The sequence below is a fragment of the Rhipicephalus sanguineus genome, chromosome 2 (genome assembly GCF_013339695.2).
Source record: "Rhipicephalus sanguineus isolate Rsan-2018 chromosome 2, BIME_Rsan_1.4, whole genome shotgun sequence".
NCBI classification, from domain to species: Eukaryota; Metazoa; Arthropoda; class Arachnida; order Ixodida; family Ixodidae; genus Rhipicephalus; species Rhipicephalus sanguineus.
Window position 1 is genome coordinate 143207376 of NC_051177.1, and position 288358 is coordinate 143495733.

Consider the following 288358-nt stretch of genomic DNA (forward strand, 5'->3'; position numbering starts at 1 on the left):
ACCCCCCAATGGCGGCGGCGACGTATGGACCCTGATTATATATATATATATATATATATATATATATATATATATATATATATATATATATATATATATATATATATTTTTTTGTCGTCGCACTGGATAAAAGTTGCATTTGATACTTTTTTAGTTTGACATAAGCGCAATCATTGCATAACAATCTCGCGTGTAGACATCTGCACTAATTGTATAACATTAATTCACGACACACGAACGTTTTGTGGCGATTAATAGCATCGTTGTTCATGTGTTCAAAATTTTTTCAAATTTCGCGCGCTTAGATTTCTATTTTTTTTTTCCGAGGTCAAGACATTGTACGCCTCAACTATTTATGTACGTTATATTTACCTAATTTTTTTTTAATATTTGAAAGCGTAAACTCAGGTTTTTAGTTAGAAAGCGCGATGCGCAAATGCGGTATACGTCTGCGGGGCTGATACCACGTGATATCACTTTTTCTTGTTTTGCGGTTGCTGCACGTCGCACGCCGCGTCGCGAAGGGCCGAGCAGGCCGAGTTTGAGTGAATTTTTCCCTTGTTTGAAGTGTGCTTGCGCCTTGTGCTCGTCCTGTGTGTTCTGCCGGTGCTGCTTATTACGAGGATGCGCTATACTCAAGCGAAGACCGGCTGCTTGATATCGTGGAGCACTCACCAGGTATGTATACCACGTTGCTGCTGTCAGCGCTTGGTTAACACCGAGAGTGCGATAATAACGCCGTTAACTAAGTTTTTCTTAACCAGTGGACGATAAATGAGCTTTTATTAACGTAGCGAGCCTGTTTGTGTCTATCATTTCACCAGGATCAAGGCAAGTTTGTGCGATTTTAAGCGCGGGCGAGCTTTTTCTTTTGTTTGAGGCGTAAAGGAGAGTGCGCATGCGCGGCTGTGATTCGGCGGGGGATTTAAACAGAGTTGCGGCGGTGCCCTCCTCTGTGGGCAGTGGTGTTGGAGGGTGGCCCCGCTCGCTGTAAACTACTATTTTGGCTTAATAGATGGGCGAAGACGGCGTTTGTTAGCTGTAAGCGTCGATCGTGCCTAAGGCGCGTATGCTTGGACCTGTTAGTAATTCATGCTCACTTTTTTAGCGCACTGAACTCTTCTACGGCAGTTCCATATGCTGCGCGTACTCTTTTCAATAGCTACAGGATCGTTATAATAGCAATGTTTTGACTACTATCAGAGAGATGTGTTTTCCTCCTTGCGGGTGGTCAAACGTGTGCATGTGTATGCATCCGCGCTGCCACGTATCTTTAAACTGCCGTGATACTCGGGTTGATGCGTGTGCGTGATCTTGAAATAGCATGTTGCTTCGTCTTAGGTACGGCTCGCGAAGCTTGAACTTACGCTTAGGTGTTCATACAGCCTGTTTCGTCAAATTCGGCCGATGTTTTCACCCGCAACATAGGTTGCCTGATGTGGCCGGCACCCGTGCGTGTTAAGCCGTACGTTAAACTTGAACTGTACTCCAGCGAATCCTTCATGTCTATTTGGGGCAGAATTGTCGCACCTAAACAGTGCAAGCGCTAATTCGAGCATCAGTCCATGCGTTCGAGCACAACTTTTTTATTCTGCTTGTTTCTGTCGTGTTTGGCTTTTGTTATTTTCTTCTGGTTATTAAGAATTGTATACACCTCGCCCCACCTTGGCGTTAAAACTTCGCCAAACACTTACTTTTACGGTTACGAACATTATAAACAGCTTGTACCACCACCTCCAGTGACATTTTCTGGTAGATGAAAAGCTTAACGGTCTATCGGATAAAGTAAATTCTCTAGGCATGCGCTACAGATGTTAAAAAGGATCCGTGGTATGTGCAACATATGAACATCTTATTTATTGCTCATAACTCGCAATAATGTTATACATACTTCACGGTATGCATGCATAAGTCATGCATGTGTTGCTGTTCAAATGTAAAATTAGACAATGTATTGTATCTGAGAACACAACAAATCTAGGCTGTGTTTTTTCACGCTGTTGGCATTGAAACAATTGTACAACTTCAGAAATAAGGCTCATCGAATGTTTATTGTGTATTTGCTAAATTGTGGTTAATAGCTTCCAGGATTCTGGTTGCCAGAGATTGTTGCAGAAGCCTGCATGCTTTATTGGGATGGCATGTGGTTCAAGATTGGTGCCTTGTAAGTCTTAGCATTTCCACCTTTTTCTCCACATGGCCATTAGACAGCCTGTGATGCATTAGTGAGGAGTATTGCTTTTTTAGCCAACCAGAATCATTGAACCTAATGACCGCAATTTAGCAGCACACAATAGTAGAGTGAAAGCAATTTCTGACATTATATAATCATCCCAATGTGAGCAGCCTGAAGAAAGCTACGTTAGTTGTGTTTGCAAGCAGACATAATTTAATTTTACATGTTACGTGCAATGGATACATGATGAATGTGCATAATGTCATGTATGTGCAGTGCTATTGTGCTTTTGTGCAATAAATAAAATATTCATATGGTGCATATTGCATTGCATTCCCTTTAAGGAACACAGCGTATAAGTATCATAATAAAGCTACAGGAATACAAATGTGCCGGTGTGAATGCATACTCACACATAGGCTTGGCTAGCTACAAGAACAGAATTTACCGTTAGCAGCCAATGATATTCCTCACGCACAGAACTTTCAATTACACGTGGTTGACACATACAGCAAACAGGGGGCATATTTTCCTAAGAGCTGTAACGTTGCGTTAGTACGTGAGCAAGCTAAAATGGTAAGGTTAGATCCTCGACATCAAAAGCATAAAAAGTTCTTCCACAACACGCATTTTATTGCATTTATTTCGGAGCATTCCCTTTATGTATATCTCACCTGAGTGGAGTCAGGTGCCACTGAATATGGTGGCCGTGCACTGCATCTATACCCACACAGAACTAAGAATACAATTCCAGCATGATGGGAACATACTGTACGTTAAGCTCTTGTGAAACATTTCGTGACTACTCCTTCTGTATTTTAGGCTTCAGGGTACGAATGTACTGTAGAGAAAGCACACCCTAGCGTACCCTGCATTATGCAGGAGCAATATTCAAGCATATTTCTTACACATCTGCGATGAGGAAATTCCATATTCTTTCATAAGGTTGCGACTGTGTTCACCAAGAATGCATCAAACAAGTTTTTCTTGTAACTTCTCTAGTTTCTGTACGTCCTGCTTGTTTTAAACTTATCTAAAACATAATGTTCCAGATCAGTTAAAAAAGAACGTGTGAGGAATTCAGCTTTGCTAACAGACACTAGTGTCACTAAATTGTTATTTTGTTGTTTCCATTGCAGCATATACGTGCTCCTTGTGCAAAGTGAGTGTGAAAGAAATCCGGACAAGCCTGTCATCAATGGTGGCTCATGGACAAGTTCGTTGCTGATGTACAGCAGCTGCGCATGGCTTCTGTTTCCTGTACAAGGGGAACTGCACTGAGAACAGCGGAGTGGGAACTTTAACCACCTGTTTGCTGTATTCAAGTAGCTCACATGTAGAGGGTGTTCAAAATTAAGCTGTTTGTTTTTCTTATAAAAAAGTCCGCACCGTAAGTCACGTCAAAGCCACCTTTGCAGATAAGTTATTATCCAGGGGGACACAAAGTGGGACAATAATTATCGCTGTCAGCCGTGCAATTAACTGAGATTTAATATTGAACTTTTTTAGTGACTGCAGCAAGCGGGCATGTATGTATTAAGAAGTTTGAGCCAGCTGCATTTCTACACGATTCCACTTCAAAGAATTCTTCTAGCATGTCTGAGCTCAGATATCCTGCTGCAAAGTTTAATTCTGGCTTGCATCATTGCACATGCAGGACCTTGAGCACTGGCACAAAGCTCCTCCCTGATGTGCCAGGTTTAATGTTACAGCGGGTCGAAGGCATAGGCAAACATGATAACGGTTACCCTTTTCCTGCGGGCTGGTGATAGCAAGCAGTGACTACTCGTCACACCAGGGAGTAATATTTTGCTGATCCTCACCGCCTTGCATCATGCAAACCACAATTAAACTTTGCAGCGGGATATCTCGCAGCACAGACATGCTAGAAGAATTCTTCCAAGTGGAACTGTGTAGAAACACGACTGCCTCCAACTTTTCAATACAAAGATGCCCGCTTGCTGTAGTCACTAAAAATTTCATTATTTAATCTTAGTTAATTGGGCGGCTGACAGCAGTAATGTCTTACTTTGTGTCCCATGGACACATAACTTACCTGCAAAGTTGGTTTTCATGTTTTTCCCAGGGCTGAATTTTAATGCAACCATAAAGCACAATCCTGAATGTGTCAATGTTGCTTCCTTAGCTTTGTATTTTGTCTTTTCAAAATCTATTGAGTGAGCGGCTCTCTCGACTCGTGTGTCATGTTTTAATTCATATCTTATGTGCAGTTATCATTTTTAAAAGTGAACTTTCAATTTTGTGATAAGGCAGTAGTGCATCAATTCACTATTTTATTTTCACCTTAATATTCACCGTACATTTTGTAATATTTTTTTTTCATCAGGGTTATTTTTTTATTTTATTTATACAAGTACCTGCAGCGCCACGAGGGCATTATTGCAGGGGGAACTGCACAAATGCTTTTCTAATCATACATATTCCATTGTCTTCTGGAAATTCATTTCCTAAGTGCAATTATGTGATGTCCTGCTATGATGCCTAATCATATTTAACTTTGTTAATGATAACTTACAGAAGGCATTCTGAAATATTGAAATGTAAGTCTCGGCATTGGGAGATGAATGGTGGCGACATTTTTTAAACTACACTGTTTTGTCTGCTTGCTTTAGTTGTGTGAAGTATAGTAATAATAAGTGTTTGGATTTAACCACAATATGATTATGAGGGACGTCGTAGCGGAGAGCTCCTGAAATTTCGACCTCCTGGGTTCTATAAGGTGCACCTAAATCTAAGTAGATGGGCCTCAAGCATTTCTTCCTCGATCGAAAATGTGGCCACCGCGGCCGGGATTTATTCACGTGACCTTTGGTTCAGCAGTCAAGGGTGACTTACAGTGTACTACTTTTGTGTGGGCTATAGCTTGCTTTAAATTATGCATGCTAAGTATGGCATTTTGGTGCCAACCACACATCTCTGGTAGTGCACTGATGTTGTGTTTGCCACATTCCTAATTTATTGCAGTATTTAATTTTAGTATGCATTTATTGTGAGCAGCTCTGGGTAGCACACTGACGTTTGTCACATTCCTCATTTATTGCAGTATTTTTTATTTGTGTATTTATTCTGAGTTTGTTTTGAAGTTATGATCGTTCCACTTCTTCCACTCTAGAAGGTTGCATACATTTGTAATTAACCCATGAAGCCCAACAAGTCACTCTGATACACTTAGGTGTGCAAAGCTTATCTAAGAAGCCCATAGTGTTTATAATGCCTTGGAAAGTGCCTCTTGGTCATAAATTGCTGTCATGATGAGTTCCTTAAAACATTTGTTTTTGCGTTTTTCAGAAATGAATGTACTCTTCATTACCAAAAAAGATGCAAAACAAGTTAAACCTTTTAAAATGTTAATGATGTGTTGAGGCATTATGGGGTTAAGCCTGATCTGTTAATCTTATTTTTCTTCCACCGCCGACATATGTACGTTGCCAGTTTGAATATTGTCTATGAAGTGCTCTAAACTGTACAGTGTAAATGATAATAAATGAGTAATATTGCAGAGTTTTGTATGCGTGTACATCCAAATTATAGCAGCCGTAATATGCTGCGTCATACAGGCAATGCAATGGCCTAATTTCTGGTCTGCGTAAAAGGTGGCTACTTATAGGACACATACAGGACGGACACTTTGAGGAGACAGAAAGTCAGCGGCCAAATCGCGACATCTGGGAGACATAAAGGACGGTTACATATCGGATACATACAGGACGGTCACAGATGGGACACATACAGGACGGACACTTGGAGGACACAGAAAGTAAGCGGCCAAATCGCGACATCTGGGAGACATACAGGTTGTGTCCTCATGCTGCCTCGGGGAACCATACAGTGCACTTCCAGGACATCACCATTTTCATAAGGGAACGCACTTCTACAGGTTTCCGGTGCTATTTCATGAGCGAGAGCGACGGCGGTGGTGGATTGCGGCTGTACGACGTAGAAAGTAAGCAATCGCGCTTTGTTTACGGCAGTGTTAGAACGATTACCGTGTTTTTATTTCTCCATTTATGTCGCTAAGTCTTCAGCGAACGCTACTACGTTTACACTTGGTCTCCTCGCCTGCATTGTAGACGCTACAATGCACATGAGGTTGTTATTACTGATAAGACGCGATGCCTAGGCTCTCTTGAAAAACGAATGGCGCGAAGCGCAATGCCAGAGAATGTGGGGCACGTGACGGCTCCTTTACAAAAGCGCCGTGGAATCACACGTGTGCTGCACGAAATCGGCTGCATTCTACCCAGGGGCGTAGCCAGAAATTTTTTTCAGGCGGGGGGGGGGGGGGTGGTTCAACAATACTTTATGTATGTCCGTGCGTGCGTTTGTATGTGTGCGTGTATATATACGCAAGCAAAACTGAAAAATTTCGGGGGCGGGGGTTGAACCCCCCAACCCCCCTGCCCCTCTTGGCTACGCCCCCCATTCTACCTAATGATGGCACTGGAACGCGATCACCGGTGCCTGCGTACGGCTCACAAAGGAGGTGGCTGGAGAGGATCCACTGAGAGGACCTCATGGCACGTCGATAACGTGATAACGCAGACGCTGCGTGGCGGCACAAGCGGCGCTTCTGCAGCCCGACCGCGCTCGCCCGCTCCCTAAAAAAAAGAAAAAAAAAGAAAGAACATAAACAAGAAACAGCTCAATTCGTTTAAGAAAGGTCGAAATAATAAGAGAACGCCTGCTTTCACTTATAGACAACAAAATATATTTTTTTTCAGCGAAATTACAGGGGGGCGACGGACATGCACCGACGTTCTTCTCTGAACACACCCAGCAAATACGTAGCCAAGCTGCTATGACAAGCTAGGTGACCACCAGCTCCGCAGTGACTCAGTCCCGCGCCACTAGCGCAAGCTGCCGAGATATTTTTTCACAAGTTTATCGTGCTGGTTTCAAAGTTTTACCAACGCTGATCCTTCGGGCCGCACCCGTGAAATCCATGCGCCGGTGCGACAGCGCTCCCTCAAAATCTACTATATAAACACATGGCCCGTAAACGAAGCTACTGTGTCGAGAAAAAAACGTTGGTTCATGCGTAAACGCATGCAGGCATTAGTGATCAGGACGTTACAAAGAAGGCGGTGTACTTACGATGAGCTCCACTTCGTAGGGAAGCTTGTTGACGCTTGTCTATGGCAAACACTTGGCGCGTATGGTGACATTGTCGGCCCACACAGCTGTGACATCGGACACATGTCCACTATTACAAAATGCGGCTCCTTTGCGCACACTATCGCCGCAAAAGTAATTAGCTGGGACGCGCACAAGCGGAAAATCGCAGGCGCGCAAATGAGGCGTCTGCTAGGCGAACCACCAGCGGTTCCAACGGCCGCCGCTACGCGGCTTTCAGTGGCGCCCCTATAGGTGCTGCGCATCGCGGATAGTATAAGTTCAGTTGGTGAAGCATAGTAAATGTGAAAGGTTTTGACAACTGAAGCCATGTCCAACATGAAGTCGCATTTTGTAGCCATCAAAACAACGCTCCGTTAGGTTTTCCCAGATGGACCATGCAAAACCGCAGAACACGCACACTCATCCTGCATGTTGTGCATGCCACCCAGTTTAATTCTGAGGTGATCATTTTTCATATTTTAAGTATTAAAACTCCCGATTTGTTTACGCGCAATTCATGTCCCAAATACCATTCGCCCACTCCACGTATACATTTATTAAGCGATATGTCCTTATTTGTACGCCAACAAAGAGACGTTATCCGGGCAAATTAAGACAAAAGAAAAAAAAAACATCCCTCCGTCGTAGGAATTGCTATAACACGAAAGTGAAACGTTTCTTCACAGAAGGAGTGCTTATTGTGTAGTGATATATGAGAGCTTGCACAATGTCTATTCGTGTTTGGGAGCTATAGCACCGTTTGACGTGGATGCTCACATGTTGACGCCTAGTGGCATGTCTCCGTCGCGACGACTAACACCCATGATCATGATTAAACCATTGTGGTAGCTGAAGTTGTGAACATATATTTGGACACAGCGAATCGTGAATCCCGTGCAAAGATGACATCAACAAGCTCATAATCAACACTGGTCCCCGATATGCATTTCTTCAAAACGTCGTCAATTAAGGAGAGAAGTGGCACGGTGTGCGCTTTCTAGTAATGGGTGACCGACGCCTGCGCTCATGCATACACTACCACACTGTGCTTCAGCAACTTTGAACTTTGAACTTTGAACTTTGAACTTTATTTATTTCAACGTTCGGGATGCTGAACATACAGGAGGCAGAGATCCCTAGCTTGAGCCCCAAACGCATGCGTCCCGCTGGCCTCTGTCTCGCTCGGCCAAGGCGCGACATTCGCCCATCGAAACCGTGTCCTTTCTGCAACGCGCATTGCAGCAGTTTTGTTAGTCGGTGCTCTCGCAATCGAAGCAGTCGACGGCGGAGAAATGCCGTCGGTGCATGTGGAAGCTGCACTGCTCCGATGAGCCGGCACACGCTAACACGAGGCAAAGAACGTAACTGCGTCTAGGGTGCCTCCGCAACGCCAGCGCGGCCAGTGTCCCTCGCTGGTATCGAGACGCTTTCAGCATGACCTTCGATATCGCGCGCAATCTCGGAGTAAGCGCTAGTAAGTGTCGATCGTGACGCATTACTTCTTTTCACCTCTCAAAGACGGCGGCACCGCCCCGCTCCGCCCCGCTCCGCCCCGCCCCGCTCCGCCCCGCCTACCTACACCGCCAGCAGAGAGCACCGTGCGAGAGAGAATGCGTGAAAGATATAAAGCGCGTTCGTGAAGTGGGCAGTGTCTGCCAAGGTGCCTTAGTAACAAGATGAAAAAATAAAAATAAAAAAATTAATTACGGGACTGCCTTTCTTTAAAATTCCTTAAGGCATGCCAGAGGTTCAACCCTGGCCATCCAGTCAGGAACAAAGTCTTGTTGTTGGAGCACATCCATGTATCTACGACAAAGCATACGTGCAGGTCACCTGTCAGGGTCGCAGTGAAATCCGGCCATTCTCGCCCGCCATAAGCAGTGGAGGCCAAGAAGCATAACAAGGTCTTGACACATTCTTGTAGCGTTGTGTATTACTGTAAGTGGTGTCTGTTATTGATGTACATGTGACGTTAATAAACCGGCAATAAAGAAAAAAAAAGCCAAGGTGCCTTAGTCAGTTTACCGTCGGGCGCTTGCCGTCGTGCCCGCAAGGTCGTGGGTTCGACTCCCAGTGGCGGTTCTTTTTCTTGTTTTTTTTTTCTTTCTCACAAGTTGGCGTCCAGTTTATCAACGTCATATCCGTAACGGATGTACTTGGTGGACCCAGGCATAAAACACTTTCGTGTTAAAAAAATTGGGGCAGCTGCGCACAGGGGCGCGACGTCTGAGGAAACAACGGAGCCGGTGGCCTTTCCCTCCTCCTTCCCCTCCCCCTCACCTTCACTTCCCTTTCCCACCTTCTTGCTATACCATACTATCCAAGGCTATGCTATACTTTCTTTCAATCTCTTTCTTTGTCTCTCTCTCTTTTTCTTTATTTCGTTATCTACCTTTCTCTGTGTTTCTTTTTCATTCTCTCTTTCTTTCTCACTCTTTCTCTCTATCTTTTCCTCGTTCTTTCGTCCACAGCAACGCAATGATATGGTTCTCTTTATATGCGAAGCGAGGCACAGCTGTGCCAAGTGGGTGCTACGCGAAAGCGCCTCTCTGGTCCACGCTCTACGGAGAAACTAAGCTTAAACAGCTCCGCTGTTAAAGATTGCCGTGGTTGCACTCAGTGAAACCAAGTTTGTCGACCGGTAGCTTGTGAGCCTCGCAGCTCGACCAGGCCGCTGCCCCTTTTAGATGTGAAGCATCGTATAGCGGAGTTTAATCCGTTGGTGGTGTGCGGCGTGACCACCCCTACTGCGCATGCGCAAGCCGTCTCCACACACCACCTCTCCCTCTTCACTCCCCCTCTTCCATCCCCCTCTCCACTTCCCATTTCCCCTCCCCTGTCCCATTTCTCCTTTCACCCTCACCCTCTCCACTTCCCCTCTCCCTCTCCACTTCCCCTCTCCACTTCTCCTCTCCACTTTGCCTCTCTCCCCTTCCCCTCTCCACTCTCCCTCTGAAACGCGAGCTCTACCAGTCTAGAGGGTGTTGGCTCTACATGCCGAAACTCTGCTTCGCATCGCCTCAGGTCCCCTTTAGCGGGAGATGGTGTGATTTTTTTAACACGAAAGTGTTTTATGCCGGGGTTCACCAAGGCTTTCATGACGTATTTCCGTACGGAAGTATGTGATGAACGCCATCACACGGCAAAGAAAAAAAACTATAAGTTCTATTGACAGGAGTCGAACCCACGAACTCTCGGTCCGCGATATGGCTGGCGGGCGTTTAGCCGACTGAGCTACCGCCAAAGACACTACGGAAGCTACATGGACGCGCCTTTTATCTTTCACACTTTCCTCTCACAGTGCTCTTGGATGGATGGATGGATGGATGGATGGATGGATGGATGGATGGATGGATGGATGGATGGATGGATGGATGGATGCTATGAGCTATGCTATGGATGGATGGATGGATGGATGGATGGATGGATGGATGGATGCATGGATGCATGGATGGATGGATGGATGGATGGATGGATGGATGGATGGATGGATGGATGGATGGATGGATGGATGGATGGATGGATGCTATGAGCTATGCTATCGATGGATGGATGGATGGATGGATGGATGGATGCTATGAGCTATGCTATCGATGGATGGATGGATGGATGGATGGATGGATGGATGGATGGATGCTATGAGCGTCCCTTTCATAACGGGGCGGTGACATGTGTGCCACCAGACTCGAAAAAAAAACAAAATTTCGTTGCCTCCGCAATTACCTCTGCCAACGCGCCGTTGCTACGACCGTCCCTTCGGCGGGTTTCCAATAGCAGAAGTGAAATTTCGTCAGCGCTTTAACACATCGCGAGGTGACGGCTTTAGTTCGAGCGAGGAAGCCTCGCTCATAGCATTCATCCACATCGAGAAATAGCTAAATAGCTCTCCGACGCTCGCCTGGCTGTCGCACCGCGTTCCCCGCTCGCCCTGCGAGAAAAAAGGCCAGGCTATATCTGAGAACACACGACGCTCGTCGCGTTTCACGACGCTTTGGAGGAGTGCGTACCGAGTGTGAGTGTTTACTATGTACTTGTTGATGCCCTCTTTGCACAGGATCACCATATGCGGTGTTCAGGTATATCTGGACAACTTCAGCTACCGCAATTGTCAAATCATGATCATGGGCGTTAGTCGTCGGTACGGAGATGTGCCACCAGACGTCAACATTGGTGCGTCCACATCACGCGGTGCTATCTCTGCCAAACAACAATAGACATTGCACAAGCTCTCATATATCAATGCAGTATAAACAACCACCTACTTCTGCGACGACGCGTTTCACTTTCGTGTTACACTGATTCCTACGACGGAGGGATCAGCAATAACTTTTCCTTCTTATGCCGCTTTCCCCTTTCTCTTGAACAAGGTTTCACTCTCTCTCTTCCATACCTCGTTCTGGCGAAGCGGCGATCAGACAGCCGCTTTTGTAGCAGCAACTACCGCACCTATATTTGCACCGCAAGACAACACATAGACGCTGCTCGGTACCGCCAGGGCCCTCGGCGCGTATGCCTATTGAACTGAGAGCTGACTAGTTGGTAGGTACTCACGTTAAAGAGACAGAGCGTGCAAACACGGAGACAAGAGAGGAGTCGGCGTTTGTGGAATATTGGTTTCCATTTTGTGCCCTTGTTTGCACGTCCTCTTAGTTAACATTGCCATTTGAAAGAAGACGCGGTGCTTCCCAATCTCATATATGGGTCACGACTGATAGGCATTGGGCCTCAGGACTCGAGAAACATCGCTACAGGTCTCCAGAATGGCCGAAAACCTGGACGCCGACACTGAAATGTACAGTTTTTGCAGCACGGTTATATTTCAACACATGGTGACTGCATGGGGTACCTCACGAAAAATATGGGACGAAGACAGACATGTGAGGGCCGCGGGCCGCTACGGAAAGGTTCGCGGGCCGCATGCGGCCTGCCAGCCGCGTGTTTGAGACACCTGCGCTAGACAATGCAAAAAAGTCACAGTTTCGCCGCAAGGGCGAAGCAATGAATGCGATAGCAAGAAACTAATGCTATACGAAGTGAGGCTCGCCAATGGATACTCTCAGTTTGAACAGCGCTCCTGTTGCAAAGGCGGCCGAAGCAGCGAACGAAACTAGCGTGCTTCAAGTGTCGAGCTATGACACTTGATAGTTCGCGCTCATCTTTTGTTAGTTTGTTTGTTTAGCGGCGTCCCTTGAGCTCGAGTGACTTTCGTACGCTCCGTAACATGAGCGCGGACATCACGGTGAAAGCGCGAAACATCCCTCTTCCCCTCGCCACGAGAAAACCGCGCGAGCAGATAGCGGAAGGGCAAGGTTCTCCCTGCGCAAATATAAGAAGAAGCGAGCGAGCTCGCCGACGACTTTTAAATGCGCCTGTCGCGCTCTTCGCGCTATCTCGCTGGTAATGAAGAAACGCTGCAAGCGCCTGCCGTCTCCGAGTCCTGCCAGCGGTAAAGGGTAAAGGGTGTGTATATAACGCTCGCCGTTAGCTACCTGAAGGATCTCCGCTTTCTGGCGTAGTGGTTAGCGCCACGCGCTGTGGAACGAGAGGTCGCTGGTTCGATTCCGCGCTTCGGAAGCATTTTTCTTTGGGACTTTGATATATATATATATATATATATATATATATATATATATATATATATATACTTATACATATACGGTGCATGACGGCGGCGACGGCGACGGCAAAATCCAGCCGAGACTGCCCATATAATTGCTATCGCAATAAAAGAAACTAACTTTTACCTGATTGCTTTTGTACAACCCACCCCCGTTCTTACAGGTCTGAGTACATTTAGTTCGTAACCGTCAGTCAGCGAAGGTGACGCCGCAGCGCGCCGCGACTGAAAAATTTAATGACATATTTCGAGGGCATAAAAGCGGGAGGACGCTTTGAAAAATCAAGTACACTTCGTAATAGTACCAGGTGTTCATACGCAATGGAGTCAATATATGCAAATAAGGCTTGCATACCAAAGGAAAAAGTAAACGAAAGCGTGTCCATGCAAAGGAAACCAGCTTGGATAAAATTGTCGCATAGCAGCCAGCAGGCCCGTAGCCAGGTATTTTGTTCGGGGGGGGGGGGGGGCACTTGCTGAAGGCCTTGGCTATTTGAGAAAAACACCTATTTTCATTATTTTCTGCAAAACACCATGTCTCACCAAAATTTCGAGGGGTGGGGCGAGCCCCTAGCCCCCCCCCCCCCCTCCCCGGCTACGGGCCTGGCAGCCAGTCATTTTGCATTTTTTTGTTGCTGCTTTCAACAACTTTTTGCGCCCGCCTTGACGAAATCTTATTACAACTACGTGTTCTGGGCCGTGTTCGAGAAATCGAATGTAGCAGTGCACTGCTAGCAGTGCAGTTATAGGCATTGCCTGTGCACCATCAGGAAGTCGTAACTTTAGCTTCCCTGAAGTATACACTTTTTGTCACATTTGCGTTATCAGCGTAATATTTCGCTGGATATTCACATCTGTTTACCATATCATGTCCTGGTTTTTTTAACCGAACACTTTAGAAATCTCATGTAAATATATGCACAGAACACATTAGCACTCCTATTCACCAGGAAGCTTCTAAACTAGAGCGGTCCCTAAGAGCAACCGCCAGCAGAGGTTCGTGAATGAGAAGTATCACTTACAAAATCTCTCCATTGTGAAACAGTTGCGACTGACAGCTTTTCAGGTTCGGCCACATTCCTGCACACGAGTGGTTCCCATCTGCCTTATCGCATGGATTCGACAGAACACGATAAAAACCGAATTACATAATAAGTTTGGTGTAGTTTTAAATTCTGCACTAAATGCAGCTTCTCTACTGTGAAACCTGAGGAAGTGCGTAGCACGGTCACCCAGCGATTCCCGGTCGTAGAGTTTCCACTGGTCCGATTGCCGAACCGCCAATGACGTGAATAATTGAGGTAAGCATGCACGGTTTTCCCGGCATAAGTAGAGTCTTGTTAGGGAGATTCGCAAACTCGGTAGGCCACATGCGCACTACTTTTTGCTGCACTTTATCGACCTCCTGCTTGACACGGGAGTCGAGATACGGGTCGTCTGCAGCGAGTTCCGTCAGGTTGTTTCCACCTTGAGATGTAGCGACGAAGCACCGGTGGGAGGAACACAAGCGCGCTTGGCGAGGCGGTGGCGCCCTCTCTTGTGCGGTGAAGATGTAAGCCACAGGTTTCCGAACCCTTTTTAGTAATATTAATTTAATTATTGCGATTACTTCTTGATTATTTCTGTTAACTATATTATTTTAGACCTTGTTCGTTTTTTAACCCTCCTTTGAGCATTGCTAGTCTTGTTTTAGTCGTGCATTGAGCACTTGATTGTGAGTGGGATCACGCCACATGAGATCTACGGACGGAAAGTCGAGCCACTGAGGTGCTACTTCCCTCCATGATGTGCTTCGCCAGCTGCAATTTTGTTTCAGTCACAGAAATTCACCATTTTTTTTAGAGGCATAGCTCTACTCCTCCCGCTACAAACTCAGAAAACGCTTTTGTGCATGCTTTTGACCTTAACGTTCGGTAAAAGTCGACCTTCAGCGAACACCATGCAGTGCGGCACGTTCGCGAAAACAGCCAACGGCTCATGGTCAGTCGTGCCACCACTACCAGAGGCGCTGGCTGCATCGAAATTCACTGCGCGTTCGCGCCGAGAAGCGCATGTGTGTTGTGTAGTAGTGCAACACGTTGGTTCCCGTGTCGTGGCGTGTACTCGAAGCGTGTAGACTTCCCGTCGTCCTTGCCAAAACCAAGACAAGCAATAACGGTAAATCTCTGCAAACCAGTGGTCTTGTCCTTTCCCAAAGCAAGCAATACCGAGCTCTCGCTCGACAAATTTGGTTTCACCGCGAAGCTTACACCTAGCCAGGAGTTCTTTTCGTCAACGTAAGCGTGATGACGACGCTGAGCTCGTGGCCTTGCAGGGATTGTGAAGCCGCGTAGGTTTCGCTCTTAAACGGCTGTCGCACGTAAAATGCCTCACACTGAAAATACCGCGCAGGGCTTACGAAGACTTACCGAACAGGCGTCAGTACATCCAGGAACTGCCTATCATAGGAAGAGATGGTACCCGGGGTATCACGTCGAAGGGCTTCGCTTGCAGGGCATGGTTTCCTTTCGAAAGGCCGGAAACTGTGGCGGCTTGTCTGGTGTTCGCTGCGACAGCTCTTACGGAGAATAACGCCGCTTGCATTCTAGATGCGAGCTTCTGGCCAGTGACACTATTAGAGCGTGAAGCCTTTCCGTTCCTCTCTACAGTTGGAGCGTTCGCGGTGAAATGTGAATTGAAAACGTTGCTGGAACGATCGACTTGGACGTACAGTTTATGAACATATCGACGGAGCACCTGTGTCGTCGTGCAGCCGACGTTCAAAGGACAAAGGGCCGCGCGAGAGCAAAGGATTATTGCGAGCCAGTTTATCAACAGCAAAGGTACAGAGGACAACTCAGCTGATAGCCTGGCTCTCCATCATCCTTCGCTCTCGCGCGGCGTAATCAACCCGTTGTGGTTCCGAGGCGATGGTTTATCGCTTTTAATCCTTGGCGGATGCGTATCCGTTCTGCACATGGGCCCCGCTATACTGTGTTTAGATGATGCAGAAACATAGAAAAACATATAGGACTACGGTAAGAGGGGTCCAGTCCAGCCAGCCGTCTCGCAGCCCAGTTAGTGGCCAGCTTGACTCGTGGGTTCAAGCATGTTTGTATATAATCTGTATCGTTCTAAATATCTCAGAAGTCCCAGCCCAGTGGGGAAGGGTTTTGGTACAGATGACGTCATGGGTTGCGTCACATCTGTGGCACTTCCTTCTTCCCGCCGATTTGTCGGAGCTTAGAAAGATATCGTGCGCTATGTTGTAAGGTCACCTACTGAATGCTTATTGGTCAGCGACTGCACAAAATAAAGTAATGCATAGGATGTCCATGAGCTTTTCACCGCAAACCGGCTCTGTATACGCTCCCGTAGTCGGCTTCAGTCCGTTCCCACCCCGTCCGAAACAACAACACCCGGGTGGTTAAAAAAGTTATCCTGTGTCCCACCACACATGCCTCATAAGTAGGTAGTGGTTTCGGCCCGTAAAATAATACAGTTCAATAAAGAAGAAAAGTAAGACAAAAAGAAGCGCATTTTTTATCCTGTTATCGTGTAGGAACGACTCATGTGCAAATATAATGTATTATTATAGATGTGTAAGGTATCACTTCCATTTTGTTGTTTCTTTTGTGTAAACGTTGCGGCGTACAGCACGATTTTTTTACGACATCATGTACTTTGAAGCACCTGCCAAACTTTGTACACTGGTACAAATTCAGCACCAAATGTTGTGTAGCACGCGCCATGCCGCAGTGCCACTATGCGAACGTACGACACCCTTTTCAGTGTCGTTTTTTAAATGCGAAGCATTCCTTAGCGAACCTCTGGCACTTTGAGCGTTTCTATCTACGTATCTATCTATCTATCTATCTATCTATCTATCTATCTATCTATCTATCTATCTATCTAGCCGCCTACGTCTCGGTGCTCTCATGATCGCCTCCTTAACTTGGTGAAGACCAAAATTTGCATGGGAGGGTAAGAGGATTTGACAATTGTGACTGCCTGGTCATGACATGAATAACTTTAAAATCCTGTCTCGTACGTCGTCAAACCCTTTCCACTAGACACGTGTGGCACATACCCGTTTACCACGGGCCGCGGTGTACGGGTATGCGCCACAGGTGATTGACAGTTTATATCTACCCAGGAACGGCGAGAACGGACATTGGTAACTTAAATACAAGAGCGTTAAGGAAAACCAACAATGGCAGCGTTGACTCAACGAATGGAATGAAAGAAAATTAGGATCCCTGCAGGATTCGAACCCAAGCATTCTGCGTGGCAATCAGGTATTCTATCACTGAGCCATGCCAGGTCTATAAACTGGTTTGGAAAACAGCCTACACAGGCGTAATATCGGTGCAACGTCAATTGTGGTTGTGGTGCTTGCTATCTAATTTTACAAGAAAGCAATAAACACTACATGCAGGGTTGCCAATGGTGGCTACTTTTTGCCAGATTGGCGAATTTGAGAGGCCCGTGGCTACCTAAAATTATGAATGGCGACATGGCGAATTTTTGGCGATTTTCGGCTTAGGTCTCCACTGAGTTATGCATCCTAAGCTCAGTGTATTCCCAACGAATGAGCGGCAACATTCTCAATTTTTTCTTGGTTTTAGACCTACGAGTAGAATGTGCACATTACGCGTCATTCGGCATGTCCGTCCTGTAACTCGTGTGTATCTCCTCAATTCATCTAGATGCAGGAGGTACTAGAACGTCCCACAGCGATGTCCTAGCAAAATGTAAGTCAGCGGACTGCCTTGCAAACCGCGAGGGGGCAGTGTTTATAAGTTTATGGCTTTAGGTGCCTTAAGCTTCTCTAAAGTTTCGCTTCTGAAGGGGCTAGACGACGGGTTGGCCGCGTGTTCCGACCATTTGTTCCGCCAAAGCACCAACTGTTCTGAATAGCTTGGCGTCTTATTCATTGTTGCAGTACCCCCAATTCAGCTCGTAAATACTGTTTTGAAATAGCGAAGAGAGGCGGATACGCGGCTATTTGTCCAATAAAAAAATTATTTATTGAGGCATTTTCCACTGCCCTCGGTGAGCGTGTGCAATGAAAACAATTGCTATATAGCATTTTACATTGTCTACCTGTTCATTAATAACGCATCGAATTGGCGCGTGTAGATATAAGTGACTATAAGAAAGGGTCGCGGTGGCATCCGGTGTCATATTAGTTCCCAAAAAGGTGTAAGACTCACTAATGATCGGTTGCTGTAAGAAGTCTGTCGTGTTACCCTCAATAAACCTTTTACTCCTTTCAATTCATATAAGGGTACGTAAAACTGCCTACAAACAACTCTTTCACGGTTTGCACCCAAGCTTTAGCACACTTTTACCTTTGAAACGAGCGAACAGGGATGGAGGGATATCATAAGCGTTTCATTCATTCACCCTTGCGTCACCCCGCGCATCTTGCGGCTAGTCGGAGAAGCAGCACCATGCACTCCCATGGTGAAGCGGGCGGTACGACTGGCATTGAGAAACGTCAATATAATTTAAGGGTCTTGGATGGTACTGTATTGTACGGGACTATACGTGAGTGGAAATTTTTATTACTAGGTATGCCGCACATATCTAGAATGGCGACTTTTTTGGCGAAATTTGTAAAAAAAATGGCGACTTTTGGCGACTTTTTGGTCGTCGTTTGGCGACATTTACTCGAAAGTCAGTGGCAACCCTGACTACATGATACTCCTACGATGTGTAGTCCTACGATACAGGCATCATATGAGATTAACATCTGTAGTTCCAGTGTTGGCGCCGCTTTTATAGCAGTCTAATAAACATTGCGTTTGTATTCATATGATTCGGCAAACTATATTGAAGCATTGCTCGACCCCGGAGGAATACATTAACGAAAGTTACATATGATATCCGCATCACCGCACCGTAAATTGCACTTAGTCCGCAAGAACGACGCAGTGTCCACTTCATTTCTTACGAGGCTGGGCGATGGCCTCTTGCTGACCGAGGATGATGCCAGATTGATTGACAGCCGCTTTGTAGACTAGGCTACGTAGGCCACATACGCCCAGGTAGTCTATGAATACGACAAACACCATCCACTGATGTTGGTCCACGTAGCACTATCCAGGCCTACCAGCCTCGACGGCCTATACCACACCAAAGGGAAGGGTGGCTTCAGGTTCCTACTTGTCGCCGGCTCGGTCGACAGCCGATTTGTCGACGAAATGACTGAGGCATGAGGATGTAGATGCGGTCACTGACCAAGTGGTGAAAAACACAGAGACGTTTCGGGACCCATACGGGTTCCTTGTTCACACTAAGCAGGCAAGAGCCGTGTGTCGCTTTTTTATGCTAAAATGTGACGTAATGAACGGGTGTAGGTGTAGGAACCGAGGCATCCTAGAATTCCAACAGCTCTACTATACCACATACTTCACTACACATGGACCCCTCGTCACCACGATCACGACCGGATCCTATAACAAGTCATGAACAGCTGCTGGTGCTCAGTGATCACGGTGATGATGCCCTTGTCCAAGAACTGTCAAGGACTTCTTCCACACATGCACACGAGTTCGTGAAACGTGCGTGCGTTCTCGGGACACATGTGCGGCTCTTCAACATATATATATGTGTGTGCGTATAAAATTTAAACATATCTTTAGCGTCATTTTGTAACGTGTCGCTCAGTAAAAAAAGTTACGCCACAGTCACCTACCCGCCGCATGCTTCGCATAACATCGATTCCCGCGGTACGTGGGATCTGCCGATTTTTTTTTTTTTCATTTGATATACCTCTGAGCATCATGACCCTTTATGTGGACATGACGTGCGAGACCATTAATTCACTCATGAAGGCGAAGGACGTTCAATTAATACTTGGGCCACGCCACTGAGCGTGCCTTCGATCGAAACAGTTCAAAACGCTCATTTCGACATTGAGGCGTTTGTTTTGCAGACGATTCTTATCAACAGTGCTCCCACGAGAATTTAACATTACCGCTCGTGACCCGGCGGTTGATCGGACCAGCAGTTCATGCAAATAAGGGTATACGGTCACATAATCCCAGACAGGTGTTGAGAAGAAATCCTTACGCAATCCAAGTATACTAACACCTCAGAATTTCCGAAACCATTGTATGCGTGGCGGCATTATTTTGCATAATTTCCTGGATGTATTAAGTGATTCTTTACTATAAACAGTGTAGAATGGATAGGGCGCAAACAGGGGCGCCAGTGAAAGACGAAGACGAGGACGGTTGTTGGTGCTCGTGCTCGCTCCGTTTCGGACTGCTGGTCGCTGAACCTGTGCTATTTATTTATTAAACGCATCCCGGACTCAACGCTAAACGCGTACCATCAAGTGGTGGAGAGTGCTGGTTCTCTTTTGCACCCTGGAACTCCGCAACCGGACTCTACCTCCCCTGTCAACAATGCCTGACGACGTCGCACAGCAGAATGCTGCCACACCCCCAGCTGCTCGCTGTCCCGGTATTCCAAGGGAGCGCGACCCAGTCATCTTCAGTGGTACTGATGAGCAGGACGTCGAAGACTGGCTCTCTTCGTACGAAAGAGTGAGTGTCAACAACAAGTGGGACGATAACGACAAACTCGGCCGCGTCCAGTTCTACCTGAGAGGAGTCGCGGAACTCTGGTTTAACAACCATGAGGCTGAGATTACCACCTGGGCCTCTTTCAAAACGACTTTCGCGGACGTATTCCGCCGACCGACAGTGCGCAAGCTCCGCGCAGAGCAGCGCTTGCGTGATCGCGCCCAACTGTCTGGAGAGTGTTTCACTTCCTATATTGAGGACGTCGTCGGCCTCTGCCGCCGCTTCAATCCTGCCATGTCCGAGGCCGACAAAGTCAAGCATATAATGAAAGGCATCGAGGACGATGCGTTCCACATGCTTGTGGCGAAAAACCCTCAAACAGTCACGGACGTCATTCAGCACTGCCAGAGCTACGACGAGTTGCGAAAGCAGCGCATTTCCACACGCCGTCCTAGCTTCGACACGACCAGTACGTCAGCAATCACCGTTGGCGCCATCTCTCCGGACCCGAAGGTATTGACGCAGCAAATCAAGCAGTTCATCCGAGAAGAAGTTGCACGACAATTGTCTCTTGCACCCTTTCTCCCAGGCAATGCTCATGGGCTCCCCTCGTCGCTGCGACAAACCATTGAAGAGCAAGTATCCGAAGCCCTTCCGCCTACGCACCAGCCGCCGCCTGTATCCGCGCCCTTGACCTACGCTGACGTCGCGAGAAGGCAGTCACATGCGCGGCCACACGGCACGGACTCTGCTCACTCCTCAAGTGCATTCTACTCAACGCAGGCGCCGGCAGGCCCGCCCGTTCCACTTTATCGCCGTCCTGTCACCCCTCCTCATAATCCTTGGCGCACAACGGACAACCGACCAGTCTGTTATTACTGTTGTCTACCCGGCCATGTCGAGCGTTTCTGCCGCCGCCGCGTTGCCCGTACAGGTACCGTTGACGCAAGTTACAGCTACGTCCGTACAGAGCCACCACAGCCGATGCCCTCCCACGCTACTTCGGACACCTCTTCATCCAACCGCCGAACCTTCAACTCCCGTCGGTCGCCGTCCCCGCGCCGACGTTCGCTTTCGCCAATGATTCGTCACCCCTCGCCCGTCCAAACGGAAAACTGACCATCGCAGTTCCGGAGGCAATAACTGCGCCGCTGTCGAAATTTACAAGACCTCGTTCTCAACCTGCTAACGAAATAACTGTCTTCATTGAAGGTGTTGCCCGCCTTAGTCGATACGGGAGCTGCTGTGTCTGTGTTGAGCGAAGCAATGTGCCGCAAGTCAAAAAAAATTACGATTCCGCTTTCTGGTCTTTCTCTCCGTACGGCAACCGCACATCCCATACAACCTTCCGTGACGTGCACGGCTCGGCTAGTCATTCAGGACGTTTTGTATGTCGTCGAATTCGTCGTCTTTCCACACTGCTCGCACGACGTTATATTGGGCTGGGACTTCCTTTCCACGTATCATGCCATTGTTGACTGTGCCCGTGCCGAACTAGAATTATCATCAATCTCCGACATCGATTCTGGCAAATCATCTTTTCCTCGTGTCGTCGTCGCCGCGGACACGGACATCCCACCTATGTATTCTGTTCGGGTACCGATCTCCTGCGACTATGCTTTCTCTAGCGCCATGTTCACACCGTCAGAAGCATTCACTTCTCGTAAGAATTTCATTCTCCCCTTTGCTCTTGTCACGATCGAAGACTCCTGCTCAAGCATTTATGTCACGAACCTGCTTTCGGTCGCAGCCACAGTATTCCGCGGAGAATGTATAGGGAGACTTGAGGAGATTGATTCTGCTTGCGCTAGCCAACTGCTCGATCGCACAACAAGCCTCCAGGTCGCCAGCGTTAATCTCGTTACCACGTCCGACACATCTTCCCTAGACGCTTTCCTTCCATCAATTGATTCGGACCTTCCTATTGCTCAACGCACCCAACTCTTGAAGCTTCTCGACCGCTTTCGGACGTCTTTCGACTACAAGCAAACCAGTTTGGGTCGAACGTCTGCCATCGTCCATCATATAGACACCGGCAGCCATGCACCCCTGCGTCAGCGTCCATACCGGGTCTCTCACGCTGAACGCCGAGTTATTGATGACCAGGTGACTGATATGCTTAGTCGTGGCGTTATACAGCCGTCCCACAGTCCTTGGGCCTCCCCGGTGGTACTTGTGAAAAAGAAGGACGGTAGCATCCGATTCTGTGTTGATTATCGGCGCCTTAACAGGATCACACGCAAAGATGTCTATCCGCTCCCAAGAATCGATGACGCGCTCACTGCTTGCAAGGGGCGGAGTTCTTTTCTTCACTGGACCTTCGATCGGGGTACTGGCAGGTACCTATGGATGAAGCTGCACCGCCCAAAAACTGCGTTCGTAACTCCTGACGGCTTGTACGAGTTCAACGTGATGCCGTTTGGCCTTTGCAACGCCCCCGCCACCTTCGAGCGTCTTATGGACAACACTCTTCGAGGTCTCAAGTGAAACACGTGCCTTTGTTATCTGGACGACGTCGTAGTTTTTTCAAAGGACTTCGACACCCATCTTCTGCGCCTCGCAAGCGTCCTGGAATGCCTCACACAGGCTGGCCTACAACTCAATTTGAAGAAGTGTCACTTCGCCGCCAGGAAGCTCACCATCTTGGGACATGTTGTCAGCAAGGACGGCATTCTACCCGACCTTGCAAAGCTCCGCGCTGTCGCCGAGTTTCCCAAGCCGTCGACCCTGAAAGAACTCCGGAGCTTCATAGGCCTCTGCTCATATTTTCGGCGATTCGTTCGTGATTTCGCATTCATAATTGCCCCTTTAACACGCCTACTTGCTGACAGCCAAGGTGTCATGGCATGGTCTTCCGCTTGCGACGCCGCATTCGCGAAATTACGTCATCTACTGACATCGCCACCGATTCTACGTCACTTTGACCCAGACGCCCCTACCGAAATCCACACGGACGCCAGTGGAGTCGGCCTTGGCGCTATTCTTGCTCAACGCAAGTCTGGCTTCGACGAGTACGTTGTTTCCTACGCAAGTCGCACTCTCACCAGAGCTGAAGAAAATTATTCGGTCACGGAGAAAGAATGTCTAGCCATCGTTTGGGCAATTACAAAATTTAGACCTTACGTATATGGCCGCCCATTTGATGTCGTGACTGATCACCATGCCCTCTGCTGGTTATCTTCACTGAAAGATCCATCTGGTCGTCTAGCGCGATGGGCATTACGTCTCCAAGAATACGACATCCGCGTCGTCTACAGGTCAGGCCGTAGACATTCAGATGCCGACGCTCTTTCTCGCTCTCCCCTTCCCCATGACTGTGGCAATCTGTCTGTTTCCAGCTACGATTCTGCGGCCCTTACACACGCTGACATGCCTTCTGAGCAGCGTCAGGACCCTTGGATAGTCTCTTTAATGGAGTTCCTATCTAAGCCGTCACCACGTACCGCCATTCGCTCGCTGCGGCGCACAGCTCGACATTTCACCATCCGCGATGGGCTCCTATACCGCCGCAACTATCTGTCTGATGGTCGCAAGCGGTTGTTGGTGATTCCTCGCCATCTCCGTGCCGATATCTGTGCCTCCTTTCACGCGGATCCCCAATGCGGACACGCTGGTGTAATCAAAACCTATGCACGCCTCCGGCTGCGGTACTACTGGCGTGGCATGTACCGCTTCGTCCGCGAATACGTGCGTTCATGCTCCAAGTGTCAGCGCCGGAAGAGCCCCCCACGTATAGTCACTGGACCGCTCCAGCCGTTGCCTTGTCCCTCCCGGCCGTTTGATCGCATCGGAATTGATTTGTACGGCCCCCTTCCGTACACACCAGACGGGAACCGCTGGGTGATCGTCGCTATCGATCATCTGACACGCTATGCTGAGACTGCCGCGCTGCCAGAGGCCACATCACGTGAAGTCGGCTTATTCATACTTCACCAACTTGTTCTTCGCCACGGCGCGCCTCGCGAGCTACTCAGCGACCGCGGACGCACGTTCCTCTCTGATGCCGTACAAGCCCTCCTCCGTGAATGCAACGTTGTGCACCGGACAACCAGCGCCTACCATCCACAAACCAACGGAATGACTGAGCGCTTTAACCGCACACTAGGCGACATGCGTCTCCGCTGACCACACCAACTGGGACCGCATACTACCCTTTGTTACGTACGCTTACAATAGCGCCACTCAGTCTACGACAGGATTTTCTCCCTTCTTTCTCCTTTACGGCCGCGAACCTTCCTCATTTATGGACACCATTCATGGACATTCATTTATGGACACCATATATATATATATATATATATTATGACGTTTATTACCGATACCCAGACGCACATGCGAAGAGGAACGAGGAGTGCGTCACGAGTGAAGACAACGCCCATTGTGTCTATTTCCTATGTTCAAAGTGTATCAGACCCTGTTCGGAGGGCACTGCGTCCGCTGGGCGCAAAGCTCTCCTTGGAACATGTGTTCGTGAAAATCTACAAGCATGATGCAGGGATTGTGACGCGACTTAACATCGGCGAAACGGGCGGGGATCGACAAACGGGATATTGCTAAAGCAACTCGTGCAACGCGTTCTAAGACGGAGCTTGTTGAACACTGCTGGACAACTGAACACTGCTGGACATAGCTTTGACCTAAACAGTGCGATGACGCTGGCTCGCGAACGAAGTTGTGGGGCTTGAGAAAACTGCGAGTACAGTCACTTCCAAAGAGGTTTGAAAAAATGATTCGCTAGTTGACGGTATTTCGGGCTCTCAACCGTTTTGCGCTCTGCTGCTTTCTAGCCGCCTGTCAAACAAGAGTAGCTCGGAGCCTCGGACGAAGGAGGCGTCAAACTTGGCGTCCTAATGATTCACCGGTACACCAGGAGCAGAGCTAGCAGCTCAAGCGACCAAAATAACATATATGTCAAAAAAAAAAACACGGATGTGAGCTCAGTCTTACCGACCTCCCCTCCCAAACTGCGAGGGGAGCGGTGTTGTGGCAAGGTGAAAGGTGGAGAGGATATGGGAAAGTAACTGTAACGCTATTTCTCGTTACAGTTACAAGTTACTGACAAAAATAACTAGTTACCGGTAACGCGTTACTAGTAACTAGTTACTGCCCAAGACTGACGATATGTTTATAAGAAACGCCGTAGTGGAGGGCTCCGGAAATTTCGACCACCTGGGGTTCTTTCACGTGCACCTCAATCTAAGTACACGGGCCTTAAGTTATGCGTCTTGGCAAAAGTCAACGTGATGGAAAATGGTTAGGCACGTTGAGCATAAAAGGAAACACGTGATGCCTATCAGTTCGAGGAGCGGAAAACATTAGTTAAACGAAGTGCATTTTCATTACTGTGAACAATATAACAGAGAGCTGAGCTAGTTCGTAAATATTCATGTTGAAGAGACAGGGCGTGCAAACACGGACACAAGAGAGAAGTCAAGACACCACAAACGCCGGATAACAACTGAAAAGGAGCACAACGGTGGAAAAGAAAGAAAGCACGAAAACTTATCTGCGCGAGAGATAACTTCAGACACTTGATTCAGACACATGATTTCTTCGTTATGCAGGTTAATCGATGATTGGCTCACGCATGCGCTTCCACTATAATCGATATGCCAGACCTCAACCATTAAACGCATTTCTTCATTCCTGTGCCGGTACGAAATCGCGCATTCATCGAATTTTTGCGTGCACTTACACTCTCGACATTAGATGGTGAGCCGCCGGTTAGCGAGCCTCCGTATCGTGTATTTGACAGTCAGTCGTTTAACTCGAACCTCTGTGCGCTGAGAGTCATCGTAAAAAATTGGGGGACGCTTAAGCTTCGCCTTTAAGAGTTGAACGCGACAGCGATATCCTGCCCCTAGTGCGTACTTCGAACACTACGAGTGTTTAACAGAATGCGCGCAATAAGGTGTATGCCTTATGTAATGGGTAGGATGCTCTAAACCAGGAGCAATTATGCGCGAGAAACTTTTTCGAAGTTGCGATGCACCCACTACGTGGTCCTAAGGGAATACGCGCAGTAATGTGTGTGCCTTTTGTAATGGGTGGCTGTCTTTAAACCACCAAGTCGTTATGATATTGACGTGGTGTGACGCCCGGTGGCGATGTACGCTTGTACCACGCATTATTACTACGATATTACATCTCGTACTGTGACACCTGTATACAGGACGCATATTTTTGGGATGCATGAAAGTTCCTTTCAGTGCCGCTCCTAGCTGAGGCGTGGCTGTGTCAACCGCACTTGGCAGACCCAGCCACGCCTCTGCTTGGAGCGGCACTGAATTGCATTGCCTGAGTTTGTAGTGTCTTCTGTTAGGTTGAAAGGTCGAACACAAGGTTACTTTAAAGAGATTATAGAGTCATTTCGCTTCCTCAAGGCACGATTTTCTATTGAATATTTAGGCACTGTTTCCCGTAAAAAGTTATATAAAGACTTATGTGATGTTGTTCTCCCCATTCCCTTGTACCGCTCTCAGTACTGTGGTGGAAAATGGAGCGAAGTGCTAAAACGCGTAAAAGGCATGCCTGTGCGTCCGGGGGTTAAAACTTTCTTCTTTAAGCTTCATGCTGGTGTCTTGCCTGTTAAGACGTGGTTGTCTGAAAAGGGGTTGTTCGTTCCGTAGGGTGACCAGTGCTTGTTATATCGCAAACCAGAAACCATTGAGCATGTCTTTCTGGAATGCTGGGACGGGGTGTTCTTCTGGGACGTCCTGCAAAGGACACTAAAGAAAGATTTCCCATTGGACGCACAGGGCATAAGGTATTTGATGATTTAAAATGATGATGGATTTCCTTATGATATCACAATGTTATTGGCGCTTTACAGCATTTGGAGGTCCCGAATGGCTGTACGTAACGCTGATGTTGATGCTCGGCGAGCCATAGATTACTTTGGTGAGACGCTGACTTCGTTTCTTGAATTGCAAAAAATGCAAAAGGATGTACCCGATTGGGTACCTCGCATGGAATTGCTGTTGCAAATGAAACAATTGTAGACAGGATGTACTCTCTTCTCACGGTTGAAAACTGAAGCCCTGCAATAAAGACAAAAAAGAGAGGCGTGGCTGTGTGGTAGAACACCTGCTTGCCACGCAGACGGCCTGGGTTCGATTCTCACGCGGACCCAACATTTTTATTATTTATTTTATTTGCAGCTTTTTCGATTTTTCGGTCACGGAGAAGATGATGATTTTTCGCCCACAACCAACGGCGCCGACGCCGACGGCGGCATTTCTGCGATACGAGCTCTTTAACGCTATCGCGTTAAAACAACCTAGCATCAACTAGCGAAAGCCTAGCATTAATCTCTGGTCAACACAGCGACCCGTTTGCCCGACGGAGAAGCGGCCGCAGCTAAACGGAACCTGATACACTACACACGTACGGCAATCAGTAAATTTGATTTAGAGCAACAATCCGAAAAAATTTAAAATTCGTGTCAGTACTCCTTAAAGATGAAGAAGAAAACTATCGTCATCAAACGGGTATGCGAAAATGCGAAGCCAAATATTGAACTCCACAAGCTGCTGGCCCACTCTATACGAACAACCTAGCTACGACCAAGTTATGCCTAGCTACAACTACAATAAGCAGCCCGTAGATCTATGAGAGGTGCGAACGCTGAATTTCAGCGCGATGTTCTGCCTCTGGAGTTTGAACATCCGTATCGTGTCTGCGACTCTCAGTGGTTTAACTCGAACCTCTGTGAGCTGAGAGCCATCGTAAAAACAACGTAGCATCACCTAACGTATAGAAACAACCTGCATAACCTATAGCTAAGGCCTAGAAAAAACCTAAAAGCAACGATATTCGTCTCAAGATTTCGTCCAGTTTCTATGTTTCAAGCCTTGCGCGGCTTAATCCAAGCTTCGCCAATTTTTTTGTGTTCTGATTAGCAACGAGGCTGGGCAAAAAAAATTATAACAGCTTCTCAGTAGTTGTCCCAAGCCTGAAAGAAGCGCGCAGCTGGGTGGCCTTCCTTGTTTCTCTGTTTTTTTTTTCTTCTCATTCTCTTTGGTATATCTCTTTTTTATGTTTGTATTTTTTTCATTTATCAATTTCTTTCGCTTTCTCGCTCTTTCTATCGCTATTTCTCTTTCTTCCTTTTCTTTCTATCTCGGTCAGCATCTGTGTGTCTTTTTTGTTTATTTCCTTGTTGTTTTAAATCAAATCAAATGAAATCTTGCATAAATGAACCATACTATGCAAATAGTATACTACCATACTATGAACCATATTATGCAATGAAATTTTGCATAGTATGGTTACATCATTAAAGATACACAGAAGAGGGTCCCAAGGTCAGAAAGCCGTGCCGGGACCCTCTGTAAAAGATCATTAGATAAAAATGAGGAATTAAGCACGAAAAGTGCTGTGTAACCGTTCTTCTGTTTTTCTCTCTGTTTATTTCAAATCTTTATTTCTTTCTGTCTCTTTCTCTCTCTGTCTACGAATGAACAAAAGCAAGATAATTTTCGGGGCTTGCTTTTTTATGTTAGAAACAACATTACGGAGAACAAACAGACAATCATGCCATTCAATCAGAACAGAAATCAATCAAGGAAAGTATAGGGGGTGTTATATGTAGTAATTTCAGTGATGTAAATGTGAACAAATTAAAGTGGACGCAACGATAACTTGCCGCCGGTACGGACCGAACCTTCAACCTTCGTATAACGAGTTCGATGCTCTACCCGTCGAGCTACAGTGGCAGTCATCTTCCCGCCCACTTTATCGGATATATCTGTGCATTTAAACCTGGGAGAATTAGTCAGCGCGGCTCGTAGCCACGACGGCGAGTGACATCGATTAAAGCGTCACCTATGAAACCAGCCTGCAAACGCTCCTTTCTGCGCGCAGTAAATTTCATAAATCGCTATTGGTTCTTTCCTAAAAGTATTCGATCGAAGTAAACGTGAAACAATGTCCGCACTTCTGCAAAACGCGCAACGCTTGTTTATCATTGATACTGAGAGTATTGCGACCATTGTATAGCTCTAATTTTAGCGTTTCTGTAAATAGTTGTGATGGCAACAATTACAATGTACCAACACGTCGGTGCTTTGTGGTCTCCGCTCCTTCAACCCAGATTTTTTCTCTATATAGAATCTGTTGTTATCTTAACTATATGAGCTTTAGAGCCGGATAAACCCAATCTGCCCTGTGCTGTAGCAGTATTAGTATTAGTATTAGTAGTAGTATTATTAGTAGTAGTATTATTATTATTATTATTAGTAGTAGTAGTAGTAGTAGTAGTAGTAGTAGTAGTAGTAGCAGCAGCAGCAGCTAGCCAGAGAGGGAAGTGAACAAAGAAATAAATAAAATGGAATGGTGATGATAGATACCTTTCTTCAAATAAATAAAATATGATAATCATGCTCGAAACGATGATGGTGCTGATGACTTTGTGTACCGAAGGTCATTATATCGTCATCATAATTACAGCTTCGCTCTCTGACCTGTTTTCACGGCACGAAACAGGCTCACTGTTTTTTTTTGTTTCTTTATTATCACGCAGAGCACAGTATACAGTAATAGACATCTCGTAGTACACGTATTTTCTCTCTGGCCACTCACACGCATCATGACGATTACAAAAACGCTTAGCTCGGAAAGACACTTACGAACCAGTAAGGAAAATCTTAGCCAGAAAATTACTGCAAATACTTACAAATGCTTCTACACCCTCACAATGAGCTCGTCACTTCCAAGTACATAGAAAAAGTTCCAAAAAGGTATCACTTCACAAACCACTTGTAAGTTGTAACATAACGCGCTTGTAACGACATCACTCTAAAATAGAGAATGAAATTTTCTAACTCTGGGAAACACAGCATTTCTACACGGCTACTGAAAACAGCATACAAAATGCAAAATAACAATATACTGCAGTTTTGCATAGCCTAAAAATAATGTAAATGAACAAAAATATTACAATACTGTATGCCGCACTGGAAGACGTCACACAACTTCGAGCAGGACTTTTGTAAAACATTCCCACAAATAAATACGATATCACATAAGGAGAACATTCAGATATGTCATCAATGCGCTAAATGGTTTATCATCACATTTTACAGCAATCTGAAATGCGTGTGTTTTAGCAAGGATACTGTGACGACAAAATAAACCACAAAGCCACAAGATGCTACAAAACACTACAAACTAGCGAAAATAATCAGCTGAGGCCAATGCTTCCTCAAGACTAAACAACGAAAAACTTCTTCTGGCAATTACAACGAAGTCGTCTTCATCGCTGCAACCTGCACCTGCAACCTGCAGTTCTCGAGACAATGATATGTAATATAGCTAAAGCGCAGCCCCGCCGTTGCGACAGCCAAGCGCACTACGCTGTCATCCGGTGATGGTGACATCGCGGCATGACATACCCTCCTTCAATTTATTCCCATGCACGCAACACGACAACATGCATTACCACGACGGTACAAAGAGTTTCGAAAGGACGCTAACCTTCGTGGAAGCCTAGCAACTGTTTCTGAGAGCAACTGAGAACGTGACGATATGAAGTTTGCATTCACAACCCATGTCGAGAAACTTATACAGCTGCCGCTCTAGTCATCAGAGAGTGTCACATACGGACACAGCAATCTCTGCAATGGTGAGAAAGAAAAAGGCAAGACTCCAGTGCACGTATCACCAAGCCACATTGAAAACACCAACGTTAGAGAAACAAAAATACGCGCCTATATTGAATCTTGGATGTCGCCCAGCTTTATATATTGCCGTATGTGTAACCAGCAGTCACGATTGAGGTCGACCAACTGCTTCTTACCGTCATTCGGCCTGTGGCAGGTCACACTGCACTTGACGACCCCTGCAAGACGCATGAAGTCATCCAACTCCGAGAAGCTCTTCAGGCTGTTCTTGACTCGCAACGCAGCCTCGTTTTCGTCGATCAACGCGAGTTCCTGCACTTTCGCCACCAGTCCGGGGCTGCACTGTAGGAGCTCGGCAGCAACCGCGCAGTACTTGTACCTCGTTCCCATGACGAAGTCGGCCGCGCGCGTCACTAGCGATGAGTTACGGCGCGCGACCTCCTCGACGGCGAACAAGTCGCTGCAGTTCTCCCAGCACCTGTATACTTTGATGTCGAGAAGCGTGTAGTTCCTTGAGATGTTCTGCGACAGCTTCTGGATCAGCTCGGTAGCCGATATGTGGGAACACGGGAACAAGGACAGTTGGCACAGCGTCCGGCTGGAATGTACCATGTCCACCAGCATCTGAGTTTCGGTATGGTCGAAGTAAAGACCCTCGATTGACAACCTTCGTATGGTCTTGTTGTTGGACAGCGCTTTCACCAACGTCCGCTGAGGACATTCGGTTTCCTGGTTAAGGGTGTTCAATGGCCATGGCCAGTGGTCGAATATCAGATCCAGCTCCCTAAGCGTCGTCGTGTTCGCAATGTACTGCGCAATGAAGGAGCTCAAGTTGCTATTCAACACCTCCGCGGCCATCCTGAGATGCAGCAACTTCACGTGGCTGCACGTCGGCAGCAGGTACACTGCGCTGTGCAGCGGTCCGGATTCGAGAGGACTGCAGCAGGCTACGCTGATGGAGGTCAGCTCCTTGCACCCTATGAGCTCCGCAACGGTGTCCAAGTCGTGGGGCTTGACGACGAAGAAGCGCTCCGGCACCCCGGTGTCCTGCAGGGCGTGGCATATCTTGGTCATATCGTCCTTCCTCATGGTCTGGAAGGTGACCTTCTGCAGAGAAGTGTTGCTCGCGAGCGCCTTGAAGAGGGAACTATAATCGGCCGGCTCGATGATTCTCGACACGTTTAAGTCCAGTTCCTTCAGCGCCTTGTTTTCTGTCAGAGCCACCAACCAGAGAGACAACAGGCAGGACTCATTTCCGACTGCACGAACCTCGGGATTCACATCGGAGTGGCGATGAAACGGACACCCAGATCCTAAGCGATCGACCATACGGAAGCTTCTGAGGGTCCTGTTCTGGATAAGCATATCGGCGATGAGCTGATTGTTCTGCATATCTAGCAACAGGCCAATCAGGTTCAGCTCGAAGAGAGTGTTGTTGTAGGACAGCGCCCCGATGATGGGACGAAGATCGGTGAAGCTTTTAAGGGAGCGAGACGTCACGCTCAGTGTGCGCAGCGTCTTGTTCCATCTTATGTATTCAGAGAACATAATGCCACACTGGGACGATTCTAGGCTTAGGAGAGATGTGTTGACCGACAGCGTTGTGATTGTAGCATTCCCTTTGAGTCCCTGAACGACGACGACCGCGTCCGCGCTCTCGATATTAAGGTCAGTAATGATGAGCGTAGTCAGCGACCGGGTGTTTGCCAGGAAATCTGAAAGGGCCTCCAGGGATAGGCGGTCGAAATCCACGTTACTGAGCTCGAGATCTCGCAGCTGGTTCAGATGCGGCAGCGTTGCAGCGAAGCTGTGCGACTCGCTCGTGGCAAAGCGCCGTAGGTGCAACTTCAGCTTTCTAAGGTTCGGGCTCTTGCAAAGCGCGTCGCATATGAGTTCATGGTGGTCCTTCATTAAGTCGATGTCCAGGTCCACCGAAGAGACGCAGCGGTGATGTGTCAACAAGTGGTGCAGGAGCGTGCTCGCGTCCTTCCACACTCTCTTCACCAAAGGATCGTACACGTCACGCACTTTGACGAGAGACAGTCGGCTCGGGGAAAGTTCCTGCAGTTGAAAGCCCACTGGCCAGAAGAATTCGTTCCACAAGTGAATGTCTCCGAAGATGTTGCACAGATGACCTTCACGGCTCGTGCACGGGGTCCGGTAGTTAAGCCTGGAGCCGGAGAAGTGGGTTTTCTCCAAGGCCATTTCTTGCGGAGTGCTCACGCAGTTTTCTTCGGAAAGCGCGACAAGTGGGCAGACTTCAGAATCTGATGAAGAAAAGGGTGCTACTACGCCTGACGCCGCCTAGAAAACACTGGATACTGGAGCACGGTAGCGCCGGCCGGTCTCTGTCAAGGTTTTGCAGCAATGAAAGATGGAAAAAAGAGATTGAGAGAGGGAGCTCTCTTGTGCCTGTGCGCATGCGCCGCTACGCATATGCAGGTGCACATGAAGCGAGGTCTGCATTGTCCCTCCCCCTTGCAGTTTCTTATTGTGGCCGTATCTCTCTTCTTTTTCTCTCTCGCAGGCCAGAAAAGGTGCACATTCTTGCGCGGATTCTTGCACACATTCTTGCGCACATTCTTGCACAGGCTAAGCGACAGGCTAAACGACTGTCGACATCTAAATGGAAGCCCTTTATGTTCATTGTCTCCGTTTCTTGTGTAAAGCTATTCGAGCTCTCCGGGCATGACACACCTGGTAAAGGCCACTGCACCCCTAGAAGCCAAGAAGGGTAGGCGAGGGGGGGGGGGGGGGGCGTGCGGGTGTATCGCACTGTCGCACAGGGAGCTTTTGACGCGACTGGACGACTCCCCCCTCTCCACTTCACACCGCCTTTTAGTTCCCGGTAACTACAATCGCACTGCACGTGTCTTCCCTGGTTTTGTGCCTCGCGAGGCGTCCGCATGACTGAAGACTGCCTTCCCAGCTGCCGTTTGGCGAAAGGCCAGCGTCGGCTCAGCCTTGATGGCCGCGATTTTTCGTCGAACTCGTGCACGTTCCCTACAGGGAAGCCTACTTGCATTTCTTTCCCTTTTTGAAAATTGTCCATTAATTTATGTATCCGATCATTTTTCGCTAATCGAGTGTTGTGCATAATACGATAGTAAGATAAATATCTTATTTAATCACAAAGAGTTTCCTTCGAACCAGCGCGGAAATCAAATCGCTTAGACAGCTCTAATCCGTTGTCCTCTCTCCTTGAATATTTTCTGCCTTGATTTAAAGTGTACATTAACTCCCATGAGTGCTTCTCTTACAAAAACGTTGCACAAATTGCGACCCCAATTACGCCCTACGTGTGATGGTGATCAGTACAAATTCTAGCTAAAGTCCCTAGAGTCCCCAGGGAAAAATCTAGGGACTTTAATTCTAGCGACACGTGTTTAAAAAAAAGAGCTGGTGCACGCTTAATCTTCCCCACAGTAGTAGAACCCTATAGACGAATTCCACCGGACATACGTCACGAAAATGCGGTGGCGCTGTCGTCGGGCGTTTAGTTTCGCGCGGTAGGCAAAAGCCGCCGTGCCTACCGCAGTTGCTGCTGTGTTTTCGCTGGTGCGTGCGCTGTTTGTCGTCGTGTAAAGAAGAAAAAACAGTGTAACGACGAGCAGTGCCACAGTTATTTGCGCAGGAAGGCACGAGAAGGATGGAATAAGCTTTTTTTTTTTCATTAGCTGTTTACGAAGACCGTCGCAAGAAATTAGCGGCAGCTGTAAAACGCGAAAGCTTGTCTCCGACGCCGGCTCATCGGTTATGTTTTCGGGCGGCTTACCCAGCAGAAAGGATTGGCTTAGTGAAGCGTTTGTCATTGTAATGTGCAGCACCTCATTTCTTGGCATAAGCCTTGTGTGGAGGTATAGCGAGCACGTTCACCTCAAAGCACGTTAACGTTGTGGATAGCATTGTCATATGCGGAGAATTCTTCACGGTTGCCATTGTTGATATCTTTTTCCATTGTTGATATAAGTCTTAAACGCGCCAAAAGGATTTCGTTGTACTCGCGTGAACTAAAGTGCGGCTCGGTCATGGCGCATGTTTCTTTCTGCTTGGGCACGGTTCATTCACGCACAGCCGCGACTTCGACTATGCTTTTCCAAATCTTATGCGGCTGCGATGAGACACCTGACAAAATTGTATCGTGCAAGGCTGTTCTGGCAGCAGTGCGCTTCACGATATGTCCATGTCTGTCAGAATTCACAGAAAAACAACACTCGGGAAACTTGCCGAGTCTGTTTACGGGCTGTACGCATTGCGCGGTCTCGACTTGAGCGTACGGACGGAGCCGCGGCCCGCGGTGGGCAGACCTGACAGGTACGTAACCACCTTGTCCACATGGTAAGGTTGATGCATCATCGCAAGCGTGTCACGGATGAAAGTGTCGCCGAGATCGCCGTTGCATTAGTTAACAAATAAAACGTACACGTGTGACCTAGACTGTCGCAACGGCGATGATCATTCGCAAATGAGTCACCTTCCCGCCGTCAAGATACCTCATGTTTCTATGAGGTTCTCAGAGCAAGAGCAGCACGTCAACATGATGTTCATTTCAGAGTCCCTCTTACAGCCATTGCAACTTCCTCTGTCGCGGCCGCCGCTTGTAAGCACGGGAGGCGCCCCGACGCGCGGTGCTCGGAGGCAGCTTTTGCACCTGCTGCGCCAGTTGTCACGTGATCATAGAGGGCGGTAGCGCGCTTCAAGCTGGACCGGCTGGGCGGAGCCTGCGCGCCGTGACGTCGCTACAAGGGCGCCAAATATATCGACGGCGCCTACCGCTGTTTACAAACATGGAGTAGGTCTATACATAGCTTGCATTGACGTCACCGTTGCCGCCATCTTGGGGAACTAGCGGGTTGAGACGCTCCGTGAGCTTTTGTTCGAACGCGCCGAGCAAGAAACGGTGACGGCTGGCCATCAGATTAGTGCCGGTGCACCCAAGCATTCTTCACACCAAAACCCCCGCGTTCCTTTGTGTTGCCCCTTGGCGCGGCTGGCGAACAAAAAAAAAAAGCGGGGAGAGCACAAAAGAGCGCGGGGACCGAACACCTGGGTGTCCTCCTCTGCACTGACACACTCTAATGAGACAAAAAAGTCACGGTGGCCGCCATGTTGGGGCTCCAGCGCAGAGAACCTGTCTGTGACGTCACGTGCTTCGCTTTTCGGTGGACATCTCAACCGTGTCGCAAAAAAACTAAACGAATGTACGCGAATATTATTCATTTCAAACTATCCTACAATGCCTACTGCAAGTGCAGTTGCCAAGTGCCCACTACGCCATAATTCTTCCTTTTGCGAATCACCGATGTACCCAGTGCGCGTCCGTATAAGGCAACACGCGAACCTACGTAGCTGCGCATTGCGTTATGTTTTTCCTGCTGATTATGATTAAATATGTGTGCGCGCTTTGTAATGGTCTGGCATTTAAACCCTTCACTCGTTGTGCAAATCACATGTCTTCACGCCTGGCGCGTTTCTACGCTTATCCTACGCATCATTACATGCGCCAAGGAGACTCGTCCCATTACTTCACTTTCGTACAGGGTTCTCCAAAGCAATGACGGCGCTCTCATACACTGTGAGAATTAATTGCAAAAGTTTTCTTCAGAGTTCGCTGAAGGACGTCCCAGAACAGAATTGCGTCTTGGCAGCTAACGAAACTATGTTCTATTGTCTCTGGCGCATCACATATACGGCATTGTACACAATAAACAAAAATACATTTTCTTTTTAACTATGTCTTTACGGGCAATGTGGCAGTATGGGGTTGATAGAGGAATGTTTTATTGAATTTGGAGAGATTTACACATTGCGCACTCGTTTCAGCACATCATGTCCAGGAAGTACGGATTACAATGAACAGTACAACGGAGGCGGAAAGAGCATACCTTTTGCCAACATCGCCTGATGAAGTGGCGTTAGATATGTTTCTCTTCATGGGTGTGCACAGCTTATGGAGGACACGCATGCAAGACCGTAACCCAGAACGCACCATTTCCTCAAGCACACATCTTAATCGAATGGCTGTTCACCTAAAGAACGAAAGAAGGGAAATTTTAAGGGCTCGCTTTTCTTTACCATAGACACAACATTAATGAGAAATAGCAGTCTTTTTGTCTGTTAGTTCTAATTATGTACGGTCATCTCGACGGGATGAAGTTGCAATCGAATAAATTTGTTGTGCGTGGAAGGTGGTCCAGTGGCATATCAACGTGTTCATGAGTGGGAAGAGGGGAGGGTTGCAAATATATATATATATATATATATATATATATATATAGGGGCACGGCGTTTTGCCTGCGTCTAAATAACCACCAAGCTCAGACGTGCATTCTCCCAAATCTTACCATCTCTAATCATGTGAGTTGGCCAGAACACTCATTCGACAGAATACGTGTCACCCACCTCCAGTCAGGCTTCCGCAGTATTCCTTGACGGCAACAAAGAGAGTCCTATTCCATCCACAAATTTAAAACCGTGACACACAGCATAAACGAAAACATCGGGAATCTCTCGTTTTTTCGGGCGTACAAAAGTTAGCAAACGGAAAATGAATCGCGGCAGTTTTAATTCGTGCATGGATGCTCAAATGGAGTGTCCAGCACTCTCCTGGGGGAGTAGGCCAAAGGAACATCTTTGCATGTTTTGTTCTTATGTGTGTTTTTGTTGATATATTCTTTATATTTTATTTTCATTAATATATTTTCTCAGGTTTTCAGTATTCCATGTACATCTTTCCCACCATGTCACCTTTGCCTATTCGATTATTTTTAGGTAATTATTTGTTTTATTCTTATTTTTGCCCTTTCTTCTTATGTTATTTACTATTTTTAACCGAGAGAGGGTGGCCGGCAGTAGCTGTTTCAACCGCAGGCACCTCAGGGGGCGAACTAATAGGGCATGATTAGTGCACCCACACCGTCACTCTGGTGACACATGTCCGGTCTCGGGTACGTCTGGTCAACGCGTAAGTGACAAAAAAAAAAAAGACTTGCTCTGTTTTTTTTTTGTTTTTTTCCTCGAGTGACCGCAGAAGGCGCCGGATAGGGGCTTGCTATACGGCTAGCAGTGCGGGCGATATGGCAACAAGGAGCATTAAGCGGAAGGTCAGAGAGGCGGAGAGGACTTATTGGATGGCAGCGATGGAAAAGAAGCCGGCTCTGAGTAACTACCGAAAGGGAAAAAACGAAATAAGGAGGGAAAGGTTTTGTGATAATTCAAGGGGAAGCGCTTTACTGTTTGAAGCGAGGTCGGGCTGCCTTAGAACGCGTAGTTATAAAGTGAGATTCAGTAACGAAGAAGAACAATGTACATGCTGCGGGGGAACTAAGGAAACGATGGAACATGTACTGATTGAATGTGGCGACACATGAAGCCTTGGGTTTTAGGGACAACAATGGAAAGCTGAACACGTTCGCGATAAAAATAAGTAAGACACGGTTAGAGTATCGGTGGCAGAAAAGTAGAGATAAAGTACAAAAATAAATAATGGGGAAAAATAAGGTCATTCTGCCTAAAGAGGCAGAGAGATGGACCGTGAATTTATATTTTTTTGGTAAAATGACATAGATTTAGTCAATGTAGACTAGGTATTAGGCCAACATGAAACAAGGAAGTTTTTTTTTTCTTTTTCTTTTTTTCTTCGAGCCTGGTGACAGACATGTCACCGCCCCGTTGTAAAGGGGGACGCTCATAGCATCCATCCATCCGTCCTCTGCCACCGATGCACCCCTCGCTGCCGTCCAAGCAAGCGAGCAATGTCCCCGCGCTACCTTCAAAGGCGCGTCGCCGAAGCCATCATGTCATTTTCATTTTCCTGTTTGTTTTTTTCTCTCGCTTCTGTCTACAGCACCTGCCCACTCCCCCGGAAAAATGGCGCTTGTTTCCCCATTCCCTTCTCTGCCCCCCTTGCGAATGAGTAGAGGAAACCTGTTTGAAAAAAAAAAAAACTTTCTTTACATACATACATACCTTTCTTTTTCTTCTTTTACCATCTCTTTTCACTCTCACTGTCCCTTCAATCCCCAGTACCCCGTGAGTGTATCGGTTGAGGTGTCCTCACTTGAGAGACAGTTATCGTGCACTCTACACCCACTTTTCATTTTCATTTCCTTCTTCCTTTTAAGAATCACCTCCCCCCCTCCCCCCCCCCCCCCCCCTGTTTGACACACTACGTCACAGTGGCGTAAATCACGAGGGAGGCGGGTGCCATGGGTGTCAGACCCCTCCTTGTGTTAAGGCTGGAGGGACACACCTTGCAAGTGTCCGCCCCACGGAGAAAGAAGTATTTGAGGAGGAGAATCTCTCGGCCGCGGCAGCGCGCGAGGGCGGCGCGATAGCGTCACGGCGGAATGCGGTTACGCCGAAGCACGACAGATGACGCTTTCGGCCTGTTGCCATCTTTTACATGCTCTTCTATGGACGCGACGCAAAAAATTCGTGATAGCGCCTCGTAAAATGTAAAATTTCTAGGATTTCTGTCTGTAACATCAATCGGTAGATATGGCAGATATTTTAGCTGCAGTTCCTAATCGATACTGCCAGAATTATAGGCCGTACAGCGCTTGGAACGAACTGCTAGTAGTGGCCCCTGAGCAGACGACGTCTGCCGCCGCATGCACGCGATCCTCGCTCCTCTCTCGCATGTTGTGCGCGCGCATGCGCAGGTGGCCTTGGGACGGAAAGTTCCCTTCGCTTTTGCTGGTTTCTTTCTCTTTAGCGCTCTCAGTGGCTTCCGTGGCTTCCGCGTGTTGCGCCGGCGGCGCCGAGTCCTCGATGTTTGCGCGCGCTTTTCACGCCGCGACAAAGGAGAGTGCTTTGCAGATTTCGACCAGTGCTTCTTCAGGATGGGGCGGAAATGTGTGGGTACGCAGTGGGTACGCGTCCTGCAAGGAGAAGGTAATTACCTTCGAAGTTCCTAGTGACCCAGTGAGGTTGGAAGCGTGGTTTCGCGCCATACCATGGAAAAGACCGACAGCTGACGTTTGCGAGAAGCACTTCTCGGACAGTGACATTAGACAGGCGGCGCTATTATGGCGAACTTTGTGGCGAAGTTCTCCTTGACAAACCGAAACGGCCAGTGTTGTTACGAGACGCCGTGCCTTCAATCTTTCCGCGCGCTGTTCCGGATACTTGTCTGCTGTTCTCAAAAAAAGACAATGTGAAATTTCAACCACCTGGGGTTTTGTAACGTGCACCTAAATGTAAGCACACGGGCCTTTAGCATTTCGCCTCCATCTAAATGCGGCCGCCGCAACAACCTAAATCTGAATTGATGGCATATAGGGTAAGTCCCATCATTCGTTGAAATAAATATACCTAACTATGAGTTCACGTTATCAAAAATTATAGATTTCACGTTGTACAAAAAATATCACGGTGGTAATTTTCCTGCATGTGACGCCATTTTTCTCGTTAATTTACCGAAAAAACTTGGAGTGCACTTGAGCTTTGCTTTAAAGGGCCCCTCACCAGGCCACGTAGCAAATTTTAGTTAGACGCTGGAAGTTGTTGTGTGCCGAATGAAGAGCAGTATGCCGCAAGAATTTTTCATATCGGTTCATTACGAGCTGAGAAAAACAATAATTTGTAGCGGCGCGAAACCATGATGCGAGGAGGCGAGTTTCAAACCCTTGCCACTCGCCCCGTGTAGCCTTAGCAAGCCAAATCCCTTCCCTGCCCTCTTCACTTGACACATACGCATGGACACGTCATGCGCATGCATGGTCACGTGCGCATGACGTGCCCGAGCCAGCCCGAGCACGCGAGCGGCGTTGCACGGCCGCTACCTTTGTTTTTATGTAGCAGCCGTGGGCGTTTTGTCGGCGTTCTCTGTGGTGTACTGCCTGTTTCTGCGGGACGAGCATGAAAGTTGACATTTGTACGGGCACGAGAGTGGCGGTATCATGAGCCAGTACCGCATTAACGTTTACTTGGACGCGGTAGAATAAATGAGCATAATGAGTGCTCGAACGCGCCAGAACATTACTTTCGTTTCCAGGGCTGGCGTCTGCTCGATGCGCTAACCGCGGGGGCACGAACGCACGGGAAAGGGAGGCACATTAGCCCCGCATCTCGCTGCAATTCACGAAAAAAAAAATGAAAAAGACGCACAAATTCCCTTTGTGTGTCTCATTATTTCTCTCAAGTTTTATTAATCTCGGAACAATGCCTCCGATCTACGTGCACGGCCTCCGGAATGTGAGGGAAAGAGAAAGGCGGAGCCAAAAACAAGCTGCGACGAAGCCCCCCTGATCAGCACAGTCACCCCTGAAGAAGAGACCAAGCCGGTCTCGAAACGTCGGGTTTCCTCCAAGAATTTGTGGCTGGAGGTATTTCAACTTCTTAAGAAACTACACATGTCGTGTCAAATAATTATCGCAGTGTCACGTGCTACTCTTGGCGACGTCAGAGCACAGTCGTCTACGTAGAGGAGCGACATCACAGCACTACCATCTACGTAGGGCCATTTTCTCATGTACGTCATCCCCTCATTCTCTAAAGCGCGCGTCCGCGAGAGGAAGGGCAAGCAGCGTTCACCTTGAAATTTGACCCATTTTCGCGGCGCGTAGCGTTGCAAATTTTGGCAGACGTGATCGTGAACGCTCAGTGTATGCATTGCGCTCGTTAGCTCAAAATTGTCAAACCTGGTGAGGGGCCCTTTAAGAGTAAAACGCAATAGCGTAATCGGGCCCCGTGCGCATCGCCTTCTCAGTTGCTAGCCTCACTGACACGGACGCCGACACCGGTATTTCTGCGAAACGGGTGCTTTAACGCTGTCGCGTTGAAATATGGAGCCGGCGAGGACGCACAAAAACACATCCATTCGGGCGTGAAGCGCGAACGGCCAATCGGCGACGAATGCCTTGAACCGACGAGCTTCGTTGGAGAGCGCGGTGAGAGGGACGCGCGCATTTTTCCTTCTCCGCTAGCGGACTCTCACGACAGAGGGCGCGTGAGCGCTGTGCCCGATTTCGTGACTTTATTAGGGCGCCCGAGCGAGCGCAGTTTCGCCTCCTCAAGAATTCTTGCTCCGTGGTCCGCCCTCGAGATTTATCTTTCAAACATCATATCTTTGAATTACTTGGCTGTTAAATATAGCACACTCCCCGCAAAATTAACTGTAGAAGCTGAAGCCCTTCCAAAGAGCAGAAATGAAGTACAAACGTTAAGGCTTCTTTCCGTTTCAAAAAGCACTGTAGAGCACGAGGTTTCTGAGATATTACGGATTACTTCTGATGAGCTGCAAATGTTTATCATGCTTGGATTCAAAATCCCAAGTAAATAAAGAATGCCCGATCATCTATCATTACTTATCTATGTCGACGGTTTGTTGGCACCCATTAACGATGAAGTATGAATTAAATGCTAGACTATGCTTATCGAAAGTAAAAAAAAGAATCACCCGGAAACATAAACATGCTTTACAAGCAAGTTATCGTGGGTGGCTACATCTAACAGGCATACACGATGGGAAACGGAGCTAGAGTAAAGCTGCACCTTTGCACGTTGAAACCAATTAGTGCTAGCATTTTCACTTGGTCGTTCAACCCGAGTGATATATTAGCTGCAAATGTACTACAGCCCATCTACTAGCCACACTTTGAAACTACGGTAACTTCGCCAACGTGCCGTTATGTTAATAACCGGTGTTCAGGCCCATGCTCAGCTCTTTTGTTTCAAAGCATGATTTTTATTTTTAAAGAACAAATATTAAACGCATGTTTGTAAAAATAAAATGGGTGCCATAGCAAGATGTGTGTCCCCCCTTGAGATTATTCTGAATTTACGCCACTGCTGCGTCACCACTGTCAACATGGCTGATTTACTATTTTCTTCCGTTCCTTCCTTCTATTAAAGGGCCCCTAAACCACCCAGCAGTCGAAAGTTAGTTGAGGTGAGGAAGTTGTGCTCGAGTTTACAACGAACACGTAGCCGTGAGAATTTTTCGAAACGGTGCCGTAATAGCGGAGTTACACGCGTTTGATGATCGAAACGCGACGATCGCTTCTTTCCCTCTTTCCTACGTTACTCTCTTCCAAAACCGCTTTGCCCTCCTCGCTGAATGCCCCTCCTCATCTCGCGTGCATACGTCACCGCTGACGCGCTGTTCGAGACAGCGTCTACTTCCGGTTGCCGCGACTCCGGCGACTCCGACGCTCCAGCTCGCCGTCAACGGTGGTATCTGGGTGCACTGTTCGTTGACTAACCGCTGTTGCTGCCGTGCCGGCCCGTTCCCCTACGAATCGTGCCGTTATGGACCCTGTGTTGCGCGCACGCCTTCAAAGGATCGCCAACGTGATGGGACCCGTACGGGGACACGCCGTGCCAGACCACCTCGGCTCGAGATGAGTTCACGGAGCTCATCTCGAGCCGTGGATGTGTAATTACGCTAGCGACTTGGCGGTTGCGTTTTAGTCTGTCCGGCATTAAAGAAAGCGTCGCGTAAAACCAAATAAAGTGTCCCCAAGCTGGCGCCAGGTCAAGTGGCGCCAGCTATGGAGGATTAGAAACAACTAACAAACGCGTAATCTATGTCCTCCGAGCATTCGGAAGCGCCCTTCTCGACTCGCTAAGCCTACAGCATCGATTATTTGAGTATGGCTCTCCAAAACGGGGCTGAATCGGTACGAATACTTTGCTGTCGAAGCTTAAGGACATGAATCTAAAGCAAATTCGGAGCTTACACGCTACAGAGCACACGGCGGCCACTTGATAGACTCGAGGTGGACGACAACCGCTTTTGGCACTGCGGCCATGTTTTTCGGAGGCTTGCCGGCGTAGCTTGCCGTGCAAGTTGGACTGCTGTCGCGCGTGCGGCGACGGCCGACGTTCTGCGGCACCGCGCCGTTGCGGCAGGCTTGCCGCTAGCGTGGGTTACGGGCCGCAGATGTCGATTCGCAAGCGGCAACACGACCAAGAACAGCAAGGTGCGCACGAACAGCTGTTTGCAGAGTAACCGGAAGTCGTCGGTTGTCGTTCGGCCAATCGCAAGCATCGAAACTGATAACGTCATAGTTTCACTGGTGATGTCACACATGTCAGTGGCGGGAATGGCGGGGACCGGAAAGGAGAAGCTATTGTTTTTTCGAAATTGTGGCGCGCCCGCGACCTGTAGCGCTGTGGCGTGTGGCATCGTTGATCGCGACGGCATTCTGCACGCGATGCGCTTGTTTACTTGAAATGTTTAGGAAAATGTCGGAGGGGGTTTAGGGGCCCTTTAAGACCGACCACGACGATTTTTTTATGGTCGCATCGCCCAGCATTTGCTCATAAGCCCTGACGAAGACCGGTCCACCGGTCGAAACCAATGGCCAACAAAATTGAGATAACCGCTTAGTTGTGTCTCTTCTCCTTCCAAGAACGTTTGGCATATCGAGACAGCCACGTTAGAGCATATCCTCAGTGCGCGCCAAGCGATATGGAGTCAAACTTCATCTTCCAGGAGTGGGAGGCGCTTCAACGCAGCCCCGATCCCAAGGATCAGCTCACGGTTGTCCAGCGGGCCCGCGAGGTGTCCGGCAGGCTGGGTTTGACTAGAGCAACTGTATATGCTACCTAGGCTTGCCGGTCCGTACGTGGGACTGAACCGGATGCGCGACCCAGTCGCGTTCCACAGGACCTAATAAAGTTGGTTTCAGTTCAATTCGGTACGCTGAAAAGCTTCTTCAGTATATATATATATATATATATATATATATATATATATATATATATATATATATATATATATATATATATGAGAAAGGTATACGCTTCTAAAAAACTATTTAATAGTCGATGTTTCGATCGGAGACCGATCTTCATCAGGACGAAATTTACCAGGCTTCGATGCGCTTTTATATCATCGTCTTCCGAGCCGAGAGAAAGAGAGAAAAAAAAGTAAACAAATGTTCAGAAAAAAGTAAATACAAAAAATCCGGTACTTCAAATGAATAGCTTCGAGTTTCATAACCAATATTATTTACAAATAAATGGCACTGCTATGGGGACTCGGATGACACCTAACTACGCTATTTTTATGAATGATCTTGAACCTACGTTTTTGTCAACCCAGAAAATTAAGCCCCTTCTTTACAAATGCTTATTAGATGGCATTTTTATCATTTGGACGGATATACAAGAGGATCTAATTAATTTTATAGAATCCTTCAACAAAGCTCATCCAGATGCATAACATTCACTTATACATACTCAACAATTGAAATTAATTTCCTCGACGTCCACGTAAAAGTAAAAGACGGGTCCTTAACTACTAACGTTTTCAAAAAAGCCTACAGACAGGCAGCAGTACCTTCACTTCGATAGTTGTCCCCCTCGTCACTGCAAGACGAGCATCCCGTACTCGCAGGCCCACCGATTCATAAGAATTTGCTCTCGCCCCGAAGACTTTGAGGCCAACGCAAATAACTTGCGCAACGTACTTGCGAAGCAACGCTATCCTCCTTCCATAGCCAACGACGCCATACGTAAAGGGGCAAACCTGAATCGCCAACAGCTACTTTTTACCAGCAGAAAGAAGTAAAACAAGAGGGACGAAAAATGCTGGTGCTAACATTTGGAAGCAATCCCCCTAACGTAAACAAAATTCTAAAGAGACACTATAACATCTTACAACAGAGTAAACGACTATCAAGAATTTTCGCTTCCCCTCCGCGACTCGTTTATAGACGCCCCAAAAACATTAATAATTATCTTGTGCGTTGGAAAACCGATAAGGCGCCTATAACTGGATGCCAGCCATGCGGCAAGGCTCGTTGCAAGGTGTGAAAACACATACAGGCAAACAACGTTGCTGAAAACACACATTCCAATTTCAAATACTCTGTTCATTCAAACCTTAACTGTGACAGCTCTAACGTAGTCTACCTTCTCGAGTGCGGAGTATTCAGTATTCAATACATAGGTCAGACAGACAGCATGGGTAACATAACCGTGGTTCACATATTAACTCGCTTCTGTATCTTCCTCTGTCTCAGCATATGAATTCCGAAAACCACCCATTTGATTGCATCAAGGTTACACTCTCAGTAGTGGGAATGCCTTCCAGCATTTTGGAGCAGCCATTGGAGCAGGCAAAATCTGCTTTTGGAGCAGCTACCCCTGTGTTTGGAGCAGGCACGGACTTTTCATGAAACACACAGAGGAAGAAAATTTTGCCTATAATTTAGCCAAGGTGCCTAGAATTAGCCAATTTAGACTAGAAATTCAGCCAAGCTGCAAAGAAAGCCTGCGAAATACAAAAAAAAAAATTCCACGTGACTAGCGCACTCGCGCGCCGTGATCGTGCTGCTCCCAGCCGTGGTAGCCACCATAGCCGTGGTTTGACCATACGAAATCAGCTGCGGCCGCGACTCGCCGGCTCCGTTGCAGCGGTAGGCCGATAAGTTGGCGGTTGTTGCTTGGCCCGCGCTCGCTAAAACTTGCACCGTCACGCGCGCCAACTGGATGACACGGGCCAAGAAACGACCGCCAACTTATCGGCCTACCGCTGCAACTAGCTGTGACGAAGCCGGCGAGTCGCGGCCGCAGCTAATTTCGTTCGCTCAAACCACGGCTGAGAGCAGTACAATCGCGGCGCGCGAAAGCGTTAGTCACGTGTTTTTTTTTTCGTATTTCTCGGGCTTCTTTGCAGCTCGGAAGAAATGGTACACGTGAGACTTTCTTTCTCGCAAATAATGCAATGGGAGTTTAGGAAGACGCTCTCGAACTTTGCAAATCCCACTTCTTGCCTAAAGTCAATATTTAGCAATTGAGTTAAATAATCCTAATGAACAAATTATTTACAAAACAAAAAAAATATCCGTAATGCGAAAGGTAGCTTTCAGCAATATGTAAATGATTTCACTCAACTGCCTCTAATATTGCATTTTTTAACCCTTGGCACAAGTTAGCTGGGACACCCGACACACAAACCGCTTTTCAAGAGTGACTCTTGAAAAGCGGTTTCTCCGGTACAAGGTAGCGTGAACAGCAGTAATCAAATATGATTTATAAATTTAATACATTGAAGGCTGGACTAAATATCAATCCGGGCATACTGTCTCAATTCGCGCTCTCGAAGATTCAAGTTAATAATAATATTAACCAAAGCTCACTCCCTTTTTTTTCTTTTCTTTCGGATATCGCTGCAGGAGCACGCTGTCGGACATGCAGCGTGCTCACGCGGATTCCAATCTAAAGGTATTCTCCATTTTCTTCGGAAGTATTATCCTGAGCCACAGACCGGAGATTACCGGAGATCGTGGCTGCCTGTTTTTCATTGAATGTGCCTTTCTACACTCTTCCCAGACTTGTACTAAGCTTCTTGAGTTGACGGCTTTTAAGCACTAATCCCTTCTTGTGAAGCTTCATCCCCTCACAGGCTTCACGAGCAACTGTGGAGGGGGGGAGCCGAAGACGGTAGGGGTGACAATGGACTGAAGGAATGTATTCACTTATTGTGTCCAAGCTTCGGGAACAAGTGACGAGGGTGCAGCCAAGGCATTGGAGCTCGGCTATGGACAACAGGAATGTACTTCACCTGGATGATCTGTGTCCAGGTGGCTTTCTTTTTCTTTTTTTTCTTTCTTTTTTACGAAACACGCGTCGTTCGTATGTCCAAGTATGTGCACGTGGCGTGTTCGCGACTCTTTGTCCTTTTTCCTCCGCTTTCTTACTTCTCTTCGTCTTTTTCTTTTTTTGTATTTACCTTTTTCTTAAAGGGAAGCTGAAGCACTTTAAAAAAAATGACTTTGGAATGTGTAATCATAGTTTGATCCTTGCTGAATTCGAAAACCAATGTAAGAGTTCACAGAAGTGAACGCAAATGGCATTTCTTGGCAAAAAAAAAAAAAAGAGCGGCTGCAGCCGCAGGGCTTTTTGAACTGCTGAGCGAAGGCGGTGACGTCAACTTCGGTGTGCCATCGGCGCCATCAGCTCTGTAAAAGCATGGCCTTCGCGATCAGTTCCACCAATGCGCGCAGCCAGAAGTAGTCACGGATAGAGCTGTGCACGGGCCGTATTTCCGAGCCCGAGCCCGGCCCCGGCCCGCAGACTTTGTCGAAGGCCCGCCCGAGCCCGACGGCAAAGGGCTGCGAGCCCGCCCGGCCCGGGGGCCCGGCCCGGCTCGGCTTTTTGAAGGTTCGCTGCGAAAACAAAACATCGTTTTCCGGTAATTTGGCATTTTATTGAGCATGTCAAATATGATCAAGCGACACAGGACGAACAGTCTATTGCACAGATTACAAATTGTCGTGCGAAAACAGCAAGCAGTCCAACGATTCCGGCTTCAACGAAGTGCGGCGCTTTTGACCATGCATGCGTCAGCTTGCACGAAGGCGATCTACGTCGGGTCGCTCGTCGCAGTAGCGTGCATTTTCACTCATATGGGATTTGGCCTTAAATCTAACGCGAACAGTCGCGTGGCGCCGTCACTAGCTCAGGTGGAGTTACTTCTCTGTTTGTCGAAGTGCAACAGAGGCAGTGCTTTACCTGCTCCCCTTTTGTTTAAAGTAGCGAATGGAAAGGAAAAGCGGTAGAGGGCCTTCGCGGAAAAGGCGCTGTATGCGTGCTGGAAAACAATTCCCGCTCATTCTCTATATTTCGGGCTTCAGTCGGGCTTTGCGCCGGGCCCGAGCCCGGCCCGATAAAACTCCAAGTAGCCCGAGCCCGGCCCGGGCCCGAGGTGAATATACGTCGGCCCGCCCGAGCCCGGCCCGCGGGCCGGGTCGGGCTCGGGCTTTCGGGCTACCCGGAGCCCGTGCACACCTCTAGTCACGGAGGCCACAGCTCCGCCAAAACCCCGGTGGTAGAATAAAACAAGTGGCCCATCGAGCGCCGCGAGTGCGTCGCCGTACTGCTCGAGTTGCTCGCGGCCGCCGCTAGGTTCGCGACGAGTTTTTGGGCCGAAAGATGCGCATTGGAAGCTCTCGCTGAGCTGTAAAAACCTGTTTTTCTTGCTAACTTTGTGGCTTTAAACGGTTGTTTGTGCTTTTACTAGCTTGTAGTGGCTGTCTGCCAGCTTCGACCGCAAAAGTAAGAGATGACCGCCAGGCTTCATGAAGCTTAAAATTTTTTAATCGGCGCGGGTAGTCCCGATATGACTGTCACAGGGTGTCGATTGCAAGAGACGCGCGCGTATTTTTTTTTCGAAAGCGTGAAAATTTCTACCGGCGAGTGTACAGAGTAAAAAAAATCACAGCATATCCACGGGGTGAATGATGATGAGTGGGGCGAAGCTACGGAGGGAATCATCTGTAAACCGTGAAACTCTTCCGTGAAATGCGCCCAGTACATAATATAAAGAGTGTGAAACATCGTGTGTATATTAAACATCAAACTTTTATTGTACTGTTGGTTTACGTGGTCCCTTCATTATCACTTGTGATCGGTGAAATGCAAGGAAGAAGTCCGCTCCCGAGCGAAAGAGCGCCAAGAGCGACCGCATTCCCCGCTCGCCCTGTGCGAATTAAAGGCAAGGCTAGAGGGAAGACAGGACGCGCGTTCCACGACGCGAGGTAGGTAGCATGCCCAACGAAAGCCAACGGAACGCGATCGTGCAAGTGCTCCGGCTTCGCATCGCCTCATGGTTCCATTTAGCGTCCCAAAACCAAACATATTGCTCAAGGTGTGCCTTGCGTTTTTCGTAGAAATAATTTCTTTATCATGTACATTAAGACGAAAGTTGAAAGCTCACTAGAGTGTATCGCCCGCAAAGTATGTCTTTTAGTGTGATTTAACTCTCGTACGGCAGGGTCCTCGCGCCGTTGCCGGTCCACCTCGCCCGTTGACGATCGGGCGAGGTGGCTAAATACAACTACTACTACACTTTAAGAAAAACATCTGGCGTTCTTTCGTTCTGCTTTTACAAAACATCTGGCGTCTTTCGTTGGTTTATTTCATCAATCAACGGCGTTTTGAACAAAATTTTTATTGTTTAATCACGCACAGGAGAAATCTCACCAGGCACTACCTTGGAGGTAAACAATGGCTGCTAATGGCAATGAGAGACAGAAGAAGTCGGCTTTTAGCTAACACTTACACTTCTACTTCTACTAACGTTTCCTACTGGAACATGCCAATGGCTGCTAATGGGGAATGAGAGACAGAAGAATTCGGCTTTTAGTTAACGCGCACGCTGCGAATTTTTTATTGTTCAACAACGCACAGGAGAAATCTCCCACCGGCACCACCTTGGAGGTCAAAGCGTAAGACTTGTTACTCACTACTACGATCACGACGACTACGAGGGACGAACGGGTGCCGCCTTAAGGAGCTTCGCCCCTAAAAAGCATTTGCTTTTCACGTTATCGTATGTATGTCCGAGGACTGTAGCTGGCGGTCTTTCCGTAGAATTGCATTTCTCCACAACTGCAGTCGCTTTTCGTCTTTCGGCGCGGAGAAAAGACACAGCTTTTCTTTGCACGTTTTGTAGCCCGATTTGCAATTTGGAGCCAAGCATTTTCGTCCCATGGGACGAGCCACCGTGGTTCAGCCACCGTGGTTTCAGCCATGGTTCCAGCTTCCAAAGTGAGCGGAAACACCGATGCGGTCACGCGCGTTGGTTTGACAGAGCGCAACAAACGCGACGCATCAGAGCGGATCTCAAGCCGTGGCATCACCTAATCACGACCACCTTGATCTGGCCGTGACCATGACTCGAAGGCTGATTGCGACTTTGCGACGCTGGTTGCGTCGCATAGGGACGCTCTTGCTCTTCGGACGCTTGCACCCACGGACGCCTCCGCATTTATCGAAGATGACCAAGCAGAAAGTAAGAGACGCTGTTGCAACGCTGGTTGCGTTGCATGCTTTCATAGTGGCGCGCACGTTCTAAGCGACGGCAACTCTTCAGTGTTGTTCAAGGCCTCTCTGGTGCAATAAATACACCGCGGATCTCTTTCTCATAAGTTAAAGATGGAAATTGCAGTTTAAATGCTCGCGACGCACACTGGCCACATGCTTTCAAATGCGCCGGACCGGAGATATCGGATGGATGGATGGATGGATGGATGGATGGATGGATGGATGGATGGATGGATGGATGGATGGATGCTATGAGCGTCCCCTTTATAACGGGGCGGTGACAAGTGTGCCACCAGGCTCGAAAAAAAAAAACCTTTACTCTTTTTTTTTAGCGTTGGCCTAGTGTCTTGACTTTAATTAAAACTATTTTACTCCAGAAGAAAAAAAAACCTTAAGTTTTCAGCTCCGTTCTGTGCCCTTTACGGCAGAATGTCCTTATTTTTTTCCCATTATTTATTTTTGTCCTTTCTCTCTAGTTTTCTGCCACCAATACTCTAACCGTCTCAGCTTGTTCAGCTTTCCATTGTCACTAAAACCCAAGGCGTCATGTAGGCTCGTGCCCAAACGTACACCTGGGTGGATGTCTCCACATTCAATCAGAACATGCTCCGCCGTTTCCTGATCTTCCCCGCAGCACGTGCATTGTTCTTCTTCTTTACTGAATCTCGCTTTATAACTACCCGTTCTAAGGCAACCCGATCTCGCTTCAAACAGTAAAGCGCTTCCCATTGAATTGTCGTAAAATGCCTCCCTCCTTATTTCATTTTTGCCCTTTCGGTAGTTACTCAAAGCCGGTTTTTTCTCCATAGCTGCCATCCAGTATATCCTCTCCGCCTCTCTGACTTTTCGCTTAACGCTCTTTGTTGACATACTGCTTACACTACCAGCCGTATATTTACTAGTGAGCCTCCTAGTTATTTTTCTCCACTGTGCGTCCACGCTCTCCCTATACAAGTAACGGAACACCTTCTCTGCCCATCTACTCTCCTTCATATTCCTTAGCCTTTCCTCGAACCTTATTTTGCTCTGAGCCTCCCTCGCCTCAAAGCCTGTCCATCCCATATCGCCCTTTACAGCCTCATTTGTCGTCTTCCCGTGAGCACCCAGTGCGAGGCGTCCCACAGTCCTTTGATTTATATCCATTCCCGATTGCACCTCTGCCCTCATGCACACCACTGAGTTCCCAAAAGTAAGCCTCGGAACCATTACACCTTACCACAGACCTCGAAGCACCTCGTACCTATTGTATCCCCACAATGCTCTGTGCTTCATTATTGCAGCATTCCTCTTTCCTTTTGCTGCTGAGGCTTTTTCCTGTACCTCCATGTACCTGTCACCCTCATTTATCCATACTCCGAGGCACTTGTATTCGCTCACCCTCGGTATTTCTTGGCCCTGTATTGACACCGCCTGATCACAAGGGTCATTGAATACCATCAATCCACATTTTGTTACACTAAATCCTAGTCCTACAGCTTCCCCTTCCCTTCCGCATATATCCGTCAGCTGCTGTATATCCTCTCGACTGTCAGCAAATAAGACAATATCGTCACCATAAAATAATCCTGGAAGCTTCTGCTCAATCATCACGCCGCCATGTTTGTGTGACAGATTAAAACCAAAGTTGCTACCTTCTAGCGCTTTTTCCATATTCACCATGTACAGCATGAATAACAGCGGGGACAAAGGACATCCCTGTCTCAGCCCCTTGCTAATCTCAACGTTCTCTTTGCTACTCATTCCTTCCCATTCTATGCAAACTGTATTTTCTCGGTATATCTCCCTCAAAAGCTGTATACAGTCGTCGCCTATGCCCATTCCTTTCAATATATCCCACAAAATTTCCTGATTAACGTTGTCGTAGGCCCCAGTGATGTCTAGAAAAGCCACGTACAAAGGCCTATTTTCTATTTTAGATATTTCTATACACTGAGTGAGAACAAATAGGTTATCGTCTAACCGCCTGTCGACTCGAAATTCATTCTGGAGTTGTCCCAAAATATCGTTGCGTTCTGCCCACTTTTCTATTTTCATTTTTACTGCTTGCATCGCCAACCTGTATAGTACCGATGTAATGGTTAGTGGTCTATACGAGCGAATGTTATCCTTTTCTCCCTTGCCTTTATAGATTATGTTCATTCTACCTTTTCGCCAACTATCCGGTATTTGCCTGTCCTTTAAGCATTTTTCTACAGCTTTCAGCAGCGCTTCTTTAGTGATATTTCCTAGTTCGTTAATGAGGCTAACGGGAATCCCATCTAAACCCGCGGCAGTGCGCTTTGGAATTTTTCCCTCAGCCTTTTTCCAATTGAAATTCTCCAGCACTAGCTCTTCCTCGGTTGCTCTCTCTGCCACACTTTTACTCACCGGGGAAATCCCCTGCACGCTCTTTTTAAACGAATTGGCTGTTACCTTTCGAATGTAACCTAGCACTTCGTACCCTTCCAATTGAATTCCTCCTTCATCGAGAATATGTTGTTGCGTTGTGACAGACTTCCTACCTAGCGGCTTTATGTGGCTCCAAAATATCCTAGGTGCGGCCTCCTTTTTTTCGTGAATCTCTGTCACCCAGCGTTCACTTTCGCCTTTATAATTTTTGCCTCGACCAATTTCTGTACAGTGGATTTTTTCTCTAGATATATTTCCCATATTTCGTTGACTTCGTCCTGCGGTCGCTTGTCCTTTTTTGCCCTTCTATGATTCCGTGATGCTTCACGCCGCTTCTCGAGCCCAGAGTATACCTGCTGCCACCTTGCGGAAAAGCGGCGGCAACTCGAGCACCTCCGTGACACGCGCGGCGCATTGGCTGAGCGGCGCGTTGGGCCACCTGCTATTCTACCACCGTGGCCAAAACTACTGACGATGACGTAGAACCGGTCACGCCCACACTTTCGGCGCGTTCGCGTGGGCGGAGCAAGACGAACTTTCCTTTCGCGTATTTTAAAGCTCCTGCTGCCACAACAGCGAAAAAAATTACGCAATCGTCGACAATAATGTTGGTCCTTGTTAACAACAAAGTTTTACCGAATTGTAAAACCACTTCAGCATCCCTTTAACCTGTCTTTTTTTTTACTTTTTTTCTCTCTCTCGGCTCGGAGGACGATGATATTAAAGCGCATCCAAGCCTGGTAAATTTCGTCCTGAAGAAGATCGGGCTTCGATCGAAACGTCGACCAATAAACAATTTTTTAGAAGCGTATGCCTTTTTCCTATTTATTTTACGGCAGCCGAGGACAGACTCTTCACAATATATATATATATATATATATATATATATATATATATATATATATATATATATATATATAATGCGTGTCTGTGTGCGTATACATTTATGCGTCCTTTCTGAAACATGTTTGCAGTTAACGCACATGCCGTTCACTTGTTCTTGCCTCGTTTAAAAGAAAACTGAGCGATGTCCTCGATCTGTTTTGTTTCATGTGCCTGTGTTCATCTTTCATTTTTTCGCACCCTACCATTCTCGAATCAATATATGTATCAGTTAGTAAAAGCAGCAGTCCTACTACGACAGCCCCGCGACCTCCTCCCCGCTTTGGCGTCCCGCTTCTCGTCTTCGGACATTAAACATGTGCGGGAAAAAGCACTGGAAGCGCCATTCTTATGGCAGGAAGCACGTATTTGGCAACACTGGTTGGCGCTGCGGAACTGAAAAAGAGAGACAAAGAGAGGACAGACAAGGACTTCACTGCACCAACAACTGAAATGCCGCGGGATGCCCCCCAGATATGTTGGCCGCTATTGGTGAGACGATGCTTCACAACCTGAAAAGCGATAACTACAGCAGGACCTCATCTTATCAAGACGATCTAGGAAAGCCTCGTGCCGTGGTCCCGTACGTACTGAGCTTTAAAGGCCAACTCCGGCGATTTTTTGGCCATGTCAAAGTAATGATGCTTTTATGTTCCTGGGACGCTCCTGTATACGGGCCCGATAGCAGAAATACTCGGCAAATTGGAGAATAATTTTAAATAAGCAAAAAAGCGCAATACCTAAACCGAAACCCAACCGAGTGTACTGTCTACGTATGATGTAGACGTTGTTACGAACGAACCGGAAGTCGCGCAAGGCATGCCGGTCACGCCGGCGTGGAGTATGACAACTGTGACAGCCGGGACGACCAGCGAAGCGCCGGCCAAACCAACGCTGTCTGTCGCCTTGTGCACAACAGACGATCGCTGTAGCGGCCGAAGCCCCGAAGTTAGCGGTGCCCTCGGCCTTTAAAGATATACAGAAGAGGGTCCCAAGGTCAGAAAATTGTGCCGGGACCCTCTGTACAAGATCGTTAGATAAAAATTATGGAATAAGCACGAAATCAAATCAAATCTTTATTTCCACCGTGTATTTCGCAGATGGAGGACAACGGAAAATAAGCTGCCTATAGACCGTTTTCGCGGAGAGGAGGAGCGTAGCCTCGAACCGGTGTATTTTCGCCGCTCTCTCTCATCTCCACCGCGTGTCCAACCCTCCAACCGCTGCCGCTGGTGTGTGCGGATTCCCGAGTATTGCCCTCCGTAGTGCGTGAGAGGTCAGCGCGGTTCCATTTGAGGGGCGAAGCTCCTTATAGCGGCACCCGTTCGTCCCTCGTAGCGTAGTATGTAACCAGTCTTACGCTTTGACCTGCAAGGTGGTGCCGGTGGGAGATTTTTCCTGTGCGTTGTTGAACAATAAAAATTCGCAGCGTTAGCTAAAAGCCGACTTCTTCTGTCTCTCATTCCCATTAGCAGCCATTCTTTACCTCCAAGGTAGTGCCTGGTGAGATTTCTCCTGTGCGTGATTAAACAATAAAAATTTTGTTCAAAACGCCGTTGATTGATGAAATAAAGCAACAAAAGACGCCGGATGTTTTGTAAAAGCAAAACGAAAGAACGCCAGATGTTTCTAAAGCAAAACGAAAAGACGCCAGCTGCTTAACGAGAGACGCCAGATGTTTTCTAAGCAATGGTTTTCTAAACAATGAAAATTCACAGCGTACATGTAAAGTTAAAGTGCGCTGCAAGTCGTCATAACTCATCGAACCTTTAGTATAAACGCGCCCGATCTCACGTCGGTGATGATGTACTGGGCAGAATTCACGGAAGATTCACGGTTTACCGATGAACCTCCGCAGCTTCGCCCACTCATCATCATTTACTCCGTGGATATGCTGTGATTTTTTACGACGCGCTGAAGCAATTGTGCTGCCGCAAATCGAAATGTCGGACGAGAACAAGTCGACAAGCTACCACTGTGCTGTGTTTGGCTGTGGCAACAGATACGGAAGCTTAAAAGACTGGCAGCCGAGGCATGCGAAGTGCACAATCCTTTTAAAGGGGTCATGAAGTACCCCTTGGGCTTGTTGAAAAAACACATCCTGCGGAAAGCTGACACGGCTATGAACTGCTCTGCCAAATACTACAGTCGTGCGCGCCGCGTAAAGGCCACAAGCGGAGCGCGAAGTTGCCGTTTCCCCAGGCGCCCTCTTTTCAAACAGAGGCCGGTTCTCACTCTCGTCGGTGGGCGGGGCGTCTGTCAGTTTACGTCGCGGATCTGTCAGTTTACGTCGCAAGAGATATAGCATGCTTATTGGCCGATAGCCGACGTAAATCGAGAGCGGCGTTCGGATCAGATGCGCTTCTAGCCGCGGGGTGCCCCCACTTGCCGGCGCCGCACTCCTACGGTAGCCGCACTCGCGCAAGCGAATCACAGCGGGAGAGTGATCGCGTTTCATGACACGCACTGACGTAACTTCTTTCCCCCGTGTCATCCCTCCCTGTCTAGCTTCGAGTGCGCTCGTCGGCACGAGAAAAGAGAGAAAGCGCTGGGAGCGTGCGCCAAACCTCCCGTAACTCCGCTGATTCGTGGCGGATTCGAGACATTTTTGCGGCAATCGATTCGGGAGGCAGTAAACTCCGATACTAAGGTCATTAGATCATTACTTGGAAAAGTGGTTCATGACCCCTTTAAATGACTTCGCTTCTCTTAAGTGGCACGCCTTCTCCCACAAATAGTATAATATATGTGGTGTCTTCTCTCATGGCCACATTTTCAAGTCACCACACCAGCTTGTGATGATCTGAAGTTGTTAGAACAACCAAAAACAGCACTCCTGTTTATACTCCTGTCGTGTTTATACTCCTCATGTTTATACTCCTGTCGTTCCATGAACAGTGTATTGCGACGTGCTAAGCGGAACCAAATGGTCTGTTAGGGATTAGAGATACGTTTGACTTGCATAATCACGGCACGGAAACCCGAGAGTCATCTTAAACGCTAATGCGCGCACCTAGCGCGCAGTCGGACAATGGCCTACGTGTTCGCTCGTCTCCATTTACAATTTTCTGATTGCTCCGAGAGTCGTCCTAAATGTTAACGCTCTCTTATAGCGCATATTCCAAGAACGACACCGAGGTAAGCTATAACAAAACGCACAAAGCAATTGCCAATTTACAGATGCTGCTTAAGAACTGCATTCTACTCATCGTCGGCGCTGCTGCGGGAACGTCTCGTGGGCCGCCGCTGCTTGCTGTTTCAGCCATTTTGAAGCTGACAGCTAAGCGATTATTTACCAGCGCCTTTACACTCGCGAAGCGTTGCTCTGTTTTGCCCGTGTACCGCGAAGAACAGCAATACCTTGTCAACTGAGCGTATACGCTGCATACACCGCCACAGAACTCCACCCACCGGAAGGGCGGCTAAACATCGCAGACGCTAGACGGCGCTGCGGCGGTGGCGGCGGTGGCGGCGGTGGCGAGGGAAGCGCAGAGCAAAATGAGATTCGAAGAGAGGCTGAGGAAAATGAAGGAGAGTAGATGGGCAGAGAAGGTTTTCAGGTATTTGTATAGAAAAAGCGTTGACACGCAGTGGAGAAAAAGAACTAGGAGGCTCACCAGTAAATATACGGCTGGCAGTGCGGGCGATATGGCAACAAGGAGCATTAAGCGGAAGGTCAGAGAGGCGGAGAGGACTTATTGGATGACAGCGATGGAAAAGAAGCCGGCTCTGAGTAACTACCGAAAAGGAAAAAACGAAATAAGGAGGGAAAGGTTTTATGATAATTCAAGGGGAAGCGCTTTACTGTTTGAAGCAAGGTCGGGCTGCCTTAGAACGCGTAGTTATAAAGCGAGATTTAGTAACGAAGAAGAACAATGTACATGCTGCGGGGGAACTAAGGAAACGATGGAACATGTACTGATTGAATGTGGCGATATTCACCCAGGTATACGTGTGGGCACGAGTCTACATGAAGCCTTGGGTTTTAGGGACAACAATGGAAAGCTGAACACGTCCGCGATAGAAATAAGTAAGAGACGGTTAGAGTATTGGTGGCAGAAAAGTAGAGATAAAGAACAAAAATAAATAATGGGGGAAGAATAAGGTCATTCTGCCTTAAGAGGCAGAGAGAAGGACCGTGAATTTATATTTTTTGGTATAATAACATAGATTTAATCAATGTAGATAAGGTATTAGGCCAACATGAAACAAGGAAGCTTTTTTTTTTTTTTCTTCGAGCCTGGTGGCAGACATGTCACCGCCCCGTTTTAAAGGGGACGCTCATAGCATCCATCCATCCATCCTTTAAATATGGCAGCCTCCTTGTGAAATTGGTGTATAGGCGGCTTGACTAGTCCGTAGCCCGTAATGTATGGCGTGTGGCCAACAGCAAAGAAAAACAGTCAATTAACAAGTCAAAACATATCAAAACAAGTCAAAACACACAACAGCCTGAAAAAAAATGCAAAGAAAAAAATACGATACAATACAACGCCAGGATAAACGAAATTAGCTTTCTTCTACAGACCTAAGTTTTGCTAAGGAACAACCAAACAAGTCATAATAATTAACTAAAAATGGTTTAGCAACAATGGTAAAGAATAACACAAGAGCTCTGTGCCAGTATTCAAACGGGGTGTGACAACATTCCAATGCTCTCTGTGTCTTGTTTTATAGCAATGTTCATTTGTTTCCAAATGTGCTAGGGTATCTAAATTACGTATATTATTTCTCACTTCATATTTAAATCTAGAACTCAGCCGATAATAGTATAGTTTATGGGCTGTTATAATACGGGTTTTATGGAAGAAGCCTGTGGTTGTTGCATTATACTCAGCATTGTAAACATTACGTATATATCGTTTCTGCATAATGTAATTTTTTTTTGTAAATTAGAAAATGTAGTTGTACTCCAGAGAAGTTGGCAATAGTTAATGTGTGAATAGAAAAGAGAATTGTAAACTAATGTTTTAAGTTTTGGAGAGAGAATGTATCTCATAATCTTCAAAATTGGCTAGCGCGAAAATCGACACGGACTAAGAAGGAACACTGATGTACAGGACAGGCGCTACTCGCAACTAAGCTTTATTCAGAAACGTCTTCCTACATATATACACAGCCGAGTGGCGCGCGCAGGCGCAATGCACATGACGGTCGACATGGTAATCAGGACCGGGATGCCAAAACATATTCGCATTATAACCAAGTGTCTAAGAACAGTCTTTCCTTACTGCGCAGAACAACAGAAGTGTCACTGATACATTCACGGTCTTTCTTTTTAATGTGATAAACCTCCATTAGTTCTCTCGCTAGCGCATTCCCACTTCTGCCCAGAATTCGAATGCTAGACAGCACTGGCTCACAGGCACAGGTCCTACAATGCGTAGGCAGATGAAAAGTCAAATTATTCTTAACAGAGCGCTCGTGTTCCCGTGCTCGATCGTTGACGCAACGACCAGTTTGTCCGATATAAGCCTTGCCACAAGTGAGTGGGATTTCGTACACGACGCCTACGGCGCATGTGACGTAGGGCCGGACGTGCTTTTTTCCGCACGTCGGTTTTTTAAGTGGTCCCGAAATGCGTGGGCATAGCCCAGCCAGTTTATGCGGCGCTGAAAAAACTATAGGTACGTTGTACCTATTTGCCACATTTTTTTTAAATTGTGTGCCACTTTGTGCACATACGGCACCACTTCCGGCCTTTTTTCTGCACGAGCAGAGCCAGGCCTCTTCTTCCCCTTCAGTTTCTGAAGGAGGGTTTCGGACACAGCAGTCAAGTTCGAGCAGGGGAACCCAGCCGCCTGTAGGCGCTCAATCTGGCTATTAAAACTATCCTGAGCCAAGTGAACGCAGGACTTTGCCAGCACCGATTCAAGGCATTGTGAGGCAATAGCTCGTTTTACAACCTTACTATGAGCAGAATCAAAGGGTAAAAGCTCTTTTTGGGCTCGCGGAGAGTACTTCCAGCAAATATGCTGCCCCCTTAAAAGCATATTAAGATCTAAAAATTGCAAGGTGTCATTGTTAGGAAGTTCATGGGTGAAGGTTAAACCCTTTCTATGTCGTCTAAACAGGTTTAAAATATCATCAACAGCACTAGTATTCGTCTGGAAAGGATTAGTGCTTAATATCACGAGAAAGTCGTCTACATATCTAAAAATTCGTAGAACTTTCTCGCTGTCCAATAGGTTATTCAAGACGCGGTCAATAGCAGCTATTTTCGTTAGCAGCTAGTTTCGTTCGAGCTAGTTTTGTTAGTACCAAATTTACGTGAGATTCCCAAGACATGTGCGCACTAAATGCAACGCCAAGGCACTTAAAGTGGTGAACAATATCAACTGGAAGGGAATTGAGAATTATATCTGCATGAGGAGGGATAGGCTTATTTTTGGCTCGAAATATAACGGCCTTTGTTTTATTTTCATTAGTCTTCATTGGGTTGAACGATGACCACTGTTGGAGTTGAACTAATGTGTTACTACAATCAGAGAAAGATAGTCAATGTTACTGCCAGAGAAAAATATGGTTGTGTCGTCTGCATATATGATACACACGGCATTATTATTAATGTTAACGATGTCATTTCTGTAAATTTTAAACAGCAAAGGCCCCAAAATGCTGCCCTGTGGAATACCGCAATGCAGTGGCAGAACTTGTGATCTCGAGTTATTTATTTGAACTTGTCGCCGGTGGGACAAGTATGACCGCAGTAAATTTAACCCACAACCACGTATACCATAAATATGTAACTTGCCTAACAAGACTTCATGATTTACCAAGTCAAAAGCCTTGGAAAAATCAACAAATAAACCAATTACTATTTTCTTGCTTTCAAAATTCCGTTAAAATATACTCTTTCTTCCGGAATCCAAACTGATGTGGTGTTAATATATTGGAGGTCTCGACAAAATTCGAGATCCTACAATGAATTATTTTTTCAAGAGGTTTTTGAAAAGTTGGGTAATATGAATACAGGGCGGTAATTGCCTAATTAATTTCGATTCCCCTTTTTAAAAAGTACTGCTACCTTGGCTATTTGCATTTTTATTGGAAATGTTGGTGTAGTTAAAAGGGGGTGCCATCAAATTTCGAGGCTATAACAAGCCTGTTGTGGGTTTCCTCTGTATGGAAGGACATTCCACGCAAAGGGTCGGACACAGCAAACGTTTAGAATATATTTTAATTCACTTCCAAAGTGTACCTCAATGCCCATTCTCCCGATCGAAACCCATCGCTAGCGCGCCAACACTGACGTAGATCTGTAGGATGGGCAACGAAAGTTGTAGTGACGTCACACCAAATCTGCTGTAGTAACGTGAGTCACCTCCGGATCTCCGCCACTTCCGCAACGTACGTATCGGCTGGAGTGAACTAGAATATATTCTAATTCACTATAGTACCGGCAAAGCATCGGTTGCTACATCACTCGCCGAGTTTCGATCGCTTCCTGGCTAAGTGCGTCACAGCCTTGTGTGGTCACGTGACGACGCCTCCTACACCTCTACGTCACTGCCTAACCTCGACGCCCAGAAACCGAAACCGAAAGTTGTCCACATGAAAACGCGATATTAAATTATTTAGCAAGAATACATGAATCTTGATGCGTGCATCATGCTTCCTGGAGCTATAGGAAACGCTTACAGCAAAGAACGCGCAAGCCACAAATTTGGTGGCACCACCCCTTTAAACAAGTATTAGTAAATATGTTTGCAAGAACTGGTGCGATTATGTCTGCTACAAATTTCACGGGTTTTATTTGGATTTCGTCGATATCTCTACTGCTGCTGTTTTTCGAATCTGTGATTGTCGAAATCACTTCCTGCACTGTAACTGGCTGCAGAAATAAAGTTTTGTTATTCCTCATGTTCATATATAGACATGCATCTGGTGGAGTATACCTAAAGTACTCATATTTGTAAAAAAAAAATTATTGAAAGCATCAGCCAATTCCACCCCACTCAAGTCTCTTCCTTCGATTGTAAGCTTGTTCATGCTATTACGATTATTACCACGATGCAGTAGCGCGCTTAATTTGTCCCAAAGTAGCTCGCTTGACGCGTTTTTCGCATCCATGAAAGACGATAAGAACTCTTTTCGTGCGATGCGAAGGTTCTTCGTTAGTTCATTGCGATATTTTTTGAAATTGTTCAGGTCATCAAGATTGCGAGTTTTAAGAAATTGTCTATATAGTCTGTCCTTTGTTCTCATTGGTTCGTAGAGCTCGTGCGTCACGAAGGTGCTGTGCAACCGTTTTTCTGTCCTGTTTATTTCATCTCTTTCTCGTGTCTATTTCTTTCTGTCTCTGTCTACGAATGAACAAAAGAAAGAGAATCTTCGGGGCTCCCTTTTTTGTGTTAGACACAACATTAATGAGAACAAACAGACAAGCAAGCCAAATAAAGTATAGGGGAAGTTATTTGTAGTAATTGTGGTGATGTAAATGTGAACAAATTAAAGTGGACGAAATGATAACTTGCCACCGGCAGGAACCGAACCTTCAACCTTCGCATAACGCGTCCGATGCTCTACCAATCGAGCTACGGTGGCAGTCATCTTCCCGCCCACCTTATCGTATATCTCTGTGCATTTAACCCTGGGAGTGTTAGCGCTGCTCGTAGCCACGACGCCGAGTGTCATCTATTAAAGCGTAATCTATGAAACCAGCCTGCAAACGCTTCTTTCTGCGCACAGTAAACTTCGTAAATCCCCATCAGTTCTTTCCTAAAAGTATTAGGTCGAAATAAACGTGAAACAATGTCCGCGCTTCTGCAAAACGCGCAAAGCTTGTTTATCATTGATACTGAGAGTATTGCGACCATTGTATAGCTCTAATTTTAGCGTTTCTGTAAATAGTTGTGATGGCAACAATTACAATGTACCAACACGTCGGTGCTTTGTGGTCTCCACTCTTTCGACGCAGATTTTTTCTCTAATAGAATCTGTTGTTATATTAACTCTATGAGCTTTAGAGCCGGATAAACCCAATCTGCCATGTCCCGTAGTAGTAGTGGTAGTAGTAGTAGTAGTAGTAATAGTAGTAGTAGTAGTAGCAGCAGCAGCAGCAGCTAGGCGCCACGCAAGTCACGTGACCAGAGGGTGAGGTGAATAAATAAATAAATACAGTGGAATGATGATGATAGATACTTTTCTTCAAATCAATTATATATGATAATCATGCTCGAAACGATGTTGAAACTGATGACTTTTTGTACCGAAGGTCATTATATCATCATCATAATTAGAGTTTCGCTCTCTGAACTGTTTTCACGGCACGGAACACTCACTTTTTTTTTGTTTATTTATTATCACGCACAGCACAGTATGCAGTAACAGACATCTCGTAGTGCACGTATTTTCTCTCTGGCCACTCACACGCATCATGACGATTACAAAAGCGCTTAGCTCGGAAAGACACTTACGAACCTGTAAGGAAAATCTTAGCCAGAAAATTACTGCAAATACTTACAAATGCCTCTACACGCTCACAATGAGCACGTCACTTCAAAGTACATAGAAAAAGTTCCCAAAGTTATCACTTCACAAATCACTTGTAAGATGTAACATAACGCGCTTGTAACGATATCACTCTAAAATAGGGAATGAAATTTTTTAACTATGGGAAACACAGCATTTCTACACGGCTACTGAAAACAACATACAAAATGCAAAATAACAAGATACTGCAGTTTTGCATAGCCTAAAAAATAATGTAAATGAACAAAAATATTACAATACTGTATGCCGCACTGTAAGACATAACACAACTTCGAGCAGGACTTTTGTAAAACATTCCCACAAATAAATACGATATAATATATGGAGAACATTCAGATATGCCATCAATGCGCTAAATGGTTTATCAGACACAGTGTACAGCAATCTGAAATGCGTGTTTTAGCAAGGATACTGTAACGACAAAATAAACCACAAAGCCTCAAGATGCTACAAAACACTACAAACTAGAGAAAATAATCAGCTGAGGCCAATGCTTCCTCAAGACTAAACAACGAAAAACTTCTGGCAATTACAACGAAGTCGTCTTCATCGCTGCAACCTGCACAGTTCTCGAGACAATATGTAATATAGACTAAAAGCGCAGTCCCGCCGTTGCGACAGCCAAGCGCACTACGCTGTCATCCGGTGATGGTAACATCGCGGCATGACATACCCTCCTTCAATTTATTGCGCATGCACGCAACACGACAACATGCAATACCACGGCGTTGAAAAGAGTTTCGAAAGGACGCTAACCTTCGTGAAAGCCTAGCCACTGTTTTTAAGAGCAACTGAGAACGTGACGATATGACGTTTGCATTCACAACCCATGTCGAGAAACTTATACAGCTGCCGCTCTAGTCATCAGAGAGTGTTGCATACGGACACAGCAATCTCTGCAACGGTCGAGAAAGAAAAAGGCAAAACTCCAGTGCACGTATCACCAAGCCACATTGAATACACCAACGACATAGAAACAAAAATACGCGCCTATATTCAATCTTGGATGTCGCCCAGCTTTATATATTGCCGTATGTGTAACCAGCAGTCACGATTGAGGTTGACCAACTGCTTCTTACCGTCATCCAGCCTGTGGCAAGTCACACTGCACTTGACGACCCCTGCAAGACGCATGAAGTCATCCAACTCCGAGAAGCTCTTCAGGCTCTTCTTGACTCGCAACGCAGCCTCGTTTTCGTCGATCAACGCGAGTTCCTGCACTTTCGCCACCAGTCCGGGGCTGCACTGTAGGAGCTCGGCAGCGACCGCGCAGTACTTGTACCTCGTTCCCATGACGAAGTCGGCCGCGCGCGTCACTAGCGATGAGTTACGGCGCGCGACCTCCTCGACGGCGAATAAGTCGCTGCAGTTCTCCCAGCACCTGTACACGTTGATGTCGAGAAGCGTGTAGTTGCTTGAGATGTTCTGCGACAGCTTCTGTAAAAGCTCGGTAGCCGATATGTGGGAACACGGGAACAAGGACAGTTGGCACAGCGTCCGACTGGAATGTACCATGCCCACCAGCATCTGAGTTTCGGTCTCGTCGAAGTAATGACCCTCGATTGACAATCTTCGTATGGTCTTGTTGTTGGACAGCGCTTTCACCAACGTCCGCTGAGGACATTCGGTTTCCTGGTTAAGGGTGTGCAATGGCCATGGCCAATTGTGGTCGAATATCAGATCCAGCTCTCTAAGCGTCGTGGTGTTCGCAATGTACTGCGCAATGAAGGAGCTCAAGTTGCTATTCAACGCCTCCGCGGCCATCCTGAGACGCAGCAACTTCACGTGACTGCACGTCGGCGGCAGGTACACAGCGCTATGCAGCGGTCCGGATTCGAGAGGACTGCAGCAGGCTACGCTGGTGGAGATCAGCTCATTGCACCCTGGGAGCTCCGCAACGGTGTCCAATTCGTGGGGCTTGATGACGAAGAAACGCTCCGGCACTCCGGTGTCTTGCAGGGCGCGGCATATCTGGGTCATATCGTCCTTCCGCATGGTCTGCAAGGTGACCTTCTGCAGAGAAGTGTTACGCGCGAGCGCCTTGAAGAGGGAACTATAATCGGCCGGCTTGATGATCCTGGACAGGTTCAAGTGCAGCTCCTTCAACGTCTTGTTTTCTGTCAGAGCCACCAACCAGAGAGACAACAGGCAGGACTCATTTCCGACTGCACGAACCTCGGGTTTCACATTGGAGTGGCGATGAAACGGACACCCAGCTCCTAAGCTATCGACCATACGGAAGCTTCTAAGGGTCCTGTTCTGGATAAGCATATCGGTGATGAGCTGTTTGTTCTGGATATCTAGCAACAGGCCAATCAGGTTCAGCTCGAAGAGAGTGTTGTTGTAGGACAGCGCCCCGATGATGGGACGAAGATCGGTGAAGCTTTTAAGGGAGCGAGACGTCACGCTCAGTGTGCGCAGCGTCTTGTTCCATCTTATGTAGTCAGAGAACGTCATGCCACACTGGGACGATTCTGGGCTTACTAGAGATCTGTTGACCGACAGCGTCGTGATTGTAGCATTCCTTTTGAGTCCCTGAACGACGACGACTGCGTCCTCGCTCTCGATATTCAGGTCGTTCATGATGAGCGTAGTCAGCGACCGGGTGTTTGCCAGGAAATTTGAAAGGGCCTCCAGGGATAGGCGGTCGAAATCCACGCGACTGAGCTCGAGATCTCGCAGCTGGTTCAGATGCGACAGCGTTGCAGCGAAGCTGTGCGCCTCGCTCGTGGGATAGCGCCGTAGGCGCAACTTCAGCTTTCTAAGGTTCGGGCTCTTGCAAAGCGCGTCGCATATGAGTTCGTGGTGGTCCTCCATTAAGTCGATGTCCAGGTCCACCGAAGAGACGCAGCGGTGATGTGTCAACAAGTGGTGCAGGAGCGTGCTCGCGTCCTTCCACACTCTCTTCACCAAAGGATCGTACACGTCACGCACTTTGACGAGAGACAGCCGGCCCGGGGAAAGTTCCTTCAGTTGAAAGCCCGCTGGCCAGAAGAATTCGTTCCACAAGTGAATGTCTCCGAAGATGTTGCACAGATGACCTTCACGGCTCGTGCACGGGGTCCGGTAGTTAAGCCTGGAGCCGGAGAAGTGGGTTTTCTCCAAGGCCATTTCTTGCGGAGTGCTCACGCAGTTTTCTTCGGAAAGCGCGACAAGTAGGCAGACTTCAGAATCTGATGAAGAAAAGGGTGCTACTACGCCTGACGCCGCCTAGAAAACACTGGATACTGGAGCACGGTAGCGCCGGCCGGTCTCTGTCAAGGTTTTGCAGCAATGAAAGATGGAAAAAAGAGATTGAGAGAGGGAGCTCTCTTGTGCCTGTGCGCATGCGCCGCTACGCATATGCAGGTGCACATGAAGCGAGGTCTGCATTGTCCCTCCCCCGTGCAGTTTCCTATTGTGGCCGTATCTCTCTTCTTTTTCTCTCTCGCAGGCCAGAATAGGTGCACATTCTTGCGCGGATGCCGGCTACAGGCATGAGCGACAGGCTAAGCGACTGTCGACATCTAAATGGAAGCCCTTTATGTTCATTGTCTCCGTTTCTTGTGTAAAGCTATCCGAGCTCTCCGGGCACGACACACCTGGTAAATGCCACTGCACCCCTAGTGGCCAGGATGGATAGGCGAGGGGGGGGAGGGGTGCATCGCACTGGCGCACAGCGAAACGAACTGCGGCTGTAGGTGGGGAAAAAGCTTTTGACGCCACTGTACGACTCTACTCTCTCCACTTCACACCGCCTTGAGTTCTCGGTAAACTGCACCGCACTGCACGTGTTTTCCCTGGTTTGGTGGCGCGCGAGGCGTCCGCATGACTGAAGACTACTTTCCCAGCTGCCGTTTGGCGAAAGGCCAGCGTCGGCTCAGCCTTGTTGCCGCGACCTTCCCTACAGGGAAGCCTACTTGCATTTCTTTTTCTGTTTGAAAATTGTCCATTAATCTATGTATTTGATAATTTCTCGCTGCTCGAGTGTTCTGCATGATACGATAATAGGATAAATATCATATTTAATCGCAAAGAGTTTACTGGGATCCAGCGCGGAAATCAGACCGCTTAGACAGCGCTATTCCGTTGTCCTCTCTCCTTGAATATTTTCTGCCTTGATTCAAAGACTTCATTAACTGCGATGAGCGCTTCTCTTACAAAACTTTGCACAAATTCCGACCCCAACTAAGCTTTACGCTTTATGGTGGCGAATAAAAATTCTAGTGACGCGTGTTTAAAAAGTGTTTGCGCACGCTTCAGCTTGACCTTCACCCGTTCGCATCGCCTTCCCAATCGGTAGCGGGCCCGCTTCGCTTTTCGGTAGACATCTCAACCGTGTCACAAAGAAAGGAACGACTGTACACGAAAATCAGTAATTTCAAACTATCCTACAATGCCTACTGCAAATACAGTTGCCAAGTACCCACTACGCCATAATTATTGCATTTGCGAATCATCGATGTTCCCACTGCGCGTCCGTAAGACAACACGCGAACCTACGCAGCAGCTCATTGTGTTATGCTTTTGCTGCTGATGATGATTAAATATGTATGAGCGCTTTGTAATGGGTGGGCATTTAAACCCCTCACTCGTTGTGCAAATGACATGTCTTGATGCCTGGCGCGTTTCTACGCTTTTGCCATGCATCATTACTTTCGTCAATGTAACTCGTCCCATTACGTGACTTTCGTACAGGGTTTTAGAAAGCAGTGACGTCGCTCTGATATAGTGTGAGAATTAATTGCAAGCCTTTTCTTCAGAGTTCGCTGAAGGACGTCCCAGAACAGAATTGCGTCTTGGCAGCTAACGAAAGAATGTTCTATTGTCTTCGGCGAATCACATAGACGGCGTTTAACAGAAGAAACAAAAATACCTCTTCTTTTTAACTATGTCTTTACGGGCAGTGTTTCAGTGTGGCATTCATAGAGGAATGTTTTTGAATTTGGAGAGATATACATTTTGCGCACTCGTTTCAGCACATCATGTCCTGGAAGATCGAAGTACAATGAACGGTAGAAAGGAGGCGGAAAGAGCATACCTTTTGCCAACATCACCTGATGAAGTGGCGTTAGATATGTTTCTCCTCATGGGTGTGCACAGCTTATGGAGGACACGCATGCAAGACCGTAACGCAGAACCTACCATTTCTTCAAGCACACATTTTAATCGAATGGCTATTTGCCTAAGGAACGAAAGAAGGGGAATTTTAAAGGAGCACTGACACAAAATTTCGAAGGCGAGATAACCCGTGTGACGGATTTCTGTGGACACACACACATCATCTACGAAATATCAACGGATAATATAGCCTAGAAGTAGAACATATAGTGGCGGTCCCACTCCAGTGGCAAGAGCTCGACATTTTAGTCGTTGTTTACTGGCTCACTGTCCTTGCTCTGCTCACTGGAAGAATATGAGTTCTATTGCATTAGAAAGTTTACGATCTCCTCTTTCTAATGAAAGCTGGTATTTTTGCCTAGTCTGGAGTGTTATTTCATGGCAATTAAAACAGTGTGAGCAAAAAACAGCGTTCTTGCCGTTGTACTGCCAGTGCAGCGAAACTGTCCAAAATAACGAAATGAAATTTGCTGAGCCTTTTAACGAAGCGTTATGGAAGGTTTCTATGAAGAGATATTGCCAGTAAAGCAATTAGAAATTTATGCACGCTCTAATAAAAATGGGCAAAACAATGAAAGTCTATGAGTAGGAGGAGGAGGAGGAATAAACTTTTATTGAGACCAGCAATTTGTTTGGCTGGGCCTAGGCCTCCCACGTGGGGACGTCGAGGTCTTGCCTCTCCGCCGCCTCGCGGGCCTGCTGGGTCGCCCAAAGTCTATGAGTAAATAACTTTTTTTTTCTGTTTTGTGCAGAACAACAATATTGAATGGGTTTTCAGGCCACAATGTACTTTATGTATACGCGAAGTTGTTTTGTGTTCTGATGAACAGTTCTTTAATTATTACTCCTTCAATTCAGCAATTTACGGCGCTACTTGGTCAGGCATTACCGACGAAAGGACAAAACTATCCAAGCTGAAACTCTGAAATCTTCAGCATTAAAGCAGCAAGCCTTTCCCTAGGTTTCTATGAAGAGAAAATTGTCGTAAGTTAATTAGAAAATTTCAAGGACAGCACTGAATTTAGCTCATTTTTCTGCTTGCCAGGTTCGTGCAAATTTCCTTTTTTTGTCTTTTGTAGGCTTATTCACAACAAGTATTGCACATTAGCAGGACCATGTGGTGTCTTGTAATCACCAGTACTCACTAACTTTACGAAGCGGTGCTTGAAACAAAAGATTTTTAAAAAATAATAAAGCTCGCAAACAGTTTTTGACGGTGGCGCCATCTGTAAAAAAACATCAAGTTGTTTCACGTCAATTCTGACGTTCGTCAAAAGTGGCGCTTCTAAACATTACTAAGCCGCTAAAAAACGGATGGGTTATTTCTTCAGACTTCAGTGGCTAAATCCAGTGGCTAAATCCTGCTGAAAAAGAAAGAAAGAGAAGGAGAGAGAGAAAGGAAGAAGGGAAGAAAGCGTGTTGCACTGTATGTACATCATGAATGCACAGCCAGCAGGTGAGGATATTGTGCCGAGCATTCCAGGAATTTCTTTGTTGCTCTCTTTTGTGTACTCAGGTGGCTGTAGAAGCCTTTTTGAAGGACACAAAGAACTTGACCTTGCCTCCTCATACTTTTGAGGCCTGTAGGACATTACCTAGAAGCGCGCTTTCCCCTCGCAGGGAGGTGACGAGTGTTTGGCAGTGTACGTGTGTTTGAATATTTCACGTGACGCCGGTTGAACTAGGATAACGATGGACTTTTTTTCGGGAGACTAGCCTGCGCATGCGAAGTGGTGCAAGTGGGGGTGACTTGACGCGCGCCATGTTTTTGGCGGGTAACAGAGCCAAACGACACGTGCGAACTGAAGGGCACCTGGCGTCGTTTGCAAATTATCTCGAAAAATACCAGGCCCACGAGATTTTTCTACCGGTCCGTGGCGGATAATTTCGGAGGCCACGGACTCCCGGTTTCGACTTCAGTGATCTCCACTGGAGGCGCTGTTCGGACCTCAAAAATAGAGCATATACAGTAACTCTACTGAAAAAGGCCCATTGACTCTGATGATTGGAGGCTGATCCCTTTGTATCGGGTGGGCGTCCCCATTATAATGGGGTGGTGACAAGTGTGCCACCTGGCTCGACAAAAAAAATCTTTCTTTTTTTTTCATTTGTTTTACGTTGGCTTTGCAAAATAGTGAGCGACCCCCGGCCAACACCCTCTAGACTAGCTGAGGTCTCTTGACGTCATCACACTACGACGGGAGAGGAGGACACATTCTCAGAAATGCCCATTGCTACGCTCTCGTTGTGTACTCAACGGCGCGCTGCGAATCCATTCGTTCATGCTGTCTCTCGTTTCCCTAAAGCGCCGACAAGGCAACTCTGTCGCAGAGGGTGTTGCACCTGGCGCCCACTTTGCAAACATCTGTAAAACTTCTCCTTCCCTGACTGCTTTTCTCGCTCTAAACGTGTTCACCCCTCCGTATTCATACGAAGGTGCAGGATCAGCACCTTCGTATGAATGCGGCTTCTCAAAACGTACCTCAGGAATGTCACGCCTCATTGTAAGTTTCCTCTTCCACTCAGAGAAAGGGGAAAACGAAAGAAAGGAAAGACAGGGATTAGTGGTAAATGGGAAAAAATTATTCGTCTGCTAGTCTGTGGTTGAGGCTTTCGTGTGGAAAACAAGCTTAGCCGTCGGTTAGCGAGCCATATTTCCCCGACTGCAGCGAAAAGTGCGGATGGCTGCGTGAGCTCTAGCGTTCCCAGCCGCGCGCAGCAAAACAAACGTGACGCGTCCCGACGCCTACTGAAGTTTGGAAACACAGGAATAAAGCTTGGACTGCGCGAAATAGACAACAGGCGCACAATTTATAACAACCTCTAGCAAAACTAAATTTAGCAGATTATCCTTTTTCTCATGTAGATCAAGTGATGTCTTATTTTCTAGGCACCCAGAGTTGCCAGTGGTGGCTACTTTTCGACAAATTGGCGGATTTGAGGGGCCCGTGGTGACCTAAAGCTATGAATGGCGACATGGCGAATTTTTGGCGATTTTAGGCTTTGATCTCCACTGAGTTATACATCCCAAGCTCAGTGTCTTCGCAACGAATGAGCGGCAACATTCACTGTATTTTTCTTGGTTTTAGACCTAAGAGTAGAGTGTGCACATTACGCGTCATTCTGTATGTCCGTCCTGCAACTCGTGTGTATCTCCTCAATTCATCTAGAGGCAGGAGGCACGGGAACGTCCCCCAGAGACATTCTAGCAGAATGTAAACCGCGAGGGGGCAGTGTTTGACTATAAGTTTATAGCTTTCGGCGCTTTAATCTTATCTAAAGTCGCGCTTCTGATGGGGCGAGGCGACGGGTTGGCCACGTGTTCCGACCATTTGTTCCGCCAAAGCTCCAACTGTTCATGAATAGCTTGGCGACTTATTCACTGTTGCAGTACCCCCAATACAGGTGGTAAAGACTGTTTTAGAATAGCGAAGAGAGGAGGATACGCGGCTATTTGTGCAATAAAAAAATATTTATTGAGGCATTGTCCACTGTTCTCGGTGAGCGTGTGCAATGACAATTGCTATACAACATTTTACATTGCCAACCTGTTCAATAATAACGCATCGGATTGACGCGTGTAGATATAAGTGACTGTAAGAAAGGGTTGGTAGCGTCCGGTATCATATTAGTTCACACTGAAAAGGTGTAAGACTCACTAATGATCGGTTCCTCTAAGACTTCTGTCGTGTTACCTTCAATAAACCTTTTATAACCCTTTTAATTCATATAAGGGTACGTAAAGCTGTCTACAAACAACGCTTTCAAGGTTTTCGCCCAAGGTTTACGACACTTTCACCTTTGAAACGAACGGACAGGGATGGAAGGATATCATGAGCGTTTCATTCATTCACCCTTGCGCCACCACGCACATCTATCTTGCGGCTAGTCGGAGAAGCAGCACCACTCCCATGATGAAGCGGGCGATACGACGGGCATTGAGAAACGTCTATATAATTCAAGGGTCTTGGATGGTACTGTATCTATGGGGCTATACGTGAGAGGAAATTTTTATTACTAGGTATGACGCACATATCTAGAATGGCGACTTTTTTGGCGAGGTTTGTAAAAAAAATGGCGACTTTTTGCTCGTCATTTGGCGACATTTACTCGAAAGTGAGTGGCAACCCTGTAGGCACCCTTCACTGATCAGAGCGCGCGACGTAGCTCATTTACCGTCTCAGTATCGCTGTCATCGGCCGCCATAAACACCTAGTAAAGGAGGCGTTCGCACAAAACATTATTCAATACTCCCAAAAGGACGCAATTAGCATCTGTGTTACGACTTGCGCTCTTCGCTGCGGTGGTAGGAGGACTCGTTTTATAGCTGAAAAAATTGCCTCTCATATGTTTCGCTAAAGCTGAGCAGCGCATTCGTGTATATGTTTGTGAGTGCGCCCTCCAAGTATGTATGTCGTGTTGCTTGACCTCATCTTCCCCTGTCTGTCTGTTCCCCACACTTGCACCACAACATGTCACCTTGATCGCCATTCATGTTCTTGAAGTTTCCAAATAGCTATGTAACAAAGAAAGAGAAAGCTGCGCCCCATACATCTGTTTTGGGATGCATGAGGCTCATAGTGTTCTAGCTGGCAAAAAGGCAAAGCCCTTCTGTCGTTCATGCATACAAAATCACAATTTTTGGCTCACTGCAAGGCACGGAAATGGGGCTTTGTGTAATGATAGCCAGGGAATAGTGGAAAGGAGCTTTCTGGATAGCTTCGGAATGTAGCAACATGAGTATACAAGCGGACCACGCGCGACGCCCACACTACATTTACAGTCGAACCAAAGCTAGTGACAGTGGAGAAATCTCTAATTCGCCTTTTCCAAGGGGGTCCTCTACGCATGCGCGGCGAGCGCCGCGCGGAGTACGACGGGAAATATGCGGGCGCCATGTTTTTTTGAGGCTCTCCTGCTCGCTTGCACTAGCTTTTGTGCGTCGCCCCACTGGCAAGCGTTCGTGTCCGGGTTTAGTTATGCCGCAGAGGTACGCCGTTGTAGGTTGCACAAATGCCAGCAATAAGCTCCCCAAGGTTAGGTTTTTTTGCTTCCCTGCAGCATCTTTACACGCAGCAAAAAGGAAAAAGTGGATTCAGGCGATGCGCCGAATGAACGTCGACGGGTCTACGTGGACGCCTACAGCCAACTCGCGCGTTTGCAGCGAGCATTTCATATCAGGTAAGATTCTCTGCTTGATGGCATTCACGTTGAGGAAACGGTGCGCAGTGTTGACCATCGCCGCGTTTTGCAGCGATGCTTTTCCTATGCTGTTCCATTTCGAGCTTCGTCACATCAGTGGGATCGGATGCCTGATAAGAGTGGCGTACAGCCGCTAAGACGACAGCACGGTGTTAACGATAATGCGGGCGGGGTGCGATCACAGCGAATGCGAATGACGAAGCGCGAGCGGCGAGATATGTAGTGAAATCGTTTACATCATTGCAGTGGCTACGTTTGCATGAACGACCCGCTCACGTCGTGAGCGAGTCGAGTCAGAAATCTGGCTGACCGATCCCGATGTGACCGCGTTTACATGAACTCGCTTCTGACGACTCTAGAAAAAACGACACGCAGTGTCCAGCAGAGACATCAGCACATTCGAACTGGGCTTCCGGTCCCCGCTGCCGTTTCCAAAAGCCTCGGCGCTGGCGGGCCCGACCGATCCGCATTTACACGCATGCTGTAAACGGGTCGGCTGGGTCGTTTGTCGGGCAGGAATGTCTGTCGAGTTCATGGAAACGCTAGTCAGTCGTGCTGGATCATCCTAACCCCTGCAATCAGGCTGACCCAGCCCGACCGACTAGCGTTTATATGAACTCGACAGGCATTTCTGCCCGACAAACCCACTCGACCCACTTATTTACGTTTCATGTAAATGCTCTGAATGGTTTTAGTTCAGCATCAACTACTTGGGTTAGCCCGGATATAAAGCTAGGTAATCTCTGTGCATGTGTGATAAGCTGCCGCGATTGTCAACCAAAGGGGGAAAATGTCGAACAATATAAGAACACTTTCTTTTCCCACTACTTGCAGGAGAACCACCGAGGTTTACAGACCACCCCGACAACGTCCCATATGTGTTCAAGCACAAGCCTGCGAGCCGCCGTGATGCTGTTGGGCGTTTTGAAAGGTCAATCAATTAAAATTTCTTCAACTCGTCCGCAGAAAAGCTGCTACTCATGCTTCGCTGCACTTACGACCGAACAGCACACTACAAGTTCACTCCTATTTTTCTTTTACACTTCCCATGCGACACACGGCTAGTCACGCCAGCGCGCAAACACGCATTCACAGCCGGGAAACGCGGACGGAGGAAGGTGAGAGAGCCACAAGTCGTGATTCTGGCAGTCACCGCTAGAGGCGCGCCACCGCTCTGGGCGTTTTGAAAGGTCAATCAATTAAAATTTCTTCAACTCGTCCGCAGAAAAGCTGCTACTCATGCTTCGCTGCACTTACGACCGAACAGCACACTACAAGTTCACTCCTATTTTTCTTTTACACTTCCAATGCGACACACGGCTAGTCACGCCAGCGCGCAAACACGCATTCACAGCCGGGTTGCACAGTGGTGCTGCTAGAGGACGGACGTGTTTTTCGTGGGCTCCGGAATGACAGCGTCAGATAAGTGTTTTTTTTTTTTTTTTTTGCATGATTCGAGCTTGTTTGTTTAGTTAAGCCACTAGATTGCAGCTTAATAGAGCTTACAACTTTGTGCTGTTGGTACAAAGTGGTGTGACAGTCGCTTCGGGGTTTTTTTTTTTTAATATTTGTTTTTTTGGCCACTACGTGGCTGAAAGGTGCACAGGTGCTTTGAAGTGTAACATACTTGCGGAGTTTTGTGATATCGTTTGGCTTTAATCTAATCTGCCGCGTGAATGCTCTATAGCCATGGTCAAAAAGACCGTAAAGTGTTCAGGATGCGGAATGGGGCGGAAAATAGAGGTTTGTGAGGATGAGACGACAGAGAGAGCTGACGCCAAGTGTAAGCAATGCGAGTTAGAGGCGAAGATGGAAATAATGATGGCCGCCCAGAATGAGCTCAAGGTGAGAATATCCGAGCTGGAGAAAGCGGTAGCGACAGAGCGGGAAAAAACGATGGCTATGGCGGAAAGGCTTAAGTCAGCCGAGGAGGGATTGGCAAAGGTAGCCATGCCAGCAAAGGTAGCCATGCCAGCAAATGTAGCCACGGGGAACAGGGAAGCAGGCGACAGCGGGAAAAATGGGGCATCGACCCCCACAGTGGTAGGCGCGAAGGGGGAAACAGGTTTGGAAAAGACAGGTGCAAGGGACACAGGACCCACCTTCCGCGAAGTAGTCTTGGGAACGGGAGGGGACAAAACAACAGCAGTAGCACGCGCTAGTAACAGGTGCAGTGGCCAGGTGCGGGAGAGTCCACCAGAAAAGTCGGATCACGTGATAATCGCCGGGGACTCGAATTTAGCTACATGCGCAGAAGCAGTCAAGGAAAGGGTGAGAGGCGACAAACGAGTTTTAATAGGAAAGTTCCCGGGCCATAGGCTGGGATCAGTGATGAGACAAGCTAACGCAAAACTCGCAGCTAAGTCTAATGGACGTAACCTCGTGATAATCGCGGGAGGTCTAAACGACGTCTTGAGTAACGAATCAGCCGAACTAGCGACCACATTGGCGAAAGGGGTCGATGACATGCGCGCCATTTCCCCTCAGGTGCAGATAGTGGTATGCACAATACCGGAGGTACCGGTGCGTGACGGCAACCTGCAAAGAGCGGTTGTCGACGCAAACAAAGAGATATGGCAGATGAGTAGAGAGAAAGGCATCGAGGTAGTGGAAATAAACAGAGAGGTGCACAGGTGGGGTGGTTTTCGAAGAGACGGAATACACTTCGATAGGAGGCTTGGCCATGAGGTGGGTTGGCGTCTTGCAGGACGCGCAGTAGCTTTTTTGGGGGGCACGCGGGCCCTTCGGTGCCCATGGTAGCTTGTAATGAGGAAAACAACCAGGGGGACTCTTTGACAGGTAGTATAGCGAAAAAACAGAGAAAAGGTAAAAGAAGGGAGAAGGCGCGTGTTGCAATTAGTTACATTAACATGCAGGGTGGCAGAAAAAAGGCAAAATGGTTAGAGATTGAGGGACAGTTAAACAAGGAACAGATAGGTGTTTATGCGGTTACAGAAACACACCTTAGAGACTTGGAAGAGCCACCACATATTGAAAATTATGTTTGGGAAGGATGTAACAGGATCACATCAGAAAGGAGAGGTGGGGGGGTTGGAATGCTAATTCATAGCAGAACAAAATGGGAGAGAGTGAAACAAACGTGTTCAGAGCACATGTGGGTTTCGGGCACAGTAGGTGGAAAGAAAACGTGGCTAGGTGTAGCTTACTTGTGGACAGGCAATAACTGCAGAGAAAAGAATCTGGAGATAGTGAAATGCATAAGCACCGATATTAAAGAATTTGGTCATGATGCCGAGATAATCCTTCTAGGGGACATGAACGCTCACATTCATGACCTTGACGGATATTCAGACACCAATGGCAAGTTATTGCTAGATCTCTGCGAGCAACATAGTCTTGAGATAGTTAACGTGGGGCCTAAGTGTGAGGGGCAGATCACGTGGGAAGTCAGAAACAGGCAATCGAGCATTGATTACTGTCTCATGACAGAAGGAATATATGACAAACTTAGAGAGATGAGAATAGACGAAGAAGGCATTAACAGCTTGGGTAGTGATCATAAACGCATAATATTACAAATGGGATATAAAGCTGAAAATAAGAACATAGAATCAAAGTTTGGCAGCTCGTATCCAAATGACAAACAAATAACAAATATAGCCGCAAGAGTCGAGGAAAAAGTAGACGAACTACCAGGCAAAGACTGGAAGTATAGTGAGCTGCTACATGTAATCACGAAAAAAATGGAAATAGAGAAGAAAACTATTTGTTGGAAAGGAAAGAAAAAGCCAAAAAGTTGGTGGAACAAAGAAATCCGGGAAGCGATCGATATGCGACGTCAGGCATCACGGGAGCACAGACAGGCAAAAAAGGAGAAGCGGCCACAGGACGAAGTCAACCAAATATGGGAAATATATTTAGAGCAAAAATCCATTGTGCAGAAATTAGTCGAGGCAAAAATTAAAGGTGAAAGTGAACGCTGGATGACAGAGATTCGCGAAAAGAAGAAGGCCGCGCCTAGGATATTTTGGAGCCACCTAAAAGCGCTGGGTAGGAAGTCTGTCACAATGCAACAACATATGGTAGATGAAGGAGGAAATAAATTGGAAGGATATGAAGCGCTAGGTTACATCCGAAAGATAACAGCCGATACGTTTAAAAAGGTCCCCCAGGGGATTCCCCCGGTGAGTAAAAGTACGCAAAGGAGTGCAACCGACGAAGATGTAGTACTAGAGAATTTCAATTGGAAGAAGGCCGAAGGAAAAATTCCTAAGCGCACTACTCCGGGCTTAGATGGGGTTCCCGTCAGCCTCATTAACGAACTCGGACATAACACTAAAGAAGCACTGCTGAAAGCCGTAGAAAAGTGCTTACAGGAGAGGGAAATACCAGACAGTTGGAGAAAAAGTAGAATGAACTTAATCTATAAAGGCAAGGGAGAAAAGGATAACATTCGCTCGTATAGACCGCTAACAATTACATCGGTGCTATACAGGTTGGCGATGCAGGCAGTAAAATTAAAAATAGAAGCGTGGGTAGAACAAAATGATATTTTGGGAGAACTTCAGAATGGATTTCGAATCGACAGGCGGTTAGACGATAATCTGTTTGTTCTTACCCAGTGTATAGAAATATCTAAAATAGAAAACAGGCCCTTATACGTAGCTTATCTAGATATCACCGGGGCGTATGACAACGTTAATCAGGAAATTTTGTGGGATATATTGAAGGAAGTGGGCATAGGTGACGACTGTGTACAGCTTTTGAGGGAAATATACCGAGGAAATACAGTTTGTATAGAATGGGAAGGAATAAGTAGCAAGGACAGCGTTGAAATTAGCAAGGGGCTGAGACAGGGATGCCCTTTGTCCCCGCTGTTATTCATGCTGTACATGGCGAGGATGGAAAAAGCGCTAGAAGGTAGCAACATTGGATTTAATTTGTCACACAAACAGGTCGGAGCGATGGTCGAGCAGAAGCTTCCAGGTCTATTTTATGCTGATGATATTGTCTTATTTGCGGACAGTCAAGATGATATACAGCGACTGGCAGATATATGCGGAAGGGAGTGTGAGGCTCTAGGAATAGGATTTAGTGCAACAAAATGTGGATTGATGATATTCAATGATCACGGAGACCATACGGTCTTAATACAGGGCCAAAAAATACCGAGGGTAAGCGAGTACAAGTACCTCGGAGTATGGGTAAATGAGGGGGATAGATATATGGAGGTACAAGAGAAAGCATCGGTAGCAAAGGGAAAGAGGAATGCTGCAATTATGAAGCACAGAGCTTTATGGGGATACAATAGGTACGAGGTGCTTCGAGGGCTGTGGAAGGGTGTGATGGTTCCGGGGCTTACATTTGGGAACTCAGTGGTGTGCATGAAGTCAGAGGTGCAATCAGGAATGGATGTAAATCAAAGGATGGTGGGCCGCCTCGCGTTGGGCGCTCACGGGAAGACGACAAATGAGGCGGTAAAGGGTGATATGGGATGGACAGGCTTTGAAGTGAGGGAAGCGCAGAGCAAAATGAGATTCGAAGAGAGGCTGAGGAAAATGAAGGAGAGTAGATGGGCAGAGAAGGTTTTCAGGTATTTGTATAGAAAAAGCGTTGACACGCAGTGGAGAAAAAGAACTAGGAGGCTCACCAGTAAATATACGGCTGGCAGTGCGGGCGATATGGCAACAAGGAGCATTAAGCGGAAGGTCAGAGAGGCGGAGAGGACTTATTGGATGACAGCGATGGAAAAGAAGCCGGCTCTGAGTAACTACCGAAAAGGAAAAAACGAAATAAGGAGGGAAAGGTTTTATGATAATTCAAGGGGAAGCGCTTTACTGTTTGAAGCAAGGTCGGGCTGCCTTAGAACGCGTAGTTATAAAGCGAGATTTAGTAACGAAGAAGAACAATGTACATGCTGCGGGGGAACTAAGGAAACGATGGAACATGTACTGATTGAATGTGGCGATATTCACCCAGGTATACGTGTGGGCACGAGTCTACATGAAGCCTTGGGTTTTAGGGACAACAATGGAAAGCTGAACACGTCCGCGATAGAAATAAGTAAGAGACGGTTAGAGTATTGGTGGCAGAAAAGTAGAGATAAAGAACAAAAATAAATAATGGGGGAAGAATAAGGTCATTCTGCCTTAAGAGGCAGAGAGAAGGACCGTGAATTTATATTTTTTGGTATAATAACATAGATTTAATCAATGTAGATAAGGTATTAGGCCAACATGAAACAAGGAAGCTTTTTTTTTTTTTTTTTTTTTTTTCTTCGAGCCTGGTGGCAGACATGTCACCGCCCCGTTTTAAAGGGGACGCTCATAGCATCCATCCATCCAAGGTGAATTACTATGCACGTGCACAAGGTCGCGGCTGTTCCACGCGATCCAACACTGCCGGTGTTCAAGGCCACTGACGAACTTTCTGGAGATGTTAGTGCACAAAGGAACGGAACTTGTGCATCTTGGTAGCGCAGTGGAACGAACACAAGAGAAAGGAACACGTTCGTTCCACTGCGCTGTCAAGATGCACGAGTTCCACACCCAGGAACGGTCTGCTACTCTTTTTTAGAGAGGGAGAGAAAGTGTTGGTTCAGAACCCGAACCATTATTTCCAGCAACCTTTGCGGCAGCCTAGCTGAGCGCCTAACCGCTCTATTGTAAATAGTTAGAGGTTTCCAGGGGAGAGAGAGGCACCCCTTTTCTGGACAGTTGCACGGGAGTACAAAGGCTCTCTGTGCCGTGCTTCTTTTTTTTGGGGGGGGGGGAGGAAAGGGGGGGGGGGGGGCGTCACGCACATTTGAAACGTTTCAAAGGAGATAATGGAAGCAGCGGCGCCTCTGAAAAGAATGGATTAGTTGCAGCAGGGACAGGATCTTCGCCGTGGCATGCTACGACGGCGGAGAGCGCATCTGCCGCTCTTTTTTCCAAACGTGACTTAGTGGCGTCTTCTGGTGGCTCAAGAAGAAACTACTCGCAAGATGGCGACGGTAGTACTACACTCTAGTACTACCGTCACCTTAAAGGGATACTGAACAAAAATTTGAAAAAGCTACGAAAACACTTACATTCGACTCGGACGACACGACTGTTCCTGTACGCAGCGTTTATTTCACGTAATTTCGAGCAGTTGGCCGTATTTTTAGTGGATTGTGAGAGCGCGGCGGCTGCATGCCACTGCGCTTGTCGGCGGACGTGACGTCGAGTGCTCCAGCAAGAGGGGGGCACCCGGCACGCTCTCTCCTGCCCTGCCACTTTCCTTTCTCCACCTCTCCTCTCAAGAACCGAGGGTGGCTGGTGTGGCGCTGAGCATAGCTGAGCCTTGTCCTCTTTTCCCCACATAGGAAACAAAATAGCGCTTATTCCTCAAAAACCGCTACAACTACCGAGCGTGTCGCGAGAGCGCAAGGATGCAAGGTGCGAGTGACAGTGGTTCCACGAGCGGTCATTGCGACTCCGAGTTCGACGGGCCTCCAAAACGGATGCGCCAAATACAACCATATGCATGTGACCGTTCTGCTGTGTCAAGCGACAGCAAGGACGACGAGCCAGACGAGCCGCCGTAGCCCAACGTGGGTCGGCAGCCGGGACCAGCAATTTACACAGTAACTCATAGTCACTATCCTCGAAGTGTTCAGAGCACAAAAAGTCACGCTTTGAAGGCACCCACGTTGGCTGCGATGGGCGCGCAGCGCGAATCCATATCCTTCGAAGCTTCGGCTCTGTTGGAAATGTATGACAGGGCACACCCTAGCGCAGAACAGCGTTGAGGCATTCTGCGTTGTGTCAGGTGCTTCACCGTTCACATTACGTAGCAGCACACAACACAGACGGCAAATTCGTAGACGTGGGCGCAAGCTCCGCTTGAGAAAACAGTCTATTCTAGGGACCGTAATACGGCCGAGAGCGCGGCAATGGCGTCGTTGGCTGCCGGTTGAGAACACGCACGGAGAACACCTTCCCGACCGTGAAAACACGTTTTGGGAGAGACGCGCGGCAGCAGGTGGCGGCTTGCGATGTCGATTGGTAAGCGATTTTGCTGCGAGCACGGTTGGCGAGTCACTATCCGCGGAGTTTCGCGTCACTTCCTCTCTAGTTCGCGGCGCAGCCGCTAGACGCGCCAATTCGCGAAAAATGCATTAAATTCATTATTTTCTGCTAGTCTCTGGCTGAAATGAAGGTTGTTTCAACAAATTTCAGCACCCAATCTTTCAATTGAGTCATTTATCTCGGCGGCGAAAATTTTGTTCAGTATCCCTTTAAAGTGCGCGTCGCGGCACTCCACGCGAAACGCGCCTTTGGTGTCCTTGTAAACAACCAACCGCCACCCGCATCACGAGTTTGCGTTGGCTGCCACGATTGTGGCGGCCGCTCTCTCCCACTGTCTCCTAGCAGACCTTTTCAACGGAAAGAAGGGGATACTTGCACGGGAGTACAAAGGCTGATGTCTTCGCCTCGGCAGTGCATCTTTGGGGGGTCACGCACATTTACAACGCCTCAGAGGGCACTGTAGCAGCACCAGGAAGCCTTCGTTGAGAAGAGTTGTCGACGCGGTGTTCATGTGCACGCGCTTTTGTGTGCTCACGTAGCCAGCTATGCTTACACAGCCACCACTCTGGGTCCTGCCTCCCTCGATCGGCGCTCTCTGAAACCGAAACTTCGACTGGGCGCTATAAAACCGTCTCCAAATAATTATCGGTTGCGCGCTCGAGCTTACGAGCTTTCCAGCCGTGATAAGTGGGTCGTTAATGAGTCGTTAGTGAGTGAAAAAACAAGATGCAAAATTTTGGTGCCAGTGCTGCTTTAAGGGCTCGTTTTTCTTTGGTAGACAAATTGTTATTGAGAAATAACAAGTTTCCCGAACGGAAGTTTCCCGAACGGTGAAGCTTCCCGAACGGAAGCTTCAGCGTGAAAATGGTGATGCACGAGAGCAAGGCATTCGTTGTTTTCACCGCGTACAAGACGTTGGTGCTAAAAATTTACGCTACTGGTTCTAACTTCATTACAACTTGGCGTAGACTCCCCGGTTAGAACATGCGTCCCGAAGATCACAAATTAAATTAAGACGTTTTCAATTCACTAACTATATTGTGGCTTATGGTACAAGTTACGCCTGCCTTTGTAGGTTATCGAGGTGATTTGACAGAATCGCACTTTCTGCTACAGGAGACTTTAGATGAATCTGTCTGTCGTAGAGAATCAATTAATACATCCGGAACATTAAACACAACAATACTACCACACACAATGGTTTCGCAAATGCTGAGGTGTTAGTACACTTGGATTATGTAAACATTTCTTCTCAACACCCGTATGGGATTATGTGGCCGTATACCCTGATTTGCATGAACTCGCGGTCCGATCAACCGCCGGGTCACGAGCGGTAATGTTAAATTCTCGTGGGAGCACTGTTGATAACAATCGTGTGCAAAACAAACGCCTGAAAGTCGAAATGAGCGTTTTGAACTGTTTCGATGGCACTCTCAGTGACACTGCCCCCTCGCGGTTTACATTCTGCTAGAATGTCTCTGGGAGACGTTCCCGTACCTCCTGCCTCTAGATGAATTGAGGAGATACACACGAGTTGCAGAACGGACATACAGAATGACGCGTAATGTGCACACTCTACTCTTAGGTCTAAAACCAAGAAAAATACAGTGAATGTTGCCGCTCATTCGTTGCGAAGACACTGAGCTTAGGATGTATAACTAAGTGGAGACCAAAGCTTAAAATCGCCAAAAATTCGCCATATCGCCATTCATAGTTTTAGGTCACCACGGGCCCCTCAAATTCGCCAATTTGGCGAAAAGTAGCCACCATTGGCAACTCTGGGTGCCTAGAAAATAAGACATCACATGATCTACATGAGAAAAAGGATTATCTGCTAAATTTAGTTTTGCTAGAGGTTGTTATAAATTGTGCGCCTGTTGTCTATTTCGCGCAGTCCAAGCTTTATTCCTGTGTTTCCAAACTTCAGTAGGCGTCGGGACGCGTCACGTTTGTTTTGCTGCGCGCGGCTGGGAACGCTAGAGCTCACGCAGCCATCCGCAATTTTCGCTGCAGTCGGGGAAATATGGCTCGCTAACTGACGGCTAAGCTTGTTTTCCACACGAAAGCCTCAACCACAGACTAGCAGACGAATAATTTTTTTCCCATTTACCACTAACCCCTGTCTTTCTTTCGTTTTCCCCTTTCTCTCAGTGGAAGAGGAAACTTACAATGAGGCGTGACATTCCTGAAGTACGTTTTGAGAAGCCTTGGTGCTGATCCTGCACCTTCGTATGAATGCGGAGGGGTGAACACGTTTAGAGCGAGAAAAGCAGTCAGGGAAGGAGAAGTTTTACAGATGTTTGCAAAGTGGGCGCCAGGTGCAACACCCTCTGCGACAGAGTTGCCTTGTCGGCGCTTTAGGGAAACGGGAGACAGCATGAACGAATGGATTCGCAGCGCGCCGTTGAGTACACAACGAGCGCGTAGCAATGGGCATTTCTGAGAACGTGTCCTCCTCTCCCGTCGTAGTGTGATGACGTCAAGAGGCCTCAGCTAGTGTAGAGGGTGTTGGCCGGGGGTCGCTCACTATTTTTGCAAAGGCCAACATAAAACCAAAGAAAAAAAAGAAAGATTTTTTTGTCGAGCCAGGTGAAACACTTGTCACCACCCCATTATAACGGGGACGCTCATATCATCCAGCCATCCAACAAGGCTGTTGCAGTGGTGGCGCGCGACGCCACGGTAGTGATTTACGTGCACAAAAATCGAAGGCGTGCAGACTAACTATACGAACTGGTACGGGGTGTGTACGCCTGTGGAGTTTTTTTGGTTTATTTACTTGATAGGTGTTTTTTTTTTTTTTGGTTCTCTGGTTAGGGCGAATTAATCTTGCCCACCCGACACAAAGGGATCAGCCTCCAATCATCAGAGTCAATGGGCCTTTTTCAGTAGAGTTACTGTATATGCTCTATTTTTCAGGTCCGAACAGCGCCTCCCGTGGAGATCACCGAAATCGAAACTGGGAGTCCGTGGCCTCCGAAATTATCCGCCACGGACCGGTAGAAAAATCTCGTGGGCCTGGTATTTTTCGGGATAATTTGCAAACGACGCCAGGTGCCCTTCAGTTCGCACGTGTCGTTTGGCTCTGTTACCCGCCAAAAACATGGCGCGCGTCAAGTCACCCCCACTTGCACCACTTCGCATGCGCAGGCTAGTCTCCGGAAAAAAAGTCCATTGTTATCCTAGTTCAACCGGCGTCACGTGAAATATTCAAACACACGTGCACTGCCAAACACTCGTCACCTCCCTGCGAGGGGAAAGCGCGCTTCTAGGTAATGTCCTACAGGCCTCAAAAGTATGAGGAGGCAAGGTCAAGTTCTTTGTGTCCTTCAAAAACGCTTCTACAGTCACCTGAGTACACAAAAGAGAGCAACAAAAAAATTCCTGAAATCCTCGGCACAATATCCTCACCTGCTGGCTATGCATTCATGATGTACATACAGTGCAACACGCTTTCTTCCCTTCTTCCTTTCTCTCTCTCCTTCTCTTTCTTTCTTTTTCAGCAGGATTTAGCCACTGGATTTAGCCACTGAAGTCTGAAGAAATAACCCATCCGTTTTTTAGCGGCTTAGTAATGTTTAGAAGCGCCACTTTTGACGAACGTCAGAATTGACTTGAAACAACTTGATGTTTTTTTACAGATGGCGCCACCGTCAAAAACTGTTTGCGAGCTTTATTATTTTTTAGAAATCTTTTGTTTCAAGCACCGCTTCGTAAAGTTAGTGAGTACTGGTGATTACAAGACACTACATGGTCCTGCTAATGTGCAATACTTGTTGTGAATAAGCTTACAAAAGACAAAAAAAGGAAATTTGCACGAACCTGGCAAGCTGAAAAATGAGCTAAATTCACTGCTGTCCTTGAAATTTTCTAATTAACTTACGACAATTTTCTCTTCATAGAAACCTAGGGAAAGGCTTGCTGCTTTAATGCTGAAGATTTCAGAGTTTCAGCTTGGATAGTTTTGTCCTTTCGTCGGTAATGCCTGACCAAGTAGCGCCGTAAATTGCTGAATTGAAGGAGTAATAATTAAAGAACAGTTCATCAGAACACAAAACAACTTCGCGTATACATAAAGTACATTGTGGCCTGAAAACCCATTCAATATTGTTGTTCTGCACAAAATAGAAAAAAAAAGTTATTTACTCATAGACTTTGGGCGACCCAGCAGGTCCGCGAGGCGGCGGAGAGGCAAGACCTCGACGTCCCCACGTGGGAGGCCTAGGCCCAGCCAAACAAATTGCTGGTCTCAATAAAAGTTTATTCCTCCTCCTCCTCCTACTCATAGACTTTCATTGTTTTGCCCATTTTTATTAGAGCGTGCATAAATTTCTAATTGCTTTACTGGCAATATCTCTTCATAGAAACCTTGCATAACACTTCGTTAAAAGGCTCAGCAAATTTCATTTCGTTATGTTGGACAGTTTCGCTGCACTGGCAGTACAATGGCAAGAACGCTGTTTTTTGCTCACACTGTTTTAATTGCCATGAAATAACACTCCAGACTAGGCAAAAATACCAGCTGTCATTAGAAAGAGGAGATCGTAAACTTTCTAATGCAATAGAACTCATATTCTTCCAGTGAGCAGAGCAAGGACAGTGAGCCAGTAAACAACGACTAAAATGTCGAGCTCTTGCCACTGGAGTGGGACCGCCACTATATGTTCTACTTCTAGGCTATATTATCCGTTGATATTTCGTAGATGATGTGTGTGTGTCCACAGAAATCCGTCACACGGGTTATCTCGCCATCGAAATTTTGTGTCAGTGCTCCTTTAAAATTCCCCTTCTTTCGTTCCTTAGGCAAATAGCCATTCGATTAAAATGTGTGCTTGAAGAAATGGTAGGTTCTGCGTTACGGTCTTGCATGCGTGTCCTCCATAAGCTGTGCATACCCATGAGGAGAAACATATCTAACGCCACTTCATCAGGTGATGTTGGCAAAAGGTATGCTCTTTCCGCCTCCTTTCTACCGTTCATTGTACTTCGATCTTCCAGGACATGATGTGCTGAAACGAGTGCGCAAAATGTATATCTCTCCAAATTCAAAAACATTCCTCTATGAATGCCACACTGAAACACTGCCCGTAAAGACATAGTTAAAAAGAAGAGGTATTTTTGTTTCTTCTGTTAAACGCCGTCTATGTGATTCGCCGAAGACAATAGAACATTCTTTCGTTAGCTGCCAAGACGCAATTCTGTTCTGGGACGTCCTTCAGCGAACTCTGAAGAAAAGGCTTGCAATTAATTCTCACACTATATCAGAGCGACGTCACTGCTTTCTAAAACCCTGTACGAAAGTCACGTAATGGGACGAGTTACATTGACGAAAGTAATGATGCTTGGCAAAAGCGTAGAAACGCGCCAGGCATCAAGACATGTCATTTGCACAACGAGTGAGGGGTTTAAATGCCCACCCATTACAAAGCGCTCATACATATTTAATCATCATCAGCAGCAAAAGCATAACACAATGAGCAGCTGCGTAGGTTCGCGTGTTGTCTTACGGACGCGCAGTGGGAACATCGATGATTCGCAAATGCAATAATTATGGCGTAGTGGGTACTTGGCAACTGTATTTGCAGTAGGCATTGTAGGATAGTTTGAAATTACTGATTTTCGTGTACAGTCGTTCCTTTCTTTGTGACACGGTTGAGATGTCTACCGAAAAGCGAAGCGGGCCCGCTACCGATTGGGAAGGCGATGCGAACGGGTGAAGGTCAAGCTGAAGCGTGCGCAAACACTTTTTAAACACGCGTCACTAGAATTTTTATTCGCCACCATAAAGCGTAAAGCTTAGTTGGGGTCGGAATTTGTGCAAAGTTTTGTAAGAGAAGCGCTCATCGCGGTTAATGAAGTCTTTGAATCAAGGCAGAAAATATTCAAGGAGAGAGGACAACGGAATAGCGCTGTCTAAGCGGTCTGATTTCCGCGCTGGATCCCAGTAAACTCTTTGCGATTAAATATGATATTTATCCTATTATCGTATCATGCAGAACACTCGAGCAGCGAGAAATTATCGAATACATAAATTAATGGACAATTTTCAAATAGAAAAAGAAATGCAAGTAGGCTTCCCTGTAGGGAAGGTCGCGGCAACAAGGCTGAGCCGACGCTGGCCTTTCGCCAAACGGCAGCTGGGAAAGTAGTCTTCAGTCATGCGGAATGCGGACGCCTCGCGCGCCACCAAACCAGGGAAAACACGTGCAGTGCGGTGCAGTTTACCGAGAACTCAAGGCGGTGTGAAGTGGAGAGGGTAGAGTCGTACAGTGGCGTCAAAAGCTTTTTCCCCACCTACAGCCGCAGTTCGTTTCGCTGTGCGCCAGTGCGATGCACCCCTCCCCCCCCCCCCCCTCGCCTATCCATCCTGGCCACTAGGGGTGCAGTGGCATTTACCAGGTGTGTCGTGCCCGGAGAGCTCGGAGCTTTACACAAGAAACGGAGACAATGAACATAAAGGGCTTCCATTTAGATGTCGACAGTCGCTTAGCCTGTCGCTCAGCCTGTAGCCGGCATCCGCGCAAGAATGTGCACCTATTCTGGCCTGCGAGAGAGAAAAAGAAGAGAGATACGGCCACAATAGGAAACTGCACGGGGGAGGGACAATGCAGACCTCGCTTCATGTGCACCTGCATATGCGTAGCGGCGCATGCGCACAGGCACAAGAGAGCTCCCTCTCTCAATCTCTTTTTTTCATCTTTCATGGCTGCAAAACCTTGACAGAGACCGGCTGGCGCTACCGTGCTCCAGTATCCAGTGTTTTCTAGGCGGCGTCAGGCGTAGTAGCACCCTTGTCTTCATCAGATTCTAAAGTCTGCCCACTTGTCGCGCTTTGCGAAGAAAACTGCGTGAGCACTCCGCAAGAAATGGCCTTCGAGAAAACCCACTTCTCCGGCTCCAGGCTTAACTACCGGACCCCGTGCACGAGCCGTGAAGGTCATCTGTGCAACATCTTCGGAGACATTCACTTGTGGAACGAATTCTTCTGGCCAGCGGGCTTTCAACTGAAGGAACTTTCCCCGGGCCGGCTGTCTCTCGTCAAAGTGCGTGACGTGTACGATCCTTTGGTGAAGAGAGTGTGGAAGGACGCGAGCACGCTCCTGCACCACTTGTTGACACATCACCGCTGCGTCTCTTCGGTGGACCTGGACATCGACTTAATGGAGGACCACCACGAACTCATATGCGACGCGCTTTGCAAGAGCCCGAACCTTAGAAAGCTGAAGTTGCGCCTACGGCGCTATGCCACGAGCGAGGCGCACAGCTTCGCTGCAACGCTGCCACATCTGAACCAGCTGCGAGATCTCGAGCTCAGTCACGTGGATTTGGACCGCCTATCCCTGGAGACCCTTTCAAATTTCCTGGCAAACACCCGGTCGCTGACTACGCTCATCATGACCGACCTGAATATCGAGAGCGAGGACGCGGTCGTCGTCGTTCAGGGACTCAAAAGGAATGCTACAATCACGACGCTGTCGGTCAACAGATCTCTAGTAAGCCTAGAATCGTCCCAGTGTGGCATGACGTTCTCTAACTATATAAGATGGAACAAGACGCTGCGCACACTGAGCGTGACGTCTCGCTCCCTTAAAAGCTTCACCGATCTTCGTCCCATCATCGGGGCGCTGTCCTACAACAACACTCTCTTCGAGCTGAACCTGATTGGCCTGTTGCTAGATATGCAGAACAAACAGCTCATCACCGATATGCTTATCCAGAACAGGACCCTCAGAAGCTTCCGTATGGTCGATAGCTTAGGAGCTGGGTGTCCGTTTCATCGCCACTCCAATGTGAAACCCGAGGTTCGTGCAGTCGGAAATGAGTCCTGCCTGTTGTCTCTCTGGTTGGTGGCTCTGACAGAAAACAAGACGTTGAAGGAGCTGCACTTGAACCTGTCCAGGATCATCGAGCCGGCCGATTATAGTTCCCTCTTCAAGGCGCTCGCGCGCAACACTTCTCTGCAGAAGGTCACCTTGCAGACCATGCGGAAGGACGATATGACCCAGATATGCCGCGCCCTGCAAGACACCGGAGTGCCGGAGCGTTTCTTCGTCATCGAGCCCCACGAATTGGACACCGTTGCGGAGCTCCCAGGGTGCAATGAGCTGACCTCCACCAGCGTAGCCTGCTGCAGTCCTCTCGAATCCGGACCGCTGCACAGCGCAGTGTACCTGCTGCCGACGTGCAGCCACGTGAAGTTGCTGCGTCTCAGGATGGCCGCGGAGACGTTGAATAGCAACTTGAGCTCCTTCATTGCGCAGTACATTGCGAACACCACGACGCTTAGAGAGCTGGATCTGATATTCGACCACAGGCCATGGCCATTGCACACCCTTAACCAGGAAACCGAATGTCCTCAGCGGACGTTGGTGAAAGCGCTGTCCAACAACAAGACCATACGAAGGTTGTCAATCGAAGGTCTTTACTTCGACCATACCGAAACTCAGATGCTGGTGGGCATGGTACATTCCAGCCGGACGCTGTGCCAACTGTCCTTGTTCCCGTGTTCCCACATATCAGCTACCGAGCTTTTACAGAAGCTGTCGCAGAACATCTCAAGCAACTACACGCTTCTCGACATCAACGTGTACAGGTGCTGGGAGAACTGCAGCGACTTGTTCGCCGTCGAGGAGGTCGCGCGCCGTAACTCATCGCTAGTGACGCGCGCGGCCGACTTCGTCATGGGAACGAAGTTCAAGTACTGCGCGGTCGCTGCCGAGCTCCTACAGTGCAGCCCCGGACTGGTGGCGAAAGTGCAGGAACTCGCGTTGATCGACGAAAACGAGGCTGCGTTGCGAGTCAAGAAGAGCCTGAAGAGCTTCTCGGATTTGGATGACTTCATGCGTCTTGCAGGGGTAGTCAAGTGCAGTGTGACTTGCCACAGGCTGGATGACGGTAAGAAGCAGTTGGTCGACCTCAATCGTGACTGCTGGTTACACATACGGCAATATATAAAGCTGGGCGACATCCAAGATTGTATATAGGCGCGCATTTTTGTTTCTATGTCGTTGGTGTATTCAATGTGGCTTGGTGATACGTGCACTGGAGTTTTGCCTTTTTCTTTCTCGACCGTTGCAGAGATTGCTGTGTCCGTATGCAACACTCTCTGATGACTAGAGCGGCAGCTGTATAAGTTTCTCGACATGGGTTGTGAATGCAAACATCATATCGTCACGTTCTCAGTTGCTCTTAAAAACAGTTGCTAGGCTTTCACGAAGGTTAGCGTCCTTTCGAAACTCTTTTCGACGCCGTGGTATTGCATGTTGTCGTGTTGCGTGCATGCGCAATAAATTGAAGGAGGGTATGTCATGCCGCGATGTTACCATCACCGGATGACAGCGTAGTGCGCTTGGCTGTCGCAACGGCGGGACTGCGCTTTTAGTCTATATTACATATCATTGTCTCGAGAACTGTGAAGGTTGCAGCAATGAAGACGACTTCGTTGTAATTGCCAGAAGTTTTTCGTTGTTTAGTCTTGAGGAAGCATTGGCCTCAGCTGATTATTTTCTCTAGTTTGTAGTGTTTTGTAGCATCTTGAGGCTTTGTGGTTTATTTTGTCGTTACAGTATCCTTGCTAAAACACGCATTTCAGATTGCTGTACACTGTGTCTGATAAACCATTTAGCGCATTGATGGCATACCTGAATGTTCTCCATATATTATATCGTATTTATTTGTGGGAATGTTTTACAAAAGTCCTGCTCGAAGTTGTGTTATGTCTTACAGTGCGGCATACAGTATTGTAATATTTTTGTTCATTTACATTATTTTTAGGCTATGCAAAACTGCATTATCTCGTTATTTTGAATTTTGTATGTTGTTTTCAGTAGCCGTGTAGAAATGCTGTGTTTCCCATAGTTAAAAAATTTCATCCCCTATTTTAGAGTGATGTCGTTACAAGCGCGTTATGTTACATCTTACAAGTGATTTGTGAAGTGATAACTTTGGGAACTTTTTCTATGTACTTTGAAGTGACGTGCTCATTGTGAGCGTGTAGAGGCATTTGTAAGTATTTGCAGTAATTTTCTGGCTAAGATTTTCCTTACAGGTTCGTGTCTTTCCGAGCTAAGCGCTTTTGTAATCGTCATGATGCGTGTGAGTGGCCAGAGAGAAAATACGTGCACTACGAGATGTCTGTTACTGCATACTGTGCTGTGCGTGATAATAAATAAACAAAAAAAGTGAGTGTTCCGTGCCGTGAAAACAGTTCAGAGAGCGAAGCTCTAATTATGATGATGATATAATGACCTTCGGTACAAAAAGTCATCAGCTTCAACATCGTTTCGAGCATGATTATCATATCTAATTGATTTGAAGAAAAGTATCTATCATCATCATTCCACTGTATTTATTTATTTATTTATTCACCCTCTGGTCACGTGACTTGCGTGTCGCCTAGCTGCTGCTGCTGCTGCTGCTACTACTACTACTACTATTACTACTACTACTACTACCACTACTACTACGGGACATGGCAGATTGGGTTTATCCGGCTCTAAACCTCATAGAGTTAATATAACAACAGATTCTATTAGAGAAAAAATCTGCGTCGAAAGAGTGGAGACCACAAAGCACCGACGTGTTGGTACATTGTAATTGTTGCCATCACAACTATTTACAGAAACGCTAAAATTAGAGCTATACAATGGTCGCAATAATCTCAGTATCAATGATAAACAAGCTTTGCGCGTTTTGCAGAAGCGCGGACATTGTTTCACGTTTATTTCGACCTAATACTTTTAGGAAAGAACCGATGGGGATTTACGAAGTTTACTGTGCGCAGAAAGAAGCGTTTGCAGGCTGGTTTCATAGATTACGCTTTAATAGATGACACTCGCCGTCGTGGCTACGAGCAGCGCTGACTAACACTCCCAGGGTTAAATGCACAGAGATATACGATTAGGTGGGCGGGAAGATGACCGCCACCGTAGCTCGATTGGTAGAGCATCGGACGCTTTATGCGAAGGTTGAAGGTTCGGTTCTTGCCGGTGGCAAGTTATCATTTCGTCCACTTTAATTTGTTCACATTTACATCACCACAATTACTACAAATAACTTCCCCTATACTTTATTTGGCTTGATTGTCTGTTTGTTCTCATTAATGTTGTGTCTAACACAAAAAAGGGAGCCCCGAAGATTCTCTTTCTTTTGTTCATTCGTAGACAGAGACAGAAAGAAATAGACACGAGAAAGAGATGAAATAAACAGGACAGAAAAACGGTTGCACAGCACCTTCGTGACGCACGAGCTCTACGAACCAATGAGAACAAAGGACAGACTATATAGACAGTTTCTTAAAACTCGCAATCTTGATGACCTGACCAATTTCAAAAAATATCGCAATAAACTAACGAAGAACCTGCGCATCGCACGAAAAGAGTTCTTATCGTCTTTCCTGGATGCGAAAAACGCGTCAAGCGAGCTGCTTTGGGACAAATTAAGGTGGCGGTCCCACTCCAGTGGCAGCAAAACTGTTCAACATAACGAAATGAAATTTGCAGAGCCTTTTAACGAAGCGTTATGCAAGGTTTCTATGAAGAGATATTGCCAGTAAACCAATTAAAAACTGATGCACGCTCCAATAAAAATGGGGAAAATATTGAAAGTTTATGAGTAAATAACTTTTTTTCTGTTCGGTGTAGAACAACAATATTGAATGGGTTTCCAGGCTACAATGTACTTTATGTCTAGGCGAAGTTGTTTTGTGTTCTGACAAACAGTTATTGAATAATTACTACTTCAATTCAGCAATTTATGCCTCTACTTGGTCAGGCATTACCGACGAAGGGACAAAACTATCCAAGCTAAACTCCGAAATTTTCAATATTCAAGTAGCAAGCCTTTCCCTAGGTTTCTATGAAGAGAAAATTGTCGTAAGTTAATTAGAAAATTTGTAGGACAGGAGTGAATTCAGCTCATTTTTCTGCTTGCCAGGTTCGTGCAAATTTACTTTTTTTCCTTTTGTAGGCTAATTCACAACAACTATTGCACATTAGGACCATGTAGTGTCTTGTAATCACCAGTGCTCACTAACTTTACGAAGCGATGCTTGAAACAAAAGATTTTCAAGAAATAATAAATCTCGCAAACATTTTTTTGGCGGTGGCGCCATCTCTGAAAAAAACATCAAATTGTTTCGCGTCAGTTCGGATGTTCGTCAAAAGTGGCGCGGGTAAATACCGAGGGTAAGCGAGTACAAGTACCTCGGAGTATGGGTAAATGAGGGGCATAGATATATGGAGGTACAAGAGAAAGCATCGGTAGCAAAGGGAAAGAGGAATGCTGCAATTATGAAGCACAGAGCTTTATGGGGATACAATAGGTACGAGGTGCTTCGAGGGCTGTGGAAGGGTGTGATGGTCCCGGGGCTTACATTTGGGAACTCAGTGGTTTGCATGAAGTCAGAGGTACAATCAGGAATGGATGTAAATCAAAGGACGGTGGGCCGCCTCGCGTTGGGCGCTCACGGGAAGACGACAATTGAGGCTGTAAAGGGTGATATGGGATGGACAGGCTTTGAAGTGAGGGAAGCTCAGAGCAAAATGAGATTCGACGAGAGGCTGAGGAAAATGCAGAAGAGTACATGGGCAGAGAAGGTTTTCAGGTATTTGTATAGAAAAAGCGTTGACACGCAGTGGAGAAAGAGAACTAGGAGGCTCACCAGTAAATATACGGCTAGCAGTGCGGGCGATATGGCAACAGGGAGCATTAAGCGGAAGGTCAGGGAGGCGGAGAGGACTTATTTGATGACAGCGATGGAAAAGAAGCCGGCTCTGAGTAACTACCGAAAGGGAAAAAACGAAATAAGGAGGGAAAGGTTTTATGATAATTCAAGGGGAAGCGCTTTACTGTTTGAAGCAAGGTCGGGCTGCCTTAGAACGCGAAGTTATAAAGCGAGATTCAGTAACGAAGACGAACACTGTACATGCTGCGGGGGAACTAAGGAAACGATGGAACATGTACTGATTGAATGTGGTGATATTCACCCAGGTATACTTGTGGGCACGAGTCTACAGGAAGCCTTGGGTTTTAGGGACAACAATGGAAAGCTGAACACGTCCGCGATAGAAATAAGTAAGAGACGGTTAGAGTATTGGTGGCAGAAGAGTAGAGATAAAGTACAAAAATAAATAATGGGGGGGGGGGGGGGGGAATAAGGTTATTCTGCCTTAAGAGGCAGAGAGATAGACCGTGAATTTATAAATTTTTTTGGTAGAATAAGATAGATTTAATCAATGTAGACAAGGTATTAGGCCAGCATGAAACAAGGAAGTTTTTTTTTTCTTTTTTCTTCGAGCATGGTGGCAGACATGTCACCGCCCCGTTATAAAGGGGACGCTCATAGCATCCATCCATCCATCCAAGCCGCCAAAACACGGATGGGTTATTTCTCCATACTTCAGAGGCTAAATCTACTCACCACGTCTTCAATGCACAATGTAACCCCATGAGGCTGCTGAAAAAGAAAGAGAGGGAAAGAGAAAGAAAGAATGGAAGAAAGCGTGTTGCACTGTACATCATGAATGCATAGCCAGCAGGTTAGGCTATTGTGCTGAGGATTCCAGGAATTGCTTGGTTACTCGCCTTTGTACTCAGGTGACTGTAGAAGCGTTTTTGAAGTACACAAAGAACTTGACCTTGCCTCCTCATAATTTTTGAGGGTCGTAGGACATTACCTGGAAGCCTGCTTTCCCCTCGCGGGGAGGTGACGATTGTTTGGCAGTGTATGTGTGTTTGACATCTCACGTGACGCCGGTTGAACGATAGGATAACAATAGACTTTTTCTGGAGACTAGTCTACGCATGCGAAGTGGTGGTAACTTGACGCGCACCATGTGTTTGGGGGGTCACAGGGCCAAATGTTGCACGGGCGGCGACAGGTGTGAACTGAGAGGCAGGTGCGAACTGAGGGGCTCCTGGCGTCGTTTGCAAATTATCCCGAAAAATACCAGACCCATGAGGTTTTTTTTACCGGTGCGCAGAGGCCACGGACCCCCAGTTTCGATTTCGGTGATCTCCGCTGGAGGCGCTGTTCGCACCTGAAAAAGGCCCATTGACACTGCAAAATAGTGAGCGACCCCTGGCCAACACCCTCTAGACTAGATGAGGCCTCAATTGACGTCATCACACTACGACGGGAGTGGAGGACGCGTTCTCAGAAATGCCCCTTGCTATGCGCTCGTGTACTCAACGGCGCGCTGCGAATCCATTCGTTCATGCTGTCTCCCGTTTTCCGAAAGTGCCGACAAAGCAACTCCGTCGTAGAGGGTGTTGCATCTGGCGCCCACTTTGCAAACACCTGTAAAACGTCTTCCCTGACTGCTTTTCTCCTCTAAGCGTGTTGACCCCACCCCCCCACATTCATACGAAGGTGCAGGATCAGCACCAAGGCTTCTTCAGGAATGTCACGCCTCATTGTAAGTTTCCTCTTCCACTGAGAGAAAGGGGAAAGGAAGGAAAGACAGGGGTTAGTGGTAAATGGGAAAAAATATTCGTCTGCTTAGTGTAGGATGATCAGCGCAACCTTGACTCCCGCAAACACTCGCACAAACACTCACTCATCCACCCGAGGAACACACACGACACTCAGCGCTGACTACCAACTGTTTATTGCACCTGAATGACCCTCTTATATAGGTACAGAAAAATGCGCAAAACCAATGAAGAAGAAAGGTGCGCACGTGGAAAGCAACACACAAGCGAAGTATGAGCGCCCCCACCCCACCAGGCAAAAAAATTAAACAAATTGAAAAAGAAATTCGAAAAGCAGATAAACCAGCAGATCACTAAATCCTTGCCTCGACAAAAGATATTTCCTGTTGATGTAACACCAACGACGGCTCGCTAACACAATTGTCCTTATTCTTTCCAACAAAATATGCTTCCAACAGCAGAAGTGCAGATGATTTGCCTGAAGATTTCAGGCAAATCTGCTAGTCTGTGGTTGATGCTTTCGTGTGGAAAACAAGCTTGCTCGCATATGCGCAGTAACTATTTTGCAAGCCGTCAGTTAGCGAGCCATATTTCCCCGACTGCAGCGAAAAGTGCGGATGGCTGCGTGAACTCTAACGTTCCCAGCCGCGCGCAGCAAAACGAACGGGACGCGTCCCGACGCCTACCGAAGTTTCAAAACACGGGAATAACGTTTGGACTGCGTGAAATAGACAACACGCGCACAATTTATGCTATATGAACTAATAACCTCTAGCAAAACTAAATTTAGCAGATAATCATTTTGCTCACCTAGAACATGTGACGTCTTATTTTCGTTCATGCATATAATATCACCATTTTTGGCTCATTGCAAGGCACGAAAAGGGGGCTTTGTGTAATGATAGCCAGGAAGTAGCGGAAGGGAGCTTTCTGGGTAGCTTCTGAATGTAGCGACATAAGTATCAAGCGAACCATGTGCGACACCCACACTACATTTACAGTCGATCCAAAGCTGGTGACATTGGAGAAATCTCTAATTACTATGCACGTGCACAAGGTCGGGGCTGTTCCACGTGACCCAACACTGCCGGTGTTCAGGGTCACTGCAGAACTTCCTCGAGAAGTTACTGCACAAACGAACGGTCTTCCTCTCTTTTTTAGCGAGGGAGAGAAAGAGTCGGTTCAGAACCCAAACCATTATTTCCAGCAACCCTTGCGGCAGCGCGGCTCAGCGCCTAATCGTTCTATTGTGAATAGTTATACGTTACGTTACCAGGAGAGAGAGAGGCACCTCTTTTCTGGACAGTTGCACGGGAGTACAAAGGCTCTCGGGTCCGTGCCTTTTTTTTGTTGCTGTTGTTGTTGTTGGGAAGCGGGGGGGAAGGGGGGAGGGAGGGCGTCACGCACATTTGAAACGTTTCAAAGGAGATAATGGAAGCAGCGGCACCCCGAAAAGAATGGATTAGTTGCAGCAGGAACATGCCCTTCGCCGCCGCATGCTACGACGGCGGAGAGTGCATTTTCCTCCCTTTTTTTTTCCAAACGTGACTTAGTGGCGTCTTCTGGTGGCTCAAGCAGAAACTACTCGCAAGATGGCGACGGTGGTACCGTCACCTTAATGAGTCAATATGGTCTCGCACGTCATGTCCACATAAAGGTTCATGATGCTCAGGGGTATATCAAATGCAAAAAAAAAATAATTTATGAGCTGGCTATCAAAACTAGTACTTATACAAGTGTAACAGCGCCGTTGCGGAATCGCTTTTGTTTGTGGAAATTGTGGGGACCACTTTCTTAAGACGCTCTGATTCCCTGTGTGGAGGGTTGGGCCATCGCCACACAATGCTTGAAGAATGCCGCGTAATTCGCCATGACAAAATGCACGGACATGCTTCTCGTTTAAGTGGATTGTAGCAGGTGGATTGCTGGCACCTGCGCCTTTTCGTGCCCGAAAGACAGGGCTCCCGAAGAGAAACAGCAAGGGCTGGTTTACTCCATACCACGTACCGATCGTGAAACTGCGTACATGGGGAAACAAAAACCTTCACCTGCGGCAACATAAAAACGACGTCCCCAAGTTCGAGTGACAAAGGAGTACACTCAGCAAGCACAGCATGGTGAACGACCACCGCATCGAATTCGACAACTCCCGCGTCGTCGACGCGGCTTCTTGCGGAATCTCGGCCCATCCAGGCAACAGCCTCCTAGCGCCGGCTGGTCTCTGCCAAGGTTTTGCAGCAGCAATGAAAGATGGAAAGAAGAGAGAGAAAGGGAGAGAGCCTTCTTGTGCCTCTGAGTAGGCGATAGCTCTGAGCATGCGCCGCTACGCATATGCAGGCGCACTTGAAGCAGGGCGTGTATTCTCCCTCCCCCATGCAATTTCTCATTGTCGCGGTCTCTCCCTTGTTTTTCTCTCTCGCATGCCGGAAAAGGTGTACATTCTCGCATGGATGATGGCTGACGGCTTCACTGCATCGCTTGCGTGTTGTGCGGGTGTGTGCTACACCTAACTCTGTCCCTTCTTTTTTTCTCTCTCTCTTTTATTGCGATAGCAATTATATGGACAGTCTCGGCTGATTTTTGCCGTTGGTGGCCGCCGTCATTCACCGTATATATATATATATATATATATATATATATATATATATATATATATATATATATATATATATATATATATATAAATGTAAAAGCCACAAAGAAAAATAATTCGGAAAAACTTGCCGACGCGCGGACTCGCACGTGCGACCTCTCGCTTGCCAGCGCGCGGCATTAGACGTTAGGCCACGAACAGCAACGTCTTACACCCTGCTAACGGCGAGGGATTTATAAACACCACCTACTTCAGCATGCTTCCTTAGTGAACACATAGATGGCGCGACGTGCGCGCGTGGCGCGCTTTAAACATCGTCGCCCCGCTCCTGCGAACGCCGTTGCTGTTCGCCCTGCAAGGCGTAGTCGCCTTCGTGCGCTTATCTCTAGAAAAGAAGGGGCGGCCTCTAGGGTGGAGCGGGGGGCACGAAGGTTACTGCGCTCGCTTCAGCGGCCGCGTTTGCGAAAGGAGTGCGCTGTTCAAACAGAAATAAGTAACAACTGTGACAATTAGTTCGCGTTCGTCTTGTGTGTACCTGTTCGTTCGTTTCGTGCGTCCTGCTTTATGTTTGAGCAGTGCGCTTCAAGGGTCGAGCTGTGACGCATTAGTTTGCGCTCGTCTTGTATGCGTTCTTTTCGTGCGTCCTTAGGGCTCGAGCGACGCGCTGGCAATTTCGAGCTGCTTTCCGTTCTTCGCGTCACATTCCAATTTAGTGCTATCACATTTATTTTCTCTTTCTGTTCTTTCCCTCATAACTACCCCCCCCCCCCTATAGGCACTGCGCCGTGCTCCCTAATGGGCTGCAGAAATTAGGTGCCTTTTTCCTTTCCTTTGAACCACAAGAATTAGTGAAGGGCTCCAGCAGGTTTCAACCGCGAGCACAAGAAGAAAGGAACACACTGGACAAGGCTGGACCAGCCTTGTTCTGTGCATGGACGTGTAGGCGGGGGGGAGAGAGGGGGGTGGGGAGAAAAAACTTGTGACGCCACTGTACAACTCTCCACTCTACACTTCACTCCGCCTTGAGTTCTCGGTAAACTGCACTCGCACTGCACGTGTTTTCACAGGTTTCGCGCCTCGCCAGGCGCGTGCTTCGATCCCGATCGGAAATCACACCACTTAGGCAGCGCTCATCCGTTGTCCTCTATCCTTGAATATATATGCGTAGATTCAAAGTGTTCAATTACGCTATCTTGTTCGGCTAGCTTTCTGCTTTACTACTACTACTACTACTACTACTACTACTACTACTACTACTACTACTACTACTACTAAATGAATTGCTACCTTAATTTTGTAATTTCATGTACTACTCTTCAACAGAACCGGCAGCCCCATGAACGCGCGCTGGAAGCTCGCATACATGTCCCATGAGCGTTTCTCATACAAAAACGTTGCAGAAAGTACGACCCCAATAAATGCCCTGAGCTTGATGAGGATCAGTACAAATTCTAGCCACACGTGTTCAAGAAATGTCGGTGGGGTCTTGAGTTTCGCCTCAAGAGTAGAATCCTATGGCGTACTCGGGGCCCCGTTCGCATCGCCATCTAATCGGAAGATTCGCTCCTCGATCGGAGTACACGTCAACCGTGCGGCAAGGAAATGAACGTCTGTAAGCAAACATTAGTAATTTTACACTATCCTACAATGCCTACTGCAAGTACAGTCGCCAAGTGCCCACTGCTCCATAATTCTTCCTTTTGCGAATCATCGATGTACCCACTGCGCGTCGGTAAGGCAACACGCGAACCTACGCAGCTGCTCATTTTTTATGCTTTTGCTGTTGATGATGATCTAATATGTCTGAGCGCTTTGTAATGGATGGGCATGTAAACCTCTCATTCGAGCAAATCACATGTCTTGACGCCTGGTACGTTTCCACGCTTACGCCACACATCGTTACATGAGACTCGTCCCATTACTTGACGTTCGTACAGGGTTTTCGAAAGCATAGGCATCGCAATTACAAAACTTTTCTTTAGAGTTCACTGAAGCACGTCCCAGAACAGAATTGCGTCTTGGCAGCTAACGAAACAATGTTCTATTGTCTTCGGCGAATCACATAGACGGCGTTTAACAGAAGAAACAAAAATGCCTTTTCTTTTTAACTATGTCTTTACCGGCAGTGTTTCAGTGTGGCATTTATAGAGGAATGTTTTTGAATTTGGAGAGATATACATTTTGTGCACTCGTTTCTGCACATCATGTCCTGGAAGATCGGAGTACAATGAAGGGTAACGTTAAAAAACCCCAGATGGTCGAAATTTCCGGAGCCCTCCACTACGGCGTCTCTCATAATCATATCGTGGTTTTGGGACGTTAAACCCCAGATATTATTATTATTATTATTATTATTATTATTACAATGAACGGTAAAACGGAGGCGGAGAAAGCATACCTTCGGCGAGCATCGCCTGATGAAGTGGCGTTATATATGTTTCTCCTCGTGGGTATGCACAGCTTATGGAAGACACGTTTGCAAGACCGTAACGCAGAACCTACCATTCCTTCAAGCCCACATTTTATTAGAATGCTAGTCAGCTAAAGAACGAATTAACGGGAATTTTAAGGGTTCGTTTTTCTCTGCTAGGCACAACATTATTAACAAGTTTTCTTGTCTGTTAGTTCTAACAATGTACGGCCATCTCGATGGGACGAAGTTGCACTCGAATAATTGTGTTGTGCGTGGAAGTGGTCCCGTGGCGTATCAACTTGTTCACGAGCGCGGGGAGGGGGGGGGGGGTGCAAGCCTTTCTCACGCCGTCGGCTGTGAATATATATATATATATATTTTTTTTTTGAGGGACCGCGTTTAGACTGCGTCTAAATAACCACAGAGCTCAGACGCGCATGTCGTTGGACCGTCTGGTCGCACTTGGCCGACGACGACCCCGACGCCTTCAAAGACGGCATGTCGTAGAAGTGTAACATGATGGCAGACCAAAAACACCAGCAAAACGCTTCAGAGACTGGTCGTCGGCAGGTCGTCGGGAGATCTGTGGCCGAGCGAAAATTTGCCCATGTCGTTACTTCGAACGTCAAAAGGGGAGATCCCCCTTGACATCCTTGGGCATTTGACAATGGGCATTCCCCGCAGCCCTCCGACGTCTTTTCTTTGCTTCCCTTTGTCTGTCCGCACCCCCGTTCCCCGACGCCGGGAGGGGTGGCGGGGGCCGCGCCGCTACGCCGAGAGGGACAATGTTAGAGGAGGGAGGACGGCCTAAATGAGCAGCAGGTGGTGCCCCGTTTTCAACTTTTGCGCGCAAGTTTAGTCGGTGTCGCTGTGCGCGCCTTCTGTGTGACAAGAGAATCGGCCGACGAGAGGCTGGGAGCACGATAAGACGCGGACGGCGTCTTTCACAGACGATCTGCCGACTGTTGGCGTCGTTGCAGTGTAAATAGGACGACGACACGACAAAAGACACTCCCGGCGACAGTCGGCAGACCGAAATCGGTGTCGTGTCGCTCTAGTGTAAACGACGGCAACAAAGACAGTCCTATTTGAACCTCAAGTTTGAAACAGTAACACACGGCATAAACGAAAACATCGTTAACCTCTCGTTTCTTCGTGCGTGCAAAAGTCAGTAAACAGGAAGTCAATCCTGACAGTTTTAATCCGTGCTGCATACTTAAATGGAGTGCACAACAATCATCTGGGGGAGTGGACCAACCGGACATTTTTGCATGTTCTGTTCTTATGTGTTTTTGTTGACATATTCTTTTCAAATTTATTTTCATGAATATTTTTTCCCTAGTTTTCAGTATTCCATGTACATCCTTCCCACCATGTCACACTTGCCTATTCCATTATTTTTAGTTAATTATTCATATTTTGTACCCTTTCTTTTTATGTTACTTATTATTTTAAATGGGACAGGCTGGCCAGCACTAGCTGTTTCAACCACAGGCGCCTCAGAGGGCGGCACTAATAGGGCAAGATTAGTGCATCCACATCGTCATTCTGGTGACATATGCCTGGTCTCGGGTATGTCCGCTCAGCGTGTAAGCGACAAAAAAACACTCGCTCTGCTTTTTTTTTTCCTCAAGTGACCGCAGAAGGCGCCGGATCGGGTTTGCTCTGCCACCGATGCACCCCTCGCTGCAAGCGTGCGTCCCAATGTCCCCCCTGCACGCACAAAGGCACGTCGCCAAAGCCACCTTGTGCTTTTCATTTTCCTGTTTTTTTTTATCTCGCCCGTGTCTACGGCACCTGCCCACTCCCCCAAAACAAAGGCGCCCCATTCTCTTCTCTGCTTGCACTCCGCCTTTTGCATGCTTGATGATGATGATGCGGCCAACCCTTTGAATCGGGTGGGCGTGGAAACCACGCCCTAGCCAACAGGTCGCTCTATACTGCCTACCAATTACAGTAAAATAAAAGGTAGGAACAACTAAAAGAATACAAAGGAAAAGTAAATAAGAGAAATGAGAGAACCGCGATGCCGTAACAGTCAGGGATGTCTCGCCACAACCGCCGCTCGCCAGCATTCGAGTCGTCCCTTCGTCGCAGCGACCGCGGCTCCATCCACACCAGACCGACCATCGTCACCTCCAGCCTGTTCGAAGCCCCAGAACAGTTTCTAAAGGGGCCCCACTCGCGACCGCTTGGCTAATGCCCTCGCACCGCAGAACCACGTGCTCGATGGTCTCGTCCTCCTTTCCACACACTCGACACCGCAGATAATACAGCGCATGCGCGGCCCTCTGGCGGCGACTCTGGGAAACGATCTGTGCGTCGCCGTCGCAGATTTCTCGCCGCGGCATTGGCGGTGTGAGTAGTGTTGGCATGTGCAGGCGGCACAACAAATGTATTTATCTGTACATCTGGTTCTGTTAGCGCGATGCCGGCAACGTGTGCCGCTTATGGATGTACTTTCCGAGGCGTTCCCGGCAGCAACATTCATTTCTTCCGCTTCCCATCGGTGAAACGCGATCGTCAGCGCCGTGAAGCGTGGATCAGAGCTTTGAGGCAGCAGAATAAAGACGGCAGTCCGTGGAAGCCTTCAGAACATACAAGACTGTGCGAAAAACACTTCGTTAAAGTCATATGTGCTAATTAAATGTTATAACAGATGTTTTGCGTGAAGAGCATGTCACGTTTCCTTCAAGGCGCAGAACAAGTGTGCCCTTTTGTGTCCGTCTCGTCGCACAGCAGTTAAGTAGCGACGAAGCTCGCGCTACGGCTTTTCTTTCTACGATATGTTTTAGATGCGAAGTATCTTAAGGTCGAGCTCAATCCGGCGGTGGTGTGCGGCGTGACCACCCTTACTGCGCATGCGCATACCCTCTCCACACACCTCCTCTCCAATCACCCTCTCCCCTTCCCATCCCCACTTTCCCTCCCACTTTCCCTCTCCACTTTCCCTCTCCACATTCCCTCTCCTCTTTCCCTCTCCCTTCCCCCTTTCCACTCTTCCTCTGAAACGCGGGACATGCCGAAATTCTCTCCTGCGCAACGCCGCGATGAGCTCGAGCGCATGCGCGTCCTCTCCCCTTCTCTCTCCTCTCCTACGCTGCCCCCCTCTCGCCCGCCTGTCGACCGCGTTCCCCGCTCGCCCTGTGAGAATTAACGGCCAGGCTAGATGGAAGATACGACGCGCGTAGCGTCCCTCTTCGCGTTCCACGACGCGAGGTCGGTAGCATGCCCAACGAACGCCAACGGAACGCGATCGTGCAAGTGCTCCGGCTTCGCATCGCCTCTTGGTCCCCTTTAGCGGGAGATGGTGTAATTTTCTGCGTTTGTTTTGGAATGACGACAACAGAAAAGCATTGCCAAGTGCCCCTTGGTTCGCTTCGGTCTCAACGTAACTGCGCGGTTGCCTACATTGGCGTCTTCAGAAAAGTCGCTGTAAATCCTCCGTTAGAACATAATGAATGCCTAAGGGTGCAGTTTCGTTGCCCGTCGTTCATCGACGTTCAGGGGTTCGTTTCTGTCGTCAAAGCACATTCGCTGTTCAGCGAAAAAGAAAGAAAAAATCTACGTATCTTGACTGTTCATGTCCCTGCCGCGCACCGATTCATAAATCTTGCGGCGTTTTGCTTACGTTAGCGAAGTTTCAACGTGCGTGCGTTTTTCTAGTTAATCGCCATAGTGCGATGTTCACCGATTTTGCAGGTTCGCCGTCCAACTCGCCCAGGCACCCCGATTTCGTGTCATCACTGTTTGTCTACACCGATAGGTTTAAGAAAAAACGCCAGGCCTGCGCTGAAACCGCAGCACAGTCACAGCGAAAGCTGGAAGAGCGGCGTTTCTAGAGCTCATTGTAAGCTCTCTTGGGGCTACAATACAAGTACACTTGCAAGGTACCCACAACGCTATAAATCACAATTTTTGAGAAGTTGGGAAGCACTTACTATGCCATTATTCGTCATTCTGCGGAGAAGCGAGGCACCATCTACACGTCTGCAAGGCATTATGTGCACTTTGTTGACGCGACGACTGATGGCGATGGAGAATTATGGCTCAGCCCTTCGTAATGGGTTGGAAGCTTTAACCGGCCCACCAGTTATGCAATTCGCATTGGGTGACACCCGGTTGCTATTTCCCTCTCCCGCCATGCTGTATAACATACGTTCACGTGGGAGAGAGAGAGGGGGGGGGTCGAAGGACTTTACTGCGACCCCGAAGAAATAGATCATGCGCTTATGGGTTTCCTTGGCAACCAATACAGGTGCACTTGCGAGGAACCCACTACGCTGTAAATCATTGTAATTTTTGAGAAGTAGTAAAGCAGGCATTATGCCATTTTTCGTCATTCTACGGAGAGCCGTGGTACCTGCTAAACGCATGTAAGGCATTATGCGCACTTTGTTGATGCTGTGCCTGATGACGATGAAGAATTATGGCGGAGCTCTTTGTAATGGGTTGGAAGCATTCAACAACCTTCTGGTTGCGCAATTCGCATTGTGTGACGCCTGGTTACAGAATTCGTGTTGTGCGACGTACGCTTGGTGCTTATTTTACTCTTTTACCACGCTATATTGCATATGTTAATGTGGTTCCTTCCAGACATGAAGCCTGTATAAGACCTTTTTGCAAAGCAGTTTCAAGCACCGGCATGGCTCAGAGGTTGAATACTGGGCTCCCACGCAGAGGGCCCAGGTTCGAACCTCGTTCCATCCTGGAATTTTTTCCTTATTTCGAGCGATAGTGGTTACGGACACCGGCGGCGGCGGCGGAGAACTACGGCGCCAAAAACGGCCGCTGAAATGATCTCATAACAGCTTTCGCTGTAAAAGGATGCCTTTCAGCGCTTCTCACGCACGGCATGACAACGCGATAAACACCGACCAGGTACGTTTTGTGGAAGCGAACGCAGCACGACTGTCGAGTGTGCGCTTGCATAAGAAAACACCAGCTTTTGTACACAGTTCACTTATCTTTCACTACCCTTCGTCACTGCATTAGTAGCTGTCAAATATGTCAAAGGAATCTTGTGAAGTGAGGTTATGTGTACTTTTTGGGACAAGAGTTCACACTGCGTGAGGTGAACGCTCCATTTTTTATCGTTATATTGTACTTCTAAGCACTTTCAGGTATAAGTATCTCGTTTAAACTGTACGGTGTTTGAAGTATACTATAGTGCCAGCGTTTATTTCTGTCGCAACTTTCTTGCTTCACTGATTTGCTTCTTTCACAACTTAAGCTGTTTCAGTGACGTCAGTCAAACCAAAACAAGACCCTGGGGCAGCTGACACCTCTTCAGCATGTTAGTCAGCACCTTGAAATACTAGGCTATACCACTTTTATGCAAGTATTCGAGTGCAGTTACACCTACCAAATAGAAGCACGCCGTCATAATTACTGCAAGCTTGTTCAGTGATGTTTTTTTTTTTCGCGGGGAGGGTTGATGGTGACATCGATCGTCTTATATTTAATGCCACATTGATAAAAATGGCCTTTCCATGTGCCACAGAGTTGGAAGCCATCAAATATAACTGTACAGGCAACTTCAGGCCACTATATACAGCATTTCCAAGCAACGGCACATTTGTGCTAATTATTCTCGTTAAATCAGTACGTTGAGCTTTATAAAATTCTTATTGTGGGTTCCTCCAGCGAAGATGCAATGATTAAAATATCTGATTATGGAGTAACGGTAGAAGTAACCTTCGCTACTTTTTTTCGGTAACGGTAACGCGTTAACTTTTTTTATGGGTAACGCAGAGCGGTAACGCGTTCCTATTTTGTTAGCGTAACGAATAACGAATTTAGTTACTTAATTTCGGTAACGCATACGACACTGCCTGTGGCGCATACCCGCATACCGCGGCCCGTGGTATACGGGTATGTGCCACACGTGTCTGGAGGAAAGGGTTTGGCGACGTACGAGATAGGATTTTCATTTTATTATGTAATGACCACACAGTCATATTCGTCAAACCCTCTTACCCTCTTATACCAGTTTTCGTCTACACCAACTTAAGGAGGCGATCACAGGAGCAGCCAGACGAAGGCGGCTAGATAGATAGATATATAAAGAGAGAGAGAGAAAGAGTAGAGGAAGGCAGGGAGGTTAATCAGAAGTTTGTATCCGGTACGCTACCCTGCACTGGGGTTGGGGAATAGGGGGTTGAAAGCGAGAGAGAGAAAATAAATAATAAGGAAAAAAACAATCATAACCACGCACGCACGCACGCACGCACGCACGCACGCACACACACACACACACACACACGAGAGCGTTCCGCTCAGAGTCGCTCTGACAGGCCAGTAGATCGCAGGAAGGAAAGTAGTGCTTGCAACGCCTTCTTCTGCGACGTTATGTCCGGACGATGGCGTAGTAGTCTTTCTTCTGATAGAGGCTGGTCGTCTAACTTGCTGAAAGCATGGCAAAGAGATTGCCACTGTGTGCTATACTCCGGACAGTCACACAGAACATGTCGAATTGTTTCTTCGTCGCCGCAGTGTTCACAGGCGGAGGTGTCGGCCATGCCTGTGCTGAATGCATACGCATGGGCAAACGCGACGCCCAGCCATAATCTACACAGAACGGTAGCTTTCACCTCGGCGAAGTCTTGATGGGAGTCGAAGGCTTAACGTGGGATCAAAGGAGTGTAGTCGTGCATGCATGAAATGCGGCTCATTCCAATTTGACATGGTGCATTGGCGAGCGAGCATGCGGAGCTTCCCAGTATAGCGTCTGTCCCAGAAAGAGGTATCGGCAGGTCGCGGTCCTCTGTATGGGCTGAGCGGGTAGCTTGATCGGCCCGTTCATTCCCGATAATCCCACAGTGACTTGGTAGCCACTGAAATGTAATGCGGTGTCCATTCTCGATTAGGTGGTGGAACATCTCAGCAGTCTCAAATACCAACTGTTAACGCTCAAAGTGCCGTTGATTCGCTAAGAAATGCTTCGCATTTGAATTTCACCGAGGTTGAACTGTCATAAACTAGTTATCACGAGCGAGAGGTATGTTCCGCTTGGCTTTGCAAAGAATATGCACACAAGCGCCGGCTGCGGTAGCTTCGACCATGTCACGCTTCCACGTGCGAAGATCGTACTCGCGAAAATGTTTGTGCTTTTCCCTTTCCGAAACGATAAGCGCTAGGTCTCCCTCTGAGTCGCTGGGAGCCGTGGGCGAAGAAAGTCGCCGCCGACACCGTGATCGTCGTCACTCAAGTAAGACGTGTTAATTATTTGACTTTTTCGTAGGTGCTAATGCTGTGATTTGACCAGTTCAATAAGCGTACCATTTTACACACATGTTTTGCTTCCTTGTTCTTGCCTCGATGCTCCTCTGAGCTTTCTCATTTACGCCAAGTGTAGCGTAATTTTTACGGCACCTTCCCGTAAGCTCTTGGTGAGTAGGGGTTAATGCGGATCTGTCGTAAAGCCGACGCAAGTCAGCGCAGAGAAATAAACATCAGCACCTAAGAAAAAGTCAAATAATTAACACGTCTTACTTGAGTGACGACGATCACGGTGTCGGCGGCGACTTTCTTCGCCCACGGCTCCCAGCCACTCGTAACTGTGGCCCTCGAGGGCCTTTCTCGACTTCAGCTGTTCCCCGGTAATAAAGCTCGTCCTCAAAACGAGAAATTCGTGAATATCGGCGATGTCTACGCGCGGCCACAAGTCCACATCGCTTACACAGTCGTTCGACGGAGCGTGAATGGGTGCAGCCCGTAGAGTCTCGTCTTTTCTTCGTACCGCTCGCGGTCTTTTCGGCACAGCGTTGGGGTGTAGTCTTCCAGTGTAGCTGACATCGTGCACGACGCTTCTTGGAGTTGAATTTGCGTCGCGCTCGCGCTTGATCACACCTGCTAGCTACGCCAACGCTCGCAAACACGACTGCGCCACTGCACTCCGCGGTCGGCTCTGACAAAAAAATGGCTGCCTACCCAGAGTGCATAGCGTCGCCGCCGTTCGTGCAAGCTCCCTATAGACGTATGCACGCTGCCGACGTATGCCACATGAGCAAGTCACCTAGCTTGAAGAATCATCTGTTAGTGATTTAGCTATAAAAAAAAAAACTTCGAGGACGCTGAAGTTTCACCATTGGGAGTTCAGCGCGACAGCGTTATCAGGCTCCGTTCGCATCACCTATTCATTAGCGTGTCATGCTTCGCTTCTCAATAGACACCTCCACCGTGGTATGAGGAAGGAACGTCAGCGCACGTTACATTGGCCGTTGTAAACCCTCGTTGGTTCGCCTACTGCGATTACTTTTGCGAAGTACCCACACGTCTTCAAGGCTACCCTTACAAAAATCCCATATATAAAAATTCCCATATATGGCCACATCAGGAATTAGGCATATCAGGCCCATATATGAATATTCGCCATATATGAATATTCGCCATATATGTGCCATATATGGCCATATATGGCTTGATATGCCCAATTCCTGATATGTGCCATATATGGCCATATATGGCCTGATATGCCCAATTCCTGATATACCCATATATGGATGAGGTCTATATATGAATGCAAGCCATATATGGCTTTATATGGGTACTTTTATATATAGCCATATATAGATGAATGCTACATATGAATTCCGCTTGTGAGCACGGCATAAATTAAAGCTGCAGAAATCATTCTACAGCTAGAATTAATGCTCCATGATTATTGATGCCACCCAACGGTCTGCAGTAGCAGTCGTGTTTTCAACACGAGGGTTGTGAGCTGTTTTACTGCCCTCCCAAGAAAAATTACAGTTATCCTCAAAGCTTTATTGCTAGAACTGTCATTTTGCTGTTCATTACTGTTTGGGGTCAGCACATGACTGTTAGTCAAGTTATTTTAATGTATGGAGACATTCACTGCACAACAACAGTTTGGCAAGGCAGCTAAGATTCAGATCAGTTATATTCTTTTAACATGCACGATCGAAGCATTCTGTGCCCATGTAGCTAAAAAGCATGCAAATAAGTTGCGCTCTAGTTTCTTTTTAGTGATTTCATTCAGGCTATATCAACTTTTCACGAAAAGATACATTGTGTGTAAATTGAGTGCTTATCGACATATTCTATTCAGTTTCAACAGGGTGGCTACTTGGGCTGGTTGGTACTGCATTCTAAAAGGAAAAATACGTTCTTTGTGCGCAAAACGTTTCAGGAAAGACAGATAGAAGTGCGCTCTGTCCTATCTGTCTTTTCTGAAACGTTTTGCGCACAAAGAACGTATTTTTACTATTCAGTTTCATAAACACATATTATTGAGAATATTTTTGCGTGTCAATTGGGATTCTTTTGCGAAACAAATTAAATTATCTACTTGCCACTGACCATGTGGACTGTGTGTGCATTGAATGATTTAGGGGACATGATATTTAAAGGGACACTAAAGGCAAATATTAAGTCGACGTTGATTGTTGAAATAGCGGTCCAGAAACCTCGTAGCGCTGCTTTTGTGCCAAGGAAGTGCTTATTTTGAAATAAAATCACGTTTTTAGTGGTCCGCATCGCGTTAGCGCGCTTCAAATCTCCCGCCTGAAAATACGACTCTCATACGTCACTGCTGCCGTGCCCAACGTTGCCCGCTTTTACTGCGCGGCCGCCGACACTAGTAGCAGCCGAGCGGAAGTAGCGGGACCCACAGTAGCAACAACGGCGCTGCGGCAAAGACTTGCTCGGATGGGCACATTCAAAGCCGTCACCAAGTTGCGGTTGGTCTCGTAATCCTCAGTACGAAAGTGCAGCGAGCACACACGCAGAGGTTTTGACTGTTTAGCACACTGGCGCAATGGCATGACACTAAGCCACTTCGAGCGTAAGTGTTCATTCCGCGGCACCCAGTGAAAAGACACGCCGGTTTCCTTGCTGCAGCACTGGCGTTGTGCACCATTCGGGCATCCGGCAATATCACACGCATGCGGCATTTTGTCGAACTTTCTGTCAGAGGGACTTTCACGAGCGCGCAAAACACGCACGGCAGTACTCAATCCCGAAACTACCACTGAGACGGGCGAGGCACAGTGCGGCGAAAACGGAACCTTTGAACCACGCGCGCCGTTCCCCATGGCAACGCCACGGAGGTTTTGTTTTCCATGAATCAAGCAGAAACGAACAAACAGCATTTTATTACGTCTTTTGATGCTCGGAATGTTCTTTTTTTACTGCTGCTAGTTTGATTACTAGTGATTTATTGTAGGCCGACTTCCCTACGTCATGGGGATCACTTCGAAAATGTCCCACTCGTGGCGCTCATCATGTGATACATTTAGCTTAATTTCTCGGTAAGTAGGGCACTGCTGTTGATAATATTGCCGTTTTAGAAGTTGTCATACATTGGGCTTTCACTCTGACATAAATTGTTATTTGCCTTTAGTGTCCCTTTAACCTTTATGGAGTTCGACCAATAGCGGCTGGTACGCAAGCTTGTGATATGCAAGTATAGTGAAAAAATGGCGGCTATAAGTCTGTGCGAGTAGAAATGGAGTGACATTTGTTGAAAACCAGACGCTAAAAAATTGTGCTTTCAAAACGTTGCCTGCTTTTGATACAGCTACTAAAACATTAATATTTTAATCAGTTGGAAGCCCTAAGCAGATCAGTCGGGTTTAATTTGTCGACTTGTACAAAATTACGTACAGTGCTCACGGATTCAAAGGCGAGATCACATTTTTTAGTATAACGACTGGTATGCGCAACCGCTCGAGATAACCACATCATATCACAACTAATCTGGTCTCTACATATAATGTTGCTCTGGTCTACGCGTTCGAGTCGAAATTACGCCGATATGACCCGAACTGAAGACGGTGGAGACGAAAGTATGTGCGTTAATTGGTCCTACATTGTCCCGTTTGAATCCGTGAGTACTGTACACCGTCTTCTAGAATTGTCCTCGCAAGACGTTTTAGCCGTGTGCACTTATCTTCAAGACAAGCGTAATTCTAAAAACAAGGTAACAGCTGGGCGAGAACAGACAATTTAGGACACGGGCACATAAATGTCATGACACATACTTGGGGATGCGGATTGCCAACCGTTTTTCATTTGTTAATTGCGTAAGTTGCAATTGACTTTTGGTGTTCTCTCAAATGTCAAAGCAATAAAAAAATATCCAGATATATTTATGTTTTTTTATTTTTACGAAAACTACAATAACACGAAAGCCATAATTTAGTTGGTACAGCGCTTGCTTCCGATAAATTGGGGGAGTCATGTCTGGAAGAAATAGAAAAAACAAAACAAAATGGTGTTGTAAAAATAAAATAGCTAGAATACGACGTCTTAATCACGTAACCACAATTATTATGCAGTCATATACTAATCAAAACATGCAATGCACTACGCTTTGTGAGTTTTCATAATTTTTGAGTACAGCGTAAGGAGGCAATGAAAACGATAAACTTACCTTAAAATTTAGCAGAGGCTGTGATGTACAGAGCCAGTAAATCCAGAGGAACTTAATCACAGCTTAAGACGACCACACTTATCCGTACAGCTTTTCAGAAAGGAAGATGCGAGGAAAACTTGCACGCAAGCTTAGGCGTCCATTTTTCCGCACCAAAAGTTAACGACGGTCAAACCAACGGCCTCTCCACAAAAACACACTTGCCTCTGCATCCACAATTGCACCACATGCAGAGAAGTAAATTCCTCAGGTCTGCGTTGAAGTCAGTGCAAAATCAAATCAATCGCTGAACACGAAATAAGAGCAAGAGAGATCACAAGTGACGAACATTAGCCGCGCATGCTGCTTCGGTCAGCAAAGAAGCAACAGCGGCGCGGATGGATACAGCCTCGATCATAATGCAGCGCTAAGGTGTCCGTGAGATCACCAATTTACACAGTTCTCGCTGCAGTAAATTTTGCGAAGCTTATTGGCAAACAAAGTTTCAACTCTTCATAATTATTAACGCGATATTAACACCTTACAAGTTAAACTTTTCGTGTGCTATTTTCTTTATCGCAACCGTAGATGGGCCACGCGCCTTCTGGTCGTCTGTGTTCCTGCGTGCAGTGGAAGTTTCCAGTATGCATTCGCCGAGTTGCTCACCCCTCAGACCGGAATCGCTTGTCCACGCTTGTGTCCGCCGAGTGCAAGCAGCCCCGCGTTTAACTAGTCACGCGGGTTTCGGGACAATATAGGGCTCGCTCTATCCCCGCTGGCTGCCGAGAGGCACAGGTGCATGTCCTTTGAGGGAGGCGTTCGTAGAATCTGCAATTCGCTGCTTCACGTACGCTGGCTGCCACGACGTGTTCGATCCGGATATTTATCTTTCTTCTCACGCTTTAATAATAATAATAATAATAATAATAATAATAATAATAATAATAATAATAATAATAATAATAATAATAATAATAATAATAATAATAATAATAATAATAATAATAAATGTACTGTTCCTACAACCCCTAGATGAACGTTGAATCAACGATATTACTCCCATGGCAAAAATCATATGGCCCAATTGAAACAAACGAGTGTGTCCGCGTACCCATGAGCCGCTGCGCGCGAGCGTGTAATTATGCATGTGCGCGCATATGTATACGTATTCGCGTATAGTTCACAAGCATATGCGCCACACTGTTAGTGTTGAAAGGACATAGCCCCATGTGGTTTTATTTATTACGTGGCTGCTCTACGGAGCGCTGTAAATAGAATGGCCAGTCTGGTTTATGTAAGGCCCTTAATTATTCACAAAAACGTCTCGTGATAAATGCATTTCCAAGGTAACATTTAAGGCAATTGGTGCACGTTATTAGCGATCCCGATCAAGAAATGACACACACAAAATAGAAGTCTGGTGAGTTCGGTGTTATAAAACTGCAGCATTCTGAGCGCTTAATAATTGGTGAATTAAATGTGCATCGTGTGTGCGTCAATTGGACACTTCTTAACGTATACCCCTTAAGTATGTATCGAGTGAGGTTCAACTGACGCTTTGCTTTCAAACCTCGCATCAAATGAATTCTTTGAATGTACTCATTACAAATGGACATTAAGGTGACGATCTGCACATTCAAGAAGTTTATACGCAGCCAAATGAAACGCAAAGCGCATCCTTGCAAGACATGAGCACGACACCAATTTTTAATGTAAGCATAAGGCCTGCGAGTTGTACTGTCTCATTTTTGTTTTTGAAAATACTGCCTCAAATATTGCTCTGCGCATACTATTATGGTAAATGTCAACTGAAAGTGATCCCAGATGTGAGTAAACAACGTTCACAGAAACCTCGTTAAAAGAAGTGTCCAGCATATAGCAATCACAAACTTCGAATTATCAGCAAGTTTTTCCACTGATGTGCGAGATAAAAAGATGCATTAAAACTAGCATTTATTTAACCATGCATTACTGTGAACAATAGAAGTTGCATGCATGGCGTTTTTTATATACCACAACAATACACATCGGCTTGGTTAATGAGAATAGCGAGGTTTGGGAGCTTGCATGTATTATATGTGCGGACAGGATAGCACCCTTGTAAAAACATCTCGTATATATAATAATGACGTCGTAATAATTGCCACTTATTGTTGGAAACCTAAAGTTCATGTAAAACTCAGTACAAGCTATACACGCGTGAATCATGCACTGACACGTATATATACCTTCTTATTTTATCTTTTATGATTGCATTGCAAAAATGTTTATACTTGATACTCTTGTTGGTGTAGATACCAATTAGGCCACTTTCCTGTACGTATTGCCATATATGACAATCCCCATATATGTTAGTAACTCGTGCCGTATATACGTTGTTCATCCCATATATGGTAGCACAACCCCATATATGGATCTACTTGATGTACATATATGGTGTGGCCGTGCCATATATGACAGCATTTCACTCTATATATGGACCAGCCGCGCCATATATGGCTGTATTTGTCTCCATATATGGGCCAATCGCGCCATATATGGCCCTATTTACATCCATATATGGTAAGCGGTAGCCACATATGCAGACATATATACTCATATATGGCCGCATATAATTTATGTAAGTGCCATATATGACATTTCCGTAAGGGATACGCGCACTAACATAACTGCAGACATTGTTGATGCCGTGGCTGATTATGGTGATATTGAATTATATCTCGACCGTTTGTAATGGCTTAGCAGCATTAAACCAACCACTCGCTGCGCAATTAACATGGCGTGGCACCTCGTGCGACTCTACCACGCATTATTAAATTTGTTAACGTGACTATACTTCCTTGACATGACGCCTGTGTATATAGGGTCTTTTTTCCGAAGCGGCTTCAAGCAATGGCCTATCTGTGTGGTAGGATACTTGACTATACACGCAGAATACCTGGGTTTGACTGCGGTTCGAACACCGCTTCTTAACATTTGCATTAACCTGAATTTTTCGCTCACGTCCAACGCCGCCGCGAACTCCGACAGCGCATTTTCTGGGACACGGACTCTCTATAACGCCGTCGCGTTAATATCAACATGGGCCAGCGAGGAATGGCTGTATACTTGCATGGCCTCGCTAAAACACTCGTAGTCCTCATCTAATCATTCTTAACAAGTACTCATCTAGGCACTGGCACTGCACACAATGCTAAGGCGGCCACTACAAAGCTATGTGCTCTCAGCAGTTTCTCATTGTACTGAGAATACGAATACCGGTGGTGTTCCAGAGGTCTTTATTGCGACACTGGCCAGTCATTTCAAAATTTTTCACGAATAGAAGCCAATGAACAACTTCGCTGCGAGCAGAACCGCTCTAACGGTTGAAGCAATGACGTGGAATTCGTTTTGCGGCGGCTTACTCTATCGAAGCATGCTAGCTAAGTGTGCAAGTTAATAGACATTTCTACTGGGCTGGCGGAGCTGACGGAATGAAGCAGTCGCTGCCAAAGCTGTCAAAATGATGACTCGAGGAGTACTCTTCGTTGTCGTAGCAGCCGCTGAACGCCGGGCGCACCGCTCCTGGCCCTGGGCCCGAGAATTCCTGCTGGAAGGTCGCAGTCACGGAAGCCTGGCTGGACGCGTCTCGTGCGTTTTCGGTGCTGGCTACTTGAGAAGTTGAATGGGCGGTTGCCGGTGATGATACAGCCGCCTCGACATGGGACTTCTGTTGCGTCGCGTACGAAATGGTGTACACCCTGCACAAAGAAGCACCCTAACGCCTTAGTTACTCGGTTGAATTCTGCGTTCGCTCTATATGCCGAAGCATATACAGTCGAACCCGTTTATAACGAACTCGAAAGTGTCGCGAAAAGTGGTCGTTATATCAGTAGTTCGTTGTATATGGACTCGCCCTTAAAAACGTGCGCTCAGCGGCCAAGACATTTTTTTTTTCTTTGTGCACTTTTATTAAAGTGCTAACAACCCCTTCGGTGATAAGCTAAGCCTTTTCGCGTCGTGAAGCGACGCCCGCTGCGTGCTCACGAGTGAATTAACCGGCTTTGCAATGAGCCGACACCGTTTCACCGAAGCGCGGTACCGCGACGTGGAGCCGATCATCCCCGGCTAGTTGCGTGCAGCGCGTCGCCTACTCGGGTCGCGGAGTCACTGCCGGGCCGCTTTCTGTATGTATGCGCGCGTTTGTACGTTCTTCGTGCTTCTTCACTCCGGACCGTGCACATACGCTCGCACCGCCGTCACGCCGTCAATCCGCAGTGCACGGCGTACGCCACACGCGCAGCCGAGCAGATATCTACAGATGACTGTGATAAGGTTGTCGGCTATAAGGCACAACGGCACGTTCTTCGACGGCCGCCACCTCGCCTTCGCTCTTTTCTGATGCTTATCCGCGAAAGCATCGCCGCAATCGCGCGGAAGTCGTAATCACCGATCGACCGGTCTCTGCCGTTACCGAAAAGACGGACGACCTTTTGCGGCACATTGTGGCGTCGACGAGTTTAGGGACGCAGTGAACCTTTTTGCGATGGAAAGTTATCGCGGTTATCACTTCTTGCATTTATGCCTTCTTGCGTTCCAAGGCATTGTTTGGTTCATCGCAGGCGGTCGTAGCTGCAGACAACGGCGTGAGGAAAGGTTACCGTGCGAAAGCTTACCGCAAGGCTTCATGCTGCCTACTATTTTTTCCCCCTCACTGCCATTCTACACTGAAGAAAAGGCTGAAAAGTGAGCGACCTCGCTCGCAGCGTCCGAAATCTGCGTGCGGTGCTCGCCGATCTGGGTATCTTAGTCGCGAGTAAACTGCAGCGGGGCACGCGCGAGCGCGCGCTCCTGTCACGCTTTAGAAGGCATGTTTTAACTTTTTTTTTTTCGCTTCGTATGCGCCATATTTTTACCGCGACCGTGTCTGAAGTGTTCGTTGTAAAAGTAGGAGGCTTTGAAAAATGTTCGCTATATCTGGACGCAGCTTCAATGGTTAGCATAGGAAAATCGTAAGTGCACACAAATGTGGTCGTTATAACCGATAGATCGTTATATGTGGGATCGTTATAAGTGGGTTCGACTGTATATAAATGAGAAGCGGATTATTTGGGTACCTAAGAACCGTTCCAGAGAATATTTTGTACACCGGAAAGTTTTCTTGGGCTAGCTTGGGTATATGGTCGGATACAACTTAAAGGGCCCCTAAACCCCCTCCGACATTTTCCCAAACATTTCAAGTAAACAAGCGCATCGCGTGCAGAATGCCGTCGCGATCAACGATGTCACACGCCCAGCGCTACAGGTCGCGGGCGCGCCACAATTTCGAAAAAACAATAGCTTCTCCCTTCCGGTCCCCGCCATTCCCGCCACTGAGATCTGTGACATCACCAATGAAACTCGATGACGTTATCACTTTCGATGCTTGCGATTGGCCGAACGACAACCGACGACTTCCGCTTACTCTGCAAACAGCTGTTCGCGCGCACCTTGCTGTTCTTGGTCGTGTTGCCGCTTGCGAATCGACATCTGCGGCCCGTAATGCAACCGCCAAGTCGCTAGCGTAATTACACATCCACGCCTTGCGGTCTGATGAGCTCCGTGAACTCGAGCTCGGCTACTCATCTCGAGCCGAGGTGGTCTGGCACGGCTTGTCACCGTACGGGTTCATCACGTTGGCTATCCTTTGGAGGCGTGCGCGCAACACAGGGTCCATACCGGCACGATTCGTAGGGGCACGGGCCGGCACGGCAGCAAGAGCGGTTAGTCAACGAACAGTGCACCCAGATACCACACAGAGTTGACGGCGAGCTGGAGCGTCGGAGTCGCCGGAGTCGCGGCAACCGGAAGTAGACGGTGTCTCGAACACCGCGTCAGCGGTGACGCATGCCACGCGAGAGGAGGAGGGGCACTCAGCTGACTCAGCGAGGAGGGCAAAGCGGTTTTGGAAGAGGGTAGCGTAGGAGAGAGGGAAAATCTAGGGACTTTAACGGCACCGTTTCGAAAAATTCTCACGGCTACGTGTTCGTTGTACACTCAAGCACAACTTCCTCACCTCAACTAAATTTCGACCGCTGGGTGGTTTAGGGGCCCTTTAAGTCCGGAGAGGGGCCAGGCGGCCCAAGAGCGGCAGCTGATCGCCTCCGTGATTATAAAGAAATAGTTCCCCCACTCATGCAATTGCAATCTTCAATGTTCTCAAAAGTCGGGGCCACCAGCCGTCGGCCTCATGACGTCAGTCTCGAGTGCGCGCCCATTGGAGCAGGAATGTGTGCATCTGCCTTTGAGGATAAAATGCCGCGGTCTCCTAAAGTTGTGTCTGATAATAGTTCAAAAGAAAACAAAAAGCGATAAGCTCACCGTTTGGATCTCGACGGAGACTGATCAAGCGGCGTGCTTGAACAGCTGAGATGGCCGCTCAAGGAATTACTTTCATCCACAGCCGAGGACCCGGTAACATTGTTCACTGAAAAGGAGCAAAATACATGGCTTGCACGTGACGTCACAGGCAGGTTCTCTGCGCTTGTTCACAAACATGGCGGCCACCGTGACTTTTTTATCTCATTAGGGTGTCATTTCAGCGGAGGACACCCAGGTCGTTCCCTCCCCGCGCGTTCTTATGTGCTCTCCCCGCTTTCTTCCGTTCGCCAGCTGCGCCAACGGGGAACACAAAGGATTTGAGGGGGCACCGGAACTAATCTGATGTCACTGTTTCTTGCTCCGCGCGTTCGAGCAAGAGTTCACCCTGCGTCTCTCAACCTGTTTGTTCACAACGATTGCGGCCACGGTGACGTCAATGCAAGTCATGTATAAAAAAAAGATTTGTGGTTGTCGAAGCCTATGAGAAGAATTGCTCGTTACTCGTCCAAACGCGAACATTTAAAACACTCGGTTTCAGATAATAGGGGCTTTTAGCTTGTACGTACACTTCTTTAAGTGATCGTGTTACCGGATACCGGATGGAACCTGCGCATGTGCGGGCCCTTACGGAACGTAGACTTCCTTTCACGTAACGTACGCTACTCGCCGGATACGGTTTACGTGTGCGGCCATAGCTCGCGAATCCACCTTCGTTCGTGGCTACTCGCGATATATCTGCTTTTCGAAGACTCCAGCCGCCGCGAGTCAAAATAAGCCGACGTGCGAGCAACAATTTCGGCCACGTTAAAGTGAGCTCACTTTAGCCACGTTAGCCACGTTGTTTGATCCGGATTACCGAACCTAGAGGCCTAAAGCACCCTTTGGAAGGCGGACAGGCGGTGCCATCGGACAGGCGGTGCCATCTAGCGGGGCCGAGTTGCACCAGGCAAGCACAAAATTGTTCTTGTAGAAACGTGGTGCATTCTACTTCTGGTGTAAATGCCTTGCAGGGGCTTAATTACGAATGAGCTGCCTTTTTGATTCGTTTGTCCCTCAAAAACCCTAGGAGAAAACAAACGTGTCCATGACTGTGGTTGCACGAAGCGTCACAAGATGTCGGCCCCATCGTTCGGTAACCCGATATTCCTACACCCCTTTGCGTATACCGGGATACCGTAGACGCTAAAAAACCTCTACTGCGATTTTGCCGCAGTGGTGAACCAATTTCATCTAAGTTTGAATGTAGTTATCATCATCGTTTCATGGTTTGCGCAAACGTAAAGGTGTACACTTACGTACGTACGTAAACGTGTACATATGGGAAGCTAAAGCTTTGCTAAAACATGCTTTCCGGTAGCACGGTAAACGCAATCCGGTGTTCCGGTATCACGGTAACGTTAAAAGGTATACGCACAAGCTAAAAGCCCTGTTAGGGTATTCATTAGACGGCACTCAGCGATAATGCGTAATGGCGACAGTCACGGCCAGGCACGAACTCTCAGTGCGAGCGGCGTCCTTTCAGGGGAAACGGCCCACTATAGAAGGCGCTGGAGAGCGCAACCCATTAAAGTCCCTCTATCTTTCAAAAGTAGCGAAAGGTCTTGATCCAGCCGCCGCGCCCAGCGATAGGTCGGTTGGCGACACGACCTTTTCGCCTTCGCGCCCCGCCCAAAGGGTCCAGCGGCGGCAGCGCTGTGCCGTCGATAGGTACGGATCACTGTGTTTTCAAGCGTGGAGCGGGGCGATTTTAGCAAGTAAAGATTACTTCACGCGCCTCTGACTCACTGCTGTTGCAAACTAGAAACGTTTATACCTGAAACTGAGTGGGCGCAGGAATTCCTTGTTTCAATTTAATGTTTTGAGCGTGACGTGCTAGTATGTCGGGTCTCTATGCCTTCGGTTGCCTCCCCTTGCGGAAGACAGAAAAAAACGTTTCTTTTTTTTTTTAGGGGCGAAGCTCCTTAAGGCGGCACCCGTTCGTCCCTCGTAGTCGTAGTCGTAGTAGTCGTAGTCGTAGTGCGTAACCAGTCTTACGCTTTGACCTCCAAGGTGGTGCCGGTGGGAGATTTTTCCTGTGCGTTGTTGAACAATGAAAAATTCGCAGCGTTAGCTAAAAGCAAACTTCTTCTGTCTCTCATTCCCATTAGCAGCCATTCTTTACCTCCAAGGTAGTGCCTGGTGAGATTTCTCCTGTGCGTGATTAAACAATAAACATTTTGTTCAAAACGCCGTTGATTGATGAAATAAACCAACGAAAGACGCCAGATGTTTTGTAAAAGCAAAACGAAAGAACGCCAGATGTTTCTAAAGCAAAACGAAAAGACGCCAGCTGCTTAACGAAAGACGCCAGATGTTTTGTAAAGCAATGGTTTTCTAAAGAATGAAAATTCACAGCGTACATGTAAAATTAAAGTGAGCTGCAAGTCGTCATAACTCATCGAACCTTTAGTATACATAAACGCGCCCGATCTCACGTCGGTGATGATGTACTGGGCAGAATTCACGGAAGATTCACGGTTTACCGATGAACCTCCGCAGCTTCGCCCACTCATCATCATTCACTCCGTGGATATGCTGTGATTTCTTTTTTCGTTCCTCGCGGTGACAGAAATATATGCTGGTTGAAGGCCCAACAAAATCAGTCGCAAGAAATTTGTGCCCACAGAAAACACCCGGCTATGCGAAATAAGTGATTTTGTAATGGTTATAACTTCAAGCAGCCTTTCGCTTTGCCGGCGCGCGCTTTTGTTCGTGCATATGCATGAGCATTATCTCAGCAACGCTATTATTGCTTCGGCATTCCTAATGCCGTAGATTTGTGCGTAGTAGTCAATACAGAAACACACCCCGTATACCTAACATTAAATTGCTCGGAACCCAATACCTTTGCCAATGCCTTTGTCTTTCTCACTGGGGTGGCTTCACCGCTACAAGCTCACGGGGAAATGAGCATTTGGGATTAGTTTTTTGCCACACCTTGCCGTGTTTTCCCGCACTGCTGTGTGCGAGATCGATTAAGGCTTCTTCGTTGAAGCATTCCGCGTAATGTTTTCCCTAGAGGATCACAGTGCTTTTCAGATGTTTGAATAAATACTGCAAGACACTTGCAGGAAAAAACTGAAACCATATATGCCGCACCAAGCATCTTTGCTAATTTTCCAAGGCATAAAATTAGCAGATTACCTGCCTATTTTATTCGAACAAGAAAACAGGCACATTTAAGTCACCCAAACACCACCTGTTCTTCAAGTTACCCTCAATGTCAAAATATGCGAAGGAAGCAAAATATTACACCATCTCCCGCTAAAGGGGACCATGAGGCGATGCGAAGCCGGAGCACTTGCACGATCGCGTTCCGTTGGCGTTCGTTGGGCATGCTACCGACCTCGCGTCGTGGAACGCGAAGAGGGACGCTACGCGCGTCGTATCTTCCATCTAGCCTGGTCTCACAGGGCGAGCGGGGAACGCGGTCGACAGGCGGGCGAGAGGGGGGCAGCGTAGGAGAGGAGGGAGAAGGGGAGGGGACGCGCATGCGCTCGAGCTCATCGCGGCGTTTCGCAGGAGAGAATTTCGGCATGTCTAGCCCGCGCTTCAGAGGAAGAGTGGAAAGGGGGAGGGGAGAGGGGAATGGGTAAAGGGGCGGGGAGAGGGAAAGCGGAGAGGGGAAGGGGAGAGGGAATGTGTAGAGAGAAGGGGCGTTGGGAGAGGGGTATGGGAGAGAGGAAGGGGAGAGGGAAAGTGGAGAATGGAAGGGGAGAGGGAAAGTGGAGAGGGAAAGTGGAGAGGGTGAGTGGAGAGGAGGTGTGTGGAGAGGGTATGCGCATGCGCAGTAAGGGTGGTCACGCCGCACACCACCACCACCACCACCGGATTGAGCTCCGCCTTAAGATACTTCGCATCTAAAAATGCCCTGCATGACAGCTGCTGAGGGGAACCCGCTCGGCACTTGCTTCGGAAATATTGAACGTGCTCCGTGCTCGTTAAATTTATTGTCCCTGCAGTTTGATAACTGATGAGCATCTTAGGCCAAAAATATTAATAATTTAACGGTTAAAGCTCGCACCGAGCTCGGTTTCAGGCGCCCGCAATATGCACGGGAGCGAGCGGCGCGTTGTCTGCTATCGCTGCTCCTTGGACCCCTCGAGAGGGCGCGCGTGTAGTCGTCGCTACCTTTAAAAATATAGGGACCTTACAACCCATTACTGAGTTCGAAGGCTTCGCTACAGCCCCTAAAGGCATCCTAAAATTAAGAAACGAAAGCACGGTTGAGACCGCTACAATACGGTCGCGCGTTAGGTCAGGCTCGTGGTTTTATTTTCGTATTTCGCGGGCTTTCTTTGAACGCCGGGAAAAATCACCACGCAGCCTGTGCGCTGCCACGAAAAATTGGATCGGTCGTTTTGAACTGCCATCTACAACGTAACGTAACACGCTTGGCCATAAAGTTGATACTAAAAATTGTCTACAATTGATGTCAGTAAATATTATGTGGGGTTTAGCGTCCCAAAACCACGATGTGATTATGAGAGACGCCGTAGTGGAGAGCTCCGGAAATTTCGACCACCTGGGGTTCTTTACCGTGCACCTAAATCTAATTGACCTTAGTTAAATAGCTAAGTGCATTATAACGATAACCTAACGATGACTACATGACGGCAAGCTATATGTCGTTGGCCTCATTCAGATGCGTTTAACCGCTTTTTTTTTTAAAATCCATTGTTCTAGTTTCGTGAAAACCCCGTACAGCGCACGCTTTCAACCGTGAATGGTATCTGAATATGTAGAGAGTTGGCATAAGAGTGTTGGCTTAATAGGGAGATGTAGTACACGGCACTCTACTGTGCTTATTCAGGGCCAGGGCATAGAGGGAATGTGCAATAATGAAAAAGAAGTCAACGAGGGCGCCACAAAACGCGCTTGTTCACCTATGCCAGTGCGAAAAAAAGATACATTGTGGTCGGATACTTCATGATACCATAAACCTAAGATATTTATGCTATACCTACTTGGTTGTACCTATATACACCTTTCCACTGAGCGCTCTTGAACGCCGCCATAGGGCCAGATAGTCCACCGCTAGCGACGTCTGGCGGCGGCGCCATCTTGGGCTGTTTGCTCTCCGGTCTTTCCGTCGAGACGCATACGTTCATCGCATCGTGTGTCGTCACTTTTGCTTTAGTGTTGTGTAAGCTTTGCGGAAACGTTAGTTCGGTTCTTTTGTGACTCTCTGAGCTTTCCTCACTGACAAGACGGTCGGCATCGAGTGTTTTGCGATTTATGGTACTTCTGTATGAACGGTGCTCGGTGTACGGCCGTGTTCACATTCCGATGGCCGGTGGTGCGTCTTAAGGCCGTTTCACATGACACAAAAGAGAGCGATTTTCAGGCTGCGAATTCGCTCGCAGCGAAAAAAACGGCCGATCGCTCTCGCCGCAGCGGTCAGCGGCGAGCGACCAACATGTTGGAAATTTTTCGCTCTGTTCGCAGCGGCGGAGTGATTTTTCAGTCGAGACCCGTCGAAATTACGCCGACCTTGCCGAGCCGTCGAAATTGCGCCAAGGAGTTTGTTTTGGTTAAGGCCGTTGTTGCGTATTTTCAAGTAAATTTACAATGGAAAGTGTTTTTAAATGACAAACACCGCGTGCTCTTCGCTACCGGTGATGAAAAGTTAAGAATATCATAACGCACAGATTGTTATATTGCATTCGAAAATTATGCAGTGTATGCCACAAACAACGGCAGCTTTGCGCGACGCGCCAGTCGCAGAGCGAAAATCGCAGAGCATTCGCAGTCCATGTGAAACGAAACCGCCATTAGCGGCGGTTGCGAACAGAGCGAATAGAGCGAACCGAGCGATTTTCTTCGCTGCAATCGCGGCATGTGAAACAGTCTTAAGGAGCCCGTCGACTTACGAGGTAAGATCACTCAACATGTTTCCGATTTATGTCACCGCGTTAATGTTCACTACAGAGAATTGTCACAGTGAGCACGATGAAACTGCACTTATTGCTCGTCAAGTGCTACTACAACGCTGCATACCCGTGCCGTTGCCAGAAAATTGTTCATCTTGAGAAGTTTTTAGCGCAAACTAAGACAGGGACACAGAGGGAGAAACACCAGCGCTTGTTGCTTCTCAAGCTTCTCATGATTAATATGTACCAACTAGCTCGATTTTCGGTCTTACTTCAGGAAATTGTTCACCTAGCTGCAGTAAATGTTGCAGCACAATTACGCTGCACTTGAAGGCGAGCGCTCGCAGTTGCTGCGCGACAACAGTTCGCTGTAGCTGTACTTTATTGACATCGTGCTTGTCCTGTTTTTCAAAGTGGCAAAAGTCAGCGGTATATTGAAGCTAATGGAGAAACCTCGCTATTGACACGCCGCGATATGCTGTCGCATGAGGCCGAGATCCGCGGTCAGATTTTTTGTTGCCATGAAAAATGATTAATTGCGTGTGGCTCCTATACAATTCGGAGCGCAATAGTTGAGCTCAGTGCCTAAGGGAGGCATGCGACTGTCTGCAATCTAGATGGACGGATCGTAAATGTATAGAGGCGTATCGAGCAAAATCGCCGTCCATTGTTTCCGTGCGAGCATTATGCTAGTGTGGACTTATCGTCGCGAGCAGTCGTTGTGTCTTATGAGGTAAGCTGTCACGCTGAGCTCGTAGACACAGGTTCAGTTATCGATCACGCCGATCGCATGTTCGTGAGGGCGAAATGTGAAAATACTCGTGTACCTACAATTACATGGTCACAAATAAAACCTGCAATTACATGAGGTGTCGTTGCTCTACTTGCATTTATTATTTTCCATTTTCTGTGAAAAGTAATATATTCACGCTAATTGTTACCCATCCGAGGAAACCAATAACCCGTCTGTTAACCTTTTTTTCCAGATGGCAGGAGCCATGACCATCCTAACATGGGGAATGAATGGCTGGACGACATGCGGGAGTGGGCTGTGAGAGCCCCTGACATAATTTTTTACCTATTGAATTCCGAGGCGAAGCATCGGCACGGGGTTTAGATCGCTGCGTTTGCCGTCCAATGCGCTGAACGTATACGTGATGACGTCGAGGGCTCAAAACCTTTTCCATTGATTGCGGCGAGCCACTGTCTTTTCAAATCGGCGTCAGCGGGAAACCGATGCAGCAAATACATGTTGCATCCGCACTCCTCTTGCAACACGTTGTGCGTGCCGCAGAGCTGTTTTCTTGCTGCGTTCCTCTTCTTTTGGTTATAACTGCAGCCGTAAACAACGCAACGAGGCCCTGTTTATACACTGTTCTTGAACGACATTTCAATGTTCAGTTAATAACACCAAAATAGCGCACGCATCGAAGAGTCACTACACAACGTGAATGGTGAACTCTCTCCAGCAACAGCCCAGAGGAAGGGGGTGTTGCCCAGAAGCCTGCTACTCTCGTCACCAGGCGGCGAAAATCGGCTTGTGGCTCGCTGGTTTGAGGTTGCCGCTGGAAAAGTCTATAAATCCCCCTGGTCTTAGAAGGTGTAGCGACACTTTTTCTTAACAGCGAAGTTGTTTAAGGCAGCCGTTATTTGTGCGGCCTATCCTGTGTGGCCTATCAGGTATGTGCCACAGATATTGGGTAAATCCCACTCACCACTGGCCCACTAAAAATGAAGAAGACAAAAGTTAGTCCAAGAAACGGGTATGTGTCGCAGAAATTTGTGCGGCCAGTCAGAAAACTGCCGCCATCATGAACGGATATGTGTCAGATAAATTGGGTAAATACCACGGAGGTTAGTTTTTCTTTTAACACGAAAGTGTTTTATGCCGGGGTCCACCAAGTACATCCGTCACGGATATGACGTTGATGAAATGGACGCCAACGGGTGAGAAAGAAAAAAACCAAGAAAAAGATACCCGGCTGGGAATCGAACCCACGACGGTGCGGCCGCGACGGCAAGCGCCCGACGCTCTACCGACTAAGCTAACTCGAGAAGCGATAGCTACAGCGCGAACGCGCCTTATATCTTTCACACATTCTCTTTCGCGGCGGGCGGAGCGGGGCGGTGCCGCCGTCTGTGAGATGTGAAAAGAAGTAATGCTTCACGATCGACACTTACTAGCGCTTACTCCGAGATTGCGGGCGATATCGGAAGTCATGGTTAAAGTGTCTCGATACCAGAGAGGTAGACTGGCCGCGCTGGCGTCGCCGAGGCACCCTTGACGCAGTTACGTTCTTTGCCTTTGGCTTCGTGTTAGCATGCGTCGGCTCATCGGAGTAGGGCAGCTTCCACGTGCACCAACGGGATTTCTCCGCCGCCGACTGCTTCAATTGCGAGAGCACCGACTAACAAAACTGCTGCAATATGCGTTGCAGAAAGGACGCGATTTCGACGGGCGAATGTCGTGCCTTGGTGGAGCGAGAGCAGCGCCTGCGAGACAGAGGCCAGCGGGACGCACGCGTTTGCGGCTCAGGCTACGAACCTCTACCTCCCGTGTTGCTGAAGTACAGTGTGTGTTGTGTATGCATCAGCACAGGCGTCGGCTACCCATTTCTAGAAAGCGCACACCATGCCGTTTCTCTCCTTATATGACGACGCTTTGAAGAAGTGCATACCGGGTACCAGTGTTGATTATGAGCTTGTTGATATCATCCGTACGCGGGATTCACGATTCGCTGTGTCCAAATATATGTTCACACCGTCAGCTACCACAACGGTTTAATCATGATCATGGGCGTTAGTAGTCGCGATAGAGACATGCCGTCAACATGGGTGCATTCACGCCAAACGGTGCTATAGCTACCAAACACGAATAGACATTGTACAAGCTCTCGTATATCACTACACAATAAGCACTACTTCTGTGAAGACGCGTTTCACTTTCGTGTTATACCGATTCCTATGACGGAGGGATCAGCCATGTTTTTTAAGACCTTCCCTATACGCCGCGCGTTTCCTAGTGAAACGGCAATCGTCGTACAGAAAAACTGCAGCAGAACGGGGAGGACGCGCGGCGGCGGCAGAGTACAAGGGGTGGCGGTACTTTCCAAGGCAAAGAGGTTTTAGTTATTTCATGCATAGTATGGAACATTTCTGAGGCGTACTATATGAGACAGACTTGGATGCCTGCTTGCGAGACATCATAATTTCTGGGAATTTAACAAACGAAACAACTGCAGAAATGAACATTCTCACAAAGTTGACTTCGAGCGCCTGTTTCCGCATGCTAATATTTTGTTAGAAAAATATTAGAGGAGGATGAAATTCCACTGCGTCGCTTTTGTGTTTAGAACAAGATTGCCACTGGCAATGAGCCACACTCTTAGAAAAAAAGGTCGGCATACTAACTAAGTAAATACTAACAGTTTACTTGTCACAAAAAGCACTAGCCTCTTAGTAAGTGAAGGTAGTAAAATGCAGGTTAGTGAAATTTGCTACCTAGTTAGTTAGTGAATAGTGCTGACTCCAATGGTTAGTCCATTACTAAGTTAGTAACTGCGCTAGCAACTTCGTAACCGTATTAAGACTACAATAAGCCAATTAAAGGATTACTCCTATTTTGTTTATATGTGTGTGTGCATTGTCATATCAAGATTATTCTGCTACAAAAGTATCTATAGGATACAAAAAACGAAGTGGCATCGTCCTCGTACATTAACTAATGACCGCTAATGACTTCATGTAACTACCATGGTAAGTACGCATCACAGCAACATATATATAGCGGCATGAATGGATTACAAATCACTAATGAGAACACACACGCTAACACACACTCACAGAATAACAAGACTTCTACGTAGTCGATATCTGCTATATCAGCAGCTTGAAGGCTATTTATGCTCCTACTTTGGGATAGCACACCGTGTAGTGGTTAGCAACCATAGAATTTAAAAGAATAAATGATGTTTTCTACAAATCATCGTGTGCACTTGTATTTGCTTGTATGTGTGCCATGACGTAGCACGACACTTTTATTCCAAGGAAGTGAATGATATTAAAGTTTGTCTAAATTTTCTAAAGACTGTCACGATATATACTGCGGCATCTACGAAAGATCTGGCAACGTGGGTGGCTTAGTAGTTACTTAGTTAAAAACACCAAGAAAGCTTGCCTGCTTAGTAACGGCAAAAGTTACTAGCATTACTAGCTGCTGGCTAGTAAAGGAATGCCATGAAGGTAGTAAAATACGTTCGAAACCAGTAAAAGCGTGCGTTTACTAACTGTTTGCTATCTTTTTTCTTAAGAGTGCATGGGTGCAGGTCTATCATGCTAATAAAATTGGCGACGGCAGGTGCCAACAATACCAGGTGTCTCACCACTTCCCGCAAGTTACAGCGAAACCACATGGGACCTTGTTTCTGAAGCTCGGCCTAGATTTTACCCAATTGAATTATGGTCGGGTACATTAAAAACCCTGTATGCGTAAACGAAAAATGATATAATGATGACGTATAAAATTTTTAAACATACAAAGGTTTCAGTTCAGTGCGTGTGTAGTAAAACAAGGTATCCCTGTTCGCTGCACAACTAGCTGCACACCGTACATCATTGCTGATGAGCGGGCGCAAAGGGTTTTCGACAAGATTCCGTAACTGTCAGTAAAAACGGAGGCACCAAACATGCATTGAGTTTCATGCGAGTTCAATTTTAGGAGAGATTTGCCACATCGTCGTGACGACTTGCGAGGCTATATAGTGCAAGAAGAGAGGCTTTTTCATGGCACCAAAACTGTCTCATGATCAAGCCATAACAATGCTTGTACGGACAATGCTGCAAATCACGAGGCAGTACCGCGAACTGCACAATAACATAAATATGGAAATGGTATGAACCACGTGGGAGGTTGCGCCGTGTGTTAAAGCGAGGACAGCTGCCTCTAGCTGAAGATGAACGGGAATGGAGCGTTATCAAAGCGGTTACTTCCAAACGTGAAAATTCGGGCTGATTGGTGATGCTTGGTGAACTACGGCGCGACTACCGAGACAAGAACGAAAACAAGAAAGACGAACAGGCGTACAAGGCGCCTTCAATATATGTATATAGCACGGCCGTCACCAAATACGCTTTGCATATAAAGTTACGGCGCCAGTAGTGCTCAGTGCACTTGAGACCAGTGTACTTGAGATTGTGGTCGACACAATTTGAGAGAGCGCCAACTGATAACCGATCTACCAGCATTTTGTTGCATTTTCATAAAAACTATCAGACTTGTTCTGTTCATTCCAACACAAGTCTGCGCTGTTTATAGATAAATATAGCTGTTAACAACATATCGATAAAAAAAAGGAGTGGACGCATGGGTTTGGGTATTTAACAAATCAGTAACAGGAATTGAGAAAACTAAGCACGCTTTTTCGTCAGACATAAGCGGGAGGAACGAAGATTCGCCATCACAGATAGATTTAGCGCGTCATGTATTGCTGAAACTTTCGTTAAAACCACGTACTTGAGATCATTTCTTCCTTCTGAAGATTGCTGCTTCCTCCATGACTGGTATACATTTGGCCTTGCGACTGTTCTAGACGGTTAATCAGGATGGTGACGGTCTGCGACAAAAGAAGGACATACGCAGCTATTAGAGGTAAACAACGAACACCCATACCGGTGTCTTGATTCGTGAAAATGCATTTTATCAAAGGGGTAGGTGTGTTAGACATCATAAAATACGCTTAACGGGGTGAAGTGGTTCACTGCGTGTGCGTGTGTGTGTGTACTTAAGCGAGTGGCTGCATGTCCACGCAAAGCGGCAGGGAAGCCCGCCGCATGATGACTGCCGTTTTCAGTGCGAATGCTGTATTGTTCGCGATTGGCAAGAGTTCCCGATTTCACGCAGGATAAAGTCCGACACTGATTTTTCGCGGCAGCCCAAGGTGAAATCACAATACCGATTATTATCGGTTTGGTGCTTCAGCGTTCACTGGCTTAAACGCCAGGCCTGCGCGGCACATGCAGCACAGTGACAGAGAAAGATGGATGAGCGGTCCTTCTAGAGCCCGTTGTACGCTCTCTTGAGGCGACTACTACGGGGATACAGCGCAAGGCACCGACTACGCCATAAATCGTCATAATTTTACGAAATAAGGAAGTACCCACTATGCCATTATTTATGATTCCGTGGAGAGTTAAGCTGAGATACCCACCACGGGTCTGTAAGGCGTTATGTTTACTTTGTTGATGCTGTCGCTGACGATGAATTACGGCTGAGCCCTTTGAATTGGGTGCGAAGCTTTAAACCACCCACTCGTTACGAAATCCGCATTGCGGGACGCCTGATGTTATTTATTACATCTACCATGATATTTCACACCCGATAATTAACGTGATTCCTTGCCCGACATGAGGTCTGCATAAGGTCTTTTTGCGGAGGATCGAGTTTCAAGCATCGGTGTGGATCTGTGGTAGAAAATTCGACTGCCAAGCAGTGTGCCTGGGTTAAAATGCCGCTCTAAACCTGTTTTTAAATGCGACGCATTTCTTAGCGAAACCAAGGCACTTTGAGCGTATCCGTCCGTCCGTCCGTCCGTCCGTCCGTCCGTCCGTCCGTCCGTCCGTCCGTCCGTCCGTCCGTCCATCCATCCATCCATCCATCCATCCATCCATCCATCCATCCATCCATCCATCCATCCATCCATCCATCCATCCATCCATCCATCCATCCATCCATCCATCCATCCATCCATCCATCCATCTATCTATCTATCTATCTATCTATCTATCTATCTATCTATCTATCTATCTATCTATCTATCTATCTATCTATCTATCTATCTATCTATCTATCTATCTATCTATCTATCTATCTATCTATCTATCTATCTGGCCGCCTACGTCTGGGTGCTCTCGTGATCGACCTTAACTTAGGGTAAGAAGGTTTGGCGAATATGACAGTATGGTCCTGACATGAATAACGTGAACATTCTGTCGCGTACGTCGTCAAATTTTACCTCCACACACGTGTAGCATATACCCGTACACCACGGGCCGTGGTAGGCGGGTACGCGCCACAGGTGATTGACAGGTTATATTTACCCAGGAACGGCGAGAACAGATATTGTAATTTAAATGCGAGAGTGTTAAGAAAAACCGACACCGGCAGCATTGACCCGACGAATGCAAATAATACAAATTACATGAGCACGATTTGGGTACACATGCATGTAGCGCCATCTCTGGTCGATGGCAGCGGTGGCCTGCCGCAACTGAATGGGCAATAGGCAAAGAAAATCATATCTGACGAAAGAAGGTACTTGTCAAAATACGACTCTCGGTTCTATACAGCAAAGACTTTTTTGAATATTCTGGTAAAATCGCAGAATCGCATTACAAACCGCGTGGCTTCCCAGAGTGTTTAGTATGTAACAATGGGGCCCCATGTGTTTCTAAAGGGCGGTGTTCCATTGTCGTGGGAAGCCACACGCTTTGTAGTGCAATACTGCAATTTTGCCAAAATGTTCCAGTAGGTCTCTGCTGTATAGAACCCGGAGTAGTTTTTGATAACTAGCTTTTTTCAAGAGATACGAATTTTTTTCGCATATTTCCCATTCAGTTATGGCAGGACGGCGTTGCTGCCGCCGAGAGATTGCGCTACGTAGAGATGTCCCCAAATCCTCGTAATGGGATCCCAGCAGCAATCGGACCCAAGCAACTATGTGGCAGTCAGGCATTCTACCCCAGAGCCACGCCAGACCTAGAAACTGCTTCGGAAAAAGGTGATATGCAGGCGTAATGTCGGTGCAACGCCTATCGTCGTTGTAGTGCTGGCTATCTAATTTTACAAAAAAGCAGTAAGCACTACATATGTACTCCTATCATACAGGCGTCATGTCGGGTTAATGTCAATTGGGCTTCCAGTGCCGACTCCGCTTTTATAGCAGTCTAATAAACGTTACATTTGCATTCCTATGAGTCAGCGAACTATATTCAAGCGTTGCTCCATCCCGGAGGAATGCGCTACCAAAGGTTAAGTGTGATATTCGCATCATCGCGCCGTAGTGTGCACTTCGTTTCGATAACACAGACGTCTGTGCTCTAACGTGAGTGCTGATACTACGTCAGACCAAAGTAACATCTAAACGTCAGTGTAGTCGGCGTGTGCCTGGTAAACTCACGATGTGCACGCAACTCCTCGATTTACAAAAAAAAGTCACAGTTTCGCCGCAACGGCGAAGCAATGATTGCGATAGCAATAAATTGTAATGTAACGCGAAGAACGGAAAGCAGCTCGAAATTGCCAGCGCATCGCTCGAGACCAAAGGACGCACGAAAAGAACGCACACAGGACGAGCGCGAACTAATGCGTCACAGCTTGAAGCGCACTGCTCAAACATAAAGCAGGACGCACGAAACAAACGAACAGGTACACACAAGACGAGCGCGAACTAATTGTCACAGTTGATACTTATTTCTGTTTGAACAGCGCGCTCCTTTCGCAAACGCGGCCGCTGCGGCGAGCGAAGCGAAGCACCCCACCGGTCGCCCCTTCTTTCCTTGAGATAAGCGCACGAAAGCGACGACGCCCTGTAGAGCGAACAGCAACGGCGTTCGCAGGGGCGGGGCGACGATCTTTAAAGCGCGCAATACGCGCGCACGTCGCACCATCTATGTGGCCACTAAGAAAGCATGCTGAATTACATGGTGTATATAAATAGCTCGCCGTTAGCAGGCTGAGAGACGGTGCTGTCGTGGCCTAATGTCTAACGCGGCGGGCTGCAAAGCGAGAGGTCTCCCGTTCGATTCCGCGCGTCGGAAACAATTCCTTAATTATTTTTCTTTGTGGCCTTTCTATATATATACATACTTATACATATACGGAGAATGACGGCGACGGGGACGGACATTTTCCAGCCGAGACTGTCCATATAATTGCTATCGCAATAAAACACGTCAATCCGCCTCGTAACGCTTAGCTCAAAGCCAAAAAATGCGCCATAGAACTACTGGCTCACTGCTTCGCATGAAACCGATTCCCACAAGGCGTGGGATCTGCCGAATGTTTTATTGTTATTGTGCATTCATTGGGCATGATAGCCGTTACACACCGGCGGAGGCAGACAACTATATGCCTGTGGGACAACTATATGCCCGGGGGAGGAGGGGGTGGGAAGGAGGTGCTTCCCACCCCATCCTCTCCGGAAAAAATTTATACGCCACTAAAATTGGCTGTTGATCAAGGTTGCCTGATTTGGCTACTTTGTGCCAATTTGGCTACTTTTTTAGGTCGCGGACGGCAGAAAAAAAGTCTTGGCTACTTGGCTACTTTTTGATTAGTTCTTGTTTCCTCGATTTGAACCAAATTATCAAAAACTTGGGACGTCGTGGCCGCAAGCATTCGTGTATGCAGTGTACAAACATGGCGACCAAGGCGCGCTTCCAGCTCCCTAAATTGAATTCGGCGCTTGCCTTACACAAAAGAAAAGACTTTTGGATACGTGGACTCGGGGGAAAGCTGTTGCATGGGGCCTCGTTATGCAGACCGCTGTAATTGGAAGTGAAAAGGGCAATCGTAAGCGCCCCACGAAACAAAGACGATGTGCACTCATCGACATCAGAAATCGGACAACCGACGAACCGTCTGTGTTACTTAGGATTAGGTATGGATTGCAACTCGGGTGTATTAACTGCTCGGACTTCGCCATCACACAAGAAACGGCTGCGAAAGCGACTACAATTTATGCTTTATATGCCAGCAACTGCTTTCGAGCATACTCACGCAGCGCTCATTTTTATTGTCGCCACAAGGCTGGTACTTCTACTCTTCTTAAGCCATGCAGGACGGGTGAAGAGTGTCATTTCCGCAACTACGCAAGAAACTTCACCATCGTGCTCAAAATGATTGCTAGAGTAAACAATTTATGCTTTAATCTCTTCAATTCGGATTTCAAAAGGTTCTTGCTGTACTTAGGCTCTTGAACGTAGTCGTGTAAATAAAATGTGACACTTGTTTTCACACACGCATGGCTACATTTGGCTGTTTTAAAGCCCTTGGCTTTAGTTGGCTGCTTTATGGCGAGTTTACAGCACGGGTAAAGCTACGTGTGTAAGAGGGAAGCCTAGTGTAACGAGTTGAGACTGCGTCGTCGAGAGGGTGAAGCTGGGAAGAGAGGAGAGCAAAGGCGAAGCTTTGGCGGGAGCGAAGCAGGTGGTGTGGAGAGGAGGGCCGGCTGATAACCACCCTGCAAAAGCTGAGGGTCTGTCATTCGTTCTTGAATGTTCGGCAATAGCCAAGCTAAAGGTGATGCCGCCAGTTCGGCCACTTCAATCAGAATTCGCGACGTCACGTCAGATGATGCTCCGCATAATTTTGTTGTCTTTTCTACCTGGCAACCCTGGCTGTTGCGACCTCACAAGAGCATTCCCTGTAAACTATCGTGGCAACAAATAAAGTCTCAATGGCATGTTTGGTACGTTCTATCGCGCAAAGAAGTATGAAAACTGCAACCTTGAAGAGGTCATGGAAATTTCACAATCGCTGTTTTACCTGGGCCACAGCAGATGCCAAGAACAGGACGCCCATCGCAGGAAGCAGTTTGCAAGTGACGATGGCAATGTTCCTCGGGCTTTCCTGACGGGTGAAAGAGCGGGAATAAAAATTCGCCAGGCTAAATTCCAGGGCATCATTGCAGAGCATACATTCGTCAGCAAAAAGCCTTATGCTGACGCGAATGTCGGTGGACAAATCAATAACAATGGTTAGAAACACTGCAACTGCTAGAACACTACCCTTGGGTACTACGTTGTTAAACCTTGGATAATACAAAATTCGTATGGTTAATTTGCTCAAATTCTGCAAATCCACCAAACGATCGATCAATGCAACCAACTTTGGGAAAGTGAGGAGACTGAAGATGGCATATTTGAAAGCGTGACCGGAATGGCGGCAGTGTAGTGTCGATGGTCATACGTTGCCGAGAGAAATGTCAGCTTTTGAAGCCGAAACTGTGCATGACTATGGATGTTGCAATAACAATTCGGCTTGTCAGACGGGAAGCTTTAGAATTTAAGGACACGAAACCGAAGGCAAGGTAGTAACGTGTAGCGCACAGCGTCAACTAAAACGTGAGGCCTACAAGTGAAGAGCTCCTCTTGGCTGCTTTGCGCATACAGACGGTATTCCGCAAAAGAGACAAAAAAGGAAAACAGAAAGATTTATACGGCTGCGAAAGTTTTCAAGGCTGCTTACCTCGCAGTCTCCCTCTTCGGGTGCAATGTCAGTGTGAACCTGGAAAGTTCAACAGATTAAAATCATGTCGAACAAAACAAACATGTATATCAAAGGCAAGAATCTCTTGTACGGCGAAACGAAAACGTCAGCTCCCTCCGAACCCTCACTGTGCCTGCCCATATTCATGGGGTCTCAGTTTTTATCCAATGCAACTTCAAAACAAGCTATTTGCAGAACATTTTGTTTTAACCTATATCAGATCCAACTGACAGCTTATGTCCGTGGTTTATTTGTGCTGTTTCAATCGGTTTGCGTAAAAATTGATACTTTGTGGAAGATGGTTTTGTGATCACCGTCTACGAAGTAAGCACGTGAAGTACAATGAAAACTCAAGAAGACAATGCTGGCATTATTGATGAAAAAAACAATAGAACACATTCAGCAACAACATAATTTTCAAGCGTATTTTTAATCGAACTTACGATAACCTTGTTTTAGCGCAATGTAGAAGGATATGATTTGCACAAACGAACCGAAGGTAATTTTGTTCACCCGTACGATCAATCATTTCCCGCGCATTCCAGTGAACGCGGGGAATAATTAGGGCAGTTGAGATTGATAGATGTGGTACACAGTGCGGAAGCGCGCCGTCGATTGCTCTAACTGAAAATAATTTAATTTTTTGATCCGCGCTCATGACCGGCACAAGTGATATAGGCTATCATACCATGTTCTCGCTTTTGGCTATTTGTTGTCTCTTTCTTTGTTGCTCCCTTACGTCACGTTCTTTTCATATTCTCCAGCATTTATGCGATAAACTTCAGTTGTAACTCAGCGCTTCGCCTGTTGCGTCAGTTCCTGTTTGTGTCGTTTCCGCAACGTTAGCTTTTGACATGCATCACCAACTTGCCCAAGAGTATCGCTCTTTTGTTAGAAAATCAATAGTTTTTTAGAACATGGACTTTTGTTAGACAACAAGAAAACTTCAAATATGCTTCAAGATTTCTCAATTACCGTTTGTAGGCATACTTATGTGGGGAGGTTTCGATAGTCTGCGAGCTGGAAAAGTCACAGGGCCCCTTATGTATTCATTTAAGATGACTGGAAGGTGAAAGCATCTAGTTTTTCTTCTCAGTCGACGTATGGATCTTGCCCCGCCACCCTCCGAAAGCTTTCTGCACCTAACGTGGTTTTACACTGCCTCCAGGATCGGAGGCACGTCACCTGGTTTTGCATTGCCTCCGTGATCGGCCCACCTTTAACCGAGATACGATATCATGTGATGACGTGATCATGTGACGTCACATCACAATGACGTCATGACGACGTCATACTGACCTCAAATTCTGGCGATCTGTGACGTCTGGATGACGTCATACGGTGATGTCATCACGCGATGATTTTTTGCATCACTCATCCCCTACGCCTTTTCGCGTTTGATGAGGCATCTAATGCTTTCGCCTTAAACGATTGAGTAACCGTAACGTACATCCAAGGCATAATAGTCCACGTCCGGAGGCAAACCACCTCCTTTTGTCCTGACCGCGGGCAATGCCTTGTGTTGTCCTAAAAAATGAATAACTAAAAAAAAGTACAAACGGAAGAAAACCATCAACAGAACATTCGAGGATGCGTAATAAAACAGTCCAACGCACAGGAAGCGAGAGCTGAGGGCGAATGCAACTGAAAAGGCGAAAATCGCCGAGGCCATTCGTCCCTGTTAAAGCGAACTTTGTGCCGCTCATCGTAAGATACATAGCTAACTAAACTGATTGTGTATGTAGTTCATCGCTTTGACATTATGTATATACCCAAACTTAACGCATTTACGCCTTTAAGAAAGGACGTCGGAGGGCTTGCCTCGAACTCGTTGTCGTGCGATGCTCGCTTGTACTTGGGAGTTGCTGCGCGCCGAAATAAGTGAAATTTCGTTTGCATTGCATACCCACAGTTCGATTTGATGAACTTCCTACTTCTCTGGAGTGTGTGTGGGCCGAAAACGCTTTTCAAGTCTTTGATTTTCAGGAAAGCGTGCCTCGACACAAACAAAAGAGAGAGGTCCATTGTGGCCTATGCACATTCGCTTGCACAAGGCGCTCTTTGCACTACCCAGTTAGCGCCAGGGCTACAATGAGGGCGCTGGTTGGCAGTTCTTTCTAGAGTTACTGTATATGCTATGCTACATAAAGGTAGCATATACAGTAACTCTAGTTCTTTCGCAGCACCGCCTAGGTAGAGCCTGACGTCTATAATTACACATAGCTGTTCACCACGAGCGCTTATCTAGTAGATTGTCCACTGAGGAGTCTTAAGAAAGTGTTCGCCTTTTGCTGAAAAACACGCCACGGTCCAAGTAATTTTTTGTAATGTGAGAGGCCGTCTTGACTTTTGCAAATAGCTCTTAATGAATTTTTTTCTTAAAGGAGTACTAAGACGATTCTGAGATATCGCAAAAGGGTTGTTTTTCGTTTCCTTGGTATGCAGTGTCAACGCTGTTCACACACCGCAGCCTGAGAACATGTATAAAACATTTTAATTTGACTTTGAAGATTTCGTCGCTGAGCATCTGCAAGCCAGCCCCACTGCAATGGACATTATCCCGACGAGTCAAGACCGTTCCCCCGAGTTTGCGAGTTCTGCGTCCTGCATGCAGCCTAAATCGTAGAAATCACTGTCAGGGTCACTGGACGACAATTCACTCATCGTTTTTTATGTGCGCCACGAGCAGATGACGGATTTGTCTCTAATACGTCGCGAGTTTCTGTATCCCTGTGACGTTACACTGCTATAAAAGGTCACTGAGAAGCCGCCCTCTCGATATCGAAACCGAAAACATCTTTTTAAGGTAGCGGTAATTAAAATATATACGATGCATTCCCAGGCACCACAATACTGGTTTTAGGTTTCTCCATACCAGTATTTTTATTTAGAGCAATAATCTAACTTTTTAAAATTCGTTTCAGTACTACTTTTAAGTATACCAAGAAGCTCTACCTCTCAATTCACACAAATTCAGCGATTCAGAACGAAGTGTCCTGTTTCATCGCTTGCTTATATACATATTTCAGCAGCCCTAACTGATCGTTAGCGTGGCAAATTAGCTACCACCAAAATTTTTTGCGCTAGGGGTCTTTTCAGAGAATTTCCGTAGCGTTCGAACTTTATAGCAGGTGCACATTTTTGTAATTAGCTGCGCCTTGTCAGTTGTGAAACAAAAAATGGTTTAACAAGGAATGTCGCTGGAGGCAACGTTTCGACAAGAGACAGACAGCGACAGTCTTCCTCAGCGCAGCAACTGGAACCTCTCAATGCGCTCCCTTCCCTTCTTTCTTTCCTTCTTTCTGCCCTTCTCCTCCACTTTTGAGGTTGGGGGAGAGTGAGCAATGCGGCATAAACAGGCTGGAAAGCAGTTACTGCCCGGACGAAGCCGAATCACTTGTCGAAACGTTGGCTGCGACACTTCCTGTTCAACGATGCTTCCTGTTCAACGATGTTCAAAATGCGGCCACCGCGGCCGGAATTCGATCCCATAACCTTCGGGTCAGCATTCGAGCACCATACACTCTAAGCCAAAAATGGGAAAAATGAGAGTAACTGCGGGTTTTAGTCCTAAAGACCAACTGTTACTCCCCAAAAAGACCAACTGGAACAAGATGGCTGACATGTCTGAAGTTGGGGGAGTAACCGTTTATGTAGTTTAAAGGGATACTGAACAAAAATTTGAAAAAGCTACGAAAACACTTACATTCGACTCGGACGACACGACTGTTCCTGTACGCAGCGTTTATTTCACGTAATTTCGAGCAGTTGGCCGTATTTTTAGTGGATTGTGAGAGCGCGGCGGCTGCATGCCACTGCGCTTGTCGGCGGACGTGACGTCGAGTGCTCCAGCAAGAGGGGGGCACCCGGCACGCTCTCTCCTGCCCTGCCACTTTCCTTTCTCCACCTCTCCTCTCAAGAACCGAGGGTGGCTGGTGTGGCGCTGAGCATAGCTGAGCCTTGTCCTCTTTTCCCCACATAGGAAACAAAATAGCGCTTATTCCTCAAAAACCGCTACAACTACCGAGCGTGTCGCGAGAGCGCAAGGATGCAAGGTGCGAGTGACAGTGGTTCCACGAGCGGTCATTGCGACTCCGAGTTCGACGGGCCTCCAAAACGGATGCGCCAAATACAACCATATGCATGTGACCGTTCTGCTGTGTCAAGCGACAGCAAGGACGACGAGCCAGACGAGCCGCCGTAGCCCAACGTGGGTCGGCAGCCGGGACCAGCAATTTACACAGTAACTCATAGTCACTATCCTCGAAGTGTTCAGAGCACAAAAAGTCACGCTTTGAAGGCACCCACGTTGGCTGCGATGGGCGCGCAGCGCGAATCCATATCCTTCGAAGCTTCGGCTCTGTTGGAAATGTATGACAGGGCACACCCTAGCGCAGAACAGCGTTGAGGCATTCTGCGTTGTGTCAGGTGCTTCACCGTTCACATTACGTAGCAGCACACAACACAGACGGCAAATTCGTAGACGTGGGCGCAAGCTCCGCTTGAGAAAACAGTCTATTCTAGGGACCGTAATACGGCCGAGAGCGCGGCAATGGCGTCGTTGGCTGCCGGTTGAGAACACGCACGGAGAACACCTTCCCGACCGTGAAAACACGTTTTGGGAGAGACGCGCGGCAGCAGGTGGCGGCTTGCGATGTCGATTGGTAAGCGATTTTGCTGCGAGCACGGTTGGCGAGTCACTATCCGCGGAGTTTCGCGTCACTTCCTCTCTAGTTCGCGGCGCGGCCGCTAGACGCGCCAATTCGCGAAAAATGCATTAAATTCATTATTTTCTGCTAGTCTCTGGCTGAAATGAAGGTTGTTTCAACAAATTTCAGCACCCAATCTTTCAATTGAGTCATTTATCTCGGCGGCGAAAATTTTGTTCAGTATCCCTTTAAGGTTAGGTTGGAAGGGAGCAACAGAAGGACGAACGGCAACATTTGCTCTCGGCGCACAACCGTTGCTCTCCTGCAGGACGCACCCTGTATCGGTGGATGCATGGGCCACATTTTCTTGCGGGCTGGTGTAAGGAAACTACTTCTTGTAAACTTAACAGAGAGATACGCACGCTAATAGGGACATTTAGCTTGTACGTATAGTTTTTAACGTTACCGTGTTACCGAAACACATGTTTTAGAAACGTTTCAGCTTCCCGTACGTAAACGTTTACGTAAGTACGTAAACTGATACATTTAAGTTTGAGTAAACCATGAAATAGTGATGATAACTGCACTTCAATTATACTTAAGTTAGATAAGATTGTATCACCGCTGCGGCAAAATCACGAGAGGTTTCTAGCGTTTTTAGGGGTGTAGAATACCGAGTTATCCGACGATGGTGTCGCCATCTTGTGACGCTTCGTGCAACCATAGTATGGGCACGTTTGTTTTCGACTAGTGTTTTGAGGAAAAAAATGATTGAAAAGATAACTCATCCGTAATTATGCCGCGGCAGGGCATTAACACCAGAAGTAGAACGCACGATGTTTCTGCAATAGCAATTTTTCGCTTGCCTGGTTCATCTTGTTCCCGCTAGATGGCGTCACCTATTCAGCATGTTGGGGTATTTATGTCAAGGCTTCTCACGTTTTTACGGCTTCGGTATTCTATTTCTAGCTCACTCTAGTGACTTTAGCCGCGAATGAAGGTGGATTTGAGAGATAGGGCCGTAAATGTAAAGTCAATCCGGCGAGTAGTTCACGTTCCGTAAAGGGCCGCGCATGCACAGATTACTTCCGGCAACTCGTAACACGGTAACGTAAAGCTAAAAGCCCCTAATACAAGCTAAACGTTCCTAATAAAAGGCATGGTTGCACTAGAACGCCGCACCTGAAGCTGCTGTCGTCGTAAGTTAAATGCTGTGTTTGCGTATAGCACTTGGCATAAATATATAGCCTGAGAATGTGGCAATAAAATGTGAAGCTTCACGACAAAGAAGCGGTCGAGAGAAGTACACAGTTGATAGACTTTACATTTGCGTTTTTTTTGCTGAACGGCAGTCTCCAGTACAAATCAGCAAAAGCACCGACTGCAGGGTTGCAGCAGAGATCACGCAACGAACACTTTTATCGCGATGCGCAGAAAAACTGACAGCGAGCTAGCACCGCTGCCCCCTCGCCCCCCCCCCCCCCTCATCTCTACCTTGTCACTGGCTGATTTTGGCGGGAGGGCAGCTATCGCAATCGGGTCCGGTAGTTTGACTTTACGTTTAATCTCAGAGCAAATGGACGTTATCAGCTCGGGCTGTGTTGTCTTTTCAAAGGGGAGAAAACTCTTCCGCAAAAAAATAATATTGATATTAATAACAATAATTATAAAAATTGGCCGCGTATCTGCGTGCTTCGCTGCAAATGTCGTGTAAAGACGATAGAAGAGGCGCTGCGTGAGATATGAACGCCATCTGGCATTACGTCGGGAAACGTGAATGCTGTGTTGTGGGCTGGTAGTCCCGGCGCAGCAGCAGGCAAGACCGGCGGGGACGCCAGCCAGCCCGAACACGCGGTTTGGCGCGAAGCGCCGAAGCAGAAGAAACGTCCGCACTCAACGAGTACTCTCCACACACTCTTTTATATTCACGTCGCCTGGGTAAAGTGAGCTAGAATAGGGTAGTGGGCTCACTCGCCGGCCGGCGCTATGCATTGCGGTGACGCCGCCAATGTCACAAAAACGTGCTTCGACGCGCCTCCGCGGCGCGGCGCCACCGCCGCATCAAATGTAGTGAGCGTTGGCGCTGGGGCAGTTGCTGCCTGTTTAAAGTGGCGGTCGGTGTGTGCGAGTTTTGTTTTTTTGAGAACTCTTCGCGCTTTGCATCCTCAATCTGCTAGGTTCTTCTGCGAACAGCGATGTGGCCTGACAAGCAGTGACCGTCTCACGAGGTTAAAATGCTTCCGCGGGGGCAAAACCACTGTTTTGCGCCAGGCCGTCGGACAGGTTACGTCCACGTGAAGGGCAGCGCGAAGCCGTCTTTCTTAGGCGTTCCGAAGGATACAGCCCTGAGGAAGCAATGAGGAATCCCTGGGAAAGGAATTTGCAACGAGCGGACAAAGCACTGGACGACACATCTGCCGTGTGTGAACTTCACTTTGAGCCGAAGTATGTGCTACGGTACGCACAACACGTGGGAAACCTTGCCTACGAGAGGACGCTGTGCCTGCAATCCTGCCTAACTCGGCGTCGTATTTGACAAAGAAGACATCACGAGAAAGACCGACCCGAAAGAGAAAGCGATTGGGAAGCGTTCAAGGCGAGAAGGTACGTTCTCGTGCCATTGGTGATACTGTTCAAGCAACTGTGCCCAATATATGATGAATAAATGTTCATGTACTTGTGCCCAGTACTTGAGGAAAGTGGCTTCCTGTCTTTCTTATCGTGTGGATTTTTACAGACTTTGCATAGGAATATTCAGTGCAGAAATAGCCAAATTACAGAGACAAGGTACCGGAGATCTGCAGAAAGAATGATCAGATGCAAGTTTTTAAATACTGTGGAATATATAACATTAAGAGCTTGTGGTAAACTCCCGAGTGTGTGTCAAGGTCAGCATCGGCAGTAATTTCACACGCTCGTAAAAGGCGCGCGTGACGAAAGTAGTGCCCAAGAAATGCAAAGAATCCAGTTTACAATTGATAGCCGCAAAACGCGTATACGCTTTGAAAAGTTCGCAATCGCTGCTTTTCACTCGTAAGAGCAATTTATATGCATCTCAAATTTGCGCAGCATCCCTTGCATGCATCGAGTTGTGCATGCAGTTTAATCGCGCGTTCGCGCGAGTTACGGCGACAGTTTCAGAAAAGAATGTTTTCTGCAGCTTTACTCGCAGGAGTACTGACTGTCTTCGGTTTGTTTCATTTAATATCTGATAACTAGCTAACAGCAGAGCTGCATACACCATGTTACAGTGTTCTAGATGGTTACCATGCCTTACGCGCACAAGTAGGCCAACGCACCTAGCTCGCGCTAGTTTTCTTTCTTTGTTTTTTATTGTCTCAGCGACATCATCATCACCGTTTACACTGCCGAAATTCGCGTGCGTTTCCGTCCAGTGCGTATGATAACAGCGCACAAAAAAGCATGTCTTCAGTTGCGCACAAACGCCTCCGTCAGGCAGTGCTCTACATTTAAGTCGCTGGTGGCGCCACCACACATGTGACATACCCGGCGTCAAGCAGGGGACCCCAGCAAGCCCACTACCCTATTCTAGCTCACTTTAGCCTGGGTAAAGCAGGAATGTCAGAGCGGAACTGAGCTCGCTCGCTGGATTTCAAGCAAGACGGACGTGCCTGCCGCGATGTCCTGGATTACTCCTCGCACCTCTCGCTGACCGACGCCCCGTGACGGACTCCTCGCCCGCTATGCCGTGCGCCGCTCATCGACGGGGCCTTCGCCACTTCGCCGATGTTGTGCACCGTGCCTCTAGCTGTGTTTCGCGGACCCGTCCCTGAACTCCCGTGACTGTTTCCCCATCTTTCCTGTCCTCTTTTCTCTTCGTTGGATGGATGTGCTCCTATCACTTTTCTCTCTATTTTCCCACTATTCTTTTATTCCCTCCTTACCCCCACCCTACAAGGCACTGCGCCGTGTCGCCTATAGGCAGAGAGAAATTAGGTGCCTTTTTCCTTTCCTTAATAACCACAGAAGAAGAAGAAGAACTGAAACCGAAACACAACAATGAGCTCGCGCAGAGGGCTGGCACGGAGGAAGCCAAGTTTCGGCGCAGTCGCATTTTCAGCGCAGCTTAAGAAACTAGGGTCTCTAGAATTACGTATCTATGTATTTTCTATTAAAGGAACACACCACCTAATACTTACCTAGTGATGTTGCGCCTCAGATATGCGAAATGTTTGATTTTTGATCAACCATGTAGACAAGTATGAACCTAGTGAGCCGTTCACGATGGCTGGCCCTTGTGCAAGAGGTTGAACTTTGGCCGCGTGGCTGAATCGAGGGACGTGCCGACAAACAGAAAGACAGACGTAAACGTATGTCTAGCGAGCAAATGTTTGTTGAATTGTTATTGATGTGAAGCGTCTGTGATAATAAATTTTTCTAAACACACAAGACAGACCAAAATTTCTGCGTTTAAGTTCCCCAAGAAAGACTATCGTCTTTAATAAAGAAGAAAACACACATCCGGGCAAAAAAGAAATTACTGGCCTTTTAGCTAGCGCATAAGGGAGCTCTGGCAAAGCCTGTGTTTTCGCGAGAGACTCATCACCCTGACGTTTTCAGATGTTTACACTGTTACTTTCGATTGTCTTTCGAACATCACCACTGGTTCTCCACGCCTATGCTCATTTCATTAACGTGTCAGAACGCGCAACGGCCCGTCGGTACCTGCATAACCCCGTTTACTTTCAGACGGGGCCGTAGCGTGTGGTGGCTTAGTGGTTAGCGTACGCGCATGGCGATTAAGTGGTCGCGAGTTCGAATCCTGTGTGTTTGTTGCAAATTTTCTGAAATTTATTTCTGAATGAGATGTCTGTATATCGTTTGTACTACAGCTGTGCACGGGCCGTATTTCCGAGCCCGAGCCCGGCCCGGGCCCGCTGACTTTGTCGAAGGCCCGCCCGAGCCCGACGGCAAAGGGCTGCGAGCCCGCCCGGCCCGGCCCGACGTACGAAAACACAATCCCGGGCCCGGCCCGGCCCGACTTTTTGAAGGTTCGCTGCGAAAACAAAACATCGTTTTCCGGTAATTTGGCATTTTATTGAGCATATCAAATATGATCAAACGACACACGACGAACAGTCTCTATTACACAGATTACAAATTACAAGTAGACGGCCTCATGCCAGCAAAAATGGAGTTCGCTCGCCAAAGCCGTCACGTGTATGGGGTATGCACATGCAAGCGTCAACTTGCACTAAGGCGATCTACGTCGGGTCGCTCGTCGCTGTCGCGTGCATTTTCACTCATATGAGATTTGGCCTTAAATCTAACGCGAACAGTCGCGTGGCGCCGTCACTAGCTCAGGTGGTGTTACTTCTCTGTTTGTCGGAGCGCAACAGAGACAGTGCTTTACCTGCTCCCCTTTTGTTTAAAGTAGCGAATGGAAAGGAAAAGCGGTAAAGGGCGGTCGCGGAAAAGGCACTGTATGCGTGCTGGAAAACGATTCCCGTTCATTCTCTATATTTCGGGCTTGAGTCGGGCTTTGTGCCGGGCCCGAGCCCGGCCCGATAAAACTCCAAGTGGCCCGAGCCCGGCCCGAGCCCGAGGTGAAAATACGTCGGCCCGCCCGAGCCCGGCCCGCGGGCCGGGTCGGGCTCGGGCTTTCGGGCTACCCGGAGCCCGTGCACACCTCTAGTTTGTACATCCAAACAAATATCTGTTAAGCCTCAATATGCTCTATAAGCCAATCAAAAACTATTTCTTTTGACCCAAGAAGAAACTAAAGAGTAACGGGAAGGGGCATCCGTTGCTCCCTTGAGGAGCATCGGGAAGGAGTAACAGTTGGTCCTCAAGGAGCAACTGGGTGGACTAACCGTTTATCCCCTGAAGGAGCAAATGAAAGTAGAGCAACGGTTCGTCCCCTTGCCGTTGCTCCTTTTAGGAGAGTAATGGGAGTGGCAATGCACTTGCTCCCTCAAAGGAGGAACCCCTAATCCCCCGTTGCTCTCTTTTGGCTTAGAAATCAATGGACCACTGTGGTAGAGTACACTGTAACCGTGGCGGGTCACCTTACCATGGACTGGTTTTTGTTTGGACCTTGTCGTAGAATTCACATTCATTGTACATCAGGGGCGCAGCCAGAAATTTTTTCCGGGTGGGGGGGGGGGGGCCGTTCAACCATACTTCATTCATGTTCGTGCGTGCGTTTGTGTGTGTGTATGCATATATACACAAGCAAATCTGAAAATTTTCGGGGGGGGGGTTTAAACCCCCCCCCCCCGAAAGGTACACATCTCGTGAAAGGTACACATCTTGCGCCGAGTGGACCTGGAGTATACGCATCTGACATACCCACGTCATGAGCATGAAGCTTGCCGATGCAACTCCGAACTCAGCCAGGATTAGGACTCCGGAGATGACGTCCAACTGAAGAAAGAAGAAGACACGTTTGGCGAAGATAGGCATAGATGACGCCGCGAATAAGACATGGTCAAACCCGGTGTATGTAAACTTAACTGTGATTTTCTAGTGAAATAACAGATGTCATCGTCGTTATCTGAGTACTCGCGTCCATGTCAAGATGAAGGCGTCTAAGCCTTATAAGCGCCGCATTAAATAAAAATGATCGATTTTAACACTCTGATCGATGCAATTGTAAATGGCTAGTTTTCTGTTCAGTTGTGGCGGGTTTCTACCTTTCCTGCTAATCTATAAAAGATTAATCTTTTTCTATTAGTGGTATAAATGAGCTCAAAGTCAATGGGACAAAAAAAAGATCTTTGTCACATCAGCAGTCCATATGGCCCCTCTCACAAAAGAGGAACAGATTTTCTTATAGGCCAGTATTAATTTTATATTGGCGTCCATGAAGCTCATTGCATGAAAATAACATATAGAGAGTGTTCGCATATTGAAAATGCAACCTTTCATCCTACTTCAGAGTTTGGCCGGTGAACTGTTCTTGGACCGCCTAAATGTGCGCATCCCCCTGTGCTTACGGCCTCAGGGTTACTCTTGCATTTTAAGTGTTTCAGCCAGTGCGGTCAGTAACATTGAAATACACAAACACAAAGAAGTAAGGGCAGCATAACTATCTATCTATAAATAGGTGATCAGCAAAGACTCAAGAAAACTTGGAGGACACTTGAGCTTCGCCTCAAGAGTAGAACGAGATAGCGCAATGGGGCGCCGTTCGCATCGCCTTCTCGATCGCTAGCCTGGCTTCTCTTCTCGGTGGACATCTCAAATGTGCCGCAATGAAAGGAGCGTCTGTGCGAGTAACATTTGGAAGCTTCAAACTATTCTAGAATGCTTACTTCAAGTACAGTTGCGCTGCGCCCACTACGCCATAATTCTTGCTTCTGCGAATTAGCGAAGTGCCCACTTCACAACACGCGCACCTGCGCAGGTGCTCACTTCCTTGATGCTTTTTCTGCTGTTGATGATTAAATGTGCCTGAGTGCTTGGTTATGGGTGGGCCTTTAAACCACCCACTCGTTGTGCAAATATGTTTTGAATCCTGGTGCGATTTCACGCTTTTGCCACACAAAATTACATTCGTGAAGGAGGCTTCTCGCAGTACATAGCATTTGTCTTGGTTTCTTTATTATTTTTTTTTGAAGACATGTCGAAGCAATGGCGTGGCTCTGTGGTAGAACACCTACTTGCCACCCAGAAGGCCTGAGTTCGATTCCCACTTATTTGCATCGATCTCGAATTTTCGCTCACGGACAACACCGATCCTTCGCTCACAGTCAACGACGCCGACGCCGAAATTTCTACGAAACGAGCTCTTTAACGCTATCGCGCAAAAAATTTGCACATCACGGATGTTCGCATTTCTGCCGAGTTGCGCCAGCAGTGGAGCGGCATGCACCGTAACTTCCTGGGACTTTCTTAAGAAGTGCTTACCGTTATGTGGGTACTCCTGTCCAGCAGCGATATCGTGATACCAACAACGGCGACCAGGGCACTAGTAAAACCCAGCACCACGGCTGTGGCACCCAGTCCAGCCAAGTATTGCTGGTGTCCCTGGTCCAGCTGCTGGTTCCATAAGATGCCAAGCACTTCGAGCCGATACCGAAGGCAGAAACCAAGCGAGGCCACCAACAAGCCGTTTCCCTGCGCTCACAAACAAGAACACACGATTTCGAAAATGACACCATTATTCGCGTTCATTTCTTATTATGTCCATAAACAGCTCTAGGTCCCCAAAATGGCAAACATTTGCTGCCCCAAAAAAAAAGAAAAAAAAACTGAAAACCATAAGAGAGCGTGGTAATACAGCAAGAACATAATACAGGAGCAACATTTATATGTCACATTTCTACAGTGTTTTCTTAGACAATACGGACTTTTAAATAGAAATGCTACGACAGGTCACGCTCCTGTCGCCTTTGCACACGCACTCTACGTCGAGGCGGGAATATTTTGCCAAGGCTAAAAAGATACTGAAGTGATAGTTAATTCGGTTTTCATAGCGCAAAAGCAGCTGAGGCTGTGCTGCGCCAGGCACAAGGTGATAGGTATGTAGGAAAGCTTATTTAAAAAGTCACATTCTGTTAAAGAATTCAGCACAGCATACAAGGGTACAAGAGGATCATCTCCAAGAAGTAGAGCAGGGTGGATAGGCGTGTGTTGTTTGTATAGTTGTCGGCAATATTTTCGTCTATGTGTAGCATGGGGATATGTGATTAAGATGTGTATAACTGTTACATTTTTCACAGTTTTGTTATTCGTCGTTTATGAGTGAAAATTTGTGTGTTAGATATGTGTGCCCAATCCGGAGTTGGCATAATACGGACTTTTAGCTTGTGCTTATACTTTTTAACATTACCGTGTTACCGGAATACCAGAGTGCATTTACCGTGTTACCGGAACGCATGTTTTAGAAAAGTTTTAGCTCGCCGTACGTAAACGTTTACGTACGTATGCAAAGGTATACCTTTACATTTGCACAAACCACTAAATTGTGATGATAACTGCATTTAAACTACATTTAATTTAGATAATATTGAATTACCACTGCGGCAAAATCATAAGAGAGGTTGTTAGCGTGAGCAGAACCAGGTATCAGTAAAGGGGTGTAGCAATACCGGGTTACCGGACGATAGTTTCGACATCTTGTGACGCTCCGTGCAACCACAGTCATGGGCACGTTTGTTTTCTCAGTGTTTTTGAAGGAAACATGACTAAAAAGGCAACTCATTTCCAATTATACAGCTGCAAGATATTCACAATGGAAGTAGAATGCCCGATGTTTCTGCAATAACAATATTGCGCTTGCCTGGTTCACCTTGGCCCCGCTAGATGGCGCCACCTATACAGCCTGTTAGGGGTTTTAGGCCTTTAGGCCTCTCACGTTTACGGATTCGGTATTCTAGGTCGCTCTAGACTCGGTAATTTGGCTGGAACAAGGTGGTCGTAAGCGGCGTTCGCGCTTCGGCTTATTTTGACTCGGGAGCTGGAGTCTCCGCGAAGCGGATATCGCGAGTTTCCACGAACGATGCTGGATTTGAAAGATAGGGACGTAAACGTAAAGCCTATCCGGCGAGTAGTTTACGTTCCGTAAACGTTTACGTTCCGTAAACGTTTACGTTCCATAAAGATTCGCGCATGTGCAGATTCTATCCGGTATGTGGTAACGCGGTAACCTAAGAAGTATACGTACAAGCTAAAAGTCCCTCATGTGACCTCAACAAAACGTTGTTGGTGGCGACAGGTCTTCCATTCTCCAAGTACGGGATTTACTAGGTGAAGCTTACTTGTGCACGAGTCCCATTGCTACTGCCAATTACCAAATAACGCTGTACGAATTGTTCGCTGGCCATCTTTAAAATGAATTTTCGTTTTTATTACTGTTTGGTGAGCTGCTAACATAGGTCGGCAAAAAATGTGGAACTCACTCCGACTCAATCGTGAAATATATATTTGGCCTAGAGCTCACTTGGACTCAGACTTACAAAAATTTTCCTCGACCGGACTCACCTGGGCTCAGACTAACTGAAATTTTTCTCAGCCGGACTCACTCGGACTCAAACTCACCATATTACTCACTCGGAAGTCACTCAGACTCACAGCTCTATCCGAGTCTGAGCGAGCCGACTCATGAGTCTGTTACCGTATAATTGGCTTTTTTGACCATGGCGTCAATGCTCTTTATCCCCAATATCTCGCATAATTGGTGGGGTACTTGGCGCCTATTGATCTGGTACCTTCAAATATGAGTGATCAGTGGTTGCAATGCATTAAGGACATTTTTATTGGAACAGATGACTCACATGAGATATTTTTATCAAGAACTTCCTGTGAAAGAATTTGTGGGGGCAAGTCACGGCACCGACCTACCCCCCCCCCCCCCCTCGCCCCTCTGTAACTCACGCCTCTGATAAATAAATACAGAGCTGGCGTATGAACTCTAGGACTTTGAAGTACTTGTGAGTCGACGGGAATATAAACGTGAGCCGACATAAGGCTGACAGTAATGCTGAAGTGGTCTATATAGAACGATAGGTCGGAAAAAAAGCGTGGAGCTCACTCAGACTCACTCAAGAAATATGTGTTGCGCTTAGGGCTCACTCGGACTCAGACTCACCAAAGTTTTCCTCAACCGGACTCACTCGGACTCAGACTCGGTAAAATTTTTCTCAGCCGGACTCATCGGACTCAAACTCGTCAAAATATTACTCACCGGAACTCACTCATACTCAGACTCACGGCTCAGTCTGAGTGAACTTGAGTGAGTCGACTCATGAGTGAGTTTGCCGACCTATAGCTGCTAAGGAAGCATATTTATCTGCTTTTAACAGGGAAGCCGCTTAACAAATCGTTCCTTGTCCGACGAACCAAAAAACTATCATCATCATAAACGGGTATGTGCCACAGAAGTTGGGTAAATTCCACTACTCAACAATGGTCCACAAAAAAATGAAGAAGGCAACAGTTAGCCCAACAACAAATGGCTGCGAAGCGACGGCGGTGACCCGAAGGCCCCGAGTACGTACAACGACAGAGTACTAGGTAACGGGAAAGGCAACGGGAAACTGCGAGAAGACCCTGAAGCGATGGAAGGCCGACGTCAACGACGACGTGCCCATAGACCTATGAGAGGTGCGAACTCTTGGTTTCAACGCCAGTTTCTGTTTCTGGAGTTTGGGCATGCGTGTCGTGTCTGTGAATGTGCGTGGTTTAATTTGAACCTCTCTGCGCTGAGAATCAACGTAGAAACAACCTATCATCACCTAGCTAGAGCCTCTTCACGACCTAGAAGAAACCTACAAACAGCCCTCATCACCTAGCTGAGGCCTAGAAACAACCTAGAAGCAACCAGACTAGAATCGTCCAGTTTTGATGTTTTAGGCCTAGCGCGGCTTAGTGCAAGCTTCCACGATTTCTTTCGTTTCCAGGTATCCCATTATGGCTCGTTACCAGCACGATCGAATAGAAACGGCCTCGCCATTCAGAACAATCATATTTAAAATGTCGCCAGATTTCATATGTAAAGCTTTTAGTGCGCTTAATGAGTCATTGTATATTATCGCCTTCTTGTGTTCGTCAGTGGTGATGTTTTGGACTGATTCATACAGGGGTTAGACTTCCGCTGTGAAAATAGACATGGATTGAAGAAGTCTAACCCTGACAGCGCAGTCACAATACGGATACCCACATGACACTTCATTTTAGAGGGCAGCTCTTAGGCGCCCGTTCCTGCGATGAGCGGCGTCGCCGTCGGTGGCGTAACCTATAGACATGGAAAAGTAACCGATAGACATGAAAAAATAAAAGTAGACAAAAATACCCAGTATTTAATGGGATTCGAACCCGGGCCCTCAGGGTGGCAGTCGAGTATTCTATCACAGAGTCACTCTGGTGCTTGAAACTCATTTGCAAAAAGACCCTATACAGGCGTCATGTAGAGCAAGGAACCGCGTTAACCTGTGTAATATAGTGTGGCAGAAGAGTAAAATAACACCCTGTTATCACGCAATGATAATTTCCCAACGAGTGTGTGGTTTAATGCTTCCCACCTACTGCAAATTGCTCAGCCATAATTCTTCATAGTCATCAGCCACATGCAGCATCAACTAAGTGCACATAATACCTTAAGATGTGTAGCTGGTACCTCGCTTACCCGCAGAAGGATGAATAATGGCGTAGTGAGTGCTGTCTTATACTCACAGTCATGATAACGCCATTAGTCTCTAACCTCCGGTGCTAGTCTGATGCCTTCAAGAAGTTGAGCACTACCTTCGTCGCCTTCACCCGTGGTGACCTCTCAAGACGACATTCCAAAATGGTTTCTGCCGTCATCGGTCTGTGATCTATGCGAGCTAGAGCGACTGCAAGGGATTTTCGCTGCGCATTGTAGCGAGGGCAGTCGCAGAAGATGTAAATGTATATAGCTAGCTATACGTGTCGAAAAAAAATTGACCTTGAGCAAAATATAAATACATTCTGTTTACAAAATTTCAAATGGAACTTAGACATAGCATTGCTTTTTAGCATTCTTTGGAAGAGAAAGAGCGCACAAAAAAATATTCTGAAGGTGACCCTAATGATTGACTTGGGTGTCTGGTAGTGGAGTCCTGGTGTAGTGTAGCGTACGTAGTAGTGTGCCCTGGTGTATTCCTTGGTTTGTGTTTCACGTGCTGCCGAAATGGATCTCAGAGGCTATGCAGAAGGAAGCGCATTGTTGGGATCTGCTCTGCCAGGTGCCGCAACGACGCGCACACTTTTTCGATGAACTCAATCAATTATTGAGCCCAAAGCTTCAGACGCCCTATCGAACGCGAGAGTTGACCGCCGGCGTCAACTCGAGTGATGCAAAAAAGCATTCATCCCGTCATGACGTCATCATGACGTTACAAGTCGCAAAATATTGTGACGTTACCACGACGTCGCATTAATGTAGGCTTCAAACCCCCTGTAAACGAGGTTATCCTTATCTGTCTCCTTGTGGCATATTAGACAAAATAGACCGAACCATGAGAAGGTGAAATTACAGCAGTACACACTTCAGATGAAAAAGCAGGCCTGCGTTCACATTCATTTGAAGAACTTTTAATCATGTCAACTATTTTGAACGAAACTTCTAATGCCACACTCATTTTTTTTTTTCTTCTAAAATGAAACTGTGAATTGTCTTTTACTGTTTATTTCCCTTTCGAGTGTTGAGCCTCACGGGAGAAACAATTCTTCGTCACAGCCCATATCGTGGCGGCTCTCGCGTTTTCTGTTTTGTTATTTATTAAGATGATAAGTTACATTAAAACGAAATAACGCACGAGGTGCTACACTACGCTGAGGCACCACAGAGGACACGCATTGTCTTGGGTTCCCCGATGTCGAGGGCTATGGTATCGGCGTTTGACGGAAGCTGCGCCGCTCGCGGTAGCCTTTCAGGAGCAGGAATTGAGGCCGTAACGTTACGTTTAGTAACATTCTACGGCGCACCAGAGATATAATAGATTAAAAGACATTCTTTTATGACGAAGTCCACCGCTGTACCTTTGTCGAATTTGAGATCGGCGAATGCTCGCCACAACAAACTAATAAAGCTTTGAGGTGTACTAGGAATAACAATGAACGTCACGGGCTGTAAAAAAGCTTGCCTTCCATCTTTCACCCTGCCTTCGCAGACAGTCATGCAGGTTGATACCGTGGGGAACACCCTGCCCTTGGGTGGTCACAAATAGCTTCACACTTTCCCTTAGTAATGTGCTTGGTACTGTATGTAATCTCCATTATTTCCGAAACCAGCCCCATCACCTCATTCATTTATAATGTTCCTTAATTTTGTGCTCCACTTACAGAGGGGCGTTGCATGACGTACAGCTGAACTTCGTTATAACGAACACATACATCGAATTATCGGTAATGGCGAACTAAATACGGACCTTGGTTGGTCACGCTTCATTTCAGTGACACTTATTAAAATGAAGCTTGTATTGGCTGACATGTGAAGCTGGTGTTCCAAAGAACCCTGCTCACGCACAGCGTGCACGCATCAAAGGAACAATAAATAAAACGAAATAAGTTGTGTTTCCGGGGCTAGGGCATGAAGACGGGTCCCACCGGTTCCAAAGCGAGTACCTTCACCACTAGGCCTTGCCCGCATGCTTGCCCAATGTGAACTGAATTGAAGCGCATGAATGCGTTCTACCGATGATGCAGAAACCAAATGGGAAGCAGTATACTTACCATGGGCGCTTCGTTGGAATATTTCGTGTTGATGTGCTAAAAGGGGAAACATGCATTCACCGGCTGAGACTCGGCGTTGGCTATAAGAGCTACTTGAGGTACAATATCAAACAGTCTGACCACCTACGTGCACCACATGTAACGCTCGGGAAGACTTAGAACACGACCTGTGTATCAGGGGCGTAGCCAGAAGTTTTTTTCGGTGGGGGTTCAACCATACTCTATGTATGTTCGTGCGTGCGTTCGTATGTATGCGTGTATATATACGCAAGCAAAACTGCAAAATTTCGGGGAGTCACCCCAACCCCCGGCCCCCTTGGCTATGCCCTGCTGTGATGACCGTTCCCGTTACGACGCCAAGCGACAGTTTCTGAAGGCAGCACCTGATTTGCAACGCGGCTTCCCGTGGCCAAGCAGCGTGATATATGTGTGTTTGTGACTGTGCGTATTATCTGTGCGTAGATGTGATCGTTAGAGACCGGATTTTAGGCAAATTCCTAGTTTGTTCCTTGCGCTCCTATCGCACTGCTTTGATATATCAGTATGAATGACAGCTTAAGAAGGGCTTTAATAGTGTTCTGATAGCGCCTATAAATAACTATTATGGCATTTGTGCCTAAATGCCTATAAGTTCCTATTTTTCAAATTCGGCGCTATATGAACGCTATATTTAGCCTTTTCGTTATCCGATGCTGTTTGCCTGACTGTTATTAACGTTATCGAGCAACATTGTTCGGAAATCTAAGGATTTAGACCTCGTCCTCTAATTCAACCAACTCCCGGAAAATAACTGCCAGCAGCAGAGAAGTGCGACGCGCCGGCCAGCGTACGCCACCGCGCTTACTTGGCGCGAGTGGTTGACGAATGAGAAACCGCGGAGAGCCGTCAGGGTAACGGAGAGTGAAGGACAAAAGGAGGAAGAAAATGAGATGTGCACGAGCCTTTTGTTTCGTTTGTAATTTTCTTTTCAAGGTGTTGAGCGCCAGGGGAGAAATTGGCTAAGAGACCAGAAGGGAGGCATCCATCCCTCCCTTCTGGTCTTTAGCGGTCTGACTATATGCTCCTGCTCTGGCCTTCTCAGCCATGCCAAAAAGAAAGACACCCAAGAATGTGTTGATTCGACAGTGGGAACCTCACTCACTGTACTACAGAATAAACGGGGAGACCGTGTTCTGCGAACCGTATGGGAAAAACGACGCTTTCTTGGCGGTGTTGAACTGTGACGCCTTTGTGCCATTATAAACAACATTTCTGTTTTCCTGTAGTAGATGCAGGTGCGCACTTCGTTTGTAATTATTTGCACATATGTAAAAATTTATTGTGCCTCTGTTACGATATTGGATGCCTAAAACATCGTTTTACCTGCCTGTTTTGGCGCCTAAAGCGCTCTTTTTAAATGCCTAAAAATGCGGCCTCTAGTAATCACTTAGTATACGTTTACTGCATTAAGTGTCCCAAATCTTAAAATAAAAGCAGAGCGCAACAAAAAAAAAAAAGACCGGACAACAGAGACAAGAAGACGGGACGAGCGCTCACTACCGACTGATTTATTACGAAAAATATGAGGGAATGATAGTCAGTACGTCACACGCGTGCCTTGCGCACACATCACAAAGCTAATCCATCCAAAGATGTGCTACAGATTGCGACAAAGCAGCTGAAATTCACTCTCGCGCAAACGCACTGACGTCTGGCTGACGCCATCGGCCAAACGGGCAGGTGTGTCAACCAACGAGGCGTGAGCATGAGTTGAAACTCGCTATAATGATCAGGGCGCGCATCTTCCGGTGGTGTATGGCTGGCGCCTTTGCTTTCTGGGTTGAAAGTGCTAGGGCACAGCAGGTTAACAGTTGCACGCGAGCTTTTGGAGGCGTTTCACATGAAAATGAAGGGCGCAGATTGCGTCAGCCAGACGTCAGGGTGTTCGACGTCAGTGTATTTCAGCTGCTTTGCAGCAATCGTAGCAGATCTTTGGACGGATTAGCTTTTTGGTGTGTGCGCAGGTACGCTTGTGACGCACTGACTGTACACTTCCCTTAATTTGTTTCGTAATAAATCACTTGATAGTGAGCGCTCGTCCTGTACGTCTTCTTGTATCTACACTGCAAACGCAAACTAGCCTAATTGGGCGTTTTAAGGGCTACATTCCTCCTTAATACTACATTCATCTGGACAGTACTCCCTTAGGGTGTAATGAGGTGGGTGTAATATGGTTCTGCGTCCTCAATTTCACTTCGTTAAGAAAGTGGAACAAAGGAGGTAAATTCACTATCTGACACGATTCGTAAAATGGAGCTCACAAACAAGAAACTCCCATCTGACTTCCTCTGGCATGTTTTCCCTATTTTTTCCGAAGCTTTCCATAATGCCTTCAGTGATGGCGGGTATGCACGCAGCTGTGTGGAGGAAAGAAGTAAAAGAAGTAAATAAATAAACAAGTAAACTAAAAGGAAAAGCCTGCGAACCCTCGATGTGGTCAATCGGCACCGCACGCACACTCAGTATACACTTTGTGTATAATGAATTGGCTAGAGGCGGCATGCTTCAGCGCACTGAATAAAATCCCGTGCACAGATAGCTCAGAGAAAGAGATCTACGCGACTCTTCGAGCGGCCGCTCTGAACGGGTGCTGTATGCGTTCGAGAGGAAACGAGGGAGCGCCCTTCGACCTTGGCAGCTGCGGCGCACTGCGGCCCGCCCCGGCCAGCTCAAAAGCAAGCCAGACGAGGCGCTACCGAAGTGAAATGGCACAAAGCTTCGCGACGCATGCGTGCGCGACGGAAAAGAAAATAGAAAAAAGGAAGAAACGCGAGGAGAGAGTCGAAGTTCCGAATTGCCCGCGGCGGCGCGATCGTACCATCGTACCGTGGCCTTGCGGACGCCACTTCTCAAGTGCTCAGCCACGGCCGCTACATAACAGGTGGCCGTGGCTCAGCTGTGTCGGCCCTGTGTGCGCGTTTTGTGCCTGCAGCCTAACTGTGTTCTCGCCGCTGGATGTGAAATGCGTGGTTTGACACCAGTGCAACATGCTGCACTGCGAGTGCGATAATCGCGACGGCCCGCCGACTCAAGCGAGCATGCCGCTGTGTATTACCAAGCAGATGATGCGCACCCTATGCTCGACACAGCCAGGAACGAAAATGGTAAGTAATACCGATGTTCTCTCTCTTTGCGAGTCCTTATCGTCGCTCACGCGCCTTTAGTGTCGCCCTGCATATTGCGTCGGGCGAAAAGTGCAATGAAAAGCAAAAATCCCACCATCTCCTGCTAAAGGGGACCATGAAGCGATGCGAAGCAGCGTTTCGGCATGTAGAGCCCGCGTTTCAGAGGGGGAGTGGAGAGGGGAAGGGGAGAGGGAATGTGGAGAGGGGGATGGAAGAGGGAAAGTGGAGAGTGAGGGGGAAAGGGGTGTGTGGAGAGGAGGTGTGGAGAGAGTTTGCGCATGCGCAGTAAGGGTGGTCACGCCGCATACCACCACTACCGTATTGAACTCCGTTATAAGGTGCTTCACATCTAAAAAAGAAAAAAGAGTCGGCATGTCAAGCTTGCGAAATGCCCACCAGCGCACCATGAGCGTGGCATGCCGTACATTACATGCAGGGGCGTAGCCAAGGGTGGGGTAGGGGGGGGGGGGGGTTGAAACGCCCCCACCCCCGAAATTTTTTTATTTTGCATGTGCATATATACACGCACACATACAAACGCACGCACGAACATACATAAAAGATGGTTGAACCCCCCCCCCCCCCCCGAAAAAAATTGCTGGCTACGCTTCTGATTACACTCATGTCATTGTTTCCATGCTAACAGCAGTCATTTATGTTGGTCGTACAGTCACGCTGCGCAATACCAATTTTGGTGTGTATGAAGAAGGCGAAACGGCCGCTAGCGTCCCGATACCATGTTGTCAAAATCACGCCATACATGGCAAGCGTGTCATGAAATTGTCCTTTATGTGCGCCATACACTGTTGTGATGCAATACCTATTTTTGTAAATATCAACTTAACGAAACAATCGCAACAGAACCAAGGGAGTGGCGTGTAAATCATGTCGTTCATGACATTATGATTTTCAAGTTATCACCCATCATTTTGTTCTTCATACAGTCATGTCATGCCACACCAATTTTGGCATACATACCGTTACCGAAACGACCACACGAGCAATGAGTCGTAGACGGCTAGATAGATAGGTAGATAGATCCGCTCAAAGTCGCAGAAGTGTTTGTTCTCATTCTTCTCATTTAAAGTCATTAAAAAATTTTAAGTCATTTAGAGTCATTAAAAATTCTCATTTAAAAGTCATCAAACTCGTATAGCAATGATGTGTGATGCATGTTTTGGAACTCCTGTGAATATAACTCATGCTTCACACGCCCAGTAAATCGATCCAGAAGTGCGCCATAATAAAGTTGTTTGCACGATATAATTTTCTTGCTTGCGATAAAGCATGAATGAGACATGATGCTTTCAGGGAATATACACTAGAGCAAAAGGCCACGGTCATCACATTGTCACGTGATGAAATGTGCATAAAGGACAACTTTGTTTTTCTGTTCTCCAACTTCATTTGTTTGTTTTGATCCTTCGTCATGGTGTCAATTTGCACACGTTGACATGTGACAAGACCGTGCGCTCTCGTTTTGCAGCATCTACCTTGGATGCAGTCAACTACCCTGGACATATTTCTCCCGCCATGCAACTGTGAGAACCCACCGAAGCACAGATTGTCAGGAAGTGAAAATACTTTTCGGCAACAATTTTGCATTGCGCACTCTGCCCGTCTCCTGAAATAGCATATTAAGGTACATAAGCACTGTACCTTGATACGTATGCATCAAGGAACTGTGAAATAGCATATCAAGGTCCAATGACATTAGCTTGGATTCATTTAGCTAGAACGAATAAATCATGTTAAAGCTATACAATGACGGCCATATCATGTGACAGACATCTGCAATGTGCACTGTGTATTGTGAAGCACATGCATTTTATGGTATTGAATGAATGAATAAATATTTATTCCAGCAAAATACAGGAAATGGGCCTCAAGCGAAAAGCGACAATATATCTTGAGAAGTGCACAAGGCCCGGTAGAGCAAAAAAAAAAAGATAGAGCAGCAGAAACGTATGCACATTCAAAGGCAAAACACATACGCATACAAAAAGAAACATGAAAGACAAAGCAGAAGAAACATGTGCACATTCAAAGGCAAAGCACCTACGTGATCTGCAACGTGACAAAATGAAAAAGGGTTAACATTTACGCTAGTAGTGAAAACAATGAAAATCAGAAAACAGTGAAAACAGAAAAGAATGAATGGCGTGCTACTAGCAACAGAAGTTTAACCGAAACCACAGAAAGATATAAACACACAGTACGAAAAAATTACAAGATTAAACAATCACACATCCACAGAAAGAGCATGAACGTGACTAAAAAACCCAAGCACATGTTCAACTTCAGTTGTTAGTAGTGTGCCGTTTCGTCCCCTTTGTTGCTATGTGTTGTGGTTTCGCTTTCACGTTTTCCTTACCTATGAACTTAACTCCTGACTGTTTTAGAGTCTCTATACATGTGTGGTCAATTTTTATTCATCCTCATGGCATATCAAGTCCTAGGATCCAATGTGCAAAGCGACCACTCATTATTTATAGGAATTTTTTTTTTATTTCGTGCATCTGACTGCCTAATTCTCTGTCGACGTTGAAGCCATAGTGCTTACATTATTTTCCATGTTGTTATATGCATAAGCCACCTGGTGTTTTTTAACGTGCACCTTAATCTAAGTACACGGGCCTCGAGCATTTTCACCTCTATCTAAAAAGCAGCCGCAGCGGCCGGGATTTGATCCCGCGACCTGCGGTTCAGCAGTCGAGCGTGATAACCACTATAGACCACTGTGTCGGGAAATGGGGCCCATTCAGTTAACGCCGTTCCACACCATATTAAATGCGAAGCATTTCTTAGCGAACTTCAGAGACTTTGAGCGTATCTATCTATCTATCTATCTATCTATCTATCTATCTATCTATCTATCTATCTATCTATCTATCTATCTATCTATCTATCTATCTATCTATCTATCTATCTATCTATCTATCTATCTATCTATCTATCTATCTATCTATCTATCTATCTATCTAGCCGCCTACGACTTTGTGCTCTCCTGGCCGTTTCGTTAATCGGATGTATACCAAAATTGGTGTGTCATAACATGGCCTTATTACGAACATAAATGACAGGTCATACCATGAAAATCGTGACACGCATGTCATGAACATTTACATTCCACCACCTTAGGCTCTTGCGGCCGTTCCGTTAATTTCATATGCACCAAAATTGGTACGACGTGACAAGAATTCATGACGAACATAATGACTGGTCCTAATATGCAAATCATGACGCGCATGTCATGTGCAGCATGATTTACATGACATGGTCTCTGGGCGCTCGCGGCCGTTTAAATGATGGGATATATACGAAAACTGGCACGGCCGCTACATAAAAAAACAGGTGCGGCCTGCTGCGTCGCGTCGCCGTCAATGGGTGAGCGCGGGTCGGCTGAGCGGCAGCTGTTTTGGGTGAGGGCGCCACAAGCGCGGTCCGCAAGGCAGACGCTGGTTCGTGTTACTATGTGTGGTCGCCTCAGGATTTATGCGTGTCCGTGTGCTTTCTCGTGTCTTTCTTGTGTGTGACCGCGCGTGTGAGCAGCTTGCCTCATGTTTCCTGCGCATGAGTACGGTTTTTTGGTGTGCGCGTGTGTGGCAGACGTTTTTTTAGCGGTGTGATGACGCGAACCTGTTGTGTGCCGCTGTGCAACTCGAACGTGTGAAAAGACGCTACTGTGAAGTACCACGTATTCCCGTGCGATCTACAGTGTCGGGAAGCGTAATATTCGTAACAGAGCACTTCTTTCTGTCTCAAACGAGCGCTAAAACAGCCGCGTGCCGCCGCATCCTGACTACAGCAACAAGCCACTGCGCTGACTGCTACCCCCAACGGGTGCGCGCAACGAAAAAAGAAAGACAAGCATCAAATTGCGCCCGGGGCGAACCCCTACCCTCTCCACCGAGAGCGCCGTCGCGGTTGCGACAGCCTAACAGCCACGCAGATCGGGAGAATTCAAGAAATCAAAGTGGAACCGACCGATTCCGCAGACGAACCGGCGAGACAAATCCCTTTCCCTTGGCTGTCGCTGCGCTACGTGCTACGAGGCGAACAATCACTTGGAGTGTTCGCGAAACCGGGAAGGATCCAAACGAGAGACGACGGAGGGTAGGACGGCTGTGAGTTGTGAAGTCGGCGAAGAAATTATGTTGTTCGTGTGAGTCGTGTAGTGCGGTCAGTTGATCTTGTATAATCGAGTGATGACACCGTGGGACCACTGTTTAGAAGAGTGTCGCCGAATGACGGTGACCGGAGCTGGATATTGTTTGAGTGTTTCATGGAAGAGAAATATACGAGAAACGTTCAAAGAATTGTGGGCTGCACACGTTTGGTGAATATTCAAGGCCTTTAAGTGTTCTTGGATAGTTTCTGATGGATGAGAGTGCATTTGTAGCACGGTAAGTTTGTTCCCGTTGTTTTAAACACCATCTAAGTGATGTTGTGAGTTGTAATTGATACCTGCCGAGTGTGGATGTTTGCGTGGTGCTTGTACTGCCTTAACTCAGAATATATTTTGTTTGTGTTGTCAACTCTTGGCTCTAACTCTTGCTTTGGACCACAACCGGCATTAGTTGGCGCACTAAAAGGACCTACATTTAAATTGTGTGTGCTTTCGTGGTGCGTTTCGGTGGGCCGATAAATCAGCCCTTGGAACTTTCCCGGCGACTTCCTGTCCATTAACGGGATCAGTGACTGGGTGACACTATTCATTTCAGTTGAGTCAAACGGGCAGCATTCATGGAGAGTATTGAGGCCCACTCTACAAAACATCGGTACTCCAGGGCAAACTGTTCCTATATGTGGGGTAATCGGCAGTTCTAATAAAGACTTCACTATTCGACCTGTAATGCGCAACTATAAAACGCCTTATCTACGGCCTGATTGGAGTAAGTGTCGGGCGTACAAACGCGGCTGTCGAAGCGCTTCTCTGTGAACAGCTGGACCGTTGTGGTGGCGCCAGAGCGGGCGCAAGGAGAACTAGAACCCGGACGCCGTTTCGGCGCCACGCAGCAGGCCGCACCTGTTTTTTTATGTAGCGGCCGTGAAACTGGTATGACGAGACATTTCTGTATGAAGAACATAACTGACTCGTGGTAACATGAAAATCATGACATGCATGTCATGTATGACATGATTTACATGCCACGCTCATGGCGCACTCGCGGTCGTTTCGCTAGATTGCAGTGATGGGAAAGCTGTTACAATTGCTCCAAGCTGCTACATCTATGCTACAAATGAGCACCATTGCTCCAACCTGCTACATTTCGTGAAAGCTGCTACATCCATGCTACAAATGAGCAGAACTGCTCCAAAGCTGCTACGCATAGCCTCCGAGATTACCTGGCAATGCGCTGCTTTATCTCGGAGGCCACCGTCAAGGGGATTTTTCAGCAACACCAGGTGGCAGATAGACTGCCGCCTCTCGTGCCATTCGTAGGCAGAGCCAATCCAATACAATCCAATGCGTGGGCACGTGGCTGTAGTTGTGCGTGGGCTTGTCACTGTGCAGTGTCGGTCACATCCTAAAATGACCTAGAGGGAACTCTGGCGCTGCGATCGTTCAGCCACCATGGGAATGATGGCATAATGATGGGTGTAGTACACGGATTTGCCTAGTCTTCGTGCTTGTGGGCTTCGAACGCACTTGTGGCTTTGTTTATTGCTATGTTTTGGTTTTCTTTCGGATAAAAGAATGGGTCGTTGTGAACTTCGTGACCAGATTTGAATCGGTGAGCCTTAAGAAGTTAAAGTGGTGAAGTGAAACTGCTGATTTTTGCCGAACTTCGTTTTGCGACAAAGCAGATGCAGGCGACGCGGAGCCAAACGGAGCCGAAAGAACGAAGTTTAGACAAATCCGTGTACTACCCATGATTCCCATGCTGGCTGAAGCGCGATGCATTGCAGCTCCCATAGACACTAGCGCCAGAGTTCCCTCTAGTAAGTATTGTAGGAAACTCTATGGTGTCGCTACCTGGTGGCACTGTCGTTTGAGCTGAGTGCAGTTGCGGCTCATTCCCAGTTTTCGCTGCGTGCCGCAGCCTCGCAGTCGTACCGGCGAGGCTGTCTTTGTGCCAACCAGTCTTCATATATTTGTGATCCTAGGCTTTGTTGAAAGCTTGCGTTAGTTGCGCCGTCATTGAACTCATGCGCACACTGTATTTATTACTTCATTTTATTGTATAATAAAAGCATTGAAACGCCATCTGACCTGTTTTTTTTTTGTTTTCGCAACCTGCTACAAAACTGAGGGCAGCTGCTACAAATCATCATTTTTCCTGCTACAAAACCTGATACAAAACACTTTTGGCCATTCCCATCACTGAGATTGATATACACCAAAATTGGTATTGTGCTATGTGACTGTATGAAAAACATGGATAACAGGTCGTAGCATGAAAACCATGACATCCATGACATGTATGTCATGATTTACATGCCACGCTCATCGTGCATTTGCGGCCGTTTCGCTTGCATGATATACACGAAAATTGGTATTGCGCGACACGACCGTATGAGGAACGTAAGTGAGAGGTGGTAACATGAAAATCATGACATGCAAGTCATGTACAACCTGATTTACATGCCACGCTCATGGTGCGCTAGCGGCCGTTTCAGTAGGTTGATATACAGCGAAATCGGTATTGCGCGAAGTGACTGTATGAAGAACATGAATAGCAGTTGGTAAGATGAAAACCATGACATGCATGTCATGTATGTCATGATTTACATGCCACGCTCATGATGCATTCGTGGCCGCTTCGCTAGCTTGATGTACACCAAAATTCGTATTGCGCGCAGCGACTGTATGACGAACGTGAATGAGATATGCTAACATGAAAATCATGATATGCATGACATGTACGACATGATGTACATGTCATGCACATGGCCCACTCGTGGCCGTTTCGCTTGCTTGATATCCACCAAAATTGGTATTGCGCGACGCGACTGCATGACGAACGTAAATGAGAGGTGGTAACATGGAAGCATGACAATGCAGGTCATGTACGACATGATTTGCAAGCCACACTCATGATACATTCGCGGCCGTTTTCCTAGCTTGGTATATACCAAAATTGGTATTGCGCGACGCGACTGTATGACGAACATGAATAACAGGTGGTAACATGAAAACCGTGACATGGTGTCATGTATGTCATGATTTACATGCCGCGCTCATGGTGCATTCGCGGCCGTTTCGCTAGCTTGATATACACCAAAATTGGTATTGCGCGAAGCGACTGTATGACGAACGTAAATAAAAGGTGTTAACATGAAAATCATGACATGCATGTCATGTATGGCATGATTTACATGCTATACTCGTGGTGCACTCGCGGCATTTTGCTCGCTTGATATACACCAAAATTGATATTGCGCGATGTGACTGTATAACGAACATAAATGAGAGGTCTTAACATGCGAATCATGTCATGCATGTCACGTACGGTATGATTTACATGCCACTGTCATGGTGTGCTTCCGGCCGTTTTGTTAACTGGATATACACCAAAATTGGTATGGCCCGACTCGAGTGCGTGATGAACATAAGCGACAGGTCATGCATTGTATATACCAGAATATGCGTTTCATAGGCATGGTGTATACTAGATTGTGCATGCATGCGTGCTTGGCAAACATGCGATATATGGTGGACTAGATGCCATGGGATGAATGATTTCATTTGGCTCAAAGACAAACAAGGCGATGTATGCAGCTCTTTGCTGGCTGCTTCGCATTACATCGATTCCCACAGTGCGTGGGATCTGCCGAATTTTTTTGTCACTCATTAGCCTTTTAAAAGTTTTGCCTTAAATAAAGTTGCCAATGACATGGAATGCAGCGCCTGCGATACCGTGTGTTATGCTTCTATTGGCCTCGAGGAGTTACGGAGTCGCCCTCTATCGGACGCGCCTCGATTGCGTGCTAGGCAGGATACCGCCGGCGCGCTCCCCATAGGTTTTGCTGTCGGCGCTCTACAAGAACACCTCGCGGAAGCCCTCCAGGGCATTTCTGTAAGTACTTTCAAAATGAGCTGTGTTCTTTAATGTCAAAATAATCATTTTCGACGAACTGAAAGCACAAGATAGTCTACAGTCGCTGTCTCTTTGCAGAAAACCGAGCACCCGCTTCACGCTGTCACCGCGTTGCAGACCCCTGAACCGGCTTCTTGCGTGAAAGGTAGTCACTCGCTGAGTGCAAACTATGTGAAATATCTCGTTAGAGTAGACTGCCTGTATAACCAAACGGAGCATAACAGAAAGAATCCCCAAGCCAGCGATCGCACGGGTTCGCGACGACTGACGGTGCCTCTGCATGTATGAGCGTCTGCATGTATGTTCGTACTGATGGTTTCGCTTTTGCTACGAGCGCATTTTGGCACCGCGCTGTGAACTTTAGGCCGCAAAATATGAGAATTTGTGAGTAAACAAACAACTACTGTTGCGCGGACGCTATCAGAGCAGTTCAAAAACAATTTCCTTACAACTGCGGCTTCGGTGCGCATGGCAACTTTGTGATCTGCCGTCCGGACGATTCAGTGTTTTTTTTTTCTTTTTTGGTTTAAATTCGGGTACGTTTCAATGTCATTTGATAAGTTGTCTCGCTCTCACACTATGTATTGATCGGTCTTCCCAGCGGGCAAATGCCGCTGCATGCTTATGTTTCTTTATTCCGCGCACTCGTTTCGTTTGGTGCTCACACAAAACGTGAGCAAATGCGACGCCTTTTTTTAATGCTCCTTAATTATCGTTCCGTTTGCATTCCAGTGAACTTGCCGCTCTCTGTCATCAACAAATTCATAGACAAAAGCTTCACCACTTCGAGATTGCTGGTGGAAGAAGAACCAGTCTACGAGACCGAGCATGTAGTAGCATGCGACGCCTAGGAAAAGAAAGAAAATACAGTAACGTTTGCGGACTTGTTCTGCAAACGTCGGCTGTGAACTGGGACCCACATGAACTTGAAATAGCGGTAAATAAAATAGAAGTTATTGCAGCAACCAACAGCCGCAAAACAGGATAGTAATTATTTGGCATGTACCCCAGCAATTTTGGCAGCAGTGTCGTGTCTAACGCCAACAGGGTGGCATCTTTCCCACGTAAATAAATGAGGCTCCAAAAAAATACATGGGGTTGGCCGGTGGGCCGATCACGGAGGCAATGCAAAATTTATGTAGCTTATGAAGCAATGCATGCCTCATCAAATGGGAAGGTTGCCCGTCGGCGTCCCGCGTCGGCGGCGTCAACACGAGTGATGCAAAAAATAATCGTCACGTGATGGTGTCACCATATGACGTCATCATGACGTCACAGATCGCCAAAATATGTAGCGTCATTATGACGTCACATGATGACGTATTCACACGTCATGGTCACTTTGCATTGCCTCCGTGATCGGTCACGGAGGCCGTGCAAAACCACGTTAGGCGCAGAACGCTTTTGGAGGGGGGCGCGGGAGAATCAGTACATCGACTGACAAGAAGAAGATGGCGTTCGCCTTCTAGTCATCTTTAACGAATGCATAAGGGACCCTGTGCGTTTTTTAAGTTAACGTATCTAAACAATGGCTTGCGCATCTGCAGCCGATTTTGTTGACGCTGAGCACGGGGCCGACGATCAAGAGGTCGCATTGGAGGGTTTTGAGATGGCATCGCACGTGGCAAAAGGTAGCGCTTTTACCATCCTGTGGCAGATAAGCATCATTTGCCGGCGGGTAGCGCGCGCGAGCCATCGTCTCAGTGCGCGCTGTCTGCTACTCACCGAACATCGCAGGCCCGAAGCAGTAACAAAAGTCTTCGTCGCGGAAGTGCTTGTTGCACACAAGACTCGTAGCGGATGGCTACTTGCCGGTTCTTAGCTCTACAACCCATGCTTCACGCTGTTTCTTGTCCCGCGGTTACCAGTGCAGGCTGACACTGGGCTCCTTTGCGTCAGCGCGGCACTGCGGCACCGAGCGGTAGAGCCCCATGTTCGTCGCCTTCGGAGGCAGCCACTCTATTACAATGGTTCCAATTGAGTAGAAAATGAGAGAAAACTTCCGAATTTGAACAGACAGCAGCGCATGTGGGACTTGAAACTCGTTTTCAAAGCACGCGGCAGTGCGCCGACGCGGCCGCTGAGACCACGTGATCCTGCCAAGCACGTCACGCCGACGGTGGCGCCGGCGTTTCCAGTGGTGGGCCTCGAGGCCAATATGCATGAACATCGGGAAGACCATGCAGTCAGACGAAGGGGAAATTTGAAAGCGTGAACATCGCTGTCGATGTGAACTGGATAGCAGAGAATGCGCGTGCCCTGAATCATGTCATGTGAATCGGGGCAAACTAAGGAGAACTTACTACCTGTTTTGGACTGAAACTCGGAGAAGCCTAAGTGCTACCATGCTCAGCATTGACTCGGCTTCTGGTCGATTGTGCTAGAATAAGTACAAGTACAAGCCCAACCGCAAGTCGTTTTAGTCTGCAAGCATTCTCAGTGGTGTTTCAGAATGCACGATTATGCTTTCGATGTAAATTTTAATGTTACAAGCCACCAGGAACAAGAATGCTTCAGAAAGACGATGAAGACGACGAATGAAATAGAAGTCGTGTTGTTGTTGCTGTTCCGCCATCTTTGCTGCAGCTGCTTCTATATCTGTCTGTATATTTTGTAAATACATTTCTTTTTATACTCTCACCCCATGACATTTGGTGGAGGCCCGGGGCAACAAAACGATACAACGGAACTCCGCAGTGGCCGACGCTTGGCTTTTTCCACGGTGGCAGAAGAGCTCCTGCTGAAGCGACCACAATAACAGTTGTCCTGCTTCAGGTAAAAGATTCTGGCACGTTGTGCGGTACTGTCAATGTTGACTGCGAAAGCTGGTTACCTATGTACAATCTTACAGGCAAGAACTATCGCTGGGATGACACAGTAATGTTTGCGAACATCTTGTTCTACCTAAAAGGAACAGGATAAGTGTGGTTCGAGAACGACGAAGAAGAAAGTGGAAGCTGGGGCGCATGCAAGGGAAAGATGCGCGCCCTTTCAGGCAATTCTGCAGGCAGAAATGCAGCGGCCAAGAGTGCTCGGCAACTCATGCACAAACGTCGACAGAATCGTACCTGACGTATACAGGACGTGCTTGCCCGTTGCCACAAAGCAGACAACGGTATAGACGAAACCGAGAAAGTAGGGCACATATTGAAAGACATCGCAGATGACGCGTTCGGTCTTCTCATATGCAAGGACTGTGGCACTGCGGATGCCATCATCAACCTGCGACAATATTAAAGCGAAAGCCTTAGATGCATCATCAAACGCGAAAAGTGACCGCGTGCATCAGCGCCGTCAACACGAGTGATGCAAAAACACCATTATTACGGAATGACGTCACATATGACTTCACCATGACGTCACATATCGTCAGAATTTGTGACGTCACTATGACGCAATCACATCAGATCGTCGGTTGGTCAAAGGTGGGCCGATCACGGAGGCAGCGCAAAACCAGGTGAGGTGCAGAATGTTTGCAATGAATCGTGGAGGTAGTGCGAAAGCACGCTTGGTGCACGCCTTAGCGGACGGGGGAGGATGAATATACCGAAGAAAAAGAAAAATAGGAAGAAGTGCCTTCGAGTCGTCTTAGGCAAATGCATAAGAGACCGTGTGACTTTTTCTTTTACCATTTGAATTTGCATATACGGTGTCTACCTATATGTGTGTTTGTTATTACTGTTCTTGCACCGTCAATAGCGTAATTATTCCTCGCTGTCTGATGTGCGCTTGCATGATTAGGGCGGCTTTAAGCGCATTACCCTTCATTTTTTTTCACATTTACGCCACCTTTCTGAGAATAACCCGTGTATAAAATTTTCTTATGTATAAATTAGTGCGTTAGTGGATCAACTGATTGCGTTTCGCTTTTCGTCATACCGCAGTATATTTTCGAGACGGTACCCTAGCAAGTTGTTTCCACTGCCACAGCCACTCGACTAAAAGAAACGTGGCTGATCCCTCCGTCATAGGAATAGGTATAACACGAAAGTGAAACGTGTCTTCACAGAAGTAGCGTTTATTGTGTAGTGATATATGAGAGCTTCTACAATAACATCTTGGTGTGTGGCAGCTATGCACCGTTTGACGTGGGTGCACACACGTTGACGCTAGTAGTGACACATCTCTATCACGACGACTAACGACCATGATCATGATTTAACCGCTGTGATAGGTGAATTTGTTAACGTATACCTGGACACAGCGTATCGTGAATCCCGCGTAAATATTACATCAACAAGCTCATAATCAACACTGATACTCGATATGCACTTCTTCAAAGCGTCGTCAATTTTAGGGGGAGACGGCATGGTGTGCGCTCCCGAATAATAGGGTAGCCTACGCCTGTACTACTGCATATATATACACTACCACACTGCGCTTCAGCAACACGGGAGGCAGAGGTTCGTATCTTGAGCGATGAATGCTTGAAGGCATTCCGCTCCCCGCAGTCGTCTGTCTCTGTCCACCAAGCCACGGCATTCGCATGTCGACATCATTGCCTTTCTGAGGCGCTTATTACAACAGTTCTGTTTGTCGGTGCTATAGCAGTCCAAGCAGTATGGGCGGCGGAAGAAGAAGAAGAAGAAGAAGAAGAAGAAGAAAAAAAAACATTTATTTATGTCATGCCTTGGAGTGGTTAGGGTGGATGGTGCCCCTCTTCCAGGGCTACAGCGGCTCGCCGGGCCTGGTCAAGGGTCGCCAGTTGGCTTCCCATTTCCAGTTCCGCGAGCCGCGCCTCCCACGACCAATTCAGGGAATCGTTGTTACACAGAGGCGAGATGGCAGCCTCCGGACGTTGTGTACACTGATATGTTATGTGTTCCAATGTCGGTGTTGCACCGCACCACGGACATTTGTTGCTGTATCTGTGAGGGTACATTCTGTGTAATCTGTGTAAATGTGGGTGCGTGTTTGTTTGGAGGCGACGCCAGTCCCGTGCTTGTCTCCTGTTTAGGAGAAACATCGTTGGTGCATGTGGAAGCTGCGCTACTCCGACAACGAGCCTTCACACGTTTACGCAAAGCGAAAGGCCGAGAACGTAATTGAGTCTCGGGCGTCTCCTCGATGCTATAGCGCGGCTAGAACGCGCTAACATCGAGGCGCCCTTACCGCTCAGATACGGCGACACCACCTCGCAAAGGAAGAGCACCGTGCGAGAGTGAATGTGTGAGATATGTAAGGTGCGTCCGTGAAGCCTCGTACAAATGCGTCCGTGGAGTAGTGGGTAGAGTGCGGGGCACCTATCGTCTCGATCCGAGAGATCGTGGTCTCGATTCCCGGTGGCGCAACATTTTGTTCTGGTATCCGTGACGGAAGTACGTCAGTGAAGTCTGGGTGGACCCCCGCAAAAGACGCTTTCGGGTCAAAAAATTCCGAGAAATCTGAAATGTGGCACCAAAAGCATCGTGATGCGCGCAACTCTGGAGAAATTGGCGTAAGATAGATCTCAGATGGGGCACTGCGCATCTGTTGTACGGCTTCCTGTAGTTCTATGTCTTTCCGTACGCCTGCACATCACGTATTCTAGCATGTACCGAGACGATCAAAAGAAATGGGAACAGTGCGACGCCCGCGTGCTCCGCGGTTTGCTTTTGTTTTCATCGCGCTCTCACCTACGCCAGAATCGTCTGAGATTGCATCATGCTCGTCCCTAGTGTGCTTTTATTAACAGAAAGGTACAAGAGCTTGAACATAAGTATTGAGAGCGGAGCGCGTAAGTGCCGCGCAGTTCGCATTTTTTTCATTGCGTTAGTAGACGTGCATGAATGCGTAGGCTAGTGCAACCTACCAGCATTGATTTTCTAATCAGTGAAAGAACAACGGTATACATCATTCGGAGCTGCAGAAGGGCACGCAATTCGTAAAACATGCGTTATTCCCTGAAAAATCAACACCGCGCTGCCACAGCTTCCGCTGCGCTGGATCAAATATGGCGCGGGCGGAACGGTAGCGGTACTTTTCGCGTTCCAGTGATTTTAAAGCACAAGGAACTACACTGGAGTGATCCATTCTAGTCTTCTCTAGGCTAGACTGCGCTGAGGCCCCACAGAGCGGAAGCATTGGACAGATTTAGTTGAGCGTCCGCAACAGCTTTACGGACGCAGCCTGCCATAGGAAATGGCTGGCAGGCTGCGTCCACAGAGCCGTTGCGGACGCCCGACTAAATCTGTCTATTGTCTCAGCTTCACAGGTGTCAAGGGCTACGCTGCTTAACGAAAGCTGATCAGCTAGCGGTACCCTCCAATACGGGAGCAAAAATATCAGGTCGTAAAGTTACGTCCTGTTACATTCTATAGACGCACCAGGCACAATAGAGATTAAAGGACGTTATGTTATGATGAAGTAAATTGCTGTGCCGCTTGCCGATTGTGAGATCTGGGAATGCTGGCAGCAAGAATCTACTAAAACATTGAGGGGTAGTTGGGATAACAATGAACGTTACGGGCGATGAGAATATTTGCCTTCCAGCTTTTAGATTGGCTCCCCGGACATTCATACAGGATGAGATCGACAGTAACACCCTGCTGTTGGGTGGTTACAGCGTTACAGGTATACCTTGACGCGCTCCCATAGTAACTGCATTTGGTACTGTAAGTAGACCTGTGCGCCGCGCCTGTTTTTGCTCATGCCGCCGCGCCATAGTTGCGGAGCGCCGCCGTTAGTCGTTTCTTTTAACCCCAATGGCGAATCTAGACATAAAATACATCACTTCGCCGAGGGAGCTATTCTCGATGCGTCCATGTAATGGACTCTCCGTTTCAGTTGCCGCCGATTGGCGGGAGCTCGGCGAGCAGCGTGCCCCCTGTTTCCGGTTCTTGTTCTGCAGCGTCATCTTGATGTCACGATGCTTTCACAACTCTCGACGTACATGATCATGAGAGGAACGGAGTGTGCTTCAACGCAACGAACGCAGCCCCCAGAGATTTGCTTTTGGGCGCACATCTCGTGACAATTTCCTGTTGCAGTACAGTTCGTCCACTTTCTTACGCTAGGAATGCGCTGGCGGGTTCGGTGCGTCGACGTGGTCAAGAGCGAGGTGACATCATGGCTCACCGCTTTTTCGAGTAACTGAGTGCGCTCTGCCGAAATGGACTGTGGACATCTCCTTTGAATGGACACATCGAGAATAGCTCCCCTCAAGGTGTATTGTTTTCCTCCATTAGCCTCACGAGTATTGCCTGACCTCAACGCTGCCGCGTCCTCCAGCCTTAAAGGGCGACGACTCAACTCGCTGGATAGCGTATTCTTGGAGCCTTAGACCTAGTTAATGTGGCGAGTTAGACTTATTCGTACATAATTCTGGCACACTACCAGAATTATGCCTCAACAACATTATACGCTTCAACGATAATCTAAGGGAGCATGCGAACAATGTAAGAAATGTGCGTGACGGAAAGGATTTTGAAGGTTTCCTTGCTAGCCATTGTATAACTTGCGAGGATTGCTCACCGGACCTAAACAACGCATCCGTCATTGAGAAGAGCCAAACGCGAATCACCCGAGAAATCATAGGAGTGGAACGGATTTTTTATCTTGGGGAGGGTTGTGTAAGCGTGCCATCCCTACAACTTACTGATAAAGAGATGGTGTATCTACACATGTGTAGTCAAGGTCACTTTATGTGTAGTGGATGGCGTTTGTGTCGGACAGCATAAATATGTGCGTTTTCTTTCCCATAAATGTTGCAAGTTCAGCGCTCGTCGTCGTCGTCGTCGTTTTTGTTCCGTCCGTTGTGTTTTTTGTGCTGCTATGTGCCAGAATTGGACCTAGTACACTGTGCATAGATAAATAGAAAAGATAACTAATATACATCGATGCGTTAGTACACATTTTTCCTTTCATTCTTACTCGAGTAAATCGATAACTAAATATAGAAGTAAACACAATGAAAAACCTAGACTAAAGCTGATCTTTTTGGTAGGTATTCATGTTAAAATGACAGGACGTGCAAACATGGACACAAGAAAAAAGTAAAGAGAGTAGACAGCTATCTGCACGTAAACCACCACGCGCACCTGATTGGTATGTATCGCCTCCTGCATGAGAATGCGCTCATAAGTATTTGTGTCTACCTTCTTTTCCGCCGCTGTATGATTTTTCAGTTGTTAGCAGCGTTTGTGGTGTCTTGACTATACAATCTTGTGTCCGTGTTTGCATGTTTTCCTAAAGGGCCCCAAAACAGCCCCTGAAATACAAAAAATGCCAGGCCTGCACTGAAACCGCAGCACAGTCACAGCGAAAGCTGGAAGAGCGGCGCTTCTAGAGCCCGTTGTAAGCTCCCTTGGGGCTACTAATACAAGTACGCTAGCAAGGTACCCACTATGCCATAAATAACAATTTTTATGAAGTTGGGAAGCAGCTACTAAGCCATTATTCGTCATTCAGCGGAGAAGCAAGGCACCAGCTACACGTCTGTAATGCATTATGTTCACTTTGTTGAAGCGACGACTGATGACGATGAAGAATTATGGCTCAGCCCTTTGTAATGGGTTGGAAGCTTTAAGCGGCCCACCAGTTATGTAATTTGCATTGGGTGACGCCCGGTCGCTATTTCCCTCTCCCGTCATGCTGTATAACATACGTTGTCGTGGGAGAGAGACGGGGGGGGGGGGGGGGGCGAAGAACTTTACTGAGACCCCGAAGAAATGGATCATGCGCTTATGGGCCTCCTTGGCAACCAATACAAGTGGACTTGCGAGAAACCCACTACGCTTTAAATCATTGTAATTTTACTGAGATCCCGAGGAAATGGATCATGCGCTTATGGGCTTCCTTGTCAACCAATACAAGTGTACTTGCGAGGAACCCACTACGCTATAAATCATTGTAATTTTTGAGAAGCAGGGCAGCAGGCACTGTGCCATTTTTAGTCATTCTACGGAGAGCCGTGGTACCTGCTAAACGCATGTGCGCACTTTGAGCACTTAGGCATTAGACATTATGCAAAGGCATTATGCGCACTTTGTTGATGTTGTGCCTGATGACGACGAAGAATTATGGCAGAGCCCTTTGTAATAGGTTGGAAGCATTCAATAACCTACTCGTTGCCAATTGTGTGACGCCTGGTTACAGAATTCGCGTTGTGCGACGCTTGGTGCTTATTTTACTCTTCTACCACGCTATATTGCATATGCTAATGTGGTTCCTTCCCGACATCAAGCCTGTATAGGATCTTTTTGCAAAGCAGTGTCAAGCACCGGCATGGCTCAGAGGTTGAATACTGTGCTCCCACGCAGATGGCCCTGGTTCGAACCTCGTTCCATCCTGGAATTTTTTTCTTATTCCGTTTTTTTTTTCTTATTTCGAGCGATAGTCGTTACGGACACCGGCGGCGACGCACAACTACGGCGCCAAAAACGGCCGCTGAAATGATCTCATAACAGCTTTCGCTGTAATAACTTTATAATCCCAAGAATGCTCGTTGAAGGGGGTTATATCTTTAACTACACTTGTTCTGGCACACTTGGTCTGTGCAAGAGTTAAATTTCGCAGTACAATTGCTTGCGCATGTTACTAGGCCCAAGAACCGACAAGAGTGTTGCACACACATCTTGCAATACTTCTTGACAAACAGGTTTGTCGGTTTCGTGGGCAGTCATCATTTTGTAATTCACTCGATTGGTGCGTAAATGTGCAATATTTCTTGCTACTGTTGTTTGGTGTGTTTTACATGGATCTCTTTATGTATTGATACTGCAAGCATTGCTGCAAGGTTTTAGCACTTCATGCTACCGATGAAAGCGTCAGTCGAGCACCATTGAAAAATTGATTGCTCTTTAGTGTTTAAAGCACTGAAGTGCAGTATTCATGGGTAAAGGATGCATGGCAGTGCATATATTTCTGGCAAATGCAGCTAAAGCTGGAAAAAGGTTTTGTGTTTAAAATCATTTTAGTAATTTTGTATTGAGGGCATTGTGTAATGTCACCGTTATGAAAACACAGCTTTCTACTGCCTACGTGCTTCAATTGTCATGTCTTCTCTGCTTTCATATGTCAAATGTACCTCTATTTTCTATCACTGAAAGAAGTTCCCATTTCTGCAGCCAATTGTGGAAACAACCTAATTTCTTTTAAGCTGTTTACCATGAGCTCTTTTCTTTTATTTTTAGATCAACATCCCACAACCATGTATCAAATGGCAGCACGAAGCAGCTTCAAAGGAAACGATCTCTCGACTGAGGTTGGCATTGCAAGAAGCAGCTAGTGGTAAACCTGTTCCGCACCAGCATCGCTTCTATGTCTGTATGTCCGACAGGGAAAGCCACTCTAATCATGACAATGATGCTCGCTGTGGAGGCTACGCACAGCCGATAAATTCAGAAGTGTCCAAAAAAATTTGTGAGCTGGTACAACAAGGTGTGACATCTGTAAAAACTGTTGAGAGCTGCCTAAGGTTTTTTGTCCGAGGTGTACTGTTCTCAAACAAGCAGTGCCCCTTGTCGACTTACAGAGATCTTTACCCTACAAAGACATACATAAAACATTACACCTTTCCCGCTAAAGAGGACGATGAGGCGATGCGAAGCCGTAGCACTTGCACGATCGCGTTCCATTGGCGTTCGTTAGGCAAGCTACCGACCTCGCGTCGTGGAACGCGAAGAGGAACGCCACGCGCGCCTTGTCTTCCCTCTAGCCTGGCCGTTAATTCTCACAGGGCGAGCGGGGAACGCGGTCGACAGGCGCGCGAGAGGGGGACAGCGTAGGAGAGGAGAGATGATGTATGTTGTTTATTGGCGCAAGGGCCATGTGATGGCCAAAGAGCGCCAGGACATGATAGCTAAAGTGAACAATGGTTATGTTAGGTGGCTGTAAAGGGGCCTAAAATTCCTCGCGCTAAAGGCGGGTAAAGCATATACGTAGTAAAATTATGAGATGACGTGAGGCATGTGCATATAGAATGAATGACAAGTGATTGTGACGATAAAACAATGAGCGTATGTTGTGAGCACGAATACCTCCTCAGGGCCTTTGAGGCCAAAGGCAGGGAGTCAGGTGCTTCCTCCAATGTAGCTCCCGTAGCACCAACCTCTTTTCAGAGGTCGTGCTACGGACTGCCTGGGTATGTGACGTGAAAGCTGTGGACTTCCTTTAAAAACGCAAAGAGCGACTGATGTTTAAAAACAGGTTCCCTACCGATGAACATAGCTGGGTGTAATGGTAATTGTTGTCAGTAGGGTAATATAAAATGTTTTCTTCGTAGTGTGTCTAATTCTGTACATTGAATTAAAATGTGAAGCACGGTGAGTGGTTCACCACATTTCTCACACATGGGTGGTTCACCACCGGATAGAAGGTGTGAGTGTGTACTGTGTGTGTGTCCTGTTCTTAGCCTTGTAAGTATTACTTCTGTGTGGCGTGATTTTGATACTGGCGGCCAATTACCCAGATGCGGCTTGATAACATGTAGTTTGTTTTGTGTGTGTGTGTCCCATGTGTTCTGCCAATAAGCCCTGAGCTTGCTTTTAATGAAATGTTTTAAGTCCAGTGGAGGAACGGAAAGGAGTGTATTGACGGCAGCATTTTCAGGGGCGGAGGCTGCTAGCTGGTCAGCCAACACGTTGCCTTGGATCTCGCGGTGACCTGGCACCCAGCACACTACGACGCGCTGTTTGAGTGCGCAGACTGTGCATAGGAGTGAGTACAGGGAGACGAGGACGGGGTTTTTGTGTTTGTTCAGAGTTTTGAGGGCTGTTACCACGCTTAGGGAATCGGTGTATATTACTGCGCTTTGGAGTTTTAATTGTTTTATGTGTTTGACGGCCGCAAGTATGGCGTATGCTTCTGCTGTGAAGATGCTCGTATTCGGGTGCAGAATGCCGGCATCGGAAAAAGATGGACCAACAGCTGCGTAAGACACAGAAGTATTGGACTTTGAGGCATCGGTAAAGAATTCTGGGCAACTGTATTTGTGCTGTAGTTCGAGGAAGTATGTACGGATATGTGCTATAGGCGCGTGTTTTGTAACTTCCACGAAGGATACATCACATTCTATGAGCTGCCACTGCCACGGCGGGAGATGTGCGGCAGGGGCCATCAAACAGTGTTCAAGAAGCGGCACACATATTTCCTCAGCTAGGCTCCTCACGAGAAGTGAGTAGGGCTGTCTCACCGAAGGACGGTTGTAAAACAGGGCAGAACTGGACAAATCATTAATTGTGGAGTGTGACGGGTGTTCTTTGTCTGCGTTCACTTTGAGGTAATATAGAAATGACATGCAAGATCTCTGCAGGTGGAGCGACCACTCGTTCGAGACGACGTAGTGGCTTTCTACGGGGATGGTGCGAAAAGCACCCGTAGAAAGACGAATGCCCAAGTGGTGAACCGGGTCGAGCATTTTCAAGGCGCTTGGTGTCGCAGATTGATAGATTATCGCCCCATAATCTAGGCGCGTGCGTATTAGGCTTCTATACAGATTCATCAGACATTTTGTATCACTGCCCCATGATGTTCGCGACAAAACCTTGAGGATATTCATAGCTTTCAGACACTTGTATTTGAGATTTTCGTTGTGAGGTACAAAGGTCAATTTCATGTCTAAAATTATGCCTAAAAATTTGTGTTCGGTTTTTACAGGTAGCCGCTGGCCGTGTAGGTGAATGTCCGGATCGGGATGGAGGCCTCTCCTTCTTGAAAATAAGACGCAGGTGCTTTTTTGCGGGTTAAGGCTGAACCCGTTGTCGTCTGCCCATTTGGTTAACTTTTTCAAACTAAGTTGAACCTGCCGCTCGCACATTGTAAGATTGCAAGATTTAAAACCGATTTGAACGTCATCGACATATATGCAATAAAACATGTTACGCGGGATGCACAAACGCAAAGAATTCATTTTGATAATAAAAAGTGTACAACTCAGCACGCCACCTTGCGGCACTCCTGTTTCTTGGACAAATGTTCGGGACAAGACATTGCCCACTCGATCACGGAATGTTATATTGGATAAGTAACTTTCTATTATATCTAACATTCTTCCACGTACACCTAAGTGGGACAGGTCTCTTAATATTCCAAAGCGCTATGTGGTGTCGTAGGCCCTTTCCATATCGAGGAACACCGAAAGGAAGAATTGCTTGTGGATAAAAGAGTCGCAAATTTGTGCCTCGATACGTACAAGGTGGTCAGAGGTAGATCTGCCTTCTCGAAAACCGCACTGGTATGGGTCAAGTAATTTGTTTGCTTCGAGGAAATGTATAAGTCGGCGGTTTATCATTTTTTCAAAGAGTTTACAGAGGCAGCTTGTTAGTGCGATGGGCCTATAGCTCGCAACGGAGGATGGGTCCTTGTCCTGTTTTAGAATAGGAATAATGATGGCTTCTTTCCAGGCCGAGGGGATCTCGCCGGAAAACCAAACCGCATTATACAGGGAAAGGAGGGCTTTTTGCGTTTCAGATGGAAGGTGTTTCAACATTTCATACACAACACGGTCGGAGCCTGGGGCAGAATTATTGCAGCAATTAAGCGATGCTTGTAGCTCAGCCATGCAGAAAGGTTCATTGTACGGTTCGTGTTTTCTGGACTTGCGATCTAATTTCTGTCTTTCGATTCTTGTTTTGTATCGCTGGGAAGCTTCAGTATAGTGCGACGAGCTGGACACCTGTTCGAAATGTTCGCCGAGGAAGTTTGCCTGGTCTTCCAAGCTGTCGCCTTGTGTGTTAACTAAAGGAAGTGAATGTGCTTGTCGACCTGCTACCCTACCGACCATGTTCCAGACTTTAGCCTCCTGTGTATATGTATTGATGCCCGATAAAAACCTCTGCCAACTTTCCTTTCTTGCTTGTCGGCGCGTTCTCCTGCCTTGAGACTTTATGTTTTTAAAATTGTCAAGATTCTCGGCTGTTGGAGAGTCTCGAAGCACCCTCCATGCTTTGTTTTGTTTTTTGCGCGCATTTCGACAATCATTGTTCCACCACGGCACACGTCTTTTGCCGGGCAGTCCAGTTGTTTGTGGGATGCACTTAGTTGCAGCATCGATGAGAAAAGCTGTAAAGTAATCTACTGCTGCATCTGTACTTAAACCACACATATCAGTCCAACTTAAGCAGGCAACTTTACGGAACTCTTCCCAATCGGCGTTGTCAATGTTCCATTTGGGAACTTGTGGAGGAGATTCATTAACTGTTGGTGCACTCAGAACTATTGGAAAGTGGTCACTTCCGTAAGGATTATTAATTACTTTCCAATTGAGTAAGGGTAGAAGCGATGGGGATATAATGCTGAGATCTATGGAGGAATAGGTATTGTTAGCCAGGTTATAATATGTTGGCTCTTTCTGATTCAACAGACACGCACCGGAAGAGAAAAGGAACTGTTCAATCAGACGACCTCGCCCATCACAGCGAGAATCGCCCCACAGACTGCTATGTGCATTCAGGTCCCCAAGGACCAGATAAGGTTCTGGTAGCTCATCTATGAAGGACTGGAATTCATGTTTTTGCAGGTGGTAGTGTGGGGGTATGTAAAGAGAACAAATCGTGACGAGTTTGTTCAGCAGAACCGCTCGAATAGCCACTGCCTCAAGGGACGTTTGGAGAGGTAAGTGTGTACGTGCTATTCCTTGACTAACTACAACGGCTACACCACCGGATGACGCCATGGCATCATCCCGGTCCTTACGGAAAATGATGTAACTGCGTAGAAAGTTCGTGTGTTTGGATTTTAAGTGTGTTTCTTGTACACAGCACTTTTGGTGAATGTTTGTGTAAAAGTTCTTGGATATCGTCGAGGTTTCTGAGCAGTCCTCTGACGTTCCATTGTATAATTTGTGTTTCCATTATGGAGGTAGTGTAGTGCTGTGTGTACGAAAAGGAAGTGGCTGTTGTTTAATCGGAAAGTTAGAACTCAAGTAGTAGGGCCGTCGTTGGGCCCTGTTATCGGCTTTTTAGTTTTCTTGGCGCGCTCCAGGGAGCTACGCCTCTCTTTCGGTACCAGGGGTACCGGAGTTGTGTCCATTGCCTCGTGTGAGGCACTGGACGCCCGCGTACGCGAGCTGCTGGTTTGTTTTTCCGACCTCGCCTGGCGAGGCGTAGTCGTGAGACCCGACGTTCCTGGAGTAGCCGGGATCTCTGGCTTAGTTGGTGGAGCAGACTTAACTGCTGCCACCGTGGGGGCAGCCGCCACGGTCGGTGGCTCACTTCGCGTGAGCTGGGACAGTGGCGGTGGCCGACGCGACGCTGCCCCCTGACGTGTCGCATCAGCATAGCTTGGGCCGTGAAAGACCGAACACCTTCTGCGTGCTCCTTTGAAAGATATGTTCTCTCGGACCTTCAGTGCTATGATATCTTTTTCTTTTTTCCAATTTGGACAAGAGCGTGAATACGCAGCGTGGTCGCCGTCGCAGTTCACGCAGTGTGGTGTGTCATTGCAGGTGTCCGAGGCATGGCCTTGAACACCACATTTTGCGCACGTAGGTCGACCACGGCAGCTCTGCGAGCCATGGCCAAATCTTTGACACTGAAAGCATCGGCGAGGGTTGGGGATATAAGGTCTTACAGGTGTCTTTGTGTAGCCAGTTTCTATCGTCTGCGGTAGTTCGCTTGTGGAAAAGGTGAGGATTAGGTGTTTGGTGGGGATTTCCTGGTTATTTCGTCGGATGATGATTCGCTTTACATTTGTGACATTTTGTTCCTTCCATCCTTCCAGTAGTTCAGCCTCGGTGAGGTCAAGCAGATCAGTGTCGGATACAACTCCACGTGCTGAATTCATGGATCTATGAGGTGTTACAGTGATTGGAATGTCGCCAAAGGTTACAAGGTTGTGTAATTTCTCAAATTGTGCCTTGTCACGGAGTTCTAGAAGGAGGTCTCCACTTGCCATTTTTGTAACTTTATAGCCAGCACCTAAGGTGGCTGTCAGTGATCTTGATACTATGAAAGGGGACACGGTTCTTGCTGTTTTGTCGGTCTTCTCGCTGTGTACCACATGATAGTGTGGGAATACTTCTATGGGTCGGCTAAGGAAAGTCAGGTCTTCGGTGCGTACGCGCTTTGAAGCGGCACGATCACTAATGAGGGGAAATGCTCTATGCATACTAATGGAATTGGATTCGGCAACGATGGCGGCCACCCACCACGGAGCCCAACATGGGGACGCTACAAGATTCATTGAATCGAAAACATGCAGACGCCAGCCGTACACCGCTACTATAACCAAATGCGCATAGACCGAGGTTGGCTATTTGCACAAGGTTAACCCAGGCCGCCTACGAAAACAGGGAAGTAACTGAAGGGAGTAGGAGACAGGACAGAGAGGAAAGAAACTAGGAAAGAAAAAGATCAGAGGGAGGGATAGGAAAAGGCGACCGCCGATTTCCCCTGGGTGGGTCAGCCCAGGGGTGCCGTCTACGTGAAGCAAGGGCCAAAGGGGTGTGTTGCCTCAGCCGGGGGGCCTTAAAGGTCCAAGCACCCGGCGTCGGCTCAACCCCCAGGATCCCCTTTTCCCCGGACACGGCACAGCCACGCACGGCTAGGCGTGGGAGGGGGTCGAAACCCCCCCGTTAGCTCGGGTCCGTGGTGTCGCTACACACCAAACGCCTGCTTCCACAGACGCCCCTACGGGGAGGAGAGGAGAGAGAGGGGGAGGGGACACGCATGCGCTGGCGCTCATCGCGGAGTTGCGCAGGAGAGAATTTCGGCGTGTCTAGCCCGCGTTTCAGATGAAGAGTGAAGAGGGGGAGGGTAGAGGGGGAGGGGAGAGAGAGAGTGGAGAGGGGGAAATGGGAGAGAGAAAGTGGAGAGGAAAGGGTGAAAGTGGAGAGGAGGAGTGGTGAGGGCGAGTGGAGAGGGTATGCGCATGTGCAGTAAGGGTAGTCACGCCGCATACCGCCACCACCACCACCAGTTTGAACTCCCTATGAGATGCTTCGCTTCTAAAAATCATATCCAGAAGGCACTTCGCAATGATAGATTTAGTTCACTTGATCAAGAGAATGCGGCAGTGTATGTAGAACAAATCAAAGAGAAAGCACCCGGAACAAGATGTTTTTTTCCGAGCCTATCATGTCAAGTCTCTGGAAAATGATCCTGACGGGCAGAAGGAACCGCAGGCCGAATTGATTGTGACGCTTTAAAAACTGTGGCACAGGAATGCGAGCAGACACTGCTGCTTTGCATTCAAACTGAGTTCATGAAAGAGTTGATACTTACGTATAGTGATGTTGTCGTATGTCTTGATGCTACATACAAAGCAACGGATTATGTCCTGCCGCCCTTCCTTATTGTGGTGAAAACTAAGTTGCTATGCTGTTGCAGGTGCTTTCTTCGTACAATTTGAAACAGCTCTCCGTATCGAAGAGGCACTAAACATCTTTAAGGCCTGGAATCCAACCCTAAGTCCTAAGTTTTTGATGGCGGACTATAGCCAGGCAGAGATCAGTACACCTTCGGCTGCCTTCCCGAACAGTCGGCCAGTCCTGTGTGACTTTCACAAAGAGCAGGCTTGGCACAGGTGGCTTTCAAAAAAAAAGAAAATTAAGTACAAGATGTTGACGATGTTACGAAAATGCTGAGGCAAGTAGCAGCCAGTACGAACGAGGATGACTTGACCAAAGCAATTGAAACTTTGAAGGTGTCACAACAACGGAAGGGAAACGAGAAGCTGCAAGCCTATCTAAGCAGCAAGTGGCTTTCACTAAAAGAAATGTGGGTCAAGAAGTACAGGTTGGACCTCACTTTCGGCACAAACAACGGAACAGAATAAAAAAATTGGGGGACCCTTAAGCTTCGTCTTTAAGAGTTGAACGCGATAGCGAAATCCGGCCCCTAGGGCACACTTGAACCACTAAGTGCATACTTATTAATGTGTGTTTTTACACACACACGCATGCGCACACAGACACACACGCGCGCTTGCTCGACGTGGTCAGGGAAGGAAAGCGAGGTCAAACTCCGACAATGCCATGAAGATGCCTTGCTCAGAGTCAGGGGAGCTGAAATGAAGCGTCGTCGCCGTGATATGGTAACCCCAACTGCGAACGCGGTAAGCCGATCACAGGCGTCAACAACGCCAAAATGACGCAGAACTTCGAGCTCAAGAAGCGGAGGCCAAGCGTTAGCGTCGCCAAGACAACCCTGACATGAGAGCGACTACTTGACATGAATGTCCCACCGGCACTCATAGATGAGCAATTAACTGTGCAGTATGGCCACTTCCCTGTGCTAGAACGACGGAACCATACACGATCTGCTGTAGTCGAGACATGGCCTCCGAGATGGCGGGCGCGCGGCTCTCCGCGCATTTCCCATCTCGGAGGCCATGGTCGAGACAACACAATGTCACAATGTCTCACAGATGGCAGCGCATTATCTAATGTTTGCTATTTTTTATGTGTTTTTCGCTAGATGGATATAGTTATATATTCTTCGAGCTGTCGGTAAGTCGTGCTTTTAGCGGCAATGGCTGCACTATACCGACTTTTTCGAAGCATGGCGTCACGCAAAAAACCACGGAGGAAAGAAAAAAGATAGGAGGGAGCACGCCTAGCGTTCACAAGCCAGCCTCCTCTGAAGCCGCTTGCTCCTCACGTTCGAGGCTCATTTCCCATGATGCTCCTGTTTCATTTCCTTTCTTGGTGGACTCACGAACAAAAACAAAATTTGACTAGCGCGCGTGCCTAGCGTTCACAAGCCAAACTCCTCGGACACCGCTCCCCCCTCGCACTCCAAAACTCAGACACGTGGGTGGGCTCATTTCCCAGCATGCACCTGTTTCATTTTTTTTTTTGCCTGGGCTTCAAAAATGTCACGTGACGCTCCCTCCTAGGGTTTTTTACAGTGAAAGCTGTTATGAGATCATTTCAGCGGCCGTTTTTGGCGCCGTAGTTGTCCGCCGCCGCCGGTGTCCGTAACGACTATCGCTGGAAATAAGAAAAAAAAAACGAAATAAGAAAAAAATTCCAGGATGGAACGAGGGTCGAACTTGGGCCATCTGCGTGGGAGCACAGTATTCAACCTCTGAGCCATGCCGGTGCTTGACACTGCTTTGCAAAAAGACCCTATACACAGGCTTCATGTCGGGAAGGAACCACATTAACATATGCAATATAGCGTGGTAGAAGAGTAAAATAAGCACCAAGCGTCGCACAACGCGAATTGTGTAACCAGACATGACACAACGCGAATTGCGCAACGAGTAGGTTGTTGAATGCTTCCAACCCATTACAAAGGGCTCTGCCATAATTCGTCGTCATCAGGCACAGCATCAGCAAAGTGCGCATAATGCCTTACATGCGTTTAACAGGTACCACGGCTCTCCGTAGAATGACGAAAAGTGGCACAGTGCCGGCTGCCCTACTTCTTAAAAATTACAATGATTTATAGCGTAGTGGGTTCCTCGCAAATGCACTTGTATTGGTTGCCAAGGAAGCCCATAAGCGCATGATCCCCTTCCTCGGGGTCTCAGTAAAATTACAATGATTTATAGCGTAGTGGGTTCCTCGCAAGTGCACTTGTATTGGTTGCCAAGGAAGCTCATAAGCGCATGATCCATTTCCTCGGGGTCTCAGTAAAGTTCTTCGCCCCCCCCCCGTCTCTCTCGCACGTCAACGTATGTTATACAGCATGACGGGAGAGGGAAATGGCGACCGGGCGTCACCCAATGCAAATTACATTACTGGTGGGCCGTTTAAAACTTCCAACTCATTACAAAGGGCTGAGCCATAATTCTTCATCGTCATCAGTCGTCGCGTAAACAAAGTGCACATAATGCCTTACAGACGTGTAGCTGGTGCCTCGTTTCTCCGCAGAATGACGAATAATGGCTTAGTAGGTGCTTCCCAACTTCACAAAAATTGTGATTTATGGCGTAGTGGGCACCTTTCTAGTGTACTTGTATTGTAGCCCCAAAAGAGCTTACAACGGGCTCTAGAAACGCCGCTCTTCCAGCTTTCGCTGTGACTGTGCTGCGGTTTCAGCGCAGGCCTGGCGTTTTTTTATTCCTCCATGCAAAAAACGTAGTTTGATGACCTCGCCAATGCGCCTACAGATCGGCGAATGGGTTCAGTTTCGTCGTCACACCTGTCGAACAAAATAAAGAATCTTTCAAGGCTGTGCTTAGTTTGCAAGGCACACGGCAAGAAGTCGGAGAGCCGATGGGAGTGCGAAAGATGTGAAATTGGTCTTGACATGAATGTGTACTTCAAAGTTTTAACTGCATCAACTGTTTCAGTTGATGCAGTTAAGCGTCGCCTTGCGCGATTGTGCGCTTCTGCCATGCAACATTAAATGTGTTAAGGAGACTCCTTCCACTACATAGCATTTATGTAGTGTTTTACAGCGAAAGCTGTTATGTGATCATTTCAGCGGCCGTTTTTGGTGCCGTAGTTGTCCGCCGCCGCCGGTGTCCGTAACCACTATCGCTCAAAATAAGAAAAAAAAACGAAATAAGAAAATAATTCCAGGATGGAACAAGGTTCGAACCTGGGTCCTCTGCGTGGGAGCCCAGTATTCAACCTCTGAGCCATGCCGGTGCTTGAAGCTGCCTTGCAAAAAGGTCCTGTACAGGCTTCATGTCGGGAAGGAACCACATTAGCATATGCAATATAGCGTGGTAGAAGAGTAAAATAAGCACCAAGCGTCGCACAACGCGAATTCTGTAACCAGGCGTCACACAATGCGAATAGCGCAACCAGTGGGCTGTTGAATGCTTCCAACCCATTACAAAGGGCTCCGCCATAATTCTTCATCGTCATCAGGCACAGCATCAACAAAGTGCGCATAATGCCTGACATGCGTTTAGCAGGTACCACGGCTCTCCGTAGAATGACGAAAAATGGCATAGTGCCTGCTTCCCTACTTCTCAAAAATTACGATGATTTATAGCGTAGTGGGTTCCTCGCAAGTGCACTTGTATTGGTTGCCAAGGAAGCCCATGAGCGCATGATCCATTTCCTCGGGGTCTCAGTAAAGTTCTTCGCCCTCCCCCACGCCTCTCGCCCCCACGTCAACGTATGTTATACGGCACTGCGGGAGAGGGAAATGGCGACCGGGCGTCACCCAATGCAAATTGCATAACTGGTGGGCCGTTTAAAGCTTCCAACCCAATACAAAGGGCTGAGCTATAATTCTTCATCGTCATCAGTCGTCGCGTCAACAAAGTGCACGTAATGAATTACAGACGTGTAGCTGGTGCCTCGCTTCTCCGCAGAATGAAGAATAATGACTTACTAGGTGCTTCCCAACTTCACAAAAATTGTGATTTATGGCGTAGTGGGTACCTTGCTAGTGTACTTGTATTAGTAGCCCCACGAGAGCCTACAACGTGCTCTAGAAACGCCGCTCTTCCAGCTTTCGCTGTGACTGTGCTGCGGTTTCAGCGCAGGCCTGGCGTGTTTTTTTTTTTTTTTCGAAGCAGTTGCAAGTAACGTCGCGGCTTTGTGGTAGGACACCTGTGGCGGTATTTTGTGCGCGTTCCTTAAGCGGACGGAGGTGGTCCGTCCGTTTGAGTCGCACGTGATTGGTCAGTGTGAGCCTGACGAGCGCCGCGACGTTTATTGTCATGTGAGCCGTGGCGTCACGTGTCTGCTTTCGGACGGAAGCGAAAGAACGGTCGGAGAGACCGTCCGAAACGAAACGGATGGATTAAAATGGCTGCAAGGCGGCTTGGATTGGATTGAAACGCAGGCTTGAAACGCTCATTGGCTGTTTTCAGGCTCACGTTGACCAATCGCGTGCTACTCAAGCGGACGGACCGCGTGTCCGTTTAAGGAACGCGTACAAAATACCGCCACTGCTTGCCACGCGAACGGCCCGGGTTCGATCCCCAATGGGACCGAAGATTTTATTGTTTATTTTATTTACATCTTTCTCTATTTTTCGGTCACGGACGATTTTTCGCTCACAACCAACGACGCCGTCATCGGAATTTCTGCGACACGAGCTCTCTAACGCTATCGCGTTAAAAACAAGGAGCTCAAGGCATACTTGGCTGGAAACAGTGGTCGCCATGGCCTGCAAGGGCTTCTGAAAGTCTTAGTTGAAAGCTTTTTTCTGGAAAAAGAGGTGCAGTTCTTGCAAGCAAATCTGAGTTTTTCAGCTTCATACCGCCTTTATCATCAAGATGTGCCCGATTTCCTCCATGGGAGGCCCCCTGTTGTAGATAAGCATATTATGGAGCGGCTCACAAGAGCATCTTATTACAGGTCGGATGACCTGGAAGTCGCCAGTGAAGGAGGAACATTTCGCATTCGCTCTGTCACGCAGGGTGGTGGCTTTCATGAAATTAATTACAGTGATCCATGCTGTACGTGCTTCGACTTCAAGAAGTCCAAATTGCCATGCAAACCCTTTGCTGCCATTTTTTTGCTTGTTGATGGGTGGGGCTTTTCACGTCTACCTGTGGAATACAGGGAAGAACCTAACATGACTGCCCGCACATCTGCTGACACAGAAGACCCTGAAGTGCTAACAGATCCGATCACTGAAGAGTTTCAGTGTAGTTTGCAGAAAACATCTGAACAAAGTAGGCGCCGCTTAAAATGCAAAATAAGGGCCGAAACCGATCGTCTACTCTCTTCTCTACACTGCATTCACAATGACATAGTGTTGCAACTCTTGTTTGGCGCGCTACATGAGGCGAGAATCCTCGCTGAAGAAAATGTGACTGCAAGCAGTGGAATCGCTGTACGAGGCTCACGAACAAAAGGGTGCTGAGGAGTGACAGCAAAAAAAAAAAAAAGAGAGAGCACAGGCATCACCAGCAACTGTAGTTGCAGTGAAGAAACTGCAGTTACACAAGGACCATCTGCCTCAGAAGGAGCACTGGGTCTCAAGAGGAAGGGTAAGCAGAAAGGATGAAGTTATGAGGGAATGTTACAAGTCACCGTTCTGATTCGTAAGCCGGCAGGTAATGTTTGGTGCTTTGGAGCAAGGATACTAAAACAAAAACTGTATTTTCAATATGCACGCCCCATAGCTTGTATGCCAATGCACCCTTTCTTTTAGATAGACTGATCCAATATTCTTTGCTCCTATTAGGTTCCGTAATATCTTTTGCTGGTCCATACTGCTAGAGTTTGTGAAAGACTGCGTGCTCGCAGACTATGGTCCTTGGTATCAACGAGACACTTTGCATGAGATCTTCATTTCTTTTCGTCGCACTCTGTTAACAATGTTCCTTTATGGTGCTCTTCACTGTGGTTTAGTGGAGTCTACCACACATACTACCAGTGTTTATTTTTAGTTCTTGTTATAAGTTCTTGAAATGATGTTTGTGCACTATTCTTTTATGACTAATATTCATTTCTGTGCCACCAATGTGTATTAAATGCGAAGCATTTCTTAGCGAACTTCTGCGACTTTGAGCGTATCTATCTATCTAGCCGCCTACGACTTTGTGCTCTCCTGGCCGTTTCGTTAATCGAATGTATACCAAAGTTGGTGTGTCATAACATGGCCTTATTACGAACATAAATGACAGGTCATATCATGAAAATCATGACACGCATGCCATGAACAGCATGATTTACATTCCACGGCCTTTGGGCTCTTGCGGCCGTTCCGTTAATTTCCTATATACCAAAATTGATACGGCGTGCCAAGAGTACATGACGAACATAATAAGATGTCCTAACATGCAAATCATGACGCGCATGTCATGTGCAGCATGATTTACATGACATGGTCTCGGGGCGCTCGCGACCGTTTAAATGAAGGTATATATACGAAAACTGGTATGACGAGACATTTCTGTATGGCGAACATAAGTGACACGTAGTAACCTGAAAACCATGACATGCATGTCATGTACGACATGATTTACATGCCACGCTCATGGCGCACTCGCGGTCGTTTCGCTAGATTGATATACACCAGAATTGGTATTGTGCGATGTGACTGTATGAAGAACATGAATAACAGGTGATAGCATGAAAACCATGGCATCCATGACATGTATGTCATGGTTTACATGCCACGCTCATGGCGCATTCACGGCCGTTTCGCTTGCATAATGTACACCAAAATCGGTATTGCGCGACAAGACCGTATGACGAACGTAAATGAGAGGTGGTAACATGGAAATCATGACATGCAGGTCATGTACGACATGATTTACAAGTCACACTCATGATACATTCGCGACTGTTTTCCTAGCTTGATATATAACAACATTGGCATTGCGCGACGCGACTGTATGACGAACATGAATAACAGGTGGTAACACAAAAACCCTGACATGATGTCATGTATGTCATGTTTTAACTGCCCCGCTCATGGTGCATTCGCGGCCGTTTCGCTAGCTTGATATATTGGCCTCGAGGAGTTACGGAGTCGCCCTCTGTCGGACGCGCCTCGATTACGTGCTAGGCAGGATACCGCCGGCGCGCTCCCCATAGGTTTTGCTGTCGGCGCTCTACAAAAACACCTCGCGGAAGCCCTCCAGAGCATTTCTGTAAGTGCTTTCGAAATGAACTGTGTTCTTTAATGTCAAAATAATCATTTTCGACGAACTGAAAGCACAAGATAGTCAACAGTCGCTGTCTCTTCGCAGTAAACCGAGCACCCGCTTCACGCTGTCACCGCGTTGGAGACCCCTGAACCGGCTTCTTGCGTGAAAGGTAGTCAGTCACTCTCTGAGTGCAAACTGTGAAATATCTCGTTAGAGTAGACTGCCTGTATAACCAAACGGAGCATAACAGAAAGAAGCCCCAAGCCAGCGTTCGCACGGGTTCGCGACGACTGACGGTGCCTCTGCATGTATGAGCGTCTGCATGTATGTTCGTACTGATGGTTTCGCTTTTGCTACGAGCGCATTTTGGCACCGCGCTGTGAACTTTAGGCCGCAAAATATGAGAATTTGTGAGTAAACAAACAACTACTGTTGCGCGGACGCTATCAGAGCAGTTCAAAAACAATTTCCTTAGAACTGCGGCTTCGGTGCGCATGGCAACTTTGTGATCTGCCGTCCCGACGATTCAGTGGTTTTTTTTTTCTTTTTTGGTCTAAATTCGGGTACGTTTCAATGTCATTTGACAAGTTGTCCCGCACTGCGTATTGATCGGTCTTCTCAGTGGGCAAATGCCGCTACTTATATATATATGTTTCTTTATTCCGCGCATTCGTTTCGTTTGGTGCTCACACAAAACGTGAGCAAATGCGACGCCTTTTTTTAATGCTCCTTAATTATCGTTCCGTTTGCATTCCAGTGAACTTGCCGCTCTCTGTCATCAACAAATTCATAGACCAAAGCTTCACCACTTCGAGATTGCTGGTGGAAGAAGAACCAGTCGACGAGACCGAGCATGTAGTAGCATGCGACGCCTAGGAAAAGAAAGAAAATACAGTAACGTTTGCGGACTTGTTCTGCAAACGTCGGCTGTGAACTAGGACCCACATGAACTTGAAATAGCGGTGAATAAAATAGAAGTTATTGCAGCAACCAACAGCCGCAAAACAGGATAGTAATTATTTGGCATGTACCCCAGCAATTTTGGCAGCAGTGTCGTGTCTAATGCCAACAGGGTGGCATCTTTCCCGCGTAAATAAATGAGGCTCCAAAAAAATACATGGGGTTGGCCGGTGGGCCGATCACGGAGGCAATGCAAAATTTATGTAGCTTATGAAGCAATGCATGCCTCATCAAATAGGAAGGTTGCCCGTCGGCGTCCCGCGTCGGCGGCGTCAACACGAGTGATGCAAAAAATAATCGTCACGTGATGGTGTCACCATATGACGTCATCATGACGTCACAGATCGCCAAAATATGTAGCGTCATTATGACGTCACATAATGTGACGTCACCTGATGACGTATTCACACGTCATGGTCGCTTTGCATTGCCTCCGTGATCGGTCACGGAGGCCGTGCAAAACCGCGTTAGGTGCAGAACGCTTTTGGAGGGGGCCGCGGGAGAATCAGTACATCGACTGACAAGAAGATGACTTTCGCCTTCCAGTCATCTTTAACGAATGCATAAGGGACCCTGTGCAACGTATCTAAACAATGACTTGCGCATCTGCAGCCGATTTTGTGGACGCTGAGCACGGGGCCGACGATCAAGAGGTCGCATTGGAGGGTTCTGATATGACATCGCTAGTGGTAAAGGGTAGCGCTTTTACCATCCTGTGGCAGATAAGCATCATTTGCCGGCGGGAAGCGCGCGCGAGCCATCGTCTCAGTGCGCGCTGTCTGCTATTCACCGAACATCGCAGGCCCGAAGCAGTAACAAAAGTCTTCGTCGCGGAAGTGCTTGTTGCACACAAGACTCGTAGCGGATGGCTACTTGCCGGTTCTTAGCTTTACAACCCATGATCCACGCTGTTTCTTGTCCCGCGGTTACCAGTGCAGGCTGACACTGGGCTCCTTTGCGTAAGCGCGGCACCGCGGCACCGAGCGGTAGAGCCCCATGTTCGTCGCCTTCGGAGGCAGCCACTCTATTACAATGGTTTCAATTGAGTAGAAAATGAGAGAAAACTTCCGAATTTGAACAGACAGCAGCGCATGTGGGACTTGAAACTCGTTTTCAAAGCACGCGGCAGTGCGCCACAAGCAGCCGACGCGGCCGCTGAGACCACGTGATCCTGCCAAGCACGTCACACCGACGGTGGCGCCGGCGTTTCCAGTGGTGGGCCTCGAGGCCAATACCAAAATTGGTATTGCGCGACGCGCCTGTGTGACGAACGTAAATGAATGGTGGTAACATGAAAATCATGACATGCATGACATGTACGACATGATTTACATGCCATGCTCATGGCGAACTCATGGCCGTTTCGCTAGATTGATATGCACCAAAATTGGTATTGCGCGATGTGACTGTATGAAGAACATTAGTGACAGGTGGTAACATGAAAAGCCATGACATGCATGCCATGTATGGCATGATATATATACTATACTCATGGTGCACTCGCGGCCATTTCGCTCGTTTGATATACACCAAAATTGGTATTGCGCGATATGAGTGTATGATGAACATAAATGAGAGGTCTTAACATGGGAATCATGTTATGCGTGTCATGTACGGTATGATTTACATGCCACTGTCATGGTGCGCTTCCGGCCGTTTTGTTAACTGGATATATACTAAAATTGCTACGGCATGACACAAGTGCCTGATGAACATAAAAGAGACGTCATGCATTGTATATACCAGAATATGCGCTTCATAGGCATGGTGTATACTAGATTGTGCATGCATGCGTGCTTGGCAAACATGCGATATATGGTGGACTAGATGCCATGGGATGAATGATTTCATTTGGCTCAAAGACAAACAAGGCGATGTATGCAGCTCTTTGCTGGCTGCTTCGCATTACATCGATTCCCACAGTGCGTGGGATCTGCCGGATTTTTTACTTTGTGTATATCGCTCATTGCTTTCAAGTTTTATTTTTATAGTGTTGGCGCAGTATTAATTGTTTTATGACACATATACATTTCTGTACGACCAATGTGTATTTACCTCGTGTATGCGACTCATTGTTTTTAAATATTATTCTTATGATGATTGAACAATTCTTGACATTCATTTGTAATATTGAGTGAGATGTAGACTCTGCCACTGATGCGTCTCTTGTGGCAGCATTAATCTTGCTGCTTGGTACAGCAAGCCCTCAAATATCAGACCTTCTGTGTACTGTGTTTATTAGTGAATAATTAAGCGCTAACAAAAATAAACTGTATTCTGATTCTTGATGCCCCGTGGTCAGCAGTTCACATTTTCTCATTCTTGCATGCCTATTACTACGGCAAACAGCTGAAGTGTTTGTGAATTTCGTAAGAAAACAGGCGAGTTTGTCTTGGGTCTGCCAACGTTCATAAAGTGGTCAGCACGGCTGCTAATGGTGCTTCTTTTTTTCAAAATATTTTGCTTCTACACACGTGGCCGTCTTGCATGCATTCGGTGCCCATCTACATGCCTCGCAGTACATGCGCTATTTAGTGAACCCGCAGCCATAGGTCGGCGTACTCACTCAGGCTCGGATCGAGCCACGAGTCTGAGTCTGTGTGAGTCAAGGTGAATGATATTTTGGTGAGATTGAGTCCGAGTGAGTCCGGTCGAAGAAAATTTTCGTGAGTGTGAGTCCGAGTGAGTTCGGCTAAGGAAAATTTTAGCGAGTCTTAGTCTGAGTGAGGTCCACAATTTGTGCCGACATATGCCCGCATCCGCCCCAGCAGCGCACCATAGCTGAAACCCAGTATCAGCCCAGCCTGACAGCCATGCGGTAATACCGTCATAGGTGTGTGCAGGGTTCCCCATCAGGGGGGGGGGGGTCGAAGGTTAATCGCAGCGCCCTCCCTCCTACCAAGTCAACGTACGAGGCAGATTTTGCGCTCCCCCCCTCTTGGGTGACTACGGGGGTGTATGTATGGGACATATTTCGCGCCCTCCCTCCTAGGTGACTAGGTGGGGCGGCCGCCCCCCCCCCCCCCTGTGCGCACGCCTATGAATACCGTAACGTGTCGCCTTTCTTACTGCATAGACAGGCAACTGACATTTGCGTGCGGTAGATGTTGCCGTATTTACGGCGTTTACCGTATGGAGGTGCTAAGAAGATGCCCCACTGAAATGGCCTGTGCTGAAGTACAATAAAAACTCGGGGTCCCTTACGCATTTGCCTGAGACGACTGGAAGGTGAAAGCCATCAAGACGACGTTCTAGATGAATCACTAACCCGTTCAAACGCTCACCGTTAATAGGCCTAGTTGCTGCATAACCTTGCAGGTAAGAACTTCAGCACAAACGAGGACGAATTATAAAGAGATCAGACGAGCCAGGCGCAGTGCGCGTAGTTTTCAGACGATCAGACGAGCCAGGCGCAGAGCCAGGCGCAGTGCGCGTAGCGCTGAAGTTTTCACCTTCAAAATGTACTGAAGTAACAATTGTATCGGATGGAGTGGAGCAGCACAAGCGCAGACCCTTAATAGAGGATTTCAGTCGTTCCGGTATTCCGGTAACGCGAAGGCGTAGCGTAATACCGGATGGCGTGTGCCGTAGCTACCATAGCTGCCGCCACGTCAAGTGGCGCCAGCTATGGAGGATAAAAACAACTAACAAACGTATAGTGTATCTCCTGCGAGATTCCGGGATCCTCACTCGCTAATCCTACACATTTATTATTTGAATATGACTCGAAAGCGGTGCCGAATCGGCACGAATACTTTGCTGTCTAAGCTTAAGGACGTGAGTCTAAAGCAAATAAAAGCATCAGTTCGGAAATAACGAGCGACAGAGCGCGCGACGGCCCCTTGATAGATTCGAAGTGGACGGCAGTCGCTTTCGGTGGCGAGGCCATGTTTACCGGGCGTGCGCATGCGCAGTTCACACCCGGTTTTCCAGTACACGCAAAGCGTTTTGCGTATAGCAGTGTGCCGGAGACTAAAATCCTCTATTTTCATCAAGTAAGGTGCACGGGTCGCGGGCGGCTGCGGATGCCTGCGCGCAGCGCATATAATCGCCCATCGTAACAGCTGCACTCCCAATACATCATTCAAATGTGCCCGCTTGGGCACCTTCGTCTCTTTTTTCTATTCTTCTAAGCTTCATTTCGGCTTTTGTAGAGCGACATTTTTAGTTGGGTCCTCATAACCGTCGGCGTGCGGCGTGTGCTAGCGCGCGCTGCCCATATTTTCCAAGGCCTTGCGTTTGAGTGAGGTGGGCGATGCCCATGTTTGCCAGGCGTGGCCACGCATGCGCAAAAGAGACCCATGTGGAACGTACTGCAAAGAACCTCTCCCGCAGTGGGTGTCCAGTCTGCAGCTGGGGTCATCTGCAGCTCGTCGTCAGCAGCAAGAGTAGTGCGGTAACACTGGTCTCCCCCTACGTTCACCTCGTCCGTGTGAGTGGGGGACATTTGTGGCGAATTCTCCTCGCGAGTTGACGTCACTAGGCTCCGCCTTTATCCCCCGAGGATTTGGCCCCCGTGTGAATACCGCTTGAAGGTCCAATCACCCGGCGTCGCCTCAACCCCCAGGATCCCCTTTTTCCCGGACACGGCAAAGCCACGCACGGCTAGGCATGGGAGGGTGTCGAAACCCCCCGTTGGCTCGGGTCCGTGGTGACGCCGCTCACCGAACGCCTGCTCACGCAGACGCCCCTTCGGGGATATTGAAGTGAGTAATTAACAAAACTCGTTAATTTTTTATTATTGAGATTAGTAACTTCAGGGTCTTTGTTTATAAGGAAAAGTTGTAGGCCGTCGCAATTTATGAAACACAGATTTTTTTGAAAAAATGACATTACTTGCACGCAATGTGAGATATTCAACATCGAATGGTAATACGAATACTGAAACTGATCGCACCCGGCGTGCAGGAAATGCGGCCCAGCTTTTACGCCAGACCGGAACTTCTCGTGACAAGGAAGTGACGACATTCGAAGGAAGGCGCGGCGCGGCCCTGTCTTGTGCAACTATTGTCATCTCTAAAACATGATTATGCCGTAAACTTGACGGTCTGCAACTTTGCCATATAAACAAATGTTCTCAAGACATAATTTAAAAAAAGTTAGACTATGTTAATTCGTCTCTTCAGTGTCACTGTAGCTGCGACAAAGTATCTCCGTCTAAACGCAGAGTTCTTCAAAATTGGCTAGCGCGAAAATGGACAAGGACTGAGAAGGAACACTGATGTACAGGACAGGCGCTTCTCATCAGTGTTCCTTCTCAATCCTTGTCCATTTTCGCGCTAACCAATTTTGAAGATTATGAACCAACTAGCCCAACAACGTGTACTATTAAACGCAGAGTTCATGCGCGAGAACGACCGCAGCCTGGCTGCAGCATAGGATGTTTATTTTAAAAGTCTGCATTGTCTACAAAACAACACCCTGCATATGCACGCACACACGAACGCGAATAAAGGAGGCCGGGCCTCCTCACCTGACCGACGCGATGATGTATAATGGAGCCGCAGATAATTGGAGCCACAGATAATTACGATGACGATATATGTACGACAGTAGCGCGCCGAATTATTCTGGTAGGTGCATTACTGAGCTTCCGAAAAGTTCAACTCTGATAGCAGCTTCTTGCCTCTTCTTTCTTTTAATCCCTTATTTCCCCCAGTGTAGGGTAGCAAACCGAACGCGCGTCTTGTTAACCTCCCGGCCTTTTCCTCCTTTCCTCCTCCGTCGAAAACAAACAAACAAACAAACAAGAAAAACAGGCCTATTTGTCTTGGTCAGCGGAAGCGCTGCAAGTGTTGTTGCTTTCTGCAAGTTCCTCAAGGTAGCTCCCATCGGTTATACGTACGTCAAGAGCTAAAACGGATGTTGGGCGAGTTTGTTCATACTTCAGAAAGATTAAACAGCACAAAGAAGAGTGAACACCAGAAAGCCGCACAGATACAGGACTGATATGAGCGCCTTTCTGTTCCATCTTTTTTTTTGCGCTCTTTATTATTGCTTAAGTGCGTCAGAACTAACGGCAGGTTAACCACCGGGTTTCCGTCGTGCTTTTCATTCAAGTAGGCGTGTGCCGACACGTTTGTATCAGTCTTGTGTTCCTAGCTCCAGAGCGTCGTACGCAGCACGATGCGTCATAATCTCTCCGATAACCAAAAAAAGTGACACGATCCCTTACGCGTTTGTTTAAGATGATTCGAAGTCGAAAGCCATCTTCTTTTCCTCCTCATTCGATTGTATTTATCTCGCCCCCCCCCCCCCCCGAAAGCTTTCTGCACCCCCGTGGTTTTGCAGTGTCTCCGCGATCAGCCCACCTGACCAAGCGGCGATATCATGTGATGAAGTCATCGTGTGACGTCGTGTTATGTGACGTCATGATGACCTGATAGGGTGGCGTCATGACGTGATCATTTTTGGCGTCTCTCGTGTTGACGCCGCCGACGGTCACTTTTCGCGTTTGATGAGGCATCCAAGGCTCTCGCCTTAAGATCAGCGCACGATGGCCAATCGTTACCGGCATAGAACGAGATACTCCGCATCGATAAATGTAGATACTCCGGGCGCATACTTGCCTGTTTTCATACAACTGCATTTATGAATGAGTATTTTCGAGAGCGAATGAAATAATGAAATACGTACGAGCTGAGGCGCACGACGCACGAGTAAAAAAAAATTACAGCATATCCACGGGCGAATGATGAAGAGCTTGGGCGAAGCTCCTGAAGCAATCATGTGTACACCGTGAAATGTTCAGTGGTTTCGCCCAGCAGGAATCAAAGCGATACGCCGCTTTTATTATTTTTCTTTTCCCGTTTTTCCATCTTTTTTATTTTCCTTTTTTATTTTTATATTTTTTATTTATTTTTGTTTTGTTTTACCTTTTATTTTTATGAATTTATTTTTTATTTTGTATGTTTATTTCTTATTTTTATTTGTTTTTTATTTTTTGTTTATTTTTTCTATCTCTATGGGACAGCGCCATCTATTATACTGTTCGGGAGATACTGCCGCGGTTACGCCTGACATGGGACAACGTTAGACTAAGAGGAGCTACGCCCCTAAAAATTCACAGCATATCCACAGGTCAATGATGAAGAGCTTGGGCGAAGCTCCTGAAGCAATCATGGTGACACCGTGAAATCTTCAGTGGTTTCGCCCAGCAGTAATCAAAGCGATAGCCCAGTACATATCAAAGACGCGACAAACACTGTATATATTTATACAAGAAATTTTATTAATCGTAAGTGGTAGCTAGACGTGGCTTCCGTTCCCCCTTCATTATAACCGCTTTATGGTCGGTGAAGTGATGGATCGGTGATGGGTCGTAGTGGGATGTTTGCAAAGACGAAGTAGTGGGCAGTTTGCAAAGGTGTCTTCCGTTCCCCCTTCATTATAGCGGCTTTATGGTCGGTGAAGTAATGGATCGGTGATGGATCGTAGTGGCATGTTTGCAAAGACGAAGTAGTGGGCAGTTTGCAAAGGATCGGTGATGGGTCGTAGTGCGATGCTCGCAAAAACGAAGTAGTGTGCAGTTTGCAAAGGTGGTTACGCCGGACAGCGGAGATGTGACAAGGCTAGACTAAGAGGAGCTTCGCCCCTAAAACGGACGGTACAGCGCACCACCGGCCACTCATGTTCATCCACATGTGCAAGGATCGATGTGACAAAAAGTGCGGGGATATTAACACTACTCAATAACTGCTCCACAGAGTCAGGTGATGAAACAAGCATCCAACAATATCTAGGATATAACTCGTTAATGCATTTAGCTGGGCTAGTCGGTACTGACTTTTTGAATCAATAATACAAGCGAACACACTTGACCTGTGTTGTTCTGTGAAGTCTGTAGTGCGTGTTCGCTATAGTATTATGGTTTCATCAATATTATGGAGACGACAGTACCAATGTAGAGGGATAAACCACGCTTTCTGTGGAAGAAATCCCACAGAGTCCCTTATGGATTCACTTAAGACGGCTGGAAGGCAAAAGCCGTCTTTTTTTTCTTATCAGTCGCTGTATTCACCCTGCCCCGCCACCCTTCGAAAGCTTCCTTCACTGCCTCCAAGATCGGGGGCACCTCGCCTGGTTTTGCATTGGCTCCGTGATCGGCCCACCTTTGACCAAGCTACGAAGTCATGTGATGACGTCATCATGTGACGCTACGTCACGTGACCTCATATGACGCCACAATTTTTCGCGATCTGTGGAGTCATCGTGACGCCATATGGTGGCGCCATCACGTGATGTTTTCCATCCCTCGTCCCCGACGGTCAAATTTCGCGTTTGTTGAGGTAATTAGGGTTTTCGCCTAAAATACCTCAATTGAATTATTTTAATGAGGTTTTGAATCCTTTGGCGCGCGTATTTAGGTAACGATGAGTGACCTACTGTGAGTACCATACCTTCTGTTACGCTTCGGGTGCACGTACTGTTCATATTTCATTCATCTTCGACGGTATATGAGATACGGCTACGGTGGCCAAGCGTGTATATCGTAGTAGTGCGGTACACATAAGCGGACTAAACGCCTAGCGCATACGTACCCCTGCTTTCAGGGCAGATAGCAGTGAACCTTGGATCTTTTAGACTAATAATCACCAGCACTTTCGCTCCGTCCAGTCTGTTCGCAAGGGAGCTGCCGTCCCCTATGATGTGCATTGACACAGGGCTATGGCTGGAAACAAAAGAGCAACGTGGAACGTTTCCCAGCGTTTATACTGTTTCCATAATGCTGTAACAAAATGGCAAGTTGAGCCACTTGGTGCTTGTTCATTCTTGAAGAAAAACAGTGCACAAAATGTAGACAAAATGAGAGGGAAGACACACAGCTATGCACTCACAAATGAAAGTTTATTGGTAACATGAACTTATTGGCCCTCTCTTTTTGTGAACGATTCTTGTGCACCGTTTTTCTTCAAAAATGTTTCCAGAATCATGCGTCTGTGAGGGGCAGGTTCCAAATCATGATTTACATTGTCAAACGCAAGAGCAGGAATCGCCAATGCAGTAGCGCATGTTTTATATCGCAATATTCTTGGCTTCACCTTCGAATGATGACGAAACCATGCGCCTTGATACGGCGGGAAAGGGCGACCATGATAATCGTGATCAACCCAACGAAATCCGAAAGTGGGTCCCATATATCAGCGCAGAAGTGCGGTGACGTGCTCTTTCTTGAGTAAGCGGTTGGTTACAAAACGGAGCCTTTATCGATGCACTCGTTTTTGAGTTGGCCGAATCATTGCATAGTTTTAAGGTCTGGATTAACTTATCTCTTTCATCGTGGTGAGTAGAATCAGCAAGCCATAAGCATGGAAACATCAGTTTCAAGAGGACACAACAAGGAACTGTGTGAAAGTGGCGTCGCGATATGAAAGAAAAAATTACATGGCTGACGACCGTGGTTTGGTTTGTCATAGTCTGTACATCCGCCCCACTATGCAGACGACTACCGCGGTGGTCAGCGACGACACGGAACTTTTTTTTTTTTTGTCGTTCGGCAACTCGCCACCTTTGCCTCTGGCAGAGCATTCGCCTTTGACAGAGCGTGAAGAATAGATTTTTTCTGACGGTTCCGCTGGGATTTAGGCCCTTGCCCGTTAGGCATTGGTCTTCGAGATCCGATTGTGCTAATCAATGAGCAATCACTCACAAACAATTCTGGGCAATTGCGACATGGTGTTGTGCATCACAGAGACTGATCAGTGACGCCGGTACATGTATTTCGGAGGCAAAAACCGAAAAACGTTGTGCTTGACGAAGTTTCAATCTGCGTGCATAGTATATGGAAGTTCTTCAGAAGATGGCGGTGCGTTTGAGTGCGATTCCTCGTTGGCACGCTCGTGAAAACAGCGGCTCAAGTGAGGTATACTTTACAATGTCAAGAATCCGCAGGCTTCAAGTATGGCCTCCACAAACATCGTTTCCCCGCATGGATGTGACCATAGACAGTAAACGTCACGCGTATGAGCTAACCGTCTAACAGCTGCTCGAGAACGACCTCTAAACAATGGATGCAGGCACCTCTAATGACATCGATACCGCACAGTTCTCAACGTATAGATTGTAATACAGTCATAATCACACTCGTCTAGAGTGGTCGAGCGCGTGACTGTGGACGCTGGCGCCGTCCGCAGCTTCTACCTCGTGTTAGCTATAGAAGCTCCCGTCCATGTCTGAATTATAGCACAAGGATCTGTCATGTGGTATGGTTGTTTGCTATCATTACGGCGTCGGTCTCTGCATATCGCAAAAACGGACGCTGAAACTTCCGACTGGCCGCTCTGGACAAGTGTTATTCCGACTGTACTCTATTTTTGAAAAAGAATGCCGGACATTCGGTAGTTTGAAGATATACTGTCGTAGCAGTTAATGGGCTCAGAGCCGAAGGAATTGCTCAGGTATGCTGCCTACTTTTTACGGCGTTGTAGGCGTGAGTGCTAAGGCTGGCTCTGCAACGAGAGTCAGAGATATTTGAGTGCATCACAAAAGTCTGCCAGCGCTTTCGTTAAGCGAAATGTGATGTATTGGACGCCTCGGCTGTGTGTATACCGACACGCCTGCGGGCTTCCCGGGCAGTGCTTTCGAGACGGGTGGTCGCAACAGCAACGCCGAGAATCTGACAGATACCCGTTCACTTTTGCAACAGATTGCATGCATGAAAACAGCTAGACGGACACTTACCAGGCACGTGGCGTAGGCAGACAACTTTATACCATGTCCGCTCTTCGAAATGCACTGGTAGAACGTTTTTCTGGGGGATGGCATGGATGGCTTTTTCGTCTGCACTGCAAGCAGAGCGACCGATTCTTCTCGGACCCAAAGGCCCACCGGGATTGATTTGCTGCACGATAGCTTCCCACCTTACAGCATTCGTTCCTACGAGGCGAGCAGCATCGTTTACCGTTCTATTCCAATAGTTTTTTTAGTCCCTGCGACTGCGCAGATAAGCTTGCGATTGTGAAATGATGCCATATCGCATCTTGGTTTGCCTCCTACGATTACTGACGTATGCAGAAGGCGAAAAGGTTAAACGCATGCGGGCGAGGGAACAACTATACAGAAGCAGCGCCGAATTGATATTTTTATGTCACGCTATCGCACATGTGTGGAAGGGACGAGGTATGCTTTAAGGAAAAAAAAACAGTGGAGGTAAGGTTTCTGGACTACACTTCATAAACGACTATAATAATTGTCCCTAACATGGAAGGAGTGTAAGAAAGACTTGATGTGGAGGACCAGATGCAGCCTCGACGACTCCCGAACTTCATCGTGATAGTCTTAGCAGGCGACAGCAAAGTGTCCATTTGTAGCCGTCGGAGGAACCCGGTAGACTGCCTCGATAGCTGTTCCAGTGCGTTCCAGCATTTCACAGATCCAGAATTTGCCAGGCGGTGAAGTGGCTTTTTTTTCCCTCTTTGGCTACAGTGCTTGGAACCGTCCCAAGCCAGCAGTATTCCTGAAACAGAATAAAAACCCGAACGCCACGAATGACTGCGTGACCAAAAGAATTGTCATCGGGCTTTATAGCTTCCGTGTCAGCTTTTGGGCTGCGACAAGGATGGGTGCGGATCGTGTAACGGGAGGCTGAAGAACGTGACAGTGATTCTTGATGCCACACACTTGTCACTAACCCTGCTGTTTCGATATCACGTGGCGTGGCGCGGGCCAATGGGGCCCTCAACTAAGGGCACCACCCAACGAGGACGATCCTTTAGGCCTGCATAAATAAAAGTTTTTCTCTCTCGCTCTCTCTAGTGCTTGCCCAGTGCGGGTGGTCCTATCTCATGAGAACTTTCAACGCGTTCCAACATTGGAAGCTGACACGATGAGGAGAAAAATTGAATGAGAAGATGTAAAATGTTTGGTGCTTTATTATACGTCGTAATCATTGCGCAGCCCACGTGCCTACGTTTTCGGTAGCGATGTTTACGTTTTTGCTTTAACTTCGTGTTACTTACCATGGTCTGGCCTGTCACTATGTTTGAACAGTTCCATCCGTAAGGGCGACTTTCCAGAGCATCTATAGTGCTTCCTGAGGAGGGCGCAAAAACATTTTGTCGCACACTGCACGACTATATCTTCTAGAGCTCATCTTGTGGCGATTCAGTGAACCTGAGACTAATCTAACTTAATACACATGGAAGTCAACCGACATCATTTATTGTAGCAAATGCTGCACCTGCATTTCTGAGAGAGCCGGCAGTGATTACGTCACGCAGGTTATAATTGCTTCATCTCTCATTTCGTTACGCGGAACGCCAGTCTGTTATAATAAGACACGTCTAGCGCTTTTTATTATGTTTGCTTTAGTGACGCAAGACGCTTCGATCATGTAAAAAAAATCACAGCATATCCACGGAGTGAATGATGATGAGTGGGCGAAGCTGCGGAGGTTCATCGGTAAACCGTGAATCTTCCGTGAATTCTGCCCAGTACATCATCATCGACGTGAGATCGGGCGCGTTTATACTAAAGGTTCGATGAGTTATGACGACTTGAAGCTCACTTTAATTTTGCATGTACGCTGTGAATTTTCATTGTTTAGAAAACCATTGCTTTAGAAAACATCTGGCGTCTTTCGTTAAGCAGCTGGCGTCTTTTCGTTTTGCTTTAGAAACATCTGGCGTTCTTTCGTTTTGCTTTTACAAAGCATCTGGCGTCTTTCGTTGGTTTATTTCATCAATCAACGGCGTTTTGAACAAAATTTTTATTGTTTAATCACGCACAGGAGAAATCTCACCAGGCACTACCTTGGAGGTAAAGAATGGCTGCTAATGGGAATGAGAGACAGAAGAAGTCGGCTTTTAGCTAACGCTGCGAATTTTTTATTGTTCAACAACGCACAGGAAAAATCTCCCACCGGCACCACCTTGGAGGTCAAAGCGTAAGACTGGTTACGCACTACGACTACGACTACGAGGGACGAACGGGTGCTGCCTTAAGGAGCTTCGCCCCTAAAAATGTTGCAGCGGCTTAGCTCGGCTATGCCAGGATAACATAGTGTTAGTAAACGTTGAGCTAATTATTCTTAGCTTTTCCTGATTGCCTAGGATTAGCGCGATTATCATGCTTACTGCTGCTCCAACGACACACACACGGTATATGTATTATGTGGCACATGTACATTTATTTTGCCAGGCAACTACTTCGAGATCCGATCAGTTAAGCTTCTCCGCTCTTCTGCGCCGTTGAGCAGCATTTGCGCTCTCCTTCTCCATAGCTATACGCAATGCCCATAGACTGTCACGCCACCAAGCGGATGTCAGGAGGAGGGTTAGCAGACGATAAACCGACAGCCTCTCCCTAGTTCGGCTTTCTTTTTCTTTTTTTTTTTTGCGACATAGACTTGCCCTTAAGGCATAATATTTGTTATGTATATTTGTGTTAAATGTGCGCCGTTAGGCCGGTGTTGTGTATGGAGTGAAGAAGTGTCTTGTGGAATGTGTTGTCATGTATCCATCGGTCATAACTGTTTGTGTCACTGTAGCGAAGACCAACTTGCAGGAGATGACGGGAGCGTTCCGACTGTAATCCTTGGCATGTCTATATAAGGTGGTATGCATCTGCTTGCATCACTGGAACAGAACAGTACGGGCACGTAGCACCAACTGGTAAATGCGACCAGTTCCATGTTGAGAGAACAGCTGGTGTAAGGGGCACCCCTGCCCGAAGCCTCCTAAGCACGATTTCCTCCGCCCTAGTAAGGTGAAGGGGGAGAGAGCAGACACACGGTGGGATAAGAGCGCGTCTATCCTGCCGGAGAACATTTTTACGGGCACGGAGTGTATTTAGGGGTTGAGGTGGAAGGGGAATAGATGGGAGGTCTGTATTAGGAGGGCAGTGTGCCTGTTGGTCAGCAGCAGTATTGTGAGGGTTCGCAGCATGGCCTTGAATTCAGTGTACCCTGACGCAAGCGGCTGTATTACGGTTCATCTTATGTATCGCCTCGCAGATTTCCATCACCTTGTGAACTTTCTTGAGTTCTTGGACAGCCGCTAAAGAATCGGTGAATACGTCAAGTTGCTTAATTGTAGACAGCTTAGAGGTGACATCCCGCACTGCGTCATGGATGGCTTCAAGTTCCATTACAAGAGGACTGGCTTCCGTAGATAGATAATGCTGGTGACCACTGATGAAATTATGCGTGGTACTAAGGAATGATGTCCTTCCGCCGTCTTGTAGGATGGCAGCATCTGTATAGACTTTGCAGACGTTAACTCATGATGCTTCGATGATAGAGCGTTCGTGAATAATACCTGATGTATCACTGCGCCGTAACTTGGTTGTCTTATTTGATGTGATGGTGGTGAATTCCCAGGGAGGCATCGTATCGGACTTGTGGTCAATGGGAGACCCGCGTTGAAAGTGGGCATGCAACGCAGCAACAACCGGAACAAGTTGCTTTATTTTCTTCACGCGCTTTTTCACTTTGCGAAATTAGCTCTGCAATTGTGTTAAGCTGGGCGTGCTCTTGTAAAGTTGGTATCGGGGTGATGCGGGGTAACGCTGTTATTGTGCGCATGGCATCACGGTTAATAGTCTCCAACTGTGCCAGCTGTGCCAAAGTTAAATGTTGAAATTGCGCCTGGTATACAATTCTTGGGTGTAGAACTGTGCGTACGAGCCGTCGAGCTATATCAGTACGAGCTCCAGCTGCCTTTGATGCAATGCGGCGAATCAGATGAAGCGTTTTTGTGGAACTCTGCCTGACTTTGCGGAGCCAGTGCGCACCATTGCCGGACCGATGATTGTCAAGACCCAGTATGCGGACCTCCGAAGCCTCAGGAATTGTCACTGTACCAAGTGTAAATGTAAAGGGGCACTGCGTGATCTTTCTGCGTCCTGCCTTGTTAGCCACCACGACATAGCCTGAATTTTGGGCGGAAATGTCTAACCCTGCGTTCCGAGTGTAGTTTTCAAGTACATCAAGGGCTTGCTGAAGCTGTTGAGCTTGTCGTGAGACGTCTTTATGCACAGACCACAAAGTCACATCATCAGCATATATTAGAAACTTCACGTCTGGAATCCGGTGTAGTTGCCAAGCTAGAGGTATTAGCGCAACGTTGAACAGAAGAGGAGCCAAAACGGAACCTTGTGGGACACCTCTGTTGGACGTGAAGCAAACTTCTGGCTTTCCATCTACTCTTATAGCAAATGTGCGGTTGTGAAGAAAAGAGTAAATAAATCTTACGACCCGCGGCGGAAGTCCCAGCTCGATGAGGTTGGAAATAATGACTTCATGGTCTATATTGTCATAAGCTTTCGTTATGTTGGTTGCTACAGCCGTGCGTACTGCGTGGCTGTGTGGTGAAACCTGTAAAATATCGTCCGACAAGATAGAAAGTCCATCTTCAGTTCCCAAATAAGAACGGAATTCAATTTGAGCCGGATGGTATTTATTCTCTCGTTCAAGCCACCAGGAAATACGTGTGGCCAGCATCTTTTCAGCGAGCTTGCAGACGGTCGCAGTCAGTGAAATTGGGCGTAAAGCTAGCAGGTTATTTGGAGACTTTCCTGGTGTTGGAATCGGGACAACAACTGAATGTTTCCAATCAGATGGGATGTCCCCAGTCTCCCATACTTTATTAATAGCCTGCATAAGTGCGCCAAGAGCTTCACCTTCCATGTTCTTGAAAACTTCGTAAGGAATACCGTCGGGACCAGGTGTTGTTCCTTTGTGCGAAGTTTCAATCGCCGCTATTAGTTCGGCCGTGCTGAAAGGACTGGATATATCCGATGTGGCACTATGGTCAGACTCGTCGATTTCGGAGCAGTTTATAGATGGTGCGCTGTCATACTTTGAGAAAAATGTTCTCGCAGCCTGTTCTGCAAATTCTTGTGGAGTACTTTGCATCGCTAACCTAACGCTTGCTGCAGGGTCAGGTTGCTTGGGACCACGTTCCACCGACCGGAACGTACGCCAAAGTGCTCTGTTTCCCATGCCAGATCCAAATTTCTCACACCCTCATGCCACCGTCGTCGCGAAAGCTGCTTTTCGTGCCGACGCGCCTTTGCTGCTATCATGGTTAGCACGAGCACGGCTACCTGGTACATCTGGATTCATCGACGCATACACTTCTGTCTGACGTCGCTTTGCCCAAAGTTGCAAAAGAGTTGTCAGGTTGTCCTTCGTCAACGGTGGTCATGATTGTGTTACTACGGAGCACTTCTTGTAAAGCGGGAAGAATTTCCGAGGGCTGTGTGGGTACTTTATCAATCGATGATTCCCGAAATTTATCCCAATGCATGATCGCTACTCGTCGTCGAATTTTCTTTATGCATCTTCTTTGTAAACCAATTATGATTGGCATATGATCACTGCCCCATGTATCCGGCTTCACCCGCCACTGCGGCGTCCCAGGACCCAACCACCACGTGAGATCTGGAGCGTGCGTTCTAGATACTGTGCGTACAGAACAGGTAGACACAGCGTGATGATTCAGCAGTGTAGACGCGGCATCAGTCATTATGTTTTTTACTTGGCATCCTCTTCGGGAGTTGTACTTGTATCCCCAATCTGTATGTGGAGCATTGAAATCTCCACTTACGAGAATAGGAATGCCCGGGTACGTGGAAAGTAGATGTGCTATCCATCCCAAGTTCAAATGTGTGCGCTGTGGTCTGGCATAGAAAGACACTATAGAACGACAGGAGTCTTCAATGGTCGTGTCAGGACACCGACAACTTCTTGATTTTCACCACACCATGGTTCCATATTAATCACTGTATGAGGAATATGCGATGACATATATACTGCGGCTTTTCCCGGAGCTGAAGCCATTGTCGTTGCACGTCTATCTCTAATAGACGGGTAATGGTACCCATTAAAATTATGTAGGGAGCATAGCTTATTATGCTCTTGTATAAGCAGTGCCCATACAAGTAGCTTGTTGTATTGAAGCCTGGTTTTAATTTCTCCTAACTTGGCGCTTAAGCCTCGACAATTCCACTGTAGAATTCCATCCTGTGTCAGCTGCTGCAGAGAGTTAGCCATGATGCAGGCAATCCTGTATGAGTAACGTTAGTTGAGCAAGTTGATCTAAAACTGCTGTCCAAACAGCTTGGTTGACCTGTTGTGCCGGGCGGGTTGCAGACGTAACTGTGGAATTCGCACTCGGGGTTTCGTTGCGTGTATGTCCTGTTTTCTGACGCCGCAGAATTACCAATTCTTTATGTTTGCGTAGTCTCTCAATCTCTCGGGCCAGTGCGTCAATCCGAGCGTTAATGTCATCATGGCCATCATCTGAATCAAGCGATGGTGCAGCTAACTTTTGCTGCTTAGTCTGGGACTGTTTCCCACGTTTAAGCACAGAAGAGTACAGTTGTATCTCTGGGCCTTGTATGTCTTCTGCCGGAAGCACCTCCGGCTCTTCAGCAAGAACTTCAAAGAGCCTGTTAGTTCTTATTATATTGTTTTTCGGTATAGCCTTTCGTAGTCTCGCTGTGGCCTTCTGTTTAGTCGGACAGTTTATGCTTGTCATGTCGTGCTCATCAGATTTACATAGGTCACATCGATATCGTGGTTCTCCCTCTGGTGTGAGCCTTTCTGGGTCAATAGTACGCTGTGGGCAAAATGTCTGCATGTGCCCACGTTGAAAGCAACGGTAACAGAAAATTGCCCGAGGGAGGCAGGGTTTAGGGCCCAATAAACACCCGTAGTAGTAAAATTTGTCCGGGATACAGTGGGGGCCCTGTAACCGTTACTAAGCAAGTGCGACTTTTGCCCATTAATCTGGCCGCGAGAACCCTGTGCGTCGTGGAACTCAATTCGCGACATATTATTTCAGGGCAGTCTTCCGGGTCAATGCTATAGACAACACACCTCTGTATATTAGGACCCGATGCAAAGTAGCACTGCACAGGCAGCTGCCGATCTTCTGACAGTGGTATAGATGTTAAAGTGCATATTTTCTGCACATCATTGAGAGATGCCAAGTGCACAGTAATCGTGTTGGTCGATTTATATGCTGCGAACCCTTTGTATCCCTTGGTTTCCAGAGCATGGTCAATGACCCTTTGCACATGTTTTGTGGGCACTGAAGTTATGTCATAGCATGAAAGGGGGCGGATGTGAACTCGATAGGATTGAGGAGTGGGCGTTGGGTAAGACTGAGAAGGGGAGTCTTCTGGTGGTCCTGTGAAGCGAGGTGCCCCTGTCAACGTGCTTCAACAAGACGTCATCGCATCGGAGCAACCGGCAATAAAGGTAAGGGCCACCCCAGATAATGCCTCCACGCCTTCCCCTAGTTCGGCTGTGCTAGCCCGATTGCCAACGCGTTGGTTGGAACGAAACACTACGACTTTACATGTTTCGTGAATCCGTGAACAAACCGGGCCGTCCGCGACAAGATCAGTTTTATTTTCTCATGCGAGACGCGAAGTTTTCATGAAGATACGTGGTGATGCACCCTGGGCAAGTCGTGCTGCCAATGTTGGCACACAGCGTACACATTTGAGCTCCGCGAAGTTTTCTGTGGCCACGCAGGTTAGTGAAATGTTAGTGTCTGTCTCTTTATGTCGAAACTCGTGCTATTTCGCTCGTACATAATATCCGTTGGTGTTTTTGTAGTGTATGAAACCCATAATATTATACGCGGCGTGTCGCGTGAGCTCGCGATGTCCTCTTCTATAACTGAATAATATGAGCGTAATGAGTAGGTGATACACTGAAGTAAAGCGCCTTACATATTGTCAGAAAAGAGCTGTATGAATCTTGCGAGCGACCAGTCATTCGGGGCTGCGCTCGCTCCACGGCTATCGTGAACTACGACCAAGTACCGGCCGCATGGCGGGCTCAATCTTGTCCTCAGCTGACGCATTCCGGCGGAGATTAAACGTGATTGATTGAAGGACTATATTTATATCTACGTTAGTGGACCCCAGCTGGCGAAATTTGATCGGCAGCCCCGCTCTCAACGTCGTCCAATTCACCCGTGAGTTGCTTTCGTCAGCGCTGCACTGGCTGCACTGCATGTTTGTTACTTTGTTAACAGGTGGCAGCACTGGCAACACACTGCAAGCAAAGTGTTCTCTGAGCTCAGAAGAACGCGGAGGTATACTTGGAGTGCCGTTCAGTTCATAAGTTTTCTCTAGCGCGCACAGGATTTCGTAGAGCATCGTTGATGCACTGTAACGGAGCCGAAATATAACCTCTAACACCGCGGAAAATAATGAGGTAGCGAGCATTTTGCACTTTCCATTCTTCGGGCAAGTATTTTGGTCTCATATCCATTTCACTGCAGTTCATGAACTCATCCGGTGAAACTCATCCGGTTCATGAACTCATCCTGTGCTAACAAACGGGTTGACCCTCCTCCTGGCGCCATCTTGAATCGCACAGCGCGCAGCCTATAGTTCGTGGGCATTGCGAATACTACACTGGCAAACGCCAGTCAGAGGCGCTATCAAACGGCTCCAGCGCAATGTCAGACGGCGGCTGCACATCGAAGGCGAATAGCTGCGCGCGCGCAGGCGCCAATGCGTCTGCCAAGGCTACGACGTCACTCCTATAGAAAGTGCAGACCGGCGGCGGCGAGTCGCGCGCGGCAGCGGCGGAGTGCGCGGGAGGTGCCGGCTCCGGTGCGTGACATCACTGATCCTCGCGCATGCGCAGCACGGCTCTTGAGGATCCACGCGAAACTGGCTCGGCTAGGCCAATGTAGCTAACGCTACAAAAAAGAAAGTATTTTAGTTTGCCAATGTCTGCCGTTGCGTAGTGACCGACAATGCGTATACCCGTACGTATAACTTTAGCTCCACTTGTAATACAGCAAGCAGACTGTACAATCACCACCGCCACTGCCCGACCACTTTACGTCTTCAGACACCTACAAGACTACGTTAGGGTGGCTAGCCACCCTAACTACGCCGAAATGATGCCACTCTGCTTTGCCGTTTATGGCTAAGAGTGGCTTTCACAAAGTCATTCTCCTTTCGAATCGAAATGGCTGACAACCCGTTTTGTGACATTTGTGGTAGCGAGGAGACACTGCAGCACAACTTCTGCGACTGTCCTCGCTACAATTCGCAGCGGAAATCACTCGCAGTCGCTCTTGCTCGCATAGATCCCAGACCGATGACGGTAGAAACCATTCTGGAATGTCCTCCTGAGAGGTCATCGCGGGTGAAGGCGACGAAGGCAATGCTCATCTTAAAGGCATCAGACTTGCACCAGCGGTTTTGGACTAACCACGTTAGCATTACTGTGAGATGTGTGTCACTTTTTGTGCGTGCGTGCTCTCCTTCTCTCTCTCTCCCTTTCTCTATCTTTATATCTCCCTCATCCCTTCCCCCAGTGTAGGGTAGCATACCGGCCTTTCTAGACTGGTTAACATCCCTGCCTTTCCTTTCTCTCCTATTCCTTCCTTAGCCATGCAAGTGGTGTAAGCCAATGCAAGCCTTAATTCCGCAGTAAGTAAACACCTTTAACTTTAGCTTGCGTTCTACTCAATCGGGCCTTCTCGTTCACGAACCTTTGATGTGACAATTCACATCCACGTGGCGGCGCTCCCCGACCATGCCCTGGGAAAGTGGGTTTTAAAAAAAATAAACGTATTGTACGACAAAGAGCTACTACTGCCTCATCGGGTTTTTTGGTCAGCGCCGCACATTTTGCCAGCATGACTTACAAGCTAGCTCAAACTACTACACTGTCTGTCAGCGCTGCTTCTCGCCCTTTTATTCAAAAGCTAGCAACGCGCACATCAAAACCCCCATCATTTTCTGTGATAACTAAAGGGAATGGCTGAATCAATTTTGCGTTGCACAAACAAAGCAGTACAAACGGCGTCCAATAAACCTGTAAGAATCGTGATAATAAATAGACTCGCTCGTTAAGCGCGGCTTCCGGAACAACCATCCCGGAACATTTCCTGCTTACTTCCATCGCAGAACTTGTCACCTGGCGGCGAATTCAGCGCGGCATTTGTCCCCCAAGGCAGCGAAGGTGTCAGCGGAACGAGGCACGCCCAGCTGCTTCTGAAAGTCAAAGCTTCTCGTGCTCTTTTAGTTTTCTTGTGGTGGAAAAAAGATTGCTTCTGTGAGACACAAGTCCAATCATTACTGCCAACGACGGTAATGCCAGCCCTGGCGAAGGCATTCACCGAGTGCATCATGAAGAGGTGCCGGTACCTGAAGTTGTTTGCTTACATCATGTGCCTCGTAAGTTGCACTTATCCTATCTTGTGACTGCCGGCGCTGAAAAAGGATAGGGGAGCATCTGCGCCTTTTGATATGCTGTTACTTAAACCGTATCTGGATGACGGAGCTGGTAAAAAAACCTGCAGTGTGTAATACTAGATATGAGTATAGAATAGATAGCATAATAGAATATTATTTACAACGGCTCTTCGCGGTGAGCAGCTAATGAAGCAGTGATGGGCGTGCCGTTATTTGTGTCTGAACATGGTTTAGTAGAAAGACATCCGACGCCTGTGACGATTTCACTCTTATTGCTTAAACTCAGTACAGGCGACTGATGCAGCATTACGCAGGCAATCCGGCATTTGTCGAGGTGGCCCGTTTCGCGGGTAAAACTGGTACGGAGGTGCCTATGTTCGATATTGTTCGGAATACGATAGTTTGCGACGGTTGAGCAGATGTGGAAACTTGAAAGCAAGAATTTCCCTCTGGGGGACGCGCAGTCAATCGCACCAGCACATCTTGACGTGGGCAGTGATCAGTGCGACGAGTGAGAGCTTGCCAGACTAAATGCATACAGCTAAATGCGTCGAAATGCAAGGCGTCGAAATGCATGCCAACCGTCCAGTTCAAATAGGTATTTGACCAGTTTCTAATTATAGCGACGGGTTTCTTCGAACGGTAAGCTTGACCTCGCTATCGACACACCACTGGGCGTATTTTCTGCAGTACACAACACGTCAAAGAAGGCACTCCGCACACAGCTCCAAACATATTATCTTTGTGGCTCAGAAATAGACATTTATTTCACTAGGTCGTGGGTTCGATTCCCGTCTACGTGGAAATTCCAGCGATGGTACGTCGCAAACACTTGGGGTCCGCCACAACGAACGTCAAACCGTGCGTCTGTGTTTCTTGTGTCCGTGTTTGCACGCCCTGTCTTTTTAGAATGAATACTTACCAACTAGCTCAGCTCTCTGTTATTCTAATCAAACCGGTCACTGGTCAGCTATTCCGCCACAGTGGTTGTCATAACGTCGAAGCATGAAGGCCGACAAGTAAACAGTTCATCAGTAGCCGTAGTTACGATAACTCTCACGCGAACGAATGTGGCCGGTCGGAGGCAAGGATTACTAACACGAGTGAAAAGATTATGAACGCGGGCCCCTTTTATCTGGTTTCCATTTGCATGCGCCGCCACGTTGAAAGCATCGTGCTACTCATTCACGATTTGCCTTTCTTGAGCAAGGATAACATATGGCTAAGTGTTATTTTTCACATCTGATTGCTCCTCTGTACGACTGTCCTAGCGGCTCTACTTCGCTTAAACCTGCACTATTGATGGCCCAATGCGCATTCAGCAGTCAAAAAGAAATGCGCACTTGCCTTTTCGTTTTGCAACGTAAGGACGCATATGCGCCACAGTGGCATGTCACTATTTGTTCAGGTGAGACCTGTCTCTGCCCCAGTGAACGCTTGTGGTTGCTTAGACAGTGTGATAACGATTTGCCACGCAGGGCGATACCACAAGGCAGTTCCCCGAGATTCGCACCGGGTTCACCTGAAAACAGCTGCACCTTTTTGGGCGTCTTTTTGCCCCGAACAATAATGATCTATACAAACGGATAAAACACCATCGGAAAACACCAAAGATAAGACGAAAACTGCGGGGCGAGTCCATCAAGTGTACATACATTTCATTCAGTTGTCAGTGCCAGCTAGTCCCGTCTGTTTCTTCTCCTTCGTGTTTTCCGCTGGTGTTTTACCCGTTCTTACAGTGCACCAACCTGCCCAGCTCAGCGCCTTGTTAATAATGATATATCTTCGTATCTTTCTTTTAACGTCACGCGTCCGGTAATTTTAGGTCACAAGCGGCGCGCTATTGGCGTAACGATGCATTTTGGAGAGGCAAGTGGCAAGCGCTCAGTTAAAAAAAAACGCAAGCAAGACGTATGTCACTTATTGTTCAGAGACAAAGAAAAAGTCCTGAACGTTTCTATCGACTTCTTACCAAGGGTTTTCCTTCAGTGCGCAAATGAGGTTTCTGTAATCTGTGGTTATCGCCAAGGTATAGTGGTGGCTGTAATCTTTCTGGTGTAAAAAAGATAGTGGTTTGACAATGATGTTGCTGTAAGGTCCCGGCGATTAATAACGCGAAAGAGAGTATGTTTGTAACAATTTTTGCTGTCTCTTCGCAATTCAACGACAAAAGCTGATAAAAATTAACCCTGTGCCATTCATTGGGCAATCTACTCATTTCCATGCGTTATGCAAATTTTGTATCGCAGATGTAAACGAAGGGGTAACCGTTTTCCTTGCTTGATAATGCTATGAACTCGCAAAATCCAAGATTTTGTGGGCCAAGAAGACGTAGCTATAGCGCTGTTCAAGCTGCACTTAAAGCGTTGTTTTCTAGTCGGATATTATACGAACAAATATTCGTTCTTTTGACGCGCAATCCGCCCACTAGCGATAAAAAAACTTGGAGCAGTTTGTCGGCCCAGAAGGCAATTTCCGCTAAGGCACATTACTTTAACAACGAGCGTCATTGTAGAGCTGGCCACACTTCCTGCACCTTTCACGCTTTGATCTGGGATTGTGTTGGTTGACCATGCCATACGAGTGATTTTATAACTACCATTGCATGGTGCGGGGCCTGCAAATAACTTTAAGTTATACGGCCTTGCGGTCACTGCAGCTTTAGCTAAATTACATGACAGCTCGTTTGCAGAAGACAAACTGGCGCAGTGGCTTCGTGCGTGTTCGATATACGGAGTAACAGAGAGGCCGCTGTGTTTCCTGAGACGCACTTTTCTGCTGTCCTCTTGTGAAAAAGGAAACGGTGAAGACAGTGTGTGCATGTGTTTGAGAGATTAATGTGAACCTTACTCATCTTTTGGCCTGGTTATATGCCCCATGCCTGTTTTTATCACCTGACTATCTTTCAATATGTTCGTGCGTGTGCACGATTCGAGTTTGCATGCTTTCTGGTGTTCTTTTGCGACGTTTTAATGTGCTGCGTTCTTAGTGAATAGCCATACAAATGCCGAACCGAAAGGACGTATGTTCTAAAGTGGTTATGAAGTGACTTCGGTATATTAATCTAATATTAACGACACCCTCGCCATGCATTTTGATTCAGTTATTTTGTTTTATGATTTACGCCTGCATTCAGCATTGAAGTCTAGCCATCTGTGCATATTAGCCATCTTTTAGTGACATAATGTGTCCATGGCGGACAGACTGCAGTAAAACCATGCCTTTGCCCTTTTGCCACACGTGAGTGCAGTGCAACGGCCTGGTTGTCGCCGTACTCGGCTATGCGTCGCTGACCAGGCTCAACGTGCTCAGCGTGGAGAGCCAGCGCTGGGGGCTCTATGAACACCAGCGACACCTTGCGGCGCTGGCCGTCGCCACCATCGTGCTTGGCTCCGCGTGTGCCTTGGCAGCCGTACTTGGTTGCGTGGATGCGCTGCTGGCGAGGAGGCCTCATCTGGCGGTAAGCGTAGCACTTGCTGAAAGCCTTGACTATTTGAGAAAAACGCCTATTTTCATGATTTATTTTCGATAAAACACCATGTGTCATCAAAATTTCGGGCGGTCTAACGAATGGTTTCTGTATTCTTAATCGCTACAGCAACGTGACACTGTTTCAAAACACACCTGCAAGACACTACGAGAGGAAAGAGAAACACCAATATGCAATAGCAGGTGGCCACCACATACCGACGTGTGCTACGCTTCTTTATTTGAACAGAAATCCTTAAAAACTTCTTCAGAAATTTATCATTGCAAAGTAATTGCCCCTCAAAACATCTCAAGCCTTTGAACAAGCGTTTCCAGGCCTTGCCTTCCTTCTCTCGCTGCCTTGCAGCCGCAGCGGAAATAGGCTTCCGGTGGCTATGAGCGCTCAAAATAAATGTTAAGACATACTTCAGAGTCACGCAAAACCACTTCTTATAAACCTGCGCAACTGATGTCCCAATATTTTCTTTTTTCCCGGCACATCAGACATTTCTATTTGGTCTCAAGTATGCGGCAGTTCTATGAGAAAACTCTTCTTCAGAGCCGTATAACCACAAAGCTTCATGCTTATTTCAGAGAAAAGTGGTTAGAATGCGTGTACAGCTGTTGATCATACGCGCCTAGAGCATGCCAAGTATGAATCTAATTGCATGCTAAAGTATACGACGCCTCATAACGACAACGCATACACGAGGTACAAATTACCATATGTTTATTAGGCGTGCATTGCTTTATGATTAGAGTGCACCCTCCAGAAGAGGAATCAAGAAGGAATTACTTGTGAGCGACAAAGAATTAAGACTCAATCGAACCTGTATGCGAACGAAAGTTCGTCTGCGCAGTTAACGGTGCACTGAAGTTGCGCTTCGCCGCTTTGGCTTAGCAAGAGTTCACGTTAACTGGTTACTTGCTATTTTGACTTCGACAAGCTTGGAATAGCGAAACATGTTAAGGGTGTTTGCAACGTAAAGAATTTTGTAATGATCATTCGACTTGATCGGCAGCGGATCGTAATTGGATCAATGATCTGTTTGCAAAGATGATGTTCTCATAACGCTTTGAGAGAGACATAGAGTGGAACGCTCTTTTCTTTTTTTGTCTCTAAAAGCGCGCGTCATTGCTAAGCAGATGCGGCAGCTGTCGCGTCACTGATAGGCACGTTGACATGCGCCGGCTGCGTTCACTCAGACCTGCTCGACTGCAACACACACAGCGAAAACGTTAACGCGTATAGGAAGCGCGCATTTAGCAGTCCCACATTCTCATCATCGATGTTTCTTAAGTGAAACACACCAGAACGTATGCGGTTCGTCGGACGTGTGTCCTTTTAGATGCGAAGTATCTTAAGGCGAAGCTCAATCCGGTGGTGGTGGTGTGCGGCGTGACCACCCTTACTGCGCATGCGCATATCCTCTCCACACACCTCCTCTCCACTTTCCCTCTCCCCTCCCCTTTCCACTCTTCCTCTGAAACGCGGGCTAGACATGCCGAAATTCTCTCCTGCGCAACGCCGCGATGAGCTCGAGCGCATGCGCGTCCCCTCCGCTTCTCTCTCCTCTCCCACGCTGCCCCCCTCTCGCCCGCCTGTCGACCGCGTTCCCCGCTCGCCCTGTGAGAATTAACGGCCAGGCTAGATGGAAGATACGACGCGCGTAGCGTCCCTCTTCGCGTTCCACGACGCGAGGTCGGTAGCATGTCCAACGAACGCCAACGGAACGCGATCGTGTAAGTGCTCCGGCTTCGCATCGCCTCATGGTCCCCTTTAGCGGGAGATGGTGTAATTTTATGATGCTTGCTGCCCCGTTTAAGCTACAGCTCCAAAATATTGAAATGATCCGTCGGGCGTTCCTATATAGCTGCAGCCTTTAAAAAGCCAAATTGTATTCTACCGAGAGTCAATGCTGCGACATATTTTCTCATAGTCATATGGACGACACCGACAATATATATGTAGAATATTTATCTTCTCAACTGTCAACAATGCGCACTTGTGAAAAAAGAAAGTGAACGCTGTGTTATTTAACCTATTGTGCTGTGCTATTGGCCCGCCATATAAGGTAATTCGATCGTTTTAATGTGACGCGAAATTCCGTCTTTAAATGTAAAACGTTCTTTTCTTTTCAGCTGGATGTCGTTGCGGGCGTCCTAATTTTGGCTCAAGTAGGAGTTGCTTCGGCCGGATTCACCTTAATGATATGGGTGAGCTAGAAAATCTTCTCTGGATAGGCTACATATGAGAAACCGCGTACTTATAACAGCCCGGGAAATTCGCGAAGCTCATCTTGGAACACGATCACTGCACGTACATGTTGATGTGCTGACCTTATTTATATTTTTGTTATGAGCATTTTTCAATGGCTAACAAAGGGTACGAAGTCGTCGCAGTGCTCAAGATATGCCTTTTATTATCGGTAATATTTCGTTTTGTTGTCGCTGATGTTAATATGAAAGAATCTTTACGTAATGAGATCGCGGGACCAGAAGCCGTAGAGGCCGCATTCTGAAGCGTGCTCGCAATAGACGCTGTACTATGAGATGGCTTATGGACATGTAAATGCGCTTGAGTCGTACAACTCTGAGCCCACTATAGCGTGAACATGCGAGCGCGTGCCTGCCTACAGCGACGCCTGGCCTAAACCAACCGGAGGCTCGGCACATGCGTAGTGCGGCGTGCTTATTTTACTATCACGTACATCACGCCATCCGTGAGCGCCTTCGACGAAGGTGCGCTTGGATGACGTGGTGTGCGGGATGGAGAGATGGTCTCGCCGCTTACGCTGTGCGCATGTGCCAAGCCTCGCGTTGGTGTAAGTCACGGTGCAACAGTGGTGTATATATGTATATAGACATCGCCGATAACGCCGTGCGACACGCTGTCCCGTGTTCACGCTATATGCTCACAGCTGCACATTGAAGCTGTACGATTGAAGCTGTCATTGTATAGTGTGAACTCTACTTGATTATCTGGGCACAAGTTCAATCTATGAACGAAGGGTTCAGTACGTAGCTAAATAGGCAACGCGGAGCAAGAGAAAGTGACCAAGGATGAGCTATGGCTTTCAACTTACGGATTTGTGTGAACTGCGAGGTTTGCTGAAGTTGTGTCTACAGCTGAGGTCGAACACGTGGTGCACTCGAAAGCTGGGCGTGCGACAATAGTAGAAGAGGGAAGGGAAACTGCTCTGAATCGCAGCAAGGCCAGATTACTGTGTCCTTCCCATCTCTTCATAGCATAGTTGCAGCGACAGCATAATGCTTTTAATAGAATTACTGTATGATAATGCACAAAGTGTACTCCATCACAGTGGATTTGTGAATAATATGTATACCTATTTCCTGGATATGAGAAATTGTGCAGTGTGTCTTAAGAAGATACACACAGATTTCTTGAACAAAATATGCATATTGATTCAACAACACTACGGTACGGGTACTTACACAATTTCTTTGTAATTCCTTAAACTTCCAGGTTAAGAACGACATTCCGCCAGGAAGGACCAACTGCAAAGTGAGCCGTTTTGCATGTTCTCGTTCAATTGTAAAAAACACATTCTTCTTGTTCGTCATGTTATAAGACCATACGGATTAGAAGACTACGTTGCAGCTTTCAATTACTTAGGAAGATAAATTTCCGTGAAAGTCGCTCGCATCAAACCGACCTGTTATTTCGCACCGAGCCAACGCCACACACAATGGATGGTTAGGCCACACTTATCAAACCTCGGTTAGGTTAGGTTTGGGACCTTCCGCGATCAGCTTCACCTATCTGATGTGGGTAAAATCGGCTGCGCTCATTCACTATGCGCTTGTAATGAAACGGCCAGGCATATCACATGTGTATTTAAATCGCTATTGGTATTTTAAATTATTTATTCATAAATACTGTAGGCCTGATGAGGCCTGTGTATAAAGGACAGGGCGCAAGAGATACAGCGGACTCTAGGAGAGACACACAGAGGAAGTTAGGAGAAACATACACTTAGTGAGCTTAGATTACGTATACGTAAATAATTTAGACCTGGGTCTAGATTAGAGCATTGGGAAGGAATGCGTTTTATTCTTGGACAATAACCTCCCGCAGACATTGCGAAGACGGCGTTATGTGATGCGCTATTTTCGTATTTTGCAATCTTTAGCTTAACGTGCTACTAATAGCTCGCAATGTGCATATCTCTCAAGCTTATCACGACTGTTTTATGTTGTGTTTTTACATTTATTCAGAAACTCGAATATAGACGTGACATGTCGTCATCAACCATTTCCTTCGGTTTTCACTTTTTGTTTTAAAGTTTTCTAGCCTTTCTCTAGAGTTTCATAGCACCTAATTATCCATTGTACAAGTGAAACGTATTAGCACAATGTACGTTCTTCCAACCTGGAATCCATCCTATCTCTTCCCTAAATGGAGCTATATTTTCATGTTGTTTTCACCATCGGTTGAAGAGAAACGCGTGCAAATACAGTTAAACCTGAATATAACTAAGTCAGTAAAATCTGCAATTTACTTCGTTAAATTGGGATTAGACTTTTTAAGCAAAGTATAGTCGCTAAACCTTTATTTTTGTGTACGGGAAGTGCTGGATCTCTGTTTGTATAATACGGCAGAAAAAAAACTACTTTCAATTACGCGAAAAAAAGAATGTATTTTCTTGAACCTTAGAGTCCGGCGACCGCATCTTGATGCTACACCGGCGAAGTCCTATTCGCAGCGGCCAAACGTCACGCGGGAACACGAAAGGAATTCAGGTCCAACGCACTGTGATAATGTATATGGAAGAAGTGTTCGCAAAAAAAAAAAAAAAGCGTGCCACTCAACCCTATGATCACTAGCCCCAGAAGAACTTTGTTTATCGCATCGGTCTTTCTCTTGAGCTGCAATGAAACTTCGTTATGTTGAAATCACGGACAAACACTCATTTTATGTTGACAGACAGACAGACACAGAACTTTATTAAGGTAGCCCTGAGGAGCACCGCAGCCGTTATTAGGTTCCAAATAAATGGCGTTCTATGGACATGAAGTTGGGAAAAGGGAAATACTTTGATATATCGACAATTTCCTTAAATTTAAATCGTAATATCGAAGTTTAACTGTATAATTTACTACCATCAAAAGAAGAAAGAACACGGGAAGATTTCTACGCTTCGATGCAACAACATTCCTGAGGCCCTTCTGCACTCCTGCAAAAGAGGTTCTCTGCTAATTGTAAAACGACACATAGTGGGTGTTCTGCAATGCTTTAGCAACGACAAACACGTGGCTATCGTGCACTCCACGCGTTAGCAGCCAAAATGAGCGCGATCGGTAGGCAGGGGCCAAGATGATGACGTGATGCAGCACCGATACTTGCGCACACTCGGAAGTAGCTGCGAGAAGGAACTAGGAACTTCGCAGCCTCCCGTGCAAAGATGGGACGGCCGCGTGCAGGGCGAAAGTCAGGGAGCCCGCCCCCCCCCCCCCCCCCCCAACTTTTTTAGGAGAGGCTCGCCCCCCCCCCCCCCCCCACCTCGGCAGGTCACTTGTAGCACTGCGGCACCCATTTGACAAGCACTGGAGTTGACTTTTGTTATACAGTAGTGCTTCGTAGAGGTGAATTATATCTCTCCAATCTTTTGAGTAATGATTTAATCGCAATTATTCGGTTGATGGGGCATCATAAAAAAAGGAACATGGCTGATCCCTCTGTCATGTGAATCGGTATTCGCCGCGAGATCGGGCTATAGGTGGCAGCACCGTCGCTGCGTTTGTGTGGATAGACGGTCGGCGGCGCGTATACAAATGTACGCAGCGGCGCTTCGCCATGCGGTTTGAGTCGATTGCTGGCGAGCAAAGCGCGTTGACTGCAGCCTAATGGTGATGTATGTGCCCTCCATTGCCACATCAATGCGCGCAACCGTCCTAACGTACCTATTAATTGTGAGAGAAGTGCCATCTGCGAATTAATGGGGTACTGGCCTTCAGTCACATTCGTGTTTTTGCCCTGTGCTCGATGTTTTTTCTTGCTTTATTTGCACGTGCTTAAAGTGTGTTTTGCCTATACCACAATATAAAGTGTGTTGCGCGACTGAGCCATCGAAGTATTTACTTCTTGCTCTAGTGGCTACAAAGAAAGAGAACCTGTATTTCTGCGTAATTAGATGAAGTAGAACTTTGTGCACTCTGCTTTTCTGCTTGCATGAATACGCGTATTGCTGTAGAAATGCGTGGCTTCAGGTCTTTTTTACAGCTTACCATCCTCTGCAGACGCTAGTTCATGCTTTGCGCTATCACAAGGATTTCCAAATCACCAACACATCACGAGATGGTGTCGCTAAAATTGTGCATTCACACCTCGACATTTAGTACCTTTCTTTTTCGTTTAGGACGACGCCGAATGAACTATGTGACGTGCTTGAACGAGAAAGCGGTACCCACTTTGAAATGATTTTGGCGAATGGACGGTACGATGGTTAGACCTAGCGCCATACCGACACGGGCGTGTACTCACTTATTAGAGTGCATACAAGTCTCGTAAGGCGAAATGCTTATGTATATCGTGTAGGCATACGTACAAGCATTTGATACTGTGCTAGCACAACGGAATAAGCTGTAATCTGAGAACGCACACATGCGAACACGGTGTGGCTAGCAGACGACGCAAGGAGCCATCCACAATGCGCGGTTTCGTCCGCTCGCCGCTAGGTGCCGACTCTGCTCTATCTCGCCGCCAATAGTAATACGAAAGTGAAACGTGTCTTCACAGACGTAGTTGAGCGTTTGTTGTGCATTGTTACGCACCAATGGCGGAGGAATTAATGAATGCTATAGCAACAAATTGTAATGTCACGTGACGAACTGTAAGCAGCTGGAAACTTGCAACGCGCTGCTCAAAGAGAAAGGATGCACGGAACGAACACACAGGATGAGCGGGAACTAAGTGCCACAGTTGTAACTCATTTGTGTGTGAGCTGCGCGCTCCTTTCGCAAAAGCGACCGCTGCAGTGAGCAAAGTGACCTTCGTGCTGCCTGTAACTTCAACGTAAACTTGCGGTGAGAGCACAAGACGTACAAACCACCGCCATCAAGAGATAAGAGCGCGCGTACGAGCGACCACTCCCTGTAGAGGCACAACGCGTGGGGCGACGACCTTTAAAGCGCGCCCTCCGAGCCCTTTGCGCCATCTCGCTAGTGATAACGAAAACACGCTGATGTACCACCGATCTCTAAGTACCGCTACCGGCAAATGGTGTACATAAATAGCTCACCGTTAGTATGGCGAAGAACGTGCCGTCTGTGGTCGAGTCGTTTCGCGCCGCGCGCTGCGGAGCGAGGGGTCGTATAGGTTCGACTCCCGGGGGCGGAACTTTTTCTCTGGTATTTTCTTTGCCGTCTATTAGTCTTTATATTTCACAACGTCATATTCGTGACGGAAATATGTCAGTGGAGCCGTGGTGGACCCCGGCATAAAACACTTTCGTGTTAAAAGATACAAAGAAGCAGGTTTCATCGTACTGCTGGATGCAATTGCCCGAGACGCTGCACACCATGTATCACCACCATGTTCGACTAAGCTTCTCGGCACAACACACTCTTCAACGAGGCACCTGTGCGTGAGGCTACCTGTTCGTCAATCAGTGAAGGTTCTGCTACGTCTATTTAGGTCAAACGTCAATCTTCATTTTTTTATTTGTGTATTACGAGTCCGTTGCAGTCCGAAAGACGCATATATTTTGCCTACATTTTTAGGCAAGTACGTGTAAAAATAAAATATAGCATTGTCGTGCCTGAGGTTCTCAGTGCAGTGAGCGAACTAATGTTCTGCTTTGCAGCTAGACTCATTTGGTTTGAGTTCGCATGTCGTTATCCTTTGACACCCCAAGTTATTTAATAAGAAAAAGTATTTGCCCTCTTTTTAATGGTTGATTCGACCGGCACATTGACCAAACATGCGAAATAGACTCTGAATTATATATTTCTTTGCGTAACTTTTGTAAACATTCGTTCAATTTTAGAGGCAATTGGCTTCACTACACTGTGATTGTACCTAACACAACCTAATTTTGTGGCCTGCGAGAGTTGTGAAGAAACTGACTTTCACCCCAGAATAACACTTCACGCACGCACACACACACACACACACACACTCACACACACACACACACACATATATATATATATATATATATATATATATATATATATATATATATATATATATATCGCTCTGTGAGACCCCCCTCCGATGCGCTTGGAGGAAGGAGAGCGGGAGTTGAAGGAGTATCAGCGCGCACGGAATCGCGAATAGACGTGAAAACGACGTGAAGCCACTGCCGCAGAATTAACGTGCGGTCGCAGCTGCTAGCTCCGCTGGGACAAAGGGGTTTAGAAAGCAGATAAACTGTTATACGTGTTTCGCATACCGGTGAATCCCAAGAAGCACAGCATTTTCTGCGTGGGTACGTCATCTAACAATGACATCTTTTTTTTCTCCCCTTTCAAAGGGCTGTCTGAAGAATGTGATCTTCGTCTGTAGCAGACTCATTCCGGCAATAGGAAGCCTGCTTCTGGCATCCACTGTAGCCCAGGTGAGCACGAAACTATCAATGAACTGAACAAGCGTTGCCACGAAACATACGTGTTTGTGCGACTGGATATCTTCTGACATGCGTTAATCGCAGTACGAAGTCAAACCTGCGTTGTGCGCCCGCACTCGACGATTGGTGCTAATTGAAGAGGTTGCGTTAAGATTGCAGTTTTGCAACGTTGGTTGGAATCGTTAGTTATTCCTTATTCAGCATAGAATTACATGGACCAATACACCACGTGCGCACTTTGTGGTGGCATCGTAGCCATGACGTACGGCTCCTGATTTTTGGGGGCTACGCTCAATCCTGGGCCGCTCGAGCCACGTGTTCGTGGAAGCGGAATTCAAAATGCTAGTGTTACGTCCTATATGGCTGCACGTAAAAGAATTACTGGAGATTTAAACCAATAGGGAGCAAACTATACTACGACGTCCGTAATAGCCGACTTGTGCCCTTGAGAGCAAAAAATTGCGAAGGCATTGCCTAGCGATCCGCAGTCTTAGCCTAGATTCTGAAGGAACGATTTAGTTGCCGAGCCCTACTCCCGAATCTGAAGAAGTGCACCTGAACTATTGATCATCATCATCATCATAATCATAATCATCATCATCAGCCTGTCTACGCCCACTGCAGGGCAAAGGCCTCTCCCATGTTCCGCCAATCAACCCGGTCTTGTGCTTTCTGCTGCCACGTTATACCTGCAAACTTGTTAATCTCATCTACCCACCTAATTTTCTGTCACCCCCTCACGCGTTTGCCATCTCTTGGAATCCAGTCAGTTACCCTTAATGACCACCGGTTATCCTGCCGACGTGCTACGTGCCCGGCCCATATCCATTTGTTCTTCTTGATTTTCTACTATGATATCCTTAACCCCCGTTTGTTCCCTGACCCACTCTGCTCTCTTCCTGTCTCTTAAGGTTACACCTATCATTTTTCCTTTCCATCGCTCGCTGCGTCGTCCTCAGTTTAAGTTGAACCCTCTTTGTAAGTCTCCAGGTTCCTGCTCCGTAGGTAAGTGCCGGTAAGATGCAGCTGTTATATACCTTCCTCTTGAGAGATAGTGGTAGACTACAAGTCATGATTTGATAATGCTTGCCGAATGAGCCCCATCCCATCCTTATTCTTCTAGTTATTTCACTCTCATGGTTCGGCTCCGCGGTTACTACCTGTCCTAAGAACACGTACTCCTTTACAACTTCCAGTGTCTCGCCACCTATCGCAAAGCGCTGTTCTCTGCCAAGATTGTTCCACATTACTTTAGTTTTATGCATGTTAATTTTCAGACCTACTCTTCTACTTTCCGTATCCAGTTCAGTAATCATGAGCTGTAATTCGTCTCCCGCGTTACTCATCAATGCAATGTCATCAGCGAATGCAGGTTACTGAGATACTCTCTATTAACTCTTATTCCTAATTCTTCTCAATCTAGGGCCCTGAAAACCTCCTGTAAACATGCGGTGAATAGCATTGGAGAGATCGTGTCTCCCTGCCGTACGCCCTTCTTTATTGGGATTCTGTCGCTTTCTTTATGGAGGACTATAGTGGCTGTGGATCCGCTGTAGATTTCTTCCATTATGTTTATATAGGCTTCGTCGACGCCCAGATTCCGCAGTGCCTGCATGACTGCTGATGTCTCCACCGAATCAAATGCCTTCTCGTAATCTATGAAGGCTATGTATAGGGGTTGGTTGTATTCCGCGCATTTCTCTATCACCTGATTGATAGTATGAATATGGTCTACGAGCTATTGATAAGCGACAGATTTTCCGGTCCTTTTTCGACCACATCACATCAAGCACAGCAGATCTTCAGGTTACCACGGTTGGGATCCAAACAGAGCCACGGAAATATAGCTTGAAGTGCTTTGTGGAGCTCCCTTTGCATCTGTATTCCAGTGGAGTTTTTCCTGGGTTCACAGTTTCAGGGGTTACTATTCTCAAACGACACAACGATTTCAGTAAGTTGGTAAGCAATGGTTACAGTGAACCCAACTTTCTTTTTGCTGAAGTTTCGAACTGTGTGTTTCGGATGTGGATTAAGATTCTGTCGGCTGGCTTGTCCAGGCCACTGAAGCAACATCTCCTTACTGCAATATTTGAATATTTTCGTTTCAGTGCATCGCCATTATTGTAAACCGTGTCGATCAGTCGCAAGCTGAAGTTCAAGCCAAGCTTGATCGGGCGAACAATCTCGAAGAGTACCGTATGAAAACAGGTATGTCGTCTTTATTGTTTTAAAGCGACAGAGTGCTTCCTCAGTGCACACCGTTGTCTGTTGTGTTTACTCAAGACCATTCGAATTTCATCTATGAAAATACATGGACATAAAAAAACGTAATTTTTTTAGCTTGCTAAAGAGCTTACATATAAGTAAAGAGAGCAAAACCGCGGTTTTAGAATTTTAAAAAGTGCTTGTTTCTCCTTTTTGCAGCACTTTTAGCATCACTTTATATACCAAAAATTAATCACAAAAATACAAGCGCTGATGGCGAGATCCGGTTAGAGTTTCTTTCGACACAATAAGCCGACATCCATCATCGCAGTCGCAGTCAGGGCACAGTTTGTAAGACAGTTACGACTGCTCTATTTTACACTTTCTTCACTAATAAAATATTTTTACACATGTTTGACACACTGATAGGTATAAGCTTTCGGAATAAAATAATGATAAAATAAAGAATCCTAGGACACAATTGCAAAGTCGCAGGATATTTATATCACGCTTTTCGTACCTAAAGTGATGACGTTTGAAAAGTATATATGGTAGGTTTGAAAACGCGTGTGATGCATCTTAATTTTACAAAGAAGTTGGCATTTAAAAGTGGATTGGCCGTGATTGACATTACAGTGACGTTATGACGCAGAGCAAAGCCTTCTCTCTGGTCATACACCGGGCGCCGCTTAACTGAATGTGTATCGACGTTCGAAAACAGACGGCTCTCTAAAAATTAAACATCTGAACTAGGAATCATACATAATGAAAACCATCTATTCGAGAAAACTCGGCAAATTTTACTTATCTGGTGACAGGACTCATACCCATAACAGCTTTATGCCGCTGTGCATCACCCTTTCAAGTTGAACTTTTTTTTTTTACATGCAATGCCTATACATTCACTTCTTTTTAATTCTTAGTATTCGCACATAAAACCGTAACCGGTTGCAACAAAAGATCAATCTTGCCTGGACCAAGATGAAACTTTTGAAAGTCGAGACAACCGCGTAAGCATATATCTATTGCTATCCAGTGGACCAAGTAGCAGGCTAGAGCGCACTAGCTCAGGCCGACCTCTCTGCCTTCAAATAAAATTCTCTCTCTATCCAGTGGACCAATTCATCGGCTCGTGGGCTCCTAGAAAAAGTCAATCCTGGGGCGGAAACCTCGACTACTCGGGCTCGATGTTTAGCGGTCCTGTGGCTGCGAGACAAGCGTGAGTTTACTTTCAGTTCTCTTCGTTGTATAAGCTCCTGCTTTTTTTTTCGTTTTCTGCAATGGCGCTTAGGCTAGCGCACGAAATGCATTTGCAAAAGTGTAAAAACAAAAGGGAACATCGGGCATCGGGAGTTGGTGATGCTGCTGTTGAAAAAACACAGGTTAACATTACATGCTTCACCGGAAATCGCTCTCCCTGAGCACGTCATACGTTGTTAGCAACCGTGCATCACCAAACCGCGATTGATTCCGTGTCTCGACGAATCTATAATCATTAAACTGTATTCCTGATAACGGCAGGCCTTTCTGATAGAAGTCACAGCAGCTCGGGCAGGACAATAAGGAATAAAGAAACATAAGATGTGATGCTTCGCGTGGCGTGACAGCATCTAATAGACAATTTTAGTTCAGCGTTAGCGTGATAGCTGGGGCTAAGGGAATAGCGTTACCGTGACGAAATAGTTCGCTGCTGACAGCGCGTTTTAGTATAGTGGGGTAGCGTTTACGTGCCAAAGCTGTGACGGCGGCGTCACCTACAGCGGAGGATGAATGCGTAAAAAAAAATGAAAAGAAAAAAAAACAGAAAATGATCGCCTGTATCCCCGTACGCAGCAATATTACTGCTTTTTTAGTAATAATAAAAATAAATAAATATAGATCACGCACCGAAAGTGAAAATTTATGTGTTGCAGGTTTGTTTACACCGATGTTCTGGTTATGCCTAGAAACTTTCGAAGTGGAAAGCGATCTCAAAAATGCCGCTGAGTTATTCGTAGGACTCGGTCGTCGAAGCTACCTGAAGGCAAGCGCAGCCATTTCACATACTCATTTGCGGCTAGCGAAGTAAATCATTCAACAGCAACGCCAGCTTCAGTTCGAAGCAGGCGTCCGAAACTGCCGTCATGTTTTACGTGCACTGAGTAAACCACGCAAACACAGTAACGCTAAATCAGAAAAATAGCGTGCGTACGGTAAACGGTACGGGTCGTTTAGCGTACTGCGCATGCGCATCACGATTAGACGTGTGCGACGCCGCCGCCTGTTTCGCTGTTGCCGCTCTGCGCCGCAGCCGAAGATCGAAAGTGATCACGACGCCGCCGCCGCCGCCGAGCAGTAGTTGCGGCGCGCCACCGTTTGTTGCCCAAGCAGAGATGAAACGCCCCGCCAGTCTGTCGTTGGGCGAAGGATCATAAAGGGACGCCGGGGGAGGGGGGTTGCATCGCTTGAGCAGCAACTGCGAACTTTTACCATGAAGGCGCGGTCGCGAGCGCTCGCGCCTATACTTTGTATAACATTACGACTTGTGGCTATCGCATTCACAGCTTCGGCCTTTCGGCGAAGCTGATTTTTTCTAAATTCAAAGAACTGCTTTCTCTCCCCCCCCCCCCCCCCCACTCTCTAATCTACCCCGCCCCCTGTTCCGCGCCTCGCCGCCGCCGATCCGTACAACACCGCGCCGGTGACGCGCCGCCACCGGCAATTTCTGACCGGTGCACAGGTGTAATCTTGATCCCGCTATTCCGCTAAGCACGCTATTCCGCTAAGCCCGTTGCCCGGTGCTCTGCACGTTGCTAAAATAAGAATAATAAGTTTGTTTGTGTCTTGTACGTGCCACTTATATGATAATTCATCACGGAGCATATAAGGCACGAACAGGACATATAGCGATAAAGGTTGCCTTGGCGGCGCGCTTTCAACTATCAACACTATAAGCACTATACTTTCTGAGGTGCTGGTCACCATTCCCGATGTATTGCCGCATGCAAGTTAATCTGACGCTAATAAAGCTCGGTACATATCGACTCTGATATCTTCGCTTTCTCTTTAAACTCACGGAGACGTCTACAATCTGCGTCCTTGGGGTAGAATTTTCTGCATCTGGATCGGCCTCACTCTGGCTTCGGTCTGCACGCAGAACCGCCTCCAGCATGCTTCATCTTTTTCGTCGCATCGCTCAGCGCAGTGGCGGAGCACGAACTCGTATCGCACGGCAACTGGTATGTTCCGTATTCCAGCCTCGATTAGTGTACCAAGCACAGTTTCAGCACTTCAACAAAGCAGAATGGGCGCGACTGGAAATTCTTAATCGTGAAGCCATGCGTGTGATCACAGGCCTTCCAAGGTTCACACCGATTCCGACACTCCAGGCAGAAGCACAGCTCAATACGCTAGATGAACTCATTCACCAAAGACGCAAGGCAAGGATGATAAAACACAGCAATGTTCCTGCGGCTGCTGCCTTAGCGAATTACATGAACCCTAAAGCCCCTTTGGTTGACGAACCTACGTTGTCAGTACAACCGTGGGATCATTGCCAAGTGACCACCAACAAGCCGCTTGGATGTATCCGTCACGAAGTGAACTCTATTTCAAAGTGCACACCGCTCGGCCCTTTATCTTTGGCTCCTCAGGCACTAAGAGCATATGTGGACGCCGGGTTGACATCTTCTATACTGCACACTTCCTTAGTGTGCCCATCTCACCCACATGCCAACCAGACCTGCTCTTATGCATTAGACACCCCCATTACATCCGTACTAGCCGAGTTAGTTGCCCTCTGCGATGGTCTTGCCGCACTTCAACCGCTCGTCGAGATGCAACAACCATCAAGTGTGATCCTTTACACGGACTCGACGCAAGCGGTGCGCGCACTCCGTCGCGTAGACCTTTCTGTGGGTGTAGCAGTGCAATTTCATCGTTGTGCTGCAGCTTATCCATGCTCTGTTCGAGTATGTTGGATTCGCCGGTCTAGTGTTATGGCTCATGCCGCGGCAGATGCCGCATCCCATCCTGTAACCATCATGTACCCTTTACCTCTGCTCCGGCTGCCACCTTCTGACACTGTGGACATTCACAAAGAAAATCTTCGGCGCACCACGCGAGCTCTCATACCTCCGCGTGGTCATGACCTCCCGAGTGGACTTACTCGTCAAGAGGAGGTATCGCTCCGAAGAGTTCGCGTGAGTGCGGCTGTGACACCTTCAATCCGCGCTAAGTGGGGCTACACCGACACAACTTCAAGCTGCCCATTTTGTCCTGCGCCGGTGCGGGACGCAGACCTGAACCACCTCTTATGGACATGCCCTGGGCTACAAGCGGCTCGTCGACGCCATCTGCGGCGTGCAGGACTTCAGCACACCAGGCCACCGGACCTGCAGCGATGGATATACGGTCCGAATCACAGGTCCCTCCTGGACTTCATGGACAGCTGCACCATTTTGTGTAACGTGTATTCATGCCGCAGGGCAAACTCACGCGAATAAAAAAAATTCGTGCACTAAAAAACCTTTCTTAGTGATCGCTCAGCACACCTTAGATTCGGGGATATTAAATCAAAGAAGTTGTATCTGGGTGACAGAGGAACATCACAAGGGTCGGTCTTGTCACCTATGCTTTTCAACCTGGCCATGTCAAAAGCGGCAAAAGGATTAAAAATGATAGATGGCACTCCACAATTTATGCGGACGATGTGACTATATGGAGCGCTGAAGGAAGTATGGGACAGGCGGAAAGCAGGCTTCAGGAGAGCATTTATGAGGTAGAGTTCATTTTAGACGACATGGGACTCAAATGCTCTGCTGACAAGTCTGAACTCCTTGTACTCAATAACAGGAGAAGGGGTAGAAAACCGCGGGGATATGTTCCTGAAGAAGAACCCAGGTTAGTACTAACGACAAAGGCTGGCAAATCCATTAAGCAAGTCTATTCCATTAGAGTCTTAGGGTTATTCCTGGGTGCAAACGGGACAAATGGAAGAACAATACTACATATCTCTAGCAAGACTGAGGAGGTAATAAGACTCCTCAGGAGAATTACTAACAGACACAGAGGGTTGGGAGAGGACAGCGCCATGAGACTGGTCCACGCTTTCGCCTTGTGTCACTTCTCCTATGTAGTTGGTATGCTTAGATGGACACAGACGGAAATAAACAAGTTGAACCGATTAATTAAAAGGCTTGTCAAAACAACAGTGGGATTGCCGATTGGTACACCAGATGATAAATTAATGAAACTTGGGCTCCACAACACAATAGCCGAGATAACTGAAGCTCAGTAAATTGCCCACAGAGAGAGGCTCTATGGAACAAGGCCAGGTAGAGCAATACTTGAACAGATAGGGTGGTATCCAACCGAATCCAGAGATTCAGGTGACGACACAGTAGAGCTGAAAGATAGCATAAGAGAGCTAATTAAGACAACCCCTTTCCCTAGAAATATGCACCCAGTTCACAACCAGAAAAGAAATCCAAGGGGGCAAAGCTCTCCTGCAGGAGATAGAACAGGACAGACAACATTCGGCTTTTGTAGATGCTGCATGGGTAAGAGGAAAGAAGGCCTTTACGGCAGTAGTAGTAGATTCAGATGGACTCACTCGGGATGCTATTACAATCATGACTGAAGATGCGACAGTCGCGGAAGAAGTGGCAATATTGGCTTTAAGGAATAATAAGTGGACGCGAATTTACAGTGACTCTAAGATGGCTATTAGACACTTTACAAAAGGCTTTGTAACCAAAAGTGCTGCCCAACTGATTGGTGCGATGGACAACCAAGAGATCGAAATCCGCTAGTTTCCTGCACATATGGGGACTGTCGATCTATCTCGGAAGAATTTAAACGAGGTGGCTAACGCAGCTGCACGAGGACTTACTATCCGTGCACTACGGGACCAGGATCCCGATAATATGCAGGAGGAGAACAAGGACCGATTACTCACATATAATGAAGTGACGAAGCATTATTATATGAACAGAAGAGAATTCCCAGTGCAACACGCTAAGCTCAATAGAGCTCAAGCGGTGACTCTGAGATTGTTACAGACAGGCACTTACCCGAATCCAAACTTTGTTAGCAAGATATACCCAGAACGACAGTTACAAATCAATTGCGAGAAGTGCAATGGCATCATTACTCTGGATCACATGCTTTGGTAGTGTCCTTTGGCTTTCACAGATTGCGACAAGGAAAGAAAGTGGTGGCAAAGAGTCCTTCACAGTGGAGATCTTTCAGATCAAGCACAGCCCGTTCAGAAGACCCACAATATGGCGGTAAGGTTAAACCTTAGTGTCCCAACGTGGGAGCCGCCTGCGTCAACTTAGGGTTGATCGTCAGGACCCGAATAAAGTTCATCATACCATACTTCGCACGCACCGTTCTGCTTCAAAACTGTACTGAAACGTGTCTGGTTTAACAAAAAAAAACTCTTAATTTTCTTTTAAATCTTTCTGATTGAAGTTAAGGACGTTGTCTACAATTCCGCAAAAAAAAATGTTTCCTTAGTTCAGTTGTTAACAAGTGATAATGCGTCAAATGTGACCAATTCAACATAGCGGCCGCGCCATTAATCGTGCTTCAAATCGGGTACAAGTAGTTCAAAATAACTGTACGAGATATCATCGCGAAGCAGCCGTCCTAAAGGTGCGCAGCCAGGTTTCATGGTGCGGAAAGATTTGTCTTGTGACCAGCCGCTTGGCAAACTTGAGTAGACAAACCGAAGCGGCGGCCGTTCGAGGCTGCGGGCGAGCTCCACTTGAGCGTGAAAGCGACGCATAGAGGGCGAATGAGCTAAGGAATTATCACTGTGTGAAAAGTAAAAGCTGTTGATTGCCAGCAAGGCCCATATTAAACAACGAAAACTGTCTGTCGTGCTCGTTCTTACCTGGACATGGGTCATCCAGTTGACGCTGGGTGATTCACTTGTCCGTCGAATACAGACATTCATACGCACGACCATAGGCGTGCGCAGGGTTCCCCATCAGCGAGGGGGGGGGGAAGGTTCGAAGCAGCCCACCCCCCCCTTGTAAGTCAATGTACCAACAGGTTTTGCGGCTCCCCCCACTCTTAGGTGACTATAGCGGGTCAATGTATGGGGCAGATTTTGCGCCCCCCCCCTCTTAGGTTATCAGGGGGGCGGCCGCCCCCCCCCCCCTGTGCGCACGCCTATGCGCACGACTGTAAGGCACATAGTAGCTGACGACGTCACAGTGGTATTTCCCTCGCTTTCGCTCTTCCTGTGCTCTTTACCAGAAGCGTAGCCAGAAAATTTTTTGGGAAGGGGTGGGGGGGCCACACATACCTTGGTGTATGTTCGTGCGTGCGTTTGTACGTGTGCGTGTATATATACATATGCAAAATTGAAAAATTTCTGGGAAGGGTTCGAACACTCCCCCCCCCCCCCCCACACACACACACACGCACACACACGCACCAGTTACGCCAGTGCTCTTTGGTACATATGTAGAACCCGATGCTCGGAATGGCACGGTTCGCGACGAAGGGCTATGTGTAAAGATCGTGGTATCGGCGTCACATGATTGTCCTTATCGTAGTCTTGCACGCTTGCGTCAGACACAAGATTGTTCTTCGTACGGAAACTCGTGTTTCACCTTCAGTAACATTTGCTGTGAAGGCTAGTGGGGATGCATAGTTCGTATAGGTATATAACAGCGCAGAAGTAACAGGAAACCGAGAAGACACAGGACAGCGACTTCATGGTTTCTTGTTATACTTGTGCGCGTTTGTACCTATGAACATGGCTCATCTGTTACCGCTTCACCTGAAACCTGATTGTGGTGGCATAATGTTTCGCGTAATGCGGATTCCTACAGTGCGCGGGGATGCACGTACCACCATTTTTGTTTTGTTTTGCACGGGCAAGCGCACCTGGTTTATCTTTCGCTACAAAACCGATGCCTCCATCGCCATATTCTCTTGCAGGGAAACCGCTGCCGCGACCACGCCACGGACGAAGCTCCGGTTCGGCGCCGTCAGGTCGCCGCCGGAGAGAATCCGCCCTCCGATCAAGATCGTCATCACCGAGGCACAGTCCGACGCCTCCACCAGGGCCACCGCCGGCGCTGCGTTCCAGCGAGATACGCAAGGCGAAGGGGGCACGCTGTCCCTTCCCGACTTCAGCCACTACGCCAACGTCGAATAGACAACCATCGCGACGACAATGGCAACTTCATTTGCATGAAAGCCTGCAACGCATCCAAGATGCTTAAAACTGTAATGCAGGACAGCAGTGCAGGCCCTCTAATCTCTACTCGTAACTCGTCTGCTATTTCACACGTGAGATCAAGTGGTGTTGCCAAGGTCGGACATTTGTACTAACTGAATTGTTGCGGCTATTGGCTACAAAAAATGCGGATGCATGCTTTCCAAAAGTACGCACCAGAGTCTACACACCTTCAATGCGTGTCACCTTGCTGCATTTTTTACAAGTTGGAATCAAGTTAATGTTAATTTAACTGCGCGTTTCTGAAGTCGTAGTTGAAATGAATTACCAAAATGCCTAAACTATCGCATTGGTTAACTTCGTCGCTCTTTATATAGGCTATTATTCGTGTGTGCGTGTCTTCTTTTAGCAACTATATTTGTGCGATTTATCGCGCATTTTGCTATAACAACCGTTGTTTCGAACTATTTAAAAACATTGCGAAGCTAACCTAAATGCTTCAAAATGAACAAATGCTGGCACAAGTATATTTCGTTCGCTCGCTTCTGACGTTTCTTTTACTTAAGTTTTAACAACAGTCAAGAAATAAAATTCTTTCCAAAACCTGTTATTACCTTCACTTCTCACACGTTTGGACACCGCTTTATTGAATCCTAACTCTACAATAAGTTCTTGTACTCTAGTGAACTGTACTTCTCTTCTGTACTTCTGCAAGGCCTAATGGTTTGTTTTTAGAATATAATTCTGAGAGAGAGAGAGAGAGATTTTTTTATAGCGTAGCTGTTATACGCCAGGCTGGTTTGCAGGGCATCGCTGCGTGAGTGGAACAGAAACCTGAGCGCCAGATATAGGGAGCAGTGGTGTATGTTAAAGAGGCCGTGGAACACTTTTTGAGCATGGTCAGAAAACTCTTCCGTCCGGTACTCGAGGCTCCTGTGAACATGTGAGCCAAACATGTAGTGCAGCACGCGGGCTGGAATTTACAATTAATTCTCAATCAGCTAGAAATCGTTGGCTCTTCTCTCGACAAATGATGCCATAAACCCAAATGACTATGCCATGAAACCAAGGTGCACGTCCATAGTCTGATTTGAGCTTCGTGAGCTGCACAGTTACCGCGGCCGCCGTGGGATGTCGCCACGTGCCCGCTCGTGCGCTCGGAATCTCACTGTAGAGTGAGCCGCACTTCCCAAGAAAAAAAAAAGCGCTCAAAGTCATGACGCGCGCTGACTAACGGACGCACCTTCTTTCTGCCTTGTCATACCCCCACCCCCTTCGGCAACTGCATGACTTTCAGGGCGCTCGTTAATACGAGAGGAGAGAGAAAGCGCTTAAAGCGTGCGTCAAATCCCTGTAAATCAGCTCGTTCTTGAGGGATTCTAAAATTCTTGCGGCAGTATACATGAGGCAATAAACGCCTTTAATGCGGTCATTCAATGATTACTTTGAAAAGTGTTGCAGGGCCCCGTTAACACTTTCGTGACCGCGCCTATTCCCATCGTTGGTATGCTAACGATGACTTCAAGTTCACTATTGGCGCTCTCGGAGCGCTTCTGCACAGCTAACGCCATTTCAAGGGTAAAAGAGGCAGTATATATATATATATATATATATATATATATATATATATATATATATATATATATATTAGCAGTTTTGCTTTTGAGTTTCTTTTTCTGCCACGGGGGGATTTTACAGCGAAAGCTGTTATGAGATGATTTCAACGGCCGTTTTTGGCGCCGTAGTGGTCCGCCGCCGCCGCCGGTGTCCGTAACCACTATCGCACGAAATAAGAAAACATTTCCAGGATGGAACGAGGTTCGAACCTAGGCCCTCTGCGTGGGAGCCCAGTATTCAACCTCTGAGCCATGCCGTTGCTTGAAACTGCTTTGCAAAAAGACCCTACACAGGCTTCATGTCGGGAAGGAAACAGTAACATATGTAATGTAGCATGGTAGAAGAGTAAAGTAACAACCAAGTGTCACACAACGCGAATTCTGTAACCAGGCGTCACACAATGCGAATTGCGCAACGAGTAGGTTGTTGAATGCTTCCAACCCATTACAAAGGGCTCTGCCATAATTCTTCATCGTCACCAGCCACTGCATCAACAAAGTGCACATAATGCCTACAGGTGTTTACCAAGTACCACGGTCCTCCGAAGAATGACGAAAAATTGCTTGGTGGCTGTTTCCCTACCTCACAAAAATTAGGATGATTTATAGCGTAGTGGTTTCCTCGCAAGTGTACTTCTATTGGGTGCGAAGGAAGCCCATAAGGCTCCCATGATCTATTTCCTCAGGGTCTCAATGAAGTTAATTCCCTCTTTCTATCTCTTTCACATGTTAGCGTATGTTATAAAGCGTGGTGGGAGAGTGAAATAACGACCAGGCGTCACACAATGCGAATTACGTAACTAGTGGTGCTTTAAAGCCTCCAACCCATTACAGGGTATGTCCAGATAAGATCGAGCACGAGGTCCCGGTCACCATTCCCGATTTTGATGAAATTTTCTGTAGGTCTAGGCATTACATCCAGAACAATGGTTTCGAAGTTAGTTCTGCGAAAAAAATTTTGTTCGCCTGAAAAAAAAATATACAAATTTCGGCCAAAAAATACTTTTCCGCCAATTTTGCCATTTCTGAATTTTTAGCGCACCTAGGGAAAAAGCGGTGCTCTTCTCGGTCACAATATTTATTGCCCTCAATGAACAAGTGAATTATAATCTTATCAGCCTATTATTTTTCTTGCTTGTCGAAGCACTTTTGAAGAAGAAATCGCAAACTTGGCAAATCACACAAAATACCTGTATCTGAGGAATTTATTGCTGCAAACAAGTTAAAGTGAGGATAATAATAATCAGTACATATTAACTATGGTACTTTCGCTCTCTTTTAAAATAATTTGCGTAGTTTTATCACGCTTCATTTTACTCGATAAATGGGCTGAAACGTAAGTGATTTACCAAAAACGCTGAACTTTGAAAATAGTTTTCTCAAAAAGGCCATTTTTAAATTTTTTTTAAATCCCTCCAATTGAAGTCAAGGACGTCATCTATCATTCTGCAGAAAAAATGCCGGAAAAATGCCAGAATTTTTTTTCTTAATAAAACCCTCCCTCTCTTTCAGGATATAACTCTTTCCCCAGGATTGGGGAAGATTGTCCTCAAATACTGATAAAAACATATATGTAACGGATATCCTACCCATAGAAATTTCGCGGGTGTCTGGAAAGAACGCGAAACTTCAGCCAGACTAGGTCGATGCGCTAGCCAAGCCTTCCTCGTCTGTGCGGCGCTTATACGAGTTTGCTTCGGCCAGTCGGGCTTGGGGCCCCTCGTCCGTTCCGGCAGGTCACCTGTCGCACTTGTACGTTTTTCGAGATTCCAAACGCGATTGGAGTTGCTCGCGGCTCTCGTATGTGATTTCGCACAATACTTGATGATGATGATGATGATGACGCTCTTGGATTGATTCCTCAACTCTTGGCGCTACTCTTGGCGCTACTTGATCGCTTCAAGACGTCATTCGACCATAACCAAGGTTCTTTGCGCCGCACGTCTGCCATCGTTCACCGCATTGACACCGGCACCCACGCACCTTTGCGCTAGTGTCCGTATCGAGTTTCTCACGCTGAACGCCGGGTCATCGACGAGCAGGTGAGCGACATGCTTCAACGTGGCGTAATCCAACCTTCGCACAGCCCTTGGGCCTCCCCGGTTGTGCTGGTGAAAAAAAAGGACGGCAGCATCAGATTCTGCGTTGATTATAGCGTCTTAATAAGATCACGCGAAAAGATGTTTACCCGCTGCCCAGAATCGACGACGCTCTCGATTGCCTGCAAGGAGCGGAGTTCTTTTCTTCTTTAGACCTTCGATCGGGCTACTGGCAGGTTCCTATGAATGAAGCCGACCGCCCCAAGACTGCGTTTGTAACTCCTGACGGATTGTACGAGTTCAACGTGATGCCGTTTGGCCTCTGTAATGCGCCTGCCACCTTCGAACGTCTGATGGACAAGATCCTAAGAGGCCTAACATGGAACACGTGCCTGTGCTATCTGGATGACATCGTCGTTTCTCGAAGGACTTCGACTACCACCTCACTCGCCTCGCAAGCGTCCTCACTTGCCTTGCGGACGCGGGACTGCAGCTGAACTTGAAGAAGTGCAATTTCGCCGCACGCCAGCTTACCATCTTAGGGCACGTTGTCAGCAAGGATGGTGTCCGTCCCGATCCTGCCAAGCTTCGCGCTGTCGCCGACTTTCCCAGGCCGTCTACACTAAAAGAACTCCGTAGCTTCATAGGCCTCTGTTCGTACTTTCGCAGATTTGTGCGCAATTTCGCGACAATAATCGCCCCACTCACACAGCTACTTGCCGACAACCAAGACATCTCGGCGTGGTCTTCCGCTTCCGACAAAGCATTCGCCTCTTTACGCCATCTTCTGACATCCCCACCTATCCTACGCCACTTTGACCCGGATGCTCCAACCGAAATCCACACGGACGCTAGTGGAGTAGGCCTCGGCGCTGTTCTTGCCCAGCGTAAATCTGGCTTCGACGAGTATGTCGTTTCCTACGCCAGTCGCACTCTCACTAAAGCAGAAAAGAACTACTCAGTCACGGAAAAAGAATGCCTTGCCATCGTTTGGGCAATCGCGAAATTTCGACCTTGCGTATATGGCCGCCCATTCGACGTCGTGACTGATCACCACGCTTTGTGCTGGTTAGACCCATCTGGTCGCCTAGCTCGTTGGGCGCTCCGTCTTCAAGATTATGACATCCGTGTCGTCTATCGGTCAGGCCGTAAGCATTCGGATGCCGACGCTCTTTCTCGTTCGCCACTTCCCCATGAGTATGGTGTTGCGTCTGTATCCAGCTGCGATTGTTGATCTCTTGAACATGCCGACATGTCATCTGAGCAACGCCAGGATCCATGGATAGCCTCTCTCCTAGAGTATCTGTCTCAGGCGTCTCCACGTACAACCAACCGCTCGCTTCGACGCACTGCTCGCCACTTTAAAATCCGTGATGGCCTCCTGTACCGCCGAAACTACCTGTCTGATGGCCGCAAATGGTTGCTGGTAAACCCTCGTCATCTACGTTCCGACGTCTGTGCCTCCTTTCACGCGGATCCGCAATGCGCCCATGCTGGTGTGGTGAAGACGTATGCACGCCTCCGGATTCGATACTACTGGCACGGAATGTACCGCTTTGTTCGGCAGTACGTCCGTTCATGCTCCAAGTGCCATCGCCAGAAGAGCTCTCCGCACACGACCACAGGGCCACTCCAGCCACTGCCTTGTCCCTCTCGGCCGTTCGACCGCATCGGGATCGATTTGTACGATCCAGATGGCAACCACCAGATGGCAACCGCTGGGTGATCGTCGCTGTGGACCACCTCACGCGCTACGCTGAAACTTCCGCGCTTCCAGAGGCCACAGCGCGTGAGGTCGGCTTGTTCATCCTTCGAAAGCTCGTTCTTCGGCATGGTGCACCTCGCGAGCTACTCAGTGACCGCGGACGTTCCTTCTAATCCGAAGCCGTAGAAGTCCTCCTCCGCGAATGCTACGTTGTCCATCGAACTACTACCGCATATCACCCGCAAACCAACGGGATGACTGAGCGCTTCAATCGCACACTCGGCGACATGCTCTCCATGTATGTTTCCGATGACCACACGAATTGGGACCGCATACTGCCGTTTGTCACGTATGCTTACAACAGCGCCATTCAGTCTACTACGTGGTTTTCTCCGTTCTTCCTGCTTTATGGTCGGGAACCTTCCTCGTTCTTGGATACTATTCTTCTGTACCGACCGGACCCCTCAGAAACTACGACTCTAGCCGAAGCCGCCACTTATGCCGAAGAATGTCGGCAGCTCGCCCGCTCGCTTACCACGCACGACCAGGCCCGCCAGAAACACTCTCATGACCGAAACTTATCTGCTTCGTCATATTCACCTGGAACAATCGTGTGGCTTCGCGTGCCCTCATCTGCCCCCGGCCTTTCCGCAAAGCTCGTCCCTAAGTATGACGGTCCTTACCGGGTCCTACGCCAGACTTCACCGGTCAACTACGTTATTGAGCCTCTTCAGCCACCTACGGATCAACGCCGCCGCGGGCGCGAGACTGTTCATGTCGATCGATTGAAACTTCACTACGACCCACCAGTATTACCTGTGAGGCTGTGCCATAGGTCGCCAGGATGGCTCCTTTTCTGCCGGGGAGTGATTGTAGTGATAAATACGGTTACCGTAGAGAAACGATGAAGAAGACTGTTGTTGTGGTTGGTGCTCGTGCTGGCTCCGTTTTTGGAAATTGACTGCTGTCCCGCCGCTGTCTCGCCTCTAAGACGCTCACCGTCCCTAAACTATTAACGCATACTATCACCTTACATGGTGGAGTTAGGCTCATTTTTGCCGCTTCACCTCCTGCTTGCGCCACGCGCGCTCGTGCACTGAGAGGTTGATGTGAGCAGAAAACCAGTATTTGCGTAACCCTTGTTGGGAGCACGACTTAGAGTACTCGTTGGTTGCCTAACATTTCGAATGCAGTCCCAGGGGCCATATTCACAAGGCTTTCCACTCGCAAATGCTCGTTGCCACTTCTCCTTCGGCTTCTCCTTCTCCTTCTCCTTCGTGCACAATCCTTTTTTCCGCACAGGCGTCCAGAGCAAAACAAAGTCTCCACGAGCAAATGTGACAGGCGTGTGTCGAGCGTCATAACGAGCTTTGGCTCGATCTTGTGACGAAATAGTCCTGAGGCGAGCCAGTCGACGAGCTTCTTCAGCACGACATAAAGTCCGGGCTACTGAGAAGTCTTCATGTGGAGACCAGGGAAGTATCGTGTCGATAAAGCTTTGGGGATGGCGAGCGTAGAGCAAGAAGAAAGGCGCATACCCGGTGACTTCGTGCTTCGCCGTGTTGTATGCGTACGTAACAAATGGCAAAACAGAGTCCCAATTTTTGTGGTCATTGGACACATACATGGCAAGCATGTTGGTCAAGGTGCGATTCGTGCGCTCAGTCAGGCCGTTGGTTTGAGGGTGGTAAGGTGACGAATGCCGATAGTCCGATCCACAAAGGCGTAATAGTTCTTCAACAACATCCGCTGTAAACTGTCGTCCTCGGTCACTAATCACAACACGCGGAGCACCGTGACGAAGAATGACAGAGTGCAGCAGGAAGAATGAAACGTCAGCTGCTGTAGCGGAAGTGAGCGCCGCCGTCTCAGTATATCGCGTCAGGTAGTCCACACACACTATAATCCATCGACACCCAGCAGATGACTTAGGGAAGGGGCCAAGCAAATCGACGCCGATCTTTTCAAAGGGAAGGGTTGGTGGCTTAACTGGCTGCAAGGCACCCGCCTGAGGCGTTGTTGGTTGTTTGTGACGTTGGCAAATAGCACAGCTGGCAACGTACTGTTTTGTTGTCTTCCAGAGCTTGGGCCAGTAGAAACGCTGACGCACACGGTGCAGCGTCCGAGCGAAGCCTAGGTGACCTGATGTAATGTCATCGTGCATGGCGCGAAGGATCTCGGGTCTAAGATTCTGGGGCACGACGAGGAGGAGTGGAGCACCTTCAGCGGAATAGTTCTTCTTGTACAATAAACCTGCGGATATGGTGAAAGGTGAACTCCGTGCTGCTGACCGAGCGGCATCAAAAAGAATCCTTACGGAAAGGTCTTGCTCCTGTTCACGCTTGAAGGCGGCGGCATCGGGAAACTCCGTGGATATTCCGAAAAGATATTCGTCCAAGTCATCCTCCCCATCTCGGGTGCTTGCGGACGGAAGTCGAGATAAACAGTCAGCATCGGTGTGACAGCGACCACTCTTGTATGTGACGGAAAAGTCGTATTCTTGCAGCCGTAATGACCAGCGAGCTAACCGGCTGGTGGGGTCGCGTAGTCCAACCAACCAGCAAAGTGAATGGTGGTCGGTGACTATCCTGAAGGGACGGCCGTAAAGGTATGGTCGAAACTTCTGAATGGCGAACACTACCGCGAGGCATTCCATTTCGGTGACGGTATAGTTCCGTTCTGCCTTTGTGAGTGTACGGCTTGCATAGGCGATGACTTGTTGGCGTCCGCTATGTATCTGTACAAGTACAGCTCCAATGCCCACACCACTAGCATCGGTGTGAAGCTCAGTTGGTGCCTCAGGATCAAAATGGCGTAAAATTGGAGCAGAGGTAAGTAAAAACTTTAGCTCACTGAACGCAGACTCGCACTCAGCAGTCCATGCGAAGGGTGTGTCCTTGTGAAGCAGAGACGTGACTGGATGAGCTAGACATGCAAAGTCCTTGATGAAACGTCGGAAATACGAGCACAGCCCAAGGAAGCTGCGGAGGTCTTTCACTGTCTTCGGTTGCTCGAAGTCTCGGACGGCGGCAAGCTTCTGAGGGTCGGGACGGATACCTTCCTTGTCGACAAGAAAACCAAGGACAAGCGTTTGACGCTCACCAAAGTGACACTTTTTCGAGTTAAGGATCAGTCCCGCACGGCGGATGCAGTCGAGAATAACTTCAAGCCGTTGGTTGTGCTCGTAGAATGTCTTGCCGTAAATGACCACGTCGTCAAGGTAGCACATGCATATTTCCCATCGGAGGCCGCGAAGGATCGTGTCCATGAATCGCTCGAAGGTTGCCGGAGCATTACACAAGCCAAAGGGCATTACATTAAACTCAAAGAGGCCATCCGGCGTAATGAAAGCGGTCTTCTCTTTGTCTTGTGGGTTCATAGGTATTTGCCAGTAGCCTGAGCGCAAGTCGACAGATGAAAAGTATGAAGCGGAATGTAGGCAGTCTATGGCATCGTCTATTCGTGGGAGCGGATAGACATCCTTTTTCGTTACTGCGTTTAGGCGTCTATAGTCGACGCAGAATCGCCACGAATCATCCTTTTTCTTGACCAGTGTAACGGGAGCTGCCCAAGGACTACAGGACTCTTGGATGACACCTTTCTGTAGCATCTCCTTAACTTGGTCGTCGATCACCTTCCTCTCGGTGGGAGAGACGCGGTACGGCTTCTGTCGAATGGGGGCTGCGGCCCCAGTATTGATGCAGTGGTGCACGCGGGACTGCGGTGGTGAAGGCAGACGCTCAGGTTGTGCAAAGTCAAAGACTGAGGCATAGCGCACAAGAAGCTCGTGGAGTGCGCGTTGGTCGGACGAGGGGAGCGACTTGTTGATCATGCCGTTGAACTTTGACGAGTGGTCAGAGAGTGGGGAAGTTTTAGTTTTGTCGGTAGTGACAGCAACTGCACGAATACCCACTGCGGTATCTTCTTCAAAGTACGCTAACTTCAACCCAGCAGGTAAAATAACGGACTCGGAGGACACGTTCACCGTCCACACGTGAGTAGAACCGCCTACGAGTTGGACAAGTGAACGAGGGACTACAAGGCTTTTCTTTAGCGTGTTAGAGTAGTCCGGCTCAATCAGTCCACAGGACAAACCTTCACGCGGGCGAGATGAAGTAACTGGAACAAACTTTGCTGTTCGCGCAGGCAAAAGCACATCCCTGGACACGGAAAATACCTCAATTCGATCAGATGGCATTTCGTCACAAGCATGTGGTAGTAGATCAGTTCGCAGGGAAATTTCACCAGCTCTGCAGTCTAATGTCGCTCCACAGTCTCGCAAAAAGTCGATTCCAAGAATCACGTCATGAGTAGCGCGTGCTAGCACGGTGAATTCAGTTCGAAACTCCTGTTCACCCACGGTAACCAAAACTGAACATACTCCAACAGGTCGCAACAATATGTCTGCCATCATGATTGGCTGATGTGTTCTACTACGAACGATCCGACAGTGCCGGACGTCTTTGTGAATACGGACACTGGGCCCATTCTGTAAAGCATTTTACACTAAGAAGTTCAACACGGCGGTCGACTGATAACGCCAATAATTAGTGCTGTAGTCGCTACCAAAAAAAGTAATCAAATATGTTACCCGTTACGCTAGCAAAAAGGGAATGCGTTACCGCCCATACGTTCGTTACTTACGAAAAAAGTTAACGCGTCAACGTTACCGTTACCGAAAAAAAGTAACGCACGTAAATTGTGCCGTTGCTTGCTCTATGGTCAGAAAGTTTAATCCGTGCGCCCTGTTTTGAGAGTCTTGCAGAAAGCGTCTGCGCACGGTGGTGGACACAAGAAGACTGGTTTATTGATAACAAAAAGAACGCTTGCGTACAGCGTTGCAAGGCGTTGCTCTATTGGTTGCGCGCAGTGTTGTCTTGTTGATTGTCCGTTGCATCCTCCTTTCTTTGAAGGCGAACCACACAAAAAACACTGAAGACACAGAAAACATTTAACGCTGGTTGGTAACGGTCCTCTCTCCTAGGCTGTTTCACTCTGCTGGAATCCGTGAGTATAGGCCAGTCGAAATGGTGGTCTGCACCAGAAATCGTCGTCAGCAGAAATCGTCAGTGTTCGGTGAGTCTGATGTGTCAGCCGGCAGTCGGTCCTGCGTAGCCTGCGGAGGTTCTGGCCCCTGCCGTATGACTGCACCTGTAGATGAATCGGACGTGTCGTCGCTGTCGTCGGCGTTGTAATGGGAGAATCGACAGAACGCTTCTGGCGTTTTGCGGAGGTGTTTACTTCGACGGAAAACCCGGCCATCTTCTGTCAGAACGGTGCACGATCTTGGCGCCACGAGATCTTGGACTTGCGCTTCTATTTCCCATCTACCATCATTGAGAACGCGGACGACGTCTCCCTTCTGTAATAGAGCAAGTGATCTTATTGGGGTCTTTGCTTGAACATGTTTTCGCACGGGCCCTGGGGGTGACACTGAAAAATCTGGAAGCTGCTGATGGGACGAAGTCCCATCAGCAGCTCTGCTGGCGACCAGCCATCCTCAAGAGGGCACACCCCGAAGTTCAGAAGTCCCAAATAGCAATCCTCTTTACTCCTCTCCGCCTTATCCAGAATCCGCTTGACCACTTGCACGCCCTTCTCGGCGAGTCCATTGTATCTGGGAAAATGCGGACTTGAAATTGTGTGCTTGAAGTCATATCGTGCCGCAATATCTTTAAACTCTTTTGACGCGAACTGAGGGCCGCCATCATTGCAAACTTCTAATGGTAACCCGTGTCTTGCGAAGATCTGACGTAGTTTCTGAATGACAGCTGTTGCTGAAGTCTCCTTTAGTTGTTCGGACCTCAGGAAAATTAGAGTAGGCGTCATAGAAAACCAAGAAATTCTTTCCAGCATGCTGAAAAAGATCTGCACCAACTCTAGCCCACGGCAAGCCAGGGTCGGTGCGCTGAAGAAGGGGCTCATCAGGTTACCGATAAGCAAACTTCTTGCAGACGTCACACCTGTCAATAAAATGGGCAATATCTGCTACCATTCCTGGCCAATACATCAATTTACGTGCCCTCGATTTGCATTTTCCTAAACCGAGATGCCCTTGGTGCACTCGTCTCAGCATCTCCGTTCGCATGCTTGCAGGTACCACTACTTTGGTTCGCTTCCGTTGACCACAGCAAGCTCTGCTGTGAAGGACTTTAGCTCACCCTCCGCTGGGATTGACGACTGCAAGCTCGAAATGACATCTTGCAGCGTTGCATCACTGGCCATTGCTGCTTGCAGACGGGAAAGGGTGGCTGGACCCACACTTGAACTAAGGACGCCCGCAGCATGAACTTCAACATCTGTTGTGCCCTGGCCTTGGTTTTCTTGTGATGAGATCGTCGACAAAAGTGTCAGCAACAACTAATCTGCTGCCTGGAACATTCTGCAAATCAAATTCATATTTCAGCAGCCGAAGAAATAGGCGCTGCAGAAGCGGTGGCATGTCAACTATTTCTTTCTTTGAAATCGCCATTAATGGGCTGTGGTCAGTTTCGATAGCAATATATATGTCTTCCAGTGACATAACCATTAAACTTTTCAAAGTCGAATATGTTATGCTTAATGCCTCCTTTTCTATTTGAGCATACCTTCGCTCAGTTTCTGTGAGTGCTCGCGACGCGTATCCTACGGGACGCCAATCACGTCCGTGTTGTTGGAAAAGGACTGCTCTGAGTGCAAATGCAGACGCTTCCGTCGACAGTTTCGTGGGAAGCTCGGAATTAAAAACAGCCAGGACTGGTGCTTTCGTCAGCATCATTTTGAGTTGCTCCCACTCACGCTCGTGAACCTGTGTCCACTCGAAAACTGCATCGTTCTTTATTGGGCTGCTCAAGGCCTCAGTGTAGGCTGACAACAGTGGCAGGTACTTTCCAAAATAGTTCACTGCTCCAAGGAAGCGCTGAACGTCTTTCCTGGCCTTTGGCGCAGGTTGGTCTAAGATGCACTTTATCAGGTAGGGATTAGGTTCAACACCTTTGGAGCTAATTTTATCGACCAAGAAGGTGATTTCAGTTGGTCCAAAAATGCCCTTTTCCGCGTTCAAAGGCCCTCAGCCTGTGCCCTCGCTAGCGCTTGGTGCAGGCGTTCATCGTGTTCCCTTTTGCTAGAACCCCACACAAACAGGTCGTCGATGTACACGCACGCGTTTCTTGGAGGTCATCGAGTAGCTGGCTCATGGTACGCTGGAAAACTTTGGATGCAGATGCAATACCGAACGGTAACCTGAGATACCGATAACGACCGAACGTGGAACTGAATGTGCAGATTTCTGAAGTCTTTCTATCTAGAGGAATTTGATGAAAACCGCTGTTTGCATCAAGTCTGCTGAAAAACCTTGCTTGCGCTAGCGCACCCTCGATTTCTTCCCGGCATGGCAACTGAAAGTGTTCTCTTTTCAACTGCCCTGTTTTTTGCCCGCGGGTCCATGCAAACTCTTAAGTCTCCCATTTTCTTCCTCACGATAACCAAGGCACTTACCCCGTCTAACGGCTATTCCACTTTCTCAATGATGTTCGCGGCACACATCCGGTCAAGCTCATTCTTGAGTGGCTTTCTGAGCGCGTAAGGCACACGCCGGGTTGGCTGTACTACGGGGAAAGCGTCCTCTCGAAGCTCCATTTTGTACTCGCGCCACGTCCTTCCAATTCCGGTATGTCTGCTTAAGCATCCGTCGCTGTTGTCCACGGCGTTGACTCTGTTGACCAGACGAAGTTGCTCACTAGCCTCGAGGGCCAAATTTGCTTGCTTCTTCTTTACTACGGAGAACTTAAGCAGAACATTCCGCTTGTCTAACTGCACGGCGAGGCGAACCTTTGCACAGTATGGTATTTCACCACGCCCATAATGACGCAAGACGCTCCTCGTCGAGTACGGCTGCTGCTTAGTACCGAGCCTGTTGAACAGCGAACGCGGCAGCAAGTTAGCCAGCGCTCCGGTGTCGACATTCAGCTGCGCCTGCTTTCCTTCAATGCTCATTGTTACAGCCCAATCGTGACTTTCGTGACCACGCTTGCTTTCCGTCGTCCTGTTCTCCAGAACGTCGAAGTCACCGTCGCTCTCCACTCCGTCGACCACGTCATCAACATCTGCTCGGTTGCTCGTACAGCAGGCGGCGAAGTGATTAGGCTTCATGCAGTTGTTGCATGAATTTTTCGCTGCAGGAAACCAGAATAACAATTGAATGAAGCTCGTATTTATATCTTACGCAAGACTTCTAGCCCAAGCAACAATTTTGCCTGAAATACTTGTATAACGAGAATACTTTGCACAAGTGTGCCGGATTTTAGCAATTTTATAGTGGCCTAAAGTTAACTGTACAGTTGCATGTGATGGCTTATGATTTCGTGGCACACAGTAAAGCCTTTTTGGAAGTGACATTAAACCGAAAACGAGAATTCATCATAGAAGACCGCCGGAAAGAAAACACCACCGATCTCTCAAGGAATTAACAGTAATTTAGACGGCGTGCTTCTACTACAAAAATATATGGGCACAATTTGCAGCAATAAAGAAATGCCTAAATTGCATAGCTCCGCAAAAAATATTTGCAACGTGTACCATTTTTGCCCCATTAACCTGCATTGTTATTTGGCGCAAAAATCGCGATTGTTTGTGTGAAGGCGTTCGAGGCCAGCCTCGCTTGCTCATGAATTCAAAGGTCCCCTCACCAGGTTTGACAATTTTGAGCTGACGAGCGCAGTGCATGCACTGGGCGTTCACGATTACGTCTGCCAAACTTTCAAGCTGAACGCTGCTCGCCCTTCTTCTCGCGGCCGCGCGCCCAGAGAATGAGGGGATGACGTACACTGTGGAATGATCCTACGTAGATGATAGTGCTGTGACGTCGCTCCTCTTCGTAGACGACTGTGCTCTGACGTCGCCAACATCCGCACGTGACACTGCGATAATTATTTGACACGATGTGTAGTTTGTGTAATTTGTTGCTTGAATGAATGAATAAAACTTGAGAGCAATAATAAAACACGCAAACGGAATGTGTGCGTTGTCTTTTTTAATATTTACTGCGAATCGCAGCGAGATTCGAGACTAATCTACCTCCTTTTCGCACGCGTTCGTGTACTCGGGCTTTGCGCATCGTGAAGACGCCACCTTTTATAACGAAACTAATTTTCTACCACGTTCCAGCGCTCATTAGGCTCATTTATCCTCCCGCGTCTAACAAGATGTTCATGCGGCACACCCATGGAGGAAAGAAAAAGAAAGGAGGTAGCATTACGTCACGCAGCCAGCTTTGGCAAGCCGACTCGCTTTGAAGCCAGCAGTGTCGGCCCAACACGTGACCTTTTGCGTCAAGATCACGCAAGAAATGAGGTTTGCCGAGATTTCGGGTATGGCACCCGGTAGCTTTTAATCGAAGCGCGCTTGTTCGGCGCAGACCGGCCGGCTCACAGAGGACGTTCAAAAACGGAACTCCACCGGTAGTACTAAAACCTACCCGCGCGCTCTGACGTTTTGATCACGTGTTGGGCCGACACGGTGCGCTTCAATCGCGTGACGTCACGCTCCCTCCTTTGTTTTTCCTTCCTCCATGGGCACACCGCTAGTCTCGCGTCCATACAAATGTCGCAGCTTCCGTGCTCAGTAAAGCCAAGTGATCGCGAGAGCGCATTCGGCATAACTTGCACAGATGAAGCGCAAAGAACGCCGCCACAACACCGCTCGTGTCTCGGGGACTCGGGCTGGTTCGGGCACGTCATGCGCTCGTGACATTGTGTGCGCATGACGTGTTCATGCGTATGCGTTATGTGATCCTCCTACTCGCGTGCCGTAGAGGGCAGGGAAGGAATTTGGCTTGCGAAGGCTACACAGGGCGAGCGGCAATGGTTTGCAGCTCTCCTCCTCGCATCATGGTTTCGCGCCGCTACAAATTATTGTTTTTCTCAGCTTCTAACGAACCTATTAGAAAACTTCTTGTGGCATAATGCTCCTTATTGGGCTCGCAACAACTTCCAATGTGTAACTAAAATTTGTTGTGTCACCTGGTGAGCGGCCCTTTCAACAACCTATTACCGCAATTGCAGATAGATAGAAGCAAATTCTATTTTGAAAAAAAGACTGATAAAGAGCGCTTAGTATTGCAGGGACAACTTTCAGACAACTACAACTTAGTGAATATGTCCGCGCCTTCGATAAATATGCGTTCGATTGTCAACGCCTGGTTGCGACAAAGACCGCCGCTGCGACAAAATGATAGCTCTGGAAACGTGGCGTCCACGAGGGGCAGGAGTTTTGTGTAAAACTTTCGGGATAATTGCAATAAAAAGTATCCTGTAACGTGACAACTCACGCTATCGAAAAATGTTAACGTAAGTACCTTAGCCGTTGCAGTCCCGAGATCGTAACGAGTACGTTACTAATTTACAGAAAATAGAAACACGTTGCCGGTAACGGTGTTGCTTGTAACGCGTTACCGCCAAGACTGAATTTAATGAGTGTCACATGAGAGCATAGGCTTTCGCCTGTGCTGTACTTAGCGTTGCCTAAAAAGGACTGCCAGCTTTGGCTTACGGTGGCCTGTCTGGAACGCGCGCCTTACGATGGCCTGAATGGTCACGGCTTTGCTCAAGTTCCAAGTGCGTCGGACCAGCGCCTCCTCTATTTTTCTGTGCCTGGGCGAAGGAGCGGAGCGCAATGGGAACCGACCGTCGGCGTTAGTGCGGCTTTTAGCCGCCGGGCGCCGCCACCGTAGTAGACCAGCCGTCGCGTCGTCGCTCGCGGAAACGAATGCCGTGGCTGCATTCGAAGCTGCTATATGGTTCAGTTTTCGGCTGTATTCGCATTGTTTAAAGTATAATGAACTTGTAAACTGGAATCATGAAGCACTTGTCGTTCTGTACAACCAGCCCATTTCGAAGGCATGTGTCTTTTGCGGCTATTTGATCGAGACGCTCGCGCGTTGTCTGCTAGCCCGATTCCAGAGAGCGCATGCCGCCAGTGATGCGTGGAAAATTGTTTTGTCACCGTTACGTTCGCTTGACTGAAAGTCGATTAGTGACTGTCTGAAAGTCGATTTTCGAAAGCATCATTTGTTAAGAGCTAATACTGAAAGCTTGGGCGCTTAAAGTTGCCCGATGCGTGCTACCGTCTACTGATGTAGCACACTATACGCAAGCCATGAGTTCATGCGCTAAATAGCATAAAATGTCACTAAGCTGCTTCCAGTGACAATGTACATAATGATTGTCGGTTGTTTCGCTGGTAGCGCATGTAGTGTCCATGAGCTCCGATTCTTCAGCTTCGGGACCTAATGTCAGCGCTGCATGCACATGGCGGCGATCGCGAGGCAGCGTTGCTACTGGTACTACATGCATTCGTTGACTGTTCGGACGCAACACGGTGACGTTTAGGGATACTTGCCATGCTTGGTTCAGTTGTTACCTTGGGCTGCAAACGCGAAGGGTAGTCTGCAAAGATTGACGCTACTGCATCCTTCGTAAGCCGCCGCTTCTTATATTCTATGAAATCTTCGCGTCGTAAACGACGGCTGCATATTCTAGTGTAGTTTGAAGATGTATTAGGAGACGAATTATCCCGTCTAATTACTGCAAGCCACCTCTACCGAACACCAACGGCAGCTGGAATTTCATGGAACGACAGCCGAACAGTGTATTAAGGCGAAAGCCTTAGATGCCTCATCAAATGCCAAAATTGACCGTCAGCGGCGTCAGCACGAGTGATGCAAAAAATAATTACGTGATGACGTCATCATATGACGTCACAGATAATACAATTTTGTGACACGTCGTGACGTCACGTAACGTGACGTCGTCATATTACATCTTCGCTTCGTCAAAATTTGCCGATCACGGAGGCAGTGCATGCCTCCGCTGATGTGCAGAAAGCTTGCACTGCCTCCGATCCTTGAGGCTGTAAGAAAAACACGTTAGGCGCAGAAATATCTCGGAGGGAGGCAGGAAATACTCAATACATTGACTAGAAGAAAAGAAGAAGATGGCTTTCGCCTTTCAGTCGTCTTAGCTGAATGCATAAGGGACCCTGTGAGATTTTTTTGCTTTATCAATAAAGGAAAATAAAAAAAAGACAATCGTGATTTCTTTCAGTTCCATTTGCAGAGTGGAACACAACAGTATGACATACTAAGGCATTGGGGCGGTTGCAATAGACTGAAATAGAAAATAAAACGCGAATACTATCAAACTCGAGTGCAGGTATCGAACCTGCAGCACGGCCTGACAGTCTGCCTGCGGAATACTTAGAGCGGGGATGGAAAGACACGCGAACATGCGGCATCTGCATTCTTTGCTCTTTCGCATCTATTTTCAAGTGGTTATAGCCTGGATGATTGATGAAAAGACGACGTCATCCATGACACAATAAAAGAGCACCTAGCATCTTTTTATTGCCACCACGGTAAGAGCGTGGTGAAAACAGCGCGCCGCTATGTTCGCGTTTCTTGCCATCCCCCTGTACCTGTGAAAGCCTGCAAGAAGCACAAATGCAATTAATCTCGGATGCAAACACGAATTCGTGAGCTTCGTGATACGCGCGGCCGTTCAGCGCCAGCTTCCCGTAGTCTTACGTAGTCTTAGAGTCACTGGAAAAATTTCAGAGTATCGCATCTGTTTTCCGCGCGCCGCCGCCGACGCGATTGGCTTACTCGCATCACGTGACCTCTCGCCGCCATATCCCTTCCAAGCGCTTTGGGTGCAGGCGCGTTCAATGCAGAGCGTGGCCGGACATTTAGCAGTACCACGGTCCCCAGAAGTACTTCGTCGCTTTTTTAAATGCGTCATGCAGACAGGGGCGTAAGCAGACATTTTTTTCGGGGGGGGGGGGGGCACGGGCCCGGTGTGGCTCCCCCTGGCTACGCCACTGCATGCAGATGCCAGAAGAGAGTAGCTCACCATCAATCGAACGTTACTGGTGAGCTACTCTGGGAATCTCGTTTGCCGTGTGGGAAAAATTAATGTCAAAGAGCGCCGTTCTACGTGGCTGCATAGTTGCCCTGAACGAATTCACCCCCCTCGAATAACACTCCTTCCTGCAGTGAACTGCACTAACTTTGCTGGAAAAGATCTTATGCGACAGGATACTTCACCTTTTCGGTTCGCTATGGTCAGCGATATTGAAAACTACATACCTTTCTATTTATTCGGCTGTTTATATCTCGATCTGTTGAACAGATTACGCATGCTATCCGAGTTATAAGCGTGTCACGCACGAGAGCGAAATCGAAGATTTATTAAAATAATAACTGTTTACTGGTATACCTTGAAGGCAATTGTGGCAAGATCTTTGGCATTGCACAAAACAGAAACGTGGAACTCTGTTGATAAACTTGGTATAAGGCAATGTTATCAAGCGTATTCTTACATTTGTTGCAAAAAAATGCTGCTAATGCTGCATTGCACCGAGCGTACCCTTAAAATACTATATAGTTGGTGAGAAATGGTCACAGCAAAAAAAAAAAAGCAGATCCCACGCATTGAGGGAGTCGATTTTATGCGAGCCCTAGGTCTATATACATACTGTGTTGCAGTAGCATGCGCTTTAAAAATTCCGGGATGTGCTATTTCTGATCAAAAGAACATAAAGCACCGTGCCGAGGAAGTTTTAATAAGAGTGCATTATGAAAAAAAAAGTGCAGCAGTGCAGAAACCGAACCCCAGCTGTTTACGCGCTGGCAACGCCAAAAAAAGAACTGTTTGTCAGAACACAGCAAAATATTTGCAAATTCACTGCAACGTTGGGAATATTAAGGAGACAAGAAATAGGAAATGAAACAATTAAGCAGTGATGTCAACAATTTTTGATGGTCTATTTTCTACGTATCGTAAGATAAGATGCACCTTACCCACCGCACGCCGATTCGCCACTGCGTTCGGCTGCTGGCGTTCCGAATCAAGACGTCGCGCACAACTTCCAATTACCGTACACACACTACTTCTATTACACCTGTCAACCAGTTGAACAGCAAGCACGGTGCGCAAGTAAGGTATGCGTCAGCGATCAGTCGAAGGACGCAATGCTGAATGTTCTCGATGTTCGATAACGTTCTCGAGTGCAGTGAACCTGAACACCGACTGCAAAGCTAGCGCAAACAGTCAAGATTCACCAAATGTCGAAGTAAATGGAATCTCGCACGATGTCACTGCGCTAATGCAACTATGTTTACAGATCCGGACCTAGCGAGCACGCCCGGGCGTGACACGAAACGAGACCGATGAAGCCATGAAGAGAGTTCGCGAGCACATGGCAACATTCGCCGTACGTTTCATTAGTTACACCGCTAACCGCGCAGTCGATCCATACCTGTCGATGACTCGAAATCACTTCTAATATCCTCTTGAAGAAACACACACACATAATGCCGTTCTGCCGAGCGTAACACGGCACTGAGGCTAAAAGATCGGTCACTTCTCAACACACGCTAGCAACGCGCCGGACGGTCTGGAAGGGACATGGCCGCCGCCACCCAATGTTGCCCGCGTGCAGCCTACCTTTGCGGTACTCTGATTTTCCAGTGACTCTACGTAGTCTTAGAGTGCCTCGATGCGCTCGTTCGCCTCCGCTCCGTTCAGGGTGGAGACAAGCGCGTCGTCTGCTACAGCGGTCGCCATTACTGATCCCAATCGTCAAGGCGCGCACTGCCGGCGCGCGGATTCGCAGCCTTTTGCTTTCGAGTAAAAACACTTTGTGCCGGATTTGCCCTCGCAAACGCAATATCGTTCACGCAAGTCGCTAGTTAAAAGTTTCCAGGCATGCATCAGAACAAGTAATCGAATACTTTGCGCCTAAAGGTGTCGCAGAACGCAGTGATACTCCCTGCCAGCGCGGCCGCTGGGCTGTGGCTGAGCGGCGCACAGCTGCTTTGGATCCCTGAGAGCTGCAGGCATCACTATTTACTTTTATACTTTGCGGGTATATATGTTCGTGCGGTGTCTTTTTGAAGGCACGACAGTTTAGCTTTATTCAGGAAAGTTAAAGATGCGGAATACTGTCTATTAGAAAGCAATAATTGAAAGGTATCATTCCCGGGACTGCCGAAACGAAAAGCGGTGCAATAATGCGCCTTACATAAAGGCGCAGAATGTATGCTTTCATGTACGTCTGAAATTATTCCAGCTCGAATTCTCGAAACGAGACACGCAGTATTGAGACGCGCAATGCAAATTGGGCGTCTTTCTTAAGCAATCTTTCTTAATTTGAGCGAGAAACGCACCTAGTGAAGCGAACGAATTAGCGAAATATAAAAATTTGAAGACAGCGCGCGCAGATTTGACGGCTACATTAGAGATATGGAGTGAAAATAAACTTAGATGGAATATACCGGAGCGCAACGTTTCCATCCCATTCATCATTACGGGCTCTCTCTGCACTTGATGTGCAGAGAGAGAATGTTGTCAACATAGCAAACGCACATTTTCAGAGTGCCATACACACAGCATTTCCCAACATCCATCACCAGTGATCAATTTGGTGACGTGAGAGTCCTAAGGTCTACTCGCTGTTCAGCTAAATCTTAAAGCGATTGGAATCCGCGCCCAGGTTCCGAGGCTGCTATTATATGTGACCGATTGCCGGATGTATGCGTCTTCGTGTCCTCTTATTGAATGCCTATTTTAAAATATGGCTGTATTTCCCATTTCGAAAAAATACCAGCGAAATTGCAGTAAGCATCAGAATGTCGTTTATTAATCGCAGCGGAAACGACTATACTTATGTAATGTTTCAATGTTTTTCAGCGCTGTGAATGCCGCGTTGAAACTAATGACCGCGTATGGTAATGTACACAAGAAAGCGTTTGTTCAGAGAAAGCAATTCTGGCAAATTATTCCACCGGATAACGAAAAATAACATTCTCGATTTCTAGTTCCTGCTAGGAAAGAAATCACAACTCGTACCAAATACTTGCAGTTCACTATAGACGCGACAATATTCATTATCACACCTTCGTGCATAAAAAAAAACAAAAGGAGATGCTCGCGACAATGAAAGCACGTTTTCCAAGCACACCCCGAAAACAGCGCCAAATTTATGCGAATGGTTCAAACGCGATAAAACCATTTGGCATTACCAGTTCGCTCAACGTTCGATCGTGTTCAAGTGCGACAATGCGCGCTGAAGAGGCACCAACTCGCACTCAAAACCGCGGCACACACATAACTTACAATAGTCTATTCTGTGACTGCGTTACTAGTAACATATACGCCGTTTCAGAAATCGTTAGGGGTGTGCGAATATTCGAAAGTTTCGAATATTCGTCGAATATTACATTCGATATATTCGTATTCGATTCGAAAATCGTGTATTCGAAAAGTTTCGAATATTCGATAACTTCGAATATTCGAAAAATTCGAATATGCGATTCGATTATCATGCATAAAATGACTCGTCTTCCACATTTCTGCTGCGTTCGTATCGCAAAAAACGTTGCCGAGAGGAGCGATAAACATCGTAAGTACACGGAGGCACGATATGTGCCTACGACGAGCGCCCCAATACGTATGATTTATTGCTGGTGCATCTCCGACGTGCAGCGCTGTTGGCGATCATGTAACCGTACATTTTCAATATTATGCGGCCGTAACGTGCCGCACTACCTATGCGGGACCACTTCTGAAGAAAGACAATGACCCACAGGACTGGTGGCGGACTGTAGGCACCTTCAGATACCCCACTCTGGCAAAGCTTTGCCCCATGTGTAACTGTTCCAAGCGAGCGTGCCTTTTCAGTGGCAGGGGGGGGGGATCTTCTCTGTTACAAGGGAGCGCCTGCTGCCTGATCATGTGGAGCAACTCATATTTCTTCATGATAACATGTAGTCATCACTTTCATTGTGCCGTGATATTTGCTTGTGTTGTGATGTGCATTGTGCTAGCCTGGACATTGTGAGATAGCAGTGTATGTTGTGTTGCCAGTCAGGCTGTTAATGTTTTTTTTTCTTCAAGTAGCTACATGTTTAATAAAATATCGTTACTGTGGAGGCATTTTTTCTTTGATATTCGATATTCGATTCGATATTCGAAGGTGGATATTCGTATTCGATTCGTATTCGAAAAATTTGATATTCGCACACCCCTAGAAATCGTCCCAAAAGCACCCGACGTAGCAAAGGAAAGGTGGTGGGAAACAGCAACAAAGCTTGCAATACTCACGCTGCACACACGAGAGGCATTCGTCGGCTGCCACTTGTCACGCTTTATCCTCACTGTCCATAAAAGTCTTCTTTTAGGATCCCTTGGGAAAGAAAACATCTTCCAACCATTCCTAGAATGGTTCGTGCACTGTGGAACGCAACATCCAGTCATCCTGCGGGACTCGCGGCGGAGCAGACGGGCGACAAGGCGGTAGGCGCAGCATGCACGTTTAACCAAAGCGCGGCGTGGGCTAAAACATGGCGGACGCGCGAGTCGAGGCGGCGTCGACCCTTTCAAAGAATGACCGCACTCTAAGCGGGGGCGCGCGCATCGAGGCACTCTACGTAGTCTACTTGCACAGCGCCACCGCGTGGCAGCAGCGAGCGGATGCGGAGCGCGCGCTCGACGGCCCGAGGAGAGCGTTCGCCCAGGCACTGAAAAATAGAGGTGGCACTGGTCGGACATATCTGATATCAGTAGTTGTCACTTTCGGTGGTAACACCCTGTATTTACCTCGCACTTCGAGATGTCAGGATAAAGAATACGAAGGAACATTAAAGAGTTTCGCAGATAATTATGGACGCAAAGTTTACTCACTGTGCTAACTATCTAAGCAGATGAAACCTAAATGAAAAACCTGAGAAAGCGCGGCACCTTTAGAGAATCACTTACATTAGCGGTACCTATGTTTATTGGCTCCATTCCCGGTCGCTCTGAGGGTCTGATAACCTGCATATAAACCCGGCCAGCCAATGGAAATGAGAACAGCGAGTTTTAGAATCCGCATTTTACATGTTCCTGTGCTGCCCTCTACCGTTTGGTAGGGGCCGGCACAGCACGTCTGACCAAAAGCCTCCGTGATCGCATGGCGTCTCGCGACATTTCCGCAAGGGGAAGGCCGCATGTGCCGTGACATCGTGAAAAGGGCGGGTCGGGGACCCAGGACACTGCACCCACAATCTGTGTTTGGTAGGCTGCTCTTCTGAGGAGCAGCAGCGTTTGAGAGCTGGGTCTAACGCAGGCGGCGTTGGGCAAAACGCACGGGATGACACACGTCGATAAATTATTAATATGCAATACGAGGACCACGCTGCGTCTGCGTCGTCTCGCTATCGACCCAAGACGCCTTGGGGACACAGTCTACAAATTTTACAGCGGATTTGTTAAGCTTTCCGTTATGCCGCGTGGCGACACCGGAAAACTATCATCATCGTGAGCCGGAACGCGCTATCTTCGTCCTCTTCTTCATCTTCTGCTAAGCTCCTAGAACAAGCGCGTCGACTTGTCCGGCGTGGCATGCAATACCTTTGATGGGCCAGAGAGCGAGTGCAGAAAGAGAGAGATAAAGAAATAGAAAGAAAGCGAAAGGGAGAAATAGAGAGAAAGATAGAAAGCCAGACAAAAATAGAGAGAGAGAGAAAGAAAGATATAGAAATAAACAGGCACAAAAATTAAGGGAGCTTCGGACTGGGGGTGCCAAGCCTAGTTGCCAAGTGGCGGTGCAGTGGTGCCAAGTGCAGAGTTGGGCGGCCTTCTCTGCTTCTCTTTATTTTTCTCCTTCTTACTTCCCCCGATCTGTCTTCTTCTTTTTACTGTTTTTTCCTGTCTTTTTGTCTCTCTTTATTAAACGCGAAGCATTTCTTTGCGAACATCAGGCACATTGGACGTTTTTATCTATCTATCTATCTATCTATCTATCTATCTATCTATCTATCTATCTATCTATCTATCTATCTATCTATCTATCTATCTATCTATTGTGAGGAACGAGACAGAGACAGCACCCGATCCTGGGCCAGCTGTTCTATTCTAGACCTCCTCTTCCTCTGCCCCTATCTAGCTGCCCGCGCGCCACAGCACCGGTGTCGCTCTTCCTCCTCACACTCGGCCATGACTGCGAGCGCGTGGAGCTGCCGACAATGTTTCTGGTGGGCGTGGTTGACTGCTTCGTGGTGGTCGGCCCCGACCACACCGCAACGTGGATGGGGAATCTGCGAGAAGCGTCTCTGGTGGGCGACACTGACTTCCTCGCGCTGGTCGGTCTGGGTCACGCACTGACATCATGTGGGCTGTGAAAGATGCATCTGGCGGCCGGCTTTCGCTGTGTCTCGAAGGAAATGGCAGGTGCGGCATACCAGAAGGGGAATTGTCAGCAAAAAGAATCTTGCATGACTTCGACCAAACTGAGAAGCCTTTTTCTTTGGCCACTCTCTCTGTGTTAGTAATGGAGCGCGTACTGTGTATTCCATCAATGTCCGACGGCTCTGGAGCGGATCCGAGTGGCACATCGGGCACCTTAATTGAAGGGTGCCGCGCAGGATGCTTGAGGATAGCTGACGGTACCTCAACCTGCGATAGGGTTAGCGATTGGGCAACACTCGAGCGCTTGTTCCGGAGAACCTTCTCACCCAACATCAGCGTGTTGGGGGCATTGAGCTTCATTCCATCGATCCTCTGCAAGTCTCCCATGATGTGCTGCGGGTCCTCTCCTTTCAGTGCGTCCGGTCTGACCATTTGAGGCTGCTTCTTACTTTCGGGTTCCCTTGTCACATTTTCTTGCTCTCTTAGCCCGAGGTGGCCATCGGCGCAGGCGGCGAATGAACGCGCTTGAAGACGCGGATGGAGCTCTGACGAGTCTGAGAAGACGTTGCTGATGGTCATGGAGTCCTCCTTCTGAATTGGCAGCGTGTCAAGCACGAGAGGAGCCGGCACGCCCATGTCCTGAAGGGAAGATGATATTGGGGCCCGCGTTACCAAATCCCGTGGACGGAATGTAGTCTCGGCTTCTTGCCGTAGTGGTCCTGTGTAGGACATCGGCGCAGTGCCACAGCACTGCGTCAGTCCAGAGTTTGTACGAGGAGAGGTTGGGAAGCTCTCCGTTAAGCTGCACTGCGCAGTAGCAGCCTCGAGGTTGTGGCCCTCCATAACTCCGTCCTCGGTGGAGGTCTTGGACGCACCGAAGGTACCGGGCATCAGGCCGAAAGCGGTAATCAGGGCTGCACTCCATCCTGCCCAGGACTGCTGCCTCACGCCTTCATACCTGTGCCACGCCGCGGCGCCTTCCCGAAGGCGGTCTACCGCCACGGACCATTTCTGCGCCTCCGTCCAGGTTTCGCGAGCTCCCCGGGGCGTTGACGGTCGCCACCCATTTTTCGGCGTCGTCCTGGAAGCCGCGGAACTCCGGTAGAACGAAGGTAGCCTGGAATAGTGATGCGGCAGGCGCGAAACGGTAGACTGTGTACGCGAAATCACCAAGTTGGATAGAGACCTGGCTGAGGGTTGACCGGAGCTCTCTACGTTGCTCAGGCGAGCTGGCCTCGAGGTCTAGCGAGGTGGCTATATCCAACATGGCGTTGATTGCTGTCAGTGCCGGAATTATGGGAAGGAACAGCGCAGAGCTCGACGCTGTCAAGGCGTTGGCCGTGACGCGGAGTCGCGCAATGGTACGCCGCAGGTGCGCGGCGCTCTCCGATGGTTCGCGTGCGGAGCCAGTCATGTCGGACCAGTAGGCGGTGGTTGGGACCATGACGCTGTTCTATTCTAGACCTCCTCTTCCTCTGCCCCTATCTAGCTGCCCGCGCGCCACAGCACCGGTGTCGCTCTTCCTCCTCACACTATCTATCTATCTATCTATCTATCTATCTATCTATCTATCTATCTATCTATCTATCTATCTATCTATCTATCTATCTATCTATCTATCTATCTATCTATCTATCTATCTATCTATCTATTATCTATCTATCTATCTATCTATCTATCTATCTATCTATCTATCTATCTATCTATCTATCTATCTATCTATCTATCTATCTATCTATCTATCTATCTAGCCGCATACGTCTGGACGCTCTACTGGTGGTCTCCTTAACTTGGTGTAAACCAAAATTGGTATGGGAGGGTAACAACATTTGACGAATGTGACTGTCCGGTCGTAGCATGAATAACGTGAAAATGCTCACGCGTACGTCGTCAAACCCTTTCCTCTAGACAGGTGTGGCACATACCCGTTTACCATGGGCCGCGGTATACGAATATGCGCCACAGGTGATTGACAGTTTATATCTACCCAGGAACGTCGAGAACAGACATTGGTAACTTAAATGCGAGGGCGTTAAGAAAAACCGGCATTGGCAGCGTAGACCCGACGAATGAAAAGAATAAAAATTAGGATCGCAGCAGGAATCTAACATAAGCATTTGGCCTGGCAGTCAGGTATTCCACAGAGCCACGCCAGGTCTAGAAACTGCTTTGGAAAAACACCTTATGCAAGCGTAATGTCGGTGAAACGTCAACTGTGGTTGTGGTGCTCGGCTATGTAACTTTGTAAGAAAGCAATAAACATTACGTATGTACTCCTACGATACAGGCGTCATGTCAAGCTAACATGTGTGGTTCTAGTGTTGTCTCCGCTTTTCTAGCAGTCTAATAAACATTACATTTGTATTCCTATGAAATCAGGAAGCTATATCTGATGAGCTAGATCCCGGATGAATACTGTAACAAAAGTTACGTATGATATTCACATCATCGCACCATAAAGTGCACTTCGTTTCGATGATAGTGACATACGTGTTCTAACGTGAGTGCTGACGTTGCGTCATACCGTAAGTTACCCATAAAACGACACTATTGTCGACGTGCCTGGTAAGCCCACGATGTACACACAACTATTACACTTACAAAAATCGTAGCATATCCACGAAGTGAATGATGACGCGTGGGCGAAGCTCCGGGGGATCATTAACCGTGAATCCCCCCGTGCATTGCCCACTCGATCATGCAAAGACGTGACAACGCGTGTGTACAGTGTATACAAAGTTGTTTATTACTCGCACTGCGTATATGGCGTTGAGAGGTGGGCGGCGTTTTCCTTTCATTATGGCCGCCTTATGATCGGTGAAATTTAAAGCCAAAGGTTCTTGTATGGGATCGAACCTGAAGTTTGAGAAGGCGAGGTCAATGCAAGTCCCTTTGATCGAGCCTGAAGGAAGTGCGGAGCTGGGCAGCATTCTTTCCCTTTCCCCCGGCTTAGGGTAGCCAACCGGACTGCTGTCTGGTTAACCTCCCTGCCTTCTCCTTTTCGTATTCCTTTCTTCCTTCCTTCTTGCGTTTTCTCTTTCTTTCCTCCTCTCTTTTTCCCTTTTCGTTTTTTGTCTTCATTTATTTTTTTCCTTTTTATTTATTTATTTTCTTCCTATTTTTTTTATTTCTTTCTCTCTATTTCTCGCTTGCTTCCTCTTTTTCAATTTTTATATGTGGTTTTGCCTGCGCTCGAAGAACAAGAGGAAGAAGGCTTCTCTTTGGCACGAGCGCGAGAGCGAGCGCTCCGAGTACTTACGGCTGACTACGACGCAACGGCAGACAAGCCTCGACTTAAAGGAGCTTCGCCCCTAAAACACGTCGATTCACCTCGTAACGCTTGGCTCAAAGCCAATGAATGAATGAATAATGCATTTATTGCAGAAAACCGCATGCTGGAATTAGCGCTAGAGAAGATTGGGCGGGTCCCTATTTCGGGACTCCATTGGACTGAGGTGCGACCCGCGCCCGCTCCACGAGACTCCACTGATCCTCGAGAGCTGAGCTGGACAAAGCCTCGTCCCACCCCTCCCACGTCGGCTGCATATTTTGCGCTATGCTTCTATTAGACCGGCAGGACCAAACCATGTGAAACAGGTCAGCGCGGCCGCCACAGAATTTACACACTGGGCTAAATTGCTCTGGGTCTATTGTGGCGATCATGGCTGGTACGACATGGTTAGGAGTTTGCGCAGACGGGTCTCTTTGGCTCTAGTAAGTCCCTTAGCGGGATGAGGGAAAGTTTGTCAATAAACTTGGCCCGAGCATTCGCGGGCTCTGTGTACCCCTCAGACCACGGCACACAATCACCAACACAGACTACTACGACATACGCAGATATACTGCAGCTGTATCGCCTGCAAAGACAAAGGCTCAAAGCAAAAAAATATAGCATAAAACTACTCGCTGACTGCTTCGCATGAAACAGATTCCCACAAGGCGTGAGATCTGTTGAATTTTTTTAGACATTTGTTTGTTTTGCTAAGGATATACGAGATCGTGAGAATTTCTCTCAGAGAGCTCTTCGTTGGGCAAGCTTTGGCTTGGTGTACTTTTACTTAAATGCCACGAAATATATATTCAGAGCGGTGTTCTCTGAGTGGAGGCAATCGGGTCTTCGTTCTGTAGCCAGCCAGATAACTGGCTTTCCCGGAAGTAAGTCTAGTGCGTTAATGAGGTTGTTGTGGAGGTTGTTCACACTAAAAGCGCCGGTTTCCTTGTGGCAGTCGAAGACTGAGTTTATTAAATTCTACTCTCTACGCCAGCTGTTTTCCTGTGCGTGCAGCTGTCAATCGCTCTTACACCGATTTATCTGCGCATCTTTCTATTGCATGTCTTATTTATTCATCTACTTTTAAATGATCGACGTTCGTTATATAAAGAAGTTGGCAACAGATGCTCATTACATAAAAAAAACAACTTTTGTGCCTGCTAAGAATGTCGATTCTGTTCAATAGCATAAAATGTGACTACATCGGTCATTTACGTGACAGAGACAGATGATTCCATTTGTTCGATGTTCCGTGGGAAAACATCTTGGAGCCATTCCACTCTTTGACGGTTGACGGACAGCGGTGCTGACGGGCGAACTGCCACCTCTGCTCTCGTCGGCGTTCTTCATAAAGCGCGCTGCTTCTCGGGCGTTCTCACAAGCGCGGTCTACCCGTACTTGTAACGCACGACCGCCCCAACGCAGCACCTAGGCTCGTGTGACGCGGCGAAACACACGTACGAAAGGCGTGCCGTTAACTTGGCGTTTCTGCACAGCCTCCGGGATCGGCCCGCCTTCGATCGATTGACGATGTCAATTGATGAAGCGATCGAGTGACGTCATCGTGTGACGTCGTGATAACGTCATCATGAAGGTACAAATTTTAGCGATATGCGACGGCATAATGACATCATATGGCGACGTCATCGCTTCTTCAAGGAGGTCACGTGGTTGTTTTTTTTTCTTCTTTTTTCTATTCGTCAATAGACGCGGACGGACGCTACAAATCGAGCAAGTGTTCCATATAAAGCTCCGCTGTATAAATTTTAACGGGAGGTCATTTCTGTTTGATTTATGTAATAGCGAATTTTAGAATTGGCGACCCAAGACACTGGATCCCCAAGCTGCGTTGGGTAGGCTGCTTCTAGCGAGATGTAGAATCGGGGACCCAAGATACTGGGTCTCCAAGCTGCCTGCTCTTGTGTTCGGAGGAGCAGCAAGAGTTCGGTGAAACGAAGGCGACGTTGGGTCAAACACACGTGGCGAAATTAAAATTATGCGAGACGCAGGCCATACTGCTTCGTGGCCTGCGCTGCGTCTGCGTCGTATCGCTGGCGACCCAAGACCATGGGCGTCGGCAGGGGGATGAAAAAGGGGCACTTGCCCCGGCCCCTCAAGCCACACCAGCACTTGCCCCCCACCCAAGCAACGCCAGCGCTTCCCCTCCCCGCGTCGTGATGCAACACGGGTTTTCACACCCCAAGACAAAATCTTGCCGACGCCCATGCCCAAGACGCCTTGGGGACCCACGCTAGTTTTCGATTTTCGGTTCTTCGGACAACGCGAGCGCAAGAGTCCAAGAGTGGTATGGGTTCTGCGCATGCGCCCTGGCGGCTCACAAATTTCTTATGTCCCCAATCCTAAAGCATTCTCATGCCTCTAAACAACCACGCTTGATATATTTTAAACACGATCGCTCTTTTATCTACGATTTTTTTTTCCTTGGTTGTTTTGTATCATGTCGGTTGCCCCGTAGCCGCGTTACCTTTCTGTCTCTTCGCCCGGGAAGGAAATCATTGCTAGTGCATCGTAAATATTGAGGCAGTACAACGCAAACAGTTGACACGAATGCGTTGTACAGTGGCGTCCACTCTTATGGTGAACGCGGCTCAGCGTGGCAGCGCTCTGCGGCGCGTCAGTGCATACGGCGTGGCCGCGCATCGAAACGAATCGGCGCAGGCGCACACAAGCGCGCCTATCTTGCTGTACTACAGCCAAGCAAGACCGGCGCCTGGCTACTACGGAGCGGCGCGCTCGAGTGATAAAGCAGACGACGCAAAGTATCTCCCGTGCGTCCGTGTGCGCATGCGCCGCTACGCTTCGAAGCGCGACCGTGTTGCACTAGCGTTCTGCCGAGCGCAGCCACGCTGAGCCGCGTTAACCCTAACAGTGGACGGCACTGTACAACAGTAAAACAGCCCGTTCAAGCCGCCAGAACACAGAGACGCCTTCTCGGCCTTCGTATGCCCAATGTCCCACTCAGGGGCATGGCCATAAGAATTTTTCTAGCGGAAGGGAAGGGGGGAAGAAGGTCTGACTCCTTTAAAGGGACACTAAAGAGAAACAATGAATTGGTTTAGATTGATAAAGTGTGCTCGGAGAACTCTTGTGTAGTTTATTTCACCACCATAGGTTTATTATTAGAGGATAAAACCAAGTTCAAAGTTTCATTTTTAAATTTCGCCCCGAACTTTGTAATTCGTGACGTAAAAGATTTCAAAGAGCATTTAACGTATTTTGGAGCCACTGGCTTAACGAAATTTCCACAAACTCGTTATGTCAAGTCTCTGGCCCCCTAAGGGGACAATGTACTTCGATTCAACCGATTAGGAACTACGTAGGCCCAAGCAGGCGCCGTCAAAAATATGTGACGGTGCGGGAATATGTCAAATGGTGCGGGAAAAATATGTCAAATGGTGCGGGAATTCCAAGGTGGCGTCGCCACCTGTATTTTCTTTTTGCACGTTTTCTCGCTTATTAAGGGTCTTCTCGCAGCAAGCGTGGTGTTTTTGGTATCGTAGAAGACTACTTTACTAATGCGAGAAAAATCGTTTTGCTCTTTTGTGTCCCTTTAAGGTATGTTCGTGCGTGTTTTTCAATGTGTGCGGGCATAGCTGTGGGTATATGTACTTACAAAATGTTCAAAAATCTAAGCCAGCTTCGCCCTAGGGGTGCCAAGCCTGAAGGAAGTGCGGAACTGGCCGGCCTTCTTCGTTTCTCTTTATTTTTCTTTCTTTCTGTCTCTTTTTTATTTCACTCTGTTTTTTTCTACGCCTTTTTTGTCGCTGTTTATTTCTATTTCTGTCTTTTTTTCTCTATCTATTGGCGCGCGATCGGCTTGTGCGTGGAAGGGAAAGACGAGGGAGAATAAGAACAGCCGGCCCAGCGAACGGGCGTTGTCTCTTGTTTCTCTGCCTTAAATACGTATATAATGAGAATACTCTGCACAAGTATGTCGGAATACAGCAATACTATAGTGGCCTAAAGTTAACTGTAGAGTTGGATGTGATGGCTTATAACTTCGTGGCACATAGTAAAGCCATTTCTCGAAGAGACATTAAACAGAAAATGAGAGTTCATCATCAAAGCACTCCGGAAAAAAAAAAAGCATCGCTGGTCACTCAACAAATTTACAGTAATTTTGAAGGCTTGCTTCCACTAGAAAGAAATATGCGCAGATTTTGTATCAATAAAGACATACCAAAATACATGGTTCCGGTAAAATATTTGCAACATACCTTATGTAATTTTTGCCCCTTTAACCTGCAACATTGCCGCACAACATTGCCAGTGTTTATGTGGAGTTCGAGGTCAGCCTCGCACGCTCAGGAATTCAACAACCAGAAACGTATCCCCGCAGTTGCAGATAGATACAAGCAAACTTTATTTTGAAAACAAAACTGATAAACAGCGCTATAGTATTGCAAGGACGACTTCCTGACAAATACAACTTGCACAGTTTAAGCAGCAGAGCTCTCGTCGGACAGCTTATCTCGCTTCTTAGTACGTCCGCGCCTGCGCGCTCGACTGTCAACGCCTGGCTGCGACAAAGCCCGGGATAAACTCCCGGGATAATTGCGATAGAAAATTTGGGTCACCTAGTAGTGGTGCGAAGACTCGGGAGACAGCGTAAATGGTGGGCTTCCCCTCCTCCTCTTCTTCCTCCTCACCCTCGCATCACTTCTCCTCACGTTCACTTCCCTTTGCGACCCCCTTGCTATGCTATTGGCCCCGGATGGATGGATGGATGCTATGAGCGTCCCCTTTATAACGGGGCGGTGACATGTCTGCCACCAGGCTCGAAGAGGAAAAAAAGAAAACCTTCCTTGTTTCATGTTGGCCTAATAGCTTATCTACATTGATTAAATCTTTGTTATTATACCAAAAAATATAAATTCACGGTCCATCTCTCTGCCTCTTAAGGCAGAATGACCTTATTTTTCCCCATTATTTATTTTTGTACTTTATCTCTACTTTTCTGCCACCAATACTCTAACCGTCTCTTACTTATTTCTATCGCGGACGTGTTCAGCTTTCCATTGTTGTCCCTAAAACCCAAGGCTTCATGTAGACTCGTGCCCACACGTATACCTGGGTGAATATCGCCACATTCAATCAGTACATGTTCCATCGTTTCCTTAGTTCCCCCGCAGCATGTACATTGTTCTTCTTCGTTACTGAATCTCGCTTTATAACTACGCGTTCTAAGGCAGCCCGACCTTGCTTCAAACAGTAAAGCGCTTCCCCTTGAATTATCATAAAACCTTTCCCTCCTTATTTCGTTTTTTTCCCTTTCGGTAATTACTCAGAGCCGGCTTCTTTTCCATCGCTGCCATCCAATAAGTCCTCTCCGCCTCTCTGACCTTCCGCTTAATGCTCCTTGTTGCCATATCGCCCGCACTGCTAGCCGTATATTTACTGGTGAGCCTCCTAGTTTTTTTTATCCACTGCGTGTCAACACTTTTCTATACAAATACCTGAAAACCTTCTCTGCCCATCTACTGTTCTTCATTTTCCTCAGCCTCTCTTCGAATGTCATTTTGCTCTGCGCTTCCCTCACTTCAAAGCCTGTCCATCCCATATCACCCTTTACAGCCTCATTTGTCGTCTTCCCGTGAGCGCCCAACGCGAGGCGGCCCACCGTCCTTTGATTTACATCCATTCCTGATTGTACCTCTGACTTCATGCACACTACTGAGTTCCCAAATGTAAGCCCCGGGACCATCACACCCTTCCACAGCCCTCGAAGCACCTCGTACCTATTGTATCCCCATAAAGCTCTGCGCTTCATAATTGCAGCATTCCTCTTTCCCTTTGCTACCGATGCTTTCTCTTGTACCTCCATATATCTATCCCCCTCATTTACCCATACTCCGAGGTACTTGTACTCGCTTACCCTCGGTATTTTTTGGCCCTGTATTAAGACTGCATGGTCTTCGTGATCATTGAATACCATCACTCTACATTTTGTTGCACTAAATCCTAGTCCTAGAGCCTCACATTCCTTTCCGCATATATCTGCCAGTCGCTGTATATCATCTGACTGTCCGTAAATAAGACAATATCATCAGCATAAAATAGACCTGGGAGCTTCTGCTCAACCATCGTGCCGACCTGTTTGTGTGACAAATTAAATCCAATGTTGCTACCTTCTAGCGCTTTTTCCATCCTCACCATGTACAGCATGAATAACAGCGGGGACAAAGGACATCCCTGTCTCAGCCCCTTGCTAATTTCAACGCTGTCCTTGCTACTTATTCCTTCCCATTCTATACAAACTGTATTTTCTCGGTATATTTCCCTCAAAAGCTGTATACAGTCGTCCCCTATGCCCACAACTTTCAATATATCCCACAAAATTTCCTGATTAACGTTGTCATACGCCCCGGTGATATCTAGGTAAGCTACGTATAACGGCCTGTTTTCTATTTTCGATATTTCTACACACTGGGTAAGAACAAACAGATTATCGTCTAACCGCCTGTCGATTCGAAATCCATTCTGAAGTTCTCCCAAAATATCATTTTGTTCTACCCACGCTTCTATTTTTAATTTTACTGCCTGCATCGCCAACCTGTACAGCACCGATGTAATGGTTAGCGGTCTATACGAGAGAATGATATCCTTTTCTCCCCTGCCTTTATAGATTAAGTTCATTCTACTTTTTCGCCAACTGTCTGGTATTTCCCTCTCCTGTAAGCACTTTTCTACGGCTTTCAGCAGTGCTTCTTTAGTTTTATGTCCGAGTTCGTTAATGAGGCTGACGGGAACCCCATCTAAGCCCGGAGTAGTGCGCTTAGGAATTTTTCCTTCGGCCTTCTTCCAATTGAAATTCTCTAGTACTACATCTTCGTCGGTTGCTCTCCTTTGCGTACTTTTACTCACCGGGGGAATCCCCTGGGGGACCTTTTTAAACGAATCGGCTGTTATCTTTCGGATGTAACCTAGCGCTTCATACCCTTCCAATTGATTTCCTCCTTCATCTACCAAACGTTGTTGCATTGTGACAGACTTCCTACCCAGCGCTTTTAGGTGGCTCAAAAATATCCTAGGCGCGGCCTTCTTCTTTTCGCGAATCTCTGTCATCCAGCGTTCACTTTCACCTTTAATTTTTGCCTCGACTAATTTCTGCACAATGGATTTTTGCTCTAAATATATTTCCTATATTTGGTTGACTTCGTCCTGTGGCCGCTTCTCCTTTTTTGCCTGTCTGTGCTCCCGTGATGCCTGACGTCGCATCTCGATCGCGTCCCGGATTTCTTTGTTCCACCAACTTTTTGGCTTTTTCTTTCCTTTCCAACAAATAGTTTTCTTCTCTATTTCCATTTCTTTCGTGATTACATGTAGCAGCTCACTATACTTCCAGTCTTTGCCTGGTAGTTCGTCTACTTTTTCCTCGACTCTTGCAGCTATATTTGTTATTTGTTTGTCATTTAGATACAAGCTGCCAAACTTTGATTCTATGTTCTTATTTTCAGTTTTATATCCCATTTGTAATATTATGTGTTTATGATCACTACCCAAGCTGTTAATGCCTTTCTCGTCTATTCTCATCTCTCTAAGTTTGTCATATATTCTTTCTGTCATGAGACAATAATCAATGCTCGATTGCCTGTTTCCGACTTCCCACGTGACCTGCCCCTCACACTTAGGCCCCACGTTAACTATCTGAAGACTATGTTGCTCGCAGAGATCTAGCAATAACTTGCCATTGGTGTCTGAATATCCGTCAAGGTCATGAATGTGAGCGTTCATGTCCTCTAGAACGATTATTTCGGCATCATGACCAAATTCTTTAATATCGGTGCTTATGCATTTCGCTATCTCCAGATTCTTTTCTCTGCAGTTATTCCCCGTCCACAAGTAAGCTACACCTAGCCACGTTTTCTTTCCACCCACTGTGCCCGAAACCCACATGTGCACTGAACACGTTTGTTTCACTCTATCCCATTTTGTTCTGCTATGAATTAGCATTCCAACACCCCCACCTCTCCTTTCTGATGTGATCCTGTTACATCCTTCCCAAATATAATTGTCAATATGTGGTGGCTCTTCCAAGTCTCTGAGGTGTGTTTCTGTAACCGCATAAACACCTATCTGTTCCTTGTTTAACTGTCCCTCAATCTCTAACCATTTTGCTTTTTTTCTGCCACCCTGCATGTTTATGTAAATAATTGCAACACGCGCCTTCTCCCTTCTTTTACCTTTTCTCTGGTTTTTCGCTATACTGCCTGTCAAAGAGTCCCCCTGGTTGTTTTCCTCATTACAAGCTACCCTGGGCTCCGAAGGGCCCGCGTGCCCCCCCAAAAAGCTACTGCGCGTCCTGCAAGTCGCCAACCCACCTCATGACCAAGCCTCCTATCGAAGTGTATTTTGTCTTGTCGAAAACCACCCCACCTGTGCACCTCTCTGTTTATTTCCACTAACTCGATGCCTTTCTCTCGACTGATCTGCCATATCTCTTTGTTTGCGTCAACAACCGCTCTTTGCAGGTTGACGTCACGCACCGGTACCTCCGGTATTGTGCATACCACTATCTGCACCTGAGGGGAAATGGCGCGCATGTCATCGACCCCTTTCGCCAATGTGGTCGTTAGTTCGGCTGATTCTTCATTCAAGACGTCGTTTAGACCTCCCGCTATTATCACGAGGTTACGTCCATTAGCCTTAGTTGCGAGTTTTGCGCTAGCTTGTCTCATCACTGATCCCAGCCTATGTCCCGGGAACTTCCCTATTAAAACTCGTTTGTCGCCTCTCACCCTTTTCTTGACTGCTTCTGCGCATCTAACTAAATTCGAGTCCCCGGCGATTATCACGTGCTCCTACTCTTCTGCTGGACTGTCCCGCACCTGGCCACTGCCTCGGTTACTAGCGCGTGCCACTGCTGCTGCTTTGTCCCCTCCCCTTCCCAAAACTACTTCGCGGAAGCTGGGTCCTGTGACCCTTGCACCTGCCTTTCCAAACCTGTTTCCCCCTTCGCGTCTACCACTGTGGGGGTCGATGCCCCGCTGTTCCCGCTGTCGCTCGCTTCCTTGTTCACCATGCCTACCTTTGCTAACCCCTCCTCGGCTGACTTAAGCCTTTCATCGTTTTTTTTCCCGCTCTGTCGCCAACGCATTCTCCTGCTCGGCGATTCTTACCATGAGTTCATTCTGGGCAGCCATCATTATTTCCATTTTCGCCTCTAACTCGCATTGCTTACACTTGGCGTCAGCTCCCTCTGTCTTCTCATCCGTACAAACCTCTATTTTCCATCCCATTCCCCACCCTGAACACTTTACGGTCTTTTTGACCATGGCTAGATCGTTCACACGGCGGATTAGATACACTTAAAGCCAAATGGTATCACAAAACTCCGCAAGTATGCTACACTTCAAAGCACATGTGTACCTTTCAGCCACGTGGTGGCCGAACAAACAAATAATAAAAAAAAACCAGGCGACTGTCACACAGGAAACAGTACAAAGTTGTAAGCCCTATTAAGCTTCAATCTAGTGGCTTATGTACTCATATAACTAAAAAAAAACAAGCTCGAAGCATGCAAAAAAAAAACTTAACTGACGCTGTCATTCCGGAGCCCACGAAAAACACGTCCGTCCTCTAGCAGAACTTCCTCCTCTCTCTGGTCCGGACTTCTGAGCGATTCGTTTGAGATTGTGTGCCACCTTATGAATGTAAGGGATGACCACTTTCTTCTTCGTGTTACTTGGTCGCGCCTCAGGTGGTCGCACCAGTTTTTTGAGTAGTCCTTCAGCTACTGAAACTTGCAAATGCATCGGATAGCCCGCAAGAGATTGCTTCATTTATTCGTGTACTTTTAAGCGATCGATGTTCATTATATAAGGAAGCTGGCTCTGAGCGGCATGGCGAAAAGCTCCCTAAAAGCTCCGCTGTGAAGATATTGGAGGGAGGGGGCTGAACCCTTCATCGAACCTTCTTTTTGTCTGCGGCAATGGTCTTTTAAACCTCCCTTCATTAGTGTCGCAAAACTGCCTGCCTGGCCAACGATTACTAATGACGAGCAATGCGAGAGGCAGGCCCGTAGCTAGGAACTTTTTTCGGGGGGGGGGGGGGGCACTTGCTGAAAACCTTGACTATTTGAGAAAAACTCCTATTATCATCACTCACTCTTGGTAAAAACACGTACTTCACCTAAATTTCAAGGTGGCGGAGGGGGGGGGGGCTTTCTCCCCTCCCCAGGCTACGGGCCTGGCGAGAGGTCAACAAACAATCATGAAAATCGGAGTCGTGATAGTGTAACGTGGCTCTCGTATGAATGTCGTTTGTAATTTTACATATAGTGAACGGAACAGACATCAACGTTTACCTCCACGTTTTCGTTTCGCCGAGACCATAGGCTTCTGAAACCGTCTCATTTTCTTTCTTGCGCGGAGTGCAGGTTTCCTAAGAGTTCCTAAGAGAGTAAAGATACCGCAGTGGTTGCGAACCTTTGCACTGTCATTACTTCCGGCCTTCTCACTTCCTGCGGTTTCTTGACGCGAAATGCAGGCGTCTTCTTCTAATGCCTTACTGCACCGGCAAGCACTTCTGCGTTACTTTCATATGCCGCTGCATTGCGGCATAATGTGAGAATTTTTGCCCCTTTAACCTTCATTATTTTTTGCCGCAAAAATTGAAAGTGCTTCTGTGAAGGCGCTCGAGGCCAGCCTCGCTCGCTCAGGAATTCTACAACCAGAAACTTATACCCGCAGTTGCAGATAGATAAAAGCGAATTTTATGTGCTTCTGTCTAAAAACAAAACAAATAACCAGCGCTATAATATTGCAGGGACTACTTCCTGACAACTACAAATTGCAGAATTTAGGCAACAGCTCTATTTCAAAGCTGTCACTTCGCTTCTTAGTGAGTACGGCCACGGCTACGATAAATTAGCGCTCGACTGTCAACGCCTGGCTGGGACAAAGTCCTCCGCTGCGACAAAATGATAGCACTGCTAAAATGGCGCCCACGAGACGCAGGAGTTTTGTGTAAAACTCCCGGGATAACTGGAATAAAGATTAACTTGTAACGTGACAACTCACGCCATAGAAAAATGTTAGCGTAAGTACGTGACCCATTACAGTTCCGAAATCGTAACGAGTGAGTTACTAAATTACCGAAAATAGTAACACGTTACCGGTAACGACGTTCCTTGTAACACCTTACTGCCAACGCTGAATTTAATAAGTATTACGTGAGAGCATAGGCTTTCGCTTGTGCTGCCCTTAGCGTTGCCTAAAAAATTACACCATTTCCCGCTAAACGGGACCATGAGGCGATGCGAAGCCGGAGCACTTGCACGATCGCGTTCCGTTGTCGTTCGTTGGGCATGCTACCGACCTCGCGTCGTGGAACGCGAAGAGGGACGCTACGCGCGTCTTGTCTTCCCTCTAGCCTGGCCGTTAATTCTCACAGGCCGAGCGGGGAACGCGGTCGACAGGCGTGCGAGAGGGGGGCAGCGTAGGAGAGGAGAGAGAGGGGGAGGGGGCGCGCATGCGCTGGTGCTCATCGCGGCGTTGCGCAGGAGAGAATTTCGGCATGTCTAGCCCACGTTTCAGAGGAAGAGTGGAAAGTGGGAGGGGAGAGGGAAAGTGGAGAGGGTAAATGGAGAGGGAAAGTGGAGAGGGAAGGGAGAGGAGAGGTTGAGTGGAGAGGGGAAGAGGACAGGAGGAATGGTGAGGGGGAGTGGAGAGGAGGTGTGTGGAGAGGGTATGCGCATGCGCAGTAAGGGTGGTCACGCTGCACACCACCATCACCAACACCGGATTGAACTCCGCCATAAGATACTTCGCATCTAAAAGGCCTTTCAGCTGTCTAACCCTGTAAACGTTTTGGTTTACGGTTGCCTGTCTGGAACGCGCGCCTTGCAATGGCCTCAACCGGCCGTGCCTGAACGGTAGCGGCTTTACTCAGGTTTCAAGTGCGTCGGACATATCCGATATCAACAGTTGTCACTTTCCGCGGTAACACCCTGTATTTACCTCGCACTTCCAGATGCCAGGATAAAGAATACGAAGGAACATTACAGAGTTTCGTAGACAATTACCTACGAAAAGTTTGCTCATTGCGCTAACTATCTAAGCAGAGCAAATCTATTTGAAAAGCCAGAGAAAGCGCGGTGCCTTTAAAGAATTGTTTACATTAGCGGTGCCTTTATTCATTGGCTCCATACGCAATGTACAGGCCAGATATTTTGTTGCATTCGCTTGTTAGGGCCAGCCGCAAGCAGCTCCCCGAAGCAGAGTACTCTAAATAGTTCACAGTATTCTTGTAAATGGTATGTCAGCAGATCCGCGAACCCGAGCAGCCAATGGAAATGAACATTAGCGAGTTTAATAATCCACTTTTATATGCGAAGCAGCTTATGGCGGAGTTCAGTCCGGTGGTGGTGGTGTGCGGCGTGACCACCCTTACTGCGCATGCGCAAACCCTCTCCACACACGTCCTCTCCACTCCCCTTCTCGCGCGCCTCATTCTCTCCTGCGACGAGTAGGCAGCAGCGACGCCTCCGGCGTCTTGACGTGGCACGAGGGGCCGATGGCCGCCTCTGCTTCGGTGACTCTAGACGCTGGGCGCTCGTGCTCTCCTTCCCTCGCTGAAGAATCCCACGACGGCACCAATGGCATGGACTGCAGAGAGGCAGACTCCCATGATCTTGCGACTTTGCGGCAGTCGAATACCTCTGACGCCGGCAGTTCCACGCAGCGGGAGCTGGATGAAGATTGGAAGACAGTGCTTATTCTACGCCAGAGGAAGTCACAGGCTCGAGAACGCAAGAAAAAAAAGCTAACAATCTACCCGTTGCTTCGCATCCACACATGGTTCCCTTTAGCGGGAGATGGTGTAATTTTTTACATTTTCCTGTTCTGCCCTTACCGTTTTGGTAGGGCCGTTTTGGTATAGGGACCGGTACGGCCAGTGCAAAATCTTCCGTCATTGTATGGCGTTTCACAACTTTTCCGTCAGAGGAAGGGCTCATGCGCCGTGGCATCGTGAGAAAGGCGGATCGGCGACACAAGACACTGGTTCCACAATGTGCGTTGGATAGGCTGCTCTTCTGAGGAGCAGCAGAGTTTGAAAGTTGGGTCTAACGCAGGCGGCGTGGTGTGATTGATCGAAAAACTTTATTCCAGGAATAAGAGAGATAAGGAAGCATAAGGGAGATAAGAGAGACAAGGGAGATAAGGGTCCCTAGTTCAGCACTCCAGTGGCCGTTGCTGTACGCTCAGCCTGATCCAAGAGGCCCTTTTGGGTCTTCAAGTCTGCTCGAGCGAGGACGGCCTCCCAAGGCTCCCTGAGTAAGGTCTGTACCAGAGGAGAGTTTATGTTTGTTCGCCTAGACATACGCTCCCACATAATGTGGGGAAGAGACGGCCGCCCCCAGCACCATGGACATTGACCGGCGTATACCGTTGGCCACATTGCGTGCCATAGGCCCAAGTGCGGATAGGTATTTGTCTGGATTTTTTAGGGGCGAAGCTCCTTAAAGCAGCACCCGTTCGTCCCCGTCGTAGTGCGTAAACAGTCTTAACGCTAGTACCAGATCTTGACCTCCAAGGTGGTGCCGGTGGGAGATTTCTCCTGTGCGTTGTTGAACAATAAAAAATTCGCAGCGTGCGCGTTAACTAAAAGCCGAATTCTTCTGTCTCTCTTTCCCCATTAGCAGCCATTGGCATGTTCCAGTAGGAAACGTTAGTAGAAGTAGAAGTGTAAGCGTTAGCTAAAAGCCGACTTCTTCTGTCTCTCATTCCCATTAGCAGCCATTGTTTACCTCCAAGGTAGTGCCTGGTGAGATTTCTCCTGTGCGTGATTAAACAATAAAAATTTTGTTCAAAACGCCGTTGATTGATGAAATAAACCAACGAAAGACGCCAGATGTTTTCTAAAAGCAAAACGAAAAGACGCCAGATGTTTCTAAAGCAAAACGAAAAGACGCCAGCTGCTTAACGAAAGACGCCAGATGTTTTCTAAAGCAATGGTTTTCTAAACAATGAAAATTCACAGTGTACATGTAAAATTAAAGTGAGCTGCAAGTCGTCATAACTCTCATCGAACCTTTAGTATAAACGCGCCCGATCTCACGTCGGTGATGATGTACTGGGCAGAATTCACGGAAGATTCACGGTTTACCGATGAACCTCCGCAGCTTCGCCCACTCATCATCATTCACTCCGTGGATATGCTGTGATTTTTTTTTTGTATTTCCGAGCGTCTCCTACTCCGAGCTGCGGAGGCGGAGACGCGTAGATTTGTCGTTCGCGACGCTGGTGCTCCAGGATGTCGTGCGGTTTGTGGTATTTTGGTATTTTACTCGGGGCGTCGTCTGCTCGGTTCGCTAGTTCGCGAGCTAGTGCGTTCGACCGTTCGTTTCCTGGAACTCCGGAGTGTCCCGGACACCATGTAATGTTGTGTGATTCGCGGAGTACTTCGCCTAGTAGCTTGAGGGTTATGCGTGGTAGACTTCCGTTTATGAACATTCGGCACGCCGCTTGCGAGTTTGTCATGACTGCTATGAAGCTCCCGCTTGCGTCTGCTTGTCTAATTGCTAAAGCTATTGCAGTAGCTTCAGCTGTGCTCGTACAATGGGTGCGCACTGAGGCCGTGATTGTTATACTTTAGCGTTTGGAATCATTTACTGCCGCTAGAATGTGACCATGAGCGGACTTCGCGACGTCCGTGTAAATGACATCACGGTGCCCGCCGAAACGTTTTGTGAGTTGTATCGCTCTAGGCACGCGCCTTTCGCCGTGGTAGAGTGGACTCATGTTTTTCGGAATCGGGGAAACTATCACTTGTTCCCGTGAAGTCTAGGGTACAGAAACGACGTCCTCCTCACAGTAGTGCAGTCGGAGTGGAAAGTTTAAATCCGCGAGGACCCGTCTCCCTGCCTTTGAGCGGTCGAGGCGTTCCCTTTGCCCCAGCACAGTCGCTGCCATCAGCTCCTCGAAAGTGTTATGAAGTCCGAGCGCCTGTAGTCTCAGTGGATGTGCTGGGTGGGAGTCCCAGGGCCGCTTTATACGCCGTCCGTATGATCACGTCCACTTCTCTGGTTTCGCTAGGGCTGAGCTCTTGATACGGCAGGCTATATATGTGACCCTACTGAAAACAAACGCGTGTACTGGTCGGATGGCTTCCGTCTCTGTTAGACCTCTGCCTTTTCTTGACACTCTGTTTATCATGCGAGCTATTTGTTTGCTGGTCGCTTTCAGCGCTTTGATAGTGAAGTATGCTCTGCGGTTTTCTTGTAGCCATAGACCTAGGGCTCGGATTCTTTGTTATTCCTGCATTTCCGTGTTGCCTAACCACAGACGAACGCCTTGGTCTTTCCGATAATTTCGGCCGTGTAGCCTTATCCATTCATATTTGTTTGGTGCGCAGCATAGAGTTTCCTAAAATGACCTAGAGGGAACTCTGGCGCTGCGATCGTTCAGCCACCATGGGAATGATGGGTAGTACACGGATTTGCCTAGTCTTCGTGCTTGTGGGCTTCGAACGCACTTGTGGCTTTGTTTATTGCTATGTTTTGGTTTTCTTTCGGATAAAAGAATGGATCGTTGTGAACTTCGTGACCAGATTTGAATCGGTGAGCCTAAAGAAGTTAAAGTGGTGAAGTGAAACTGCTGATTTTTTCTGAACTTCGTTTTGCGACAAAGCGGATGCAGGCGACGCGGAGCCAAACGGAGCCTAAAGAACGAAGTTTAGACAAATCCGTGTACTACCCATGATTCCCATGCTGGCTGAAGCGCGATGCATTGCAGCTCCCATAGACACTAGCGCCAGAGTTCCCTCTAGTAAGTATTGTAGGAAACTCTATGGTGCGCAGGACATGCCTCTTTGTTCTGCAAAATCGTTTACTGCTTCTATTGCTTCTTGCAAGACTTGTTCTTTGTACCCCAGATGGCCTGTTGTCGCCCACAGGGTGATGTCGTCCGCATACAGCCAGAATTTTAAGTCTGGAATTTGCTCTAATCGCCTTGCTAGCCTGTTCATGCCTAAATTGAATAAAAGCGGTCAGAGGATACCTCCTTGAGGTGTGCCCTTACCTGGCATGTCGAATTTCTCTGACCTGATGTTTTCTAATCCTATCGTGGCTTTCCTCTCTGTGAGGAAAGAGCGTATGTAATTGTACGTTTTCTCCCCACATTCTACTTTTCCTAGCTCTTCGAGTATGAGCGTGTGCGACATGGTGTCGCAAGCACTTTTAAGGTCTAGCGCTACTACCGTATGCTCCCCTCCCATAGGTATATTGCTTAGAACCTCCTCCTTAAGTCTGAGAAATATGTCCTGAGTGTACAGGTGTCTCCTAAAGCCGTACATGTGGTCTGATAGGAGACTAAGATCTTCTAGGTGATTCATGAGCCTCGTGTGAATTACTTTTTCGAAGAGTTTCCCAAGGCACGATGTGAGGGATATCGGACGTAAGTTCTGCACGCTGCGAGCTTTGCCGGCTTTTGGGATAAGTATGACGGTGACGTCTTTCCATTGTTGCGGAAGGCGCCCTGTCTCCCAGATGTGCTCGTTAAAATATTCAACAAAGCGCTTATTCTGCTCGTCGATGAAATTGCAGAGCATGGGATTGGCGATTCCATCATCCCCTGGAGTAGAATTTTTCTTAAATGCATGTGTGGCTGCAAAAAATTCTGCCTTAAAGGGCCCCTCACCAGGCCACATAGCAAATTTTAGTTAGACGCTAGAAGTTGTTGTGTGTCGAATGAAGATCAGCATGCCGCAAGAATTTTTCAAAAAAGTTCATTACGAGCTGAGAAAAACAATAATTTGTAGCGGGGCGAAACAATGATGCGAGGAGGCGAGATTCAAACCCTTGCCACTCGCCCCGCGTAGCCTAAGCAAGCCAAATCCCTTCCCTGCCCTCTTCACTTGACACATACGCATGAACACGTCATGCGCATGCATGGTCACGTGCCCGAGCCAGCCCAAGCACGCGAGCGGCGTTGCACGGCCGCTACCTTTGCTTTTATGCAGCGGCCGTGGGCGTTTTGTTGGCATTCTCTGTGGTGTACTGCCTGTTTCTGCGGGACGGGCATGAAAGTTGAGACATTTGTACGGGCACGAGAGGGGCGGTATCACGAGCCAGTGCCGCATTAACGTTATACGGCTCTGCGTTTACTTGGACGCGGTAGAATAAATGAGCATAATGAGTGCTCGAACGCGCCAGAACATTACTTTCCAGGGCTGGCGTCTGCTCGATGCGCTAACCGCGGGGACACGAACGCATGGGAAAGGGAGCCACATTAGCCCCGCATCTCGCTGCAATTCACGAAAAAAAAAATGAAAAAGACGCACACATTCCCTTTGTGTGTCTCATTATTTCTCTGAAGCTTTATTACTCTATTCAAGCAACAAATTACACAAACTACACATGTCGTGTCAAATAATTATCGCAGTGTCATGCTACTGTTGGCGACGTCAGAGCACAGTCGTCTACGTAGAGGAGCGACGTCGCAGCACTACCATCTACGTAGGGCCATTTTCTCATGTACGTCATCCCCTCATTCTCTAAAGCGCGCGCCCGCGAGAGGAAGGGCAAGCAGCGTTCACCTTGAAATTTGACCCATTTCCGCGGCACGTAGCGTTGCATATTTTGGCAGACGTGATCGCGAACGCCCAGTGTATGCATTGCGCTCGTTAGCTCAAAATTGTCAAACCTGGTGAGGGGCCCTTTAAGGGGCGTCTAGCGCGTCGTTTTCTGTACCTCAGTAAGCGCGTGTGACATATGCTCAGAGTCTTTTGTTCCGATGTATCGCTCCCTAAGTTCCTGCAGTACTTTGGCGTTGTCGCCTTGGTACGTGCCCGTTAGTGTTGTGAGGGCTCGCGTAGTTGCAGTCTTTGTGTTTTCGGGATCCAGCATACTTCTCAATATGGCCCATGTTATCCCTGTCGATAGGGTTGCCCTTAAGGAATCAGTAAACTAGGCCCAGTTTTCCGCCTGTAATTTACGCGCGTATTCGTTCGCCTGGTCCGATAGTTCCGCGATCCTAATTCTTAATTTTCTGTTTAGCCTTTGCAGCTTTAATCTTTTGGCTAATCCCCGTCTACAGTCCCACAAATGTAGCAGGTGCGAGTCGACCACTGGGTTTTCCGTAGTTAATGTAATTTTCCTGGTAGAGGCTTCGTAAGCCTCTCTAAGGGCCAGCGCCCATTCTTCCACGTTTGCAGGCGCGGATAAGGAAAGTGGGTACTTGCGATATTGCGGCCAATCCGTTATAGACGCGGAACCCAGCCCGCGTTTGAGCTTGGGAGTGGTGGTGGAGAAGCTTATTATGAAATGGTCGCTCCCCAGATTTTCCTCTAAGTTTTGCCAGTGCCCGTCACTAACGTTCAACGAAAAGGTCAGGTCTGGGTACGTGCCGACGCTTACGCTATTCCCTGTCCTAGTAGGGCTGTAGGCAGCGTTTCCAGCTGTAGACCAGTATTTTCTACTGCGTGAAGAAGTAATTTGCCCTTGGGTGTATCTTTTTTGTAACCCCAGTTTGTGTGTGGGGCATTAAAGTCTCCCACGAGAATTGGTCTGTCTTTCCTCTCCATGCTCCCCATGGCGTGCGTAATTATAGGCTCGAAATCCGAGCCTCTTTCTTTAGGTGGGCTATAGATATCGATTACGAGGGTTTTGGCGCGTCCTCTCTTTGTTGGAAAGAGTTCCACTATATGGTGTCGTGCTTGACTATTGGGAGCATAGCGAACGGTCAACGCGATCCCTTTGCTAACCAGCGTTGCGATCCTCGAATAATCCGAATTGTAATGTGTATAGTAGTCGCGCAATTTAACATGCATATGCCAATTTATTGTAGGCATATAATGTCCGGTTGAACAATCGCCGTGTCAATGTAGCACATGTAGGGCCTCCGCTTTGTTTTGGAAGGTGCGGCAGTTCCACTGCCAAATTTCAACGGTTTCGTTTGTTTTTGCCTGATTAGTGGCCATGGCCTGTAACACTCCCCGCATCCTTGGAGTCAGAGACTACTCCGTTTTTGGCTTTGCGAAGAATGGGTGCGCTTGGACTACCTGCTACACACTTATGGGTTAGTTGTTGTTGGTTAGTGGTTAGCTCATCGACCTGCTGTTTTAGTTTTTGAAAATCGGTATTCAACTGTTTCTGAAAATTCTGCATCCCCTGCATTTGCTGCATCATTTGCTGTAGCATCGCTTCGATGGGATTTTGAGATGACGGAAGTTTTTCTTCCGCTTCTTTAGTTTTCGGTTGTTCTACTTTAGCCGTTTGTTTACTCTGTCCTCTAAGGGCGGCCATTTATTGTTTCATTTTTTCTAAAATTTGTTTGAGCATGCGATTTTCTGCCAAGACGCTCTGGTAGAGGTGTGCGCCGCCGCGCACACGCCGCCAGAGCCGCCTGTTTTTAGTCACGCCGCTCGCGCCGCCGCCGAAGTCCCAAGGGAGATCACGCCGCCGCCGCCGCCGCCGCGCAATAATTGCGGCGCGCCGCCGATAGTGTTTCCTTTTAATTCGAATGGGGAATCTGGAAATAAAATACAGCAATTCGCCGGAGGAGCTCTTCTCGATGTGTCCATTGAACTGTCCATTTCAGCGGCCGCTGAATAGCGGGAGCTCGGCGAGAAGCGCGCCCCCTGTTTCCGGTTCTTGTTCTGCAGCGCCATTATGACATCACGAAACTTTCAAACACTCTCGACACAAATGATAGGGACGGAATGCGCTTCAATGCAACGAACGCAGCCCTCAGAGATCCGATTTTCGGTGCCTATGTCTTTTGATCGTGTTAGCCATCGCTTTAGGTTTCATGCGGCCGCTCGTCTAACGCAGCTGTAAGGTCGGTACGCATTCCCTGCATCGTTCTCAAACATCTGGGACACATTCATATGCAAATTCAGACTTAAAAAGCTCCTGTTTCTGTGAATTTCGTCCACTCTTTTCTTACGCTAGGAATTAATGTGCTGGCGGGCTCGGTGTGGCGACGTGGTCAAGAGCGAGGTGACATCGCGGCTCACCGCTTTTTCGAATCACTGAATGCGCTCTGCCGAAATGGACTGTGGACACCTCCTTTGGATGAACGCATCGAGAATAGCTCCCAAGAAGTTGTAGTATCTTCTTCTCCAGAAATATCACGAGTATTGCCTGACCTTAACGCTGCCGCGTCCTCCAGCCTTAAAGGGCGACGATTCAACTCGCTGGTTAGCATAATCTTGGAGTCTTGGACCTAGTACACTGTGCATAAATATATAAAATAGATAAGTAATATATATATCTCGGTGCGTTAGTACACTTTTTCCTTTCGTTCTTACTCGAGCAAATCAATCAATAAATACAGAAGAAAAGAGAATGGCAAACTTAGAATATAGCTGAGCTAGTTAGTATGTATTCATGTTAAGAAGACATGACGTGGAAACACGGACATAAGAAGAAAGTCCAGAGAGTGAACAGCTATCTCTCACGTAGACCACTACTCGCACTTGATTGATAGGTATGGCCTCTTACGTGGGAATGCGCAGATAAATATTTATGTCTACCTTCGGTTCCGCCGCTGTGTGATTTTTCAGTTGTTAGCGGCGTTTCTGGTGTCTCGACTACTCTCCTGTGTCCGTGTTTGCACGCCCTGTTTTTATAAAGGGCCCCTAACAGCCTCTGAAAATACAACAAAAAACAAAAACAACGAGCGCGTTATTCTTTCTTGGCGTTTCTTGTCTTTTGGTGCACTTCGTGATGCCAGAACAGTGATTCCATCAGAGTAAATACTCTCGACTGGTCCATATACGAGAAATAACAGTTGTGAATTGTCTCCCATACTGGTTTGATAAGCAGCCACCCACCCGCTCTTTCTTCTATCGCACGACTATCGTGCGCGATTAACTGATTTCGCTCCATTTTGGGCGTTTGCGACCGCGCATGCAGAGATAACAGGCTGTAGCCGACAAGCGCGAAGTCACGATAAAAAATATACAAAATAAGGTTCACCGCTTAGTGCTGACATTGTACACATGCTTTATGAAGAAATGAGTGGCGAGGAGATGTCCCCTTTAAGAAGGGTATTGAAGGCGAGAACGAAACCAATGGAAAAGGCGCCGGATTATATGATTCTTCCAACGGACGCACTCTTTACAGCGGAGACGATGCAGCTTTCCAGGAAAAAGGCGAGCCCGCTTCGACGGCTTTTTGTATATGTTAACGCGATAGCGTTAAAGAGCTCGTATCGCAGAAATTCCGCCGTCGGCGTCGGGGCCGTTGGTTGTGAGCGAAAAATCGTCATCTTGTCCGTGAGCGAAAAATAGAAAGAGCTGCAAATAAAATAAATATTAAAAATGTTGGGCCCGAGTGAGAATCGAACCCAGGCCGTCCGCGTGGCAAGCAGGTGTTCTGCCACACAGCCACGCCTCTGCTTGGAGCTGCATTGAAAGTAACTTTCATGCTTCCCAAAAATACGCGTCCTGTATACAGGTGTCACAGTACGAGATGTAATATCGCAGTAATCTTGCGTGGTACAAGCGTACATTGCCATCGGGCGTCACACCATGTCACTATCGTAACGACTTCGCGGTTTAAAGACAGCCACCCATTACAAAAGGCACAGACATTACTGCGCGTATTCCCTTAAGACCACGTATAGTGGGTGCATCGCAACTTCGAAAAAGTTTCTCGCGCGTAATTGCTCCTAATTTAAAGCATGCTACCCATTACATAAGGCACACACCTTAGAGCGCGCATTCTGTTAAACACTCGTAGTGTTCGAACTGCGCACTAGGAACAGAATATCGCTATCGCGTTGAACTCTTAAAGGCGAAGCTTAGGCGTCCCCCAATTTTTTTTTATTGCGTTAGCAATTGTATTGACAGGTTTTCAGCGTCGCCGTCGTGTTCCGCATAAACTCTAAATCGACAACATCGCTCCGCGCATTGTATGTTCTACCCGAGAGTAAAAGCTCGCGAGCGTTGGCAAGGAACATGGCTAAAGCAGAGATGAAACAAGCTGGCCATCTCCGTCACACGGAATAACATCCACCCGCGTGCGAGGCCTTCCGTCGATTGCTCCTCAAGCCGAAGGAAATGCCCCGCCCGTCATTTGCTGGGCGAAGGAGCAGGAAGGGATATCTGGGGAGAGGGACTGCATAACACGAGCAGCAACTGTGAACTTTTACTATAAGGGCGCGGTCGACAGCGCTGGCACGTGCGCTATTTCGGCAGACATCCCCCAGCGAACAGCTCGTATACCTTCTACGCGCTGTGAGCGTTGTGATCTCACTGCTGCGCACTCGGACCACTGATACGACAAAGTGAACGAAAACCGCTTCTCTCCCGGGAGCGGCCGTATTCATACACAAGCATTTTGTAGACTTAAGTGAGATAGGAGCAGAAAGAGTTAGCTGCTAGCCCTCGTTCATGTAACATTACGGCGTGTACCTATCGCATTCACTGCTTCGCCCTCCCCCCTCCCTCCCCGCGCCGCGCCGCCGGAGGTGGAAACACCGGCGCGCCGCCGCCGGTGATTTTGAGTCCGGCGCACATGTCTACTATCTGGTACTCAGGATTTGATGTAATGGGAGCCCCGGTTGAGGCCGTCCCCGCCCAGCCCACCTTTGTATGGTCGGTGTTCTCTGCCGTGTTTCCTGGAGTCCTGAGCTTGTAGGGTTGAGCTGCTGGGAGTGGGACTTGGGGTGCAGGGTGTCGACGTCTGCATCCCTTCTTCTCGATCTTGACCGGGATCGGGAGCATGATGTCGCCTTGGGCTTCTTTGATTTGGCTAGATTTGATGTTTTCTTGGCGGATCTCGATCGTGACCGATCCCTTGGTTTTTCCTTAACTTCTTCTGGGTGCAGCGAGGGCCATTCCTCGTCTTTGTCCGCCGAGTCGTCCGAGCTCAGCCATCTTCTTTATGGTGGCTGCTTGGGTGTGTTTTTCCAAGGGTTCTTGTTGGATGTTTTGGCGAAGACACCGGAACGTGCTTGGGGCTTTAGTCTTCTTCTGCATTCCTTTTCTCCGGCTAAATGTTCTCCCTCACAAGAGGAACAGGCAGGGAGGCAATCGTGGTCCGCCTGGCGTTCTTGCGTGCCACATTTCCGACACACTTGTAGGTCAGGCTGCAGGCATACGTCTATCCGGTGCCCGGTTTGTCGGCAGGCGTAGCAGAATTGAATAGTATTCTTGTACGGGTAACACGCCAACTCACCACCCATGTAAATACATATTGTCGCAACGCGGAACGAACAGGACACAGGACCACGGTGCGACAAGAAAAACAAGGTCTGTATTGACAGATCAAAAGAGCAGACGCTTCAACGTCGTCTTCCTCAGAGAGAGACCGTGGTTGCTGCTCGTGCTCCTCACTTCGTTGTCCTCTGTCAGTCTGCTGGCTTTTAGTCGTGACGATATCGTGGTATGATTGGCCTGTAGAAGGTAACGACAGTGATTTTGGTATCGCCGAGCATTCGCGCTCTCGGTATCTCGACTCCTTGCGTCCAGATTCGTACGTTCGCCATCAGCGTTTCGGCAGGGGTGTGAAGCGTTAGGCCGTGTATTACACCTTTGCCGGTGCCTTCCCCAGTGGACACGTATTCATTAACGGCACGCGTTCTGCCATTAACGCTGAGCTCCGTTATGCGACGGATGTGGTCCGTCGTGGCTTGGTCCGGCGTCGACACAATAAATATGTTGGACCCTGGTTTTATTCGCAGAGGAAATTGGTCGCCACTTACTTGGCCTCGGCATGCTGTAATCACGGCTGCGGCGAGTTGTGGGCTTGTAAAATTTTTCAGTGGCAGTCCCTGATGCGGGCGAATCACCACCTTGAAGTCCTCTTTCGGCAGCGGTGGTAGTTTCCGGAAAAAATTTCCGTCTGGTGGTGGTTGTCGTAGTTGGCGGTTGCGGCTGGCAACCGCCAATAGCGTTTTCTGCGATGTTTTTCTTCAGGTTCTTGCCTTTCGCCAAGGCTTTCTTCTGGCTTAGCTTTAGCACCGTTTGTCAGCCGTCCTCGTCACCAGCTGGGTTTCTGGCTCGTTATTCCATGGGCGTTTGGGGGTCAGGTTGACTACTTTGCCCCGGTGTATCGGCATCTTGGCATTCCGCGCTATCGCGCTCGCAATCGGAGGCGTCAGCTGGCCGCATCGATGTCGTGCTCCTCGTCGCGTTGCCCTGCGCCACCACAGCAGCCGCCGCAGCTGTCGGGACGCTCGCAGTCGGCACCGTCTGTTGCAGGCACGCCATCGACGTTCCCGCGCTGCAGTGGCCGCTTCCCTACTCGTTGGTAGGCTTAGCGTTGCCGCCATGGCGTGCAAATCTTAGAATCGTAGTGGCGTGAAAATCGGTTCCAGGTCCAAAACTTTGCTATCCACTGGTTCCGCTTGACTTCACAGATGCAGTGAAATCGGTATTTTCCGGAGGCTAAGGAGGTGCACCCGAAAAGCACATCAAAACTGTGGAGCTCGATGTGGTGGCGTCCGCACTAGTCGGCGTCCGCTCCGCCATTCGCGTTGGGTGAAACGCAAGAGATGACACACATCGGGAAAATAATAAAATTTCACCATCTCCCTCTAAAGGGAATCATGTGGGGATGCGAAGGAGCGCATGGGTTGACTTAAAGTTCCGTTCATCACGGGCACCTTGCCCGATGTTAACGCGTCCTTGCGTGTGGAGCACATCATGAATTCACTGTAGTTGCTGTTGCTCGTCCCGAACTCTTGTTGGAGCACGCCACGCGGGTTCATCGCGCGTATGCAGAATCTCGTTCCCCGACGTCATCACGTGAATGCTGAGAGAGTGTAAGGGTGCCACGGCTAGGTGGCATTGGCCACGGCGTCTTAACCAGCCCCTTACACAGGCCCGAACGCGCTAGCGCGTGCCAACGCTTACTGACTAGGATACAACGCGTTGGTTCATCGCGCGTCTGCAGAATCTCGTTCACCGACGCCATCACATGATTGCTGAGAGAGTGTGAGGGGGAGAGGCCACAGCGTCTTACCCAGCCCCTTACACAGGATCGAACGCGCTAGCGCGTGTCAGCACGCGTGGTTTTGTCTGCGGTACGCCAAGCTAGGACAGCATACGGCAGCCCGGGCCCCTAAAGTGCTCTGCACGTATCCTCATCAAGGCGGTCGAAGAACAAGACGAAGAGGACTTCTCCTTGGCGCGAGCGAGCGCTCTGCACGTATCATCATCAAGGCGGTCGAAGAACAAGGCGAAGAAGACTTCTCCTTGGCGCGAGCGCGCGCTTAATATGTTACAGATGGCTATGGTAGGTTTTAGAAAGCGGACGGTCGCCAACGGAACTACGGACAAAGCCCAGCGCAAAAGCTGCTTCGCATCTAA

The 288358-nt window shown here is 47.6% G+C and overlaps 2 protein-coding genes across 2 annotated transcripts; one reads left to right on the forward strand and one right to left on the reverse strand.

The window, feature by feature from the left end:
• Positions 1-116011: 116011 nt before the first annotated feature.
• Positions 116012-202381, reverse strand: LOC119383749 (uncharacterized). The gene is made up of 8 exons (XM_037652049.2): positions 202302-202381; positions 148787-148996; positions 147227-147301; positions 136245-136283; positions 135543-135626; positions 130512-130611; positions 119088-119193; positions 116012-116488 (listed from the first exon to the last, which is right to left on the reverse strand). Exons 3-8 carry the CDS (start codon positions 147239-147241, stop codon positions 116197-116199), a joined length of 636 nt encoding a protein of 211 aa, XP_037507977.2. The 5' UTR covers positions 147242-147301; positions 148787-148996; positions 202302-202381; the 3' UTR covers positions 116012-116196.
• A 10248-nt stretch (positions 202382-212629) lies between these two features.
• Positions 212630-235846, forward strand: LOC119383750 (uncharacterized). Its single transcript, XM_037652051.2, has 8 exons — positions 212630-212780; positions 216049-216258; positions 218409-218483; positions 219754-219792; positions 224765-224848; positions 226966-227065; positions 228176-228281; positions 235001-235846. Exons 1-8 carry the CDS (start codon positions 212697-212699, stop codon positions 235218-235220), a joined length of 918 nt encoding a protein of 305 aa, XP_037507979.1. The 5' UTR covers positions 212630-212696; the 3' UTR covers positions 235221-235846.
• The last annotated feature ends 52512 nt before the right edge of the window (positions 235847-288358 follow it).

Coding starts and splice junctions, on each gene's coding strand:
- LOC119383749 (XM_037652049.2), bottom strand. Junction 119,194..130,511: donor GAAGGAAGAAATGATCTCAA/GTACGTGGTTTT, acceptor GCTCCTTTTCAG/TGAACAATGTTACCGGGTCC. Junction 116,489..119,087: donor TCTCCGTCGAGATCCAAACG/GTGAGCTTATCG, acceptor TTCTTTGTGCAG/GGTGTACACCATTTCGTACG.
- LOC119383750 (XM_037652051.2), top strand. CDS start 212,697: ATGCCAGCCCTGGCGAAGGCATTCACCGAGTGCATCATGAAGAGGTGC. Junction 218,484..219,753: donor GATTCACCTTAATGATATGG/GTGAGCTAGAAA, acceptor TTAAACTTCCAG/GTTAAGAACGACATTCCGCC. Junction 228,282..235,000: donor CCTGTGGCTGCGAGACAAGC/GTGAGTTTACTT, acceptor ATTCTCTTGCAG/GGAAACCGCTGCCGCGACCA.